We start from the raw sequence: 278,993 nt of genomic DNA on the forward strand, positions 1-278,993 counted from the left end.
GGTTGGTGAGCCAAAAAGAAGAAGAAGAAGAAGATTAAATAAAATACGGATTAGATATTGATTCTTAAATATTCAACAAAACAGTTCTTCTGTAAAGCCCCGGTATGAGATTGCTTTGAACATCTGTCCTACGCACTTTTTACAAGGTAATGTGTAACTTGTAGCTAAAAAATACAAGTGTTGGGTATTATGTTATTGGGCTTCAGAATTTGAACAATGGGATGATATGGTGTTAAGCATTTCACGACAATATCATGGATTTTAATGCTGTGAATGTATGATAACTTTCAAAATCACAAATATTAATCCTGTGAAACAAAAAGTAAACATTCTATAGTTATGATTTATGATGTAAGGACGCGATAAGAATATTTGTATATTGAAATAAATTCAAATTAAGACATGCATAATTGTATTTTTACATGACATAAAAGTAATAAAAAAATTGTTATACTTTTAAAACAAACACTTTTTGAAAAAAAAAAATACAGTAAAAATTAAATTACTTAAATTGAAAAGCTACAGATATATTGTGTGTATTATTTTATGAATTTAATTTTCTTAAAAGCAATTATACTGCAATGCACACTATCTGACGAAAACCATCTAGCTTGTTGCTCTACAAAACTGCGATTTTACACGTGCACTTCCGTTTGCAAACCCCAATTTTACAAACTACCTGGCGTCTCCATCTTGGGAATTGCAAATGAGATTGGAAAGGAAGGAACATTATTTGCAAACCAAACCTGCGAGATTTGTAATGCTGTTTTCCTTACTGTGATACGTGCCTGGAGCTACAAGGGTTGAATAAGCAGAAAAACAGAAAAAAAGCTCACATCCAGAAAGTGTAATATCGCGGAAATGTGCCAATTTAATGATGGCGGTTGGGTGATAGAAAAGGAAAAGAAGGAAAAAATAAGTCAACAAGTAAATGAAATGAATTTACATCACTATTCCTCACCACTCGCATCATTACGAGCGATGAAAGGATGAAACGTGCTGCGGTCGCACGATCGTGGTTTGAAAAATTGAAGGCAGCGAAGGGTTTCCAGTTTAGATAAAAGCAAATTATGCCACCGTATCATGGGCACCGGCCGGGACACTCCGCTACGATGCTAATGCGCCGATCCCAAGCGTGCAGCATTATGCGATTCACCAGAGGGTCGACAGTGGCAGCGTTAGTTAATGGGAGAGTAATTATCAGTCTCCTGTCTGTACGCCGTGAGGCTTCGCCGCTGCCACTCTTATAATCAAGAATCAGCGCAACCTCTCGGCGGATCACAGAAGCCACTCGCCGGCTGTCCTGCTGTGTTACTTTTGACCAAGGCAAGCATCACGTGCTTGGAGGCTTATTTGTTTAGCATCGTCGAATGAATCATACGAACCCCACGGTGGTGCGGAGGTCGTATTTGAACCGACAATGACTGACACCCCGGGACCGGTACGAGATGGTGGATCTTGTTTGGAAGACGGTAGGTAGACAGTAGTGTGTCTGGCAGTGCTCGTTTCTTAGCATTTGCGGGGTTTGTGGATTTACACCTCACCTCATTGGTTGGTGGAAATTATCTGAGAGTTTATCTTTCGGTTGTGAGACAAATGACTGTCGGAAGGTTCAATGCTGCGACTCGTTCAGAAAGGATTGTTTCGCTGTTGCCGTTATATCATCACAGTGGTATCGCCATAAGTGCTAAATAATGAGATGATATGTTTAATATGTTGACTTTTATAATTAAATTGAGCAATGTATTAATAGACAAGCTTTGCTTGGTCAATATGAGTGCACAATTTGTTGTTATTAATAGAAACAAATTGCTTAACGTGCATAATGTGCACATTAGTGCACGATTTATGGTTGTTGATTTGTTTTGTTAAATTTGATTACATACTATCAATAACCATTAATTCTTTTTTGAGTGTTGTCGATTTCAAAGTGTAAAGTTAAAAGGATTTTTTTTCAATCTAGATGTTTAAAAAAATCAAACACTCTTTATCTTTAATACTGATCCTACAAAATTCGAATTTATACCAAGCGTCTTCATTAGTTCATTTTGAATTCCAGTGAATGGGGAAAAACACGCATGCGTTTCATTGTAGGAGAAAAGTCATACATGAAGACTTCATGAATGAAATATATGCCTCCTGATGAATTAACACTCATTCAATGAGAACTCAAAATGAATGACCTTCATTATTCGTTCTTGTCGGAATAATCCTGGTGAAATTGTTCATTTACATTGAATGAAGCATGTGAGAAAACTTGATGAATCAGGCGTGAAGCAAAATCATCTCCTGTGAGTTTCACTCACCATTTCACGGGTATCATTCATTCGTTCATTGAGAAGTTTACCAGTTCACTGTTTTTGGTTCACGATTTTATTCACAATCACTCATTTGTCAACGGGGAAAATACTCATCAGTTTATTTTAGTGAGGTTGGTTCACTGGATGGTGGAAAGCTTTCATTTGCGAGATTTGTAACAAACTCACGCTTCCATGGAAGTGGCCAAATATTGCTTCTGGGCAACAATATTTCACTCATAATTCACTCTGAAAGAAAGCAATGTGAGGATTTTCGGAATGAATGGATACAATTGGTTCATTGATGGGGTTATGTTATGAGAAAACTATAAAACAAGTAGTCATGTTGGAGTCATGCATAACCAAAATTTCACCTTTTTAAAAGAAATAAGTCTTAAAAGAGATAAGTCTTAAAATACATCATCAAGATCATTTTTTTATAGAGATCATTATGTGTCTTTCATCATCATAATCATTATGTGTCTGTCAGGCCGCAAATGATCTTTTTGACATGTGTAATAATAATAATATTTTATCTTTAGACGCTACACTCATGAAAACCTTTACCTCGCATATGTCAACACAATATTTCATTTGCTCTGTTCTTATACTTGTAGTTAGCAGCATTTTTCAAAAAAGCTTCTGCTTTTTGCTACTATGCAAAATATGAATCCACATACACATCAGTAAACTGCAGCAATGGAATCTTGTTATGAACTCGACAACTCTTGGAACGTTTACAATAAAAGCGCCATTCCGGTGTGAAACATTCAACCTCAGCACGAACAGGAATGCGCGTTTTAAATTATGCGTTAAGGAAGGTACCTCTCCCCGGCCATGGGATATGCACACATTACACATCGCTTCTTTATTTGGTTTTGGCAATTCCTTTGTCCTCGGTACGATCATAATTTAAGTGAAGCAAAAAGCACCAGTGCACAATGTTTGCCATCTCAAATCATAATAACCCACCGCGCTTTACCTGTTGGCCTTTACATTATGCATACAATAGGGTACTGATGGGCATCGTCGTGAAAATGGGCGTTGAGTTGCACCGGGTTGCAGGGTTAGGAGACGTGCTGCTGCCATAAGAATTATTCGGCCAAAATGAAAGCCGCAGGTCCCCACAGACTTCCTATTTGATTTTGACATGCAGCGCTTTGCAACGCTTCCAGCTATGCCCGCGTGGAATGAAATCGTGCGATCGAGCATTATTCGTATAAATGGAATTTTACGATCGAATAAAACTACATAATGAGTACATGACGCAGCGATATAAAATCAATCAAGAGAGAGCTTTTTTTATTTTTACATTATCTTTTTACCCCACCGGAGCGAGCGCACTACATTTGGCGCGAAAGAAATTAAGCGCCGTGTACACAATAACGCCCCTCTTTTCACCACCGTCGCTGGGCGTGTGGTGTGGAAATCCGTAATACTGGTTTTTTGGGGGGCTGGTTCTTGTTGTTTGTTTAATTTCACCCCACACAGTTTCCCCTTGAGCAGTGGATAAATAATTAAACCGCAGGCGATAAATGTTATTAACAATTAATTGGTTAAAGCGTAGTGGTGGTTGTCGGTGCATACCACACAATTTTCGATTGAACGCAGGCAGACGAACCGAATGGTTGAAAAGCTCGGATGAAAACCAACATTGACAACTATAACAATGGCACCAATGGACGATATTATGTGGGCTACCAAAGATAAGAATTAATTCGGTAAATATTTATCTTTGCACCTTTTTGCTGCTATTGTGCTTTAAAGGATTGTATAAAACACTATCCTCTGGTGGATAGAATTAAAGTGCAATATATGATTTTGATTTTCAAACGCATACAAAGCTATGAACCACAGCACAAATGGCTTCTGACTGAATTTCCAAGCGAATCTTAGAGCAAAGGAAGCATAAGACAACCGTACATTCTTTCCCTCTTAAGTGCAGTGAAGCTTTAAGAACGAAAACAGTCCCATAAAACAATGGAATGGTGCCAAATAGGCGAGCACAACCAACGGCCAGCTGTTGGGCCACTCTGGTTAGTGTGCTGAAAGGAGTAACAAGAACGTACATACTGTAAGTGTATGCTTTCATCAACAATTCCTCTTTGTTTTTGTTTTCCTTTCTGCCCTTTCCCTTGTATGTACACTTATGTGTAGCTCGATGGTATTTCTTTCATACTGACCACTTGGCAGCCGACATTGCTGTACCGCGGTAGACCGGCAGACGAAGTGTGATAAAATGGCTTTACTGTCGTCGATGTTGATACACTTCCGCATCGAGGCTGGCTGAAAGCAGAATGTCAGAAAGTCAAGCTTTATGGGTTCAAGTGTACCCAATAAATGCGACAGTCCACTTTGCAGCCATTCCCACCGGTGTAGCAATGCGTCCCGGGAATGGTAAGCGGTATTTTCGTGTAAAACAGTCGTTCCGTCAGCACCAACCGACAATTCAGATGTTGTAAAGCGATGTGTTGTGGTAAATAGTGAGCAATTGCAGCTTAGCTGCAGGTGCTATAGATAGTATGAACTAGAGTGTAAAATATGTGCTGTAGTTTGTTTATCTCCAGGGAGTTTCAATGGATTTTATACATAATAACAAAAAAATAACGAGCACAAGGCGTTTATAACTGCACTAATCTTTTGCTGTTTTCCAAGAATAATTCGTAGGCTTAAGTGTTTGGGCTAAAACAGATAATCATGTTTACAAACAGCACACTGGATAGCACTCTATCCCTCTATAACACCTCAACAGCGGACCTACAGGTTCCTCCCATCAGCTGTCAAAATTCCGACCAAACTCAAATCGATCACATCACGCGCCTATGGATCCACAGACGACAATGTACCGCGCAACAAAATGAGCTTGTTTGCAGCTTTGCTGACCTGCTTCAACATTTCCAATCCCGCAGGATGCTACCGTGTCGAATGACCAACTTCAAACTGTGAAAATGAGCATTCTGTGTACCTCGCAGGGGGCACACTCCCCGATGACGCCGGGCGCTTCATTTCGAAACACAGTCACACAAGTTGATGTATTACCCTGGGTGGACAGTTCCCGGGAATGCTTGGGAAGCATTACAATGGTAGCCTACTGGCGTACGAGCTGAGCTCCTGATTCCCCAAAGGTACCACATAACACCTGGTTCGATTCCTAAAGACCGTTGGGAATTCACTGTACCGCCCCAAAAACATACTGTCCGGCCAAGCTTAATGAGTAGAGGGTTAGGAAACTTCGTATCGAGTGGTCGATCACAGCTCCATAAACTTTCGGTGCTGCAAATTTTTGCACTGAAGAGCGGAGGTCAATGACGAGAATACTGCGTCCATACCATGTACCAAGTCCATGTAATGAAAATCAACGATCATATTCACAGAGCGGATTATATGACCTGAGTCATAGCAGAATGCTGAGGCAGTGAACATTGTTGTGAAATAAAACGAATAATGAAACTAGAATCTTAAAAAAAACATTGCCATTTAAATAAAGCTGACGTTTAAACGAAACGAAACGAAGCTGAATCTTAAAAAAACATTGCCATTTAAATAAAGCTGACGTTTAAGGTGCCATTTAAACAAAGCTGACTAGGAACATAGTCTAAATTTGTCCCACCATCAACCGTCTTAGCAAAACCATCATCGTTAATAGTTGTAACGCTACTTCAGTAATTGTAGCGCCAGCTCTTTCCTGAAAACCAACAAAACTACCCAATGGGGTGATCCCCAATCAAACCAGCATCAAAGGGTACTTTAACGTCTGCGGATGGGTCTTTGAATGGGCATAAACATGTCTTAATCAACGCTTAAAGTTATGCTACATACAGAAACGCTTTATTTACTACAATCTTGTTTGTTAATTACTACAAATTAAATAATGTATTAAATTATTGACGGTCTAAATTTTCTTCTTAGACTTATTTATATCACGCAAACGGGAAGTAAGAAGGGGAAAGCGGGGTAAAATGTGAGGCAAAGCATTATTTGACTACAAAGATACTTTCCAATGCTCAAAATGTATTCATTAGAGTGTTCTATGAACACCATGTAAGTTTCATAACTCTAACATAACAAATAACCAAGAAAAATGCAAAATAAGGTTTAGTAGCATATTGTTGTAATTTTAGCCACTTTTAAAATAAGCTTAACCCAGTGTCACATGATGCGTTGAAGTTTTACATAATATATTTTTAAAGATATGATATTTCTATACAATTTGTTTGAATAAAGCAAGGCTATTGAATGCGTATTTTTAGTAATATAACAGAAAATACAAAAATGCTTCACGTGGGGCAAAATGGGCATTTACGCTTTGGGCTGCTGCTTAAACTACTTATAATGCCCATTTTGCCCCACTTTCCCCTACTTGCTAGGAAGAGTAACGTTCCAGATTGGGAATCAACTCATTCTTTCTTTCAGGAACAATCATGTGCATCCTCTAGGTTACTAAGGATACCGCAACTAAATTTAATGAACAACTATTATATAAACATCTCTTATAAAACACTTGAATGTTTCATTTTAATTCATTTGGTTGCCTGATAGTAAAACTATACTGTTTTCTTACAATCTGCAATTTCTGCAGCAGTGGTCAGCTTTAACCACTAAATGGGATTTACCATAGAAGGATAGTCAGTCCTACATAAGGAAACCTTAACGGGCTTGTTGTTAGATCGAACGACTTGACGCCTGTATCATGTGACAGGCCTAGACAGGTTAAATTACTACTGCAGTTTATCGAACGTGTTTCATTCACTTGCAACACAAAAAACAAAACCATTCCGTTTGTCTCAACCTACCCATCCGAAAACATCGCATTAACTATTTGCTTTCAAGGATTCACGCTCTGCTTGCTGTGTATGTGTTCGACACTAAAGGAATGTTATTAGAACGTTGCATTCCCATGCTGTCGGTGCTTTAATGTGGTTAACTAACTTCGCCTAACTAAGACACTTACTACCTACAAACTTGACACGCCCCGTTCTTCGTATTTGCGGCCGCTAGCTCGAACGAAATGCAGAGGGATTAATTTAATCCATTTTAGTATTTTCAGCGTTAGATCGCCACGACTATAGTTGGACCATTGCTTACTTTCGCACTGGTCCGAGAGACCGTGCAAAAGCACGCTGCACACGAGAAATGGCCCTCGCGTGCTCGCGTGAACGCATTTGATGCTGGGCCAAGTGTAACACGGTGATGCTGGCAATCAATAGATGGACGTTTACCTTACGGATTTGCTCTATTGTATTGCTCGCTTTCTATCGAGTGTGGTAGGTAATAAAGCTATAAAAGGAACAAAGATCGAGTTTTGCTCACAACAGGTTCGAGGTATATACGCCTCCATTAGTCGAACCATTCCTAACGTTACAACTTTTCAATGGTGAGGTAGAGCGTAGCGATCGGGCGATTTTTTTTTCAATTGTCGTACATACGAACTCATTTGTTCGCCTGGATCTCAATGTCCATGTGTGGATACATAAAAATTGAATTAGTTTACCCATGCATGTGTGTGCATGTGTGGTGCACTATAGCAGGATATTATACATTGTTTGATCGAGTTAGCTTACTTTTTGAATTTGCATCAACTTAACCCACGGCAAAAAGTGATATGTTGTGTAAAACTCATTGTAGTAGTAGTAGTAGTAGTAGAATTTTTATTTGAACATGAGTTTTACTTTTAACGCAGCACAAAGTGAGTATTTGTAATGGGTTCGATCTCGTCTTTGCTCATTATACTTAATATGTATGTAAGCTGGTCGATTTAAACGTTTTATTTACCTCAGTGGCATTTGGAAGAATTGAGTGGGAAAACTTGATTAAGCAAAAACCCATCTCAAAGCAAAAAATGCTATCTAGGACGTAAGATTTAATCTAACTTAGTATACTACGAATCCTATGCAGATTATCTTTTTTGTTTAACCTCATCGTGACTTTTCATTGATAATAAAAGTTCCAAATTTTAGACAGTAATAGGGAGTGGGTAGGTTGGATAGGGATTGTATGAGGAAGGTTAAAATGATAATTTATACCCTACCGCTGGCTTCCCAGGTTTTAATTTTTTATACACTTATTTTTATACAATATATTTATTTCTCGCTTATAGTTATACATACTCGACTTCTATCCGTTTATGTAGGACAGAAGTCGACCTCAATTTAGGGCTTTCGTCAACAGGGATGTTATTGTATTCATGTTCATAATAAAGGTTGATTGATAGAGGTAAAACTCATTGTATGAACCACTTATTGATGATATTTATTGTTTTATTATGGTTCGTTTATGAAGCTGTACAAAAAGTTTGTACATCGGTAGAAATTGAAACATTCAATGAAATAAAATAATGTCATACTTCATTACATTATACCAAAAAATAAATTAAACCTGTTTGAAAATATTATGGCAAAACTGTCTGTATTATTCTTCAAATGTGTGATCTTCCTTTAAAACATAACCATTTCATATGGCATGATTTAAAATTATTTCTGTGTGTTTTTGTTTTTTTTTTTAAATTAAATTAAAAAAAGGCAACTACAACCCACGATGATTTTCATTGCAAACACTAGGGAAACCCGAACAGAAATGCTAAAGCTTACAACTTTCAAAAGCTCACACTTCATCAACCATTGTGTGGGGTTGAACACCAGTAGCAGTACACCACAGCAACCATCACCTGGCCGGCATTAAATGAATACCAGCGCAGGTGATAGAGTGCAACCGGCAACAAAACCAGCAACGCCCATAAACTGCCCCAATAAATGCACCACTGTAGCCACACAGATTTCCACCCTTTTCGCTTATCCTTTTCAATGGACTACTGAAGGATTTTTTGTTGTTCTGTTTTGTTACTTTGCTTCTTCATCTCCACACACTGCGGGTGGGTGGTCCATTTCACCGTCCATTCAAGAGACACTTCCTCCCGATGCTTCTGTTGAGCTGGCAGAGTTCAGGTATTATGTATCCATTTTTCGCCCTGTCGTTACTTGCGCTTTTTGTTGCGATTTTTGTTACTTACCCGTTCATCGTATACCCCCCCCCCCCCCGCCCTTCTCGTGCCCCATGCGCAGTGAGTGCACTTTTGCACAGACTATTCATTGCCACCAGGCTACGGTTCGTAAGGAAGGGTAAGAGAAGGTGCAATTTATGCACACCATTTGCACAAAACCCAAATAGCACCGTTTTTCCCGAATCCATCTTCTGCCCCAGATCTTCAGCACTCCCTTTCATCCGAAACTTCTCTCTCTCTCTCTCTCTCTCCAAATGAAGGATATTGAATTCCGGTGCACTTTACTAAAAAGTGCATCCGATATGCTTCTTGGCACTACCAATCCAGGGCACGGTGATAGTGCATTGTAAGTGCAATGTGTTCGATGCTGAAGCACGCTGGGTTGGAGGTTGTCCGATCATCTAACTAACGTTTAATTGCTCTCGGTGGGGCCAACATATTGAAAACACATTTTCACAGTGAAACCCATTCTGCACTGCCTCGCTGCCTTTCCTTACCTACCATAGAACGGATATTATTATGTTCAATATTGAATATCCGATTCATCGCAATGCACGGCACGCTTGCCCCGCTGAAAACGACGCTCAATTTGTTGCTCCTTCCTTCCGTCGCATGCAGTTTTCCCACATTGGCTTTCCGCCCAAGCACACTCACACTAACCTTTAATTGTTTTTTATGTGCGTTGGTTTACATTTTGAAGTGTTTTCTTCCTGTGAGCGTTTTTTATGTTTTTTTGCCTTCTCAATTTTGAAGGCAAAGTACGTTGTTTTGGTGGCCAGCAATTTGATAAATGAGCGAGCGTTGTTGCAATGGGAAAAGTTCAAAAGTTGCCTCTTGGGTTGCGGTTCGGTGCTGTTCCGGGTGGTTTGTAATTTGCCAGCCAGCTCTCTGCTGCTGGAAGCGGGATGCTCCGACAGAATGGATGCACCGATGCCCATCGCCCGACCCGCTTTACAAGAACGACGGTTAGGTATACAGACCCGTGCCCGAGTGCTGAAGTAAATCGACGTAAGAAAGTGTAGCCCAAACTGATAAAACTATGCACTGCTTAAACAACGTTTTAAATTGGTGCCTTTTTCGTAAGGTCTTTTCGCAGAGTGTGCCGGGGCGCAGTGTGGGGGGGGGGGGGGGGCAAAATGAATGGATACCATATTTTATTGTTGCCTCGCGTTGGTTCCCTACTACCGTGCGCGTTGCGTTGAACAGCCACACGGCGAGCACCGCGCTGGATTAAATGTTTTTCCAGCAAAAGTTACACCTAACACACCGGAGGCTGCAGCGTGTTTCGGGACAGCAAAGAGTGAAAAATTTCAGCCGTCCACCCGTTGCAGATGGTCCATCTTAATCTCCATCACTCCATCATTGGCTCGATGGATGGGGCAACCGACTAGGACAGCCCAGCTAGAACTGCATACAAACTCCTGGATCCTGGACGAACTGCATTATTCACCTGTCGTCATGCGACGGCATGCATCGAGGAAGCAAAGTTTCACTCACGTTTGCACTCTTCCCGTTTAAACATTTTTGCTTTATGCACAATTTTTCTCCGACATAAATCATTCGACTGAAGCCGGCAGACGGGGAGCGGCGATGAAAGGGTTAAGAGTAAATGTGCATCTAGGTCCAGGGAAGGGGCTAGGCGAGTGCTATAGACGCTTCACATCCGGTGATCCGTGTGTGCATTCGTTGTCCTCGTTCGTTGCATACAATTTGCAAAAAAAAAGTCATCCTATCATCATCAACAAGCCCACCAACAAAGCGACCGAGCCACACATACGTATGGGGTCGTATTAGTGTGTATATGTCTCCTCCATATCCATTCCTTTCAAATCCTTTCCCATCCGTCATGCTTCTGTGCGCTTATATTTTCATCCGTGCAACGAGCGACTCGGATTTTCCCCCCCTCGCTCCTTTACGACCAAGAAAGCGGAAGTGAAAGTTCCTGTGAGCAAAGTCAGCCAAACACACACTGCTGCTGAGATTGTCTGGTGGCGAGATATTGGCGAGATTTGTGTGGTGCGTGATAGGAATATTTAATACGGGCTGCATCTGTTCGAACGTGGCAGTTCGCGTGTACATTTGTCGGCGGACCTGGTAAAGATATGCGCGAAACTATCGAAAAGTTTAAATTGCCACACTGCTAGCGTCTTCCCTTCCGCAAGCGAATGTGCAGGGACTTTAGAAAGTAGAAGAAGAAAAAAGGTAGAAACATATTTCTTATTTCAATCGCAAAAGGTACTCGCAAATAAGTTAATGGTTCAACGGAGCGTAAGTAGTTACCGTAATGCAAATGGCAAAGGGAAATGCTTTTACATACAAATATTGTATATATGATACGCATTACATTAAAAAATTAAAGTTGTTATTGTCTTGGCATTATGACCTAAATGGTCATTGACTTCTTGACATGCTGCAAGGACATGCATTGATTAGGTTTAACTCACAGGGAGAACAGTGGAACAGCATGTTACAAAAACTTGACATTTGTACTAAATAGGATTATAATTATGAATATGCAACAAAAGGTTTACAGAATGTTAACTAATTTATGGTTATTTACCGTAACTTTTAGAGTTTGTCTCACGAATTCCCATGCATCTTTAGATCGTTCCCACGATTTATTGGAATCTTTGCATTGAAAGTCAATACAAATGTTCCAAAAAACTCTGATAAACGCCAAATAAATCATGGGACAAATCCAAAATATGTCAAATGGATAAAAAAAAACTGGAATAAAAAAACAACAATGGGAAAGGCTGTTACTGTAAGCGGAGTGAGTGGTCTTTTCGTGGGAAAGCGGGCTCGGAGGATAACCATGTTTTAGGATTGGTGTACAGTCTGTTCCCGAGTTACGGGGTTCTCGACTTACGCGGATTCGGAGATACGCGGTTTTCTAAATTTGATAGATCAAATGTCCAATCAGTACAATTTGCAGTATGAATTGCTTTTTTGCTAATAAAATTAAACCAGAATATCAGAAAATATCAGAATGTTCTGCACGAATCGTATCAAATAGATGATAAAGTGTATAAAAGTGCTAAATTGAATAAAAAGAACCGAGTAACCAATTGTATTTTGGTCGAAAACCGAGAAATTAGACTTACGCGGATATTCGAGTTACGCGGATTTCTCGGGAACGCTCCAACCGCATAACTCGGGAACAGACTGTATTCAAATAGAAACAGACCCGTGGAGTCATGTTGTAGATTCAGGGGGCTAGAACTAGAGCCCCACTCGCTGTTCCTAATCAGTTTCTCACCAGCATTGGTACTTATTGCGGGCAGCCGAGCCGACTAGTGATGGGTAAAGTTGGCAAAAATCCGGAGTCGACTTCGATCCGACTCCGATTAATTCGGAATCGACTCCGGAAGGTAGTTCCACCCTGCATCGTCCGGAGTCGTTCAGAATCGTCCAGAATCGCCCGGAGTCGTTCCGAGCCGTGCGGAGTCGTTCGGAGTCGAAGTCGTCCGGAATCGTTCGTAGTCATCCGGAGTCGTTCGGAGTCGTTCGGAGTCGTTCGAAGTCATTTGAAGTCGTTGGGAGGCGTCCGTAGTCGTCTGGATTTATCCGGAATCGGCTACAGACACAGTCATCCGGAGGTGCCTGGTGTCGGCCGAGGTCGGCCTTCGAAACAAAGGCCTGTATAGGAAGTGCACGTGCAGAGTGAAAAAACACAACGAAAGGAAATGTCTGGTGACAAGCACAAAGGCTCCTGTTGATTCCGTCCCAGTCCGATTCGGGTCAACTACGAATGACTACGGAGCGACTCCGACTCCGGGCAGATCTAGTGGTTCCATTTTGCCGGAGTCGGAATCGGACTAACAATAGTTGATGTCGGATCGAAGTCGTGGGTGCGATCCAGAGAGCACATCACTAGTGCCGACCCCTCTGTGAGCTAGCAATGGGTGGGTGGACCCGAACCTACCGTATTGGAGCTTTCCAAACGCGACTCGGAGCGCCCTGTGCGGAGTGATTTTGGTACCAGTAGGTCCGGTAGGTCCAGACTCCGACCCGTGGGTGCAACGAGTTCGATAGGTTCGTACAAGTTTGGTAAGTTCATACGAATTCCGTAGGTACATAAGAGTTCGGTAAGTTCATACGAGTTCAATAGGTTCAGTAGGTTTGGTGGATGCATATGAGTTCAATACAGGGTTCCAAGTTAGTTTTGAATGTAATCATTGTTATTCACCGCGTGCAAAATGTTATTCCACATCGATTTGGCATTTCAGTTCAATCATAATAATGTTTAATTTCTTCAGTATGATTTTCAACACATCACAAAAAACTGTCAAACTCAATCCAGCCGGAGACGTGTGGAAAATCATGCTGAAGAAATTAAATAGTATGACAATGGAAACGACATATCAGTTTGATTTGGATTAACATCTTGCACGCTTTGGAAAATAACATTTAAATTCGAATGAGATTTGGTAAACCCTGTAAGTTCAGTAGGTTCAGTGGGTTCGTATGAGTTTAGTAGCCTTAATGGGTATGAACCTATTAAACTCGTTGTACCTACGGTTCGGAATTGCATATGCTTTGCTGAACCTACTGAGCATGCCGAACTAATTGCACCCACGGGTCGGAATCGACTACGGCCTAGTTGCACCCGACTTCGGGTCGATCCGTTAACAGAGTCGTATGACCCATCCCCAAATGCCACAACTCCAGTAAACGACCACTAAATCGGTTCTAAACGGCTCAAGCTCAACATCACTGTTGGCACTAGTGATGGGAAAAATGAAGTTTTTGGTAGGAATCAATTCCGGCTAGTTCCGCAGTTCTCTGGAATCGATTCCGGTCGTAGTTTTACTAAAAATATATTGTTAACAGAATAAATGTTTGGGTGGTAGTCACTGTACCTGTGTAGCTTTCGTAGGTTTTAATTTGAGAGCATTTCCATACGTGTAAATATAGCATTAGATTAAATTTCGATTCGCAAAAAAAAAAATTAGAAACAGAGTGACCAGAAATACCGATTTATCTGTATTCCTACCGATTTTTATATGCCTACCGATTCACAGATGACCGCCCTAAAACTACCGATTTTCCATTTATCCTACCGAAATTTTCGGATATTTGAATTTTCAGTCGTTTAAGCTTAATATGTGGCGCTTGGGATTCTGTTTCAAGGATCGCTATCCTCAATTTTTACTTATCACGCTGATGCACGTTTATTTGCCTGGCACTTGAAAAATCCCAAGCGCCACAGATTAAGTTTAAACGACTGGAAAATTGAATATCCAAAGAAAAAAATTAAAGCTCCACAGCTTCATTGGTTTGATCAATAGATGGCGTATTACAACTCATCATTATATTGCTATCCTTTTCTCGCAATGTGTTTCAACAAGTTTCATCTTATCATGACCTATATAGCCTTCTAACTTTCTGAGCAAAAATCTATATGAATGGTCGTGTGGTGAGATACACGGGTATCAACACCAATGACCATTACTCAAATCTCACTTGCTATTGCAGTGCTGGTGGTTTCCATTGGAGTTTAGTATGTAAACAATCGTATCGCCGTTCTAGTTCTAGCGATACATAACTTCAATGCGAAACCATACAACAGTACAGAGGAAATGAGAAAACTCTCCTCCAAGCGATGAAGCTCAACTGGTTGGGGTATCCCACCAGATAGCGCCACCACCTTTTTTGCTATTTTTAGAATGCATGAGTCATTTGCCGTCTGCTAAACTAAGTCTTTCTATATTCCGTTTAGGTAGAGAACTTGAGTCGTTTAGAAGCCGTTTAGTGGTCGTTTAGTGGATTTGTGGCAGTTGGGAATAACCAAGTTTTTATTAACTTCATGTTTTTCGAAAGAGAATTTTTAAAATTTCCCATGAATTATAGTGTTTTTTGTTATGACAATGTGCTCTTATTGTTGTGATCGTATTGTTGCTCACCCCTGGATCGCGACTGGAGACAGCCGCCGATACCAGTCAGGCGGCCGACGCAACGGCGAGGCGAAACTAGATAGGCAAGGCAAAATCTGGAGAGTTAGGAGAATTAGAATTAGGAGAATTAGAATTAAGGAATTGCTCTCTCTCTTCCGATCTGGCTTTGGTGGCGAACGGTTGTGTGTCAGCGCGGCACGGATGTTATCATTTTACTTATAATATAAGTTGTAAATTGTAGTTTGTGTTCGCGTCATTATTATCAGCGCTTCATCGGTCATCCGAACACAAAACTTATAACCGCTTTTTCAAATATCCTTCTCATAACCCAAGTGACATTTTCGAGCAGATTGTTAGCGTTTTTCGAGTTGCTGGAAGCTTAAAGAGCAGGCTTAAAATTGGCTTAAAGAGCAAGCGATATTGCAGAGTTTAAGCTTATTATAACAGTTGAAACGTCAGTGTGAAGCGTTTATTCTGGTGCCATTTTGAGAATTGTCATCACGTTGTGCACAAGCTACCGGCCCAAAACAAAACATGCGTACTTTTCAATCCATATTTGTAATCTTTCTTAATTTCGGAAGAATTAACTGAAGGCTGAAGAATTGCGTGTTTTCTGTTTTAGCGCTCAATCACGAATGACATCTCTATTTGACAGTATTGCCTGAGATACTTAAACCTAGGTGTGATCGCACAAACAAGATGTACATATAGAAAAGGTGTATGTGTAAGGATGTCAAGGTGTATGTGTGAGGTATATACAAATTCGAATTTCTAATTTCTACAGCTCGGCCATCCTGACGAGAAATTGACCTCAATTTTTCCTGCATATGTATAGCCCTACCCTTAATCTTAAGTGTAGCTTTATGAACATATTCCGATCAAGCTCCCCCCAGAGGCACTATCCATCTTCTCAACTTGTCCGACTCCAACACTCCATCATATGGTATTTGCGTCATTTGTATTCCATCGATATCACGTATAACATATCTGTCATTAGGTAAACGTTTGTGGATAACGTATGGACCTTTATATCTGGCAATGAGTTTTTTGTTTGAATTTGGTGTGTTATCTACATTTTTAATTACAACAAACTCTCCTTCATTGAATACGGGAGCAGGGCGATGGTGTTTAGCATGTTGTTTCTCATTATTTTGTTGTGATTTTAAAATATTGAATGATGCTTCTGCACGTATAGTTTCTAAATCTGAAAATGCTTTGTTTTTGTCTTCTAAATATTCGGTCAATATATCTACTGAAGGGCCTCGTTGGTTAACACCAAACAATAGCATAGAAGGGGAAAAACGAGTGGACGAATGAATGGTATTATTAAGAGCGTATTCTGTAGATAGCAAATGGGTCACCCAATCTACATGGTCGGTCTGATTTGATAATTTGCTCAATATGGGACGAATAATGCGATTGACCCTTTCCACTTGACCATTAGCTTGTGGTGATCCTGTGGCATTCAACACATGGCTAATTCCGCGAGAAGAAAGGAAATTGGAAAATGCGGCTGAAGTAAAGCATGTACCTCGATCGCTAATTATTCTTTTAGGTCGACTGTAGTAAGAGAAATATTGTTTTAGAGCATTGCACACCTCTTTTGTACTAGTGGAAGTTGTTGGATACAATTTAACGAATTTCGTAAATGCGTCTATTACTACCAATAAGTATTTTTTCTTTAAAGATGATGTAGGTAGCGGTCCAAAATGGTCAATGTGCAAGGTATCAAATGGGTAAGGTTCTTTTTGGATGCTATGAAGGTTCCGATTATTTACTCTAGATGGAGCAGAGTGAATAATGCACTTCAAGCAGTTATTTATAAAGTTTATTATCCGTGTTTTTCTGTTAGGAAACCAATAATTCTGATCTATTTGGTTGCAACATTTTTCGGCTCCCAAATGACCTATTTGTTCGTGTATTGATCGTATCAGATTATTAACCATTTCTGTTGGCACGTATAATTTTAGCCTATTAGAAGGTGATCGTTTGAATACAATACCGTCTTGTAATTGGTAACCTTCGACATCCGTCGTCTCTAACTCTTTTTTCAGAGTTTGGATAAGCGGATCCCTAGCCTGAGCTACACGTATTTGGAAGTCAATATCAACATCATCGAAGGCAGCCAAATGTTCCAGTCGGCTTAATGCGTCTACATGACTCATTGCTAATCCAGGGCGATGTTGAATAATGTAATTATAATTCTCCAGGAACAGTGACCAACGTGCTATCTTTGCGGACGAATTTCTATTTTTAAGCGTTTCTACCAGAGAATTACAATCAGTCACTATCTTTATTGGAATGCCGTGTACATAGGTATGGAAACGTTTGAGCGCATATATAACGGCCAATGTTTCAAGCTCGTAGCTGTGTAATTTAGCTTCATCAGCCGAAGTGGTTTTGGAAAAATACGAAATAGGGTGATATCTACCATCATCCTGTTTTTGCAAAAGCACAGAACCAAAAGCTATCGAACTTGCGTCACAGTGAAGTTCAGTTTCGCGTTTAGGGTCGTATATGGCAAGCACCGGAGCTACTATCAATTTATCTCGGAGTGTTTCAAATGCTTTTTTACACTCATCATCAAAAATAAATGGAACATTGTTTTTCAAAAGATTAGTAAGTGGTTTTGCAATACTAGAGAAATGTGGAACAAACCTCCGGAAAAACGAAAAAAGACCTAAACATTGTTGTACCTGTTTTGTGTTCTGAGGAACAGGATAGTTTTTGATAATTTTTACATGATTATCGCTAGGACATATACCTGAATGATTGGCCTTGTATCCTAAGTAATCCAATTCATCGTAAGCAAACTTACATTTATCAAGCCGTAGCTCCAACCCATTATTTCGTAGAGTATGCAAAACTTCACTAACTATTTCAAGATGTTCTTTAAAGTCTTGAGAAGCTATGAGAATGTCGTCAATGTATACAACCAGCTTTTCATTCTCGATGAATTTCCGCAAAATTGTATTAATGAAACGCTGAAATTCAGCTGGCGCGTTTTTTAATCCGAAGGGCATACGCGTGTACTCGTACTGGCCGTCTGGAGTAACAAACGCTGTGAATTTAATTGAATCCTCGTCCATTGCCACTTGATGAAAACCACTCTTTAGGTCTAGTAACGTAAAGAATTTTTTATTGCCCAAGTGTTCTAGGCACGTCTCTATGAGTGGAAGCGGGTAGTTGTCGCGGATTGTTACTTTATTAAGAGGTCGGTAGTCGACACACTTACGAATTTCGCCATTTTTCTTCCTAACGAGTACCAGTGCGGAAGCATAAGGAGAGTTACTGGGTCTTATTATATTTTTCTCTAATAAATCCTTCACAATGACTTTTACTTTATTCCTTTCATCGAAAGAAAGTCGTCTAGGCTTTGTGAAAATAGGAGTATCATGAGTTAAGCTAATTCGCATTTTATGAGCAGATGGTATTATATGTTTATCCGGAAAATTAATGTAATTATTGGACACTATTGATCTTAAAGCAATGCCTTGTTCTTTAGAAAGATGTTCTCCAACATTTATAGTGCTAGCCTCATCGCTAATATTTATAGAACACATTTCAGAAAAAGTTGTGTCATATTGTTGTTTATGTTCAGATTTGTCTGATATCGAAATGAATTTTGAAGAAATATTGGGATCGGACAATTTCGAATCTTTGCATACCTCTGGTAAGGGAGCCTGGATCGAACTACGTAAAAGACCCAACGTTTGGAGCTTATGGTAAAAACCCGGTTTTTTTAAGTTCAGAATTTTATCTTTATTTAAATTCATCAGCATAAGTTTGCTGTAATGTTTACGGAATTGAGCGAGTGTGATGTTAAATTCTGATAACAAATCTCTCCCTACTATCATGGATAGGGACATGTAGCTTTTTGGTAAAATATAGAAATTGTGAATGAATGTTTGATTACGAAAACTAAGTTTTAGCTGTACTGTTCCAAGAGTTTGTAAATTCACATTTCCTATTCCTCGAAATCCACTTGGTTGGGGAGCGCTTAGTTTTGTAACCGGAACAATGGCTTCATTTATGAAGCTTTTAGAGCTACCGGAATCAAAAAGAGATGTTATAATTAACCCTGGGCTCCAAACATTGTTTCTCTTAAAAGCTACACTTACCTCCTGATAGGCCTCAAGTTGAACGAAATTTCCATTTTCCCCAGAATCTAGATGCGCTGTTTCATTGTCGTTGCCCTGTACCGCAGCAACCGTTAGTTGACGTCTATCTGGGACAGGACAGTTGCGAATGACATGTGATGTGCTACCACATCGGAAACAGGAACCCGGAGCTCGGCGAGGTTGTGTGCATTGCGATGAATGATGTCCATGATTCGAGCAGTTATAACATCGAAGAGGTTCTGTCGTCGTTTGTCTTGGTGGAATCGGTCTCGGGGAAATGGTGTTGATGTGAGATGGGCTGCGGCGTTCTGGGTTTTTGCGCAACAGAAGATGGGATTCATATCGCTTAATGTTGTCAATCAGGTCGTAAATATCGCGGTAATCCTTGGTCACAAGGCTATCATAGAGAGGGTCACGAGAAAGTCCTCTGATGACATAAGTTATGATAGCCTCCTCACTCACGTGGCCTGACATTCCCAGCGCATTTACTCGGTATACATAGCTTGTGTACGACTCAGAAATTTTCTTGTAGACCGATGCTAATTGGCTATGAATAACGGCTTCGTTACAGCGATCAGGAAAAGCCTTTTTAATTGTGTCAGCGAATTCGTCGAATGTCTTCAAAGTGTTACGGAAGCCATTGTACCATTCGCTTGCTGCTCCAGTCAACCGACTGCCTGCATATAAAAGCATCGTGCGATCCTGCCATCCATATAATTCGCTATTGTAGCGAATCGTATTGATCCACTTATTGATACCGAGGCCGTCAGAAAATTCCGGTATCAAATGTTTCAACTCCTCGGGATGAACCAATCGACCATCCGTAAACGTTTGCCGCTGTTCCATTTCCATAATGTTTGCTCGTAGCGCCATTAATTCCAATTGATGAGAAGTTGCGTCGAATGAAGCACCTTGCGTCGAAGATGTCGGAGCAGCTTTGTCTTTCATCAAGATGGCGGCTGCTGCAACGTGGTTTCCATTGTTCGTCACTTCGTCTTCATCTGCACACACTCTTTGAGGAATGAAATTCTGGGTTGATTGTTCCTCCATTTTGTTTTTCGGTACACTTTGCTCGTACAACATGCGTAGTTGTGGTAAAGTTGCTTTCGGAGGCACTTCGATGTTAGCAACTTCCAAAGCACAAAGAAGTTCCTCTTTTGTAAGCATTTTTCGGCACAAACGGTTTATCCCACTTCTGAATTGTAATCTTTCTTAATTTCGGAAGAATTAACTGAAGGCTGAAGAATTGCGTGTTTTCTGTTTTAGCGCTCAATCACGAATGACATCTCTATTTGACAGTATTGCCTGAGATACTTAAACCTAGGTGTGATCGCACAAACAAGATGTACATATAGAAAAGGTGTATGTGTAAGGATGTCAAGGTGTATGTGTGAGGTATATACAAATTCGAATTTCTAATTTCTACAGCTCGGCCATCCTGACGAGAAATTGACCTCAATTTTTCCTGCATATGTATAGCCCTACCCTTAATCTTAAGTGTAGCTTTATGAACATATTCCGATCAAGCTCCCCCCAGAGGCACTATCCATCTTCTCAACTTGTCCGACTCCAACACTCCATCATATGGTATTTGCGTCATTTGTATTCCATCGATATCACGTATAACATATCTGTCATTAGGTAAACGTTTGTGGATAACGTATGGACCTTTATATCTGGCAATGAGTTTTTTGTTTGAATTTGGTGTGTTATCTACATTTTTAATTACAACAAACTCTCCTTCATTGAATACGGGAGCAGGGCGATGGTGTTTAGCATGTTGTTTCTCATTATTTTGTTGTGATTTTAAAATATTGAATGATGCTTCTGCACGTATAGTTTCTAAATCTGAAAATGCTTTGTTTTTGTCTTCTAAATATTCGGTCAATATATCTACTGAAGGGCCTCGTTGGTTAACACCAAACAATAGCATAGAAGGGGAAAAACGAGTGGACGAATGAATGGTATTATTAAGAGCGTATTCTGTAGATAGCAAATGGGTCACCCAATCTACATGGTCGGTCTGATTTGATAATTTGCTCAATATGGGACGAATAATGCGATTGACCCTTTCCACTTGACCATTAGCTTGTGGTGATCCTGTGGCATTCAACACATGGCTAATTCCGCGAGAAGAAAGGAAATTGGAAAATGCGGCTGAAGTAAAGCATGTACCTCGATCGCTAATTATTCTTTTAGGTCGACTGTAGTAAGAGAAATATTGTTTTAGAGCATTGCACACCTCTTTTGTACTAGTGGAAGTTGTTGGATACAATTTAACGAATTTCGTAAATGCGTCTATTACTACCAATAAGTATTTTTTCTTTAAAGATGATGTAGGTAGCGGTCCAAAATGGTCAATGTGCAAGGTATCAAATGGGTAAGGTTCTTTTTGGATGCTATGAAGGTTCCGATTATTTACTCTAGATGGAGCAGAGTGAATAATGCACTTCAAGCAGTTATTTATAAAGTTTATTATCCGTGTTTTTCTGTTAGGAAACCAATAATTCTGATCTATTTGGTTGCAACATTTTTCGGCTCCCAAATGACCTATTTGTTCGTGTATTGATCGTATCAGATTATTAACCATTTCTGTTGGCACGTATAATTTTAGCCTATTAGAAGGTGATCGTTTGAATACAATACCGTCTTGTAATTGGTAACCTTCGACATCCGTCGTCTCTAACTCTTTTTTCAGAGTTTGGATAAGCGGATCCCTAGCCTGAGCTACACGTATTTGGAAGTCAATATCAACATCATCGAAGGCAGCCAAATGTTCCAGTCGGCTTAATGCGTCTACATGACTCATTGCTAATCCAGGGCGATGTTGAATAATGTAATTATAATTCTCCAGGAACAGTGACCAACGTGCTATCTTTGCGGACGAATTTCTATTTTTAAGCGTTTCTACCAGAGAATTACAATCAGTCACTATCTTTATTGGAATGCCGTGTACATAGGTATGGAAACGTTTGAGCGCATATATAACGGAAAATGTTTCAAGCTCGTAGCTGTGTAATTTAGCTTCATCAGCCGAAGTGGTTTTGGAAAAATACGAAATAGGGTGATATCTACCATCATCCTGTTTTTGCAAAAGCACAGAACCAAAAGCTATCGAACTTGCGTCACAGTGAAGTTCAGTTTCGCGTTTAGGGTCGTATATGGCAAGCACCGGAGCTACTATCAATTTATCTCGGAGTGTTTCAAATGCTTTTTTACACTCATCATCAAAAATAAATGGAACATTGTTTTTCAAAAGATTAGTAAGTGGTTTTGCAATACTAGAGAAATGTGGAACAAACCTCCGGAAAAACGAAAAAAGACCTAAACATTGTTGTACCTGTTTTGTGTTCTGAGGAACAGGATAGTTTTTGATAATTTTTACATGATTATCGCTAGGACATATACCTGAATGATTGGCCTTGTATCCTAAGTAATCCAATTCATCGTAAGCAAACTTACATTTATCAAGCCGTAGCTCCAACCCATTATTTCGTAGAGTATGCAAAACTTCACTAACTATTTCAAGATGTTCTTTAAAGTCTTGAGAAGCTATGAGAATGTCGTCAATGTATACAACCAGCTTTTCATTCTCGATGAATTTCCGCAAAATTGTATTAATGAAACGCTGAAATTCAGCTGGCGCGTTTTTTAATCCGAAGGGCATACGCGTGTACTCGTACTGGCCGTCTGGAGTAACAAACGCTGTGAATTTAATTGAATCCTCGTCCATTGCCACTTGATGAAAACCACTCTTTAGGTCTAGTAACGTAAAGAATTTTTTATTGCCCAAGTGTTCTAGGCACGTCTCTATGAGTGGAAGCGGGTAGTTGTCGCGGATTGTTACTTTATTAAGAGGTCGGTAGTCGACACACTTACGAATTTCGCCATTTTTCTTCCTAACGAGTACCAGTGCGGAAGCATAAGGAGAGTTACTGGGTCTTATTATATTTTTCTCTAATAAATCCTTCACAATGACTTTTACTTTATTCCTTTCATCGAAAGAAAGTCGTCTAGGCTTTGTGAAAATAGGAGTATCATGAGTTAAGCTAATTCGCATTTTATGAGCAGATGGTATTATATGTTTATCCGGAAAATTAATGTAATTATTGGACACTATTGATCTTAAAGCAATGCCTTGTTCTTTAGAAAGATGTTCTCCAACATTTATAGTGCTAGCCTCATCGCTAATATTTATAGAACACATTTCAGAAAAAGTTGTGTCATATTGTTGTTTATGTTCAGATTTGTCTGATATCGAAATGAATTTTGAAGAAATATTGGGATCGGACAATTTCGAATCTTTGCATACCTCTGGTAAGGGAGCCTGGATCGAACTACGTAAAAGACCCAACGTTTGGAGCTTATGGTAAAAACCCGGTTTTTTTAAGTTCAGAATTTTATCTTTATTTAAATTCATCAGCATAAGTTTGCTGTAATGTTTACGGAATTGAGCGAGTGTGATGTTAAATTCTGATAACAAATCTCTCCCTACTATCATGGATAGGGACATGTAGCTTTTTGGTAAAATATAGAAATTGTGAATGAATGTTTGATTACGAAAACTAAGTTTTAGCTGTACTGTTCCAAGAGTTTGTAAATTCACATTTCCTATTCCTCGAAATCCACTTGGTTGGGGAGCGCTTAGTTTTGTAACCGGAACAATGGCTTCATTTATGAAGCTTTTAGAGCTACCGGAATCAAAAAGAGATGTTATAATTAACCCTGGGCTCCAAACATTGTTTCTCTTAAAAGCTACACTTACCTCCTGATAGGCCTCAAGTTGAACGAAATTTCCATTTTCCCCAGAATCTAGATGCGCTGTTTCATTGTCGTTGCCCTGTACCGCAGCAACCGTTAGTTGACGTCTATCTGGGACAGGACAGTTGCGAATGACATGTGATGTGCTACCACATCGGAAACAGGAACCCGGAGCTCGGCGAGGTTGTGTGCATTGCGATGAATGATGTCCATGATTCGAGCAGTTATAACATCGAAGAGGTTCTGTCGTCGTTTGTCTTGGTGGAATCGGTCTCGGGGAAATGGTGTTGATGTGAGATGGGCTGCGGCGTTCTGGGTTTTTGCGCAACAGAAGATGGGATTCATATCGCTTAATGTTGTCAATCAGGTCGTAAATATCGCGGTATCCTTGGTCACAAGGCTATCATAGAGAGGGTCACGAGAAAGTCCTCTGATGACATAAGTTATGATAGCCTCCTCACTCACGTGGCCTGACATTCCCAGCGCATTTACTCGGTATACATAGCTTGTGTACGACTCAGAAATTTTCTTGTAGACCGATGCTAATTGGCTATGAATAACGGCTTCGTTACAGCGATCAGGAAAAGCCTTTTTAATTGTGTCAGCGAATTCGTCGAATGTCTTCAAAGTGTTACGGAAGCCATTGTACCATTCGCTTGCTGCTCCAGTCAACCGACTGCCTGCATATAAAAGCATCGTGCGATCCTGCCATCCATATAATTCGCTATTGTAGCGAATCGTATTGATCCACTTATTGATACCGAGGCCGTCAGAAAATTCCGGTATCAAATGTTTCAACTCCTCGGGATGAACCAATCGACCATCCGTAAACGTCTGCCGCTGTTCCATTTCCATAATGTTTGCTCGTAGCGCCATTAATTCCAATTGATGAGAAGTTGCGTCGAATGAAGCACCTTGCGTCGAAGATGTCGGAGCAGCTTTGTCTTTCATCAAGATGGCGGCTGCTGCAACGTGGTTTCCATTGTTCGTCACTTCGTCTTCATCTGCACACACTCTTTGAGGAATGAAATTCTGGGTTGATTGTTCCTCCATTTTGTTTTTCGGTACACTTTGCTCGTACAACATGCGTAGTTGTGGTAAAGTTGCTTTCGGAGGCACTTCGATGTTAGCAACTTCCAAAGCACAAAGAAGTTCCTCTTTTGTAAGCATTTTTCGGCACAAACGGTTTATCCCACTTCTGAATTGTAATCTTTCTTAATTTCGGAAGAATTAACTGAAGGCTGAAGAATTGCGTGTTTTCTGTTTTAGCGCTCAATCACGAATGACATCTCTATTTGACAGTATTGCCTGAGATACTTAAACCTAGGTGTGATCGCACAAACAAGATGTACATATAGAAAAGGTGTATGTGTAAGGATGTCAAGGTGTATGTGTGAGGTATATACAAATTCGAATTTCTAATTTCTACATATTAAACAATAAGTTTATTATAAAACACTCTTTCACGTTGTTTTGTTATTTTCCCTGCGTTTCTCCGCTATTCTGATGCTCCTGGATAGATCGTTTATTTCTTTTTACTCAGTGTTTTGGCTGTTGAACACCGAGGACGAAACTGCAAGCTTCTTGTTTGTCCGGCTTCTACCGAAGTTCTGACATAAACTTCAACGCTTCAACACATCGTTGTTTACTCACACACCCATGTTTTCAAGCGTTCATATGAGGCAATGGGTTAAATCGAGCTGTTCACGAGGAGTTTAAGCTAAAAATGTAGAACAGTTGTCACCTGGGAACCCAATGTCACTTTTGTATTGAACTGTAATTTCTCAACAGCACGGATAAACGGAAAGCCGGATAAAAGGTACCCGGATAAACGGCGCTCCACTGTATATACCTAGGGTTTGAAGGAAAAAATCTGATTTTTTTTAATCATTGAACTATAAAACTCAGCCAAACAATCAAATCAGTCTAAATAATCCAGCGAAAATCAAATGACAGCACGTACGATAAAATCGTATCCAATGGAGAATTGCTGCGGCCCTAAGTGGTCGCGTGGAGTCCCGGGAAAAAGAACTTGCCATCATTGAGAAGAAAATGTGCATCTTTGTCCTTCTTTGGCTTAGAATTTCTAGTACAATTTTCAGATCGACACTTCAGAAAGACCTTCATTTCCCAAGCGCCACAGATTAAGTTTAAACGACTGGAAAATTGAATATCCATAGAAAAAAATGAAAGCTCCACAGCTTCATTGCTTTGATCAATAGATGGCGTATTACAACTCATCATTATATTGCTATCCTTTTCTTGCAATGTGTTTCGACAAATTTCATCTTATCATGACCTATATAGCCTTCTAACTTTCTGAGCAAAAATCTATATGAATGGTCGTGTGGCCAGATACGCGGGTATCAACACCATCGGCCATTACTCAAATCTCACTTGCTTCAGTGCTGGTGGTTTCCGTTGGAGTTTAGTATTTAAACAATCGTATCGCCGTTCTAGTTCTAGCGATGCATAACTTCAATGCGAAACCATACAACAGTACAGAGGAAATGAGAAAGCTCTCATGCAAGCGATGAAGCTCAACTGGTTGGGGTATCCCACCAACAGCGAGCGCCACCAGCTTTTTCGCTATTTTTAGAATGCATGAGTCGTTTGCCGTCTGCTAAACGAAGTCTTTCTATATTCCGTTTAGGTAGAGAACTTGAGTCGTTTAGAAGCCGTTTAGTGGTCGATTAGTGGATTTGTGGCACTTGGGTTGTGTATCCGCTGAACCAAATCTAATCCTTATCCTAGATAAACGATGCATATTCTCGTGAAATGGAACTTTCATTTTGCGCATTAGTACCCCCCCCCCCCTCCATCCCGCTTAAAACATCTTTCGCTTTCACTTCTTTTAACTCGAGTAAAATTTCGAGTTTTAACCTACCGCAAACTAACACTAAAATTTGGATGCGCCTACCGAAAACCGCCAAAATAATCTGGCCACACTGATTAGAAATGCAACATAAACAAATCGGTTGTGCACGTATCGTAAACAGAGCGCCAGGAAAATTAGAAAAATGGTTAGTTTTTGGTTATTTTGTTGAGAAAAAATGTTAATAACCTTCTTTTTCGATTTAATTCCCAGAGCGTAACACTCCACACAGACGTTGGAGACATCAAGATCGAGCTGTTTTGCGACGACTGCCCCAAAACTTGCGAAAACTTCCTAGCCTTGTGCGCTAGCGATTACTACAATGGCAATTTGTTTCACAGAAATATCAAAGGATTCATCGTTCAAACGGGTGACCCCACGGGGACAGGCAAGGGTGGCCAGTCAATTTGGAAACGAAAGTTCGAGGATGAGTTTAAAGAAAACCTGAAACATAACGAACGGGGGATGGTGTCGATGGCGAACAGTGGACCAAACACAAATGGAAGTCAATTCTTTTTTACCTATGCCGCACAGCCTGCCTTGGATCTCAAGTATACGTTGTTTGGTCAGTAAGTAATTCGTTGAGTGATCCGTTTAAAGGGCCTTTGATTAACGTAAAAATTAATACCATTGCAGAGTAATAGATGGATTCGAAGCTTTGGATGAGCTGGAGAAACTCACTGTGAATCCCAAAACCTACCGGCCTGTGGTGGAAAAGAAAATTAACAGTGTTACGATACATGCGAACCCACTGGCCGGATAGATTAAAAATGTATTAAATAAATTTGTAATGCTATTTAAATTGCCATGCTTTGTTCGTTAGCTAAATAGCTAGAATATGAATTGTTTTCATAAATTCGCACCTAAAAAAATGGTGATGTTTTAGATCACATTGAGCAAACCCCCATCTGTCAAACAAGCCAAACAAAACATTCTGCGCTTGTTTTGGGAACGGTTCGGCATCATCAGTCCGCAAAATTGCCAGTTTAATTAGTGTTAGCCATGGAGCACATTCCACCCATTCGACGACGGTCTTCATTATTTTCGACAAATCAAGGTACAGGCGTGTAAAAGGCTGTAAATTGGTATAACTTTCACTCATCTCTGCTTTTCTGTTGCAGTCAGTGATTCTGGTTCGGTCTCTAATGAAGCCATTAGGTAAGACTGTATTGTTGATCGGTATGAGATTATCCGATTATAATGATGCATCTCTTGTTTTAGATACGAGAAGCAGCTAAGACAGGAAATAAAAGAGTGGACCAATTTGATTCGGTTAAAGTATGTTAAGTTACAACAATTACGTACGGCGTCCTGCAAAGTTGATCAGTCCATCCTAACAGACGAACAGCGAAGATATCTAGCTGACGGTCCTACGGTGGAAAACTTTATTGCGGAAACTGAGACATTTGATAAAGCTATTACTGCTTACGTTACCCGCAAATCCTTCCTGATGGAGAGGAACGCATACATCGTCCAGGAAGCTAAAGCATTGGTTGAACTTGAGCTGAAAGACGCAATAGCTGACGAACTGGCCGACAGTATCATTGCATAAAACTGTATCAAAAAAGTATGATTAACGTAGAGCATCGAAACACAAAGAAAGCAACGCTGCTTGCCACATTTCAAATGAGGGGATCCGTTGTGTTTTGTTTTGCGTTTTGAACGCAGAAGGACGATGACACTTGCTTGACGCATTTAGATTATTAGATCAGTTTCGCTAGGGCTGTCGTTTTCGTGGCCCAGTTTTTGACAAGTCGATAATAGCCATAGCCAAGAAAAATAGAAGGCCGCCAAGGGAGGAAACATTAATTAACATACACTTACCAATAATCGCGGGCCGAGTTAACGTAATCAGACGCATCCAACGTAGATGCTTGAAAGTGAAAAATGTCGTTTAAGAAGGATCTAGTGCTGCTACTAAAACCCTATTACTGGGTTAACATTCTGATGAGCATTTCGTACATCGCCGCAAAACGAGCACCGTTCATTTGTAACTATTTATGGACTTATCTGTTTCAACAAGAGGACCAATGCGAACTCGATGGGCGCGAAACGGAGATCCTGTTCTTCCTACTGATCGTGGTCATGATCCGGACGAGAAAAACGGGCAGCGTGACGATGATTAACTATCTTACGTCCAGCTTCATGTACACCAAGATAGCGAACTTGGGCCTGTGGTTCTACAACGATATCCGGTTGGGCATGATCTACTTCGTGTTTTTCATTCTGGTTGCTCTTCTCCTGCCAGAGCCAACCTACACCGGGCCGGAGAATGTGTTGTACTTCCGCACCGAGAACGGATTGGAAGAGGAGCTGGAGAAAGACAAGCGCGTAACCTGGCTGGTAACGTTTTACACGGTATGGAATCCGGCGTGTGTGAATTTTGCTCCCATCTTTTCGGAACTGTCGAACGAGTACGCGCTTTCGAACCTGAAGTTTGGGAAGCTGGACATTGGACGATTCCCGAAGATCGGGGAAAAATACCACGTTTCGGACAGTTCCTTCAGCCGTCAGCTACCCACCGTGATCCTGTTTCGCCAGGGCAAGGAGGTGGCTCGCCGGCCCTATGCAGATAGTAAAGGCAAGCTGGTGAAGTTCTTCTTCTCTGCCGACAACGTTAAAGCTGCATTTGATTTAAACAATCTGTACAAGGAATGTAAAGATAATCCGATCAAGGCAATCAAATCGGTAGCAGAAAAGAAGAAGGACTAGTACGGGTCAAAGCAGAAGACAGTCACATTCATACCGCAAGATACATTTGGTGGCATTTTAGTAAAGAGTGTCGTGGTCTGATAGGGATTATCTTATCGGCATGGTCATCGTTTGAATGCAGACAGCTAATTAAACTCAAAGTGAACACAAGCACGTGTTGATCGCTACTGTAGGAATTATTTATCCGTCTATTAGGTTAAATTTGTGCAAAGGAACTTTGCTAAAAACAAGACATGGCAGGTGGAGAAGCTGTTTTCAATCTTTAATTTATACCAAGCGCACATCCACGAATACACGATTTTAATTTGTTTAAGTGTTGTAGTTTTCATAAGCATACTTGTTCCACGCGAATAGTCAAATAAAACCAAAAGTTGTAGTTACAATTACTGTGTCCAATTGTTTATTTGTATTATTTAATCATATTTTTATTTTGTTTCCATTTTGAAGGCAGAATTTCTTTACACTGATGACAAATCTCGTTTTCGGTCCGTTAATACGGTTTTCGCTGTTTTCTTTTTTGGTATCTAAATTAAGTTAGAAATATCATTTCTCAATGAGTTCAAGGCGGAAAGCAATAACAGCTCATGAATAACAATACAAAAAATTACGCGCATTATCTAAATCCAGCTCGATCAATATTTTAATGAACAATTTCATACGGTGTTTATTTAGAATAAAATACAGTCATTATCCGATATACGCTATCGTTCGGGACCGAGCGCAATAGCGTATCTCGAGTTTTCGCGTATAGCGGATTCCTATGGAAAAATAGTTTATACTACCGGTTCAAAGGTTGAAGTATATCGCCCCAGAGTTTTGCATTAGAGTTTTTTGTTATAAAACAGGTATCTTTTGCACAAATTTAATGCAAAATGCATTAAGAGTACTAAGGAAATTCAAACAGAGGATAAAATATTTCAAAGAATTAAAATATTTGCAAAAAACACATGGAGCTGTCAAATTTAGAGGAATCGCGTACTGCGAATTCGCGTATATCGAGTATCGCGTACTGCGGATAATTGCTGTATATTTTTGGAGCGTTTTAGTTCATATTAAAAAAATCCTCATCCATTTAATTCGATCTAAAAGCAATCAGACCATCTTCTAGAGATGGGCACATTCAGGATTCTTAGCATGCTCTAATGTTGATATTTAAAAAAACGATATTGTTTTTCTATGTAATGTTTCATTTCAAATAAAAATATCTTTTTATGATTTTTGCACTTCTTGGACAAAATTTAGATACCCTATCTAGCATTAAAAAAAAATACGTACCGAAAATGAAATTAGATGATTTTGCAATTCGGATTGGATTGCATCCGATCCCGGAGCATTTTCGATTTCCGTAAATATGACAGCCGCCAAACGTCAAATGGCTCTCGTTGACACGCTTCCTGTGTTCGTTCTCTCTTTTTCGCACCGTAAAGATGGCTGATCAGGTAGGTTTCTGTGCCAGCGAGCAACAAAATGTGAATTTTGTGAAGAACAAGACTTTGGAGCTTCGATTTTCTAATCGAATGTGTTACCGGAACTACTGTAGTGCCTGGGGTTTTAAAGGAAATCGAATAGAATAGCGTTTTGATGGTGTTTGAACCCAGTTTATTCATCCATGTGTTAGGAGTGTCTGATGGGCAAGCCGATGTGCTGTGTGCCGCAGCCATCGGATTGCGGTGAGTGCCTGTGAAACGAGCTTAAGATGTGATCAATTTGTATGCACTAATATGATGAAAAAATCATGACGGTCTGCTGACACAAACGTGAAGAATGTCAGATTGTAACCCAAAGTTAAAAATCATTGCTGATCGTGCATTGCAAAACGCAAATGATACAATACCCTATGCGGCAGCTCAACCTTGTTTACCTCCGGTGGCGACAGCATTCAAGTTAACCTAACTTATCGTTTTCCGTTTCTTGTCCACAGCAAAATATCCGCGCGTTCCAAAAGCAGTTGGGTATCAACCTAAACCGCAAGAATGTGTCCAGGAAGAAGGGGCTGCGTATGCACCATAGCATTGGTCTCGGATTCAAGACTCCGAAAGAGGTACGTATCGCATCTCGGGATGCCGAATTAGCGACTGCAGCAAATAACCCATGATGATACCCTTTCACGATGGTCTTCCGATACAAAAATGAGGAAGCCTTTTTTCTAAACCCTATAATTCTATCTGATTCAAAGTAGCGTGTATCGTTATTTGCGGATGTGGAGCACCGGTACGATGAAACTAATTGGTGGTTTTGTTCGTTTTAGGCCATCACCGGAACTTACATCGACAAGAAATGCCCATTCACGGGACACATTTCCATCCGTGGTCGTATCCTGACTGGTGTTGTGCGTAAAATGAAGATGCATCGTACTATTGTCATCCGTCGTGATTATCTGCACTTCATCCGTAAATACGACCGTTTCGAGAAGCGGCACAGAAACATGAGCGTGCATCTGTCGCCCTGCTTCCGGTAAGTTTCGTGTTCGATTGTTACCACCTAAGACTGGTATCGGTTTTCAATGTGTGCAGTATTAGGCAGGAAGCAAGTGCACTTAGCATCTTTCGTATCTTGTTAGAATAGATCGATGCCATTTATAGCTTGCAATAGTGAATATTATGTGATTTCATATTCCCGGTGCCATCATGTGATGGCACCGATGCAAATGGTCCCAACAGTACAACGTGCCCCGGAAATCAATGTGCAGTATTTGAAAGGAAGCAAGTAAACTTGGCATCTTTCGTAATTTTTTAGCATAGATTGATGCCATATACGACTTGCAACAGTGAATATTAGCGATTGCATGTACCCGATGCCATCATGTAATGGCACCGATGCATATGGTCGGTCGCAACAGTACACATTTCCGGTTGTCAGCGTACAGTATTTGATAGTAAGCAAGTGCACTTAGCAACTTTCGTATCTGGTTAGAATAGATTGATGCCATTTAAAGCTTGCAATAGTGAATGTTATGCGATTTCATATTCCCGATACCATCCAGTGATGGCACCGATGCAAATGGTCGCAACAATGCAATGTTTTGTTCAAGGCTTCCAGCAATCGGTTTGCATCTATTGAGCCCTTTGTAATTTTTGTTATTCATTGCCTAGATGAATTATAGTTTCTTTGCTTAATGAGCCATAGTTTGTTTAATGATAGCCTTTTTAACTGTCTCTTATTAATAGGTTGTATTTAGCCAATAAGGGTAATAGGAATTCAAAATTGTATGTTTTCGAAGTATCAATATGCTTGTTGGTACAGATTTGTATTATTTTCTCCATGCATTGTTTGATAGAATCCGCTTTGAGCGGGGTATGGCTGTACATTTATACGAAATGGTTGACAAGACGTGACCGTCTCAACAAGGCTATCTAAGCTAATATTTATTTCATATCTGCCTTGTTGATCATGATAATTTGATATTTTGGTGGAAAAGTTAGTAACTCCTTTTTGGGATGTTCGGATTAAGCTGATTTGAAATTACACACATCAAATACTTAACATAATCGCTTCGAGTTCGGCTATAATCGTCACAGTTAAATCGACTCATTCCGCTATTTTTCTCTTTTTTCATTCAAAACAATACAACGAATTAAGATGTATATCGAATTTCGGAAAATCTCGTCAAATTCTTGCTATTTTTTCATTTTTTCGGAGCTTTATGGTAAAATTTAGGTAGAAAAAAACATGATTTCATGGTATTAATTAAAAATTAATATTTAAACGTGTATACATACCAGTTACAACATTACATTGAACATTTATTTTACTTTAAAAATTATATGTACATTACTACTCTACTACTGCCTTGTATGAAAACCTTGTTTCCACCTAGTTTCTGTTGCGATATGTACTGATGCTCTATTATGTTTTTTTATTTCCTTCTCTACACCTACAGTGATGTCGAAGCTGGAGATATCGTGACCGTTGGCGAGTGTCGGCCGCTTTCCAAGACCGTGCGCTTCAACGTTCTGAAGGTCAGCAAAATGGCCGGATCGAAGAAGAAGTTCAGCAAGTTCTAAGCGCTGGTTTGCTTGGCGTGTGGTATTCGCCTATCAGCAAAGAAGGATGTATGAGTTGGACGGAAGGAATAAAGAATGATAACCAACTACAAACTGTTGTATGGCTTGTTATATTGCTTACTCCAAGTAGATTCTGGACATCTGAGAATGGATCAATGGATGTTTTCAATGTGCGTTCCTTCCTTATTTAGGTGTTCACTTTGTCTGCATCAAGCGATCGAATTCTAGACAAGTTAGCCTTGAGTGCAGAAATGAAAGCATTTTTAGCACTTTGTCGTAGTAAGGTCAATTTGAACTGCATCAAAACGACCAAATACGTCGCCATGAAGGATATGTTCTGTAAAGAGAGGGAACAAATGTATGTTAGTACTTCCACTTCAAAAGCTGTGCGTAAGGATCCGCGCCTTACCGATGTGATGAGTCCGCGATTGATGTTGGCGTATCCGTCAAGATTCATCGTAGGGGGATTTTTGTCGATGGCAACCAGAAACATTTCTACCTCCTTTTGTGTAGCCTTGTCCACCGCCGTTAAATTTACATTCAACAAACGTTCCTGAAAGTTCAATCCGACCTGCAATTGTGCCATTTCGAAATCCAAGGGTGGTGAAAAGATGGTAAAACTAAATTATGCCACAGTAATTACGACCGTTCTTTACAATCACTGTAACGGACAATTGTACCGTAGCACCGCAAATTAACCTTGTTCGCCTTGGGGGGGTGGGCACCTCACCGCGTGTTTTCTGTTCACAGGCCCAATTCGGTCGTGAATTCCGTAAGCGGGCAAAAAGCCCTTAAAAACACTCCGCATGCGTACGCATACCTACCCTTTTGGATGCGTGATGAGCTTCGTTGCAAATGATGAACAGCAAGCTCATACAATAGAAAACAATGACAAATAAACCCACTTCCTTATACGTGGCACCGTGCTCGATAATTTCGCTCAGCGAGCCGTAGGTGGCGATAATAGTGGTGAAGAATATCACCAAACAGTAGATGCCGTACATGTTGGAATATGCTTTACCTGGGGAAAGCAAGCGGGTGACGAAAGGAATCAACATGCATGGATCAGTGCAATGTAAAGGGGAAGTTGTACGCATCCACAACCGCCAATACGGACGTACCCAGTTGTTGCATCATATGGCTTAAATCCACCCACAGGTGACGATATTCGGTCAGCTTCGCGGCTGGCCGTTCGGTCGCCAGTACGTCTGTTAGTTCTTTGGCAAAGGCCTTACTAGCCGTCCCAAATGCGGTGCAGTTGACGAACCTGTTGGGAATCCGAATGAAGAATTCAGGTCGTGACACACGCTTTTGTATTGTGAACCTGGACAGAAATGGAATGGATTTTCATAGCAGAGCGATATGCTTACCAAAGGCTACAGAACCCGTTCAACATTGCAATGATGTGGTAGTAGGCAAAGGTGTGACAGAACTGAAAGTCTGGCTGCAGGTAATATTGCGACAGGATGATCACCAAACTCAACGACCACGATACGATGCACAAGGTCCACGTGATCGGATACAGCTTCGGAAAAACGATGGGCTTTCCGGTGACGATGAGATACTTGTACTGAAAATCCGTCCACATGTTTTTGAATTTTGCCACCTCCGAACCGTTACGCCAGCTTGCTACGGGAAGCAGAAAATGGGGCACCATTATCGACATAAAGATGATGTTGTAGATCACCTCATCGAACCGCTTGTCGCTGGTTGAGATGAATTTGTTAATGCGCTCCCGGGCCACCACCAGCACAATGACCGTTTCGCAGGCGTAGATAAAGTACGCCCAGAGAAACGCCTTGGAGCACCAGGTAAACGTGGTACGGGGCATGTCGACACCTTTCGGGCTGCGCATTATCGGCATCACGCCCATAATTTGGAACAGCACCAGCAGACTCTTGGTGGTGTGGTAGAACGAATCGTGCTGGTCGAGCAGGTTTACATCGCTAGCAATCTTCAGCTTGCGCCTGTACATGTGCGTCGGAGACTCGTTATCCTGTTCGAGCTGATGCAGTTGCTCCTTGATGCGGCGCCTGTCCTCCAGCTGCTGACGTTGATTCGGATTCAGCACCTGATGGCGAATCTCGTACTGAGCATCTTCCATCTGTGTGTGAATCATGGTGGAGAGCCGTCGTTCGTACAGCCACTTCTACCGAGAGATTATGAAATTTCCCCACCGGTTGTATGCTTAACGTGGCGTAGTTTTCACTTTTATCTCACAAATTTATCTCAAACTATGTGCGTTTAGCGAGTGTGTGTGTGTGTGTGTGTGTGTGTGTGTATTGACGCTTCTGTGGCCCTTTCGCGGACACTTGCTTGAACGAGCTTAGAATTTCCTCACTCCGGACGCAACAGTTTTAAGATAAGATTTTGAGGTCAATTTCTTGCCCGGTTTCGTTTGCTGTTCTTTAGCTTCACAGATTATTGTTTTCACTCTTGAGGGAGAGAAATGTACGCGCAGTGCTGCGGTGTTGACTGACCCGACGGAGCAGCGGGCTCCGGCAAGCAGAAGGTTTTCTAATGAACGGCCAGAAACAATAAACGACGACGGCGATGCGACATCGACGTTTTTATAGTAGTTGATGGTAGCGCCGGAACTGTAATTAAAATATTATTACGATCGATGTTTTTCTGTTTACTTTTGATACATAATGCATCATGGAAGGAGGCGACTCTTGGCTGGCTCGAGTTCGTCTTTGTTAAAGGCAATGCGCTATGTGGCGCTCTAAATGATGACCGCCTGTGGTACTTGATGTCAGTGCAATTTAGATTGTTGCCACTATGGAACGGGCATTATTAGCACTGCCTGAGGAAGTTTATTGTTCTTTCAGTTATTTAACAGTCCCTTTTACTTGCGGTTTCGCGTGATGTAACATTCGGAACATGGATCAGATTTTAGAAGAACCATACTATGAGCTACCAAACCTACGCACGTCAATTAGTATGACAATTCTGTTTTCGCAAGTAACCATGGTCACCAAGAAAAGGATATGACTGCGTTGCACAAGTTACGTGATATCCATCACGTTATCCTAGCATAGAACGATGATGGACCAACAGAAAACCGTAGACTTTGTTCTGGTGCAAACATGTTCGAAGGAAATACCAACCGCTATAGCCGGGTATCGGCATACATTTTTCCGCAAAACATTTCTATGGAACATCGGATTTCCCAGCGCGACGACTCTACTGGATTCGAAGTTTCGGACCAATTGGAAGGTAATATGAATATGGAATTATTGTACAACTACTTAAGGTTCTTTAATTCAACACAAACTTCTCACTCCCATGGCTGTGTTGCAGATGATGATCACGTACTAACAGCACGTATTGGCAGTCGAAAGAGCTTTGTCTATCGTTTGCGCCGCCTGTTCCTTATCGATAGACAACATCCAAGTTCCGCGCTGCACTTCCGATCGCACTGTCTGTACCGACGTGAGCTGGCGCGCCAAGTGCGCAGCGATTTTTGGTACATCATTCACCCATTCAGCCAGTTTCGGTTCTACTGGGATGTTTGGCTGATTTTCTACTTTTACGCAGTTTCCATGCTATGTCCATTCCTGTTTTCCTTCACAAATTTGGTCCGAGCCAGTGGTAGAGCTTACATAATATCCATGGTTCTTAATTTTATTGCTACTTTGGACTTTGTGATCCATGCGTGTACAGGCTATCTGGAAGATCAATTGAACAGAAATATCGTTTTGCACCACGGAAAGATTCTGCTGTGAGTAGAAGAGCTGCTTCATTCATTGCTGGATAGATGTTGTTCGATCGATTAATTGCAGAAAATATTTGAAGAGCGACATGATCGTCGACCTGCTGGTCATGGCACCTTTAACCCTATCTGTGGGAGTGTACTACGACAACGCTACGCACGCCATATCCCAAACAGTGGTAATGGATATAGTTCACGGTATGATGATGCTGAAGATCATTTCATTGAGGCACGTTTGGGGATATTTGGAAAATGTGTTTGAGGTAAATAGAGCACGGGCTTTGCATTGTAAACATTACACACCCCACAATGTTATTTCCAGCGTTACAAAATTGAGTCGCTCAAATACTACATTGTGCGGATCGTTATGACTTCCGTGCTGATCGTGCACTGGTGCATTTGCTTGTACAAAATTACCATATTCGAATGGGAAGCTGAGCGTACAGGAGTAGCCATATCGTACATGGAGGCCCTTTACCAGTATGGCGTGTGTCTTTATTCGGTGTCCTGGTTTATGTTTGCCTACAGCTTTATAGATCGGGAAATTCCCAGCGATCCTCGGGCGAAGGCATTTAGTACGGCGTGTATTGTGATTGGATATATGTTCAAGCTTTTCATATTTTGTAAGTACTCCTAGAGTGTTCTTCTGTATTAGTGTTGCTCAAATGTTAATTTTGAAACGCACAATGCAGTGCAAATTATTAATCTGGTTGAAATAATGAGCTCAATGGATCGCAAATATGCGGAAGTCACGAATCAGCTGCAAACGTACGTTCGTACGAAGCAACTTCACACGGCCGACATGAAGCAACGACTGCTGTATTACTACGCCAAACGGTACGAACACTGCTTTTTCCAGGAAGACATCATAATGGAAAGCCTATCCGGTAATTGCTCAGGCAAACTTTTTTTTTGTGGGTGGAATATATGCTATATACAATAATTTTAACCTCGCTTTAACAGAATCCCTTAAAAAACGAATCACAGATTACAGCGCGACAAACTTTTTGAAAACGGTAAAAATATTTGATGGCATTCCAAATGATCTGCTACTTCCGTTGGTGGAAAGGATGACCAAAGAAATCTACTTACAAGATGATCTCGTAAGTAATCTGACGCGTGTTTCTCTTTTACTTCGCTTTTTGTTTATATTTGTGCTTTGTTTTGCAGATCATTAAGGCAGGATCATTTGGAGACAAAATGTACTTCATCATTGTTGGCATGGTGGCAGTCTATACCCACAGTCGTAAGGAAATTTGTCACCTGTCGGATGGGGATAACTTTGGCGAAGTGTCGATGTTTACACGTAAAAAGGTACGTAAGTAAGGTACAATAAATAACGTAATTTTGGATGGTTTGTACCTTTGTGAATAACTGCCCCCGGAGGGGTTCACTCATTACTTTCTTCCTGAAGCGCCTTGTCAGTGTTGTGGCGGTAGAGTTCACACAAGTGTACGTTATCGACCGAATGGCGTTCAAGAATTTGTTTCCCGCCGATCATGTTGTATACCAACGCCTGCAGGAGATGGCCAATAAACGCATGCAGATAACGCTAGTGTTCGAAGAACAGCACAAAAACTATCTGCTAAAGATGGGAATGAGTCAAAATGAGATCAAGATTGGGATATGATTCCAGAACGAGCAGAGTGGTCAGGCTTGCTCCGGTATCGTTTGGAAGAAAGCTCCAGCTCGGTTGGTTGCCAATGCTCAGTGTATTTCCAGTGCTTAATTTTGCTTCGGGTGTAGCCACACTTGATGTGTAAAATCGATAATGTTTTTGACACCTTTTAGGCATGAGCATCGAAAGTGAACCAGTTTGTGTACACGACGCAAATGCAATCGTTGCAAAAGCATAATTGAGGATGTATGCGTTGTGGCAACTGGTTTTTGGACTGGAGGTGCAGTGCGAACCGGAAAATTAGTCAATTATAAGAACACCTGGCGGGTGTGAAATCATATCCTATGCCTCTTATTTGTTGTTTAAATGAGCATAATTATAAATTAATGCTATCATAATTTACATAAAACCATATTTCCTATTTGTTCCATACAATTTGATTTATTTTAAGAAGGGGTTATTTTTAGTTTTACATAATTTTTCACTAAGAGGGAGATCACTAGTTATATCAAAAATATTTTTTTTTTACTTTTTGTTGCGAAAATTGAGCTAAGCTCATGGTACAGTCTTGTGGTACAGTTGTAGAGCGTACCACTTCAATAATATACATACCCATGGATTCAAGTCCTGTATGGACCGATCTTTTCATATGCAGGACTGTCCATCCTAGAATGGGGACTGTACAACACAATCAGTCATAGATGAACAGGCCTCTAATACCGTCCATTGTTGTGCAAAATAAAAATAAATATAAGTAGAATATACTGCCTGCCAATCTATCTCAATCTATGGTGTCTATTCAATTCTACTCTCGTTATATCAGAGTAATTATTATTTTCTTTTTATCCAATTAGCCATACATTGTCATTAATTTGTAAGGCAGACAAAAATATAAAAAAGGATTAGAGAAATTACCTCATTTCCATATTAAATTTATTTCGTGGTATGGATGCACAAAATACAATAAAATATACAAAAATACTTTCATACAGAAACCGACCCTGTGGTCAATTTGATAGAACGCCGGTTTATACAAGGCCGGACGGGATCAATTCTCATTCGAGACAGTTTTCTCGTAGCAAGGACTTTTTATATACGGTAGGATATAGCACTAAATAAGCCTAGTAAAGTCAGCTAGCAAGCCAGTAATATATGTATTTGAATCAGCGCTTGAGAACCACGTTAGCTGTAATGCCAATGAAAGAATAAAAAGTAGAAAGTCCTATAAAATTCCAGAAATATTTAAAAACTATATTAAAACTCATGCAGTTCACAGTTTTTCAGAAAAGGTGTGGCAAGGAAATGTTTTATTTTTTAAACGAGAAATAAGTAGAAATTGAATCTTGTTAAATGCTTTAGACGGTGAACGTGTTAAACACGAATAAGAAAGCATAGTACAAAAATACCATTTTTCATGAACCAAAATTCGACGGCGTGAATTATGTTGATGTTTTGTTGCTTCGTCACTCGCGATAACCCGTGCGTTTACGCCACACTCCAGCGCCGACAACGAGACATCAGCTGGTTCCGGCCGGCTCTTCTGCCGCACAAAAATATGGTGCTCAGCATAAGTTCAAAGCGGGCGGGAAGATTTCCGCTCCCTAAGACCGTGGTGCGGCCGATGGCGTTTAGTTATGTTTGAAATCTCGCCGCGTGCAGTGTGTTTTTCGTCGTGCGATGGCAGCGTGGTAGTTGTTCGATCGATCGTCACTTTCTTCGCGGTTGTGTTCAAGTGAGTGTTGATCGTGGTGTGGTAGCGTATGATGTCATCTATTGACAGGCTTAGTTTGAATACATTGTACGGGAATTTTTCGGGACCTAGTGTGTCCTGGTTTTCGGACCCAATTCTACCGCACTCGTATCTCGTATGGAGCGTGCAAGCGTATAGCGTATCAAGTGCGACTGACTGAAGAGAACCAAGCGGAGCCAAGTGTCGATGGTGTATGGATGCTATATCATTAATTTACATGTGAAGCGTCGTAAAATGTTAGGGTTACAATAATAACCACGTAAAGATAAGCAATCTTACGGCTTGTCTATGTGCTGTGCATATTTTTCCGGTACATCTGTGCGGATGGGATTTTAGTGATTTCATTGAACGAATAGAATACTTCAAGCCGTCAACAAAAGAGTCGTTTTTTTTGTTTTGGTGGTTCGATAAGCGCGCGGGCAAAAGAATATGCCAATGTTGTGTATGCAAAGAAACGTGCGTGACTGAATGGCAAATTCGTTATTCTTCGTTATTTTCGGTGGAGCATGTGGTTTCGTGGTAGAGCGAGAGGGGGGTCTCAGCTGGCCGAAAGTTTGGACTGGCTGGCTGGTGTTCATTTCCCATAACTAAATAGCTCTCCGCGTGGCCACAATTAATCACAGTCAATTAATTCGGTGAATATATTGTAAACGGTGGGTTGCTGCTAGAGCGTGGTGCCCATCGTCGTTCGCCAACGCCCCCTTTGGATTGGATCGATTGTCAATCGTGTGCTACTGTTTGTTATTTTTTATGCTACTTACTTGCTGCTGTTGTGTGTAGCACACACTACACGCTGCGTCCGTATGCTGTCGATCGGCGGTCGGGGCCAAGGGATGGTGTTTTAATTTTTTGCAGCTCCTCCGATGGCGGCAGCATCGTAAACCATTGTTGTTCTGGTGGGTTGCACTGTGCAGACCCACCGGGTGGGGTGTTTAGTTAGGTTTATTGGTAACGCATCATTGAGCTTTACCAAAATAGAGCATATTATGCTAGTTAGAGCTATCATAATCACCCATGAATCTCGGCTAGACATGTCGATCGTACCCCGTTGGTACGACGGTTGGATATGCAGCAGTGTCGCCGCTGCATTATCCCGCCAGTCGCAGCATAGCCAGTCAGTCAGTCAGTAGCGACAGGTATGGGTGGTTTGTGTTAGTAGTAAAAATGGGTAGTGAGAAGAATCTAGGCCATCTGGGTAAGAATCGATAGTTAAACCAACCACGCATAAAAAAAGGTGTGCTCGGGTTTTAGACCTGGTTAGTTCCTGGTAGGAAGGAATGCAGCAGTCACATGCTTTCATGTTATACTTTGCAAATTTAATCACGTTAGCAAAATCATACGACGTAAAACTAGGATTATAAAACTGTAAAATCCTTCGATAAAGCGGTGGTGGTGGTGGTGGTGGTGGAATAAAATCTACATTTACCACTGAGCGAAAAAGCGTGAGAAACGAAATACCGCCTGTGACAAAAGCACTTTTTAGCGAGCGAAATGAAAAAAGTTTTTCCCAACCGAATTTAATTTCATTTCAATTTATTCGCGCAAGTATCGTGCATTCGACAAATAATCAACTTGCCGTTTTATTTACCGTCACAGAGCAAAGGAACCAAACAACAAGTGAAGTGATCGGGGAAATTTAATATATTCCGAAGTGTGGTGGTCCGTCCGATATGTGCCCAACGGCAAACGTCCCTCCATGGACGAAAGTGTAGTATATAGTATAAGTGCCAACAAAAAAGTGAATCGTGCCATTGTGGAAAACTTTTCAGCATTAAAACGTGCTCTTCCCCGCCCGCCCATCGCAGTGCCATCGCAGCACTTAGCCATTGCATTGCGCTTGATTGGGTGACAGCGTCGAAAATTAATTTGAAGCGAAAAGTGTTTTTATTTCGACCGGTACTAAAGCTGCTATCAAACGTGGTGGGTGCAATACGTTTGAATTGAAAATTATTACCCAAAAGTACGGTTCGATTCTACATAGCGAGGGACCTCTTGTTGGCGTAACAAAACAAAGGATGATACTCAGGTAAGCTTTAAATGCATTTTATTTGCTAAAATGTCTGCCCACTCAAAGGAATTATTGCAAGCTAAGCGCTCTTTAAGCCGTTAATGTTGCAATGAATGTATGGCGATGTAATTTTTTAACTTTAACAATTCATAAGAGCAAAACGAACATTAAACAAACCATCATCATTAGCATCATCACCATCATCATCATCTACCATTACTTGAATCGTTTCTACTGTTTGTTTTTGTGCACCGTGCAAGTGCTAAGAATTTTCCGTCCAGCTGTGATTCGATTTCAATTATTTGCGGTTGCTAATATGGGTGTGATATTTCATTTTCCCTCATTTCCCCCCGCCTGCATGGACCCGTGCGGATGGAGCGGTCATTTCGTAAATCGCTTACGGAATGAAATCTGCTTTCAATTAAATTATCGCTTCGTGGCCACCAGTTCGCACCCGCCACGCTAAAGCCTGTCCCATTCGAGCCTGGTAAAGCCGATTGAAGCCTTTCTGCCACAGCTCCTGGTCCTGCTGCTGCTGCTGCTGCCGTGGCTGCCTCTGCAATTGCTACCGATGCTGCCGGATTATAGGTCTTTGGTGTGCAGATTAAATAACGGACTGTACGGTGCGTCGCAGGGTGGGAGGCAGGGAGGATGCCGGTCGACCGACCCGGCTGATCTTGTGTTGCATGTTTAATTATGAAGAGCCACATTCTCGCTGGAACATGTTTAATCAGAACGCACACTGGGTGCAACGCTCTGCGGGTTGGGATGCCTTTTTTGTCGGACTTTTTTTTTTGTTTGCGTGCCAAATCCGTGCTTGAACAGATGCATTGAAGCTGCTGGTAATTGAAACATACGTTAGCTTTTCCTGATCGCAAATATCGTACCTGCGACATTATTGTTGCTGGTTGATGATGATGAGTGGAAATTAATATTGGTAATGAAATATATGTTTTCGTTTAATATAAAACATAGCTCAACAATATATTTTTTAATTCAAACAAATAGAACTTTTCTTGATTAATGCTAACAGTTCATGTCTTTCAAAAATTGATATTTTGTCTTTACCTACTTAACAGTTGATGTTTAAGAATAAAATTGTGCAACATAATTATCTATGATGCTCCATATTTTGTTCGTTTGAAGATCTTATCTTGTTAGCAAGATAGAACTAACAAAAATTTTATCTTTACGTCATGTAAAACGCTATCTTGTGGAGATCATTTTATAGCTAGCTTCAGCTTCTTGAACCGGAAATACGAAAAGTATACGACAAACCGATGCCTAACTCTTGATATTTTCTTATCATTGTGTGCGTGTGCGAGTGTTTTTTTATTTTTGCTGCATTGAATTGGTTTCAAATTAATCTACTCTCCACATGTTCATGTTCTCATCCAATTCTGTTTTATGTGTGTTTTTTTTTAATGTTTCGCTTCAAACCCTTCACCGAGCGAGTTAGGTTAGAACGGAAATGAAAAGGAAGAGACATATCCCAAGTGGGTCCTTTTGCAAGATTCATCAAAACTGTTGTTAAGTCTAAAAAAGAGCCTTCGTGTTGTCGACATACTAGCGGATAAGATCGAATAGAAAAAAAGGAAAAGGATTTTGTCGCCCGACTGGGTGAAAATGGGGCTCACTTTACACCCTTCCTTAGACACGCCGTTCACGTTGTAGGTTTAATGGGTGCGTACGGTCTGCAAGCCTTTTGATGCTATGCTTTAACTATCCTATTACTGGCAGGTTTGGTCAAGAAAAGGGAGAAGTGCTACCAAAAAGAAGGCTAGAGATGAACGTACTCGTGCAAAACCCAAACATACTATCCTATTAAATGTGATGAACTCTGGATGTCGTGATAAAATCAGGGCTCTTTATTGATTTGCTGCTTCTTCGCCTTCAATCATCCGCAAGGTCGATGGGTTGATGAAAACTCCCCAAAAGTCAGCTCCCCGTTCCCAAAGATCAACATCCGGCCAATATACTTGGCAGTGGAAAAGTGGTTTCTTGGCGTACCCTTTTGGTTCTTCGTTCTTTTACTCACGCAGAAAGGGTATTGTGGAACGTTACCGAATGTCTGCTGAACGAAACGAAGTGCCTTTTTGCTCCAGGAGTACAACTTCTTGGCAGGTGCAAGGTGAAAGAAAATAAATTATAAATGATTTTGGTGACAGCCATAAAAAAGATTCAAATCATCATGATCATCGCTATTGCGTTTGTGAGTTGCCCGAGAATAATAGCCGACAATACAATAGCGATCGATTGCTGGTGTTGGTGGTCGAAATTGATGTTTGCAGCTGCGGAATGGCACTGCGGAGAACCATTTCGTACACTTGGATCTCTGAAGCTTCTTCTAACGTGAAAATACTCCCACCGTTCATTGGATTGAGAAAAAAAAAAACCCGTTCGCTGACTTTTCGGGGTTCGAGAGGGTTCGAACCGAGGTGAGAAGTTTGCCGGCCGATCCTATGGGGTGAGGCACAAAATCAATTAAAAAGTAATAATAATCATAAACAATAAAACAGCGGCGCATAAATCACCGGCGGAAAGCAGCCCCTTCCCGGTATGCCCTTGATGCCCTGGAAGGCCTAAGCAACACAGGAAATGGAATCCGCTCGAAGCGACTTTCTTCGAGCGCTGGCCACCGATGTTTACGGGTGATGTCAGCGGCATCGAGTTCGAAGCGGCCCAGGAGTTGTTGATAATGTGTGCACTTAGACGGTAAATAAATGTTCATCTCGGAGGCTCGTCTAGCGCCGACACTGTAGGAGGGTGACAATGATGATGTGTGTGGAGGTCACAGTCGCGGGTGATAAGAAAGGGGTGATTTTAATTACCTTAATAACTGTCTTTACACTCACTTTTCTGCTCATGGATGTGTACTCCGCACGAGCGAGGATTGTTGGTTCTTTCTTCATTGTTGTACGCGTTGAAGTGGGCACCTAGTGTGTAGACTTTGGGGTAGGTACCGAAGTGGGGTGGTTTCTGTAGACTAGATTATTTTATGGCCTCGTTTCTGAACGGATAGCAATTGTGTATACTAGACTGCTCTTTCGCGTCCCATCATCATCATCATCCTCATCCATCGACGTCTAACTGCCGCCTTAGAGTACGTGTTTTCTTTACGTGATTTTAATGGCCCATTATTATTAAATACAATTTCTCAATGGTTTGGGCAAAGCAGGGGTGCGGGTGTGAAATGATTTCTTATTCCCTGTTCGTGTTATCCATTGTTGGAGTAATTTGAACAACATGGATAGAGCTTAATGGCATATAACCTAGTATGAGTTTTAATTTTGCTTTTTTGGAACCCTTTCGACGGTTGAAAAAAATATGTGCCGTGTTGCATAAACCGTTTATAATTAAAAAAGGATGCCCGTTCCAGAACCGCCTGAAAGCGGGTGTAGAACATGAACCAAATTTAATGTCCGTTCGCTGTTCGCCGTTTGCAGTAGAACTACAACGCAACTCGCGCAAATTTCACCCTTAAAGGCTGTTGTCAAGCAAGTTGGTGCAAGTTCCACCATTGATTTTCAACTTAAAGTTGGAACCAACGGGTACAATACCTGCCATAAATTTGTCCATTTTTCCACCCTTTAGCCATCCGTCGGTGTTGGTTCGTTTTGGTGGTTTTAAAATGTTTACGACCTGCCGGTTAACGGCCGGGAGTGTGCGTTTGATGTTTTACGCTTGGTTGAAGTAAAATTTAATAACCTCATCCAGGTCGAACTGCAAGCGCGCATCGGCGACGTGTACGCAACATCGAGTACTCTTTCTCTCTCTCTCTTCCACGCGGCGGCAAGGAAGTTTTTGACAAAGGCGCACTCTGAATCGCCCATGGGAGAATACGCAAAAACAGCCACGGCGCGGGTTGATTGGAATTGATAATAAACAGTAATTTGTAAACCCTCCCCGGGCAGTGTGAGATTAGCCGGGTCAGCAAGGCTCGGAATATTATTCAAGGAGCACGCTTCAAAACCGTCCATTTTTTGACGGGTTGGTGCACGCATTAGCGTACCATTGGCCGGGTGTGCTGGGGTGAACTTACGACGATCCACTGATACAACATTCACACGTTGGGTGCTAATGTTTGCAAATGAAATCAAATTTAGTAGCTTACAAAGGCGAGATTGGCTTTCCTCAGCAGTAATACACAGTGCGTTGTGGTAATTGTTTTTCAAGATAGTATAATCCACAGCCACAAGGCACAACGTTCGTCCTCAGAAGTCAGAATTGATATATGAGCTAGTAGTAGTGTGTCCGAAATTAATCTCCTAGATAGAATTATCACCATGGCCCATGGTACAATGTGTGCATTCATTTACATGCATAAAATTTATTATGCAACAGCTTTGTTGCAGCAAATCCTTAATTTCAAAGCCACAGCAACTGCAACATCTGGATATCTTCCTTTAACGGGACAGATCTGGGGGATAGAGTGTGCTGGCTAGCACGAGCAGTAGATCCTAGTCCAGTTGTGTAGCCCTGCCTGGAAGAAAATCTCGTTTGTCATGGTGTTGCCACAGCAGTCGTACCGGCTCGGCAGGGCGGGCGTACATGCATGCGAAACATTACACAAAACATCAAGTTGATTGCTAAAACGTGAGCCGAAATGAAATCCCATCGAATTGTTCGTTCGCCGGGTGGATGAACGTGCTGCCGTACCATCAACGGCCGGACGGACGCGGTAAGTCCGGAGCTGCCGAACAGGGTGGGGCAAAGCCTTCGGCAAGTCGAGCATCCATCTAAAATCCGACAGTTTGACGGATGTTTAATTGTTGTTCCGGCAGAACTTTCGGTTGCACTGTATAATCCTCGATCAGGGGGCAGCGGGTGACTGAGGGATGGCTTGGCTGGTCGAAAGATTCTCCAGGATGTGCTGCTAACGCTAGAAGCCGATTTGAGATGGTCTTGCTGTGTTTTGGATAGTTGAGAAGCGATTTGAGCACACGATAGACTTTGGTTTGGATTACACAGTCGGGAGGGAAATTCGTCGATCGTCGTCGTTACGTCGTGTCAGTAACGGATGAACATTGGTGTCAAAAGTTCGATGTAACACTTGAACTTTACATTTTACGGATACTTTACGTTGCTAACTGGTGGAATCTTATTACTGCTCTTAAACAAACAAACAAAAAAAATAAAACATTGATTGGGAAAGCACATCGTCAAAGGTTATATTTCACATAGACAAAATTCACCATCATTCGAAATTTTCTCACTTAAAAAAGGATTCAGTTGTTAGAAATGAATAAAGAATGCATGAGGGGGACGGGCAAGAAGGAGGGGGCTGGGATCCTCAATTGTCATTACTTGCAACGGCATTCGCCCCATCGTAAGAGCAATCGTGGAGTTGATCCCGGCGAAAAAATAACAAGCATAAAGCATCATCCCCCACCGGAAGCACGGAGCGGAAACGGGATGTCTGAGCAAAATATGTATCATTTCCTTCGTGGCATAGCGGCATAGATGATTTACGATCTGGGAGGTCACCTTGTGATGTGTGTGCGTTCGTGCGTGCGTGAATGTGTGCCGGGTATGATACCGGCAGGGCCTCCTATTGGTATGCTCGCTATTGTCGAATCGTGCCTTTAGGAATGCTTTTAAGCAAATCTGTTATTCGCGGAAGAAAGTTAACGCGAACGGCAGTTTTTGGAGGAGCTAGCAATTTATCACAAGCGGATGGAATGTTATTGATTTCTTTTGTGAATTTGTATAAAGATCAGGGAAGCGCTTTCGAAATGGATGGCATTTGTGGGAAGATACCATATGCCTGCGTCCGCCTTTTTTGTGTTGGCTTTGACGATCAGGTGTTATTATTTATGCTGCTAGAACTCGTACAATAATGGCTTAGGGTTGTGTTGATTTTGTGGCCAGCGATTGTGATCCTTATTTGAAGAATGGATGTTTTGAATGTAGAAGAAACTGATCCATTTCTTGGTATGTTCAAGTGCTTTTCATTTTATGTCAATACACTTTATCGTTTTAGGAGAACCTTTTATCGGTTTAAGTTCATTTCATGTTAAAAGTAGAAAGCCGTATCGCATAAGTATTTCATAAAATATAAAAAGCTTTCTTCTCCTTATTTTATATAGCAACAAGCTGTAAAACGTTTGGTTATGCAGGACTAAAAACATAAGACTAAGAATACGAGTAAGAACATCAGTCCTGAGTAAAATTGAACCCCTGACGGCTAAGTTGCTAATTCGCAAGACTTGAAAAATAATAAGTTATTATAATTTTGATTATTATTAAATTGTTGTTATTATTATAATTATTATAATGATTATAATTATTATTATTGTTATAAATATTCTAAGTATTATAATTATTCTAATTATTATTATTATAATAATAATAATAATAATAATAATAATAATTATTATTATTATTATTATTATTATTATTATTATTATTATTATTATTATTATTATTATTATTATTGTTATTATTGTTATCATTGTTATTATTATTATTATTATTGTTATTATTATTATTATTATTATTATAATTATAAGTATCATTATTAGTATTATTATTATTATTATTATTATTATTATTATTATTATTATTATTATTATTATTATTATTATTATTATTATTATTATTATTATTATTATTAGTATTATTATTATTATTATTATTATTATTATTATTATTATTATTATTATTATTATTATTATTATTATTATTATTATTATTATTATTATTATTATTGTTATTATTATTATTATTATTATTATTATTATTATTATTATTATTATTATTATTATTATTATTATTATTATTTTTATTATTATTATTATTATTATTATTATTATTATTTTATTATTATTATTATTATTATTATTGTTATTATTATTATTATTATTATTATTATTTTTTTTTGATTTATTTATAATTTATTTTATTTTATTATTATTTATTTTATTTAATAATAATTATTGTTATTATTTATTTATTTCAACGGGTGCAGTGGTCTAATTGAAGATTTAAAAAAACGTTTACAATATTCATTGTGTTTACAAGCTTTCTTCTTATTCTTCTTTGGCTCAACCAACCGTTGTCGGTCAAGGCCTGCGTGTACCACTTGTGGGCTTGGCTTTCAGTGACTAATTGAATTCCCCCCATAGCAGGATAGTCAGTCCTACGTATGGCGGCACGGTCCATTTGGGGATTGAGATTGAACCCATGACGGGCATGTTGTTAAGTCGTACGAGTTGACGACTGTACTACGAGATCGTGTTACAAGCTTTACAAATTTAATAATGACGTTCCACTACAACATCAATTATTACAAACGTGATAGTAATTGTAATGCGCTACATTACATAGGCCATGGCAGGAGTCGGAGTATATCTTTGAACTGCTCTCTTTGAAGATATCCCGAAATCAAATGCATCGGAGTTAGCATTGAACTCTGCATACGAATCATAGGGTCTGAACGACCAGCACTGGATTGAAGTTGAGGTATCTGCAGAATATTAGTCCTAAGCGGGCGAGATGGTGCAAACATGTTGATGCGGGACAACAGAGACGTTGAGTCGATGGCACCGTTGAGAAAACCATCAGTTATGATGGTATAATTAAATTGACTAGTATTGAATTTATACTGCACAAAAATATGGAAAATCTTATATTAAGACAATACCAATGCGATGTAGGAGATTGTAATTCAATTCGATTCAATACGATGCACAGATAAACTTTTATATGCTCATTCGTAAGCGTCGAATAGAAAGCTCCAATGGGAAAGTATACTTTCTCTACATCAGAACAATCGAACAAAATGCCGATCCGTGGTAGGCACGGCAACATATTTTTCAAGTGTGCTCCAGTCTTATAAAAATCCCCCTTGTCTTAGGAAGAGAATTAAGAAGACTCCAAGCCCTCCACAAAGCAATCTACAATGGGCAAAGCACAGTGAAGTGCCCTGCTAGACCTCCAGACTCGATCAAACTGTGTTGTTTTTGGTGGTCGTTAAGCGGTCGCTCTTTGTTGTTACGTCACTTTCGATGTGACATTTTACTCTCCAAACTCCTCACTGCACTTGGCTTGTGTGTGTGTGAGTGCATTCTAACAGTTTGCTGGATTCGGTTGACAGTCGACCGTTCTTTTGGACATCGGTCACCAAACAAAAAGGAGGAAAAAAGTGCTTGTTGCCTGGGGCTAGTCATTGGAGCAGTCGACCGGGGTGGTTTAGAACGGGCTTATGTTGCCTTCCGGCATCGCGCCATGCTTCATAATCGGTTCCTAAATCGCTTCTCGCACTAGCAAAGTGGTAGTCTGCACTTGTACCGATAAACAAACAAATAAATCATTTTTCTTTCGAAGCATTCTGGCTCGCCCGCTCAGTATGTTTCATTCTGGCAGCATTCGGCGTATGAGTTGTTTGGTTCTTCTTTTTTTTTGCACAACCTCTAAAGCAGGACATTTAACCTACTGAGCTAGGTGATGAAGAAGATGCAGAGTCGCTTAAGTTTGGCAGGGAATTGTTGGGATGGTTTGTCGTGATTTAAAGTACGCAACACAATTTTTTCGAATAATTTTGTTCTACTTTTGTGAGATTCACAAATTTTATCAGAGATTTAACTGTAATTTAATAATTATATGAGAGACAGACATTTCATACTTATCGTAAAGGATAAAATGATTTTATGTGCAACTTGTTCAATTAATCTAATGTGCAGGAATACGAATATAATGTTATTATTATTTTTTAATATATTTAAAGTATTTTTGTTTCTTCTGGATCAGCTGCGTTTGCATGCGGTAAATTTCAAGTGCAAAAAAAAAAATAAAATCGTGTTGCGCTCCACCGACCATGCTCTCAACAGACGTTTGTTTACCTTCCACATCCAAAGAAAATATCTTTGAGTGAGCCAAAATTTGCGGGTTCTGCTGGAATCAAAATCAAATCAAACAAACCGACCGATGGGCTGACACTAATGGCACATGGTCAGCAGTATTTTTGCTTCCCATTTTGACAGGCTTCCTTCCCCAAAAACATTTCCCACCGTTCACAAGGCGGGCGCTTCGATGCAGAACCGACCCATTTCTGCTTGCATACACCTTTCACTCGTCGTTAACGGTTGACAAGCTCTTGATAAACATGCTGATTTAAAATCATTAGGTATTTTTTTCTGTTGTCGTTAACACATGATCAAACTACTGTATCTTTTCTCCGTCAGCATGTGTGCCTGTGGGTCGGTGCTTCTATTTAATTATAATTCTCATCAGAAACAAAAAAAGGATGGTAAACATGGCAAAGCAATATGCTTTAAAGCTGTTGGATATTTGTTGTAGGTCCAGTTTCAAAACCGCAGCTAATTTTTGAACCAGTTTCGTTACGGTTAATTTCTAACAAGCTAGGAAGGGCTTCATCGCGACCCCAATTAAAAATTGACCATCATATTTGTAGAATTTCATCGATTCATGTCCAAATATTTATCACTTACTCATTCTAAAATTCTTAGATAGAAGATTACATGACAGAAAGATCATGTATTGCATCATTTTTTACCATGCTAAAGCGAAGTAAATCTAAACAATTGTATGGTACACCTATTGCAGTAAAATATTTTAAAGCATTTTCCAATCGGAAAAATAATAACAATAAATTGCATTGCTCACATGACATATATTCCCTTTATCCTTGCTTCCGATCAAGCTCATGCCGATTGTTTTCCCCGTGACGCGCCATTCCACGTGTACGATAACGATAGCTGTTATGCTGTTAAGTTGAGGATATATTTCCTGTTTGTTTGCGAAACAGCCGACAGGAAATTGGCGATTGCTTGGGCATTTGTGTTTGTGCTTTGCTTTGCTTTGCTCAGCTACCCGTCGTCCTCTTCTGTTGTGGTTATGATAGCGTAAAGTTAGCAGCATATATACGGTTGCACGAAAGCAAGCGGTCTCCTGCTCTTCGCACGGGAATGGCGAATGAAAGGGAATGAAATTGAACGGAATGAGACTTCCGCACCCACACTGCGATGCGGAGGAGAATAATGTAAGAAAGCCCAAGTGCCGAGTATCGAACAAACACCCGGAACGCATGGTGTCGCAAAGAAAAGCATCGTCAGCCACGTGCCAGCGGGATCCAGAATGAAAAGCCCAATTGATTGACTAACTATTTACTTGCCGGACGGATGCGCTCCGCGTACGCCCGCCGTGTGGTCCGTAGACTGGAGCCAAGTATCGACAAACCTCTCAAACGAACGGTGCCATTCTAAGATGTTTACCTTCTTATGTTCAGTTGCGCCGACTGCACCACGGTACTTTCTCTCTCCCTCTCTCTCTTTCCCTACTTAGTCCACAAACATGGAAAAGCGGAAAGGAACGCTCCAAAGAAAGTGGGTGAAGGAGTTAGCCAGAACACACCGCCTCGTCGGCGTTGCCGGAGCTCATGTTGTGACTCTGGCGAGCATTAACAATGGATGGCTGGATGAGGTACGATGACGACGGTGAATTTGATGATGATGATTACTGCTATTATTATTGCCGTGACAAGTGAATCGATCTAGAAAGGAGAGAGAAAGAGAGAGTGTGTGTGTGTGCGTGCCCGCCAGCACTGGCCGTGTTGCTAAACAACGCGGCATGTAGCTTATGCTCGGGTGGAACGTACGCGATACGTCCTGCATTGTTGCGGACTGATTTGATCCTGGCACGGGTACAAAGCGGTGCGGTTGGTGTCAGGATTCGCCTGGGTACGGACGGATATCTTCTCGACCGTCCCGAGAGCAACCTGCGTTATTTGTGTCCTTCGGGGCCGGTCCAGTCTACGCCCGGCGAAAGGGATTTATTATACGTACCGGAGCTCACAATTTTCCGATGCCACCGATGCCTAGAAAGCCTCGGAAACCCGGACACAGGTTTCCGCTGGGACATAATGGAGCCGGGATTGATGATGTGGCGCTCTTCGGGTGAGTGAACCTGAAAAGAAGGGTATGGCACGGTGAAGCGGCCGCCCGATATGGTTTCAAGGCTCGTTGTCTTTGTTCCGGATCCCACATATTCCAACGAGCGTCCGGTCGGTTGAGCGTAATTGCGGTTGCCTCTTGTGTGGATGAGATTACTTACGTCGATGTTCGGGTGTGCGATGGGCAGTGTAATTGGGTATGAACTGAATAATTACCACACATCCGCATCAATGGTCTATGATGCGAATCGTACACTTTTGGCACAATTCGCAAACCTGGCAGGATATTAACGTTTCGTTTTCTTTGCGCTGAGAGGAAAATAATGTATGGAAATATTACTACCTTATGGCATGATTGTTTCTCTCTGTGTCACGTTATTGTAATACATTTACATTTCAAAATCTGTTTGATTTGAGAAATGTGAATGATTAGGTAGATTGTTCAGCGAAATTAATATCGACCTACATGCTCATGAGAGATTATAAAGACATCCTATCTAATATTCTTATCATTATCTCACAACTGGACTGTCAATCTTGTAGAAGGAGATGGTCCCGCATGGGAATAGAATCCGTCCAGTACTTGTAGGTGTCCGGTGCTTCTTCTTTCTACTTGGTTAATACTTTTATACATGGACTTGAATATCTGTGATACGGTTGATTTACGCATAGGTTTGTTCTGCGTATGGGTGGCTTTATCTTTTCGAGATTTGAAACCATGACTCATAACGGCCATGATTTGGCAACGTACGATTTGACGACTGTATTCCGGAACCATCTCATGAGTGTAGTTCAGCAGTCTACACAATGTCACAACATTTTATCTACATACCACATAGCCATACATATCCTTAGGCTACTCCTGTTAAATAGAACCGTACACAAAGCATCGCTCAAACGAGCTAGTGTGTCGGCATTGATGCAAAATGTTTTGATACACTTTGTTGCAGTACGGTATATCAAACGAATGCAGAGCAACGGCATTCATCCACAGAAAGTGAATGCTAAAGTACGAACCCACACCTCCATCAGTGTAGTGCTAGCAGCGGCCACTTCATTCGCATCAAATCTCTGTTAAAGGGCTTTAGCCTACAGGCAAGGGGTCCTGTTTATGACCGTTTTGCATTGGGAAACCGGGTCGCTAGGTTCAGATGTTTATCTTTCCGGCTCGCATATTAATAACAAACCGTGTGGTCCGTCAGCCGACTGCTCACGCATATGGCACCGTAGTACGGTGCAGCCTCCGAAACAAGGCTTCCGAGTGCTGTGATAAACTTAACAGTGCAACATCTGATCGCGATGTCAGATACACCGTGATAAATATTTAAGTTTGTACTTAGTCGAACGAGCTACTAAACGTCGAATGATTAATGGCTCAATAAGTTTGTACCAAGCGTGTAATTGCACTTCAGCAACAACGGTTTAATGCTGCTACCTGTCAATAGTGTTGCTGCAATTTGTTGACCTTTTGAATGGCACGCGTCGCATACATTGCAAACGGATGGTTTTTAATTTGGGAGCACTTTAGACACCTAGAGTTTCATTTTACATTAAAAGCACATGGTTATGCTCGATACATTGCACCGTTTTGTTACATTGTATTCTTTGTGTATCGATCGTTACAGTTTGTGTGACACAGTAGTGTGGCCGGATGTTGAAGGAATACATCCAGCAAGATATTTCCCGATAATCTCGGCTTGGCGTAGTAAGCTTCGCATCGGAACCTTTGGCAGGCCGGTGCTAACGAGTTGACGCTTTCTGATCACGTACTTTCCGTTTCACCGGTGCGGTGAATCCTAGCTTTCGCTAGTTCAATGGGTTTTCCTATCGGTTGCCGCAACTTTGCTTTCTGCGCGTTTGCTTCCTGCGGTACTTGAGTAGAATGTATCATAGGGCATGCACTTATTTTACTGATTTGCACACCCGACGGCTTGTGAAGAAAGGTATAAGATAAGGCGGGCGGGATTGCTAAAGCGAAGGAAGCGAACATTTGCGCACTGCCCGTGTTTATGAATAAAACGCACGCCTCTGCTTCGCAAACGTGCTTTCCGCAGCTGTGGCTTGGGACACGGCAGCTGAAGTAACTGTAATGTTTAAGCTTAATAAATTAGACTACATTTTCATCCGTAACAGACGCCTGTAAAATGAAGGAACATTCATAATGAATAATGTTTGATGCCACTTTAAAAAAATGTTTTAAAATATACACACAAAACTATTGAAGGACGTTTTTCACTGCTCTAAAACACGAGCTCGGAAGAGCTGCTGTGGGGTGGCAGATGCATTGCAGTGATGCAATTAATTAACACCCTGCACGCATTGCAACACCTGCGCTCCCACAAGGAGCTTTCAATTGTGCTCAACCGGTGCAGCACTGAGAGGAACAAATTTGTAATTACCAGTTGCATGACTGGCTGATGATTTGTGTCAGCAGCATCGATAGAGCAACCACTTGAACCCGGGTTGATCGTTTAGCAATCAATAACCGAATCCATCAAAATCGAAGCGCACCAAACCCATCATCACATGATTTGCGGGTGCACTTTTGTACCCGACGTCGTAAAACGAGCCATACCTGGTTTTGGTGGCTGCACTGCGCTCTCTACTACACCCGACCCGGCCGCTAGTATCATCTTACCTTGCCGTATGGTTACCTGACAGAAGAGAGTGCGCGAGCTCAAGTGGGTCGCTACGTGAATAACGACGTCAACGAAGACTCCCATCGCCCATCTCCGAACCCGCACACTACGTATCGTGCAGTTTCCGCTTCGGCAGACAATCAAACATCAATCTGGAGTCCATTGTTTGCTGAAAAGTGCAATAATGCACCCGCGATAAGATCGCTCCACAACGCAGCGAACGCAGCGGTTGTGGTGGTGCATGTGGTGACGAAACGGTACCGGGACAGGGAAAGGGAGTTCAAGAAAAGTGACCTCTTAACATTTCGATCACGCATCCACTCTCGCTAGGCATTCGATGGTTCTTTCGCGCCAGAATGGAGCGGAAAGTGACGGTGGTTTCGAGTGGTTTTGCACTTTCCAAGTGGCTGCAGCGAGCAGCGTTAGAGAGATACTCTTGAAAATGAAGTAATTACGAGGGCGCGCACAATCGGTTTTGCCGAGCGGTTGGGTTGATTTGATGGGATTGATTTCCATGCCAGATAATTGTATATAATTAGCAACACGCGGCAGTCGCGGGAACGACGCAGTCCCGCAACGCACAACGCTGACAACAGGCACAACACGGTACGCGAAGGATGCGGAGACATTTCCGGACCATTTCCAGAATTAATTAGATGAAGCACACAGTCGACATCCGGTGTTTGGGAGCAAAGCTTTCGTACTTAGCACCACACACGCACACAACGATCAGGCATTCGGTTTAATCGATAAACAATCATGCTTTGCTGTAGAGTCGTTAGGTAATGGTGAATATTCTTCGATTTTATATCGGGGTTGTGTGTGTGTGTGTTTTTTTTTATTGAAAACACTCATGCTGTTCTTATTCTGTAAACATTGTGACATAAAACATTCATCACATGCGGCTTTCCAATACTGCAGGGCATTCAATTAGAGAGTCATATTTCGGAGCAGACTTCCTCATAACGTCTAAGCCATGCTTGGATTTCCCGGAATAATTCCTATACGGTACAAACTTACGCAATATTTGTTCTAATTTGTGAATTTGATATCTGTGGCTTTGCAAGCACACTGTGCTGAGAAAGGGATGTGTGTATAGTGTGGCCTAATTTATGTGCTTCACTCCAAAGCCACTAGCCAGTATCCGGCATCCGAAAGTATGGTGCAAATGCAATGGGCAATTCTTATGAGATTGCCTGGTATTGAGCATTGTGTAACCTACATCAATCGTATCCCATCGTTAAGGCTGGCCTGTTGGTTTTAAGGGTCACAGTTTGGGGGGAAACCATTCACCCGAATGGTGAAGCACTGGCACACCAATTGAATGGCGTGCACATCCAGCAGCAACTGCAGTCTTGCTCGATACCGATGTTTTCGTGCACTGGAACCAATTACAGATGCTGTTCCCCAAAAACCAACCTCACCATCCACCCATAGAGAGACGGAACTGTCGTTGGGGGTTTTTGGGGGAAATGCTCCTATGATTGTGGGATGGAAAAAGCGGACTGAGCTAGTAGTGACGGTCGAGTAGTAGAGGGAGTGTGTGCGTGGTTACGATGTTACGTTCGAGTGTCCGGAACGAACTCGGGCAAGTGAATTGTGGCTGTACACACATAAATTCATAAGCATATTTTATTGAATTCGTTGGGGTAATAAAGATAACCGAGCACACTGGGGCGAGCAAGAAGTGCAGAAATCGTCTTGCTCTAACATTTGCACTCCCGCTCCCGGCGCTCCCATTGCTCTGTAATGGTCTCGATAATCTTTCTTACCGAGTATCGTTCCACACTGCGCGGAGCATGGTACAGCAAGTGTGCTGATGTGGTTGCCTAATATGTACAGGCCATGTACAGGAAGCACACATCGAACGAACAATGTTCGGCATGAAGCAAGTAATACTGCACCATAGTGTTGGTGGACAGAGATCGGAACCAAAATATCGAAACGAAAAGATGAAACATGCATTAGATCATAAGGATGTGTGTTACTATTGTTTTTGCAGGTCTGCTTCATTTTACTATCAGATACTAGAAGTTACACTGCGCGTTATAATGCGATTTCGAGCATTTACCTAATCGATACGAAATACAAAATCCATCCAATCCAAACACATCTAGAATGATTTAACAAAAAACCGTTAATATATTGCTGAAATACTAGACTAGAAGTTAACAAGGCTAAGACCAACTCATAACCTTCGTTAAAAGCTTCGTGTCTCGTAATACGGCGCCTAAAGCTCATGCTCACACTCAGCATGAAGTGACAGCTTAAAAAAAACAACAATCGAGCACACTTAAGCGCACAGGCGTGTCGGGGTCGACTGACGTTTCATCTCGACCACGTCAATTCGACACGTGGTGCCAGCAGTGTGTGAAGCAGGGTCGCCTTGCCCGTCATCCAAAACAGGGACCGATATATGAAGCTGTAGGACATTCGGGGAACGTTCGAGGTGTACGAGGGAAAATAAATTAGACGCAACGGGCTGTTCGTCGCATGGTTTCATTTCAGAACCCCACACTGGGCAGAACCCGAGCGAACACTTATCCTCTGGCAAGGACGATCTTTGGGGCTTCGTGAGTTTGATGGAGTGAGAGTGTTGGACGTGCATCAGCAGCTGGTACGGTCCTTTTATTCCATGCTGGCTAACTGTTGTTGAAATGGGTCGCGCTCCGAAATCTGCAACGAACAGGCGAAAGTAATCTGCTGGTGGGTTAAAATATGTAATCGATTTTTTTTGTTCACTGTCCCCGGGTGGGGGTTTGCACATCTAGAAGGATTGTGTGCTAATGCATTGCATGTTTCATGCTTTTAAAAGCAAGCCAAAATCTTTTATTTAATTTACGTTTTTATGACACTTTTATGCTGTTAAAATCTGTACCTAATCGTTTCTGTTCTTTGTCCTGTCCATTTATGATACTTTCTAAATAATTGCAAGAGAGATGAACCACGCCATTTGGTTGTAGATTGTACGTTGCAATAAAAATGCGAAGCTAATTGTAAAAATTGCAAATAAAAAAAAGGAAAAGGTTTCAAGTATGAGCAGATGTTTTCCCATTCTATTCTACCGTTAGAAACCCTTAATGAACTGATCCCAAAGGTAAGGAATAATCGTTGCTATATTACGAGGTGGAAGCGTAAAAAATCCCAACAACAGCATTATGCCTTCCACATCTTATGCTTAAGCTGAGCGCTTTTTTTGAAAGTTTGTCCAATTCGATACATGCTTACAAATGCTTATTGAAAAGTAAATGTTTTCTCACTAGAGCTGTGACTAACAGACTAGATTATAGCTGTTGTGTGCTAAAACGAACAACACACGATGCCATTATTTACCAGCCTTTTAGGCGACACGTATTTCGATAGTTTCGAAAGCAAATTAAATACAACCATGGTACAGATTTCCAAACATGGTACACAAGCCCTTTGACAAAACAAAGACGCGCTGGGCAGCGCTGTGAGTTGTGGTGTGTCGTTACCGTTCCGGCTTGTGCTACGATCATTTTTTAATTAAGCGTTCAGTGATGTTCCGCAATATTAAATGGATTCATCAACGCATTAACAGATAGTCGTTGCTTTTTCAACTCGATATGAGAGCCAAGCTGCCAAGGAGCGTTTGTTGAGGTAGACCAATTTTCTAGTCTAACGTGATGAAGGCAGAAAAAATCCATCATCATTGTGTCGGCGTGTTGATGACAGCAAAGGCTTAAGCAGATAATTCTTGGGGCGCTAGATTGGATGATTTGAAAAAGTTGGTTGACGATTATAGCCAAAGCAAATCAGTCGTTGGCTCGTATGACGAAAATTGAAAAGCCATTAATTGCAGATGCGGCTAGTGCAAAGAAAATGTTGACGATAGATTGTGCCGAGCAGTTGTGCATCATCGGGTGTGCGTCCGATCAACGGGTGAACCCGGCAAAGCGTTTGTGACCTATGTAACAATGTCTGCAATGTGTCACGGACGTTACATTCCGGATGCATCATTGCGTGGGGTTTGATGCTTGTTGAAAAGTAGGTCATGCAGAACAAAGTTGTGTGATGACAGAAAGGTTCTTAAACACAAGATATGTGCGTGTCTGTCTGTGTGTGTAAGCTTGTTGTTTTTTGGTTATTTTTCCATGTGCTCTAAATAATATTGTTCCTTTTTTCGTGCTGTTGCTCCCATTACAGGCTGGTGTGTTGTATGACTATCGTCGCTATCATTTCAATCGATACGATCGCAGCCGACCTCTCTACAAGGGATCGCATACGGGTAAGTACGAAGGCAATCGCAGGGGAGAAAATGCAACCATACATGGGGCAGACATAAAAGCATAGCCCTTCGGAATTATGTTGCACTTTGTGTCGACCGGTACAGGTATCTCGGTGCACTACCACCGAGGATAAAAAGTGAACGAGGGTTGGAAACCCCTCCCGGAGCAAGTGTAGCGAGTGTGTAGCAAAGTGGTTGAGATAACAGGAAAAAACGACACCTTACCACTTGGACTAGTCAGCAGACCATGTGGCTAATTAGCAAAATGGAAAAGCATGTTCTCCTAATAGCATCTGTTTGGTGTCGTCCGGTGGTCCTACCGATCGTGGGTCAACGTCGTGCCGCTCTGCTGTACACTGGGAATATTTCGTATCATCATAATACCGCAGGGATTTTTTTTAAATTCTTAAGGTGTAAATTTAGTTTAAAAATTTACAATTCAAAATGTATCATTTGGAAAGCGTTGGAGGTAAAATATGTTTTAAACAGTATTTGATAAATATGTCATTATATTTGTTTGAAAAAGTGTGCATTACCTATACACTATGAAATTAATTCAACGATAATTACTTACTCCACATCAAATTCTTTGAACTTTTACAAACTTTGCATACTAATTTAATTGATTAATTATAATTTGACCACGCTGCATCACCGTGGAAAACTCCATCCATTCACATTTTTTCTCTTTGTGTATCCTCCACCACCTGTTACCGTTTCGGAACAGTTTCGTCTGTGTCGGAGGAACAAGAAGCAACACACAACAAGAACAACAAAAAGTAAAACACGACAGCAAAACAAGTACGAAACGGCAGCAGATTAAGTTATATCTTATCAACGTGAAACGGTGAAAAGCAAGGCATGGAAGTAAGAATGTAACATAAACAGCGATACCCTTCCCTTTTGTGTACGGTTCTCGTCATTGCCCAACCGCCGCAGCAGATCCCTTTGGTGGCATGATGCCGCGTTTGGTGTCGTTTTCACGGGTGGTTGTAAGACATATTAATGCTCGATGCGGCGGCTGTGGCGCTGGCACACTCCAGAGGGCTGGCCGGCTTCGACCTGACGCCTTCGACTCTGGCAGGCTCTGCCCAAAAGAGGTGCACTGCAATGTGTGTTTGAGTTGGTAGTTTGTTGTGTGTTTGTGGACGGATGGAACTTCTCTCGCGATTGTTTGCACACGCTTCGCGGTAAGTGCCGTGCTGTTGCTCGAGTGCACTGCGCTGGAAGGAAATGTGGCGGAGCATGGATGGGGACCATGGGTCGTCTGTACGCACGCACGGATCGGTTGCCTCAGCCTGTGTCCGGATGCGTAAGCGCAAACAATTGTTCCCAATTCACACTTAGGTAAATTGGGCTGCGAGCGCGCCTTGCCGTGGCTGTGATGCCCTGGTGTACCGGAAGTGTGTTAATGTACGATACGGGAGAGGGCTCATTACGTGTGGAGAGGGTTTGCGTAGCAAAGGGCATACCTGTACGGTAGGAAAAGGGTAACGATAGAATCCATGCTCAAACACCGACTTGCCCTGGATATAGGGATGAAAGGTGATGAAATGTTAGAATTTCTAAGTATTTTTTACTCCTTGCGATTGTTGATCTTTGTTGTAACTTACTCATCTATGGGAAGATTGTGATGTACTACATTTTTTACTCAGTAAACAAATGAAAAACATAAAAACATAAACAAGGAATATACAAGTTTGAACACATATAAGCGAAATTCCTATTTTAACTTTTTTTTATTTTATACTTTTCTTAATTTTTGAATGAAAATGTCAAATTAAACTATTAAAATATATACTTACTAAATGTTGTTTTGTTTAATTCGATGCTATGATTTTCTGTTCACTAAATCATTTTCTCATTATACTAAGCTATGTTTAATAGTACAACACTATAGGAACGTAGTTAGGTATAACCATTGGATGTGGCTTAGTCAGCATAGAACGACTTTTGGTAAAGTGTTTGAATTTGAAATTTGTGTGCAGTTTCTTAATATCGTCCGAGATTAATTTCCTCGATCAGAAACCTCTAAGTGGTTCTCGCAAAAAGTAGTTCTCGGCTGAAAGCAATCTCTTCAGCTCCGAGAAAGCGTTGAACAGCATTACTGTGTCGTACCCTAATTTTCACTTCCTTATCCGTGTGTTGCCATAAAATTTGCACGGCAAGGGCAACTTTATCGGACCGAAGGTAGAGCAAAACGCCAGCGCCCGAGCGTGCACAGGACCGTTTCTCGCATCCCGGACGATGACGACAGGCCCAGACAACCAATCCCCGGCAATATTGCGGATCAAGCGAAACCGTAAGTTAAATCAGGAAACCTAATCGCCTTGTTGTATGCGGTGTCCGGCAAAAGATCCGGTAGGTTTTCGATTATGTTCGAAATTTATTGCCCCACGCACAGAGACCCATACATGTACACATCCGAGCGCACAAACTGACCAAAGGAGTCTTGTGCCAGGCACAATGTTCCGTGCTAGCGTGCCAGGAAGCAAAGGCACGAAGAGTTTTCCACCTTTTGTCGTGTGGGTCGGGGAGGTCGAAATTGAGCCTAGGAAGTGCGGACAAAAGTGATGATGTTTCCAAGCTTGGTTTCGTGCGGTTTGACCTATAGCACAACCTTACGGCACAGAATTCGAATCATGTGGGGTTGGTGTTCGGTTAAAATTCAAATTTTTCACCTACTTTATCGTGGCACAGTGGAAGCATGCTCTCAAGCGAAACCCCACGATCCATCCATCCGCCAGCACTGCTGTTTCGATGGCGTTCTCTTAAGCGTGAGCGTTTCGTGTGCAGGCTGGGGGTGGTAAATGTTGCGCAGCATTGCTTTCAGATTTTCCGGTTCATTTACTGCAGACAATGGTTCTGCCCGGGCGAGCGATAGCACCATCGTCTCCCCGTTTGCTGGAACGGAAGCGGAGCTCGGATCCTCGTTGGTGTGACGATAGCAGTAGCGCTAGATCAGATTTGGGTCTGGCTTTTTCGACGAGTGCCGAATGGGAACATGTTTAAAAAAAGGGGTTAGCTTCCGCAAGCAGCAGCAGCAGCAGCAGCGAAGAGCATAACCGCATCTCGCCTGTTCTGCATGGCACAGGCTAGCATGTTGCACCAGAAGCAGCGGGCAAGGACGGTGAAGGCGAAAGGGTGCGAGGCAGTTTTTCCCAAAATTGGTCTGCCAGTGGCAGAGCTTATGATGATGCTTTTTTATGATGGTTGTTGTGCGATTGTGCTGATAGTTTTACAGCCGTTGAGTGTTGAATATTTTATGTCGCTTAGTGGTTCTAGCCTTTTGGATATAGTAACCGACTCTCTTCTAGTGCGCTTACTAAAAAAGTACCGTCAATCGTCAGCAGTTTTCAATTTTATGCAATGGATGTTGGGTTTTTGCACACGTACAGCTTGTGGTTTTTTGTTCAAAAAAAAAAACTTTAATTAAATTGCAATCTATTTGTTTATTACCTTCCGCCCCCGTAACAGGTAACTGCACAATGTCAAACAAACAACATCAACGTAGAGACTATTGGTACACTGCACCAGTAAACGGAAGAACACACGTTATGTAATTTCCTGTTTTGGAAAATATATCCGCACGAACGTTTAGTGTGCACTCCCAAACGCGCGCACAATCCAACGTTGGTAAACGTGGAGTAAAAATAAACAAACTCGTTTCAATCGTTTTTGAATATTTATCCATTTCCACTTGTCCTCCGCTCAGAGAATTCAATCACAGCTTCTCGGCTGGGCGATAAATCAAAGCAGAAAAAACTGCTCATTGGAGCAACCTCAGCCAGGTTGGAGGAGAAAAGGGGAAAAACAAATATGGGAGAGATTTTTGCGTGACCTTGCTGCAAGGGGCAACGATTTCCCACGTCTCAACGTACGCCCGTTGGACCCTTTACCGAGTCCGTGTTTTCGGTTTTGGAGTGGAGGGATCAATGCAAACAAAGGAAGGCAGCCAGTAAATTTGAACTCTCGCTGATGGTTGGTCAGTTTCTAGGTCAACGGTCAAACAGCACCGGAGACGAACACCATACTCATGGCTCTCCCCAGCCAAGGCAAACCAAAATCGGGGACCCTTACAATCAGCGGGGAAAAAAAGTATTTCACTGTGTGCCGCGCGGTTGAAGGCAAATATTTCTCCCTTTTCCCTACCGTTGGGGGGGGGGGGGAAGCATTTTGGGTCCAATGTTCTGTAAGCGATAGAAAGGAAGTGAGCGTCATACTGTGGCATGTGTGAAATATGATGAAATGCAACGAAAACCACTCATCATCGTGAATTATATCGGTTTCGGGTGGAATGAAATGTTGAAAAATGCCAACAATCCGAGGTGGGAATGCTTGGATGATGTAGCTGAGCATGGGTAATGATGTTAATATAACCCACTAGCCTTCGCCGTTCGTCTAACCGAGGCAGAGCGTGTGCGTTTCACTGAATCCTATTGACATGCTGTGTTGACTTCCGTGGTCGGTTTCGTTGCGCAATGTACGGTCACTGCTTCCATTTGGCTGACAACATTATGGTCAAATGCTTGGTAAGCATATTAACCTCCTCTCTATCTTCACTTGACCTGAGCCATTGCCACTATGGCAGAAAATTTCCGCCCAAAAAATAACATCGCAAAACACGCGATCATGTCTATAACGCCATTGATCGAGCGTGGAAGATGAGGGCGAAAAGATTCTAAATTCCAGACAAACGGTGCTCGGTAATTTTGAGCTCTCGTGCTCTCTCGTGTCCGGAATCTTCTTTCAACCCCGTCTCATGCAGCAACCGTTTGCTCGAAATATGATTTATTGGACGCGGCCAACTTACTGTGTATGTTCTTTGGTGTTCTTTTGAGGGAGGAAATAAGTATGTTTGTGTGCTAAGTTGAGAGAGTGGTTTGTGTGCGAACGGTATGCGAAACTAAAAATTTGTATAAACAAAACCGTTGGGCTGCGTTCATGATGGGGTTCAATAATCCTGCTGCTGCTGCTGCTCCAAATGCCTGCGCTTGTGTTGTTTTCTTTTTATGTTACGAACATGACCCTTTTGACGAGTAACTTCGCTGACGCACGGCTAGAGGCGACATGAAGGGCAATAGTTTACAGTCGTTTTGTAATTCGATATTGGCGCACACCATGTTGGCGCAGGATTAAAGATGCTAGTTTTGTATTACTAAAACAATATGATGAACCCTTCTCCCAAGGTCATTGGTTTGAAATTTTGGAAAAAATACTATTTTTATCTGTTATATGATTTAAACCAGATTAGAATATAAACCGCTTTATGATAATTGATATTTGTTTGCGGGAAGATGATCTTTCTCGTCTCGATTTGATGTTTCTCCAGCATCGTGTTGGGCAAATCATTGCCAAGTATTTAAAAAAAAACAATTTAATGTACTGTTTGCCTTCTACGAAATTTAGTGAAACGTTTTGGAAAAAAAAACAAAATTTAAAAAAATCTACAACACACACACATAGCGATTTGGTTGCGCATCACTGAATGTAATAAATGTATTTCTTTCCTCACCTATGAATGTACTTATCGCACCGACCACCGCAAGGACGCATACAAATCATCAACGAAGCCTTAAAAAAACATATTTTACAATACGATTCTTGGCAGATGAGAGCCATTACTCGACAAACATGACATTCGCGATTATGTGTGTCATTTAAGCGAAACACCCATTTCGTATGCGGAACAGTTCAACTTCTGTTTCGCTTTCAGTAGCTACAGAAGAAAGCGGGGAAGCGGGTACGACCTTGGTAGCATAAGAAACACGCCTCTTACTGTCTCGTGTACAAATAGCAGAGGCAAAAAAGAGAGCCGTGAAATTCTAGCGGTGTGCTGCAGTGTGGGGGAAACAACATTTATGTCGTATGTGTAGAGACGCTCGATATGATTGCGGACGTCCTACGCATTCCTTGGCACCGAACGACAAATGGTGACGTTGAATTACATTAACAAATTCAACAACGGCCAACCACCACCCATTGGTGTATCATGCGTACACACTCTCTACGCTGCGTTGATCATCATTCATTGTTTTGCTGCTACATTTTGCCACAGCCTATGTTACAAATTGTTTCCTTTCGTCCCTCCGTAACGGCGCCCTGTGACAGGCAGCATTTTTATTCCAATATATCCAAAAATTATTACCCCTCCCCACCCTTTCGCATGTCCCTGAGATTGGGGGAAAAGCGCTAAGGGCGCGGAATTTTACACCATCAAGGGCAGCACCAATTTTTATGGCTTGTTCGCCCATTATCGTTTTTGTTTCAGTTTCAGCCGCGCCAGACCGCACCATAAAATGACGCGGGCTTTGATTTACGAACATATGCTATCGATTATGGGCCCATTATGCCGGTGTGTGTGTGTGTAGTGGTGGAAGCAAACGGTAGTTCGTGGGTGATGTCATTTCGTGTGTAGAAATGCTTTCCATTTTCCCTTTGCTGGTGGGCACAGCTAGCTGATGCTTTGCATTTTTTAAGGAAGAGATTGACAGATAAGGGAGCTAAGTGAAGAAAATTGGTTAATGGTCAAAGATTCACGCTACCGATTAATGGTGTGGATGATTGAGAATTTGTGAAAATGTGGTTCCACTTCAGAACTATCATTAATAATAGCTCATTAGAAGAATTAGAAGGACGCAGGCAAGAAACATTTTAATTGAAATAATCAGGGGGTTACTTAATTAAACATTAAATTAAAATCAGTTTAATCAAAAACAAACACCTGCAAGCTACCCTCTTCATCTACAATGAATGTTTGCAATATGCTTAAATATAATGAAATCATTGCCTCCAAATATTTCACCCTATCATTTGATCATTTAGCCATCTTCTTATGGTCTTCGGTCGATGTATTTTGTTCTAGATTTTGCATATAATCTACTGGCACTGTTTCTTTGCTGCGATTTTTTGCTTTCCCAAAGTTATTCCGTTGCTCGCAATTTGATTGCCATTTTGAAGAAAAGTTGTTTGCCGCCACTCACCGAATCAACGAAATCTTCTCAGCTTCTCATCGGCAGTCAAGTTATTCTGCCGTCTGCTAGCCCAACCAGTATAGCGAAAGCCGGAACGAAAACCTACCGAAATTCTACCGAATACCAATTGTTGGCAGAAAACTTGTGTCCTGTGCTTTTTGGTTGGTTATTATCCGAGTAGAAAGGGAAAAAAATATATACATCCAACTTGCATCGAATTTGTGTTGAAGGTGAGGACCCTTTTTTGTGATGCATTTTCACTTCCATTTGTTCTGCCATGTTCCGTTTGGTGGTAGTTTTTCGGCCCTTGCTCAGGCACGGCTGTAGTTCTTTGTCCTACACACGAGCTGCATTTGACAGTACATGATGAAGCTCAGCCATATCAGTGCACTGTGTGTGTGTGTGTTTTTTTTTTGTCATAGAGTTGTTTCGTATTGCAACAGCTTTCCTGCGGAATAAAATACCAATTTTGAACCACTTGCCACCTCCGTGCCTGCCTTATCATCATGCCTTCGCACCTTTTAGCTTGATCAACACAACAGGAGCAGCAGCAGCAAACGGGCGGCAATTTTACGCTCATTGTTCCGACAGTGGACAACTTTCGGAAGTTCGGATTCGCCAGTACTAAATTTAACATAATCTGTATAGTAATTTGCTGCAAATAGCATTCAAATGCTGGATGGGCACAGTGCGAGTTCGTATCGAGCAGCGGAAAGAGTAGTAGAAGTGGATGGCAAAATTTCGGTTGCTTCGGCTGCTTTGGTTTGGGTTCTGTTTCCCTTTTTTTCTGTCCATGGCTAGCGGTCAGATCTGGTCGTTAGATCTGAATTGTTTTGGACGTGACACAGAGTGGGTGGCAGGATGGGGAGAAATCATAGACCTCGAAAAACGATTGTATTTTCCGTCTAGACTGGTTTTATGGTGTTGAGCCAAGCTTAATTGAAGTTTCATTCTTTACCAGAGGGCTAGAGGCAGCAGTGCAGACGTAATCGCAACTCTAGTTTTGCGGTTTTTGGTGACTAATTAGTGCCGTGGTGAAGCGGGAAATAATGTGAGTGCCGTTTGTTAGTGATGGTTGAGCTGGATTTTACACGAATATTTTAATTGGATGTGCAAGAAACTAAGGCACACGCGTTGGCATGGCGCAATCAATTTGAAAATGAGGTATTTCAAAGGATCATAAAACATGTTTCAGTTAGGTTGGTTTTAAAAATATTTCAAATTGACATTTTACGTTGGAATGTGCAGAAAAGGGTTATGATTATTGTATTACTTAACCCGTTTTGTAACCCATTGTTATTACTGTTTCGATTAGGAGTATTTAATAACAAAAACAATTACAAATATAACTAACAAAAACAAAACTTTGCACAATTTTTTTAAATACTTGTATTTAAACAATTTAAGTAATATACTTTGATTATGACGAAGTATGAGCTTGTCTCTTCAAAATTGTTAACAATTGGCATAGTTATTATATGGAACACTCACATGCACAAATAACCCATACATGCACATTACAGGTAAATACAATGCAGCGCGCAAAGCAAAGGATGTTGAATAAATGAGACGTTTCCTATAAGAATTTTCTAGGGACAGCGCTTGCTATGGGTAAAAATGCATGATCTTTGAGAGTACTGGAAGCGTTCGATCGATCACAGCTAGTTTGTCGAAATACGAAGAGAATCACCGTTTTGTCGTGCCTTATGGGTTTGATTTGATGCATAATAACATACCATGCCCGTTGCCTTTTTACATCCTTTTGAGTTCAATTCAAACCGATGAGGGGTCCGTAAATCAAATCATGTGCTCTTTAATGTGCCATTGTAATTCTACTCCTTTTGATTCTTCGGTATAATTCCACATTGTTATTTTGTGTTTTGATTCGGTGTTGACATTTTTAGTCACTGCATTGCTATAATTATTTTCTCCCTTAAATGTGTCTATAATTTTTGTGGTTTACTTCCTTTTTTGTAACCCCCGGGAGGATATTTGGTGGTATATAAAAACATGTATCCGTAATGCAGCATGTACGTCAACATCTGTTAATGCATACATCAATGAGAGCACAATGCATGCTTTCGTGCAAATCATTCATCCTGTCAACAAACCATCCTGTGGATCTTATTGCTTATGATTCATCCTCCAAGATGTGCACCTGGAAAGCATCTTTCTGGCCGCCCGTTCCTGTTGTGGCAACACACTAACCTTTTTCTGTTCGTTTTTTCATTATTATTTCTACTGCAGATACACCGAGAATGGCTCGAAAGAAGGGCCGCAAAGCGATCGAATGTCAGCGCACCGAATTCACCTCCCGACTCGTTGGTAGCAACGACTCAGCGGACAACCTACATGCGAAAGTTAATCAAATTCAAGAACGAAAACGAACCGCTGTCAGAGAATGACATTTCGTTCGTTCCCCATTTTGGTAACGGAGCGGAAGTTGACGGTGGCAGTAATGGGCACGAAGGTGTCAATAATGGTTCCGGCACCGATACCGCCCCGCCCACCAGCGGCAAGCAACAGGATCGGCTGCATCATCAACATCATCAGCATGACCAGCAGCGTTGGAATTTTCATCCTCACCGCGTGCACGCAGCGTCCCACAACGAAAAAGAAATTTTAACAGACGACGCCGAACACTACCGGTACGATGTCGTTTCTACGCAAGATGTCAACCGACAGGAAATCGAAGCCAGTGGAAGAATGGACAGTTTATCGGCGGCACAACTGCCTCACCCGGATGGACGCGATCCGAAACCTCTGGTGTACATTATGGCTCCATCCGTTAGCTCACCAGAGGAACCACAGGACGTTCGAGTGCCTGTTACTGGGCTGAGGGCTGGAGAGTTTCCTGCTACAACAGTCGCCAGCATAGTGGAGGAGCAAGCTCAGAAAATTAATGTCGCGGTTGGATCGAGCAACCGGACTCTGGCGCAGAGCCTGAGTGTGGGCGATGGCCACAATACTACCGCTGAAAATCCCCTAAATAATGATTTGTCGAGCGGTTCGGTTGTTGCAGCCACAAACGTGGCAACCACTGACCGTAAATCAGATCGAATTCCATTGACAAGGGACGCTGCTGAAGGAGCACTTTTGAGCGGAACTGCCGAACCAAACGGTGTGGTCCGTTCGAGTGAGGCATCTTCCGGTGGAGTGGAGAATGGCGTTATGATAACAACAACAACAACAGTAACGACAGAAGAAAATCCAACCGGAAATGCTGATCACGAGCAGAATCTCACGTTACAGCTCGAATCGGGACATCCCTCGGCAAATGTTAGTGTGCGAAATCTGTTCGGCCCATGGAGCAACTGGACGGCTTGTTCTAGATCCTGTGGAGGAGGCGTAAAGACTCAGTTTCGCAGCTGCTGGAAACGAGAGTAAGTACTTTTTTACTGTGATTTTTTCGATAGATTCCCTTTTCCGCTTTGCAAATAAGAAGGTGTTTTCTAATGCATGCAAATTTTTAATATAGTGTTCCCGTATTAAGTACTGATGAAACATGAATTTTAGTTTACGTGTACTGTCGTTTTGATAAATCGGTTCGACATCAAAACCCTAGCGGGAAACAGATCTAGAACGATATTTTGCAAAAATATAAGAAAAAAAATATAAGAAAAATGTTTCAGTTTTAAGCAATACGTTTTAAATTAATTAAACAAATAAAAACAACCGTCAAGACCAAGTTTAACTGACCAACATTTGAAAAAATATATAAATAAAAGATCGTTTACATTCTTCTACGATCTGCTAAAAATTATTTTTCTTCTTTGGCACAACAACCACTGTCGGCCTAAGGCCTGCCTATTCCACTAGTAAGTCTGGCTTGCAGCGACGTATTGATTACCCATAGCAGGATAGTAAGTCCTGCCTTTGGGGGCACGGTCCATTCAGGGCTTGAACCCATGACGGGTATTTTAAAATCGTCTTCGAAATTTGATCTGAAGCTTAGACGCCTGCTACGATTTAGACTGCTCGTGTCTAGACTTTAAACACAAAACACATCTTGCAAGGATTAATCGAGACAAATTTTTCGACTCAAATTTTCTTATCTCAGATATTTTTTTTGCATAATATTCTCTAGACAAAAATATGATAAATCATCTCTTTTCTTGCGAAAGAAATCAAACTTGTCTTATATATTTATCATCTCTCTCTATTTATATGCATATTTTTTCACATTCCTTTAATTAAAAGCTACGATAAACCCATCCGAACCAATTCTATATTGTTGCAGCTCAAATTGCCATGAGCCGCTAAACCGTCAGACCCACGGTAGTTTCTCAGTGGTATCGATTCGATATCGGAGTTTTAATTAAATTTAATACAACGGAAAGTTCGCTTGTGTTCTTTGCTGCATACTCTCGATTGAGACCATTGCTCGGCATGAATCCGAGTCCGTTCAGATGCGCATTATAAAACCACTTTAACTCGACCGCTAAACTGCGTGACTGCGGAATTCCCTCGCTTCGGAACTGCGCCGAAAATGAGCACTGAAACGATCCATCGTAATCATGGATTAGGTAATAAAAACGGAAAGTTTATCTCATTTATTGCTGCCAGTTTGAGAGACTGTGCAATGCGAATTTAATTAAAGTGCGAATGAGAAGTACTGGAACAAAGGCGAGATTATGGAACGCGAGTGGAACTGAGTGTGGCACAGCATCTGACAACATTTGGTGCAGATGATTTCATTCGATGGTAAATTGTTTCAAATTCTTTGAATAGTACGGCACTGTCTAGAAGCATAGAGCAGTACATTCGAGAAATGGTGTAAAAGGATTATTTCAAAAAAATATATCTCTACAAAACTTTTAAGTTTTAAGCAATCTGCCTCCTTTGCAGATGAATCTGTTGTTCGAGACTCGTTGCGCAGCTTATCAAAATAACTAACTCAAACGAAAGATTGCTCAACAATTGCCCATCCATTAAAGACAATAAAACTAAAGTATAACAATCCAAAGCGTAAAAGCAAACACAAGTGTGAAAACTTTCTGCATCAAATTCCCCGGATAGGCCTTTCCACTCCCACTTCGTACCCTAACTCAATACAATTTTCATCATAATCTTCATCATCATCCTCACCTACCGCAACGCACCCCTTGACCAGCGGTGGTGAATGTCCTAGCTCGCACAGTTGAACGTTGAGCGCAACAAGTTTTTGGCAACTGATTAAATTAAATCGCAAAATATAAATAATCCTTCGTCTGCGCGACGCCGCTACAAATAGGATATGAATGCCGCAAACTTGTGCCCGCTGCGGGAGAAGAACAATTCAGGGGAGTCGAGAAGAGAGCGTACGAAGAAAGCGCGAAGCATAGAGACGCGCAGGGAATTTTCATTCCCGTAGTGAAATCAACCCGCCAGGCACGTTACTGACTCATTGTTTTTCTTTCGCCGGCAGATAAACCACCCTAGGCAAGGGGCTTGTCAGCATAGTGCCATCGTCTGAATTTTACTAAAGAGGATTAGCTTTCATCTGGGGCTCTTCTACGTCTAGCGCAATTTATTATAAATATTGCCATGCATTGCTGGGTCAACCACCCGATCGTATCGTCGTGACCTCGATCATGAACATCTTTGCACCGTGAACTTCATTCAATTTTCTTTAGTGCAACAGTTTTGAATGTCAAGATGGGCCGAACCTAGAACCTAGAACACTTCGATTGAATAACAATGCAAATCGAGCCAAACATCGCCACCGGACAAGATGTTTGGTAAAGTGAAGAAAAAGGAAATGATTCGCAAGACATTCATCATTTCATGCGTTATGCCTTTTTTATATTAGCTTTTTTTGCCTATAATGTAGCAGCATTCATTGGAACATTTAAAGTTTAAACTTTTCAATGGTTTGATAAATCATTCTTTTCTATTGTTTTCCATCTCTCAAATCACTCTTTATCATTATAAGCGATCGTATCAATCATGCGCACAAAACTATGTTGTAATAGAGTGATATAAATACGCCAATCAAAATTGAAAATGGTTTCGGTTGAATTGATTGAATTGAATGAGTTGTTCAGGATACAACATAACTTCAGGTTTAGTTGCACGGGGTGATGTTCCATTCTCCTATCCACGTGCTAAGTGTATCTAGTTTGCAAAGAGCACTTCTGCTCCGTACAGGCATAAGTTTAGCGGAACACAATGTTAGCTGTGCACTTTCAACAAGGACTGCAATTTGTTGGAGCGCTTTTGCGCGTTGGAGACACCAACGATGTGGTGTCGTTGTGCCGTAGTGGTCGGTAAATTGGTTATTGTCGGTAATAGAATTCAAATCATACTCTGATTATGCACCAACTTTCCACTCCCACAAAAGGCAATGGTGTAGAGAGTCTTATGCTGCTCTATGTGCAAGTTTTGCTAATAGGAGACCCTTATTATTTCCCGCTCGGTTTAGTAGGTTGTAGAAAGGAGCACATATAGAGGACGAAAGGCACGAAAATATCCCCTCGTCTTTCCATTCGCAGTATTTGGTGTAGTGGGCATGTGAATTTGAGGAGATTATTCAATGAGTAGGAATGGAAGGCTAGATGAAGTGTTTATCTTTACACGAGAGAATGAAATTAGCTCGAAACATAGAGCTTCCTACACCTACTATGGACAATTTCCTATACCAATCTATTATTATTATTGTTATCATTGGTTTGCAATTAGAAAGCCCCTCGTAATATTAATAACGCTTCAACAAGCAGTTGGTGTTAATGAACTGCAGCTTATGATGATGATTAATGGGCTCATACAGGACATGGAAAGTGGAGTTATAATCACATGGTGATGGTAGCTTGTCTTAAACGAATGCAATACAGTCTTTCAAGTTATGCCTTTTTTTTATTTTGACAGCACTTTTTCTGTGGATTTGAAAATGACGACACATTAACATTTGTTTCTTTTACTTGTAAGGACTTACCGTATGGAATTCACTAAAAATCTGTAAACGAATGTTCTCCCGTGCGCATGAATCCCAAAAATAAGTTTGAATACCAAAATACTTCGTTTTCTTTGTACCTGTTAAAATATTACAAGTAAAGATTCGTGCATTCCAGTTCATGGCGGATGGCAAAAACTACAGAAAAAGAAACTAGGCCCAAAAAGAAGAAAAAGAAGGTCGCCGAACTCTGCTCGATTTTACGTTGGCATGGGAAATGGTGATTTTAACAGGGTTGGGCTTGAAATTGGGCTTGTTTTGTCGAAACGCGGCTATTCATTTCCATGTGTTCTACACGAAACTTAAAAATATGGTTTATGAACAGTTGACAACTCTAACAACAATAAATAATTTTATTCGATTTCATTAATTACATTCATTACTTGTATAAACATTTCATTTTCATATTCATTACTGTATAAACAAAACATTTATGCAAAATTGGCAATATCTAAGACAAAAAAGAAAATGTACACAACGAGAGTTTTTAATGTATCAACGAAGTAAAACATTCACAAATAAAAATCATCAGTACTACTTTTTCTCGTATGCGGTGCAAAACTCACGTAACTTGGCATGTATTTTCAGGTGTAAACAATGATTTTAGAATTTCTAAACTTTATTATTTTTTCTCAAAAAAACAAGTATACGGTTTTTGTAGTGTTTATGTGATTTAAAACTACAATTGTCAAAAATCTGCTCAAATATCTTGTAAAAGTATCACAATTCCTACAAGAGTCTAAAATGGATTACTTACAGACAAAAATAGGTTCGTTAGAGTAAAAAATAAACGCGCACTGTCAAAAATTGATGCCTTAGAGCCATAATTAGGTGGCAATGACTGTAATAAGCGTCTCCTTGAATATATAGTATGCGTTATATGCCTTGATAGCCATTCTAGGAGACGGCCATCACTACTTAACGGCATCCCCGTCATGGGTTCAAGCCACATCTGGACCGTCCCTTCGCAGTATGGACTGACTATCCGGCTGTCTCGAAAGCTTATATGAGCTGGTATGACTGCGTAGGTCATTACTAGAGGTGTGCTAAATCCAGAACCGTACGATTCATTTAGTTCACGTAAAATGAATGAACTGGTGTACAATAAAAGAACTATATGGTTCTTGCGATACACCAAAATGAAAAAGAAATCATAAAAATGAGTGCAAACATTCATGATTATTTTGAAATAATCAAACAGAAAACCCTTCCAACATTTACAAAATTTCGAAACAAATCAAGAAATAGCCGATGTTAAACTATTGTTGTGAATCGCTTTGCCGGGTGATAGATAGATTGATCTTCTTCTTCTTCTTTGGCACAACAAACGTTGTCGGTCAAGGCCTGCCTGTACCCACTAGTGAAAGTGAGCTTGGCTTTTCAGTGACTTATTGTTAACATAGCAGGATAGTCAAGTCCTACGAATGGGGGCACGGTCTATTCGGGGCTTGAACTTATGACGGGCATTTGTTGTTAAGTCGTACGAGTTGACGACTGTACCACCAGACCGGCTTAGATTGATTGATAGATAGATACAAATGATAGATTGTCAATATTGGCTTGCTTTTCATGCGATCAGACCAATGAATTAATCTGTAGTTCTATCTATAGTTTCTAATACTGTACCGATTCACAGACTTTACAGGTATTCCTATTTGCAAAAGAACGAAATAACCGAAATCACGTTCACGTTCATAGCAATGAACGACACGCTTCACTCACGTTTACTTAAAACAACCGAAATGCCCGTCTATAAACGTTACACAAATTAGAAGAAGAAATATATTGATAGAAATATAAGATATATAAAACTAGGTACAAACCCCAATTTAGTTGCATGTATTGCAGCTGCAATTTTCCAATTAACACATTGGAAATTGCTATTGGATTGGAAGCTTGTCAAAAAAGAGTGTCGTATTGTTCATTACGTGAAAGAGTCAAGAAAGTGCCCCAAAATTATGAGAACTCCTGAAACCCCCTGTATACATATACCTGCAACAGAGGCTGTTACAATGAAGAAACTAATAAGCCACCCCGTTCAAAAAGGATCGGCAAGCAATGATTCGGTAGAACCAAAAATGATAAAATGATTTCTGTTTGTTCACTATCTCGCTTCTATTACATCCCTCACAATTGTGTGTTCTATGAAATTAAAACTTTACCCTCACACTTAAGGTAGGAAGCTACCAGCAGGAATTGCTATTGTCCAACCAGTGTGCTTGCGGAATTCTTGTAATTAACCCCTAGCTCAGTTGCATGCTCTCTGGTTCTTTTTTGCTGGATAGGGGGTTTTATTTCTTTTTCATTGCATAAATTTGCCACAACTTTGTGTCACAACTTTTACATTTACGCCCATTTCAACGAGGCTGGGGTGACAGTGACGTAGTGTAGTGTGCCATTTAGCAAAGTTCTCGTGTCGCACATCCGAGAAGCGACAGTCCTTGTGCAACAGAAAACATTTAATTCTATCCGAGCGAATAAGTGCGGAACCCGTAAATGGATTCCGCTTCCGCACTGAATTCGTCAGGCTTCCGGTTCTGCTAACACAATGAGAAGCACCGGGGCAGAGTGTTGCGTCGAGAGGCCGCGGGAAAGGTACTCACTCCACAGGTACCGTCACCAGCATCCTGACACAAGCCGAGGCTGCTGGACCGGACCACATACCGTATTTAAGAAAGTTGTGTTATTTCCCACTTTTCAGAGCTTCGGAATTCACGCGCATAAAGACGTGCTATTCAAAGCGCGTAGAAGCATAATGCCGTCGCTCGTGTTTTCTTTATCACGCGTTCTTTATCTGTTCTTTGGGTTTTATGCTTACACTAACCACGCACTGTACAGGGACGAAAGCAGTTTCCCAGCATTTCGAACGGAAAAGTTATGAGTGAAATAAACCTAAGCCAACTTCTACGACTACTTCACGCACCCAAAAAGACATTACAAGAGTGTCTGTAGCTTGTTACAGCGCTCGTTTCTCTAGACTTCGGTCACCAGAACCGAAAATTTGTTCCGTTGACGGCGATCTTAAATAGACACTTTCCTTCGCCACCCTGCCTATTACAATAGCTCCCTTGAAGAGGTTCCATTCCCCATACCGGGAAGTATCAGTGCAGCGTGTTAGCTCAACGATGATGGTTACCGGCACCGATGGGGAGACGATGGAGTAGATAGAAGCTTTGATTCATCACCGTCACAAGTAGATAAAATACGTTTGTAATTCGCTTCGAAAAACAGGCACTTGATCTCCTTTCCGACTCGCGACCGGCGGCCGGGGTCTGGCTGGTTCGCGAGGTCTTTCATCCGCACGAAGCGACGATGGGCTGCACTTGTGCAACCCGTTCGCCCGTGCTTCGGGCAAGTGACGATGGAAATATAACGATGAGAAAACTATAATCCACTTTTATCTAATTATGCCACTCCGTTGCCTTTTCTCGCTTGCTACTGGAGCGCGCGCCGCTTGTATCTTTTTGTACGGTTTTATCGCTTCGGCAATATTTCGGTGCAGCAGCGCTAGTCGATGTTCTTTGCTGCAAGGAAGAACCCCCTACACGAACAAATCTGCTGGGGTCTTTTCTCGGTGGTTCCCTCTTTGCAATGTTTTGAAGGAAAATGGAATCTGCAAGAGTTGGAAGCTGTTTTTCTTTTCTACTACAGCTTCAACGGTCGACAATTTATTGGATTCATTAAAAATGTCGTCTCTCTGGTGCAGTCAACGATTGCACCAGAGCCGAAACGGAATCTTACTTGACAATTGCACCAAACTATCAAAGGCGATTGAGTTTTACCGTCCACTCCCGGCACTGGTTTGATGCTTGTTTTTATTTCGCCTGGTATTTCCATTTCGGTATTCATAGCTGGTTTCAAATGTTTGAACTGAGATGTCTTTTCAAGAACAAACACACACACACACACACACACACACACACACACACACACACACACACACACACACACACACACACACACACACACACATACACACACACACACACACACACACACACACACACACACACACACACACACACACACACACACACACACACACACACACACACACACACACACACACACACACACACACACACACACACACACACACACACACACACACACACACACACACACACACACACACACACACACACACACACACACACACACACACACACACACACACACACACACACACACACACACACACACACACACACACACACACACACACACACACACACACACACACACACACACACACACACACACACACACACACACACACACACATTTTGGATCCAAACATTTAACCTATAAAAAAACGAAAGCAAGCGAGAAAGAGAGATCAAGTAAAATTGGTTCAGTGTTTAATCGGATTATCAAAATCTCAGCACGAAAGCAGATCCTCTTCACTCGTACTCTTCTGGTAAGTATGGCGGAATGCAATCGGTTAGGATACGGTTCGGAGCGGGCAACAGATGAATGTATACGACCAGATTGCATTCGCTTTTTCTTCGAGCGAGTTTTCTTTCGGCACTTTCATCCTAAGCCGGAGCAGTTTACCGTAAAGGTGTATATCTTGTGATGATGAGCAGGGGAAGCACTCGTTCTAGCTGTGAAAGGTCAGCTTTAAGTGAAGTTACGCTGGAAGTAGCTTGTCTCCTGCGGTTCATTCGTCCAAAGAATGTGTATACCTGTACACTTTCCGTTCAATAATCTGATCCGATAAGCACTGGATGCAATCTCGTACAAGATTAACACGATCAAGCATAAAGTAGTCAACTGCCAAAGTTTTAATGCAAACTTCGTATTATGATGTGGTTTGATCGAAATGATCTGCTATCAGTTTTAAAACATAGATTTTTTACTGATTAAGCAATTAGCATTGTAGATCATGCTTTTAAGCAAGGAAGATGTACAGTATTTGAGAACTTATTCTGCATTTTCAGAAAATTAGTGATTTGTCTTAAATCTCTTGAAAATAATTTGCTTCTTTTAGATAATTTTTAGGTAATATACTCTTTGAAGTCGAGCCGGTCTCGTAGTAGAGTCGTCAATTCGTACGACTTAACAACATGCCCGTCATGGGTTCAATCCCCAAATAGACCGTGCCGCCATACGTAGGATTGACTATACTGCTATGGGGGGAAATCAATTAGTTACTGAAAGCCAAGCCCACAAGTGGTACAGGCATGCCTTGACCGACAACGGTCGTTGAGCCAAAAGAAAAAAAAATAATACTCTTTGAAGTATTTGAAGATATGAAATGAATTATTTATGATAGTAAGTAAAAACGGACTATTTTTTGGTATCTAAATTGAGCATTTTCTTGTTAATTTAAATAGATTATTCTGAGTGTCTCCATATTTTTCATAATATGTTTACAATAACCAAACTTTGTTAAACTAGCGCACCTCTGAGAACAGTTTCGCCAAAGTCTTTATCCATTCATGATAGAGTCTTCGGAATACCGCATAAAAATTCTCACCATATTCCCAGCACTGACTACCTTGACAGGCCGGTGCCAGGGGCAATCTTGTCAAGCACAATTGTAACTGACGCGCAGCAGTTGTCCGTCGTAACGTACCGACGTGTACCGACGGGCTGTAACGTGCCAGCATCAGCCCGGTTTGGTGTGTAATCGTGAGGCGTTGATTATGCAGTTCACTGGCATTACGGACAAAGGTGCGAAAATCCGTGCGATATGCCCAAAAAACGTACCTCCCACCGGCAGCATTCATAATGGGTCCTAAAACTCTACCTCAACCACCCATTGCCTTCTAAAAGATTGAATTGGAAGAAATGTGCTGGTACGTATCCCTCATTCATCGTTGATGCTGATTGCCCAGGAGAAGCGTATTGTGGCGTTGCTATCTTTGCATCAGTGAACTAAAGCCACTATGAGCGTTCGCGAGTTTTCGGACGGTTTCCCGGTATCGAGAAGAAGATACACCACATTTATCTCGTAACATTCAGCAATTCACGGTACAGGGTACCGGGGAAGTTTGGTCCTCAAATTTGGAACTGGAAGAAGATCCACCAGTGGGTACCAGTGGCTGATTAACATAACACAATCCACGGAGGTCATGCCTTCAGCTGTGTGAGCTATCCCTTTCCAGCTTCCTTCTGTGTCCGGACGGATTTGTTGGTGCTGTCAGTTTTCATTCGACTTCTTTCATCCTCACAGCGGCGTAGCGCGATGGAAGACGACATCTGAATTAACGAGCAACGGACTGTTACGGATAGGTCCGATCCATCGCAACGGTGCGAGATGGTGGCTGCATGTAAAAGATTAAATAATTCAATTTAGTCACATCGCTGCCACTGCCAGGCAAGCAAGTGTGAGGTGATTTTCCGCCTTTTGCTGCGCGTTTTGTGATAGGGTAGTGTTCATTTGGAGCGCACTTTTCCTCACCAATTTACAGCATCGCGAAGGCAAGCACGAACCAATCCGACAAGACATTGATTGATGCGCTGGCCAGCACAGCAGCAGCATTAGAATGTTACTGGTCATTTACATGGTTGATTCGTCCAATTCGTCCTGCCATTACACTCGCACACCATTCGGAGAACTTTGCTCTACTGCGGAACTGATGGGTTCAATTAAACTCCCAAATGTTGGATAATCATTGAGCATGTTTCGTGGAAAAGCAATCACCAGCCATCAATTGAAGGGTATCGTAGCAATATAAATGCATTGAATATATTACTCTCATGTTTGTTGACTGATCAACTGGTATTGGTGCATCGTGTATTGATTACGCGTTCGCGTTGAGTCACTAGGGGAAATAATCGACTACTAGGGAAAGCAGACGCGGAAAACAATTCCAACTAGTGAAACAAGATTACAAAACAAAGCCATTTACAATTATAATGCAACACCGGTACAATGCGATTACCATAACTCCATGACTGCATTTATCTGCAGCAGGAATGTACGTTTTGTGCTTGTATTTTCATTCTACCTGCTTCTCGAGTTGATCCTGAAACTGTTACATTAGTTTACATTGTTTTGATTACATTTTATGAAGTATTGATACTGAACATTTTAAGACACAATACCACTTAAAATATTGAATTACCTTACCTTACAATAATAGTGAATTATTTTTTTCTGTCATTTTTTCATTCCTTTTTCTTAGATACATAAATGGCAAAAAAAGCTCAATGCCAGCCGTTGAAAGCTTTGAGTGCATTGGGATAATTAAGAGGTATCATTTATGCAATGAACAGGTATGCTACTTGAAGCTTCGTACAAACATCGAACAAGACACATACATTAATCAATTATTCTAGGACTGCCCCACAACCGATGGAGATTTCCGTGAGCAACAGTGTGCGAGCTTCAACAGTCAAACGTTTCAGGACAAGCGTTATATTTGGGAAGCTTTCGTCAAAGGTATTTATAATCTGTCGCGCACGACAAATAGCGTTCGATGTTATTAACACAATATTTACTCTTTCCAGAGGATGCCGAGTGTGAGTTAAACTGCAAACCAATCGGCATGCGTTACTTTGCAACGCTCAATAAAACGGTCATCGATGGAACGCCTTGCTCGAAACCCACCGAGTACTTTCGCCGTAATAACAGTGGCCGTGGCATATGTGTCGAAGGGCTGTGCAAGGTATGTGTTGCACGTTTGATACTTTAATTTTTCGCTTTACATTGTATTTTATCATACAACCTGAAGACAAACCGTGAATGCAAAAATGTTTCAAAAGTGAATGCAAGTATGTGTGGTCTCCATACCATTGTGAGTCATTTTCGTTGGCGAATGGTTTGTCCTTATCAGATGTTTGGTTTTTTTTTTGCAAATTTGTGGTACGATGTAAAAAATCAGTTTTCCCACAACAAAGTGCCATTGCGCTGCACGCTTGAAATGACAAGGATCTGTTTACTTTGTTGTGGTGTACATTAAGAGGAGCTGTTATCGGATGGGAAAGGTCGTAAAACCCATTTAAGTTATGGTTCGCTCGCATTCTTCAAATTTACGAGCGTGACACCTTTTATGGTTGTGCAGTTCATTTGTAATCCGTTTGCCCTGTCTTAATCGACAATGCGACGCTTTGGGTTCGTATTCGTTGGATTAGAGCAGTGAAAAAAGAGAGTGTTAGAAACAAAAGCAATGATGATGGAGGTGGTGCAGTATTGTTGTGAAAAGGGCTTAGTTAAACATATAATTACATTCACATTCTGTTTAATGCTTTTCTGAAGCTAGTGTATAAATATCATGCCACAGTTGATATTCTTGGTGTTTGATTACTGAATTTACTCTATAAATTGATGTTATATAAACATACGCTTCACTTAGTTTCTTCCTCGTATGAGGGTTTACGAAATGTTTTAACGGGTGCGTATCTAAGGTTGATGGCATGTTTTCAATGATTCTGACTCTTAGTTTGCGGTGGTTTCTGCAAGGCTGGAAGTAGGAATAGCAACAGTCTCCATGTAGATACTACATACTATCTACGACACGTGATTAATCTAATTAATCTCTCCGAACAGCAGAACTTAGTTAACTTGGTTAACTTAGTTTTAATTCTTTTTTTATTGTTAACGCCTTACAATGTTTATCATTTTCATCACTATCACTGATCACTAGGAACCGCCAATCTTGGCATGATTGTTCTTGCAGTAAACAACCTGCTCAGTCGTGCCCTCCAGCCAATTTGTCAATAGTTGTCTCAATCAAAATAGAGCTTAGAATAATTTACATATTACTGGTCAAAATATTGAATCGAACACATTGGCGAGGACACGATTGCGCGAAGAAAAGCTGATTGCTTACCGACTTGCTATAGCGTTTTGCTCGGAAACTTGTGATATTTTATTTTACTAGAATAAATTAAATTTGGTTTCTGTAAGCATAATTCAGAACGTACCGCTTTGGGTGTGTTTAACAACCAAACGTATGAAGCGCTTTAACTTGCCCTAATTAATTTGAATAAACTGACTGTTTACTAACCGATGATGGAAAACGAAGCAATCTTTTTAGACTTTAGCCGGTATCGCGAAATAAATGGTTGAAAATTAACAGTCGTTAAAAATTGTTCGAATTTGGCATCGCGAACGCACTGAGTTCATTTGCTAATTTCAACGACTGGTCCTATGCCGTAGTTAAACAAACGATCGTAAAGAGCGTATGCGATACAAATGAACAGTCGTTTAATTACACTACTCGATTTTTTCCCTGTGATTGCCTATGTGCGATATCGAGCAGTGGTTAACTATTTTGACGATCGTTCATTTTAACAGGAATGGACAACAAATGAACTCGGTTAAACCATAATGAACTTTAAACGACTGTTAAAAAGAGTTCATTTATTCGCGATACCGGCTGGTGTTATAAAACAGCGGTCGGCAAAGTACAGTATGAGGCAAAATTCAATCTGGTTCGCGAAAAGATTTGCCCGATTTTGATAGAAAGAAAAAACCTATACGAATAGCGTAATAATACCTGAACAAAGATGTTTAGTACTTTTAGTATGACCATTCCATACAGTCGAACTCTTGCAAATTTAGTTATCGTAATATGGATTGACGAAATCATTGATATCGCGACCGGCCCCAACGAACATCGGTCATCTCCATTTAAAAGAGCTATCAAAAGAATCAGCTATCAATTTGTCTCACATGGCATTACTTGTTCGTAAATCATTAAGGCCGGGCTACATTGATCGTACTCTCAAGCGTAATTTTGATTTTCACTAGCGCATCTGGCGGCAGCTGACCGAAGCATTTTGCCAAACAACTTGAAGCCGCTTCAGAAAATATGTTATTTTTCCATGTTTTTTACTTAAAATGGTCTGAAAAAGCTATGCAATTGATAGATAAAGATGTTGTGCAAGTATTTCAGCCATTTTCGCATCAAAAAACGATGAAAAAACAACTTAAATTTGAGATCCGGCATGACCATTTCCCCGACGACCAAAAAATGCTTCGGTCAGCCGCCGCCAGATGCGCTAGTGAAAATCAAAATTACACTACGGAGTACGGTCAATGTAGCCCGGCCTTTATAATAGTTACTGAATGTACGTTAGCCTCGATTTATCAGCCGTAAAGGCTTTTTTTCTTTACGTCGAATGACGTTATTGTTTACTATTATTCCGTACACCGTAAACGGGTGAAGAAATCTCTTAAGTTAAAGTAAAAGTCTAGATACAAACACGTTTCACATTTACAAACGAGTAAAGTGATGCAGTATACGAGAGACATTTTAAAATGCGTTATTCGCAGAGATTTTTTGAACCTTTTTTGAACATAGTAAAGTCAAACTGATCGGAATTAGTATGACGGCTTTGCTCACCGTTCAGCTTATCAGCCTATCTGACGCTCAGTGATTCTCTTCAGATCGTATGAAACATGAAAGAGAGAACGAGAACGACATGTGCTACACCGCTCATCGCAATGAAACAAAAGAGTGACAACAATCGCACTTGCCGTTCGCTACGCGCTCACTCGAAAAACTGTGACGTCAGACCGGCGGTTATATCTACGAACACAGAGTGTTGATGTGAGCTTCTGGACAGTAAAACGTAGATCAGTGACTAAACACGGATTATCAATCATTCCTAACAATAATCCTGCTATGAAACAAAATTGAGTCCTATTGAACGATCATAGTCTAACATCAACACGGTTAGAAGAATTATATGAGCTAATATTCCTTTTGGAAGCTTTGGATATTGTAAAACAATAAACACGAAGTGTGAAATGATAACAATTATTTATAATTATCCTAAGTGTTTGATATTAAGTAAGCGAAATATGTTGCAGAAGTTTGCAGCGCACTGTAGCGCACACACAATGGGTACATGCAAGCATACATACGAGTTTATGGCCAAATTTTTGTCCCGTTTCTAGTAGAATGTTCTCGAAGTTATCAGTCCATTTAATTTGATTGCCACCAAACAGATAAAAAACAAACAAATATATCGAATTTCACCGAATTGTTGTTGCAGACATTATGTGAAAGAATAAATAATGTGGAATTTGGCCAGCAACAATGTTGCATAAACAGTCAACTCCATGCATCTTGCAGCCAATATATGCGACCAAAACAGCAACTACTCACACCAGTAATTCAATTCATAGAATAAAAAAGAGAAAATATTTATTGATTTATTTATCTATTTATTTATTTATTTATTTATTTATTTATTTATTTATTTATTTATTTATTTATTTATTTATTTATTTATTTATTTATTTATTTATTTATTTATTTATTTATTTATTTATTTATTTATTTATTTATTTATTTATTTATTTATTTATTTATTTATTTATTTATTTATTTATTTATTTATTTATTTATTTATTTAGTTATTTTTTTTATTTTATTTTTATTTTTTTTTTATTTAAATCACTGAAATTCAAAGTGTTACTTGAAACAAAAAGCACATAAATAGCAATGTCTTGTCCTTATACATTGACACATAAAAAAGTCAGATATTTAGATTTTTGTCAAGTAAAATTTTGTAAAAAAAAGTTTATAAAAACATTTGTAAAATAATTTCCTTATGCAACAACATTCCCTCCTTGATTAAATTTGTGACCATACATTTGTCAGGCACTGTGGCGTTGCCCTGAATTAGGTGTTCAGGTATAATCTGAACTCGGTTTTCAGTACCCAACTGTGCAAAACATCCCACAGAACCCGGCAACACGTTTTCAGTCTGTGCAGAGCTGTTTGCAGTGCAGTTCTTGTGTTTGTAGAATTGAATCGCATAATTGCATTGCAATGGAGAACAAACAGGATAAGACTACGATTTTTTTTATCTTTCGATTGAAGAAAAGGAAAAATTATTTGATTCATTCGACACTGTCCAGACGGACTGTGATGGTGAGTAATATGTGAAAGCATGTAATTTTGTGTTTGATATCAATTTTGTCATTGCAGGCGTAGTATGGACACTTCATGGAGGCATTATCGAAGTGCAGTTTGCCCTCCGTGCATTGAGAAATAGTGGCAAAAGGGTATCATATGTTTGAAACAACAGCGTCCGCACGATGAAAGACTATCGTGCCAAGCTGGAGGGATTAGCGGACCACGCGGTGACAGATGACGACATCACTTACCCGGCAAAAACTATCGTTTGGTACTTGCGCGAGATAAAGTTTGATGCGCTTTGCTACAATATTGGTAGCGCCAATTTCAAGGACTGTCTACGCCAAGCCGGCTTCCAAATACTGGATGGTGTAAGTCACGTAGCTTTCTTTCTGCAAACAGTGGGCATGCTATCCTTTTCGTTCGTTCGTTTGTTTTTTTTGCATGAATGACGCGTGTTTTTAATGTATCGCGGTGCTGGAGGTAGCCGAATGAACAGATAACCGAATCGGCAAAGGATGTCATTGCTGTTATTAACGATGGACAACCAGTTAAAGCGGTTATAATGGACTTCGATTACAATGTGAACAATATTAAGCTGCTGCGTGCGCAGATGTATTTGCAAAAGGTGTTCTGTTCATCGCTGGGGTTACGGATGAATTGTTATCAGTAGGATCTGAGATGCGTTATATTGGCCCAGGCTGTTATGTTGAGATACTTCAGCGTGTGACAGGCCGGAACCCTATTGTACTGGCCAAGCCAGGGCTTCCATTGAACGATGCACTCAAAAAGATGTTTTCAATTGAAAACCCGCGCCAGGTACTGTTTGTAGGAGACCGGCCCGAAATAGACATAAAGTTTGGACATATTTCAAACTATCAAACGCTTCTGGTTGGTACAGGGCGCTACAAAGAAGAAGATTTGAAGAGGCTTGCTGAGAAACCGGACGAGCTTCCCGATTACTACATCGATTCATTTGCCGATTTGGAGAAAATTGTAACGGAAGTCGTTGCGTACAAGGCAGCTAAGCAAGCAAACATTGAACCTTAGATTGATGATCAAGGAAACGATTAATTTTTTTATATTCACTTTTTCTTATTACATTTATCCTATTATTTTTCGTATATCATACACAACACCTCAAAATACTAGCCGTACTATACTATGATACGTTTTTGCACGATTAAGACTTTTGCAGGAATAAAGCAGTAAAAGCAAAACAATGAAGTTGCATCCCAGTTAATATTTATGACATTTTATTTGTTTACATAATATTTGGCTCAACAACCGTTCCCGCAGTGCAAGTGACAGCGATTTGCGAGGGCGCGCGAGGGCTCGCACGCCATACAAGTTCACTGCTCCAGAGCCCTCGCATTAAAGAGCTTGCGAGCCTTGGAAATGTCATATGAGCGAGACAGCTGTATGTCAAGTGTATGGCTATCTCTTTCTGGCAAGAAAAAAGCTCCGAAATGCAACGGTGTTGGTGGACAAAATTTAAATGGCCAAAAATTTTGACCACACACACTCTCTCTCCCGGTGCCTTCACAAAATTTAAATGGCCAAAAATTTTGACCACACACACTCTCTCTCCCGGTGCCTTCCCCTGTCCTCTCTTCCTTCAGGCCCCTTCCTCTTATTTGCGCGCGCCGCTCGCTTGTGTGCGGTAGCTCATCAGCTGGTACTGGTATATGGTAGGGTTGTAGTTGTATCTTGAATTGGCGATTGGTACATATATATGTAGTGTATTTGGTTTTACCTGTGACCTTGACGATGCGAGAGCCGATCAATTCTGGTGTTGAAGCAATATTTGTGCTATGCTGGTGGTTGCCGTTCCGTGCCGTTTCTGATGTGGCCATTTGATCGCCATGTCGATCAACGGTTATGAAGCCAATTTCAAACGAGCGAAAGTGAAGGAATAATTCCGTACCGGAAATTTGATTTTTTATCAAGTGTGATACTCCAATGTTGATCTCAACCCGATGTATGCTGGTTTTAACGGCCATATGAGATAATGTACTCATGTGTTAAAAAATGTCGCATTTTTTTCTTTCCTGATATTCCCGAAAATTGACCCATAATTCAAATACGATTTGACTATTTTCATTGATTCCTCATACAACGCATGGAAAGAGGTAAACTGGCATCGCCAATTCATTCATCTCCGCTCCCAACCATTCATCACCCGAACCACCCACAACCTCATCATTCCATCCACATGCAACGACATTTCCCTCTTTTTTAACAGCAAAGGTCTCAACCGAAGCTTCTACAGACTGCTGCTTTCCATTTTCCTGTTTCTTCTTCTTCTATTTGCCGTATCCATCTACCTGGTCATGCCAGCCAATGCAAGCTTTTGCATCTTTTTAGTACCACACATCCGGCTGGCCAGTCCTTACTACGAGGGGACCGTCTATATGAGGCTTGAACCTATGACGGGCATGATATTATCATCCTCATCCAGTGGCGGATCTAACGGTAGGCGGACTAGACGGTCGCCTGGGGCCCCGCCGATTAAGGGGCCCCGTAGATCGCCATTCTATAGTATGCCGTATGGACAGAGTACTAGCGACAAGGGCCCCCGGAAGGATGGACGTTTGGGCCCCGGGTCTGGCGAATCAATTTTAGAGCCTGTGACTGATGATCGTAGGGCCCCCCGACGGCGTTCAAACTCCCAACAGCCAGTTTAATGCCGCTAACACCCTCCCCCCTCCTCCCGGACCACCATTTACCATTTACAGGGGGCCTCAATTCGTCTTACCGGCTAGGGCCCCCGATACCCTTAATCCGCCACTGTATGTATCCTTTATTTACAACCCTTACATCTGAAATGCATTCAGTTCATTTTTCTTTCCGTGTCCCCATAAAAATAACACAAAATGTGCAACAAAACAACGCATAAACGTCGTTCAACAGCTCTTTGATTTATTTCTTTTAAAACATGATTATAAAGCCACCTACATCAAAAAGAAGAAGAAGAAAGCCACATACAAAAACACATGCGGTGGGGGGGGGGGGGGTTGGAGGGGGAGAATGGCCACTCTCGGTTCCGTGTCAAGATCCTCATTGAGGACATCACACGCTGACAGCGCCTTTTTCAACGGTGAGCCCTCAGGTTCGGGCCATGATCTGCGCACATCCATTTGAACGTGTCACCAACTGATAATAAAACTGATAATAATAAAACTGACCAACTGATAATAAATTAGAAATGGACTCTCTCACCCGCAGGTACCCTTATTCTACCATCTGTTACACATTTTTTGACACACCATGCACAGCTTCCTTTTGTCTGTCCTTGCGAACGACTATGGGCTGGATCGTTCAGTACCAGGGGTATGACATGGCCTAGCCATCGCGGACAGACGAGTATGGTGCGCTACAAGCTACCAGATCCACCAGGTTAAACCAATGTAATCGAAATGCAGTCCGCAAATATCCAGACAAAATCCTCTAGTGAAGGTGCATAGAAACCTTCTAACAAACTAACTATATGTCATCATGTTTATTCCCCCTTTAAAAATGCGTAGTGTTTTATGAGAATATAAACTAGATTTATTTATCTTAAATGTTGTATAAAACCCGCACATACGAGTGGAGGCAGTCTCATAAATGTAGGTTTACAAGCACAAATGTAAATTTTACTAGCGAGCGAGGGGTGGGTTCCATTTTTGGGGCCCCTCAAGACCACGGGGCCCTACGCGGCCGCTTTGTTTGCTTAGCGCTCATTTCGACCCTTCGCACACACGCGCATTTCAAAACACTTAACCTAAAATTAGGCATATCGATGTATGCCTTAAAGCGCACTTAAGATTAATCTTAACTCATTAACGTATTTTTTTTTACAATTTACACAATAACACTATTAACGCGATGTCGTGTAGATGGGCGGAAGTGGGTTCACGTTAAGAATTTGCCACTGTCGCCACTGTGATGAGTGTTTGTGGCCTTTCTGGGGTTATTCGGTGGCATGTTGGTGCTGCCAGCGAGCGGCCGTCGATGAAATCGATACACCTGAGGGAATATGAAACATTTGCTTTAGAGGGAAGATAAAACAACAGATCCAGATGTAGCGATAGTGCATCTAGAAGTAACTCACTTGTGGGGTTTTTTCTCCTGCCAGGAAATTTGACCGCAATCAGTAGTGCGGTCGGATCGGTCCTGTTGCTGCGGCAGCTATTGTGGGACAGCGGATAATGCAGATCCGAAGGGTTGAATTCCTGCCCCGAACGTTGTTAACGAGCGCGCTCGACACCGTCTCACGGCGCAATCGGGGCACCCGGTGCCGGCTGGGCCTCTAGCGTGTTGTGCTGGTAGAGCCCGACTCGTCGCCGTACAGCTTCCGGAGGATGTTCTTAAATGGTTCCTCGTAAGCCCACGTTCCAGGATAGAGGAAAATTGGCTGCAAAAAAGGAATAAACACCGTGATTAGCATCCTAATCCCTAGCTTCACCAAACAATCTTCTTCTTCTTTCGTGGCCCACTTACAACTTACCGTATCATACACAATCATACACAGCGCACAGTCGCAAACACCTGCCGCAGGCCCATATCGTTTCTGCATTATATCTGCAAGTTAAAAGTGGCCATATTCTATTAAAATAATGTTTCTTAATCATGATAATCGCTGGATAACACGTACCCGTTGCCTTGTGCTGTGTTGTTCACCACACCACTTTCCTACGCCGGTACATGCACGTACCGCTTCCGACGGAGCCAGCACGCATTGGGCAGGACTTCTACCACTTAATTTAGCTAAAATGGCACTTACTTACGTAAAATTAAGAACTTAATTATTAAAAAACTTACCAAAATTGATCAGCCAACAACACTGTTTACGTTTTTTTACACACACAACCTGACTTCTACAGTGACAGCAGCCGCATAGCACCAACACAACGAAAGGTGTCAGGCGAGACGTCAGACGATCTTTGGCGAGGGGTAGGAAGGAGATCGGTGGTGAGGGACGTGAAAGCTCAGCTCGACAGAATCGCTATAGGAGGAAGCGAGGCAACTAGACTAGACTAGAGAAATTAGAGCGAGAGGTACCTCACCAACCCTCGCATTGTTTGCCGGGTTGTCGGTCTGCCTGCCTGCCTATGCCTATGCCTGTACCTCGTGTGGGGTTGGCTTTCAGTGACTTTTTAGGATTATCCCCCACCCATAGCAGGATAATCAGTCCTACGTATCTATGGTCTATTTGGGGCTTAAACCCATGACGGGCATGTTGTTAAATCGTACGAGTTGACGACTGTACCATGAGCATCTAATCCAACACCAGCGACCTCTATATTACACTAGCTTAAGCTAAGCGTCAAGCTTTTTCATTGGTAGCGCACAATGTTGCGCAAAGGAACATGCGCAATCATTATCCAATTTAATGCGCGGAGTAGAGTTGACATAAACTATTTTTTTTCTTTGTGATGCAGATAAAGTGTGTTACATAACATTTTAGAGTGATTGTTTATTTAATTGTTTTTCAAGTAGTAGTAGTAGTATACAAGTTTTTATTGATTTGAAATTTGTGTACAGTGTACAATGGGTACTTTTGTAGATTTGTAATGGGTTCGAATTCGTTTTCTTTCCTCATTGTTTGAACAGTTTAGCTAGCCCTGCCAAGTTGAATTTTTAAACTTTTTTTGTGTTTAGGATTGTCGTTGTTGGAAAAATTAGAAGAAAAAAACCCCCCAGCAAAATTAATTGTTTTTCAAAATATTATTTATTATAGACCGATTTTATCGATTTTAAGTACAGCAATTTACAGAATGGCATATATAGCTTTGAAATATACAACAATTAAGTTCTCTCAGCAAACAATATGACGTTTATTAACGAACTAGATTAATAAAATAAAATGCATATAACTATGTTTACTCTGAACCAGTAGCGATTCTTTCGCACAAATTGGACAAGCTGAAAAATATCTAACGCACGATTTTCTATCGCCTTTCACAACGCTAGTTGAAGGTGTCTTGTTTGGGCATTTCACTAAAAGTATAAGTAATTTTAATGTTGTTGCTTGGTCAACAGCATTATTCTATTTATTTGCTACTCACGTCTTTTCCAACCCAGAGTACACGAGTTCACGCTCCTTATCCGATCTTATCGCGTGCCGTGATTGATGATGCTCATCATTATGAGTAATTTGTTGCAAATGAGAATCATCCTCGAGCCCATAGCGTGGCCCTTCTGCCATTATCAGTTGCGTGCGATCGACATCCGATGCCGGAAACGGTGTATGCGTGCGTATATGTTATGAGGAAAGGATTCACCCATCGAAAACCAGCTCAATTCGATGATCCATTTTACTCCCTCGCTCATAATATATCCCCGGGCATGAGTTTAAGTACTTCATGAGCATATGCTTCATAATATCCCACCGATAAGTTTACCGTGGAGAATCGGGCAATGTCTGTTGAACTGCAAAAATTGATACCATATTTGGTGCTGCTAATATGCGTGTAAGGTTTATGTAATTGAGATTGTTATGACGAAATCGAGCATTGGCTCGTATTTTTCTTGAAGAAAGCAATTCTTGCGGAAGAAATAACACTTTCGTTCGCTAGCTTCACGCTTCTATGTCTATTCTGTGAAACTGGAAACTGGTACCTAAGCACAATATGTCTATTCCAACAAAAAAAGGCGAATGCTAAGCCGTAAACTATGCGTAGGAGTATTCAATTTGCATAAATGCCGCTTAAGAGGTTTGCTTGATCCAAGCGACTCGGATTGCGAAATACGCTTCGAACGAACGAAAATTTCCTTCTTTGTGCTGTTTTACGAGATTTCGATCATAAAACTCATACTGATCGCTAAAACAAAAAACAACAACAGCAATAGGACAAAAATTCGCAACGGTATTTGATTGAAAACGATCGTATTTTTATGAATGGCGCCTCCAAACCTGTCCCATCAATTCTTCTGATCGTCCCCCGAACTACGAACCACGCCGTAAAGTCGAAGATTATTCGCGATCGATAATTTGCCTTCGTCCAGCCGACTAGCCCATGCGACACATGCTGAACCTGTGTCTGCTGTTGATAGCTTTATTTGCGCAGAAAACCCAGAATAGAAGAGCTGGCAAGCTAGGGGCTCCCAGCAGCGATCGGATTGGTTCGTTGACGATTGAATTATTTACTCGTCCGACCTCGGCACAATGTTGCCGATGAATCAATCTCGAGTCGGCGGTGGAGTGTGACTAATTTATCAATTCAAGGGGAAGGATACTGCTTGCGCGTGATTTACGCACCGCGCATGCTGGCGTTGGGGCTGTTATTGTCAGTTTGGCGTGAGGAAGGGAGCAATCGAAAGAATTTAGCGCTGAAACTAGCAGCGAATGTTTATGCTAACATCAATCGATGTATTTGCGCTGCGAATGATATTCTCACTCTGTCTGTAGCCTAATTATGGCCTAATCAATCTGTTGGTGTATATTTTTTCGTTTATAAAACCCATTTTAAATTATGTTGTACGTAGAAAGAAACGGCCAGGAGTTATTGCTTAGTTTTTCTAAAATATATTTAAAAAAATTGTCAAAACAAATCCATTACGGGTTGAAATTTATTAGAATTAAAAGTGTTGAATAACTTGCACAATTTTGACAAACTCAAGCCAAAAGTCCCAAAAACCCACGGTACTCAACGAAACAGGAGACTATTTTAAGAGAAGAATATTGTTATGCAAATCCCACTACTTCACACTTCACTGTGACATTGTTTATCGGACTGTATTAGGGTCTCATTTCAATATTTGATTTTGCACGGCTTAGCTATGAGTTATGCTGTTCATTCCATATTCATGACCGGTAATATCATTCACGTTTATCTTTCCTATTGACAATGCGTCGAGTTAAAATTCATAAATAGCAGCACGTTGAAACAGTCCAAAGTATGACGTTTAATTATTTAAATTAAATAAATTAATTGAGACTTAATTGGTAAAATTGATGTGTCTGATTTAAAAAACAAAAACAACCTCGATGATATGGTTTGCGATTCGCCATACTGTGTCAAGTGGAATAAGCATTACTGTAAAATAAATGCGTAAAATCTCTTGATCCGAGAAATAAATCTGATTGAAATAACAGCAGAAAAAAAGCACACAAACATTTATTGGTACGCACCCACACACACACACACACACGCGCGCGCACAACAGAACACGGAATTAATCGGCGCTTAGGCGTAGGAATTTCTAGCAAACCTATAAAAACGTCCAATCGCGGGCTTTAGCTTCACTCACGTCGCAGTCTATGCTGCCGTTGTATCAATTTTTCTATCCAAATTCGTGATGGAAGAACGGCCATCAACTAATGGGACGGTGGAAGGGGAGGGGGGGCGGCGGCAGATTGGGGGAGGGTTGAAATGATTAGCGAATGATTTAAAACAGAAAACACGTCTAAACGTCGGCAAGCAGCACCACGCATAACACGTTTCGTATCACGGGTGCTTGACTTTTACTTTAGTTTTTAGCACTCGGGCCCACTTTGCATGGGGAATTTTTCTTTCAATTTGCTTCCAACGCATGTGCCTGTGTGCAATCGTACCAGCCCCACATACCCCTACACAACCTACCAAAACGGACGGAGATGCTCGTCTAATACTGTATCACGGGAAAGATTTTTACCTTATTGACTAATGAATATGTTTCGTTGGATTTTTTTGGAACGTACCTGTTATTTAGAAGATAACTGAAAGAAGAGCTATTTTTTATTTGGAGATATTGATCAATGTGTAACATTTCACATAAATGTATTAAATAAGGTCGAAAAGGTGGTACTGTGCTCACGTATTTAGTAAATTCCTCTTTTTGCTTTTGATTTTGGCTACAATACTATTATTTTTAATACGTTTACTGCATAAGCTAAGGCATGTGTTATAATCTGCTAATATCCCAAACTCGTTCGAAGAGGTACGGTAGCTGCAGATGCCTAGAAACAACTAATTTATATCAAGAGGTTGCTGCTATATAATGCGTATAATTTATCAAAATGATCTAATTATATCTAAGGAAACCACTAATTTATGCTATTTTTTAACAACCGCTTCGATCGTGCTTGAGAAAGTGGCTGAATGTCAAAAAGAATCATATTGTAAACATGTCCTTTTCTTTGTTTATCGAACAATACTGTTGGTGTGCTTTTTGCAGGCGGTATTTACATATCCGTTGAAATTAAATTTAATGCCAATGCAGTTATTTCATCAAATCGCTCGATAATTCCGTAACCGTGGCAGACCATAATGAATAATAATGCTAAACAAACAGTGCTGGACGAAAACAAAAACAAAAAAACCACCAAAAAGGTTCACCAATCGCATCGGAGGCCTGACATGAGATCAAAGAGGAAAAACTCATCGTCATGGAGATTTGTAATTTAGCACATAAATAAATAATCCCTAACCCCCCCCCCCTCCCCCCTTCCCCTCAGGGACACATTGTGGTACGATTTGTGCCCGACCGACCGACCGACCGGTGACACTTCGGTTGCGTGGTGAAATGTTTAGAGAATTCGTGGTAGGATTTCGTTGGAAATTATCTCACGTTTACTCTCTTCCTGTGGCACGCTTCGTTTTACGCGTTCCTGTGTTGCCAACCTGATGATATGGTATTGCCTGTGACGTATGTATTGTTGATGCTATCGTTTGCCTCCTCCATCGCTTGCCACCGAGCAAAATGTGTGAATGTGTTTGTTCTTGAACCTACACCAAAGAGCAAACGGAACCCAAATGCACAACTCCAGGTTCCAGGTTCAATGGTTGGATGTTTGTGCAACAATTAGGCCGGCTGGTGGCCGGCAAAACTGTATCTTCGGGTTCTTCAATACCTAGACCAGATGGCCACGATTTAGGAATTATGATTATGAGCAGAGCATTTTATTTAGACTCCTCCACTCCTGAGCAGCTATTTTGTCTGGTTGTTGCGGAAGGTCAGATTGAAGCGGGCTAGTACGTACAAGCCATAAACAATCGCCGCGTAGAACGCGATGCGAACCCCAATGTTCCGGGAGATGCTCGACTCAATAGCACCCACCCGATAATGGCCTCGGGTTGGGCGGTTCGGATGCCCTTCACACATCTGATCACGCTTGAACTTCAGTGCGCCAGTGCGGGGTGGAGATATACGGTGAAAAATAGATCACCTTCACCGATGACGTTATAGTGCAAACGAAGGAAGAATAGTGCAGCATCTCCCTGCTGTATCGGCTCCATCGCTCCATCGAGAGCGGTGAAAAGGCAAAAGCAATCATAATTTGAATCCATCAGGCGCGAGATCATTGTCGCGCTGTACCGCTGGATACACGGATCGCGAGCATGTGGAACCGCGGAGCATGTGGCTTCAGTTTAATAAGCTATTTTGTGCGATATTGCTTCGATTGAATTGAATGCCGCCGGTGGAACGGCGGGAAATTAATCGCATTCCAACCCCCGACCGTCTCCGACTATATACGTCCCCAGCGTATACCAACGAATTTGCGTGCCCTTAAAGAAAGACGAAGCGTGAGCGCACTCACTCGATTATCCAGCTTTTCCCGGTTCTCGTCATCCTGCGCCACGAAAAGTGAAATGAAACGGAGACGCAGTTGAATGATCGATTATTGATTAAAAGCGAAAACGCAAGATGTAATACATTTAATGTGCACCGCTGAATGGCGTTTATATGAGAGCACAAAACGGTTATCAAGCGTACTGGGAATTGCCCTTTGACTCTTGTTTCTTGGAAGAATTCAATTTTCTTTCTTGGGCGCCATGAATCAATGCTTAAATTTGTTCCAGTACAATCATGAATAACGTATAAGCTTGATGAAATTAAAAACTAACCAACATCTATTGGCCAATTTTCATTCACACAGTGTTCTTTTTCTTGACAAAGGAGTTTTAAAATTTAAACTAGTTGCAGTTAACAAACTTGAGATATTTGGCCTTACAATATATAATATATCAATGGCCTTATAATATATAACTGCTACATCTGTTATGTTATTTGATTTATAATATCCAACCATTCTCAGTTGCATAGTAAAATGTAAATCAGAAGAAGAGTATACGATTCGCGATTACGATATTCATTCCTTTCATGTTATTGATATCGTCCTAATCCACGTGCTCTACGGTTCATCCTTTATATTTTGTAATTTCCGGTAAAGGTAAACGACGCTCAGTTAACATCCCGCATGATGAAAGAAAAGGAGGGATCAGAAGTATTTGCTATCATGGTTGATTAATTCATTTATTGGCCATACATAGATCAGTTTGTCGAATGCGATGTGCTATTTGAGCAAAAGGACTCATGCGTGTAGCAGGTTACAACTTTAACTCTCGTACGGAGGCAGCGTATTTGTTAGGTCAATTAAAAGGAAAGGAAAAGAGTGTAAATTCTTGTGTTCTATTCAAAATAATTTTGGTGCATTTTTACTACTTCTACTTCTGATCCAGTTTTATCAAAACACTATCCATGTCTGAAGTTGCTTAAAAACAGCCATATCGGCACTGAGCCTTCAGATTCTCAACTCCATGCGGCATCAGCTTCATTCACGCACAAATTCTTCACAAAAAAGAAAAGAACGGAGCGACAGTCGCGCTAAAATGAAAACACAAAAAATAAATAGTCCAGCTAAGTAAAACATTTCCCGCTCAATCATGTCGGAAAAGTTGTCTGGCCTCCATCACGTGCACGCACGGTTTGGTGGTGGTGATGATGGATGTGGCAAATATGGGCCATTTTTTAAGCGACAGATCTTCAAAAAATATTCATAACTTCTGCACTTTCTCAATCTTTTGTGGGTTATGTTTGCTGATGCTGTTAGGCGAGGTAAGGGTTTGCTTGCTTGCAGCAAAACAGTTGAAGCATATCAATCAGTTTTTGACGAAAAGCTGAAAAGAAAATTTCGTAAAAAGGGACTGTTTGTGTACTCTTTCGATCCGATGGATGTTTCCGCATTATTTGAAATTATTTAACAGCTTTGGAATTGTTTTTGGAGAGCAAATCTACATCGATATATAGGAACATGTGCTCACCTCTGGGCACAAAGGCAAATAGTTCGTATGTTCCATATCTCCCTTTTCTCAACCCCGCACTACGCGTGGGAACTACACAATACAGCCGTTAACGGAGAAAAGGATTGTAAATGGGCAAGTTCTTCACCTAATCACCATGCGCTTCCATCGCATTGAATGTTGTACGTTCGTCTGTACACGCAACGGCCATAAGAGCAAACGACGAACAGCATTTTCCAAGCTCGCAACTACAAAAAGCAGAAAGAAAGCAGTACCTTCTTTACAGGTATGTACTAGCAGCTGTCAGAAAGGATAACCGGAAAAAGTCTCCTTATCCTTGTTTTATTTTTCTTTCCTACTCCCATTTGGCCGGTTTTACTCGTGGCTGGAGTTCGTTTTCCCGAAACTGATGTGTGGCGCTCTCGCTACCACAGCGACGATCGTGTTTTACTCACACGTTATTCTCTCGAGTGCGTTCTCTCCAATTGAAGCATTGGAGCTCGGGTTCGGCCTGCCCCACCAGACGGGAATCCAGAGCGGACTACACGCCATAGTCTCCGCCAGGCATGCCAGTCAGTACGCTCAGCGACTTGTTCGGGGACGCACAGAGCCCGGTATACCGTAGTACCGTTCGCGCGCGCGTAGTGTTTTCAGCTTTTCCCAACACACGGCGGCTTACGTGTCGAGTGTTTTTGGTGCAGTTTTCTCGTTAGCTGTGTGTTTGTGTTCCAAAACAGACAGAGGCACAAGCGCGGGGAAACTATACGCAAGGTAGTGCAAATCCTTGGGTGGCTTTTGTGCAAGTGCGACCAGGCGAATGTTGGCGTAGTAGTTCCGTTGCAGCATGCCGACCGGATGGAATGAAAGCCCGGGAAAATGAATAACAGTGCATTCGCTCACCTGACACCGTGCGCTCCGTGGATGGTGCGGAACGCATTGAGCGCGTCGTGTGGAAAGTGCATGTGCGCTGCTAGCGCAAAAACCCCGAAAACAAAAGCTTTATGCAACACGTGAAGAGGCATTGTTGTGTGGTGGAGCAGATATTGTGATATTTTAGAGTTTTTCATACTCACACTCACCAGCGCGCACCGGAAGGAATAGCAAAACCAAAATCCTTATTTTAAGTTCAGTGAAAATTCCGAACCCATACATCTGCAGTTGCGTCAATTACCATTATCGTTTATCTAACTACTATTGTTATTATCATCGCCAGCATCGTACAAACGTTCAAGTAACTAACAACGTCTTGGATACCAACGACACAATTTTTATCTTAAAGGCCGCGCACATCACAGTGCGTAAATACGCATTCCCTCCCACCCGATAAGAGCAATCAACAGTCCGCGCTCCCCACATCGGTATAACCCTTCATCAAAACACGTTCCGGACGCGCGTATGTCGTTGGTCGTACCGTGTAGCCAGTAGACAGCTTTGGCCAGCACCGTGTCATAAAGGCACAGGACGGTTCCTAGCCGCTGGTTTCGTACGACAAGGAAAGCGTTGAAGTAACCCCCACCAACAAGGGGATATGCTTGCTCGCTGTTGCAAGAACTAAGTAAAAGCCTTTACGACATTCTCGTTGGCCGCGGAGTCGTGTTATCATGATTTAGCTGAGAAAAGAGACACTAAAAAACAAAACCCACACAACTGGAGAAAAGTTTATCTTTCTTCTACTTTTATTCTACCTCTTACCCAACGCCTGCTTGCCAAGATGGGCAGGCAGGTACGCGCTCCCATTGCGCGCTCCCCCGGTGTGATACGGGTGGGATGTTTTATTTGAATTCGTACGTTAAGGCAACAGATAAAACGGACTCTTAGCTGGCAATGCGGAAGCTGCTGGGTACGCCGTTACATCACACGCTTGATAAATGCAGCCATGTGCTTAAGAATCTGATTTTAATCCACTTTCCTATCATCCGCCACGCTTTTGGGACTCCGCCGTTCTGGGTGGGTTTTTTTATGGATTTTGTTTTCGCGACTGTCATTGTCAAAGTTTTTGCAACTGAACGCCCGCACCACGCACGCTGCGGGAATGGTTGGCGATGAAAAGAAACGTTCCAGACACGGGAAAAGTTTATTGGATAATTAATTTGAAGTACACATATTTTTCGAGGCGCATTAATGGACGAAAGGTAGCTTTTCTTGCCGGGCAAGCAACCAAACAAGCTCCAACCGAACTCCGAAAACAGCGCGAAAACACTCGACGAGCGGGATAAGTGGTGAATAATGTTATGATTCGTTAACGAACCGCAGAGACTGGCAAAGAAAATACGGCCAGTGTTAAAGCCCATCTAAGCTGCTAGGGGATGTATCAATTATGCTAAATATAATGCCATTTCCCGAGGCATTGTCCCAAGGTGCGTCACGTATCACGCGCTACTTCCAGGGTGCGATCCCACCTTTACCAGCTGTCGCACAGGTGAAGTCGTTAAGGAAGCCCAGTCTCTGGGGGGAGTGGCGGGGGGAGGGAGATGGATGGTGCTGCGAATATTAAATTAAATTTATAATTACACGCATACATTTGTAAATCTCCCAAATGTGCCCGGCGAAGCATAAAAACGAGATCCTTTCCTGCCCATTATTGCAGAGCCGAGTCTTTCCGCTGGCGCAGTTTCATGGCGTAGGTGCACCCTTTAAAACACGGGCCCGGCCATTGTGGGTGACATATTTTAATGGGAAAGGGGTTTTTTGTCTCTCTCTCTCTCTCTCACACTCTCTGTCTCGTCCTCGTCTATGTTGTCTTACCGATTACAATCATGATCACTTGTCACGCTAAGCTTTGGCTTCATGTTCGATGTCGCCGTTTTTGGTCACGCTTTCTAGCGCAAGCTACCTCGTTTAATCCCGGGGTGCGCTTGTTGACCGTACTCTGAAACGCTGGGTGCGCTGTCCTTTTTTCTATCTTCATTTGCACCGTTTGAATGGATCGATTTTTTGCCATTCGCTAGACATGGGGGGGGGGTTTATTCAGTGGATACAAGCTTTAATGTAGAATATAGCAACAAAACGCACACATAAAAAAACATCCCAAACCAAACATTGACAAACTCTGCCGAACCCTTTTTGCGTTGGTCGCGTGAGGTAAGTGACAGGGCAAACGGTGGACCGTAATGCATCCACCGGAAAGTCCGTGCAGAAGGAAATTCAAGTGAAAATTCCATTCCAGCTCAAATCAATTGCCAATAAACTTCAATCACGTCTACCGACATCCATCCATCCCGGTTTGCACGGATAGGGGGCGTGTGCCTGTGTTGGAGGGCTTGGTGTTGGCACACTGTTCTAGAGGTGACCGGAAGTCTGTTCGGGAGCAGCAAAACATGTACACCAGACCGGACGACATTCCAATCCCCCAGTGCTCGATGAGGGGCTTTGCGCCGGTCGCCATATCGTTCGATGACGCTTTTTTTTTTGCTGGTCGCTTTTATAGAAATTTATGTTGGTCCTTTTAGTGGGAGGTTATAAAAGCGGACCGAACTGGAGTTGGTTGGCATGAGGATGCAGCAGGAGAAAAAGGGAAAGTATCAGTTTTGCTCTGGGATGGAGACATTTTTTGCGAGATGGAATTTCAATAAATTCATCAACTTTGCCCCTACTTAGCGGGTGGATGGATTGCCCATTTCTATTCGGCTAGGATTCACATTCCCAGTGCCACAAACGAGAATTAAGGAATGTCGTCATAATGTGTACTGTACGATTAAGGTGAGCTTAGTTGGTTGGCCAGCTGTGATGACATTTATTTGTGCTCCTGGTTCGATCCTATTCATATGGTTCATTCGGGGAATCTATAGTTCATATATTTAGCCTGATTTGCTGATATTGCTTATCATACTCGCATAGAAATGGCTGTTCCTGACGGCGTTGTCCAAAATTTATAATTTAAAGGCAGCAAAAAATGAACAAACAAACCATCTCGTCAAAAATGCGTATGGAAAAATATGCCCATATCAATGATGGATGATGTATGTGACAGGACCGAATCTAGTTCAACTATAAGTCTCAGCTCAATCCTGTTCTTCTGCCCTGTTCTCTTACCTGCACCGCCTTTCCTTTCGTTTGTGTCTTCCCGTAGGGATTTTACACAACTCTCAATTGCGTACGTGCGCGAAAAGCGTATGCGAAAAACGTGCCATTCGCGTATTCATGAAACGCAACCGCTTCAACGGGATTGGGACAGTATGGGTGCCCTACTGTCCACGCCACTCGATACGTTGGAGACTCTTGGAGTGAATTGCTGCCGCGATTGTTAGATAGCACCCGGGCGGGACCTTGTACAACTCGTCCGAGATAGCACGATCATTCCCTGAATGCGAAGCGGTACGGCAGCCTCGCTCAATCCTCGCTCGCGCTCTGGGACGTGTCGATATGATGGTGGTGCTGGTCCGAATCGCTGTTCACCAGTCAAACATTGCCGCCTAATCCCGCTGCCCGAGATCTCCTCATGGGGAGGAAATTGCGATCCGGGGATTTGTACTTTGAGTGCTCGTTTGTCCTTTGCCGCTTGATGACTGCTTTCCATCCGGTTGGGCGGGCGAGATCTGTCCCCGTGACGCGTGACGCTGTCGGTTGCTTTTAAAATATGAACTCCGCAGGCTAGACCGACGAACGAACGATTTGAAGCCACTTCGAGAAGCCACTTTGTCGGTCGGTCTAAACGCTGTGCAACGCCACCTGTTTGACTTTGCGGCTAGATGCACGTAACGAACGAATCTCCCGGTGCGTTATCAGCGGGTTGACTTTCGCTGTGAGCGAACGCCGTCGTGGACAAGGCGCTTTTATGGCTTTCTTGTTTTCGCTCCTTTTGCGCACAGTTCTCGATAAACTAGCCACGACAAATACTAATTCATTAGCTTGAACAAGCGTATCATTTATGCTTATGTTTTTTCTTCTCTTTTGCCATGCCGCTGACCACATACGATGGTTAATTCTTTGCCGGTACAGGTGCCGGTAGGTGTGTTCAAGGTTAATCGATAGTTTCAATTCATTTTAACGGGCATAACATGTGTTTTCATTTTCCCATTTTTTACTGTTTATTTCAATAATTCCCATTTATGGAAACTCCCATTTATGATTTATTTCAATAATTTCTTTATAATTATTGCGTTACTCTGTTTAAAAACCAACTCCTATATTTCAACATCAGATTCTATTTACAAATCAAACTGTCAATGTTATTGTAACTGAATTAATAAAACACTCATTAAGAGCATTATACGCACGCTTACCATGTAGATCCGCAAGCCTCCCCCACACCGATTTCAATACTCATCTGAACCGTCTTCCCACAGTCAGTCTGCTCGTTTCAAACAGCTGAACAATTCTAGACCAACAACGATTCCTCAATAAAACATAACTAAAACTTAAGTCTTGAAGCATTACCAGCATTAATAAATATAATATAACACTAATGCACAAGCTTTCGCAATTGCAATGTTCCTGGTTGACACCTTTAAACATTATATTTCAAAACATTTTTATATAATTTATAACTAAAGTGGTACAGCTAACTATTTAGGTCGTTCTAATTAGGAATAATAAAAAAAAGTTACTTGCTATAAAATGCAACTAAAGTTTAAACACATTATAGAGCAAAAGAAGCGATAAAGTATGACGTTATAACTTTAAGCTACGAAACGCAAACCATCCATTTATGAGACATGTTCCCCTATCTGGTGGTGTGTCATGCCTAGCGTGATTGTATTAATTAAATTGCTAAGCCCAACACGTACGCTAGAGAGCGTTTAAAACTACACCTTAATGTATGGCACAACAGCACCAACTAGGTGTCCTCGGTGAGTAAATCTCTATCTCACCGAACCGTACCCCAAATAGGTCCCCAAATTTGAAACGCCCACGTAAAGGATGCTTCATTATACAAAAAAGCCTGCAAACGCCTGCAACATGGATATACATTAATCCTCGCCGAAACTACAGCTCATAAATTCTGAACTTTCACTTCAGTGCTTCGTTGGGGAGAAAAAAACATCCGCACATAGCAAGGCACATTCGAAGGGCAGGGCCGCATGGTACCGAACCGCAGAAACAACGCATTACAGACACACATATGCATAAAACAATCACCTACCCACTGGTACCGTGCCACCGACAACATCCCAAATCACCCCTCTTCCCTTCACCGCATGTGTGGTTGTGTGTGTGTTGAAGCACGGAAACGCAGCTTAACGTTTCATACTTTTATTTCCCACTCGTCCATTACCCTCGCACAACACTTGTAGAACGCCATGGTGAGCGATGCATCGGAAGCAACACGCGAACGATGAGCAATGCGCACACACACACACACACACACACACAGCTGCCACAGAAGCTCGGAAAACAATTCGCCCAGCAATTCGAGCGATAAGAAAAGTTTTAGTCTGCCCATAAAGCACAAAAAAACATCCCTTAGCATCCCCAGCAACAGCGCGCCTTCGTGGGAATGGTTCTTTTTTGCCCCCTATGCGCATTTCATGTCCCCGCGAAACACTACGCGAACTGTGCGCAAAGATCGCACGTGATCGTTGGAGATGGTCCAACTCTCAAATCGATATGCTCCCTTCCCAAGCCAATCCTTCTGTTATTGACATCCATTTGGTGTGTATGGGGATCGCTGCGGGAAAACCACTCTCCTCCGGACACCGGACATATGTCATATACAATATTGTATTGCGACAGACTTCGGTTCGGTTTGGTTTGGTGTTCTACGCGGTTTAATCGGTAGAATTTTCCACCATTATAATCGGCCGCTAGAGCGTGATAAATTGGAGTTGCGCAGAGTTTCGTGCATGATATGTTTGGATGGTAGTGAGGACGAGATTGGTCTGGGAAGTGCCGGCTGTACCATGCTCGCTGTAGTATGGAGCTTCACAGAACGTTGAACATGATGTACGATGGGAGGCGTTCGGTGCAATGTTTCCGATTTCTGTACATTCAGGATCCTACGTCGGTTGCGTGCATGCTCATATTCCGGTTCCGAAACACGCGCAAAATAACCACCAAATCGCTGACATCGTTTGAGTGAACTATTCCATGAGAAAAAGGGGGTGAGAGAGAAAGAGAGAAAGAGTAAGAGAAAGTAGGAGGGGAGAAGTTGTGATGGAAATTGTCAAAACAAATGACCGCTTGCTTCGATTGCCAACACAAAAAAAAAACATGGCTACGCGCACTGAACAGGTTGTTTATGGAGCTGCCCAATTCCCAATCAAAGCAAGTCACAACGCCGAGCCTTATTTTGCTTGCGGGCACGTTGGAAACGTTTTGATCTATCGATCTGTTGGATGGATAAAGCTTTTTGCTGGAAGTTGTTTAGTTAAGCGTAGGAAGATCAACAACATCTGACGGTGCAGGTGGATTTCGCTCCACATTTTTGAAAGCTACCGTGCAAAGATGCACTAGTCAGTGGAAACGTTGTGCCTGCAAAGGCCTAGTTTATTTCGAAGCCTTTAAATTTTTTATATAAAGTTTTCTTTACACAGCTTACCCAGCTATCTTTAAACAGAGCGGTTGTTAATTGTGAAAGCCTGTTGGAAGTGTGCAGTATTTGTGATCCTTTTGTTTTACCCTAGTTTTATTCCTCTCGCACATGATGGTAACACCACCGGTCCGTTTAGCATAAAGTTTGTTAATAAATGTTGCTTCTGATTGACAGCAAAAGGTAAAATTATTTCGAATCTGCAAATGCACACTTATTGCACGAAACAACTGTGTCTCAAGAAACGTACAAAAGTCACCGTTGTGACGGCTGTCAGCAGTTGACTCAATTTTCGCATTTCACAAAATAAAACCCTTCCCTCTGCCCCTCGACACTGCCGCAGCTTCCCAAACAACTGAAACGTCCTGATCCTTGACGATACGTTTTTCTGCTGCCAGCACGCATCCTCCCAGGAGAGGAGGAGGAGGAGGAAAAGTTTAAAGAAAAGTCAACTTTTCTCTAACAAACTTCGAGACCAAACGTGCAGGAAGGAATCAAATTATGAAATTCCGTTTTTTTTTCTCCATCCGTACTAGCATATGCTTGTTTTATGGGAGGAGGGGAGGGAGGGAGAATGGAGGGGGCAACTGAGTGGGAGTACCCATCCAAAGAAGCCAATGTACGAAGCCAACGTTCTGCCTGTGTAGAACGTGGCAGCCATTAAAAATGGCACAAATACTTCCACATTTTTAGACTCATTCGCCAGCAACAACACCAACAACAACAACAACAACAAAAGGCAGGACCATAAGAAAGAAACCAAAAATTGCCACTATGAAAAAGGCCATCTTTCCATCAAAACAGTTCCACCCACCCCACCCAGGGGCTGTCCCTATGTGCGCCCAGCATATGGAGTCGCCTGGCTGGTTGTTGTTACGATGAGCGTCACACGCCTTCCCCGAGGACAATAGAGAGGGAGCAGTGAAGCTGTAGTTGTGCATAGGGCGCATAAATTGCCCGACTCTCAGCGGAGATTTGAGCGATGACAAAGGCGCATAATAAACACTTGAGCGCACTTTTGCAGCATAATTCGTCGCCGCGTTCCCCTTTTTGTGTCCCTCTTGGTGCTTGATGCCGGGGGTCATATGCATGTGAGAGCGTGCTGTGGTGAACAATGTTAATACGAAGCAAACATAAAAACGATTACCAACGCGCTTCGCTAGCGCGTTTGCCTAGGTTTGCCCCACATCCAGTACGATAGCTCATTTTGTGCAGAAATTAGGAAATTACGCTACAATGCATAAGCCCTCCGATTAACTCCGAAAGGAAGACTGCATGCAGCCACGCTGGATGCTGAATGGTATGAGTGTGTGTGTGTGGGTGTGGTGCGAATCATGCAAAGTGGGGTGGAAATTTGTGAGTGTGCTGATATCGACTTTTGACTCAAGAACTTTTATTTCGACTGACGGCCGGATGGGGTCGCGAGGGTCACGAGGGCCAGACGGCGGGCGAGTGGGATCCCATCGGAGTACCTACTTGGGCTGAGAGCACCGAGAGCTTACTGTTGTATGCTGTGCCAAGCGAATGCATAAATGTTTGGAAATTTTGTGCTGTGTGTACACTTTTTTACGGCCCATGTTTTATGGCCGTCCGGGGAAGGAAAAATTCCATTAAAAGTGACTTTTTTCGTCTTATAAACTGACTCGCCCCGCGTGTGACAGCGTAGGCCTGGGCACCATTCACCGTGCACCATATGCCATTTCGATTCTATTGCTCAGTAAATCAAGCGGCAGCTCGATTTGACTTTGTGTCGGAATACTTAGCAGTTTTATGTACTTCTGCACATCGACACGTACAGACACACTACACATCAAGGTTTGGACAAGCTTGCGAAAGAACGAACAACACAAATGCATAAATGCTGTCGTTTAGAAAATGATAAATTGATTCGAAATTGTCTTTTGAAGGTGAAAGAAAGATGTGGTTTGTTTGCATATTTTGTTCGCTCTCTAAATGAGAACAATAAATGGGTTCTTGTTCGAAGCATATTTACCACGAAATTTGAGTGATATTCATTGTGGTACTGCAATACCAAACAATTCAATATCAGCTCGTTTGCCACATCAACAATGAACCGTTATGAACCAATCGAACAATGTTGTTCGTCGCACCGCAAAGCTGGAAAACATACAGAACATCACTATCATTTCCTGTACAGCGGAAATGCCGCGTTGCATTTCACAAACTCTCGTTGCTCCGTTTCACTCTCCAGTCACCTCCTTGCTCAGTGTGCAGCGGTGTAGCGTAACACCTTAATGCCTACAAAACACGGGTTCCTGCACAACGGAACAAACCCCCGGTCGTACCGCGGATATTCAAATTCAACGTAAAGATTATACACAGAGAGCGAGAGAGATAGAGAGAGAGAGGGAAAGAACACGCGAATGGATGCTTATTTTCTATGCAAACTGTCTGCCACTCAAACGAGGAGAGCTCCTGCACAGGCGAAGCAAACCGTCACGACAGGGAGCTTTCTTCGCCAAAACTGGATGCGGAACCGTACACCCTGGCGCCGTTGTTCGATTGCAAATGATGAGAACTGATACGCCACGCAACGTGATGTGTTCCGAATTGAATTTCCACACCGGGAATACCACACCGGGGCTAGAACGTAGGGGTTTGATGAAAATTGAATGGGTTTTATGCCGTGTACGCTTGCGAGCCAATCGCTCACAATAATCTCTATTTAGTTTCAACGGCATCATTCCCCCCAGCCCAGTGGGATTGGCCGGAAAGAACTCGCGCACGCTTTTGGGATTTCGGCTGTTCTGCCGTTGCTGAACGAGCGAGCACTGGTATGCTCAACGGTATACTGATATGCAAAAGCTATTATTTCTCAGCCTGCTTTTTTAATGTGTAACCAAAGGGACACGTTTTTTTTTCTTCTGTCATTAACCCACCCTCCGGCGTTAGTGTTGGTGTTTAGCTGGGTGCTACACGGTTCACTTCACTGACTGATTTATTTACCATCGGGAAGTTTTTCTTCAAACTCAATTCCAAAAAAGTTTTCCAAACTGGATATGCTTGTGCCCGTTATCGCCCGTACAGGCAGCTACATTGATTCAGCAAAGGCAGGCTCATAGGATGCCGCCCACCAGTAGCATAGCTGGCCTTTAGCATCCGTTCGAGTTGCAAAGGCTCGCCAAACTCATCTACGTTCTAGCACACACCCCATTTGTCCAACTGTTATTATCAATTTTATACAATTTTCCTACACGCTTTTCCAAACTTTCCAACGTTACCCTTTTCCGGAACAACAACGGCTCTGTGTTGGTGGATGGATGATTTGATAGAGAGCTGTATGCCCTGCGTAGATTTCGCTACATGCTTCTGAATGCTATTGATGAGAACTTTTGCGATGAATAAACAGAAAAAGCGTGCGCTTCGGTGAGCTGTTTACGGTTCACCTACAATTTGCCGCTCACCGGGGGTCAGTTGGTGCTGCAGCATCCAAAAGGGTAGCAAAAACAAGGCTAGCAAAAGCTCCGTGAGACAGTAGGGGGAGAAAAGCTTGGGTTGAGGTGGGAGGGCAAATACAAAAACGAATGAAAAAGTTATTTCCATTCCAGGAACAACGAAACAGAAAAAAAAGAAAGGTTACCCAACCCGTCACATCCTTTGCTAATGGAGGTTTTCTCGCATAGTGCTACATTTCCTCAAGTACACGATTCGTCAGTGAGGTTTCGAGCTCGCCCATAAGGTTGGCCAAGGGGACGGGGGAGGGATGGAGGTTCCCGTCCATTGCGATCCGGTAACACTCAAAGCGATTTCCACCTTTGTTACATCGTGATCCACACACATACATACATACACGGTTGGTCGGTCGGTCGGTTGGTCGGTTGGTCGTGTGTTTGCAGTTCACTATCGGAAGTGTAATGGTTGAGCGGTTAGTTAGTTGCCTGCCAACCGAGCACCGAGTTGCAATCGTTCGTTCTGCCCAGGCAAGGTCGCCCCAGCGCGGGCACAACTATACACCGGGGGCCAGCAAAAACGCGAACAAGGGGGTAAGAGGACATGGGAGCGAGGGGCGGAGAAACGACCGGAGCGACGAGTCATCATCCTTCAAGTACAACTGTTCACGCTTTCGCTCGACAGACTGCGATTTTGGAAGGTAAACAAGATAAAATACAAAGTAATTAAGGACGCGTTTACGTCCGGTGGCGACCGTCGTTGCCGCGCGCGCCCGGTCCCGCTTTTCGGTTGAACCATTCCGGTACTACTACTACAACTACACTAGCCGGGCCGAACGGGGGCCGTCAGTACGCCTTTTGGGGCACTTGTGCGTTGTGCGCTCGTGCTATTGAAATATTTAAAGTATAAGTATATTGTTGCATGTGGCTTAGTTGCGAGTCAGCAGTGTGTAATTTATGTTTCCAGCCTTTCCACTCGACTCGCCCATGTAACGGAGGAGATGTGGTTGAGAGTGTGTTGCGTAAGATTCGTACGGGAAGCTATTTCAGAGGAAATGTCTGCATTAGAGTGAACCGCGCTGGACATTGCCAGTTGACATTGCGCAAAGCAAATGTAAACTTTAGACGTATCCGTTGGTGCAGGCGAAGAAGGGGATGGTGGGGCAAATGGAGAGGGCACATAAAAAGTCGAAAAAGTTTAAAATAGTTCAGCTGCAGCTGCAAATAGCTGGACAGTCCTGCTCTTGCTGGATGTATGCATTAGTTGGTAGAGTTTTATAATTAGTTTGCACGTTCCTCTAGGAGCGAGAAACTTGTACAAATTTGCAGATAATTCACTTAGCCTTGGGAACGTGCAAAACTAACCCACTTCATTTGCTCAACTTCAAAGTGTGCTGTTATGCACGGGTTTAGAGCATTCACAAGAAATGTTGTAGCATTACAGAACTCAATAGATACAAATCCTCACAAAAAGTGTATCCTCTGGAATGCAAACTCGGCATGTTTGGTTGGTAAACACACAGTTATGAACTCCACGCTTCATCAATATTTTGCTCATTTTTTAACCGCACACATAAACGCCAAGTGATTCATTCGGGTAAAAATAACACACTACTCAAACAAACACGCACAAACACCAATCTATTAAACTGAGGCCCCCTCCGATGTACCTGTTCCATCTGTACATTGTGTTCCTGTGTTTGCTGACATTTCGAAGCTCCCAAAAGAAAAAAAAGCTCGCACACCACACTGTACACTACGATCGTGCGCCGCCTGGGTAGTAAAGGGTGTCAGCCCTCCACACCTGAAAGGGGCAGGTTTGTTTGCGTTGTGTTTGACATTTGTCAGCCGACCGGCATCACGATGACAGAGCATCGCACACATTTCGCCAGGTCATTCCGGTTCACCCTGACCAACGCGAGTGATAGCACGTTTTACATTACGTTTCATTGTGGTCGCCCCGCGTGTTCCCTTCCCTACTCCCCATCAAGCCACCCCAGCAAGCGATGTTTCAAGATGTGAAAATGACGTTATTATTTGGTTGTCGGCGCCATCAGGACAGGTGTGCAAATAGTTTGCCGGTTAATGAATTTACGAATGATTGCCACAAAACGCGCCGAAATAAACCAGCTCAAATGGCATCATTTGGCCCACGGAAGGTCGTCAATCAAGAATGGTTTAGACAACAACAAAAACAACAACAAAATAAATTATAAAAATTAGCGGCATGCCGTAAGACACACACACACACCGAACCAAGCAAATCGATGTCTAGACATTGAGGCGAATGCATCGAGCAGCTACCGCCATTCATGGAACGTCCCGTGAAACACAGGCACGCAGGCCAACCTAAAGACATTTGGCAAGAAGCATTGTGGGAATAAGCCTAATTTTGTTCACACTTCCTAAAACGATTCCACCATTGTATAAGCGAACAGCTCCATTTCGCCCCAAAACTGGCGCTGTGTTCGGTGCGCCATGGGCTATGCTCGCGGGATGTTGAATTTAGATGCAAATTCTAATTACACTACGCTTGATTGCGTTGCTCGGCGGTACGGTACGCACTCTGGTGGACCGTGCGCGGCATTAGAACGATGCCTAGTGGCATTATCTACCTGGGTGGGCGCTGTACCAAAATGTTAAATGTGTTTCGATTCGGTCAAGGAGAACGGCCCAAAAACGGTCCAAACGACTTCGGCTTATGACAAATTGCGGGCAATGTTCTTTCGCATCGTTTTTATATGCCATTTAGCTGGTGCGAGGCTTTCAGAAGGTGTCCTGCCAGTCTGATGCCTAAGTTGAATGCGTTAGCGCTATCGTTATAAACAGTATCATTTAACATCTATATTATCTATTTTCTTGAGGAGTTGTTCGGTTGCTCCACTGTCAATGGTTTTCGTTATCATTTTTCATAACGGACTTTTTTTCAAACGGACACTTGGGTTCGTGGATGTTGCCCTTTGTTTAAGCATACACGAACAGTGGAATCTTCCCAATTTAATAGTGGCTACCTAGAATAGACCGTTTGTGGTTCTATTTCAATTTAAGTCATTCTTCCTTACATGGACAAACTTATTCGACAGTTGATTGTAAAAAAACATCATAAAGAGACAGTCTATTGGGTTATGATATGGATCAATAATGTTTGTTGTGCCATTTGAGACTCGTAAATAATGATTGCATAGAAATTGCAGGATTATTCAGGGGTTATAGTAGTTGTGAGACACTTTCTTGACAATTTCTTGAACTTTAGGTGTTGGGAATTGAACTCGGCGGTCGGCAAACTTTTGAGGTGAAGGGTCAAATTTACTAAATGATCGAGAACCGCGGGCCAGAAGAAAGATTTTTCTTTGAGTTTAAATTATGACGTTATAAAATTGTAGAAACAAAATAATTCATTGATGCTATTGGACACTGTAATTGTTGATAGATTTATTTTTCATCGGCCTTGATATCGACCAAATAAACTTCGAAATCGGCAGTTCCTATTATTAAATTGTAATGCAAAGATTCATAAGTTAAGGATATGCTGAAAAATTATCGAGACAAAACTACATTTAGTAATTATCAAAATGCTTTTCGAACAAGCCATTTGCCATTTCAAACAAATTGAAAACTGATTCCTTAAAAATGCACTTTGTTAATCTTTGCCCTCGTTAAAAGCAACAGTGTTGAATCGCCGAACTCGTAAAAACAAGAGTGGCTTTTTAATGTTAGGTTTAGTTTTCAAATACGATCGAAAATAGTCTGGAAATAGATAAATATGAAACCAACATATTTGAGTGGAATTTAGAAGAACTAATGGAAGAAGAAATTATTATCACGAGAAAAATGCATGGATCTTTTTCACTATTTCTGAAACTTTGCCTTGCGTGTATTGCGTTGGCGAAAATCGAATATCTTTCGTCGTAAAGTCGCATGCAAAACATTAAATAAATTTACTGCTGCCAGACGTTAGTATATCTCCTCTATACAAAATCTCGTATGCCACTTCCATCATTCTTAAAGACTTATTGTCACGTTGGAGCAATGTTTTTATTACATATTGAACTCTAGTTCGACCATACTGATCCGTCATACACATTACGATAATTAAAGTTGAAAGATACAACGGTATAACATTTCATTCTAAAAGATCTGCAGTAATTTGTATACGAATAGTTTCTTCCAATCTTTTGAAATCGGTCAAATACTTTCGCGGGTCGGATTGAATGTTGCGGCGGGCTAGGCTTTGCCGACCGCTGCTCTATAGCAACCTTTTTGGATAAATACAATAGCAATTTTGAATGTGATTGTCTAAAAAAATGTGCTATAGATTCCAATTTCCAACACAAGTTTATTTCCGAACGATAAAAAGTCAAGAAAGTGTCCCAAAACTATGAGAACCTATGAAAATCCCTAAATTTCCATCATGTAGTTTAAACAGTTTTCAACAACCAGCATCATTGAATCGAACAATAATTCATAAACAAATTGTTGCAAATTAAAGGTGTCTAACCATCGATCAAAGAATGCATCATAATAGCTTTATCTCAGATATCGATGTTTATTTCAGACAAATCGTCCATTATATGCCTGGTGGCAAATTTTCCAGACTAGATTAAACAAATGTTTGCTGTACATGTTTTGATTTCGATTGCTTAAAAATGCTTGTTTTTGTTTACATTTTTTTGAGGAATATGATTATTTTTATAAAACAAACACAGTACACCGGATAAGACCGGCCCATGACCCATAAATTAATTGTTTCGTCACCAGCTGTGCGCTCCACACGTGTCCGCCACTGTACACAAGTACGCTGATAACGATGGCCGTATGGCAAAGCTGGAGATGATTACTTTTGTAAACACCATCCCTTTGCTTTTAGCTGATCCCGAGGGTAATTTCCGGCTAATGCACGCTTTCGCAAAAGCTCCATTACGTTTTTGTGTTGCTCTAATCTACACCAAGCCTAGCAGCAAATCTTTCGCAAGGTGACTCTATAGCTTGAAATAGCATTTCCAAACAGGCTTCGTAGAAGTGCGGACCTTTCCGGTAAGCATCCGGTCCGCCGTGAGTGCCATCCTCAACCTTTACCTTCGCGCATTTTAATAAACTCCATCGTCACGCAGTACATATGCTGAAGCTTGGACTCACATGCAAAGCTAAAAAACACAACCACTCACACACAAAGAGACTGCTTTCAAAGAAGGTATTCCATGTCAGTTAAATGACATTGAGCGAGTGTGAGGGCTAACGCGTTGCCCTTTGCTACCCCCTCTGCCAAAGCTCTGGTGGTGAATTTTCCCGATCCTCTCCAGGGCTGAGCGATACGAACAGTCCTCAACGTCGACATGCATACTATGGTTCTGGGATTTTTAATTACTTTGCATAGTTGCAACGGGCAGAATGCGATTCGCGCTTTACCGTTACCGGCAGCCAGTATGGTGAAGCATCTACAGCGTCACTACGCAAAAGCTAGCAAAGGATGGCATCTTTTAGCTTCCGCGTTGAGGCCCGAGAAATCGGGCGGGTCCTGTCGGTTGATGCTGGCGTGAAAAATTGCCTACTCACTATAACGCTTTTTGGCTGACGAGGCGAACGAGTGTTTCGCCTGTTGATGCACGAGCTGAGAGACTGACTGAAGCACTGAAACTGTCAAGTGTTAAGCCTTTGTGCACTTCGGGCATTATGTAAGACAGCAACATTAAACAGGACAGGAGTAACATTTGCGCTGACTGAATGAAATCTGACTGGTCTCATTTGTTTGGGAGCAAAGCGAAAGCATGCAATTCACATTTGAAAGGGATGTATGTATTAGGCTGTAAGTGAATCCCTTTCAATGATGCATAACACTGGTTTGATTATGCGTTGTTTGATGTCAAATAAGCTGAACTGATATTCGCATGTAATCAACACAAATGTTCAACATACAGGGGTTCTCTCATCTATTCAATATCGTACAAAGAGAAGCTTAAACCCATAAAGTGTATTGAACCATTTGCTCGAGTTCAACATGCAATTGACATAGGATGTACAGTAACCTAACAGAAAACATTACATTCAATTCTAATAAATTCTATTGCAAACTCATTATAATGAAATCACTTTTATCTTAGTTTTTCTGCATTAAATACAACAATTAACTTGAAAACTTCTACAATAAATTCTTCTAAGTCCGTCAAAGTAAACTACCGGAATCTGTGATGAGGAAAGATATTTCCTTGTCGACTCGATACAATGGTAGGATTGTACATTTTCTTCCTTCTCTCCTCCACTATACCTATACCTGCTCAAGCAAAACGTATTCCCACCAGCACCAGAGATACGCAAGCTGACATTTTCCAGCTTTTAAACACAACAATAACCTACCGGCAGCACCGACAGTGCTTCTTCACATGACAAACGACAGGCAGCACAGTATGCACACGAGTGCATAGTGCGTGTAACCTCATCCCTATGCATGGAATTCTTTTGATGCACTTTTACTGCTCAGCGTTCCTTTTACTCAACAGAACAGGCGAGGCAACAGACAGGGTACAGACGGTGTGCTGGAGAAGATGCTGCTTCTCTTTGGTGAGATCGTTTTGCGTGGTGGTTGCTTCCGTTTCCGTGAAACATAGTGTACGATGAAAGTACTTTTTGATAGAAGAAGGTTTAATGTCGTACTGCGTGACATTCGAACAACGAACATTATAGGTTCTTCTGTACTGTTGTGTGTATTTTTTTTTTGTTGAGCCTAAAAAATCACACCACTTTTGGGAAAACATTAATGCAGCAATCATGCACTGCACAAGTCTTTTGGGGAGATCTGGTATTGTGCATTTGTTTATTTTCTCTGAACACTATTCTGCAAAAGTGGTGTAATTTTATTTAAATTTTCTTCATTTGTTTTGCAATTCATTGCGAAATTCATTTCGATATGGATTATCGATCCCCTTCTAGACTATGCTCCTTATGTTTGCGCAATATATCAAGCATAATAAGGATTTTCCATCAGAAAACTTCATTGGAAGAAGGCTTTCGTAACACTTTTTCAATAAGTCGACCTCGATTATCCTAGACTGTAATGTGTGGTATACTTGTAATGTAGTGAATATAAGAAATTATTATAGTTGTTTTCTACTATGACGCTAGTAAATCAAATTCATCAAATCATTAGATACCTAAGATACGCGTTCGTGAAATGTATGTATTTTATGCTATGTACGATCTAAACCAGCTTTGCCAATTTTGCCACATAGAACCGCTGTTTTGGCCTATCCACAACATTTCCAATCAGCTTACCATTTCCATTTAGTTGTAATGAGGATTGGCTCACTGAACCTATTCTCGTTTCGTTCCACGGGGACTTAGCACTTGAACCATATGGAAATGCAAAGCCCACGGTCTGCACCAAATTGTTCAAAAGCTCCCCCACTATCCTGCAATTGCATCCAATGCAACCAATCCCACTAGCTGTGTGTGTTTCCACCTCCATGCGCACACACATGGACATGTGCTTGTGATAATGGTACTCGGATGATTTACAAAGCGATAGATAAACGAATGCGCATCATCGAGCCCGGATAATCGATTTTGCTGCGAATTGAAACGTTCGGCTGGAATTGAAACATCGAACGTCGGTTGCAACTCTTAATTATCGCAAAAGGGGTAATATGCCTCGGCCGGTAACAGCACTTCGAAGGTGTGGTGCATTCATTTGCAGCCCATAATCGGTACCGGTACCGCAATGGGATTAACCTCACGCTTGCCGAACGCATTTAGCCGGAAGGCCGGCCCGGTGTGGTGTGGACTATTAATTACTTGTGCCGAAATCAAACATTTATCAACAACAACCGGACGGGACGCTCGTTGGGACCCGTTGGAATTTAAAGCATAACTCCCAACGACGCACAGGTGTTTGTTTGTTGGCTGTGCACAGAAAAATGGCTGCAATTGTGATAGGATAAATTAAAAAATTAATTATCTCATTGTGGTCACCGCACGGCTCAAGCCGTTGGCAAATAAACTTCCATCGATAAATTGCACCTACACACACACACATCCGGGTCTGTTTGGATCACTTTTTGATTAATCATATTGTTTGTAATCTGTCACATCAATGATTTACTGGTGGATATCTCGGATCGGATACAGTTGATGGTCGGATTGGTTATGAACTGTCAACAATGCAGATGGCTCTATTGATTACACGCCGTTGCTGGTCCATTGATTGTCTACTGGGCGGAAGGGTCGAACAATCATGTGTACATTATTCTGTTTTGATCTTTATCCTGTTTTATTGAGTGTGGGAATGACTGATTGAAGTGCTATTTAGTGCAGACATTTTGTTTTAGTTCAGAATTGATTTTTGAACAATTATTTACTATCGCTGATATGTTATCTAAACGATGGGCACTCATGTCGTGAACGGATATTAGAGGTTGTTAAAGAAGAAATCGTGGGAAAAATTCGAAACATTCACACTCACCTCGACCAGCTCGATCATTAAATGGTAGAAGTGCCGGTTTCATATCACTGACTATGACTTTAATAGTGAACGTATAACAAATTTCCCTCTTAATGAGATTAAATGCAATAAAATAACAGAAATGGGACCAAAAAGTGGTTTAAGACTCAACATAAGATATCTGAAAAACGTAATTAAACGAATGAAAATAGCTTAGCTTAGTATTTTTCAGATCGCGGTTTCTAGAGCGCGAGCACCCATGACTAACGCTGTCACCGCGCGGCTACATGAGGTGAAATATACAGCGAAATGAACTATTTGACAGGTGAAATATTTGACAGGTACAGCTAAAGGGTTGGGGGAGACACAACATCCGTTTTCGAAATTCGATTTTGGATCTAATTACGATTTTGTGCACGTTATTTGTTTACATTGCACATCAGCTGGTTGCTGAGATGCTTTATCCGTCAGATATTTCGCCTGTCAAATAGTTCATTTCGCTGTATATTTCACCTCATGTAGCCGCGCGGTCATATGTCGTTCAAAAGAGTAGCTTTGACAGCATTTCCCTCAGCGCTATGGAAAAATATTAGTTAAAAGCTGCTGCCAAATTCTTGAAATTGTTCCGAGTCTATTTATAAATTAATCTGCTTTTTCCTGGTACATGCAATGAGCATTAATTATTAGGTAGCATGGTATTAAAAATAGAATATATTCATTGCAGAACCGTTGTTTCCTAATCGAAAAAAATTAGTACTCATATAACCATACTTGTAAAGCGTCCGTTTGTACTGAAAATTCATTTGTTTAATGTTCCTAACCACTTCAAAAAATATGTTTTCTAGACATCTGATCACAAACTGAGCAATTTATTCATATGAAAGTTCGCCATATTACAGTGCAAGATAAAAAAGCTTTGATTGGAAGTAGACAATAAAATGCAGTATTATTCTTTTAATTTAGGCCACTATTTGCCTTGAGTGTTGCTATCTTTTCCGAGTGCTGGCATGATTTTACTCTGCGATTCTATCTTCTATACTTCCTGGCTACTTCTAAATAAAAAAAAATGGCCACGATGCACTAAAAGTATTATTTTTTTGTTCCGTTTCTTGCCGATGCACACCTTAGAATACAGCATATTGCTTTCCCTGTGCATCTGTACATTCTTTGATCAAGCTTCTTTTTAAATTTTACACCCGGAGGCATTTCATGGCTTAAACGTTTTTGCCTCAAATGAGCATAAGCGAAACCATTTTTCATGTTTTATTGGTTCCCGTATTCGCTTTGAAAAGTGCATTCTTCCAAAGGGAATACAACAATCTAATTTACCACTTAAGAAGCAATCTTATGGCCGAATTAGTTTATCCAATAAATTGTAAGCTAAACTACCGCTTGTGAAGCAAGTTTATGGAGGAATCAGTTTATCAAATAAATTGTGCAGTGTGCAGTGTTTTTTTTTTTCTTCTTTAGAATCAGTCTATTTCCTTTTCGATAACAGTCCGTTTTAAATGAAATTTGAATAACCTTACCTGCTTCAGGATAGTGATGGGACCGTGATAAGCATCATATTCTGTCACTGTTGTCAAACGCTCGCGTAACTTACCCACGTGCACACACTGCACACACCCATGCACATTGCCCGCTGTGTGAATTTACTTCCAGTAACAGCAAGAAGAAAGCTCAGCATAGTAACTACACGAAAGAGTGGTTGCATATGATGTATGGTCGGAGCTACTTTATATCCCGGCCTGTTAGCATAAAGGTTGATTGGGTTTTGAATTTGTGACCGTCGAGAGAGTATCGAGAGGTTCACCTTGCTTGAGATGCACACTTGAATTGATTTTTTTTGTATACCTCAACTCTGTGACGGTCCCCTTTTACGATACGGAAAACTCCCTGATTCAATCTGGATGGACGAGTACAGTGTGGAATAAAAAAAAGGCATACTTTCTCCAATAGAAGTACTTTCGAAGGTAGAACTTGCAAAGAAAGTCGGTGCTCTTCAACCAACCGACGAAGAGGTGAAGCAGGGTGAAGTATGATGGTGGCAAGTGGCAGCAGGCCTATAGTAATAGTGCAAAGGTGCAAGGTATTTGCTTGAGTACATTCAACCGTGTCGTGCTGCTACGGAATGCTTAAAAGGGGAGTGAAAGGCTATGGCAGTTGGATTAGCACTTTAGGAAAGAACCAAAAAAGGTGTTTCATTTTTATGTTAACGATTTGCGATAACAGAGGACAGTGGTACAAAGAAGCTTCTAGCATAATCGCGAATGTATTTTTATTATACAGTTTGTGAACGAAAGTTTATAAAATAATATAAAGGAAATAACGGTCTTGTCCGAAACGAATAATTTATCTGTAATTTACTGTAACATTGCAAGTAGGGATAATTTTAATATTAGATAATTAAAATCATTCCCTTTAACACTACTGCATGTTTTGTAAAGCCCTTTAAATACCGGTATTGAATAGGAATGCACTCATTCCTTTAACACATCTAAATAACAGAATTTCATCTCATTAAGCAAACGGCACATGATGTATGTTGCAGCGATGGCTCATTTATCTAACGAAGAGCTGCTGTCCAATGTTAGACTGCATAACCTGTATGAATGAAATCCAGTCAAATTATTTCACGGCCTGCTCAACAAGCTATCGTTCAGCAATATAGAACCAAACTAACCGAAGAGAGCTAGTTTGGTTCTGTTCGGAAAGCATTCGCTTGAGACGCTTGAGCACTACAAACCATAGAAAACAAAATGCGCCAGAAAAATGCAGCCACCGTAAAACCACCAACACCACTGTTAAGACCGGTTTGCAAAGGGTTTCAGTTGAAATGTAGGCTTACATCTTATTTAACTTTTCCTATCTTTGAGCCTTATTTCAACTTGCTCGTTGCCCGTTGCGGTCACGCCGGTAACAAGCCGCAGCAGTTCAACAAGAATCTGCCCAGAAAAACCAATTCCAACCGGTGCATTCATCGAGTGGGCCAGAGGCACCCCGGGACCCCCGGAGGCATGCTAGCCCTGCACGCTACGTCGCTTTTGATATTCTAATAAACTTTCCGCTCCGAGATCAGAGTTCAACTTTGTGTCTGAACTTGCGCGTTTGCTGGATGCCGGGTTGATGCTGCTGCTGCGAAAGAGTAAAACTGCCCGGATTGGTCATTCTTGTCATACTAAGCAGAAGCAGCTACGTTTATTGCCTTCCACAGGATTCCTTTGGCACGAAGCAAAGACCCAGACGAACGGACGTCCGTTGGAGTATGACCAAACTCATTCAATGTTCAGCTTAAGTTTCGCCTCGCTAGCGTACCCGATGATAATGATGGCGATGACGAAGATGGTCACACGCTTGCGAAAAGAGCATCGGCCCTGGTTTGGGGCAAAGTTTTGGGGCAAAACGTCAGCAATCATCATCAACCCGACCCGCGCTGGCTCGGTTCGCTTCTTCGGTGCGGGTGATGAAGTGGAAAGCATCGTTTCTGAGATTCCCCCACCTCCCCTGTCCGATGAACGCAAGCTTTCTGCTGCTACCACCCATCCATCAGTTGGGGCAACGTTTAGCGGGCCACTCTGCGGGAGGCGCGCGGGATATCCGCGAGTTAAACGACCTGTGAGATGTTGGGCTGATGGAATTGAATTATAACACTTTATGTATTATGAAAGCGTAATGAAGATCGACACGGGACGCAAGCCCATACCGTACCTTTGAATCGGCACGACCGACGACGTCGCCAATCCCACGAAGCTTATGGGTTTGACGGTTCGTTTCGGATAACAGCAGTTTCTGCCAGCCACGAACTAACTTGACTCACACACCCGCTTAGTGTGCCCTTTTAGCAGCTGCCTTAAAGTTTCGGGTTCAGGGTGCCAAGAAAGAATCATTTCGCTAATGAAATCCTTTCATATCCCCTGACAGTACACGGCGGCGTACGGTCGCCCGTATGGAATCGGATTATTTTCGGGATTAATAGAAGCTCCGCAGGTCGAGGTCTTGAAATGGTCAGGCCGATATACTGCCTTCCATTAAGTGAATCGAAATTTAAGCTCTTCAGCCATTCTTTATAGATTAGAGCTGGATTGATTAGAGATGGAAAGTCCACGTTTTTTGTGTATGAATGGTAAATAATTGTATGAATGGCGAACTGAAAATTTCTGAATGCTTTAATTACTAGTTTCTTAAAATCGAAGCGAGATCTTCTAAATAAAATATGACGTAAAATCCACAAGATTTCGCAAAGGGAATGGTCCCTCAAGTGTGGTGGTTCTTGGATTTTAATTTAACATTTGGTCTTGGAAGGCCCTCCCATCGACTAAAAAACGTATAACAGTGATGACAACAGTAGCTTGTCCATGGTGAGGATTGTGAAGCAGCACAGCTTCCAAACTATGATGATGAAATTCAACAACACTATTTGTAAAAACCCAGCTGCTCCACCCCGCAAGTGCTTTCGCAAGTGTCCAAGAGCCGTTTTATAAAGCTAACCTGCACCGAGCTCCCACCGTGATTAATTAACCTTTCCTTAGCCTTAAAACAATCGTCGCACCGTGTGCTTAGTGAACTCATTCCAACCGGTCGCTGCACAGCGGAACTACTCGTGTACCTACCTCGCCGCTACCATCGGGGTTTGACGTCCAAAGAAAGTGGTAGCCCCGGCGTACAGGCGGTGGAAGAAAAGTTTCGTGAATACTTTATTAACCTTCTCCACACAATCCATTTCCGTGTTGGCGTGACTCTTCCTCGCCGACTCTGGGAATATCCTGGGGCTTTGCACGCAAAATCCCTCAACAAATCCTCGCATCTTTCTGCAGACGCGCTCCATCCACCACAACGAACGAACGAACGAACGGCACAGCGGCAAATTTCTTTCAGCGTTCAGTGAAAAACGAGTGGAACTGTTTTAAATGTTTTTTAAAAATTCATTACTTCGGATCGTTGCCGTTGCACTACTGGTGGTAAGTACTGCTGACCGGTGCCACCGGGCTGGGCCACGGGGTTGGGTGTTGGGGGAATGGGTTTTCGAGAAGATTTCTGGTTTCAGATTCGGACAACAACAAAGCCTTGGTAGGATTCCTTGGCAGGCGGCTCGGGCGACTTGTGGATGGCCAGGCGGATATCAACTTGCCCGAGCTTGCTGCCACGCTGGTTGATATATCAGGCTCGGGAGTATTATTTCTCTTTATTCAGTTCACTCAACCAACGGTGAAAAATATCCTCGGCAGCAACAGGGACCAAATGCTTACGAGTAGGGCCGCCACGAATGGAAGGGTAGGACGCTACCGGGGGTGAGAATGATGATACTAGGGAACGCGCCAAACTTTAAGCTGCGGTAAACCAAACCATTGCCTGGCCCTCTCCCTCTCTCTCTCTCTGGTCTGCTTTTGCACCACAGGAAGAGCACACAGGCAATCAGGTTGTTCTTTGTTGTCCGACCATAGAATTTGGCCGGTGGTGCTACTGTGTGTATTTCATCATAAGGCATTTCATTCGTAATTATTCCGCTTAGATTACCGCACACCATGGTGTGAAAACGGAATAATTAAGTGATTTTCTTGCCTGGTTTTCCGTGTGACAGTCATAATTTCGAAAGAGGCCAAGGGAGACAAGAGGGCAAACCTCTTCCAATTGCCAATCCCTTTGTGAAATGTTTTCTGGAGCGTAATTAAATATCGTAGAGTGTGCAAATATTTGTTGTAGCTTTTCTGTTTAGTGTTTTTGTTTTTGGTTTAAGCTAAGTTGCTGTTGAAGATAATCGTATTTTTGACCTTAACTTCCACTGGGGTGCAACTAAATTTGCATAACAAGTAGAGGCTCCTTCAAAGAATCGTTTCATAATTGTATTTTTGATTTTCTTAAACCAACTTGAACTATCTTTAGAAAACAATTGAGAATCCTCGCTTGCTGTTGGTTATGTTAAAGATACTATGCTATTACTTTCTAACAGCTCTTTGTAGTGAATTTATTTAGCCATACTAGGTTAAAATCCAGTGCAACACATAATACCCTTGTACAAACATTTAAATAGTTTTGAAATTAGAATGAATTCTGTTAAAATATCCATCAAATCAAAAATACATAAACTGTAAAATTTTATATGGAACACGTATTGATCACTATCTTCAATACCAATCGGTAACTGGTAAATATTCAATTTGTGCAAGAAAATTAATCGAATGTAAAGCAAATGCTTTCAGGCTTTTCGTTCTTCAGGGCACCCCGGCAGGCTCTGGCCCTTATTGTAGACCTTAATGAATCCGGTAGGTCATCCCGGGCAATGGAACTATCACTGACTGACACCTACGAGTTGGGAAAACGCCCGCATCCCTGCTTGAATTATCTCGACTGCCGGGTGGAAAACGGGTCCGGCAGAAGGCACGAGTCGCGGCGCTTCGGTGATAGGATCGTTGGAGAAAATTAAAAGCAAACAAACGTTTCTTAAGGCTCTGTAAGGATGAAAGAAAGTGTTTCTAACCCTCCGCGTTTTCCCACGTGCCTTTTCCTCGTACCATGGTCGCATTTCAGGTGTATCAGGTGTCGGTTATTTGTAGTGTAGGTTTGTGGGTCGACGAAAGACAGAAAAACTGAAGGCAAACCCATATACTTTGTCGTGAACTCTCCAGCGCTCAATCATAGGTGTCTCAGGGTGCTTGAAGCAATGAACATCTTAACTATGCTTCAGTTTCTTAACAAAAAGTGAAGCTGAACAGCCTCTTAAGAAAGCCACATCCTTTCATAAAATGTTGCTTTTTTTACCTGACTCCACCTGAGCTGATAACCTGAACCTGATACAAAAGGTCTGCCACATCGGTATGTCGCTCATTCACACTAGCTAAAATGAAGCTGCGCTTTCGTATGCTCTCCACCTAGAAAAATGGTTCATTTAAGGATGTCGTGTTTTACACAACCAAAATCCGATCCAGCCTTCACCACAAATTCTAAAGAAAAAACATGTTTTACACCTATCCGAAAGCTATACCCGAAGCAGACAAAGCGGACATGCAAGCTTGAACTGGCTTTTTAAAACACGATTTTCAATTTGCCACCTGCTGACTATAGGTGTCGCATACTGTACTGTGTGTGCGCACCTTCCGCCCGCTAGCTAGCCGCGGCACTGTTCAATTTAGCAAAATCTCAACCGGAATTGGGAAATTTCACAACCTTCCACTACTATTTTCACTGCAAATGACATGTGTTTGATTTATTTCTTCCGCAGGCCGTTCACAACAGTGGCGTTATTTCGGGCACGTTCATGAACAATGGCGCCGTCCGGTGCGGAACGACCGTTTGCCGTCCCATTTCCGGTATCTACACGAAGACCAACCCGAACAATGGGTACGTTCACGTGGCCACCATTCCGGCCGGTGCATCCAATATCACGATAACGGAGCTACAGAACAGCCAAAACTATCTCGGTAAGTGAACTGAACCCCGTCGTGTTCCCCTTATCTGCCCACCATCATGGTTGGTGTTGGTGCACCATCATTAGTACACCATCATTCGAAGTGTAAAAATGCTCACACACATACACACACTCACATTAATGCCAGCATTTGTAGAGCGATGCTAATGCGGAAAGCGCTGCGGTCACAGGTTGGAAGAACACATTCTACTAATGAAGAAATAAAGGCAAAAAACCGAAGCACTAGCTATGCTAATGCACTTTAATCGGCCTTGAAATGGCCTACCCGTCGTGTTCCTTTCACACCATCGTTTTTCCGGGTGACCCCAAGGAAAATTCCCTTCTACTTAGGGCCCCCGTTATTCATCTACACTGCTCTGCTCTGTCTGGCTTACTTAAGAGGGTATTAAATATGTGTTTATTTTTAGTTTATCACATTCCTTGGTCAGCCAATACGAATACCGGCCGAGTGCGGGTTGTGAGGAGTTTCCTAAACAAACAAACGAAAAAAACCGATGAAAGCATCCGACTTCCACTTAATGGACACCGTTCGCGCCACTTGCGTTGCAGCATTTCCTAATGGCCACAAGAACGTAAAAGTGACACGTTTGCCTCGAGCTGCGTGCGTGTGTGGCAGATTGTTTTTGTTAACTGTTTTCTTTCTTCTCATTCGATTTTCATTCCCACTTCGGAGGAAAATGAATAGAACTTTCTCACTAACCTCACTATTGCTACCACGTCTAAGTACATCCCGTTGCGAGGTTGCTTGGTAGTCAGCCGAAATGACCCTTCATGAGGTAGATTTATGAGCCGTTAGGCACTATGCTGACACTATGAACACACGCACACACCCACCTCTCACAAGCCCTCCTTTCTTGTGCTGCAAGCTGTCTGATTTCAACCATTAAACAGCGTGAAAAGCAGCGAAGAGGACCCATGTGTGGGGGCAAACGGGGCACATCATAACACGCTCCTGACCGGGTGTCGGAGCCATTTGCAGGTGTGCCGATTTGCTGCCATTTCCATATGTGCACTGAAGCTAACCGGGGCTACCGTTCACACCCGTTCGAGCTGTCATCGTTTGTAACTAATGCGACACTTTTTTCACCACTCACAGTACCATTCTCTGCAACATTATGCGGTGCTTTCACTCCATGCATGTCCATTTCCCGTTCCCTGGCCAAGCCTTCGAGGGGAAGGTCACTTAAATGTTGAAGTTCGGTTCATACAGGTTTTCAAACAGCGCTTTTCATTTGCTGTGTCTGGAATGTATTTTAACAACGTTCGATGCATCTGTGCTTGCCCGGTCACCGGTGTGTCGGTGTCTTTCGGTGGGCGGAAGCTTGTGAATAAATAAAACCAGCTCTGAAGAATCTTGTTTTTACCTGGGTAATGTCCACACTCCCACACCGCTCCCATACAAGCATTCCCTCATTCTTCTTCGGTGTTACTTATGACGGATGAATGCATTCCATGAATGGTAACCGCATACCGTGCTGAAGGACGATCCGGCTCGATGGTGTCATTCTGTGCACGTTTGCACGCAATAGATAAGGTTAGGTAAATTAGTTTTACTGTAAGTAAATTCAACACACATTCAGCATGTTGTACGCTATGCATTCGGAATTAAACTGTCCCAAGGTGAACGAAATATCACAGCATTAGCTCGCCACAGCTTATGAATTCCCTAATAAAAATTACAAGAATTTAAGTGAATACATATCAGATTTCTGTTATCTAGCTTTGCTGAAAATGCAATGGATAACGAATAAGACCATTTTGTTTAAAGAATGCAATCCCAATCCCACGTACTATGAGCCTTTCCGGCGAGACACCATAACTTGTTACGCTGGGCTGGCGATAAAATTAATTGGAGGAATCCTGAAGTCATAACATACATGGTTCCTTGCTAGTCGATGTTATCCACATCCCATTATGGTGTCTAAAAGGGACGTGGCGATGTATTTTTTTTAACAAAACGATATGGTGCTCAGACACAATCGATTTTAATAGACCCATTTAGAAAACTATTTCACCTACCTCATGTAGCCTTTTAACTCCTGCCCCTTCAGGACCTTCGACTGGTCAACAAAGAGAGATGACCAAATTAAGATCAACATTTGTTGCTCTGGCTTTACTATAGTTGTTGAAGGATGTAAAAAAAATCATATTGACTTTGCCCACAAACAGGAGTGTCAAAGTTATAGCAACAGGAAGTATGATTTTTGCATGAAATGTCAATAAAATTCGTCCGCAAAACATGCACCATGTGAATGGATAATTCCATCTAGAAATCATAAAATTGAGAATGCCATTAAATGAAAAGCTTAGTTTACCTCCTATCATTTCGGTCCCTACTCCATACTCAAGTGCTATGTTGAAACATTATGAGAACTTCCCAGCACCAAACAATGGACTACCCCAATAATCCATAAACTGTTGTCCTTCAATCGGTTCGCTGACCGACTATAGACTACACCCGAGCAAAAATTAACATAAATCGCATATTAATCCAATAATAATCGACCGGCTATAATAATAATAATAATAATAATGGATCGGTGCAACACTTTGTTCGCTGCGCGCCGTATGCAGAAAATAGCAATTGAGATAAACGGAGATTGATGATGGCCGTCGAGACACGGGGATGCATTCATCCCATGCTAAAAGCATGAACGGAACCACTTCTTTCTCTTCGTTCGTAAAAACGTTCCACGCGTGTATATTCAAATACTCTACAGCTGGGAATGATTTTAATACTTGGTTTGAAACCGAAATGGATCACTAGTGCACAAAATGACACCGCACCCAAGAAGTATGCAGTGGTGGCCGCATTGCACCAAACCTCACTGTTCGACGGTAATAGAACATTGCTCGCACTGCCTGTCACTCCCATACGGCGGCTTATGGCACAAAAAATGTCTGCACCATAACCAAATTGAGATGGAAATCTGTCCGTACTGCACACCTTAATTTACCTTCCATTTTCATCTCAAAAGTCGCACTGAACCATTATCCATTAATTCGTGCGATGCGCTGTGTGATTTCCCTTCACACCAACCGACCTGAAATGGGGTGGCGTTTATCTAGCGCGTATGTTTCGGGGCTACAGTTGTTTATGCAGCCTCGGGAATGGATTTAAAACATTGAATGTCCTCAGCTACCCTTAAAAATTGGTATAAAGTGTATCAACAAACTATTGAAAATTCATAATCAACCACTCTAGAGCTTCACTCTGGCATATTCATCATTCGTATTTGGTATAATTATAACGATTGCAGTGTTTTTATTACAAATTATAAAAGCAGTCAAGTCTTCAAAATTGATATCAATATTATATAAAAATCACATTTTTTTTTTGTTAAATTTTCTAATACCCTTAAGACTCGATACTTCACATGGTAACATTTACAGGGTTTTCGAAGTAACTTTCGAATGTAAGCATTGTTATTCACCGCATACAAAGTGTTATTCTACATCGATCTGACATTTCATTTCCATCACAATAATTGTTAATTTCTTCAGCATGATTTTCAACACGACTAAAGCTGGATTGAGTTTGACAGTTCTTTGTTATGTGTAGAAAATCATGTGTTAAAATTGAAATTTCATTTTGAAACAAATAAACCATTTGACAGCTGTTGAAAAACATCTTGAATGCGATCAATAACAATGCTTACATTCGAAACTGACTTGGAAAACCCTGTATAAGACATACAACTTAACAGCATGCTCGTTTAAGCATCATTAACTATTTATGCTACATTATTTTAATTTAAGAGAATTCGCACAATAAATTGAAAAACTACTCAGTTTTACAGGGTTTTCCAAGTCAATTTTAAATGTAAACATTGTTCTTCACCGCATCTAAGATGTTTTTCACCAGCTATCAAATGGTTTATTTGTTTCAACATAAAATTTCAGTTTCAACATATGATTTTTAACACATAACAAAGAACTGTCAAACTTGAGACATGTTGAAAATCTTGCTGTAGTAAATAAAAATTATTGTGATGGAAATGAAATGTCAGATCGATGTGGAACAACATTTTGCATGCGATAAATAACAATGTTTACATTTGAAACTGACTTGGAAAACCCTGTATGTTTGAACAATTTTTTCGAAATTCAAAGGATCAACACTCGTTCACTAGTGCTATATCAAAAATTAAAGTATTTTTTTATTTTTCCATACAACACTTTTCTAACTTATTCTATCAAAGTATAACATTAAATAGATAAATAGATAAAAACTGTTCCTAATAATTATTAAACTCCATCATCGAGTTCACTCCATCAGCCATTCATCCCAACAACGGAGGCGCCTAGTACTTATTGTAGTGTTAACGTGTACCCTATAAGTACTAAGCCTAGTACCAAACAAATGTTAACGTGTACACAAGTAACGTTTCCTCATTTATTAGCAGCTACCTATACATATAATACTTTATTGTTAAAAGTATGTGTAGGTGTATTTAACACCGCACACAGTTTATTAAAAGGAATTGTATGAATTCTGTTCCATCTCGCAGGAGCTAGATAACTTCTAATTTACCAAAGAAGGAAAGATAGGTTGTGATAGTTGGTGTGTATGTCTTTTTTAGACTCTAGTTTGTGTCAAATAAATAGTAAAATCGGTACTCAAATACCTTACTCAACTGATATAATTTTCTCGGTCCAAAAGCGTTGTTGAACAACTAAATTTGGTAATAACTCATCGTGACTTTAAGTGCTTGTTCCCTATTTTCGGCAACCAATGCACGACTTATTTTCATTGAAAATAAAAGCAGCAAGATATCCTTACCCGAAATTGATGTTTTTTGAACATGTTCACCAGCTTTAGAAAAAATACATTTTCCAACTTTTGTTCCGTTTTCGTTTCTCCGAACTCACCGCTCCGACAGCGCTGAAAACGGCCGATCAACGGTTTTTCATCAATGGTGACTACACGATCTCGCTCAGTGGACATTACATCGCCGCCGGGACCGTGTTCGATTATCGTCGAGTCGATGGGCTGAACAACGGGTCAAACAGCAGCTTCCGGCACGTGGAAGGTATTACCGAATGGGTGACTGCACTTGGACCAACGAACGAACCGGTGCAGGTGTTTCTGCTTTCACAGTCACCAAACCCGGGCATCAAGTACGAGTATCTCCTCCCCGTCAGCGTTAGCCCTACGGAGCCTTCATCGCTCGAAGAAGTTCCCAGCGCCGAAGGTACGTTAAACTTCAATAACAGCATACATTCACAGAAAAGGGAGGAGAAAAACTCCAAAATCCTGTCATCTGTAACACCCCAAGGCAATGCAAGTTTTCAACGAACAGTGTCTCCTTTTTATCATTTTTTTTTCGTTTTGCTTTGTTTGCAGCGGGAAATGAAATCTCGGAAAAATCCAATCTGCGAGTGCCAAAGCAGCGAGTGATGAGCTCTTCCAACAACAACAATACCGGTACCATCCCTGGTACGGGGCGTGTTGGTCAGCGTAAGCGCAAGTATCTCTGGAAGGTAATCGGGTTTAGCGCGTGCAGCAAGTCCTGTGGCGGAGGTATCCAGCAGCCTATCATAAAGTGTGTCCGAGAGTCTCCTACGCGCATTTTTTCGGCCAAACGCTGTGCCCATCTGCAGCAACCAGTGTTGAATGAGAATTTGCTACGATGTAACACTCAGCCCTGTCCCGCGTACTGGAAGCTCGGCGACTGGGATCAGTGCAACTGCGAGGAAAAGTACGACGAGGAAGTGTTCCGCACACGCGAAGTCAAGTGCGTCCAGGAGCTGTTGTCCGGTATAGTCATACAGGTTAACAACGGTGCGTGCATGGATGAGTTGCCCCCGAGTACCGAACGCTGCGAGTGTTCCCGCGTGGTGAAACCCACACCGCCGAGAACGGAGAAGCCACGGTACAGACCAACCGAAAGTCAACATCAGCACGAGCATCGCGGTCATCGAGGACATCAGCATCAACAGCATCACGATCACCACAATGCGCAGTCGGGTCACAGCCACACACAGAACGATGCAGAAAATGGCCCATTAGCGAACGGTGGAGGCTTCGCTGTACCGCACAGCCGTCAGCGAACCGATATTAATCACATCAACTATCGAGCAGAGGCCAAGAAAACTGGCGTTTGGCTTACGGCGAACTGGAGCACTCGCTGCTCGACAACCTGCGGCATTGGGATGCAGACACGGTCGATCTTCTGCGATCGTAGTTCGTCGATCAACTCGGAGCGTTGCGATCTGCGCATGATGCCGGAAACTTCGCGCGAATGTACCAGCAATCGGGCATGCGAGTTTGGCGAATGGTTTGCGGGTCCATGGACACTGGTAAATGCATCCCTGCTTCTAGATAGTTTGTTGCCGATCGCAAGCACTGACGCATGCTAATTTCCTTCTGCTTTACAGTGCTCCGGAGATTGTTTCAACCTGACGCGCTCCCGAACAGTTCTTTGCATTCGCAATGATCATTTTGCGCCAGAAAGTGAATGCGATGCTGACCTGCGACCGTCATCGATCGAACCATGCGACACTGAATCATTTGAAGAATGTAAACCGAGGTGGCACTTTTCCGAATGGTCCGAGGTATGTCGATGAAAATGATTGTTGTTTTCTGCCAGTTTTCATTGTTATAGTAACTGGTAATAATAATAAGTTACAGTGTGGAAATCCCACGAACTAGTTACAACGAATTCTGGTTAATGTTGTCAGTAACAGTTATCATTATTTTTCATGTTAAAATGCATTTCGAAAATATTTCGTTATTGCTAGTAACTCATAACCCATTGCTAGTTACTGGTTATTTGTTATTAGTGCTAGTTACTGTTAACTCTATTCCATTTTTCCAACCAGATGCTTGCTACTGATTACAGGAAACTATTTATTTCAACCAGATTCTCTTAACCATTAATTTCATTTCACTGCATCAAGCAGTTACTTGTAACTAATTATTGTTTACAATGTAAAAAGTAAAGTTTCGTCCCTTTTTCACTCCAAATTCAAATTTGCAGTTGATTGGACGCATCAAAGAAACTATCGGATATCGCGTATCTGTGCAGTTTTAGAAATATTTGGTTAAGAATATGTTTATCATGAGAGATTGTATGACAAGTTTTGATAACATTTTGACATATTTTGATCATTTGAATGTGACAAGATGAAGAATTGGACTATTATTGACTTTTTTTTTGGGATGAAATCATCCATAACTCACAAGATACATGTTGCTTGCAGTTAAGTCAGATTATTATTATTTTTTCAATCTCAACATTCTTATCTTTATATTAAATATTTAGTTACTTTACATCGCTTTATAATATCTAATTTTGAAGAATTTGTTTCTATTGTAATGTAAAATTCATTTCCAACTGCTTGCTTTATCAACAGTGCACTAAACCATGCGGCGGAGGCAATCAACGGCGCGTGGTTAAGTGTTTGGAGTTCAACCTGCGCGACAAGTTACTGCAGGAATCTGGTGGTTGTCGCTACGCCGATCGACCCACATCCTACCGGGTGTGCAACGAAGAGTCCTGCCCCGTATCGACTGCACCTCCTGCCACCTCAACCACAACCAGATCGACAACGTCCTATACGACCACCCTGCCCACCTCCTCCTCATCGGTCGATCCGTACTACGAGGCACGATCCGACATGATGTCAAACGATGAAAACTGTCGCGACGACTTCCCCAACTGTACGATAGTGGTAAAAGCGAAGCTATGTAACTACGCATACTACAGCCAGGCGTGTTGTCAGATGTGCAGAACGCGACAGAACGAACTGTATTGAGAGGCAGAGTTGAGGCCGGTTGAGTACTTTTCTAGCACTATTATTAACAACACAACACACAACACAAACACGAGGCTGCGCAGACTCTGGGGGCGTTGCACGCACACTCATACTGCGTTCATTACTAATTAAAAGTTGTACCACGGGAAATGCAGAGTTATCATTCGTTTTCGTTTAGTTGGTGCTACATGTCTGAGGGTAATTCAGTAGGTATTTCCTAGATTTCCATCAATTCCATCAATTGTTAGCTCCAAACGAAACAACACCGTTGGACAGTATTTTTCATTTCAACAGTCTTACAAGAACAACCCCAAACGTTATTGGTGCAGGATCGATAGTACTCAGAATCGAACAGTAAAGTCATTGTTAGTATTAACTCAAAATCAAAAGATTAGTTGCATACAGTGATGAACACATACCTAACGACACACATCATTATTTGTGTTATCATAAAACAGACAACTGACCGGCGGCATGTACCAGCTTTGGTACACAAACCAAATCTTGAACGTGTTCATTTTTCTTCCGTTATGAACCAATTAAAACAGTTATCCAGGAATCAATTTTTAAAAATCATGTCTAGATTTTAAACATAAGCAAAATGGAAGAAGGAAGGAAACATGTTGAGGCTGTTTGATTTCGCTCATGGCAAAAGCATGATGCGGTAGCAGTTAGATATTTATCAAAGAGAAATAACTACAGCTTCACATCGTTACACATCAAAGAGAACATCATTATTGTTAGTAAGTATTTGCGACTAATCAAACAACAGGGGAAAATGACAACTACACACACACACACATACACAGTACAGCCGCAACACCAGATCGACAGAAAGAAGCGACGGATGGGCAAAACTTTTCACTCACTGTAACTATAACATAGATCTCCCTTCTTTCCAATAAAGGTTTGATAACATTGGAGTTTGTTATCTGTCTTCAATGAAACGAAAGAAAGTACTACAAACCTTCTTCTTTTTTTATAGTAACAACGACCTATGCAATCATGCAGTCCGCGTATACAGGCTTTTGGGACTTACAAGACTAAGTACCACGACAAGGCTTGAACCCACGACGGACACGTTGTTAAGTTGTGCGACTTGTAGGTTGCACCACGAAATTATCACGAGCCATTTTACTTTATTTTATAGCGACTATCTTCTTTTTAGATGATACTTTTTAAAGATTTGTTTAGTAGCATTGCAGGGTTTCTCACTTCATCTGAAGACCGTTGCCCCCATTCTCGAATCGTTCATATAAGAACAAAAAGGCTAACGTTTCGGTAACTGGTTCGGCTGTCTTGAGATAAAGTGTGAACCTCTGTATGACGGCATTATATCGTTATCATATCATCACGTAATCGATTATTTTTTAAAGTGAAATAAAGCTAAACAACAAATTATTTTATCAAATAGAACATTAGCAATTTCACTACTTGCTACAAAAACAAATGTGCAGTCTACCGAATTGATAGTTAGATTGCGTTAATTAATTACACATTTTTATTTTGGCTCTTTCAATTGTCTCCGCTTTCCCAAACTACTTGTTTTTACTATGGTAAATATTATTTTAATCTCCTTGCTCCTGTTAAATATTTTAACAATCATGATCGATTTATTTAAACTTATAAATGCTTCGCCTTCAATTTTAATACTCAACAATTTTTTAAGTAAATCGAAGAAATGTTTAAAAGCTAGCAAAGTATTATTTCATGGTGTTATGTAGTGAGGTAATATTGAATATATCGGCTTATAACAGTGACTGCGATGGTCAGGTAACCGGTGCGAATGGTAACCATCAAATTACAAAATGTAGGTTTTATCACAACTCTTTACTTAAGTTTTCTTCTTCTTCTTCTTCTTTGGCTCAGGCCTGCCTCAACCAACTTTTGAGGTTGGCTTTCAGTGACTTAAGGAATACCCCCCCCCCCCCCCACCCCCCCTAGCAGGATAGTCAGTCCTGGGTATGGCGTCATGGTCTATTTGGGGCTTGAACCCATGGCGGGCATGTTGTTAAGTCGTACGAGTTGACGACCGTACCACGAGACCGGCTTAAATTTTATTAATTATTAATTTTCACTCTATTTACTGTGTTACTCTAATACTGTGTTTTTAATATTTTATTTTAATTATTATTTGTTTTTGTATTGCTGTGACCAAATGAATCAATTTTTCTTTTTTTCTGTTACATAAACTATGTGAGACTTTAGATAATGAATACCCTCTTTCGGTAGATGGGCTTGGAGAACCTGACGTTTTGGATGATGTCTAAATACTTGTTGATTAAAAAGTATAATTTATAGTAATTTCATTTTTTTACATTTTAATCATGTAATATATTTTTAATGCATCTATTCTATATTGCCTGACATACTATACATCTGAATAAAATAATTTCGCGATAGTAAATTCTAAAACACTATTGCATAGTTATCCCACCATACCAACCAAACCTTAAGGACAGCTTATTTTGCGAGTGTTTTCACTTGATTGTAGACCGTTTTCACCACCCCCACCATACTGAGGACTGTAACCGCTATCGTGAACACGGTCATCATCGTTATGCCCTCGGAGATGGTGTTCTGACGGTAGATTTTTTTCTCATACGCCAGCACGATCGCCACCATGCCCAGCACGTAGCACACCGTGCCGGTTAGATAGTGGCCCAGCTTGGAGTAGATCGGTCGAATGCGTCGTCGAAGCTCGGGCGCAAACAATGCCATCAGCCCATTTACCAGCGTAAGGGCGAGGAATGCGAGCGATACAAGCCCCACGATACTGTGCGTCGACGAAAAGTGTCGCCGGTTGGTGGACTCGCGGAAGTAAATCTCGAGCGCAATGCCTACCACACAGCAACTGCAACCTACCACCTCGATCAGCCAGTGGACGGTGCGCTTGTGTGAGTGGGTGAGCTTCTGCGTCCAACCGTTGCCACTGTACAGCAACACAATCCCTTCGGCCATTAGTAGATGGTACTGTTTGTTTGAGAGGGGGATGACACACACACATACAACATTGCACATTAGTGAACTTTATGCACCTTTCAAACTCATCCCCGCGATCAACGTCCTACCCCGATTAGCGTGAGAAACACGTGCCAGGTGTACAGCTTCTCGAATCCATTTATCCAACACAACCAGCTGGTATAGATGCAGACTACCCCGATCATGGTGTGGTTGAGCGTGTTGAAAATGCCTTCCATCATGCAGATCCACTCATTTTCTGCAGGTTTCTTCTTGTCCGCTACAAGTTCTTTATCGCTTGCGGTAAACATGTTTAGCACTTGTTTGCCTATTTTGTCATTAAACAACCTACACCACTTCCGACACACGATCGATGAGCCCAATCAATCGAATTTGCACAACCTAAGCACAAGTATCACATAGTTTCTATTTCGCGCACCACTTTTCAAATGAATCCGGTACGATCATCGGGCAGTGCTTTTGTACCACAGACAATAGATCGATGATAACAAGGGCACAGGCAAGTGTCCGATTGTTTTGCCTCTGTTCCATCAACACCGACACACGCTAAACTCATTTATAACACTGTGTTGGTCGAGTGGTGTTACGGACGATTATTATCAGTAGAACGTGTGCTAGATGCTACGTGAGCGACTAAAGCCTCCGGTTTCCGAACCGATACGCCCTCGCGTCATTCTGTCTGCAGCCGACGAGTTACGACGGGTTTGTGTTTGTGTGTATCTATAGGGCGAAATTGGAACCAATAGGAATTTGGCCATATCATAAAACCAACTCTTTATCGCAGCATTCGTGCCGAAGCTCGATAGAGATTATTTTGACGAAAAGTGAATACATTTTAGAGCCTACATTAGTGTAGGGCAGAGATCGGCAAAGTCTGGATCTGACTGTGTTCTTCCGGGCCGGGAGAACATTTTTGCATGTAATCTTAGATTGGTGCAATTTCTAAGATTCAAGAGTCTAAACATCTAAACAAGATATTAGGTACTAAACAGCTCTTCTTCTTCTTCTTCTTCTTCTTCTTCTTTGGCACAAAAACCGTTGTCGGTCAAGGCCTGCGCCTGTACCCCCACTGCTGAAGTGGGCTTGGCTTTCTTTGACTTATTGTTACCATAGCAGGATAGTCAGTCCTACGTATGGTCTATTTGGGGCTTGAACCCATGACGGGCATGTTGTTAAAGTCGTACTAGTTGACGACTGTACCACCAGACCGGCCCTTAAACAGCTCTACAAATATTTTTTGAGACGAAAATATGGAAGTTTTGTGAGAAAATATAAGCTAATACTGACAATTATCGCTCGCTGCATGATCGGGATTAAATGTTAATAGATGGGTTAATGGGTAGATGTTTCTAATGTATAACGCTCTCCTGATGTGGTTCTTAATCTAATTGTAACACTTCATCTAACACAACACAACATCTAACACTTCATTTTGTGAACTTTTTATATGTTTTATTTTTTTCGCTTGAAATACGTTTGATTTTATCATATCTTTCTTAATGGAAGCTTAAATGCCCCATGTTTTTGTAAGATTCTGAACCGTGTATTAGTTATATGTTCGGCCCACATTGTGATATTCTCGTTCGTTTTTAAGCACTATAATTAGGGCCAATTCCTAATAAAGCTTCTTGTTCATTTTATATTTTATCACAGTACGATATTTTGTCCTTTCTTTGGAAAACTCGGACTGGTTGGAAATCGATCTCTATTCCTTGGTATTCCTTGGCTATGAACTCACTCATAACATAGACGCTAAAGTAGGGACAAACTCAAATTATATGAAATGTTGATTTTAATAATATGTATATTACAAATGACTCTCATACATATTAAAAAAATAAAAATTTTCATTGAACATCAAAATTTTAATTGACAAACTTATTTGAAAAAAAAAACAAATGCATCTAGGGTAAATGTACAAAAAGTGGTGGAATTTGTAGGGGCACAGATGTGCTTTAATAGATTTAATAGATGCCACGAAGGTAAATTTAAGAAAATTTTAACACATAGCAATTGAAATATGTTTTATATTTGCAATCACAACCATTTTTACAATAAAACACAACACAACAATAAAAAGATACCTAAAAAACTGTTTATAAATGGAACTTAGTTGTTAAGCTGTTTTCATATGAAAAGCTAGAATAACTGCCATAATATTGATTTCTTATATAATTTTATCCCAAAAAATTAATCAATTTGAGTGATGAAAATTATAACTAATTGATTCAAAGTTGATTTTTCGCTCAGCTAGAAATGCGAATGCTGGTCTTTTTTGACAAATTACTTACAGGAAACTAATTTCTGTTGCTTATTTTTGTGAAAACTATACAAGATGTTAAAATACCCATAAATCCCGAAATCTAAAATGTCATGTTTTTACTGTTTTTTATCTATAACCACTTTAGGAACATGCCTGTTTTGTGTACCTATAATAAAACACACTCAAATGCGCAAAAATATGGTCCAAAGTCAATGCATTTGAGTAAATCAATAACATTTCATCAAATTTATGTTTAAAAAATAAAAATTGCATTGTTTTGTGGACATCTACAGCGTTAACAAACATATGAGTTTCGTTATGAAATCCTTAGGATTTTGGAGAAATGGTGACACATTTAACAAAATAATATATTTTTTCTGTCACTGTGTAACGGAATATTCCCATTTATCTTAAAAAATCTTTGTAAATACAGTGAACCCTCTCTTATTTGAGAGGCGATGGGACTGTCGAATAAGAGGGGTAAATTACAGAGGTGGAAAGTGAATGAAAGGTCCATCCAAACAAGAAAGAGACAGAACATTTAGTATGCAGCCTTAACTGTTGCTATAGGAAACTGCGAACAGGATTGCCAATTTGAGCATACATCATTCAATAACCATGGCAACACCATACACAAATAAAAGGGACACAGATTTCAGAGGTTTTCCAAATTAGAGGTACAAAAATGTACTGGAAATCAAGGAACTGTGCAAAATGTTCAAATAAGAGAGGTTTTTCAAATTGGAGAGGTGTCAAATAAGAGAGGGTTCACTGTAATCAGAAAGCATTTCACAATAACATAAATAACTGAATTACTCTGAAATTATCGTATGGTGCACATTTAATGCAATACCGCCACTATTCGTACTATCTCTACAATAGGTACATTTACCCTATACATGTTTTTGTGATATACGACGAACATTTTATTTATTTTTGTTTTTTTCCATGCTTAGTGATTATCAAACCCATTGAAGATTGATTTAATACGAAAGGATAAAATCTTGCAAATGCACAACACCGATTTATCGAGCTAGTACTTAGATTTGATGGTTTCTGAACGCTGAGATCACATAACATTTACATTCCATTACAGCCTACAATATGCCCTAAAATAAGTCACTTCTATCCTTTAGAAAACATACCCCTATGAGCTCAATATACTCCGAATAAATGGAACATCAGTTATGTTTCAAAAATGACTGTGCATTTTTTTGCTCATCTTTATTACACATCATTATAAACACCGTCGCTTTGTACCGCATTGGACCAAGCACTTGCTATTTTTTTAAACAGTCCTAACAAACTTACCAGCACCGTTACACCTAACGCTATCGTAAGTGCAAATCGCGTTTCTGGGAAAAAGTGCTCCCTAAAAATACGCTTCTCATATGCAAGCGCAAGAGCGACCATACCCGTCGAAAATCCAGCCGCTCCAACCGCACGATGGATGCGGTACAGCCACGCGGGTCTAACAAATTGGCGCAGCTTTGGCCATCCCAACAAAGCGACCACGCCGCTTACCAGACTGACGACGACTAACACTACCGATAACAGTCCCACGATTGAATGCACTGTGGCGAAATGGTTGTGTTTGTGTTTCATTTCTCGATTGATGTACTGTAGCACCACACCTGTCACGGCAAATGCACTTGCAACAGACTGCAGCAGCCAGTGAATGGTTTTACGGGTGCAAGAAGCAAACGGCAGCAACGGTTGTAGTACCCGCAGCGATGAGATTCCTGTGGGCATGATTAGATGAAACTGATATCGATAATTATTAATCACAGCTTCACACAGGGCATGGTCGCCTTGAACTTACGCCTATTCCCGTTAGAAAAAGATGCCAGGTAAGCAAACTGCCCGATCCATTGCTCCAGCAGATCATAGCAATTGAAGCAGTAGGGACAATAATGCAAATTGGATAAATAACATTCAATACAACTTTTAAAACGAGCTTCTTCAAATATGACCATGGCTTCAACTGGTTTGAGCTATCCTCTTCGATAAGTAAACGATTCATGTTGTTTCCACCAACAGCTGAGCGAGCACTGCATGCCGTTGGTAGAAAGACGTTTAAGCTTTTGCAAAGCAAACCATGGAATGCGTACAATAACCGGGGGGCGTATCGCAACGCCGAGGCTCAACATTATCGTACCAAAAGTTAACCCATCAGGAGTCAGCACTTTTTAACGTATTCATCATAAATTAACAATTATCCAAGATAATGTAAATACTAGCAATAGATAACTTCTTGAAATAGTTCCAAATTTAGCGCTGATTAGCCATAGTCAGCAGTGGAATGTACAAGCATGCTCGATGCAACGGTTATTTCAAGCTTATACCAGTTCTGGCTGAAAGTGCCACAAAACTGACAGCATTCAGCAGCTGTCAGTGAAAGCCAAACATAAACAAAACGTCGTTGACGTTGTCACAACACTTTTTTTTCTCTTTTCCAATGTACAAAAATATTACGGAAGTGTAGGTTCGCCAGCTGCCGTTCTTTAGCACGCCCCACAGATGCTGCTATTATCATGAACTACAAATTCGATACCAGTGATTTGACGCGGCGTCTAAAGCGAACGTTCGATGGGAATCTTTCCTACCGTAAATTGTTTTTGCTTCTCTTCGTGTTCGCCGTTATTCTGCTGTACATAGGGCCATCGTTTCTGCGATGGTTGTTTGGCAGTACGGAACCAACGCGAGGTACCCGCTATAGGAAAACGATCCAAAATGTTTGCTAAACAATAATGTATTACCGTCCTCCGGCTTTTTCAGATCAATCGATGCGTTGCATGGACGATCGGTTGACTCCGTTCTATCTGCAGAACCTCGAGTACAATGTAAACATTCGCCATCAGCCGGCTTATCCGCACGAGCATGATGCAATTCCGTACGTGGGCAATGGATGGTTTGGGCTGGAAGTGCAAACCGATGCACATTTAAACATCTTTCTCGGCCGTGCTCTGTTGCAGCCCGTTAATTTCCATCCCATTGTTAGTGTAGCAAGCGCCGGTCAGCAGGAAAGGGAAGCGACCGTCGTCGAATATCTGACCGGCATTGTGCACCGATTTCAGTGCTTTCCCGACGGTTATCATGTATCTTATCAATACTACGCGCATCGTACTATGCCATCCGTGTTGGTGCAGGAAATTCAGCTAACAAACACCAAGAACCAACTGATGGACATCGAGCTGATCGTGCCGCGAATATCGGACTGGCCCTCGGCAATTGTGAAGAATGTTAAGCTGCAGCATGGCTCCGCTATACTGGAATATCAGGTTATTACGGGAATGGTAGATATGCTACCGATTGCGGGAAACACGGACGACAAAAAGGTGCGTGTCGTGTCCATCGTGGCACGCAAGCTGCCCCGTGTAATTACGCTCAAGAAACGGGGCACCACAAAGCTGGAGCTACTGCTTACGGTCAACTACTCGGAGCCGATACCACGTGACAAATACACGGCACAGAAGGAGACGATCGAAAAGCACGCTATCGAAGCGATGAATCGAGCACTGCTGGCAGCGGAGCACGGTGAGCACAATGCGTACCACAACTTCAAGCGTGATCACATTCGCGTTTGGAGCAATCTGTGGGAAACGGGATTTCACATCAGCACCTCCAAGGCGGAGAACACGCTGAACGGTAACAACATCAATGCGACGATGTATGCCGTCATCTCGCAGGCCAGAGCGTACGAATTTGAACAGTCAGTAACCAATGGCAGAAAGGAGGAGATAGCTCGCTCACTTACCTACGCGGAAGGGTGCTACGACAGCTACCATACACTGCAGGCGGAAAATCTATGGCGGCCGATGACTTCGTTCGAGCAGCTAAATACAGTGGTCGGCTCGTGGATGTTAACGCTGGAAAAGCAAGGATGCCACAATCTCATCAAGGCGGGTGCAAGCGGCCTCGTGCAGGCGATGGTGCTCAGCTTCGGCGGATTCCGCTTCAGCAACCAGCACCTGGAGTTGAACATTCATCCGAAGTATCTGCACCGTGATTACGATTTCCGGCGCTTGAATTACGGCAACATGACGCATCTAAACATTTCGATTGCCGTTAGGGATGATAACAAGGCCGTTCTGTACGTAGCGCTAGATCGATCGGATCGAAACTACTACGCCTGTGATGCCGGTTGCTTGGATGATCCGGTGCAGTTGCGCCAGTCGAGAAGCACTTTCCCCGTGAAGCTTACCGAGCCGGTTACCTCCATACTGTACATAACGTCGGACAAGAAGCACATGGAAGATTTGCGGCACGCGATCCACGTGAAGGAGGTGGTGGAAGCGCCAGCCCACGAGCATCACGTGATTGCGCTGCATCGACATGGCCACCATCTGGGTGGATTACCGACTCTGTTTTGGGTTTCGATTTGCGTTATCATTATCGTGTTTCACGTATTTCTTTGCAAGCTCATCGTGAAGGAGTACTGTGAACCGCCAGACAAGATGAAATACCGCTACAGCAAACCTTAAGAGGTTCATTTTTTTTTTTGTAAATATTTAGTTTTTCTCGCGAAAAGATTCCCAGTTAAAATTGTCTTCAAAATTAAAAGTATTCACGTAGCGCTGTGTGTTAGCGTTATGCGCGGCACAGAGCTGCACACTGATTTAGCATATAAAATCAAACGATTTGCAATATTATGCGCAATAATACAGAACAAAAAAAAAGTGAGCTGTTGTAAAGGCTTTGTAATGCACCAGGATGAATTAGTTCTGCTACCAAATAAAAAAAAAACCAGGCGAATATAGCCCAACATTATTGTGCTTTTCAAATCGGGCCCAAAATCATAACAAATGGCAACCCTCTGCCAACCTCGTCAAACGTCAAACTTTTGGCAACAATGCTTTGCCAGTGCTGCCAGCATCAAGATAAAAATAGAACTTTTGACATTTATAAACATAAATGGGTGCTAGGACATATTATGCCAATTCAGTTAGAATATCACACGGAAAGAAAGATTGCACCTGGACTTTATCGCATCATTGCTAGCGAGCAAGCCAGGAAACAGTTGTAGCATTTGTTTATAACGCACACACCATCTAGCCTGTTCCGCTGGATACAAGCATGGATTTGATCCGAGGCAGCAAGTGTATTGGTTTTAAGGAGCGGAAGTGAAGTGTTTTGATTTTGGGTTATACGCGGTCCAAGCCAAAACGTTCCGCTTTGGCAGTGCTTCGGTGTGCGAAGGTGAAAGAAAAGACGCTCGCGGCGCTCAATGTGAACAAAGATGTGGCCACTAAAGTTAGATATGACCCGGGAAGAGTGTCGCGGTGTTCTCCGGCGGCTAGGTAAGCATGTGGGCGCCAAAATTGTTGCGGGCAAAGCATGGTTCCATGGCGTTCGTTTCTTCCTCCTCCCCCCAGAGCTTGAATCGTACGGCACAGTGATCAGCACATTTCGGGCGCAAGGATGCTTGAGCAAGGAGAAGATACGGATATTGGAGGACTTAAGGCGAATGTTCCACATTACCACCGATCGGCACAGAGCGGAAGCAAGACGCGTTGCAAACGACGAGCGCCTCGCAACGGTGGCGGAGATGTAAGCAAAAGCAAAATGCACACACACACACATACAGATGAAGCGGTAGGTCCATCTAACACTTCGGTTTCGTTTTCTTGTTTGCTTTCCTTCGCATTCTTCCACTGTGACCAGCATTTCGGGACCCAATAGCGGTCAAGACTGGCGCCGTGAAGGACACCGTACCTTTCCAGTGCTGCCCCGAACGGTACCCCACACGGCACTGACGTACATAGCAAACACCGTGTACGAGCAGCTCACACGGGCCAACACCAAGCTACCCCATCCCGCTGACACTTCCTGCGATCGGCTAAAGAAAGCGGAAGAAATGCTCAAATTTGAGCTGGTTAAAAAATCGTTGTCACTGTACGAAAACGGCTTTGTGCGAGATGCCGCCGTAGTTACTTCGGATCCGGTAAATCGATAAAATGCTGCCCTAGCATTTGACTCACTTCCACTAACATTATTTCTTTGTTTGTTCACTCATGGTGCAGCTGCAAGATATTATGTCGAAGAGTTATATTAACCGTGAAGAAAACCGCCCAGCCGCACCTAAACCTGTCGAAAATGCACCAGTGGAAGCTGAACCTGACGTTGCAGTGATACCGAATGGTGGTGGTGAGGTACCATCAGCACCCGCTGAGCCTGATCCCGAGCAGTCATCTTTGTGCGAAATACTGTTGAACCTGAGCAATCATCGGCCTGAAAACAGTGAAACTAAACCACTGGACAAATGCAACAAATCCGCTGACCGTTCGCCCCGAAAGAAGCCGCAAGCCAAGAAGCGTGCTTGGAAAGCGAAAATCGCCTACCCTCCTGCCAAACTGTCCAAGCAAGCGCTGCCTAAGAACGTAAAACAATCCACCAGAGTCAATAACATGCACAGTCCACACCTGATCCATTCGTACGCTGTACCTTTCGACGCTCACCAGGGCAACGCGACGAACGGTAACGCTGCTAGTGAACCGCCGCAGCTGCAACAGCACCTCACGTCCAACAATGTGCCACAGTCCGGTCAGCAAAATAATCACGGTACCACGATGGGACCGCCGGTAAAATCAAAGCAATTTGCCACACCGGCTCCCGGTGGCACCGCGCAATCAACGACGTACAGCCATCAGCAAGGAGTTTTGCCATCATCTAAAAAGGACATACAGTACAATCTGTCCAAGTTAAACCCAACCAGCAACCTACCGGCTAAAGGGAACGTAAACATTCCCTTAAAAGGAGCCGGGTTCTACGCGCACGGTAAATCACTGCCCCATCCTCTGCTGAACTATCAGAAGAAATCGCCGAGCAAAAACATTCTTATACCGACATCCACCGCCGCTGCCACATTGGCCAGTTTGGGCTTTCCTTCTCCGTTCCATCCACCGCTGATGGATCATTCAAGCAATTGGTTGGGTGTGAAAAATCGCGACAAAACGGTGAAGAATGTGAAAACCAATCCAACCACCAGTATGACGGCAACTGCTACAGCTGAAACGGCAACGGAACGATCGAATGCCACCGGTATCAAGCACGGGGGTAAACGGATGGAAGTTTCCACAGAACGTATTGAGCATAGTGCAGAGCAAAGCTCTCATGCAAAAACGGTCACATTTACAAGCCCCGCCGTGGTAGAATCGCCCATCACGAAAACCTTACCGACGACGCAAGAGAATGTTGCCGGATCCGCTGCACCGAAAAGTGGTAGCAAGGTGCTAGTACAGCCAATGCCACTGATACCAGCCAGTGGTGCTGCTCAAAGTACTACACTGACCTCAACCGTACAGAAAAACAATGTTTTCATCCTACCGAAATCAGCTGGCGTAACGGGGGTGCTCAATCTGGGGCAAAAGATCGCTATACCCAAAAGCATGGTAGATGCATCTTCGGCCGCATCAACTGTAGCAAGTCCTCCGAAAGTAATTGTACAAACCATGCCCGGCCCGTACAGCAGCACAACCTCGGCAATAGCGCCAATGCTAGAGACGGACGCTGAACGTAAGAATGTATCGCAATCTTCACGGGTGATGATGGGTGTAGATGAAAAAACAAACAACACCATCTCCAATGCCACCACCATGCGGACCGGTGAATCAACCGTCGATGTCCGGAATGAGGGGAAACTTCAGGCAGTGACGCAGGATTGTACAAATGCGCCACTAAAGCAACAATCACAAACACCTTCCTTTACTATTCCTTTCGATGGTGTATCTGGTCGAAAGATAAAAATTTCTACCAGCCAGCTAGTTCCATTCACAGGAACGTTGCATGCTTCCTCTATGGCAAAAGGTACAGGGTGCATAACGATTGGAGCGAAGAAAATTAAAATCGGTACAGACGATGAGCTTGCTTCGGAGTTAAATCGTTCAACTATTACAGAGAATCCTGGCATCCCGAAGGCAAATGATGCAATAGGTTCAAGCAATTCAAACGAACCGAAAACTACTAAACCACCGACGGATCGCATCGAAACGGAAACGGTAGCAACGGTACAGCATTTTGAGGAAGCAAAGGTCGAGGTACCCACGAAGGAAGATAATCAACGCACCAGCTCCAACAGGCAGGGCAGTACAAGCAGTGCTGACAACACACTGGCAGCAAGGTTTAGCGACACAAGCGCTTTATCACCAACACAAGATGCCATGGATACGTCGCAGGGTGAATATGAAATCGTTGCTACGGAACAGGATGATGACTCCTCCGCGACGGATTCGGCCGATGCAGAGGACGATCTGGATGATGAACCGAGTCAAATAGAGGAAACGGAAAGCATCGAGGAGGATAACTTCGAAGAGGACCACAACGTGGAGGTGGAAATGGGCACGGATGCTTACATCATCGAAGAAGAGCAAGTGAATTACGATTATCTGATAGAGGAAGTGCCCGAGGATGAACAATTCGTAGAGGAGGTGGAAGATGATGGACCAGTGGAATTTATCAGCGTTGGATATGGTGAGTATACAGGGTCAGGTGTCCCGGAATTTTCAGGCAACGGATTCAGTTCAATTGATCCTTTTTCTCTGCACATAGGCACAACGGGCGAGTTAGTGGCCGAACTAGAAAGCGGTACTTCTTCGCAGCAAATCATCGAGAAGCAGCACCGTTCTGCTAATGGTGTAGTGCGGGAAGAGATACCGCCCGAGATTGATTATGATCAACACACGGGTGGATTTGGTCCGGTCGGGAATGGCGATATGCAAGCGTTTGCCGTGGAGAATGACATTGTGTGTGATCTGCTTGTGATGGGCCCGGACGGTAAATATCATGCACGACCATACTCTTACAAACAGGTACTGGCCGAACGGATGGATTCTGCCTCGAAAGCAGCTAAACAAACACATCCAATAGTAAGATTAAGCTAGATGATAAGCTCGCAAGCATTGGCGGCAGCAATAGCACACACACACACACACAATACGTACACAGATAACAACCGATCTGGGACATGCAAGTACAAGTAGTAGTTTTTTGGGATTACTAATCTACATTACAGGCTCAAGATGTAGTGGAAACGAAGTTCGAAGCAAAGCTGCAATTGACTAACACACATGTGGTCTGATTAGGTTGTTACGCTATTTATTTTGGAGTGATCTATTTTTCTATACCCTTTTTCTTTTGGTTCTGTTTGTGCCGCACCCACACCCGGCACTGGAAACAATGAAATTGTTTCATTTTTATGTATCATATACGCAGCAGTACACGCAGTTCTTTGCAGGCGGGAAAATTGGATATTGATATAGCTATAAATTGCAACTAGAGCGCCAATATACTGTTAATTCGCCAGGACATTCTTTAAATTTAGCAAAACTTTCATTATCATTAGTACCACACTGTTAATACCTCAAACATTTTTCATTTATTTCAATCGTTTTATATTTTCTCGAAATCATCGCCGCACATCGTTTTGTGCACGTTGTGCGCAACCAACTTCAATTCAATCGGTTGACTGTACAACGATTGTATATAAACATATGGTCATCAACGATTGAAACTGTATAATGTCACATGATGCAAGGACGCTAGTTAATTGAATTTAAATGGTTAGCATGTGGTGCATTCAATTTTAAACCTTCGCGTAAGATATTACTGCCCTTGTAGGCAACTCCACAATATACCTGTATGTGTATGATGCACCCATCCATACACAATGTATACATTTTTCTGACGACGAGGTAAACACAATGGAAGTCGTATCAGAAGATGTTCAACAACTTACTACACTTAGGATAGCTATAAGCGATTGTATGATTAAGGATTTTAAAGTTAATTTTATATGCAAGCATACTCCCCCCCCCCCCCAGGCCCCTTCTCCCTAACCCGTTAACAATGTTGAACGAATGGTTCAACAATTGCACAGAAAACAGTCGGCTTCTTTTGGAGTTTAGTTAAGCAAGCAAACAGCAAACAATTTATTAGCGTAGTGTAATAGCGGATGGGTGACGCATTCGATCTGTTCAGGTTTAAACGTTATATCTTTATTTTTTAAGACATCAAACTTATAGCTGTTACAGTGAAAACATTTTTAATACATTTTGCTTTAATGAAACCCCCGCCCCTCCTCGTTTCTGCGACTGTACATTTACTATTGTGGCCCAATATGTTGTAAAAGTAAGGGAAACCGCAGAGGGCAACAGAGTGTAATCCTAATGTAACAGGTGGATATTAAGGTCGATTAGAGTTGACTTCTATAAAATGAAAATAAATTAAAAAAAAGTAATACGGTCTTTAATGAAATTGATTGTTCCTGATTGTTTCGAACGAAATGCTTCAAAAATTGTTATAGGGTAACTGTACCAGTATTCGGCAGTGTACCTGTTTTCGGCAGGGTAACTAAAAACGTGGGTAACTAAAAACTTACTTATTTTACTTAAAACGCAATACTTATTTTTTAAGTAGAGATATGCTCATTTGTTATTCATGTACGAAGTTTCACATCATTTCCTTGCATATTTTCAAAAATATCAAACAAAATGAGCCGTGTTCAACATTTTTCGGCAGATTTGCTGTCAGCCAATAGTTCGGCAGGTTTCATTATTAAGAGAACCAGAGCACTTAAACAATGAATGTGTGGTTTTTATGAAAGATTCTATGGTTGCAGATTTTATACTAGCTCGATTAGAATTTTAAAATCACTAAAAACAAGTAATTATTCACTTTAAATGCTGCCGAAACATTGGTACACGGTAAATGTTGATTTTTGAAAGATCAATGCTGTTGGCTCCTGCCGAAACTTGAAACAATAACACACTTTTGATTTTGCTGAATATTCATTTATAACTTGATCAGAACACTACAATGCGTATGTCGATACATAAAACGACATTTCTTGTATCAAATATCACTAATTTAACTATAAATAATCAAATAATTTGAGAGAAAAATAATATTTTGTGAGCCGGTCGGAGCCGTACTCTATAGCCATCAGCCAGTCTCATTCCTCCAATGCCTACTTTGATTGTAACTCACATCAAAGTGACTGTAAAAATTGCGAGCAAAATGCCCAAAATGCGCAACTTTAAATTAACAATTTAAGTACTTTTAAACACTAATTTTAGGAAAGTGAGAGTGTAAAATTGTTTTAAACATTTTTGTCTATCTATTTGCATTAATTAAAACATTTTCCGACCTGTATTCGCGTTGCCGAAAATAGGAGCACAGCCTGCCGAAAATAGGAACAAAACAGTGTTTGCATTTTCATGAATATCGCTAGAAAATGCATTTGAAACGGAAAATAAAAAATAGCACAACATAATGCGATAGTTTATCGTCCATAATAATGTCACATTCAAGAAAAATAATAAACATTGTAAGTGTACGAGCTGTTTTAGTGAAACTGCTGCACTAACCTGCCCAATACTAGTACATTTACCCTATTTATAATAACTGCATATTGTAAATTTTTAACGGCGCTCGATCATTACAAACGCATTTTGACCAATATTTCTATGTCCTTCCACCATAGTGCAGTTACGTGTGCTGAAAGCAGAGTGACCAGAAATACCGATTTATCTGTATTCCTACCAATTTTTGATATGCCTACCGATTCACAGGTGACCACCCTAAAACTACCGATTTTTCTTTTATAAATGATTTCAAACATACCGAAAACTACCGATACAAATTAAAATTCCTACCGAAAACTACCGATAAAATTTTGACGCTCCTACCGAAAACCGCCAAAAAAATCTGGCCACACTGGTTGAAAGTGAAACATCATCGATTTTTTACGTTTACAGCGTGTAGATTGAGGAGTCATAACGTGAATAAGCTATGTCTGTTTGCAGCACACTTCAAAGCGAGTTATGCAGCCTTTGAATAAGATTTGCTGTGAATGGTACACCGTCCGCTTGCCGTAAAATCTTCCTGATTAGAGCAATTGGGACACAGAAATCCGGAATCGATTAGGCAGTCATTAAATTATAGAAACAAGACTGAAAAGTAAGTAAAGAGCGTAGCTGCTACGGTTTAAATGCATTATTAAGCGATCATCAATACTTCACTCGCAGGTCTATCGCTTTTCTACGACTTGGTGGTAAGTATTCCGGCTTTTTTTATCATCCTACTCGCTGTCGAGTGGAGGGAAGCTGATTTATTTTGGGATACATATTTTTGGACCACTTCTGTTGCATCCCAGGACCATCTCGCGCCACCATGCGTCTGCTGCTTCCACTGGCGGTGTTGGCAATGCTCTGCCTAATGCCCCAGCACCTAACCGCACAAGGCATGGACAATCTGGAGGATAATGATTTTGCCGAATTCGAAGACTTTGACGATGATGAATTTGTAATGGGAGAAACAAACCAGGCTGGTCAGCAGTCTGCCGGGTCGGCTCCGGGAGCCGCTGACAGTCGTCAAGGAAGCGAACCGCCAGCCAAGGGCCAATCCAAGAGTGCGGCACAAGACAGTGAAGACTTCATGGAGATTGATGACGATCAGGTAGACGATGACGGTATCGTGGAAGATGAGGACAGCGAGTTTGAGCATTTCCAGGACGAGGAAGAGTTCGAGGGTTTCGCCAATACGATCGGTGACCAAGACGAGGTGCGACAGGGCGAACCGGTCGGCAAGCATGCGGAGCCGAAGCTGACCATTCCGAAGGTGCCGATACATTTCCGCACGCACTGGGACTCGTACTGGATGGAGATGCTGATGCTGGCCGGACTGATGGCTTACTTTGCTAACTATTTGGTCGGCAACAAGAAAAACTCGGCCATCGCCAACCAGTGGCTGTCGCTACACCGCAGCCTGCTGGAAGACAACTTTGCGCTGGTCGGTGACGATGGGAAGAAGGAAACGGAAGGGTCGACCTTTAGCTTTAACAAGGAAAGCGAAAGTGTCTACACGCTGTGGTGCAGTGGCCGCACCTGCTGCGAAGGTATGCTGGTCGAGCTGAAGATGATCAAGCGCCAGGATCTGGTGTCGCTGATCGCTGGCATCATGAAGCCGGTACAGGATCAACTGCATATCAAGGTCGAACTGTCGCCCGACTCGATGGACAACTTTGTGTTATGTGTGGCCAGCCGGAAGCAAGCCACCAAAATGTTCAAAGAGCTCAACGATTTGGTAAGTAGGCTCCATAGAATCCCGCTTGAGAGAGTACGCGCTCATTCGATAGTTGTAACACTTTCTTTTTTTCCCCGCAGAACAAATTCTGTTGTCTAGTCAGCAAGGCCGATGAGAAGTACAGTATTCCCGGGTTTGCTTTGTTATCGGAGATTGCCGAGGTGTCGGCCAGTATATTAGATGGTAGGGTAGTAGCAGCTTTAAATAAGTACTCGCACCTGATTGACTACATTCACCTGTCGGACCAGTACAGTGGTCCGATACAGCAAGAAGATCCGAACCAGTTGAAGCGTCCGGAGGTGAAGCGCATTTTGCACTGCGGGTTCAATGTTCCCGTGAAGGGAGATTTGGAAGAGATGAAGCCATTGCTAATACTCGTGTTTTACTTGATGGATCGTGTGCGCCGCTACAAGCTGTCCAAGGAGGTAAGTAAACGATCGAGACCGCACGCCGTCTTGATAGTGTGATAACCCATTTTTCGCACATTGCATTCCAATAGGCAAAGGCCAAGTCTGATAAGAACCGTGCTGCGGTGGAGGAAGAGTTTATGAAGAGCACCCATCAGGCTCGGGCCGAGGCGGCAGCACTGCGCCGCGAAGAGAAGCGTAAGGCCGAGAAGGAGAAAATCCTTGCCGAAGAGGACCCGGAAAAGCAGCGACGCTGGGAGAAAAAGGAGCAGAAACGTCAGCTCAAAAAGCAAGCCCCCAAGATGAAGCAGCTTTCGATTAAGGCACTTTAAATGTAAAGCCCTTCTTTCTCCAGTGAGATGCTGAAGTAGTGCCGTTTGGGGGTGGATGTTTTAAGCTTCATTTTTTTTTGTTGGTTTGTTACTCTTTGCTAGAGTCGGTAGAACAAATGCAGTTGGTAAATCAAATTCCATAAACTGTATAGACGAAAGACAGTTGACATCAACAGCGTCTTCAGAAATCAGGCCAAAAGTAGAGACTTGTGGTGGTAGAGCACGTAGAAATAAATAAACGAAAACACATGAAAAACTGTCAACACTGGGTATCGATTGGCATGTGAGTTAAGAGAAAACACACTGCTAAATACACCAAATTCCGGTTGTTCCAGCAAAATGTATATTTTCAATCTTTCTTTAAACTTCACTCACAACTATTCCGGGTACATCAGTTTTCAACGGTCACAAATAGTTTGAACATCACAATTATTACACGTGTACACGTTGCATTGTATTAAATATCGTTACCTTACTTGTAATATTGTGTGTATGTGTTTGTTACCTGTATTGTGCTCCCATAGACGCGGAAAACCCCAAAACCATCTCCTTCCTATTTTGTATCAGCAATCTCTACTACCTTCGTTCGAACTGAGTTTGAGCTTGATTCTTTAAAGTTAACCGTTAACAAACTGTGCAAGATACTGTATCGTATAATATATATATGTAGGTGGGCCAATATTATCATGCTATTTGTGCATCCTCACTCCCTTTTTTCACAGTCTCAAACCGTGCCGTTTGAGCCAAAGATGCATTCTATAGCAGGTTTTTTCTTTTGCTTTTTGTTCAGTCATATGTCGTATCTTGAATTCTAACTTGTTTGCTGCTGCTGCTGCTGCTGCTGCTATAGCTGCTATGCTCTATGAAACGGTGCAAGATTGTTCATTGAGTTTAAGTTTAACTTCTATCAAAAAACGATCAGTCATAAAACTAGCTACACAATGTACACACAGTACAACAATTTTGTGAATACTTTATACTACGACAGAGCCCGGGCCAAACAGTTGGCGACAATGGTCTGTTTTTTGTTGTTGTGCTTTTCTACCCTGATATGTCTAATCTTTGTCCCCAAGAGACCAAAAAAGGTCGCGCTACAGTAAAGAGTTGGACGGGAAGCAGTGAATGGTTCAAGAAGTCGAATTGTTACAATTTGTTTGTTAAATTTTAAGATTCTACTGCAGCCGGCTACTACTGCTAATCACTGTTGAAGTTATAGAAGAGTTCAGAGAAGCATGAAGAAAATAGAGCTTAATAGTTCTTAATGTTCTCCCCAGTTGTTTGTTTGTTTTGTAGATTTGATTGTTTCCTTTGCTGTGTACGCGCTCGTACCTTTATATCTGTGTGTATAGGCCATTCTGAATTATTTTAATTTTGTTATTTTACTTTGTTTAATCCACACGAGGACATGCTCTCCATCCTGAGTGTGATTGCGGCAATCAATATTGCGTTCGCTTCCCCCTTTTATGGTTAAAAACCATTTACTAGAACCGCTTCAACATCCAAACCACCACACCCCGGTTTAGGCTATATAACTTTTGCATAACGACGACCTACTATACGCACTGCGGTATCTGCTGTGCAGGAGATTATTTACTGCTTTTATCTCACATCCACATTTAAACAACTGCTTACTTACACATCCTTCACGATAAATTACATTCACATGCACATCTGTACGGAGGTATGCGGAATCAGAACTTTGAAACCATTCCGTTTTTCCGGTTCTAGTTTGTTTTGTTTGTCTGTTTGGCTTACTGCTGCTGTAACTTGTTGCTTCGCTAGTGAAGGTCAAACATGAACGGAAGTAACAACATGTAAGTATAATAATATGGCTGTATGATTACATTAGATCTCTTGCATTGGGGGTTGTCCCTCTTAACTGGTTCTCACTGTACGCTTTCATCTGTGTTTTCTTTTCCTTTTATTTGAATAAAGTGGCTATAGCCAACATATTTCTTCACACTTATCGATACCATCTATTTGTACATAAATATTGGCGGAACGCGTAGATAAGGTTCTGCGATAAGAGAGAAACAGTTTGTTTTGCTGTGTAAGAAAAGGTGGTTTCATTGATGAACCGATGTGATTATCGCTATCGTATTGTATCATTTGCCGACGATTGTCACTTTGCCACTGAGATTGTGCCGTTTCATGTTGCTGCATTTGGCCGTTATTTTAAGAGAATTGTTTACACACGACTTATGAGAAATGTAATGATTTTGGTCAGAATATGTTTTCACTTATGAACATAAAATGTGCGTACCCTAAAGAACGCAGTGGTTCTTTTTCGCAAACATCAGCAGTCCAGCTTACTGATAAATTACGACGGAGAGGTCAGAATTGCATAAAATCTAAACTACGTGTCGATCAAACCTTCACCTTTAGTCATGTTTCCCTTGTTTTAGAAAAAAAGAATAATTTTTCAGCACCAAACAAATTGAAATCTAATAAACGATAGTATCACAGTAATAAAACTTTAGCTTTGTAAATAGATTAAGAATAAAGTTCACTTGCCTTTTTGCCCGGAGAGAATGTTTAAACCATAAAACGTAACTTTCGACACGAAAACACAGCTTTAGCTGAGCTGGACTAGGTTCACTGAGAATCGTTAAAATCCACACAAATCCAATCCATTTTAAAACTCCAGCTCCATTTACGTACTTTTCTTCGACGGGGAACTGTGTGTACTGGTGTTTTCCTGTTCCAGCAGCTTTTTGTTCAATCCCACCACCACCTTACAGAACTGATTGTCTGCAATGTCGACGAAATCGGCCAAAAACACGTTCGTGCGAGGCTTCTCCTCGCCGGCGAAGGTGCCCGGTATCTGGCCCTTGATCCACTCCATCAACTGTCGGTCCACCGCTTTGGCGCAGGTGGTACGCAACGAGGACATGAAACGAGGCACTATGTAGCGCACCGTAGGCGTCAGGACACACTGCGACACGTATCCCGTATCGGGGCGACGCTGGGCGAGCGATTCGTCCAGATACTGCTGCAGCTTCTTCACGTTGATCTCATTCGGCCAGGGCGTCGGCCAGTCCTGGCTCAGCCAAAATCGCTCATTTACGCACGCATCGCTGCGGTACACAATCAGCACCTGCTTCCCATTCCCGGTGGCCGACTCCAGGGTGCAATCCTTCAGCTCGTTAACGTTGCGGGAAAATATCTTCCTGTCAAAGATGCGGTTCAGCTCTGCCGACAGCACGCAGTGGTCGGTCGGATTGAACGAATAGAAATGCTGACAATCCAGCACAACGAACTCTTTTGGGTGCGTGCGAAGAAACTCTTTCAGCTGGTCGAGCGGTTCCGTAATCTCTTCGCAGAACAGTCCGTGCACAAAGTAAAACTTGTTCTCCGGTCGCTTCATGCAAATGCGCAAATCAAAGTACCTGCATAAATAGAGCCACAAATGGTGAGGAGGTGGTGTGTGCTTATGGGGCAGCGTGTCCCCATCGGGGTGTCGCCATGACCTACCTTACTCCACACTTTAGCTGCTCCAGGATGGTGTAACGTTGCGTTACGGCCCACCGCCGTACGACGCAGGGGATGAATTTGTTGAGCGTCCCTACGATTGGATCAGCATCCGGTGCGACCGGTGCCTTGTTTTTAATACCGTACGACATCGTGTCATGCGATCCGGGTATGGCCAAGTGTATTAAAGGCAGAGCCTTTAATTCGGCCGGTAGTCTGCCCATCCAGTTTTCCAAATCATCCGTAAAATCGATCATTGCTTCGAAGTGTTGTCAGGAGCGATCAAGCTTACAGAAAAAATATTCCACAAGCACGATGTGTGTAAGTCCTGTAATAGAAAAAATGCAAAATAAAATTAATCAATAAATAAAATACAATATTGGAAAAGAGCGATTTTTATTTATAAATTAAATGTACACACAGTTCCTATTCAAATCAGTCTCAACTTGAATTACCGCAAGGGTATCGTATGCGCGTATCTTATCAAAACCAAGTTATTATGGTGTAATGCATCACGCTCTAATGTGCGCCGAATTGGCCATAACAAGCTGAGATTTGTTACCTCACTGACAACATGCTCACGGATTCACTCATTAAAAATGGATTAGTGTCTTCTTTTGCAGGGAGCAATCCTGTTCAACGGAGTAATGGAAGATGATGGTCGGGTTACTTAATTTATTGTCTTACCATTCTTGTTAACTGTACTCCCCGAGCCCATTTCCATGACCTTTAGCGGAGTAACAGCACAAAACCAAATATTACCTAATTGAATTCGTTTGTACATTATCTAAAGTTTTTACATTAGCATAATAATGTGTTTTTTGTCTTGGTCAGAATTGGTATTATTATAAAAGAGTTTGACAGAATAGTGAAACATTTTACATGCACTAGAAACCAAGAATGTGCAAACAAATCTTGCCACATTAACACGCAATTCCCATCATATATCTGCTGCGGCACCAGGATATATTTTTTCTCGTTATTCTCTATGAACAAAAAAATCCACATCATGTCCCCGGTATTATCAACATTATCAACAGAAAAAGCATATAGGAGAGAGCATGGGAGATTGTTCTACCATGTACGAATTCCCGAACATGTGCAGCAATGGTTGCAAATCAGCAGTACCTTCAGTTTTTTAGTTCAAATCGAAAGCCGGCACCAACACACCCGGGAAGGCAAGCAAGCAATCCGTGCATTTTGTTCAGCAAAACTTATAATTAGGCTGGCGCGCATGTTTTCACAACGGCCCAACAAGTACACCGACCAACGCTGCAGCACGGTGTCCCGCCATCCTTTTCCCTACCATCATCGGCACGACTGCGGTACTAAAAATACGCGAATTCGCTGGAAAAAAGCATTCAAAAACAATGCCCCTTTCGATGTTCGACGGGAACGCCTTCGAAGGTCGGATGGATTGTGCGGATACGGACGACGCGAATGCGACGGATACGGAGCGATTAAGAAGCTAAATTGGATCCGTTACGCTCTTCATTTCCTGCCGGCACTTTAAAATGGCACAGATGGGATATTCTAATTAACTTGTGCCAGTCAGCCAGCCAGCAAAGGGACGTAAGCAAAACAAAACCACTGCGCGCGCGCGCCACCTCCTTCGCTCCTTCGCGGTTAGAGGACTCCAGGACTAGGACCAGTCTTGTAGAGCACGTTTGTGGCGTTACAACGTGGCAACGGGATAAGTACAATTCGACTGAAAGAAATAATAGCATTAGAAGGGATGGAAATGTTGCCATCGCCATACCTTTTATGACACTAAAGTCATTGAAGAAAGTTCTAAAAATGGAGTTTCTAAACATTACCATGATCTTAGATTTCGATAAAAATAAAAATTGGATGCTTAGAGGTAGAAAGCAAAACGGTCACGGCGGATCCAAAAAGATCTCGTTTCATGGTTTTTTGAATGTTTAAGAAGGCTTAATCGCCATACACACACAATCAGGGTATAAGCATAATATTTTGATTCGATTGAACGGCATCGATGAATAGTTAAAGATGTAATCGTAATTGAATAGGGGTACCTTCCGCTGAATTGTTTACCCGGTATGATTGATTTCAATCAGGTTTGCAAAATGATCGATAAAATCACCCCAGAGTTGAGCAGAAACAAGGATTCTTTGGTGCTTGTTGTTTGCTGCTGTTTTATTTGTGTTTCGCACGGCGCATGTAACTTTCCATCTCGTATTTATAATAACGGTGTATACATGCAAACGAATAAACATATCGGTGGCAGACATTTTGTTCGAATAATATTTTTCCAATAAACAATTTGTAAGGAAGGTGAAAACAATTCAAAATATAAAGTTGTGATGTATGTTAAAAGAAACTAAAACAATCTGTACGATGGTAAGAATGCGAGATGGGTTTCAACCCATTAGAAGGATTTTTCACAAATAACATTAACGGATACATTTCTCAATAACATTAAATAATAATAATCACAAAAAAATATTTTAAAACAAAATTATTTGGTAGAAACGAGTTTATCATATTACTCTAAAGCAGCGATGTCCAACTCATTAGACCACGCGGGCCAAAGTGTTGCATAAAATGATAAAGTGAGCCACAAACGAGCATCTATAGGGTTTACAAAAAATAGTTCCTTCGCAGTTCGTATCATTTCAATCTAGGATAATAGTTTCATTACTACAGTAAAAATAATTTATGAGTAGTAATTTACTGTACAGATAGAACGACATCTCCGCGTAGGACGAGGTAGGAGAAGAAGTGAGTTTTTTTAACTGAATTTTTTCGATAATGACGAGTTGGGAATTACAAACACATGATTACAGGGTTTCCCACGATTTATTGGTCAGTTCCCATGATTTTTTGGTGAATTCCCACGAATTTTTGGTCGTATCCCATGGATTTTTAGTTCGTTCCCATAATTTATTGGTATTTTCCGAATGGATATCAATACAATTGGACCAAAAAAATCTGGGAAACGGCCAAAAAATCGTGGGAACGCACTAAAAAAATATGGGAACCAACCAATAAATCGTGGGAAACCCTGTAAATATAAGAAATGTATAAGAAACAAGTTTGTTTCTGATATCAATTAAAGCATACATTTTTATGAAACGGCATTTTCCATGATTCTTTGTCTTACATGAACTTGATTTAAATCACAAAATGGAAAAAAAATCACACGCACCACTGATATTTTCATTTTTGAAATCATAGCTTTAGAGCGCAGTTCATGTAATGCACGCAATTTTCGTATACTTAATCATATGATTATTGATAGCTTCACAGAGGTTTTCAGGGCTTCTCATAGTTTTAGGACACTACCTTGATACTTTTTTACAGGAAATGATCTTTCTGTGATGGGAAGTGGACAGTACGATGCCGTTTTTTTCTAGTAGGAATCGTATTAGATTACATTTCCAAAGTGCATCTCAAAAAAGGTTTCCGTAGAGCTCATTTTCCGTCACATCCTCAATCGTTACAGTACGAAAGAGTCATGAAAATGTTCCAAAATTATGTAAATCTCCTAAAAATCCTGTACTAATCAAAGCACATAGAAATAGAAATGCTAAATATATTTTGGGTCAAGAGATCGTGGCCCGCAAGTTTGACATCTCTGCTCAGAAGTTTAAATTCTAGTTGGAAAACTTGTCACTATACTACAATTCGTCCTATTATGTATTATTACAGGTGTAGTTAACAAAGAACAGTATAATGTTAAATACTACTCTGTTAATTGTACGACCGTACATTTAAATAATTTAGAGAAAGATAGGAATAATTAGAAATTAGAAAATCGACAATGGGATTTTTTGAAAATTCTGGTCACCACTCAATGCATGTTGACCTCTTGCTTCTTGAGGATATAATTAACTTCCTACTAATTTGTACTACGGACATCTTTACACACAGCAGAAGGGAGGCGCTTCGCCCCAGCAAGTTTTATGCTTATCAAAGAAACACCACTGAAAAAAGGAATCGATTTACTGAAACATGGAAGACACAGCATGGGACTTCGCCATTAAACGCACAGTTTCCTGATCCACAACGGTGAGCTAATCAAATGAAACCGGCAGCTTGAAGTGATATAAATTACGCGTGTTAAATGTATGAAAAACTAAAAGCAACAATCCTATCAATGCTATCTAAAATGACACCAGTTACAACGAAGAATATAGAAAAATCTACTAGAAAAGTATTCTCCATTATCACATACTTTTTAGCACACACTTCTCTCACAGTAAATGTAGAGAATCAAAATCAATTAAAACCACGAAACAAGATGCGGCGAGAAATGATTAAAAACTCAAGTCAATAAACGAAAAACAAATTAGTAAAGAAAGGACGATGACTACAATTCCACCCACCCCTGGCCCTGCACACACGACCGGCACCCACCTCAGTTCTCTGTCTGCCCTGCGACGGATTCACGGTGGATGATAATTGAATTTCCTGCCAACGACAATTAACGACCGACGCACGGATGCGTACACTCCGCACTCCGATGTTATCGACTGGTGAAATGTGGTTAACGTTGTCGGCGGCACACGAAACGCATCTGCCACAAATGCGTGTTCCCGCGCCCAACTAGCAAACGCACCCACACCCCCCGTGTGCTTTACCGTGCAAAACAACAAAAAACGTAAAAGAAAATAAACTCGATATCTAAAACCGTCACACTGCGCGCGGTACACGGTGGCTAAATTGAGGAGCTATTGCGGGAATGGGGTGCGCTATTGCAGCTTTATATCATTACGAAAGCTTTACGAAGCTGGCGGCGTGTGTTTCGGTTTTTGCAAACATTTCTTTGTTCCTTTTGCTGCTGCATTACTCTGCTCTGCCCCAGGGCAACCCCTCTGGTCACCACAACTGTGTGCGGTTGTGCGGGGTCGTGTCTGCGGACGAATTCGGTTGTACAATCAATATACGCACCAATCAATGGCAAATACGCGTGCTGCTGCATGTGCTCTTTTCGACCCATGATGTGTTGCGTACTCATCAGTTATACTTGCGCTGCTGAATGATAACCTTGTTTTGGCACATTGATTGTTGTTTCCAATTTCATGCGGACCCCGAATGTAGCGCAAGGATGTAACACGGTTATTTCAAGCGTCTTGGTAAATCCGGCCGCATCCTTGAACAAATTCCTCGTAACACCGCGTGTAGCGAAATGCATTATACACAGCATTATAACACGATGAAACTGAACAATACACAAAGAATAACAGCTTACAAATAACAGAATACGAAGGCAAGAACAACCTTCTCTCGCCTCAACAATCCTAAAGCCTTGCTGCGAGATAAAACACGTCACTTGGATGGTAGACGAATTGTGCAAAATGTGCGTGTGTCCTTCCTTTCCGCTTCGCACATGCTTTCACCCAAGTCACGCGCTTTGCCCGCATGCTTTGATCTTTCGCCAGGCTAAGCACACTCACAGCACAGGATGTTTTTCCAACATGTATGTCCTCGGGGGGAGGCTGTGGAGATTAAAGCCGGAATCAACTTTTCAAAGGCAGTCCCTGAACTGAAGTTGACCAATTTGCTAATTCACATACACAGAAGATTGGTAATATATGTTTTTTTCCTTCTCGCGTAAAGTATTGCCTCCCGATACGAGGGATGGAGAATTGCAAACATCCGTTCGTAAACAAAGCTTTTGCAAGCTGAAAGCAACTTACCTTTTTGTTCCGTTTGCACGCGACGCCGTACTACGCTGGTTTTCCTTGTCTCTCGGAAAGGATATGTCGTCGGCAGGAGTGGTAGGCGATTTCACCGGAGATGGAAGATAATGGATGTAGTCAAGGTGATGATTTGCAATCCCTGTTCACGTTTCTTTTCGCAACTGTACATCACGTATCCTGCACAATGGATACGTTTGCTTGATTCACACTACTGGCACCGTGCAACACATCTTCTGGTAGCCTTTTTTTGTTTCTTTTTGCACAAAGATAACAGGTTCTACGGTTGATTTGCACGTCAATTTGCTTTATTTGCACGATGAAACACAATGAACAATTAAGCCACTTTTGTTAAATCACTTGCTTTTTTTGTGCACAAGAGTACGCAATCATTTCAGCTTGGGTGAAGGAAACACAAACCCGATATTTTTTGCCAGATTTTTACCCGTTCCTCCAATCAGCACGTCCAGTTTGAGAAGACTCGGTTGCAAGACTCGAGCTTTGCTAGGATTGACGAGGATTTCGCGAAATGCTATTTTTCAAAAGCTTGTTTATTGTGACACATGACAGATTGTCGGAAGGTCGGAACATGTGACCACACGCAGCAAAAAAGTGTGTGACGGTGCGTATCTTCAAAGGATGGATATGTTATTTTTCCAGTCAATGAATGTTTATCATTAAAAATTAATAATTGAACCCAATCAACAGAGATTAAGGTTATACGATTGGAAAATTAAATATCCATAAAAAAATCTATGTAGGTTCAGACAGCGTCAGATTAAGCCTAAGGGCCGTGGCAACGCTTTTTCGCATGCGAATCTCGTACGATAAAATCGCATCCGATCAAGCCCGTGGCTGTGCCAAGGTGTTATAAATGACAAGGTGAAGTTGTTCAGAGCAAAATGACATTTCTCGACTTGACATTTCTCTTCCGGGGGCTCCGGTATAAAAATCGGGGAGGGCTGGTGCGGGGTAATGAAATTTGTATGCAGAGAGTGACAGATGTCCCCCACAATGTCGCCCAGCAAAAGCGATAAAAATCAACCTTCTAAATACATTATCCTTGGGCTGTGCGCCATCGGATGCGATTTTATCGGAAGGTCTGTCAAAATTTTATATGGAATTTGACAGATAACGTCGGACGTGCGATTTCGTCGGACGCCGCATTCGATGTTATCTGTCAAACTAATTGTGTGGTGTTTTGAAGGAACAACCTCAAACTATTTTTTCAAATTATTTTGTTAAACTATCAAAATCATCAAATAATCGCAATATGAATCGAAAAAGCGTTTGACAGCACGTGCGATAATATCGCTTGCGACGAAGCACAGACAGGGCCGTTAAGGGCGGTTTCGGATGCGATTTTATCGGATGAGATTTATATGGAATTTGACAGATAACGTCTTCTTCTTCTTCTTCTTCATCTATGAGCGAGGTTGTATACTCCTATGCCTTCAGTCTCTCTTTCGGGAGGTTGGGACATAATCAGAGTCATACCCACTCTGGCTAAAAACTAGCCTTAAGCTGTGCTTAGAGATCTGAAGTACAGTATCCCACACTTCCTATGATCTCCAACCGCAGCTTAACTTTTAACCTGACAGACTCTGTCATATGGTTTGTATTTTCAGGTTTGTTCATGTCTCATCTTCAAATTCTGTCGTCATCCCCCAGGAGCGTCTCCCACGCCACAATACTGCCGCCAACCCCCCCGACCCACCACACGACTCCCGGGCCGAGCACAGGCAGCCTCGTAGGAGGACGCACCCCCCGAGCACCACCCCGCAAAAGAACCGTATCCTGCATGACCGACGGGGCGCGCCCGACCATACGCTGGTAGTCCCAGAACCCTCCACCCCCGCCGCACGGTAGCACCACGCACCCAGCGCCAATCAGTCTGAACCTCTACAAGAGCCCACGCGCAACGGCACCGCACCCACCGTGGCAGCGACACCAGCCCCGCAGGGCCCCGGTATCCCCGCCCACCGGGCACCGTTACCATCGCACGCGCCGCAACGACCCTGCGTTGGTTCCGACAACAAGACGCCGAGCGCCCGATCCCCCCCGCGACCGGACCAAAGAGCCCCGGCCCCAAACGCACCGCCGCACGCAATCCCATCCGCCAAAATCAAGACACAGGCCCCCGCGGGGCCCACCCAGGAACGTGCCTGTCCCCCCAGAAACCGCCCATGCACCCCCGAGAAAACACGCCGGCAGGCGGCATCGCAGCGACAGCACCGCCGCCCGAGAAAACCGCTTCCCGTGGGGAGCTATGTTGTAATCGTCCTTGTAGTTTGACATATTTATACCAACTGTTTTGATTTCCTTTTTTTAGATTTCTATTTCATTATCTTTCATGAATTTCAATATTTTTTTTACTTCCGTACCTGCTTTGTCTTTCCATTTTTCTTTTAATTTTTCGAAGGAGATCTCTTTTCTATTATTTTCATATTTTTTGCATTTGAATATTATGTGTCGTCCTGTATCTGGTTCTTGGCATATTTGACAGTCTCCTATTTCTTTTATTCTCATTTTGTTGAGCCAAAATGGTGAAAGATCGTGACCTGTCAGAATTCTGTTTGTCACTCTGACCTCTTTTGGTGACAGTTCTGTGTCTCTCTCCCATGCCGTTAATGGGAATTCCGGTTCGAATTCCAGGAATTTTTTTCCCTTATGGTTGCTCTCCTTTTCGTACCAGTGTTGTGTTTCTTTAAACATCTGCTCTTTTAGTTTAATGAAACCATCTGTGTATCTTATTTTATTGTTAACAACTAGATCACTTATTGTGCCTTCCTTTGCTAGTTTGTCGGCCCATTCATTTCCGCTTATTCCGACATGTGCGGGTATCCACCATATTTCCGCCCCTATTTTTTTTCCTTTTTTGTGGATGTTGTATATAATCTTTTCTATTTCCTCTTCGTTTTTTGCTTTCTTCAAGATTTCACAGCCTGCTAAGCTATCCGTAAATATTATTGGATTTTTCATTCCTATCATTTCTGCTTGTTCTATTGCTTTTTCTATCGCTAGTAGCTCTATTGTTGTGATTGCCGCTATATTTTTTATTTTGTAACTGTGATACCATCTGTTTTTTTTGTCTTGTAATAGGATTCCTATTCCTGTTTTCCCTTCTATGGCACTTCCATCCGTGTATATAGTTGGTCTATCCTTCGTAATTTGTTCTATTTTTCTGAGTGTAATTTGTTTTGTCATTATTTTGTTTGTATCTTTCTTTTTCTCTATTTCTTGTTTTAAGCTTGTATTTATTTTTATGTATCCCGATATGTCATTTTCTTTGGTAGTTGATATTGTTTTTAACAGCTCTATATGTTCCCCGTATAATTTTTCTTGGCTAGTTATTTTTTTCCTCGTTTGTTTCATTTCTCCTAATTTTTTCATTTGTTTTCTAGCTATAGGGCAAAACGTGAAAGCACTTATAATCTCTTTGCTGGCTACATATTTCCTTCTAATTTCTAGAGGCACTTCTGCGTTAATGGCGTGTAGGGAATTTGTTGGGGTTGTTTTAGTACATCCTGATATCCTTCTCAGTGCTATGTGTGTTGCGGAGTTTAGCTTGTTACTGTTTATTTTATTATTGTTGCTGGTATATGAGGATCCCCTTTCCAAGATGCTTCTTATTGTTGCTCTATAGACGGTTCTTGCTTTATGTGGGGCTATGCTATTTCTATTGGCGCAGATGATTTTGAAAATATTCAGTCTTTCGGTTGCTTTATTTTTTAGGTACTCTAGGTGTTTATTGAAGTTTAGGTTCTTGTCTAGTATAGTTCCCAGGTATTTGTATGTGTTCACTTGTTCTATTGGAGTATTGTTTATACTTATGTCTATATTATTGTTGTTTTTCCCCATCACCATTATTTTTGTCTTTGAGAGGTTTATTTTTAAGCTTAGTTGTTCTATTCCTATCATAAATTGTCGCATGCTTTGTTCTAAGTTACTTTTTAATGTTGCGTCATTGCATCCAGCTGCCAGTATTATGAAATCGTCAGCGTATTGTATTAGTTTGGTGTTTTTTTTGTTATTTACTCTTTGGTGTAGCTCTCTTGTATATATGTTAAATAGTGTAGGAGACATCACGTCTCCTTGTGGGAGACCATCCGTCACTAATTTAACGATTTTTTTTCCGTTGCTTGTTATTTCGATAGTCCTATTTCTTAAGAAATCTCCTATCCAGTGTATGATTTGACTAGGCATATTCGCGTCTATTAAGTTTTTTATTAATACACTGCTTTTCACCGTGTTATATGCATTTGCTAGATCAACAAATATTATGCCTGTCCTTAAATTATTTTTTTTGTTCATTGTGATTTGATTACAGACATAGTTGGTACACATTTGTATCGACCTTTTTTTTCTAAATCCAAAAGAGGTGTCAGGTAGTATCTTGTTTGTTGTGAGGTGCCTGTTTATTTTTTTTAATACTGCTGTGTTGCTTACTTTTATTATTGTTTGTAGAAGAGAGATGATTCTGTAGTTTTCTATTTGTTGTATATCTTTTCCTGGTTTTGGGATTGCTATTGCCTTTATTTTCTTGTATTGTTTTTTTATTTTGCCCCTTTGCCACATTTCATTTATTTCCCGTATGAAGTTATTTTTTTCTTTTGTGTTTAGATGTTTTAGCATTTCATATGTGATTTTGTCATCCCCTGGTGCTGATTTCTTTTTTTTGCTGATTATATTGTCCCAATCTTCTACCTCTATCACAGTTTCCTCGTTTATAAATTCTGGTATACTGAATGCTTCCAGTTTTAGTCCTTTGTTCTTTTCGAAATTTATGTCCAGTAGCTTTTTTGCGTTTTCCTCATTACTATGAATAATGTTTTCTTCATTTGAATTTTCCTCTTTGTAGTTAATTTTTTTAACAATTTCCCACAGTTCTTTATTAGATGTATCTTCGTTTATTGTTTTTATTGTATTTTCTATGTATTTTCTTTTACTTTTACAAATCTCTAGCTTCAATTTTGCTGATGTTTTCTTTAGTTCGATTAAGGATTCAATGGTTCTATAATTGTTGAAGGATTTTCTTGCGTTCGTTTTCTGTTTCCATGCATTTTTTATTTCTTTATTCCACCATGATTTTGGTTTGTGTTTCACCCTGTGTCGATTTTTTTTAATAATGGTTTGGATTTGTTTTGTTAGTTGTTTTATTGTTTGTGGTGTTTTGCTGTTTATTCGACTAATTTGCTCTAGAATTTTTGCTTTGTTGTATATTATTGTTTTTCCATCTGTTGTGCTTTTGTTGAGGCTTATTTCTATTATTCGGTGCTGGCTATTTCCTATGTGTTGGTCTAAAATTTTTTTGTGTGTGTCGACATATATATCTTGTGTTACTATTGTTAAGTCTATTGCTGTTCTTCGTTTAGTTGTGTCGCTAGGTATATTTGTGTATGTTTCGTTTTTTAGTACTATTAAACTTGAGGCTTCGATTCCTTCCAATAAGGTGTTTCCCCAGTTGTCTATTTTTTCATCACCCCAATATGAATGGTGGCTGTTAAAGTCTCCTGCAATTATCGTCTTTTCACCGAAATTCGTTATTTGGTTTATCATTTCTTCAAATTCATATATCGTTGCTTTCGTTGAGGCATAAATGGAAATTATATTAATGTTCAGCTCGGTTAGTTTTATTCCTACTAACTGTATAAATTTGGAGCTATGTAATTCTTGTATTCTTCTAAATTTTATTTTATTTTTAATAATAATGCATGATCCGCCATATCCATCCTCTCTATCTTGTCTTACTATATTGAATCCATTTATTTTTCCTTTTTCGTTATTTTTCAGCCATGTCTCTTGGAGACATGCTATTAAATAATTTCCTTTTATTAGGAATTCTCTCAGTTCATCCTTGGAATTTCGTAAACTTTGTACATTATTTTGGAAAATTTTTATATTTTCCATTTTTTTTTTAATGAATGTTATTTATTTATTTTTTCATGTTTATTTGTCTGTTTGTTGGATATGATGCTTTGTTTCTGATTTATTTTTATTTGTCGATCTGGGATGAGGACTGATTTCGTCGCTCATAAAACCTGCCATTTCCTCCTCGCTAGTATCGATTATTTCTATTTCAGTAATTTTGTTCTGATTATTAATATTTTCTGTGTCTTTTGTTTCGTTTTCTGATTCGTTTTTTTCTAAATTATTCTGTTCTGTGTCGTTTTGGTTATTTTGCTTGTCTGTGAATGTGGGAGTTATTTTCTGCATATTGATATTGTGTTCGTTTTCCATAGTTTTTGGTGCGGGTATATCTTTTTTGTTTGGTCGGTTATTGATTATTTGGGCGAACGTTTTATTTATATAGTTTCTGGGTACCGCTGGTACTTGCGCTCTTCTCATTTCTCTCGCTTCCCTCATTGTTATTCTATTTTTTGTTTGTATTTTTTTAATTTCGACCTCGTCTAAATATACTGGGCAATTTTTGTCCAACGTGCTATGATTTTCTCCACATTCCATGCACCGTTCGACTCCATTGCAGTTTTCGTGATATTCCTCGGCGCATTTTGCGCATTTCTTTGTTCCCCGGCAGTTCTCTTTTTTGTGTCCTAACCGGAGGCATGTCATACACCTCATCGGTTTCGGGTAGTATTGTTCTACCAACACATCGTAGTAATATCCAACGTTCACACGTCTCGGTATTACTGTTGTGTTGAACGTTAGTATCGCTGTTCTTGTGTTCACGTATTTGCCGTCCTTGTCTTTTCGCTTGACGATGTATGCCTCCTTTACTCTGTCTTCTTTTAGTCCCTCTACTATCTGCTGTTCTGTTGTCGCCATTACTGCATCACACCTTATTACACCTTTCGATGTATTGAGGGTTTCATGCTCGTAAACCTTTGTGTTGCCTAGGTTTAGATTGTATTTCGCTAGTTTACTAGCCTGGCGTTTGCTTTTTACTAACACTAATAGACGACCGTCCCTTAGTGCCGTGACTTTTTTTGGTCGATCTCCTAATGCGGCTTCCAAACACTTCTGCACTAAGAATGGGCATTTGTCTTTTACTAGGTTTTCCTTTGTACCTTCGATGACCATGAAAACTTCCTCCTCTGTTATTATGTCACACAAGTCTACTTTTTCTCCTCTAAACTTTCTTTTCTTTTGGTTTTTTTTTGGTGATATTACTGAGCCTAGTGGCTCGTAATATGAACCAAACGTCTCCCCCCCTCCGGGGGATCGGTCCCCCATCTTTTGTTCCTACACTCCTAGTTTCCTTTTTTATACCTTACCTGCTAATTTATTTTTATTTTTTATTTATTTAATTAACTTTATACTTAGCCTTTATGTATGAAATTTGTGTCCGTTTTTGTTCTCTTGTCCGCTTGTACAACCGTTCACTTTGAACTCACACTTTCGACTGGACAGATAACGTCGGACGTGCGATTTCGTCGTCCGACGTTATCTGTCAAATCCCATACAAAAATTTGACAGGCCGTCCGATAAAATCGCATGCGAAAAAGCGTTGCCACCGTCCTAAGCAGTCATTCACCGACTGCTAAACGGAGTCATATAGGATTCCGTTTAGAGTATTGAATAATTTAACGTTTAGGTCATGTCATGTTAGACATTTTTAGTTCATGGCATAAGTTTGCAAGTTTTGGAGTATATTTGCTGTTTATGATCCGAGGAATGTGGTCCGAGCAATATTAACGAGGAAATTGTTCTAGACACCACATTAATGAAACATTTTGTTGCTTGTGGTTACCTGCCAATGCTGCTCATTGGCAGTTTGACAGTAGCCGACAGTCAATCAAAACAAGCTTTTCAACAAAAGGTGTCTTGTTTACAAATGCTAGTGTTTGCAACAATCAAACAGACTGAATTTTTCAATTAATTCCTTATTTTTATTAAATTTACATTATTTGACAAGCGGCTCAACCCATCCACGAAAGTAGCAGTTAGTGTATCTATATAAATTCGGCGTGAAACAACCATGCGTGTGCGACCCAGAGCAGGACAGAGTTATGTATAGCAATGAGATACGTACAGCTTGATATTTTTGTAAAATATTCGTAAAAATCAAGCCCCTGTGTCCAAAAACCAACACGATACTGATCAGGTAGTCAGCGAGCTAGTTGGCTGGATCAAGTGAAGCACCTTCCGCAATAACCCACATTGTGACGAAAGATATGGATGGAATAATCCGTAGGACTACTGGCTGGGGCCTGGCTAGGCGAGTACAGCGTGCACAAACATGAGCTGTTGCTAGAACAAAATGAATTTCTGCACAGAGAACGCCAGTATTCATCATAATTGAAGCCTTATACAATCGTTTCTTGTTCCTGTTGGCAATGCGGACTGCAGGATCTCGTATGGCGCTGCGATTTATGGATTAATTAAACTTCCGAGCACGCGAAAATGTCGTGGCAATTAAAACTAAAGTCAAAACATAAATTGTTGCAGTGACAGGAAAAATAAAACAAATAGGAAATCCTTTCAAAACGGCGGAAAAAGCGAACGATAGTTATTTAAGGCCATTATTAACAAATTACATAGTTGGAGGTATGTACGAACATAAGCATTGAACAATTATTATTTACTGATATTGAACCATAACTTAAACCATTTACAATTGTGTACATATCGTTACAGATTACACTCTTCTCTGCATGTGTCCAATTATTTTCCAACCCACTACAAACATCTGCACAAAATGGACCATTTGGAACATCTGGGGGGATCGATCGATGGGCATCAGGACATGTCGAAAGCAGTCCTTCGCACCACCCTGCAGTCTACCGACAGTGGTTCATTACACTTCATCACCAGCACGGGAATATCCCATGCTGGAAGGGAGCAGGAGTACATCGAATCGACCTTATTGGGCACGGACCTGTTATCGAGTCAGCTACCGACCAATTTGCTAAATGATTACATCAATTCGGTTTCGTCCAGCACGACCAGCTCGATTGGAATGCAATCCGCCCTCATGGAGCATCACTATCGGCCCTTTGGCACCTCCACCGAAGAGTTGCATTCGCTTCCCAGTGAAACGAGCAAGGAAGCTGCTGATACCAAGGTAATTGCCAAAAATTGATGGAAGATTGCAAAGCCGGTTAGATTGTAGCGTTTCCATTTTTTCATTTTAGGATATTCCCGGATTCAGTACGCTATCGTCGTACGATAAAATGATGCACATTGGTCAATCCTCTTCGCCCATTAGCAATGGATTAGGTCAGATCGGGGGCACGATTGATAGTTACGTACACTTCCCTCTGCATGCCACCAGCTCAGGGGGCGATGGATTTGATGTAATGGCAAACGCTCTTGCGACTGTGACCACACACCAGCAACAGCAGGGAGAGCAACAGCAGCATCATCATCATCATCACCATTATAGTCTTCCTCATGCAACTAGTTCGCACCTTCACCTGCAACACCAAGCACAGGGACATTTGCTCCATCATCAGAGTATTGTGGAGCTCTCGAATGGCCAACAAATATCGTCACTTGGACATTCGGACGTACCTGTATCCAGCAGCATGGGTACGTTGCTACCGTCCGTTGATGTGACGCTGAAAGCATACAGTCACAATAGTTCTTTGCTTCCCATCGTCTCCTCGGCTCCACTGTCATCCGATGTACACAGCGTAAGCATTTAATCCACCAATAATATTGTAGAACTAGAATGACGCATTTTTGTTCGCTCTTTTTGTTTTTAGAGCTCAACAATGGCCATCAACACGATGAGTTTAAACGAATCTTCGAAACGGTTTCTTTCCTGCGCAACTCTTCCCTCGCTCCTACCGCATAATCAGCGTACGATATTTACCGTTGCTGCTGATAGCTTAGCGGCATCGAAAAGTGTTGCCGCTAGCATTATGGAGTGTGAATCGCGCACACACGACGACGATATGGCGGAGTGTGTGGCATCGATCGAGAGTGTATCTTGCGCACAGTTGGGTAACATCAATCTTCCCCACAAGAAGCGTTTGGCAAAGAAGATGACCGATACAAAGGACGCGTTTTGTGGCGACGTTTCCGAAATGGAGCAATCGTTAATGCTGGCAAACATTCAGCTGTCGCACCGTGACGCAACGGTACCTGGGGTTGGTTCATTCGAGCCAACGAGCAATCCAAATTACGGTCCTTCATCTTCGCTACATCCGGGAAATAATGGCAAAGGCAACACGCCCAAAGCACAGCAATCGCCATCGGCCTCGCAGCATCCGGGGAATTCTTTTTCCTGTCAACTTTGTGGCAAAGTAGTTCAAGATCAGCGGATGTTTTTTAACCACCTGAAGGAACATTACGAGCCCTCCTTGACACCTGTAAATGGGAATAATACAGCTGATGCAAACAGAACGGCAACTGCAATGAAAGTTATTGCATTATCAACGCAGGTAGCGCTAGATGGTAAAAAAGCGAAGCCCAAGCTACCTCGTGTGAAGCACACGAAAAAGCTAAAGAACGATCGTACCATGAAACAGGGCCAGGCGGCTGAAGAACAAAACCCGGCACAGAACAGTGACGCAAAAGCGTTACTGTCCACATCGACCAGCTCCAGTGCGAGCTGTGCAAAAACGGTGGACAGTTTGCTGCAACATCAGGCACTAAACGATGCCATGATAGTGCTGGAATGTTCAGAGAATGGTGGAGAATTTAGCGAGACTGAAGACATGCTGGAAGGCATCCGGAATGTGGTACAAAAGGTGCAGGAAACGGTCGATACGGATACGCCCGAGGAGCTGTGCATAGCGAACAGTGCAGACTGGTTTCCGAATCATGCTGATGATGCTAATAATGGCAGCGCTGTTGCCGCCGGTTCTACCACAACCACTGCCATGCAGCAACCTGAAAAGAGTGGCCAGCATATGGCACTGTCCCGAGAATCGCTCGACTCACACGAAATTCATATTCCAAGCGGAGGCGACAACTTTTTGCTGCTTCTTAGTAAAGCTCAATTTAACGATGCAGGTATGATATCGCGTTAAAGTGCGTTAAAGAAAATGCAGTTGCACCGCCTTTTTATTTTCCTTTTTTAGAGCTTTTACAAACGGAATCCGCAGATTCGACATTGCTGAAGCCACTGGATGCTGCCACCTGTGAGCAGCTTACAACCTCGAGTTCACTGAATGGGTCTTCCAGGAATGAAACATACGTGCCGGGCCTACCGTCGGCTGAAGCGCAAAATTTGCAACAACTGCAACCGTTACATTCGACACCATTTCCGTTGCTTTCTACCGTTGATGCACTCGCCGAGTCCCGTGCCGTTTCGTTCCAATCCACCGATAGCCTGAACCCCCTTACCTCCATTCTTCTCTCTTCCAATACGATCAGCAAACTGTCGGTGGCTTCATTTGCACCATCCCACTGTGGCCAAATATCGGATCTAAGAGAGACGAGACTGTTGAAACGAGAACAAAAATCCGACGAAGATGACGATTACGAACCGGAGCCGGAGGAGGAGGAGGAGGAGGAGAATGGTGAGGAAACGCCCCAATACAATGAAATGCAAATCATAGACCTTGGCGCATCGGGCGTTGAACCGCTCAACGATGAATCGACGGGCGCACGAAATGAACCACCAATCGACGACGATTATCAGTGTAGCGATGATGAGGGAGTCGCATCCCAGGTGCAGGGCAACGAAGACGAAGAAGTAGAAGAGGAAGAAGAAGAAATGTGTTCAAATGATAAGGAACGGCGGACGGCGGCGGATGCTGGGAGTAATGCAAAAGTGTACAAATACCTGTGCCCGATCGAGGAGTGTGGACGGTGGTTTAAATCCAAGACTGCATTTTCCTACCACCATCTGCAGCACACGGGCGAACGGCCGTACCAATGCCAGACGTGCCAGAAGTGCTTTTTCACCTGCAGCGCACTGAAGGTGCACGAGCGGCTCCATTCGGGCGAAAAGCCGTACAAATGTGAGGAGTGTGGGCACCACTTCCGGCAGTGGGGCGACCTAAAGTATCACAAAATCTCCAAACACTCCAACGAGAAGAGCCACAAGTGTGAGTTCTGCGGCAAAGAGTTTGCCCGCCGCTACTCGCTCGTGCTGCACCGGCGCATTCACACGAACGAGAAAAACTTTGTCTGCGAGTACTGCAACAAAGCGTTCCGGGCGAGTACGTACCTGCAGGCGCACCGGATGATACACACGGGCGAGAAACCGCACCAGTGCAGCTTATGTGATAAAAAGTTCCGCTGCCACGGCGATTTGAACAGGCATCAGAAAACACACTCCCGGCCGGGAAAAGGGGGAGGCACCGCGTCCAAGCAGGTCGATGAAGATGAGGAGGGCAGTTCGACAGTGGAGCTGGCGGGCGGCGGTGCGGGTAAACTTCCCTCGACCCCTGTCGATGCTAAGACTAGGTCTCTCAAACGAAAGACGATCGCACAGAAAAATAATAACAGTATAGTAATTGTGTAGCAATAGTTTATTGTAAGCTGCCTTACTCAATCCGTATGTATAGGACAACACTATCAACAGCTGGTCATGTTGAGATGCAGAACCCATTTTAAGAATCCTCTGTTTTAAGAAGGGCTTATCGTGATGCTAAAGTTCTATATTCGTTGTACCGTAAATGTATGATAATAGACGACCAAGTTGGTCACTTATTTCCGTAATGTTTCTTTCCTATTTTGCTAATTATTGTCGAGAAGCGATTAACATTCATTTCGTCTGTCTCTTCATCGTCGAATTGAATTGTTTATTAGCTCAGTCACTATTGCTTGATACAACTTAGTGGGATTTTTTTCTTAACTTTTGAGCAACGTTCCACAGGAAAGGTTGCGTGTGAGGAGGTTTAGTTTATATGTTCATTATCTATGTTTTAAATCAAACCGCTAACTCTACCGATGCATGTTTACATCTTCTTCGGGTTGAGAAAGATTCTGACTTTTTTTATTTATTTTTGCTTGAACTAAACATTGAAATATGGAATTTTTACGTTTTTTACGTTCCCTCGATTGCACAACTAGCGATCCAATACATGTGATTCACGCGTTCACACCTGGTGCGTTAATTTTAGACTGACGCTCCTTTATACTTAAACTATTTTTTTTACTTAAATAGGAAGCTGAAATAGTTAAATAGTAATTTTAGATTGGAGTTATCTGTTACAATACTTCAGCGGCACTGCTAGAAATAGCGGCTTACCTGTAAGGGTATCCCTGCGCTTTGGATCGGAATATTGAAAGAATCAGCGAGAAGAACACAACCACCAAAAATAGGCCCACAATTGCTGTGACCTTACTCTTACGATGATCATTCTGCCAGCCAGCCTCCGTTAACAATACCATTCCCAGCACAATCATGGCATCTGTAAAAAGACGAATCATGCGATTGTTGGTCTCCACGTCAACTGTCGGTGGGTTACTCAATACTTACTCAAAAACATGACAATGTACGTTTCAATCACCAGCTGCCCCTGGGAGGATCCGTGTATGTACGCAATGCCACCATTCTGGCTCTTGTGCACGAACGGCGGGCTGCGGATGTGGTTCCACATTTGTCCCGAAACCATCGCGAAGCAGAACACCACCGCAATCAGCGCCCACATCTGCTTGTTGTACAGAAAGTCGAGATTGTTTCGGCGCAGGTACAGGAAACCGCCGACAAACAGCGACAGCATCAGAATCGCAACGGTAGCGGAATAGTTGGGTGGGCGGAAAATTCGGATCTGAATGTCGGTACGCTCCTGAATCCACTTGCCGATCACTTCCGCCGACACTCCCACCCGCTGGATGTCCATCGTGTCGGCCGGTTTCGGTTTTCCCTTCGGGGGGAAGTGGATGAACACGGGTGCCGTATTTAGTCGCAGCATCTGGAACACGTCCGAACCTTCGTCAAAGTCGACCATGGCGAAGAACAGCTTGTTGGAGTAGGTCTGCGAGTAGCGGTACGAGTTGGCCACGATCGTGTACTCGTCGTGAGCATGTCGGCAAATCACGCACTGCCGCGCGGGTGCCATGGCCGTAAACATCACTATGATCGAGTAGTTCCGTGGGGCTGACTTGACAAAGTCCCGGAATTTGTTGCCATTGAAACGCAGCACCGGACGCTTCGTGTTCATGTCCAGCAGTTGCTGCACCTTTTCGGACAGAGACTGTTGTCCCTGCTGCAAGGGAACGGAACGGGAACCGATTAGATAGGAAGAACATGTAAACATCAACGTCAGCACACATAGCACAGCACTTCGTTGCATCCGAAGCCGGTCTAGGCGGTAGTGTACTTACGCCTCGCGCATTTTTGGAAGATTGGCTGTTGGCTAGCTGGAACAGACACAGCGATATTGCCGTAAGTACAGCAATTTTTAGTAGTAGCTTCATCCTGACTAGCCTGGCCAACCGGAACCGAACCGGAGAAGAGCTGCAATCGACTTGAATTGATCTTTCTTGTGATGTTGCTTTTCGGCACCAATTGACACTTGTGACGTGTACCAAACAAATTGCATTCTGTCAAGTTTCGCCTGCCATCGTGATGCGGTAAAGCCGCGTTTACATTACGCGAGAGTGTGGCCATTCCCATTTCTCGGATGGTTTAGCTTCACAGCTGAATTCACAGTTTTAAATCGAGGAGAAAAAATTGTAAAATTTTAAAATACAGTGTAGTGCCGTTTATCCTGGTTCCTTTTATTCGGCTGTCCGTTTATCCGTGTTGTTGAGAAATGACAGTTCAATACAAAGGTGACATTGCGTTCTGAGGAGGATATTTGATAAAAAAAACGGAGATTGGCATAACAAAATTACTAAAATTCATGGCAAATTTCAAATATTCTCATTGGAAAAACATGGAGTTAATAAAAAATGCCTAATTTGTGTCGTGTCTCGATGAGCCTGAATAAACGGCGCTCCACTGTATATCAGTTTTTTAATCTATTTATCACCTCATTTAACGTAAGGACATAAGGACGTGTTCCTTACAAATGTGGATTGGGCATAATCACATCACTGAATAGGGAATCCTCAATACAAAAAGTCCGAACCGGATAATTATTGATCCTCGCAGGAACCGGTGCACTTGTACGATAGCCCAGCGGTCGTCAAACTTTGCGACGGAAAGAGCCAAATGCTACAAAAATGTTCGCAGAGTTCCATGGAAAAGCCAAATAGATAAGTCAAGAGTTTAAAAAAATGTGAAATTTCTATAACATTTTGCGTTTAAATGTACAATCAGTGCATGTTTACATTATGTTTCAGGTGTTGAGTGTTTCGATTAACCAATAAGAGTTTCACAAATCGGAGAGATAAACAATTGTACCATTTCAATACGAGAAGAAATCTGAAATTAAAATCTGACGAAACTACATCCACTTCAGTTATTAGACACATGTTTATTACAAACTACAAGAGCAGTTGAAGGATATAAACGATGTAAAAAAAACTTTTTATTTATTCAAACTTAAACTATTCCTTTCATTTTTAACCTTTATAATATGCATTTGAAACGGTTTGATAAGATATGATGTTTAAATCCAATGTCCAAATGAGAATTCGATATGAGAGAAAAAGGGCGCAACGTAAATTATGCTTAGCTTCAGTTAAAATATTCTTGCACATTACATTCCTGAATGCTATTTTGTTCTTTTTTCCATCAACAATGTCGTTGAGCTTATCTTTAGCTTTTAAATGAGAAACAAATTATATTACGCGGCGGTGCTGCTTATTTTGATGGGGAAAGAAATGAAGAAAAAGAAACACGCATACACACACTTAGACACAAATGATACGAATGGAACGTGCTTTTGTGGCAGACCAGAAGGAGAACTAAAAATTGCACTACCCTGGACGTGAGGCAAATAAGAAGTACACTCACTCACACACACACGCAAGACGATGAGCACGTTCGCATCCGACGCTGAGCGCGTTAGAAGTCATATTAGAATAATATGGAGAAGCTCACTCAAATATCAGTGAACCGGAGGCATAGCTCACGCTGGAGTCTTTCTTATCACAGCACTGATTGCTTTGGTCGTACTTGAGGAATTTGAAGCTCATCCGATGACCACGGCGTTTCAGTTCTTCGACGGCTTGCATCAGTACGCCGATCGGATGACGCCCGCAAATGGTGTTGTTGTACTTTCGTAGGTACTCACTGAAGCTGTCCGCTTTCAGTGTTTCTATCAAATCCATGCCCATCTTATCCAGCGTTTCGATCCATTTGTAGATCGGACCGGACCCTTCCTCGTAGTATGTGTAGCGAAACCGTTGGCCCCAGTGGCAAAAATCGGACGAAATTACGAACAAATTCTGTGGGTCGGCAAGGTACGGTGCGAAGATTTTCCCATAGTTCTCTTCCCATTCATTGGTAATGGAGCCAACCATCACCGGTACGATGGTAAACTGATCTTTATAGCTAAAATGCGGGACAAAAAGCGGGGCTATAGGTCATCCAAAGCGAATAGGCGTTTCAGGTGCATATGAACTTACTCTTCCATCACCTTAGCCACGTAGGGAAGATGCATTTCGATGCTATGCTCGTCTTCGTCCGTCTTTTGGTCCATCCACTTGAAATGGCCGGTACTTTCCAGCTGTTGGTTGATTTGCTGATCCACTTTCAGGTTATACAAGGGCGTATTGCAGTACTGAACAGCCGATAGGGCGCAACGGGACAGACGCACGTGATGCGAAGGGCCCAAAATGAACACACGTTTTCTGTCGAAAGAAGAAAAAAGATACATCAGCCATTATTTCCACTTCAATGAGAATGATGCAAACGGTGCCAACTTACACCACGGCGGGACTAATTTGCCGATAAGCCCAAGCACCGCAGGCACCGCAATAGCGATATCCGGCGTGCGGAGCGATAATGGCACGAGCGGGACCAAAGGTGAGATCTGCATCGTTCAACCAGCCATTCAGCTGACGGTTCAACTCAGCTCCTGCCGAATAGAAATGGCGTTGATGTAGACGGAACAAAATCAATACTTTTGCGCTGCGAATCAAGCGAAATGTAGAAAGGTTAAGAATAACCCACCTGAATCCGTGTACCAGCTACCAGCATGCGTGGCCAAACGATTCGAATTTGGCATTTTGAAGGAGGGTTTTTTAAAGAAGCTGCTGCTTTTCGTTGTGTCACACCCCGTACAAACGTTCCGGAGCACACTTTCTCGGTCAAACAAAGTGAAAGTGACTTTTCAAATGGCACACACGCACACTGGCTTTGGTTGGCTGTGGATTACGATTGTCTTCCAACACTGTACAAAATGAATGTTAGAGAAAAACAAAAACTTATAATTATAGTCTTAGAAACAAATTTTTGGCAATGCATTAAAAATTAACCTATTTTGACACTGCCATGGGAGGAGTTCTACATTACTTCCCTAATAGGCGAATGTTTGGTTTTACCTGAGTTAAGCACGTTGGAACTACCTAATTTATCACCGAATGCAGCAATCTGAGGTTGATATTTTAAGCTTTCCACGCTTTTTCACACGAATACTCGGGCGCTTGGAGTATTTTTTCCGCAAAACTTTTGACGATTTGTCGATGATCTTTCACCCTGCTTTGTCGAACAAAGCAAGACTCAAGGGATAGAGGACGGAAGGGCTGCGGCAGGGAAGGAGCAGTCAAAATTCAGTGTGAGCTGGTACCGTTTTCGAATCAGCACTGTGCGCGCAGGTGTTGCTAGCTGCTAGCAGTAGATTTTTCTATACATTCCGAAATATTTGTAAAAACTTGGATTATTGCAAACAGAAACAGCAGCAATAAGCATAAAACTGTGATTATTTTACGCAGAAATTGTTTGTTTTTGGTCTACGCGCTGTCAAAGGTTTGTGGCAGTGTGCGTGAAACAGGTGACCCGTAAAGGAAAGCGGGGCAAAATGGGCATGTTAAACAGTTTACTAAATTTTCCTTTGAATATTGCACTAAACACAATTATAATTACATCGTTGCATGCCTCCACCATTTATCTATGGATTAAAATTGCCATATAGAATGAAAATAACTTAAAGTCATGAAAACAGTGTAAAATAAAAGTTGATGTTTTACGAGAAGCTATTTTGACACGCGGGACAAAATGAGCAAAGACCTGGGGCAAAATGGGCATATGTAAACAAAACGTGAAACGTCAAAATTTTGCGACAATATGGGCCACAACAACTGCACTTAGGTAATGGTTTATGCTTTTGCGCACGTTTCGTGAAAAGTATTCTCGTCCTTTTATTTGTTCTTTTGTTTTTCTGTTCTGGAAAGTCCTTAAAATTCTTCCTAAAATATGTTATCATAATTAAAACAGTTTTTACACGTTTTGATCTACAAAATCAAATCTTTTAAAGCTGTGCTTATTATCATTATTGAGGCGACAAATTTAACACCATAGCCTCACCAAGCGCCATATGTCAAAAGCATCTGCCCATTTTGCCCCAAGTGTAGCTCCCCGTCACATCAACATACTACTAAATCTTATTTTGCATTTTCTTGGTTATTTATAATGTAAGGGTAATGAAGCTTACACGGTGTGCAAAGAACACTCTAATGAATTCATTTTGAGCATTGTAAAGTATTTTTATAGTGAAATAATGCTTAAATAGAAGGTACCCATTTTGCCCCACATGCCCATTTTGCCCTGCTTTCCTATATTCTTTCTGTCTGAAAGCTGCACACTGTGTGATATGTTCGACGAGCAGTTTGTTATGTTCGATTACATGGTTTTCTAAAAGATAATCAAACAAGATGGGCCAATTCCAGGTTTTTGGTGGATGTTACTATTTTGCACAATAAATTACAAATTTTCTATATTTTTAGGCGATGATATTAGGACTAAACGCATCAACGTTTGTTTACCATTGTTGATGTTTGGTTTGCTGAACGGTCCATACTGAAGCCATTTAATAGAATAAATTTTGAAAAATAGTTTTATGGATTGTCAATTAATTTGTATCGACACAATATTAATATATCGACGCAATGGTAATGAGACGCAAAAGCTGTGTGAAGCTATAACTGTTTGTTGTTGGTGTTTAGCCATACAGAGAGCACCGCCTGCGCTGTGTCAAATGCCCTGCCCGGAAGCGTTTACATTCGGTGATCGAGTCGCATTTGCGCTGCTCGCAAGTGTACGCCCACGGTGTCTGTATATCTTTTCTGCTGCATGTATACGTTCCTCATTTTCTCATCTCGCGTCGAAGCGACCGAGCTCGTGTTGTCGGTCGCAGGTTTGTGCAACTACACCATCCATTCTTGCTAAGCATGGCCACAAAGAACAAGTGCAATTAATCGATGACAATCGGCATCGACAGTGGGAAAAGTTGGTTCACCGCCGGCAGCAAAAATACGCATGAGCGCTTCCCAACTTCTTAGCTTCTTCCAACGGCAACTTCGCTGCGCGTATACGCTACCGTTCTACCCGTATTCTTTTTTGTGATCGTTTTTCCGGAGTGCGTGAAAAGGCCCAGAAAATTTGATTCTGGTTGGGTGGGTTTAGAGCAGTGTGCGTCCGCGCAGGCATGTGTGTGTGAGTGTGTGTTTGTGTAGGGAAAAAGGACTGTGGAGAGCGTGTCGGGTTTGGCTGACGAGTTTTCCTAGATGCTGGTGCCGAAAGGTGTCGAAATGTCGGTGTCTGCGTTGCCGTAGTAACGGCGAATTGATCGGTTCACGGTTCTCGCTTTTCTCATTTTCATCGTAGCGCGGCAGTGTACCAGGTGCACGGCAAAACGGTTGGTTGTGTAGACGCATCGTGAAGAAGAAGAAGGTGAAAAATACGCAGGGGAAGATTTCTCAATGGTTGTCGTTTGCTGTCAGCAAGATGATTTGGTATGCACAGAGGGTGCAAAGTGTATAAAAGTGTTATTTCCGTGAGCACCTAGTTGGCGTATCCGGACGGCACACGGGCGGGGAGGACGAGGCGTTCGGTTTCTGCGACGCGATTCCGGTGAGAGAGAGGAAACGTCAATCGCTGATGGACACAGACGCATCTTGAGTGTTTCCTGTTGTTAACCGGAGTGCCACAAAAATATGGCCGTTGCCGCCTGCCTGAAAGCAACCCAGTCAACCGTCGTCTATTCTGGTCAGCACCAACCATTGCATCTGGTAGGAATGAACGGCGTCGGCAACGTCGGCATCGCCGGTGGTCACTTGCAAAGTCAGCTGACGCGCTCGCTGGAGCGCATCCTGGAGGATGCGCATCTCAGCGGGGAGCTGAAGCTGAGCGGACGCAAGCTGAAGGACTTTCCGAAGGCAGCGGGGAAGTACAACCTCAGCGACACGGTTATTGCAGGTAAGCACATACACTTTGCAAGAAATAGCATTTTTAAGGGCAATTTATTGGCCAACACTATATAGTTCGTAGCACCACAAGCTAAGTGAAATGAAATATCCGAACCATTGGCAGATATGCTTTGGTTGTATACATTGGCCAATAATCTAGGAATAAAACGAGCGAAAACATTCGATAGACCGGGAGCAAAACAAACAGCAGTATATTTGCAATTAGAAGCGACGACAAAATCGTTAAAAATAAATTATTCCCGCAAACCGGCCAACCGCAATGCACAACTGGCGTCGCCGACCTGGCGGACGAGAGATCTTGAACCGCATAAGAAGTCGGACGGAGTAGACAGACGGATAGAAAAAGATAGCCTGCGGGATACGATCAAAATGCTTAGTACTTGTTCCACTCTATTTATACAGCATCTTTAATCGAATAATGCTGCGCACTTGAAAAGCGTAACCATCGGCGAACGGGTCTGTTTGAAGAGGCGTGTGAATCGAGTTTGAGTCGTTTACATGCTTACATGCTGTTCGATTTATTTCAACAGATCTTCGTAAACAATTTGTAAAGTAAAGCTATGGAGTATTTTTCCTATAATTGTCTCGAAAAAAACGTAACCCTAAGCATGCAAAACCCAAGCAATAAATGCGTTCGTTTTTTCGGTAAAATCACGACGGGAAAAACCTACATACCCCCATCAAACCCAAAAGGAACGGAGTTCGAAAGAGGTAAAATCAATACGTGAAAAATTGACTTTTCCTCGGCTTCCTTCGATGGACACATCGTAGCAGGTTTTTCGCAAAAAATGAGGACATACGAAATGAGGTAGTCTAGGCTTACGTAAACAGCTCGCAGGCCAAGACCAAGGAGCTCGCAGAGTGGTTCCCCTTCTGCTCAATGGTACGCTTGTCTGTTTCTTCTCGTCTGCACTGGGGTGGGGGCATGAGATTGGGTGGATGAAACAAGAAAAAGAAAAAAAATATGGATTTGCTTTTTGTTTTGCCCATGTCGCTTGCACTGAAACCTTGCGGTGAGTGCCACCGGCAAAAATTGCTCGAGGATAATAATTTTGCCGCTCGCACATCGGCCGCTCGAAAATTATGCTACACATCTCGCGGAGTGGCAAAGGGTCGCCACCATCTGGCCCATGTGGGGCTGCTAACGGGTGGGGGGGTTTGGGTGGTGATTTTTTCGGACACTGAACGAGCTGACCTAGAAGCTCAATCTACCAGCCGAATAATGTGCCTTGAACCGTGGGCATAGGTGTGGGGACAGTGCTGGTGGCCCCAAAGTAATGTAGTGTAGGCTTTTGTAGAGAGGCTCATTAAAAAATGAAACCGTACACAAATTATTGAACATCCATGAATGTAGTCCATGCCATTCCGCCAGATGTAAATGCTTTCGAACATGATTCCTATGGCAATGAAGACCTGCCACAAATAACTGTAACGAGAAAAATAAAACACAAACAGCTGAATAGTGGCTATTTGATTTTGAAATTACTCTAATGCAATGGATCGAGCTACAATTCTAAATTGAACGCATTTTGCACAACGGCTTCAATAAGGTCACTCGTACGACCCTTTCAACTTTCATGCCACACATACATTTGCCACACAGTACCAGCACTTTGGCCATATGTAAATTCTTACCACTATCAGTGTTCGTGCTTATCGCACAACGGGTGCTAGTTGCAATGTACCATTTCTTTTTATAATAGAATTAAACAAGTCGCTCAGAAGGAAACAACTTTATAAGGGTTACTTTTTTGCAACACCAAAAAAAAAAAAAAGTGTTATTACATAAAATAATCGGTTTTTATAGCAACATTTAGATAAAGCGTTAGTAAAAACTGTTTCATTCCGATTGCTGGTTATGAGTTCGGTACGATGCTGGTTCAGTTCCAGATGTCGAAACCGTCAGATGGACATAGTACAGACATCTGTAGCGGCACTATCTATACAGAAGAGAGGTTTAAGAAAGCGAGGCATAACTGTTTCCTTTTAACCTCAATGCTGTTTGATGGTTGGCACACAGAAGTACTGTTAAATTTACAAATGACATCATTCCGATGGAGGAAGGCTCTCGGGTAAGGCGAGAAGCATGTTGCGCTTGATAATAGTGCCACTCATTAAAAGTTCACTAGCTAATGATTAATCGCAAAGAAGCATCAGTGATCCTTGGCTGATCTGAATAATATTAGGATTATGCCTACTGAATTGTATTTTTGGTTTATTTTACGACAACGTTTAACAACACAGTGCTGCAAAAAGTATGTTGTTCAATGATTGAATGTAATATGATTTTTATTTTGCATTTATTAAATCATTAAACTGTACAGTGTACGTACACTTCAGCAATTAGAATGGCAAGCAGTAAAAATAAAACTCTGTTAAAGTAGTTTCAGTTATGTTGTCTCCAGAACATATCAAAGAAAACCCCCTAAAAAAGTAATAGAAAGTGGAAGAAAACAGACAAACGAGCAAATCGGATTGGTGAAACTCCGTAACCGTTCAAAGAAAGCTGGTAAATGATCAATCTACCTGAGACAGATTTCCATTTTAGTGCAAAGAAAGCATATAGGGTAGTAAAACTCTGACACACTGGTGCCGTGTTACTCGTGGAGCTTTATAACCACCTCTCTCTCGGCGTTACATTGAGCAAATCAACATTTCTGTTCTGATAAGCCGCCAGCCACACGCACACTCACTTCATGTGTACACTCGTGTTGTGCTGCAACAGCCAAATGCGTGCATGTGTCGACGCGTTACAGTTTGTAAATAAAATGTTTGCTGGCGATAATTCTATGAAATGAGCATTGCTGTTGCTACTTTAACTGCGTGTGTTGAGTGTAAGCCATGATCTTGAAAGGCGTTTGAAGGGTTTTTTTGTGGTGTTGTAATATTCACTTCCTCTTTGCCAAAACTGATCACTTGAAACTGATTAATAGAAAAGATGTTCGCTTTCCGGGTGCGTCTGGTTTGAAATATATTGCAAAAAAGAGATGAAGATTGGTGTACGTTTCCCTGCCTACGATGGGAAGGGAAAACGGCAATATGATATGGAAAGATAGGAAGGAAGCTAAAAATTGCTCAATTAAGTTGTGGCGCTTCGCCAAGGTTGAATATCTTGAGATTGTGGCAATTCAATCGGGTCAATTATGAAAAGTATTATAACCCGCTAATATCCCATAATGGCAGATTAATACAGGGTTTCACACTTTATCTCAAGACCGCGGGACCCCTTCCCGAATCTGTCTTAGCCAAAGCCAAGATTGCGGTATGATGCTTGAAATCGTAGATGATACCTGAAAACGTTGATGATACCTGAATTCATCGGATGCAATGCTGAATCTGCGGCACATTTCTCGAAACACACTGGTCCGCGCCGAGGACATGCGGTCGAATATTTTTTTACACGGATAACCTTTGTGTACATCAGTCTATTAGAAACACTCAATTATCCTTTTCGTTTTTTTACCAAAAAAGACAATTTAATAAAATGAGTGAATGCATATTTGTTTAATTAAAATATTTACAAGTGTTAAGAAAGTAGTTTAAACTGTTTAAATCATCTTTTCTGGTAAAAACACGAAAAAATAATTCACTGTTTTCAGTACACTGATGTCACTTATCCGGCACTACAACCGCTTTGCGGTCTTGGCCTGCCTCAGGAGTGTCCGAAACCGCTCACGGTCTCGCGCCTTCGTCTGCCAGTCCGTTATCCCGGCCTTAATGGCGGACGCCTCCACGCCATCTTGCCACCTCAATTTGGGCCTACCACGCCTCCTCTGTCCTTGTGGACGGCCTAAAAAGACTTTACGGGCTGGGACACTGATGTACACAAAGGTTATCCGTGTAAAAAAATATTTGACCGCATGTCCTCGACGCGGACCAGTGTGTTTCGAGAAATGTGCCGCAGATTCAGCATTGCATCCGATGAATTCAGGTATCATCAACGTTTTCAAGCATCATACCGCAGTCTTGGCTTTGACTAAGACAGATTCGGGAAGGGGTCCCGCGGTCTTGAGATAAAGTGTGAAACCCTGTAAGCTCTCAGCGTTTCCAGGCGTAATTCGGGCGTGCAAACGAACTCACGCAAGTGGCGCGTACTTATGTTTTATATCTCGGAAATGTATATCGGCAATGATTCACGAAACACTTGTCTATATACGAGCACGCAGCAGACGTCGTTCAATCGTTCCATGTCCGTTGTGTAACATTGATTGCAAAGGCAAGCCGAATTCTGTTGAAATGTTTAACATTACAAACGATCTCCGATCGTGCGTTTTTGCAGCACATACTTTCCAAAAAAAAAAAAAGACGACCTTACCCAAACGTTTGTCAGGCCTCGTATCCTCCGACTAAACGTCCGGCTTAACGGTATCGAACATTTTCACTCTCTTTCGCTAACCACAAAATTTGTTACGATTAATTGAGCAATAAAAACCTATTCAGTTGCATCGAACCGTGCCCCCGGTAGTACGATGAGCCAGTAGTGTGTAACCCGTAGTGAGTAGTTTGTAGCGGCTAAAATCAGAAATAGATCTCCTCTTTCCCGTTGGAAAAAGGGGTTGCGTGTGGGGTAAGCTACAGTTCAGTTGATCGTACTGCGCGGCCCTAGTTAAAAGTGGTTGGAGAAGGCAAAGGCCTTTGGGTTGATGGTTGTTATGCGCATGATTGCGCATGCTGGCGAGCTGGTGGACTGTAGTTATATTTTTTTCTTTCTCTAGTTTACTTTCAGTTTTGTTCAATTGATGAAGAAATCCATAGTAAGGGGGGAAAACTATCATTGAACCGTTTTTATGCTCTTTCATGAGAGGCAACGCGAATGATTATAAAGCGTAAACACTGAACGCTCGAACAAGTTTTCTGAAAATATGCTGGAACCATGCTCTTCGATACTCAATAACCATGCGACAGGCAATTTTCCTTGGCTGCAGACTTATTGACTCGAGTGTTGCCTATGTGGAAGTGATTAGCAAGATCAATATTTATATTTCTATCTAAACTAAATCATGCGCTGAGGCAATAATGCCACTGTGTGCGAAGCACTGCCGTTTGCCACATATGTTTCGTCTTCCAGCCGTGTGTTCATCGGACGATGACTCATCGTTTCGTATCGGCCGTGTTTACTGATCGCTTGCATGGTTTTTTTTTCATGGCCACAAATCACGCGTTTGCCGTTGGCAGCATTTCGCATATGCTTTATTTACAGACGACGACAAGCGTGTTTCTGTCCATTTGGATGTGTTAGAAAAGCCTCAAAGTGTCGTATTGTGAATGCCCCTCTTACCGCCACCACCATCAGTCTGTTGTGTGTGGCGGGTTTAGCACGAGGGATGAATGTTGTTTGAGTTTCGTGTTCCATTCACAAACGGTCGAATGATCGTAAGGGCTGCGAAGTAGGTGGTGGGGCTGGTAAGTGTATGCTTACGCTTGTACTGAGTAACGAGAAACCGATCGAACTGCTGTTCTGCGGGGTGGTAAAAAGAAAGGAAAACAGGCGCCAGTCGTTGTTCAAATATTTACATCGTGCGAGTTTTCGTAAAAGCGATCATTTAAGAACATGTTACCTATTTTTATACTGTTTTTATTGAACATATTTTTCAACAAAATATATTTTTACCCAAAATAGTTTACATGTTAAATATTTTCATATTCTACCGCAGACTCTTAACAGTATTTACGAAACATAAAATTGAAATATTTTCCAATGCTATACTAATCCTATCCATAATTGTTTCATCATTAGTCAACGTTGTTGTGAGCATTTAATTTTCGCTACGGCGCTGGAACACGGTCGTACTAATAACTGCCGTTTTCTCACCAACAAACACTCTCGTACTTGACATTGATTGTGATCGTGCAACGAATAAATGGAGAGTGAAGCAGGGACCCTTTACTGTCGTCATCATACTGAAGGGAGCGGTTCCACCGCATGACAGACAGACTTGGAATGGCATCGTATGCGAGGAAGGTTACAATTGATCCGAGCAAATCGAGGAAGTTACAATGATCTCATCGTATGTCTAAATATGGTTAGTAGCGCACGCGAAAGGGATCGTGGCAATAGTAGCCGGTTTTGGTTAAAGGAAATTTGTGTATAGCTTGGATTGCTTCTTTCCTTTTTCACGAAAACAAGAACCTACAATCCTGAAATATTGTTTATACTTTTCTTCTTTTTATTAAATGTGTGATTGATTTTGCCAACGGGCGGACGATCAACACGTGTGGTGCGATAAATAATATTCGATATATACGATACATACTTTTTTCTATTACGCTTCTGGTTGGGAAAACTGGCAGTTTACCATCTTATCGATCGTTCTTATCGTTATTTTTCACATTGAATACCGTTATCTAACATGATAACAAAAACTAGATGGAAATAGGGCATTTTTGTAAAACCATGCACAGAAGTTTCTAGTTTGGAATTTTGGAATCTAGTTTGAATATATGTGTTGCATTGATTCATTCATACCCATCGTTGACTAATATTTCTTTTGCGTAAATTTGCTAATGCTCAGAGTAAAAGCTTAACATACTATCTTTTTGTTGCATTACGTTAAAAAAGTATACCATTAGGTAAAAAATTATACCTTCTATTTCTGTTTTGTATACAGCGTTGCGATATAAATATTCAAGTAAAAAATAAATCGGCAAAGGTTAAAGCGATATTTCTGCAAACTCAGCGTGTAGATGAAATCTCGCATACTGCTGTGGAATGCACAATAAACCTTTATTCCGTTGGAATGGCACGTTTCAAAACATTGGAATACAAAATATTTGTCTGCTCCTCGTCTTTTCACACACGCTGCTACACTATTGTCCGTATAATATTTCGTTTCCTGACTTCAGAATGGGCGCGTAGAGGACATCCATTAGCTTTTGCTGTATGTTGAAGTGTGCTTCCGTTTCGTACAAAAAGAAACAGTGGCGAATGAGTGTTTGCATACGGGTTTCGCCGAACGAGCATTAGAACTAACAACAACAAAAAGTGTACAATATTCGTCACGTACTGCAGTATAGCGAAAAAATGTAGAATGGCAATTCAGGTTTAAAATGAAATGCTTTTAATAATCCATCTAAAAGTGTGAATTAATGAATCTGTAACATTTCCGTAGAATTTTTTTGTCCTGTTTTGTAGCTGAAAACAGCAATTCCTTTTAACCACGGTGAACATTTTCTATAGCATTGTTACCTATCGTGTTAATGCTTTTTTTTTTAATTTCTATGGTAAGAAAATCGATAACGGAAATTAGTCTTGATTGGGTTTGGTTGAATTAATCGATATTTGGCTGGCATGGAGGGGAAAAAGTATGCTGCCTATGCCTAGTCGGAAGTAAACGGGATTACCCACCGAAAGCGTGCCGAAAGTAGATGAACGGAACGGAACAACGCGTAAGACTAAAGGAGAAAAGTACGTATGGAGATAACAATATGCAAAGATAACGCACACCGTCGTGCCTATGTCGGATGATGGGGTAATTACTTTCTATTGTACGGCTTAATAGCATAGCAGGCGAATCAGACGAAAACAATATGGTTTGCTGAACTGGATTAGACATAGCAAAGGAAAAGGAAAATAATTAAAAGTCAATAATCCACAGAGCGTGCACGAATGGGTTTGGGCTTACTATTTCCTGTGTAGAGTTTAATCGCCTTTCGTTTGATGTGCATTGGTTGGGAGGTATATGGAATGCTCACAGACATTGATAAAGTTTTGCTCAGATAGATCAGAGCAAAACATGTTTTTTACGGTGCATGATATCAATTTGCAGCATGCATAAAATAGTAAAATGATTTGATGCATGGAGCATTTGTTGTTGGTTACAGAAACATAAATAACAAGTAAAAAATAAAGATAGATAAAGGCTCCATCGAGAGAGGATCTCTGTTCTGCCTTCCTTGCGGTGTGCTATTGTCACAACCGTATAACAAAATACAAAAAAAGTACGTAAAAGGATGTAACGTTATGCTGCAGGCTTGGGTGGAAATGGAGAAGTGTAGGTTGGCGTGTAAAGCAGTCTCGCCAACAACTAGAACGTAGGTGCCATTGGCATTCGGTTCATTGGCATGGCGAGAACCGGCAGCAGGGATGATATGAATATTTCCGGTAAAATCTTTAACACTAGGTACTGCAGTCAAAAAAGGGTGCGGCTCCACGTGGAGCTGCACCGGCGCGACATCGTCTGGCTATGGCTGTCAATGCACTGCAGCAGCAGCAGCAGCAGCACTGTGAAACCGTCTCCGTACAGCTCTATTGTGTGACGTCTCGCATTCCCTTATTGTGCCGGCAAAGTAAGGGCGCCGGTAAACGGTAATGTTGGTGGAATTGCATGTAATGAATCATATTCCGTTTTATTCACGAGTTTCATTATGATAAAACAACTCAATAACAGGATAAACTGTAAACCGCCAGCAATTAATTGTTCGTAGAGGAGAATCGGTACAATTGTATAGTTGTATTAGATGCGTCCTTGTCAGGCTCTATCGCGTGTTTTATGTATAGTAAGACAATTAAATAGGGAGTTGGTGTAAAAAATAGAAAATTGCCTCCAAAAAACCGTAATATATGATTTCTACGAACCATTTTGATGTTGCGCATGCACCAAATTAGTTCCATTCGTCGTACAAAGTAACTGAACATACAAAACGTGGTGGGATATATGCAAACGAAAGCACGTGTGTTAGATTGTCCATAAAGACATGCAATCGCTGTTGAGGTATAACGTGAATCGATTATAAAAATGTTCCTTCCTGTTTTTATGTTTCATTTCCATAGACGACGGACACATCCACAGTGGAGTTTGTAAAAATTAGCTTAAGACATATTGCTGTAACAAACTTAGTATAGTTGTTTGTTTGTTGTTTTAATATTTAAAGAGGTTTTCGACCTCTTGGGTCTCTTTCGTATCTGTTAAGTTGTTTAGGGTTGTCTAAACCTTTCTACCACAGGTGCGTCAGACTATACTGGTTAGTCAAATCTGCCTGTGGTGAGTTGTGCGGTAACTCGGCCTTTTTTATCATGTTGTGTCTGACTATTATAAAATAGTCCAATCTACAACATGATTATCTTATACTTTAGTTTCTTATAATTGTTAAATAAGGTTGTATAAATGGGATTTTTCTAAAATTAGTTTTTTTTGAAATTCTTTGTGGTTCTCGGATTTCATCAATATTAATGTTCAGATTACAGCATTCCCTTAACTTTTTGTATCCGTTGCACTCTGTTAGTTAAATGTCGGACTGAGATGTGCAGTATTTGCAGAGTGCAGGGGATTATTTTGTAATTATGTGACTGTGAGTTAGTTTAGTATGACCAATTCGCAGTCTTGATATTACTTGTTGATATTTATTGTTATGAAGATCTGGCCATGGCTTGATGGTTAATTTGATAAAACGTAATTTGTTAGATAATTCTTTTTTGCCATGTTTTTTTGTGCCAAGAGTGTTCAATATCGTTTTTGCACTTTTTATTGTATCTTGTCTGGATATTATGTGTGCATTTTTTATCATTAGAGGTTCTATCATCTTGCAAAATGAGGTTTGCAAGTTTATCATCTCGTTCGTTTCCTGAATTTCCTATATGGCTTGGAATCCTATGAGCTTGGAATATATGATCTATTGCAATAATGTGTGGGTCTTTTGTTTGTCCATGTTCCAACGCTGCCAGAACGCTTGCACTATCAGTAAAGATGTTTGATTTATATTCAATACAACTTAGTATAGTTAGATATTTCTGTATTACTAAAAACCCTTCCAAAAACGCATAAATAGAATCTCTTTTTTGTGAATTATATATGCCTTTGTTGCTTTTTTTTGTGAAACCTAACCCAGTAAAGAAAAATGTATTTGAGGACAGAAAAAAAAACAGAAATACACGCTTCATAGGTGTGTAATGCAATAGCTGCATTGACCTTCAGCTGCCAGCGAATGATTGGTTTGAACGCTGAAAAGCCTCCATTTCTACTGAAGGAATGAGGGAGAGAATTTGACAATGTGACACTGGTGAAATAAATCGGATTGCTAGAGCCAATCCTTGACACTTGTCTCGGCTGGGGCAGGTTGTCCCGAAACTGTTCCGCGGCGCTCCGGATGATGGTCGCGGTTTCACTGTACGCGCTATGCATCGGCACATGGTCGCGTTCACTCGAAAGTGGCGTAGTGAAGTGAGGAAAAAAGGTTTATTTATAGCATTGTATCGCTTGGTAAAGCTCTTGTTTCGTTTCGTGCAGGAAAATGCTTTCCGGCCCCATATATCGGTTAGCATCATTGCGTTGCACTCAGCGTTAGTTTCTTACCACATTGGGTGAATGCATCTTTGTGTAGCCGTAGTCTCTCAGTATCTTGGCGAGTGTTGTTTTGGGCAGCAGCATGGCCGAACGCATGTTTTAATGCGCAGCTGTAGGCGTAAGTGCATTGGCCTGGAACTGCCAAGTCAAATACCGTACGAATGGTCTGACACACACAAACACACACGTTCCAGTTTTTCGTTTGCTGGGTGTGGGGGAACCTGGTCGGTCGAACGGTGTAGTAGGGCTGTTGTCGTAATCAAAACACAATTTGTAGCCTTACCCAGTGTGTAGCGTCTGGAGCATGCTTTCTAGGCGTTGGCTAGTCGCGTTGGCGGAAGATTAGATTGTATTTACTTTCGTATCGCGCCCGAGGTGCAAAAGGAAATAGCGATGAAAGCATTAGTTTCGAGGGAATAGTTTTCAGGTGTGGTACCGAAATTGGCTACAAGCGCTTTGTAGGTGTTGCTTCACATCGTAAAAAAGGTTCTTGACATTGATGTAGTCATTCCTTAAGGAAGATAGTTGGTAACTGATTGTTCATAATATGCTGTTCGCGTGGCCGAATATTCGATAAAATAGAAACAATAATAAGTCGATTGTTTTACAGAACAATCTTACGCATGTTTCTGAATATCACACATGTGCTTGAATAAACACAACTAAATAATAAAACAAACTTGATTGTTCAGTCAAATATTGAGCGGTTGGTCATATCTACTACAACTTGAAGTGATGGCGTAAACAAACAATCAACATATACTATAAATACTAGCACCCCACACTGCAAAACGTTCAAAATCTCAATATTTCATGATCATCACATTTGGATTGATGCTGGAATTACTTGCGCGGTAAGAAGAGCAATGTGGTGCGTTCTTTTCCCACGATGAAATGCTAACTAAGCATGAGCTGCGAAGAGACCGTAAACAATCGTGCTTAATTGGATTGCGAGATGTACTAGTTTTGAGATTTTATACAGATGCTTCATGCATGCATGGAAAAGGGACAATCGATTCATACACTACAACTACAAATGGCTAGCAACATTGCGTTTAATTCATTATCACGTTAGTATAAACTGTGTATAAATCGTAGCATTGAAATATTGATCAACGTAATGCTTTAATATGACTAAAATCAATTAACGCGGAAGAATGTTTTGTTACTGTCGTTACCGCTCAATGTGGCGCATAAGGCATCATTTTTATGACAGACATTAATTGAAGAATTTTAGGATACACATACGTTTAGAAATTAAGTGACCAACAAAGCGATTGACATACAGTCTGACCCGTGGCAACTGTTAAATGTAGTATGGCTTAACTACGCGCCCTCTATAGTTTCAATTTAAATTTTAACGTTCCTACATACGCAAAAGTGACTGTACTGCAATGAATAAATCTATAATTGCTGTTTGGCAAAACATAAATGTTTTGAATTAAAATTGAAACGAACACAACATGTTATAGCATTATTTCAGCACTTCACTACAATATCGATGTAAGTAAATCGCCTTGTAGTTGTATTATGTATGTATGTTGTATTGCCAAATTGAGATGTTGATCAAATTGAAAACCCAACTCATTGAAAAATTTGAATGTTGTGAGCACATTTTATTATTTATTATTATTTATTATTTATTATTATTTATTTTCTGGGCTTCTTAACAAGTGGTGCCACAATGTGTCATAACAACAACGAGGCATGATGATATCACTTTCTGTGATCACTTCATACAGCTTTTGGAAATTCTCAGTAATCTGGAAGACGTCAGGAATTCTCAATTTTTGACTGTAGATTATATTGAACCCTTGTTGTCCATTTCTAGAAGTTTAAACTTGTCGTATGTGTATTTTGTTTTTAATCGTTTCATTGACACTTTTTAAAATCATCTAATAGATCTTTGTAATCATCATAAGCTCTTGATTGGCCAACTATTAACTATAAAAAGTGATGGATGGTTCATATGCTGTGCAGGGCATATAAGAGGGCAGGCAGTTTGCTGCAAATAAACAAGAAAATAATAAGAAAACTACTCCAAATGTGTCAGATACGTGCAGGAATCTGGCTGGGTTCTATTATAGAAACACTGCAAAATGAACTCGCTTGATATAGAAAAAGGTATACTAGAAAGCAGATGGAAAGGCATGAACTTCAGACCTTTGTGATAGTACTGTGGCAATTATGAAATAATTAAATAATGAAGTAAAAATAAGAAATGAAATAAATGCAATATAGTTAAAAGCATAAAACGAAGAATTGGAAATTCAGAGTTTTACAGTATTTTGACATAAGTGTCTTGAAAGTACAAAACATAAATATTAAAAGGAATGCGTGTGAAAGACGTCCTCTTCGTTGTTGCATATCATATCATCGTCACCTATCATACCTTGTGATATGGGATGATAGCAGAGCTTCAGTAATGCAATCAAGTATAATTAACAATTCAAAAGGCTAATTTGTAAATTTGATGAGGAGTGTGGGAGGTAATAACCAGATTTCATAATGATGCAAGATGGCTTCGAACATGAAGCGTACGGTGCATGCGCTTTATTTATAGTAAAACAATAGTTGGTCAAGAATAATGTTAACGTAATGACTTATACTAATATCAATGCTGCAGATGTGAAAATATTTTATCGAAGAGATGAAATACTAAATCAATTTTTATAATATAAATTAAGCTTTGAGTAATTATTGAATGGGAATAAGTAAAGAAGTAACTATACTTAAGTGTAGTAATATATGTTCTAATTCTTGTTGGCGTAACAATCTATCTATCAATGGTCATGTGGACTTTATACAGACACTCAGAGTTAATTGTACTACGAATCCGATTTGTTAGCTATTTCTGGACGGTGATCTGGATAAGAATTGAACTATATCTGCCAACAGGAACCGAAGCGTTTACCTTTAGACCACCCGTTCGCCTCTGAATTATTCTGTTATTTAATATAACGTTTTATATTACCATTTCTAGCTATTTGACTCGTTTCTGCGATTTTGCTTCTAAAAAAAATACATTTTGCTATAAATTCACTTACAAATGCACTGTCAGTTGCAGACAATTTTATTTGGCCTTTTCGAGCATACAACCGTCACCACATTGCACTTGATTATTTCAGAATGAATAACGGTAGCGATATACAGTATTCCCCCTAACGCCATTAACAGCAGTGGTGCTATACGTGGTACGCTGTTGTCCAAATGATCGTTTGCGACCGTCGAATTATGCTAGGGTGAGATGAAGCGAACAGAAACACCATCGTTGCTAAACTAAATATCGTGTGTATTTTGCCATGTGGCCCATTACGCTGCGAACCTGTGCTACTACTCTGTTCCTTTAGATTTGGATGGGAATCGCACAAATTGTCCTCGTGCCTTTTGAGCGAAGGGTTCGTTCTTCCGTCTGACTTGATGGTGGGGGCACTCGCTTCAAAAAGCAAACACGACGAGGGAAAGGATATTCCGTTCACGTTCTGCCATCGCTATAGAAATTATTTTCTTGAACTTGACCCACCGCACGGCAGTACAGTCTCGTATTTATTGTACAATAATCCCCGTGCCCGAGGGATAAGCGCGAAAGAAAATTATGTAGCTGAACAGGGAGAAATGATTGGTGCTTGTTAGTGTGGTTGTGATGGCGATGAATAGAAATACTCTGCTTTGTTATCTGTGGTGGTGTTAGATCGAGAATGAAATCATAATTATAATATACCAAGGAACAAAATCATCGTACTTTTTTGTTCTGCCCAGCAAACCATCAGAGCTGATAAAGCAAGATAATTTCCTGGGATAAATTAAAATATGAAAAAAATTGTACTAAAATGTTGTGTTATTTGGGCTTTAATGAGTGATTTCATCTCCAAATGGAATCTTCTTAAAAAAAACATATACATATGCATATGGTGTAATTGACTTCACAGTTTAAAAAATGGGTTTTGCAGTGGTTTAAATAAAGGTATTATTCTCTAGATTTATGGTACACAACAATTAGGTTTAAAAGGATCACAGAATAAAAAAAGAAAAAAGAAAGTTAGCTTATTATCATAACATCGGTTGATATGATTCAGTAATTTCGGATCGTTACAGTTTTTTTATCGTTTGGCGTGTTGGTGTATAACACTCTCTTTCTGCAGTCAGTGATGAATTGCTCCCCATTGTTGTACAATTTCATGTGGGACAGAGTTTGCATATCACATCTCTTGTGACCTATTCAATTTACATTCAATGACAAACGATGTGGGTTTTGCCAACTTCCTGTGTCTACGCATTCTCCAGGCCTGTCTCTCAGCTATGGCAATCATTGCGAGGGGAAAGAAATGGTGTCAGAAATGAAGTAATCAGCTGGGATGAACAAACCTAAAGTATGGAAGATGTTTTAACAAATAATGAAAATCTTCTAATTAATATGAAGTACAATGTTAATTGGTGCCACTAACACGCATGAAAATGTAGACACTTTGATATTCTTAAATTGTATTCGATATTTTCTTTCTTTCACAAGTATGCCCCTTTTAAAAAGAAACAAATTCTAGTTTGTTTAAACATTTATTGCATATTCTTATTACAATGTTGTCACATTCAATACTTGTCTATCTATTCGGCTAATATTTTCAATGTACTACTTTACCGTCACGCAAGCTGCTATCACTTTAGTAGTAAAAGGTGTATGTTTCGATATCGTTATAGCTAAGTAGATAAATGCATCACTAATCTGTCAATAAGAGGAATAAAAATTCTAGAGACGTATAAATCAGTCACTCAAAAGAATTGCTTTTGAAGTTTGGAAATATTTGTTTGGGAAGTTGTAAGAAATGTTCCGTTTTTTAATACACTCGTATGTTGTTTCATGCCCTAATTGATAAGAAGTGGCAGTTAGAAGAAGTATACAAAGATTTTCCCATTCGATCAAATGTAGCTATCCCGTCTTTGCGTTGTGTGATGGTCTAAACATAAGAGTATACTGCGTTTTCTTTAATTTAGCTTCCGCAATAACAGTTGTTGTGTGCGGGAATGATGGCGATCGTGTTGGATGAAGCATTAGATGTTGCTAATGCCCGTGTCGTTGCTCCGGGTAGAGGTAGTTGATTTGGAGCAGCAGTGATCGAGCTTTTCAAACTCGGTCGATCGTGTCGACGGTGTGGCGGTGGTGGCCGACGACATGTTCATCATCATGTTGTAGTTGCGCTCCTTCTTGCAGAAGAATGGGTAGCAGATAAAGCCCCAGTACGCACCGGCTCCGATCAGAATGACAAACGTAACGATCGTAATGATTCCCCAGGCCGATAGACGATGGTTGCTAGATTTAGCTGAAATGGGACTCTTCGTAGCAGACGTTCCGCCCTGGCCAGGATGAAGATATCGCGGCGTCTCGTGTGGGTTTCCAAGGCCAGCCGGGCCGTACACGCCGGCTCCTCGACGCATCCCGAGACCGCTGACGCTACCCGTTCCTCCCATACCGCCGTAGGTGCCATAGTTGTACATACCCGATCCTCGAGCCCCACCACTTCCACCACTGCCGCCTCCGACACCGCCTCCTCCAACAAGCCCTCCACTGGCGGCGCTAATACCACCAAGCGTGCAGAGAAGCAGGGTCACTGAAGACAACAGAAAAAACAGGTTTTGTTGTGTTAAAGCTACAGAAAAAAGGTTGTATGCTCCAGCGCGCTCTGGTAACCTTCTCGCGTTCTTCTCCGAATATATTTTTCCCTAAACAAAGGATCATAATCGTCAGTTTCTCTCCTACAGAGGTGGTTGAGAAGGTGTGCTGTAACGTACAGTGTATTTATGATCGCTATCCAGAAGACTATCACCAATACATGTGCACTGCGTTTGAGGATCCTAACACAAGGGTGAGACTGTATTCTTTGCCTGAGGTGGACAAACAATCCCTTATGGGCAGGTAGCATGGCAGGAAAGAGAACAATCTAACAAACGCCGATAAACGCCGTACCATGCTTGATGTTCATGCGCACCACAATCGTTATGAAATAGGCATACTTACTTGCACAGAGTAGAACAGTGGATTGCTGAGCTTGGTGCAGATTCATTTTTATCGATTCTGGTTGTTTTATATTCGTTAGTTGTAGTACTTCCTTAAAACACTTTCAATCGATTAGTTAGTCTTAGACTTGAAGAAAAAAATGTTTCTATCAGTATGATGGATTAACACATTTCTCCTTGAGAGTGCCTCACTGATCAAAATGTACGTTGATCTTTCAGGCTTTTGAGCAAGCCCAACACACAAATGTACACACGTCCCGGGTAGGTTTGCTAAGTAAGGAAACGAAGGACCAGTTTGTAGCACTATAATGCGAACCTTATTAGGACGAACGTTGACGAACAGAGTGTATTGTACGGGAAGCAGCCCCTTCACAGTTTATCTAGCTTGCGTTTTTATCGGAAGCATTTGCATGCAAAGAACGTTCGTAAATAAAATAATTGATGTACACACACTCGAGAATGATCACCACATCGACGCAGCTTAGTTCGCAACGACGTTCGCAAGCAATATCAACACGCTTGATGAGTTTGGCTCGTGGTCGTATGTCTCGCAAAGGCAACCTCTAGCAGCAGCAACAGCAGCAGGGTCACCTCCTGGTGTTCACTTGGATCCGGCGTTTCGTTGACGCTCAAATATAAATGTGCTTCACTACACAAATTTGATGCTGGCTAATGTTCACTCGTAGCAAATATTGTTTCTCACAGTATTCACATTCTTTAGCACACGATGCAATGCGTTGAATAGTTGTTTTTGGGATAGAATTGAAGACAAAACTCGGCACACGATGGAAAAACACGCATGCTAGCCGCTCGAGATGGATGATGATGTCGCGAACGCACTCATACCATGCTCCGGTTGGCTTGCGGGTCGGCACGCACAAGGCACACATTCATTGCTCACACACACTACCACGAGATGCTATAAAGTGCTATAAATGTGGCAGAAGAGAAGAACTTATGCTCGGTGTGGTGTGCTGCAGCAGCAGCATAAGGGTGCACCGAATGCGAGAGTGAGAGGCAGCAAGTTCTGAAATTGAAGGGAATGCATTTCTTGAGAGAAAGAAGAAAATGGAGCTAGATTGCAGGTGTGTGAGTATCAATGTTTGGTCTTGTTGTCTTTATCTTCTGAAAAGGTGAATGATTTCAGACATACAGACTCGTGTGAAAGAGAAGAAAAAGGCTCGTGTCTTCTCTTTCTAACAATCAGCAGCATGATCGTTTGATCTGTTTCAGTGACGTGATGTCAGATGAAAGTGATAATGAAAAAATATGAAAACCACTCCGATTCAATAGATTTGGGGAATGTAATGTACAACATGTCCAATTCTTGCTGAATCTATGATGTCATATCAATATTCTTATGCTGTGATTTGGTGTTTGTCCTTGTAGCTTTATGAAGCTTGTAATTGGTCAATGTATTAGTAGTATTGAAGATTGTATCTTTATGAAATTTGATTGGCATGAATTCGGTTAAATGAAGATTTCTTTGTTAACCGATTTCTATTGATTCGTTCCAGAAGTTTATAATATGGTTAAGTGACCAATGGCAGTTAAGGCAATTGAAGCTGCTATTGTACAATCTTGCTAAACGTATTTGGCATAATTGTAGAAAAGGAAGTAATATTTGTTGAAGTAAAATAGTAAAGTATGAAAAATATTGAATGTTATAAATCAAATGATTTTATTGAAATTATATGTAAATTAATGTTAGTCAGATGAAGGCAATTTTAAATTATTGTTCTTATATCTTTTAAAATTCTTGCATTTCAACGTTTCATTTTATTCAATTTTTTCAGATCTGTCGAGAAATCGATTCTGTGAACTACCAGAAGACATCACATGTCTCGCGTTTTTAGAGCGCCTGTTGGTCTACCACAACACGATCCGGTCTGTGCCGGAAACGATACGTGGACTGCATTCTCTAACTTATTTAGATTTAAGGTAAGAAACAGATCATCCGTAGTATGGGAATGAAAAGATCGATTGCGTTTCTCAGCGACTGATTGATCGTGAGAAACATTGCATCGATGCACATAATCAACTGATTTGTTGCCGTGAGCAACATTAAACGAAACAACATGTTTGACACGGTTTTTGTTCTTCTATGCTTTCAGAAACAATCAACTATCGGTTTTGCCGCGCGAAATCTGTGCTCTACCTCTTCAGGTTTTACTCGTCTCGAACAATCGCCTTGCTACATTGCCCGACGAGCTCGGTCGAATGGAGAAGCTGACGGAGCTCGATGCGGCTTGCAATCAGATAACACATCTTCCAGCGCGAATGGGTGATCTTCGCAACATGCGTTCGCTAAATTTGCGCAGCAATCAGTTAGTTTACCTGCCTCGTGATCTCACCTGCCTGGAGTTGGCATTTTTGGATATCAGCAGCAACAAGATCGCTACCTTGCCGGTAGAACTCCGTCACATGACCTCGCTTGTGGATTTGGAACTTTCGAACAATCCACTCACCTCTCCACCTGCTAGCGTGAGTAGTCGATGGCTTGTTTTCTACGTAGATGACAACATTGCCTAATGCTAATGTAAAACCAATAAGCTAATGTTTTTTTGCTTTTGTTTCAATACGTTCACTCAAACAGCTATGTGTACGCGGATTGGTGCATGTCTTCAAGTATTTGGAAACGGTAGCGTCGCGGGAGGAAAAATCTAAAACGGGTATCGATGGCCATGCAACATTACGACGTACGGCTCTTTCGGCAAAGAATTCCAGCAGTTGTTTGCTGGACAGCCAACAGCGGAATCGGAGAGCAAACGTCGACTCTGGATACTGTACTAGTGATGGTGGGTTCGATGGTAAGCGTTGGAAGTATGAGGAAGATGCACACAATTTCACCATTTCATCGTCAAAATGGTCCCCCACTCCACTGCACCCGGGTTGCACGGTCATGCCAGCCAATGGTAGTAACCATAAGATTGCTTCTAATCCTTCCTCAGGTGGACAACATGTCGCTCTGGCAACTCATCCGAACCACGGTGGTCCACATGAATCTACAGTAGATACTGCCGTTGCTGGAACAACGGGGGGTAGCAATGATGTGTGTTGGGAAGAAGAATTTCGGAAGAATGCGACGTTTCAGGAACATCATCCGGATCGCAAGCAGTTATCGAACAACAATAGGTAAATTTTTGGTGCAGTTAATATACGAGGCTCAGTTGAATTATTTAATAATGTAAATCCGTATTCCTTTAGCAATGATATATCGCCTGAAGGAGACATAACACCCGATGGCACAAAGACGGATGACAAAGGCCGTACACTATCCAATTATCAGACGTATCGCGAGTACAAGGAAGCATTGCGTCAGCAGCGTAATCTTGACTCAGTCTACCGATCCAAAGATCATCCGCTGACACCAGATAGTGCTGGATCGGCGACGGACTCACCGGTTAGCAATGTTTCGCCGTACACAAAATCTATCTCGTCATCCTCGGTTTATAGCAGCAGCAGCCAAAGCTCTCCAGTATCGCCACATCATACAATAGGCGTGCAAAAAATGAACCAAATTAATGCAAACCCGAATAGCAGCTACCACATGTCTGGGGCATCTGGCACCCATTCAAGTCCTCTGCTTTCGCCAAATCGAAACGGTAGTCAAGGCACAACAGTTGATGATAGTACTGGAGGTACTCCTAATAAGCGACCGGTGCAGAAAGTCATACCATCTCGCAACATTGGCTCATTACATCATAATCAATCACCTACGCATTTAAATGGCAATCATCATGCGTCAGGAGCAGCTTCCACTAGTGTTTCTAATGGATCCCATGGTAAAAATGCTCTTTCAAACGGTGCTGGAAAAGGATCATTGTCTTCAGCAAATGGAAGTGTCAACAACGAATACGCTTATGTGAAACCAAATAGCCCATGCAAGTCGACAAGTGGGGTATTGGCGCACAATAATATTCCTCCTTCGTCGATACCAAAGCCAACGGCTCCAAATAGTGGAGGACTAGGCTCACCGGGAGCTACTCAAAAACCGTTAACAGCGACAGTAGGTTACGTAAATAATGCTAAACCGGGACAGAAAGCAAATAAGTAAGTATATGAATGTGAAAAATGTTATTTTTAAACGTGGTTAATATGAAAGAGTGACCTATCTTCAGCCACTCATAATTATCTTCTGCCACAAATAATTGTAAAAATAATTCTTGTTTGCAGGACTGTCTCGTGGAATCGTGACGTGCCTACCGAAAAGTTGAGCTTTACCATGCGTCGGGAGTTCGATAAGCAGAAGGAGGAAACTGAACTCATTGAGCAACTGCGGCAAATTATTGAAACCCGCTTGAAAATGTCGCTTCCGCAAGACATTGCACCTGCGTTAATGGATGGTGTCGTGCTATGCCATCTTGCGAATCTTGTTCGACCAAGATCTGTTGGCAGCATTCACGTCCCTTCTTCAGCTGTGGTAAGCAATTGTAGCGAGACAATTGTTTGAAATTTATGCTAAAGTTAGAATAAAAATAACTTGTATCATTGTCATTTTTAGCCAAAATTAACCATGGCTCGATGTCGAAGAAACGTGGATTATTTTCTGGATGCTTGTCGAAAAATTGGCGTAGATGAGGTGAGTTTTGAGATTCTTTAAATGTTTCTTTAATTTTTGGTGAAATCTTTTGCTTAGCGAAAGTAGTGGGTCTTTGTCTTTTGGTGGTTTTTATCTATGGGAATGGTTTTCAAGCTCTTATTTCTCCTTCTCTTCTTCCAAAAGACTATTTATATGTGTGTTCAGATTTGTTTCTTCTACTCTTGCTTTGTTTGCCACCTTTATGTTGCATTTATTATTTAAAACAAAATAGACGTCTACTTTGCACAAATTCACATCGACATAGTCCGAATCGCTTTAGTAGAAAAATACTAAGGTTTAGTTGATAACTATACTTGCGTTTCGAAATACGAATAAAATAAGAGATAGATGAACAGTAAACTGAATTGTGCAGCCAGTCGAATTGAGTTATGAAGTATATTAGACACTTGTGTTGTTTGTGTTTAAGCTACCTTTCGATAGTTGTCGGATAGTTGTCGGATGCCCATTGATATCATTAACTAATGCTAAGAAAAGTACATTAGTTCCTTTCAAAAACCTTTCAAATCTTTGTACTAAGTTATTTGGTTACAGATCACAACAATGACAATTTCATTTGAAAGTATTCACTGTAGTTATGAATTGAAAAAGAAAAAGTTTAAAAATAAAAGCAGTGTAGTAAATTTTATTAAAAATTTGAATTGATCTTAGGTTTTGTATTGCACAAGTAGTAACATTAGAGCGCCTAAGTAAAATTCAGTTGCGCCAGCAAAGCAAGCGAAAACAAAATCTGAGTCCCTAATCTATTTATATTTCCAACAAGTGCTAATTGTATGAGTTACATTTGTAAATATGTTGTGTGTACATAGCGGTAACAAATGAAGAAAATGAATGACTGAAAAGGTGCTAAAGGACAAGAAGATGAACGTAATAGAAACGCTGCTTATGGCACATGGCACAATTAGCCTATGAACAAAACATTTAGTGTTAGATTTTTGTTCTATTCGCTAAAATGCGGAACAGGCGTCAACGCGCACTAACTTTCTTCTCTCTCTATCCTGTTGCTATTGGTGTTGGTTGCAGGAGTTGATTTGCTCCTGCCAGGACATCGTTCCACCAACCGTGGCCGAATCCTCGTCAACACCGTTGGAGGATAATGATCGGAAGGCGGGATATGATGATGGACATGGATCACAGGAAACAAGTCCTACGCCAAGACCTCCTAATCCGTTAGCGATGTATCGTACGATCGCAGCATTGCTGAGTTTGCCGGTGGCTCAGAGCGTATCACCACCTTCACCATCACCACTTGGGTTTCTTCGTCGTCCTCGATCACCACCACCACCGCCACCGCCAACAACGCAATCCGTATCAGCCATAACAGCTGCTGCAACCAACACCAACAGCTCAACAGAGCCAGAGACAAATTTAAATTGTGAAATAATGGAATCGTATGGTTTTTCGACTGTAGGCATATTAGATCAGCAGGGTTCGCAAATAGTCGGTGACCTAGCAACCACCGGTGAGAAGATGTTCGAGTATTCGGACCAACCTACTCAAAGGTCGTACCGTGGCAGTGAGGATCATCGGAATGTTCCAGTGACATTGGATCTTCCCAAGAGTAGTGTTAAACCTGCTAGAAAACGAAAGTTTCCTTCTACGCGAACCAACCGTCGAAATCATGGTTCAACCGACATACAATCAAATTTGAATGAAATAATCGAAGAATGTGAATACGACAGTGATATTGGAAAGTTTCGTTGTCGCACCGACGATGCTGATGAAATGGGTTACGGTCTTCGCGATTACGAAGATTCGGAAACGAGCGTTACTTCTTGCGACGACGATCTGAATGACGTTGATGTAGGATGTGATGATGATGTGGGTGGTGAAGCTTTCACTCCGACTAATGCTCAACCCACCATGGCCGATTCAATTGTTCGTCGGAATATACCGTCAAACGATCTGGACACCCCAATATTGAGTTCTAAGACCGAAACCAGTGGAACCGAAAATTTTAACATCGTTCAATATGACGTCGACTCGATAAAAACTGATGAGCATAAAGTGGTTACGAAGAGAATCGAATTTTTTGAAAATGCTGCAAATAGCAGTATGAAGATACTGAACTGCGAAACGTCTGCCATCTTAAATACTGCGGTAATCAAAAATGAGGGGGAAATTGTCGAAACCCCGCAAATGTCCAAAGCAAACGAGCCCTACAGTGCTAAAAACGATTCTCATCGACGTGAATCCGATCACCCAGTGATTTCAACCATTCTATGTTTAGGAACTTTTTTGTTTACGGTCATTTATTTATACTTGTATCCTTTGTCGTAGTTTGTTAATTTTTAATATTATGTTTTTTTTTGTGTTTTCAAAATGGAATGGGCAAAGTGTTCTTATAACAAAACAATATCTCTTTTGGTTATTTTTTTCTGAAGCCGTCTTTGTTTTTATCGAAAATTAGTATGAAATGAATTATCTATATTTACAAAGATATTATCTTTGGTCATTAAGATCTGGATGGAAAAAAATCCTAAAATATCTTCAATAACAATTCTTTATATTTACATATATTGCAAGATAGCTTCTTTGTCCACCAATAACAAATAGTTTGTTGGGAGCTAATGTTTAGTATTATTCAAGGGGGTAAGTGCTTAAATAAGTGATATCGCGAAGTACATCATTTGACCAGTTACGAAATTCCATTGAAAATATTTACTTTTTTTTTTGCTTAAAACATTATGTTTAGTGTCATGATAAAACAATGCTTCGAAATCATCACTTCATTTTCTTTGAGGTAACAAAACATCACTTCAAGAATCATTCAAAGTGGCTAGTGACACAATTCATTTTGCTTTGAATTAATTTAAAAGAGGCTTATTTATTTATTTTCTGTATTTTTCTATATTTATTTTGAATAACTTTTATAGTTTTGTATTTGAAATGCTTTTGAAATCCAAGTGGAGGCATAGTACTTATTCAAGTATTTACCAATTTTAGTTCCAAAATCAGTTCCATGAACGTATAACTTCTATATCTATTAGATTAGATAATTTTCTCCTAGTTGGCTAATTTGATCTTAGCTTTTTAGTGCCAGGAAGATACAATCAATAATCAAAAGTTGGAGAGTTACTATTACTTAAGCAAATGTGTGGCTACAACGCATGTTTAACGTGCATGGTAGAGACGAGACATAGAACAGGAAATAAGAAACAATTTGAGCAGGAAATTATACACATAAAAAAGAGGAGTAATGAAATCATGAGAGATGCCTTATAACAAATAAAATGTTAAGCACGCTAACCTTTAGCTAAGAGTGTATCATTGTCACAGTGAAAGGCAAATATTATTTTCCAATGAAGCCAACCAATCTTATAAACATTAAAACAACATTGAATTAGGTTTATTTCGTTAAATCATGCAATGTAAGTACATGTATTTGGTTAATACATGTAAACATTATTACGGTACCGGTAACCTGCATGAAAGTTAATGGCTACTAGCGTTATTCGAAAATAATGCAAAATAGAACTCGTACTTTATTTAACTAAGTTTAATAACGAAGTATTAAATTCCAGTAAAAGTTGCACTCATTCCATGTAATGTAATGTTTTATATTACCAAGATTTCCAAACGCAAAAATCTCTTTACCAAATATTAAAGTTCAAACAAAAGTAATATTTTTTTAGATTATTTTGAATGCTATTTAGTTTAAAATCGTTTTGATGTTCTCGTATCCGTGCGATTTTTTTTGGAATATTTTTTATCTTTTAAGGCAGAACATCTCACGACTGTATCTTCTTAAGTTAAGTTTAAGTGCATTAGTTTAAAATTATGTCTGGACTGAGGCAACATCTACTTATTTACAAACAGCAAACCAAAGGGTTTCCGAATTACGATGAAAGGGTTCAAACTTCAATCCTGACCGAGTAACATAATTTATGATAGTGACAATATCCAAACATTAACAGAGCAGAATTTTATTGGTTACTTATAACAAAAAACAATAGCAGATAAATGTTCTCTTCACAGTTGTTGAATGACAACCGATGTAGATGAAGCATTGAAACCCCTAGTGAAGTAATATTTCACCCTAGTTTTGATATAACATAAAACCTATTGCTATACAACATTGCAAAAGTAGTGCTCAGGTGATTATAGAACACAAAGATTCAGGAATAGAGTTTATAGAAGTGTATAACATTCTGCATTGCAAAAAATACCTTTATTTTTGTAATAGTTATATCAATTGCATCATTCCAAGGAATTTGAACAATTTCCTGAAATATCTGTCTCGTTTAATTCACCGTATACGCTGTTTAGATTCAAAATAAGAAAATAATATTATTCGGCAAAATGTTGCATCCATAAACAACACAAGATCCAAAATAGTAAATGACTTAACAAGGGTCTTTATTAATTTGCATTACACAGGAACGATCTGCATTAAAATTAAAAACACAGATACAATAGCTTTCTTGGTCGGACACTTTTCCTTATGCTATAAACACACGCCGTTTAAGACTGCTAGGAAAGATTAATTTTATTGAAGAAATGTTGTAGCTTTCCCTAATACCATGTCCCGCTCATGCTAATAGCATGACTATTAATTTATCAACAAAAGAAAAGCATTATCACGCTTATACATGCATTGCTGTTTCCATAAAACGACATTCTTTTGACTGTCGTTTGTGCTTGAGTTTATACAAAATCAATAAAAATACATCTTACGTGTATGCGTTTCTCGACAACGATTTTTTGATTTTCGTTTGTTGTTTTGTTCATCATGAAAAAATAATATAAAAAACAATGTGATTAAAAGAGGGAAAGAGATGTATTATTCCTTTTCGTATTATTATCATTGTAGAATCTTCTGTGCTGCGCAGCCGATGTCCTTGAAGGTCGAGGCATTGTACAGGTTGCAATAACAGTGGTGGAGCTGCTGAAGTTTCATAACCCGGCATCAAACGTTCGTTCACCAACTCGCAGTATGTATGCTTTAGCGAATAATCTCAACAGCAGTGGCAACAGCGGCAGTAGCGGCAGTAGCAGTAGCAGTAGTTCCAGCGTACAGAAGTCAAGCCCTTCTACATCGTCCCTGTCGTCACCAGTAGGTGGAAATGGTATATGAGATTCGGACAATAATAATCCACCATCACCCGTCGATTCACCTTCTAGGCGAAATCCTTTGATGTCCATCGCAAGTGGAAGGTTATCTACGGTTGATGATGAGATTTGGAGAATCTAGACTGCACGAGTGCATAGAGAGAAGATACGGCAATAGGGAAGTCTTTTTTTATCTGCTGCAACACATTGTGCACAATATTGGAGTTTGTTCAGTTTAGCAAAGAAAAACACGAAATATAGGTTGTACTATGTTGGTAATTTGCATTGTATATAGGTTTTGACATTTTAAACGGGTTCTCTATTTCATGGATCCGTAATTCGATTTCCGTTGAATAGTGTTGAATTGAGTTAAATGACAATATTTATCAAAACTAAACTAATTTATTCATTCGATCCTTGAAAAGGGGTTTAAAGAGCTGGATACAATATCATCTTAGATTATCTGAAACCTCATTATCCAAACATTGCAACAGATGAATTAGTAGCAGGTTGGGAAGGATAAGCAAATCTGCAAAATGTGTGTGTGTGTTTACCTTAATGCACAACTTTATCTCACATTTGCTGAAGTTAGTGATTTGATAATGAAAGAAGCCATGATAGTAAGTAACGAAAGTAAACATAAGTTGCACTCTTGCAACCAAGAAACACACGTAATTAAGGTAAAGGTCTCAGATTTGTAACGGATTTGATCAGGAATACGGGAATACAACTATTCTGTGAATGGTTAATGTAGTATCATCTCTTTTTTTTATCGTTGATTGTGGTTGTAGCGCATAATTGCAGCGTTGCAAGGTCTGAATTGGAATATGACGGATTTGTATTTCGGAGTGTCAGGTTTCCTAAGCAGTATATCAATAATCGTAGTTTTTTTTCTAAATAGAAAGAATGGATAGACATTTTTGTGCATGGAAGGAATCGCGTCTTCGAAAAGGTGGTGATGAAACTGAACCGTCTGCAGGGTTAACTGATATGCGAGATTTGAGTGTGTATTTTATAGAAGGCATTCGTAGTATTAACAATTTTATCTCGTCAAATTTTGAACGCAATACACTCAAATAATTGTAATCTTCACGGAATCAAGCAATAATGCAATAAAATTCATACTATGAATCGAACTAATGAACATTCGTTTTAAAATCACAGCATAAGAATGATGAAATTGAATGCGATGGTGATGATGACAATCGGAACATTTGTGCGTATTTTTGTGTAAAAGTAGTTAATTTACCCCGGTTAAAAGAACTATGCAACGAGATTTCAAAGATCCCCTTTAATCCGAAGTGTACACTAAAATTAACCCATACTCATCCTGGCACAGATTACTTAACTCAAACCCGTTCTGGAACTGATCATTAATTCACACCATTCCATGAGCTGATCATGAACCAATAACGATTCAGGAACTGATATTGCACCCATACCGGTCCTGTAACTGTTCTCGATTTTGTTTTCTCCTGCAAAAACTGATACCGATTAATATTAGATTTGACTCCTCAATTCCGGACTCGAATTTCTTCCGGAATTTCGAACAAGTCCGAACGAGTCTGGCGAGTCCTAACGTGTCCGAATGAGTCTGATCGAGTCTGATCGAGTCTGAACCTGGATCCAACATCTGGATCGAGTCTGGATCTGGTTCGAGGCAACCCCCCCCCCCCCCCCATCACCGCTAAATTTATTTCTTTTTTAACAATACTAGCTTGACCGGACTTGTCCAAACTCACTGGACTCGTCCGGATTCGACGAGCCCGGAAGAGTCCAAGCGATTCCGACCGAGTCCGGATCAGTTTTTCTCCATGATAATCTCCACATCTCCGCCACCGCTTGCAAAAGCCGGAACTCTGATTCCGAGCCAGTTCGGAATCAGATCGATCCGATTCCGGAATTAAAGAAAATTACCCATCATTGGTACACAGGATTTAGGATATTCTAGAAACATAGAGTGCACACTATAATGGCAAGATCATTTTAAATCAAACAGAAATTTTTAATGCTTCTGCTGATATGTTTAATAATCAATTTTCCGCTGAACATCCTGATAAACGACAAGTATCTGCTGCGCTTCAAACGGTACCTAGAGATGCTTCCACCATTTGTGTCTCTAACGTGGATATATCACTTGTGAAGATATCAACGACTCTAAAAAAACTAAAACCAGCAATCAACCCTGGACCTGACGATATTCCATCTAATGTTTTGAAGAGATGTAGTAACATACTCGTGAATCCATTACAGAACCTTTACTATGTTTCGTTACATTCTGGAAAACTCTCTGTTCAGTGGAAATTGTATTGGATGAACCGAGTGCATAAAAAAGCGACAAATCTTCTACAAACAACTATCGTAGCATCACTTCACTGTGTACTACTGCCAAGGTTTTAGAGATGTTAGTTTATGATACATTAATGGTTTACTGCCGTCTTATCATCTCTCCTCGACGGCACGGCTTCGTCTCTAAACGATCTGTTAACAGAAATCTACTGGAATTCTGCACTATGTGTCACGAGGCTTTTGCAATTATTATTGGCTTGGTTGAATTCTTATTTCAAAACCGTAAATACCCTGTTCGGATCAATGATGTCACCTCAAAACCATTCAGTAGCTCTTCAGGAGTTCCACAGAGGAGCAATTTAGGACTGTTGCTATTTATAATCTATAGTAATGATGTTACGTCCATACTGCCTAGTCATAATTGTTTAATGTATGCAGACGATATAAGGATTTTTCATTTAATTCGTATGCCATCTGACTGCATTTGGCTCCAGAAGCTAATATATAGGTTTTGTGAATGGTTTGAAAACAATAGTCTGTCTATCATTAATCATCCGTGATCTAGGAGGTATGCTTGCAACTAAATTTGATTTCCACATCCATTACCAGACTATTATTAAAGCGCACAAAATGTTCGGCTTTGTTAATCGCCATTCTAAAATTATAAAGAATATTCATTGCCTTTTAAACTGTGACTGTCACTGTACTTGCCATTTGTCCGGTCAGTACTGGAGTATTCTGTGTTATAGTGTCTACCCTACTCGTCGATCTGGATTAAGAAACTAAAATCCGTAAAAAAACTCGTCGAATCTTTGAGTTAACACATCATGGCACGATGCTCCTTACAGCATGCTCCTTACGGTGCTTGATATTAGGTATTCAATCTCTCAAACATCGCCGTATGGTTGCTCAGAGTGTATGTGTTGCAAAAATGCTAACACACAACATCGACGCTCCAGATTTGTTGGTACGATTAAGTATAAATACTCCAGCTAGGATTCTTAGACACTATGAACACTTAAGTATTGACCGTAAGAGGCGACTTTGCAGGGTTTTCCAGGGGTTCTCATTGTTGTGGGACACTTCCTTGACTCTTTCGTATTGGAAGTGAACTTCATAAGCTGGAAATTGGACACTATGGCACCCTTTTTGGATAGGCTTCTTGAAAATTCCTATTGGATTTGGGGTGCTATAGAGTCCAGTTCCCATTACATTAAGTTCATCTCACGTATGAAAGAGTCAATGAAGAGTCCAACAGCTATGAGTACTCCTGGAAAACCCTGTATAGCTATAACGAGCCTTTGTTGTATATTTCATGCAGTTTTAACTCGTCCTATTCATACTTTGACTATAATATTTGGATCGATACGGTTAATTAAAGTCAGATAGTTAAGTAGCACATAGTGTTAAGATAGTTGGTTTAAGTTGCTTAGACCACTGCGATGGCCAATCGTGGTCAGTGAATAATATAGCGTTTCCCACAATTTAATGGTTGGTTCCCGTAATTTGTTGGGTTCGTCTCACGATTTATTAATTATTGCAAATGAGTACAAATGAGCTAAAAATTATGGGAAAACGCCCAATAAGTCGTGTGAACAATGGAAACCTCTGTAAGCTTTGAGGTGACATTTGAGATTTGGACCTAACAACATTTTTCCTATTTCCTATCCAAGGCAAAACCTGTAATTACTAAAGAACACAAACCAGAACACTATTTTTGATTATTTCCTGTACGAATTCAACTATATGTTACTAAACAGCAACTAACGTTGGTTAAAAAGGCTTGCAAAACTTTTCAAAAGGCAGTATGATGTTGCTTCGCTTTGAGTATGGATAAGCGTTCAATTAAACTTTTGCATTTCCGGTTGTAGCTTCCCTGAGGCTATCTGTACGCTTCTTATCATTTGCACTAAAAGATGAAGACTTACGAAAAACAAATGCACCAACGAATGACACCCACACACACACACATAAAAAATGAAGCCTTTTGTTCGTAACAAACTCTGCACTTATGGTTGGCGGAGATGCAATAAAAAGCAACGTGGCAACGAATGGAATAATTTGCAGAAACTATGCTGGCCGCATACGAAACAGAAAGGCGAAACATTCTTTTGTTTTCTTGCTACTATTTCGCACTGCGAATGGTTGTGGTAGGAGCAAACAAAAAAAAGAAACGTAGACCAACTTTGGCGAATGGATTGGGATTAGTAGCGAAACAAGATTACGGTAGAATTGCACGCCGAATAGTCTTTCTTTCCCGGCTATCTCGGCATTTCAAAGCAAACAACACAGATGAGGCTTGTGCGTTTTTATTTGTACAGCACTGGTTGAACTGGTTCAAACTTTTCAGAAAATGCAAAATTGCACAACCGAAGAAGCACATGCTGCTGGGGTAAACACATTTAGAAAGGCTAACAAAGTTTAGTTTTTTGTGCTGTACGTTGGCATTCCATGTTGGTCAGGAAATCTGTGTTTTGCATTTTATGTGAGTGCAGTGTTCAAAGTAATAAGCTGTAAGTCTTTTAATGTTTCTGCTTACGAACATTCTTTTGGCTTTTTCATGACTTAATCAGTTTACGCATGGCAATTTAAACTTCTTCAAATTCATTAAGAACGGTCTTCAGCAGTTTAGCTGATTAGGCTTAACGTCTCTTGTAACTCTATTTAGTCATTGATTTTGTTGGGAACTGCGTTAAGGTTTTGACAAATCAATCGCTTCTACACTGATACATTAATATTGCAGCACATAGATATTGCAGGCTGCGAATTTGAAAATCGGACCTTGCTGTCCTTGCTATCCGCTTACTTGGTAACTGAAAAGTGTTACAATTTTGTTGTTACAATTTTTACAAATGGGCATTCTTTCTCACTCTGTAACATAACTGATCCTAATTGACGGCAGACATCAAAGATGATATCTTGATGATTTACTCATCGTAGAGCCTGATCACATGACCCGATCCCGGCCAGTGCATAATTATACAGGATGATCGGTCCCTGGCTGCAAGCTCCAATCCATATAGATTGTACAGGCCCAGGACCAGCCAATGAGTTCATCGTATAGCTCAGCAAGTTCGTGGTTCTTTTCCTTCTCCTCCACACTCCATGCTCCAATCACACCGCCAATGATGGTCAGGAGGATGCGTCGTCGCTCAAATGCGCCTAAAGCGTTTGCATCCTCCGCTCGAATTGTGCAATATGCAGGACTACCGGGTAAATCAATTTGCGATTTCGAACATTTCTGGTTCTCAGCAGTTGGGTAAGACCATAATTGTCACGATCACCTCTGTACAATGCCTCTTTATTTCGCTGCTGATTCAAATTCATCGTAAATAAGGTAAGTCTTATTTATAATTATTTATTTTCTTTTCTTTGTTTATTCTTTTTCGAGTAAGCGAGAGCCATTCTCTTTGTCTTTTTAGGTTTATGTTAGTGTTAACTTTACAAAGTTGTGAGAAACTTCACCTCAAAGAACCTGTCGCGACGGACAAAGCTGGGACAAAGCTATATCACACTTATATAGTTCTGGTACTCACATACGCCTCTGAGACATGGACACTGTCCAAATCTGACGAAACCCTCTTAGCTGCGTTCGAGAGGAAGATGCTCAGAAGAATACTTGGCCCCGTATGTGTGGCAGGACAATGGAGGAGCCGCTGTAAATACGACCTATACGAGATGTACGGCGTATCAAGCTTGCCAGGCTCCAGTGGGCTGGTCATTTAGTACGCATAGAAACGAACGACCTAGTCCATAAGGTATTTTTAGGCCCCCCACAAGGACAGAGGATGCGTGGTAGGTCCAAATTGAGGTCTCAAGATGGCTTAAAGGCGTCCGCCATTAAGGCCGGGATAACGGATTGATAGACGAAGGCGCGAGACCGTGTGCTATTTCGGACACTCCCGAGACAGTCCAAGTCCGCAAATCGGTTGTTGTTCTGGATAAGTAAGTAAGTAAGTAAGTAAGTAATTAAATATTGTTAACTTTATTAAATCTTAAGCTTTGTTACTCAAACACTTGTGAAAAACAATTTTGCCATTCTTTATACAAAAATACAAAAAACTCCTCTCAGACTCTTAACAAAAAACTAAATCCATTTTTGGAAAAACCTATGACGCTTTGAAGCTACTTCCTCCATACAGTGAGAAGCGTTATTTAAACTAAAGTTTACCAAAGCACTGATCGGGCTCAAATTGAAAAATCTACCCATTATTTGACACAATATGAAAGTTCAATGCCGCGTTTAAACATACTTCATAGCACCAACAATGTTCACTACTGTGCTGCTGCTATTCCGTTGTAAAAAAAACCATTTGCATTCAAAGGAATCAACTTCAGGAACCTCTTCACAGCAAACGGTGTTCTGGGTAACGCTGCCCAAGTATACAATGTAAAAGCATGTTACGGTTTTTTTTAATCAAAGATCGATGTGAAACCTTGTCCTTAATGTAAATTGAACTACAAATGAGGATGAAATATATTATGACTATTTATATGACTTTTTCAACTTTTTAAAACTTTTTACCATAACTGAGCGTATACAGGCTCAGTACTAATGTGTTACTTATATGTTGTATTCTATTGTCTGTTGGTTTTTATTGCTTGATGATTTTGATTTTGTTCACTGCTCAAAGATTATTTAATTAATCATGATTAATTTAAACATGAAGACGTATGATAGTTGGATGACGGAACTTATAAACATGTGTTTAAAGATTTATAACCTTTTAAAGCGCTATTTAAATTCAACTATAGAGACGAATACAGTCTGAATGATTGAAAATCTCTAAAATTCGCTAAATGATTGTTTACATTTTAATTCAAAACTGTATACGTTTGCAAACTGTTTATCTTAAAACTACTGTACATAATACTGATTCATATGATTTTAGAACATAGCTTCTTTCAAGCCTGATCGATTGATTGATTCTTGAAATTTCATAATCCAAAATAAATTTATTATGTTCCCCAGAGCATTGAAACGGTTCAGTGCTTGAAATCGATTTTGTCAAAGGTGTTTTAGTTGGCAGGTTCCAAGTTCACTCGGTCAACGTAATCCTACCCTATCGCACATGGCTTCCTTATGATAATACAGGGAAAGCTCTCCATCCATATCGTTATTTTGCACTTTCTTGCTGACCGCACAAACGAACGAAGCTGATCGTACGAAACAAATTGGCTAGGTTAGAATGGGTGAGCGAGGTTTTATGCATGCATGTCTCAAAGTATGGAACTAGTATTCCCTTCCCAATTCTGTCAGTGATTCAATTGAGTTTATGAGCCTGTTGGACGGCGGTTTGAAGTTCGTCGCTCTATCACACTGCAGCCCGTTCATTCAGTGTTAAACGAATGGAACCGGAAAATGGATTCCCACTTTCTTATCCCCATTCGCTAGGTAAGGAACGTTCCGTCCCGATATTCGAACTGAGCAAAAGATACCGAGAAAATGAGACAAATTTTCCAAACAGCTTCGTTCCGTTCACGATAATGTTTGCTTTCGTTAGTGCATAAATGCGATGAAATACTTTGTTGTGGGAATACTAGAGCCGTTTGCAGTGCTTTAGAGCTCTTGAGGGTCGACTGATGTAAACAGGTAATGGATAACATTAATTTATTTGCACTTTGCTTCACCATTTGAAAACAAGACCCAGACATCTAAAGCGTGTCCGTTTCATCAACATGTTACCAATAAGTAACAGTGCCGTTGGGAAAGCTGCCGGTCAGAATACAAATTAATGTACTTTATCTCTTAATGAATTTGTTATTTATAGCCCCGTTCTCTGTGAGTTTGTCGTTCTTTCTGATCCATCCTTCGAAACTCAATACAGCGCATCGATTGCGCACCGCTGTTTGCCGCCGTGCGTTGGACGGTGCGTCGCAGCCAAAAGCAGCAGCAGCAGGACTCGGCATGTACCGTAGCAAACATATACGAAAGGCTTTCCCTATTTCCGTGCTGCTGAAAATGGATAGCGCGAGAAACAGGATTTGACATTTTTGGGTGCCACGCTTCTCGAAATAATGGCACATGGCTATTGCATGAGTGCCAGTGTCGCTGGTCCACTGTCCACTAGCTAGTAGCGTGGTGGTATGGTGGAGACCTTCAGCATGCTGGCATCAATGGCTTACGGGAGGCTTACTATGTACACGGTGATATTTGGTTGCAGCACAATGCCGTTGGTACTGTGCACAAGTAGCAGCCATACGTAAACACAGAACAAACAATATCCCACAATCAATCAATGCTCTTTTGAAAAGCGCGAAAGAAAACAAAGACTGATGCGTTTGATCGTGTGGTTTTGTCAGTGGAACTGTTTACCCCTTTTGAAGATGTGCTCACCGGTGACCGTTGGTGAAGAAGCGCTATTGTAAAGTTACGCTTGCGGGATTAATAAAGCGAACCTATGTGGGAAAATGTCGATGAATAGTATCATAAGATATTAATTTCGAAATATGTTTTTATGAGGCTTCATATTCGTTTTAAACCTGGGTATACAAAGCAGTTCTCATCTCTTGATGTAGCATTTGCGATGGAAAATATTGCAGAACATTTTTGAATAATTTTATGTAAGCCTGTTTCATGTTGCAATGTTTGCCCGTATTGTTATTGTGCTTTTTGCGTATGATAGATATGGCAGGCAAAGGGTTTAAGGTGCAATTACAGACTCATAAATTGTAGATTGCACCATTTAGCTTGAATGTAATTTATTAAATATTTACCTTACATATTTACTATTCCTAGGGGGGAAATTGGATTGCATTATATATTTTGTTTTATATATATTGGATTATATATGAACAAGTTTAAAAAGGGTACCGTAGAACCCACTTCCCTTCAATTAAAGTTCACTTCCAGGAAGAAAGAGTCAATAAAGTGTCTTACAACTATGCGAACTCCTAAAAAACCCTATAAAGTCTTTGGGCTACGACTCTAGTTTTTAGTATATAGAGTTTTAAACCGAGTTCTAACTGCATTTAGTGTTCATCGATGAACATCTTTGATTTATTTCGCTATGAAATCACAATTGGATTTATAAAGCATAAAAACCACAAAATTATGTGTAATCTCTCCATGGAAAGAGCTTATGATGAGATTTTAAACGTAGTTGACAAAACCAAAATACAGTGTAAAAAATAGAGACTACTAAAGCAATTCCAATGACATTCACTTTGAATTATTATTTAACTTAGTATTATATTTTATTTAAATTTTTAATTGAGAGTTTTGTTACACTTTAACATCCGTTACATCTTCTTCAGAAAATGTAAACGTTACTGATGTATATTTTCTAAATAATGATAAAAGTCGTGTAATTCAGATAAGTGTGTATTATGAGAAAAATGTGCAATATTACCATCACTACAAAGTCAGCGAAATGCATATAATAACTCAACTTTCATCTCTATTCTGCCGAGGAGCAACCTTTATTTTATGCAAATGGCTAGCATTCGCGTGGCAGAATGAAAACGTGACTTGCTATCTTTGTCGTGACAGGTTGGCGCCGTCAGGTCCTGCATCTGATTTCCTCCCCATAATATCGGTTTGCTTGATGGTAGCGTAAAGTAGCTCTGGCGAAAGATTGGGTGGCGTAACTGCTTCTAAACTAGTTTTGAAACTCACTTTATTTGACAAAATGCAAATCTTCCTTAATACCCTTTTAGCACTCATTGACGGTGATGCTTCTTCGGTTCGTTCGAGTAATTTCCAAAGCGCTTCATGGTGCAGTAAAAACCTTCACTAGTTGATGCCAGGAATGGGGAGGTAAAGCAACCTTATTAGCACAAGCGAAAGTGCAGGCCAGGAAGTAAGTATTCATTTGTCTGTTAAGAAAGGTAAAATGTGTTCATTGAAATTCTTGAGATAGCTGTTTCTTCTGCGTGCAGTGCAATGAAGGCTCGTCGAGTGCAGTAATAGAAACCCACTGAAACTAGCACTAGGAAATTCACTTGCCAGTCGATTGATTTGATACGGTTCATCTCACCAAATTTGGCTTAGTTTTGTTTAAATTGGCAGCACAAAGCTAATGCGTTTAATTTGTCATTTATTGCAAAGAACTTTTATTATTTGAACTGTTATGAAGTTTATATAAATTAAAGTATCACTTTTTTGATGTGTAAAAACAAACCTTTACTAAAACTGTATCAAATGAAGCTAAGTTGATGCTTGATGATGAAGAAGCTAAATTTGCGCTTGATCCGTTGTGCTCCCATGAGCTGTGAGAAAGCGGTAAACAGAAAAGAAAACGAATGTAAGTCCTCTGCTCTGCAGTACCAATCCTCGATGCGTTGCTTGGTCATCAGGCCCAATTGTGCGTTGCGAATTGAGTTTAAGATGCTTTATCTCCTTGGGGTATTGTACAGCAACAGACTGACTAACGGTGACTGGCAGTATGTGCTGAAAAGTAAGTGCAAAATCAATTCAAAGAAGGGAACTCAATTTTGAAAGACAATATCAAGAGACCCGATGACTCGAAGGGCTTTCGTTTGAATCGATGCTGCCGTTGGGATCTATACGATGGGGATTAATACGATCAATTGTGTTTCTGGTTAAAACCTATCAATAAGTATAACAAGTGTTTATAAGAAAATCATAAGGAACATTCAACATTATTTACAATTTATAACAAACATCATTGTTATGTTTAACAGAACCTTTAACTCTCAGGTAATTTCAGGTATGTACCTAATTAACCTTCAGCTAATTTATAATACTTTTCAAATAAGATATACCTTACCAGGCAGCAGCTAATAAACGATTATCGTTACCAAAAGCTCCAAGTACCATCACATACCAGAAAAAGAGTAAAAACATAATATTTTACAAAAAATATACATTCAGTGCAACACAAAACGACCTCGGTGGACTGGCAAACCCATGTGCGATAACGCAGCAATACATCCACCCTTGTCAAGTGCAGAAATTGAAACGCACATTTGAACCATAACACATTTCTGTTTCGACCTATCGTACGTGTGAGCGTAAAACGGAAAACCTAGAGAATCGTGAAATTACAAGGCCACCGAATCGCGGTAAAAACAAATAGCTCACCTAGAACAGGTGAATTTCTGCTTTGAATGAGTTTGATGGTAGCGGCACACCATATCATCAATCGCGACAAACGTCAAATACAGTTGAATGGGGAAGGTGTGGTAAGCTTTATGAAATAGCATGGTACGAACATATTTATTTTTTTAGTTGATCCAATACTTTACCTTACTTTGGTTGGATGAAAGGAAAAGTGTTTGTCAGGGTTTACTAAGCTCGTTGTGTTAAACGTTTGATTAACAGAATCACTAATAGTTTTCGCAGTCATTTTAATTATCAAAAATATTCAAAATAAATATTTGTTTAAATTTCATTTCAATTCAATTATTTAAATTTAATTATTAAACTACATTCATTTTTCAAGATCCTTTCATCTTTTTTGAACATTTTTTCCCAACTTGCAAAGAACATTTTTGGGATAAATCCGTTCTATAGCCTTTTTACGTTACCATCCGCTTTCATTAGCAGCCAAACTGATATGCAGTGTTCGTCATTTTGCTCTAAATTGGTTTTGTATTTACTTTTTCAGTTTGAACAAGTAAAAATGCACTTTGAATGATTTTTTATGGCTGTGTTCATTCATAAAAACAAGAAGTAATCGATATGGAATGCTCGTCATGAAATATTTGTTTAAAATAATATTCAATAACTCTTTGTAGGCTATATGACGACTACAAAATTGTGATTCATGAATTGAATGACATAAACGGCAGATATTCGCTTTTATCTTTGCTTAAACTTAATTTCATTGAGCTGGAATTTCACTGACAATGCGATTCTCAATTCGCTGACAATGAAGCTCAAACCTACTGAAAATATAATAATTAATTCCTAACATAGGTATAGCTCACTTTTGGAAAATGAAACTAAGGTGGAATAATTTCTTGCCGAAACGATATATTTAAGTTTGCCAAAAAATGTGTTTCGATTCCGCTACTGGATTGAAAAAAGGGAGCAAATCTTATCCTGCTCTCTTTTGTATATTTTTTCCAATCGTCACTTTGGGCCCTGATCGGTTTACGTTTCGTGTACCTTAAGCATTCTAGTTTAGTATTGTTCGTTCAATATCTCGTTGCGCTATGTGACAACACTCACAGAGATGGTCGTTATCTCACACGGATGGAATCTAATTCCCATACATGTTTTTTCCGGAGTTCTCATAATTTTGGGACCCTCACAGCCAATCAGCTTCCTCCTGGGTCTACCTATATCGGACATACAGGAAATACCTATTGGATTAGCCCAAAAAGTGAAGGGTGTCAAGAAAGAGATACTTTCAAGAAATTTATGAGAACCCCTGAGAAACTCTGTGTGGATTTAAACACAAGGTATGCCCATTTTAAGTAAGAGATATCTAAACTTAAAGCAACGAAAAAAAGAATAATAAAATAAAGCAACAAATTATACACCAGCTTTAATTCCCATTGCATTCCACTGCGCTAATAAAACAAGGAAATAAAATAATACTTTCCAGTACCTTTGCTCGCTTATTCAGACATTCAGAGACTCAGAGTTGTAAGACATATGTGATATTAAATAGCATACTTAAATGTTGTTTTTCATCATCATGCCACGCCAGAATTGTTCCATTCCATCCACATGAGAGGGAGATGCTACTTTTGAGCAAAGTAATTAAGCATTAAATGCTCATAATTATTATTTTATGTAGTGAGGGTAGTTTGGTGTCTATGGACTTGTTGCACCAATGGGATGGCTTCGCATACGCTTCACCATTTTCACCACAATCGATATTGTTAGTTATGTCCTCATCAATATGGATTACTAACAACAAGAATAATGGAAGAGAAGCTTATTCAAAACATTATGGGCATCTTTATTATATCTTTATTGTGCCTTTGAGCACTTTAGCCTCTTTCACCTCTCTGGTACGGTATTGTTTAAAAAGAATCTAGTAGTATCTTGGTTAGGAGAACGAATAAAAATCGAATTATAAGCTGCAACTGCATGTTCTCCAGCGTGTGCTCTTACAACGGTCGTTTGATTTTGACAAGTTTTTAAGGTGATTCAAAACAGCTCTAGCTGGTTGATCTATTCTAATTGCGTATTTTTATTACTTGATTTATAAGCTATGTGCCACTTTGCGGGTGTCTATTTCAATTTAAATAATTCCGTTACACATAATCTTACACACCATAATCATTGCATCACACAAATTGTGCACATAATTTCGCAACACTCTTTGCGGTTTCCCGGTGATCGTCGACACTTTAATTCATTTTGTACCAATTAATGCAAACGCCTCTGGGCAACCATTTTACCATTAGTCCACACAATCCACAAAATGTTGTTCACGTGTTCATATGCGGTACAGATGAGCGGTCGCTTCAAGGTGGAAAGAATTGGCACCACCTCGATGCTGTATCCTTTTTGCTTACTTCATTGTGCCGAACGTGGGTGGACGGGCGACTTTCAGGGGAAGTGCCTGTAAGCACGATGGCGAGCCGATGTTTCTCGAAGTCAAAAGCTCCGATGTATTGAGTGGGGAAAAACTCGAAGCGGTACGGACCGAAATAGTTCAATGTTCACTGGTTACGTATCTATCTCCTGCAGCTTGTGTAGTAAAATCAGTCCGTTGTAGTTCCGCAAAGAGATCACATTGGTACAATGGATTTGCCGCCTTCAATGTTCGATGTTCGGTGTAGTGGGAGATATGCAAAAGGATTAACCGCAGCCGCATAGGTTTTGAGATGCGTTCGGAAGTTGAGATGGAGATTCAGGAAAACGATACGGTTTAATCTCTCGCCCGTCAAGCAGGCGAACAGTTGCACAATAAGGGTGTGAGCATGGGATGATATATGATGGCAGTGTTGTAGTCGGCATGTGCTTTTCCTAGCCGGATGTGTTATCTATCACGATATCCGATAGTCACGGATTCCAAAATTGTAAAAATGAATTATCCTCTTATGGCCAGTTCTAAAGCTACGGAGAAGATGATACAAGCTTCACCAACAAGATTATACTGAGGTCAGGTTTCTTGATCTTGATACATTAATACTAGTGTTGGGAATTTCGTTAAAAAAAAGGAACGGAACGGAACTAGTTCATTTTTCAAAAAGAACGGAACGTGAACCTGGGGTGCAAAAGAACCGACCAGAGCTTAGGAAGCCAAACTGTCTTCCGGGGGGGGGGGGGGGGGGGGGGGGGGGGGGTCATAAAAAATCGTGGCATAAAAAATAAATACATTTTATTTTTCGTTGTTCATACCCGCATATTATAATACATCTTTTCCAACCCGTTCTGCCATATGAGCACAAATTTAAATTTTATAATAGTTATTTGTCTAGTTAAGACAAGCTAAATTATAACAAAAAGTAGAATAGATGTTACAAATTGTACCATAATGCCAAATGCAACACCATTTTTGGTTTCGCTTATCACGATTTTTATAAACGATACGCACGAAGCGATTAATATTCCTGTGAGCATGGGAGAGTGCACAGGCAACACATACTGTGTGCGAGAAAGAGTGAACAGTTATCTTGCATGCAGCAAGCAACAACCGGACAAAGCCGGTTTTTTCAAAGAACGGAACGCACGAACGATAGCACCTTGCTAACAATATTGAAGCGGCAAAGACCGGAACGGAACGGAGTGAACGGAAAGAACGAATTGAACGAAACGGAATGAACGGAAAGAACGGAATGAACGGAAAGAACGAAATGAACGGAACGGAACGGAATGAACGGAATGAACGGAACGGAACGGAATGAACGGAAAGAACGGAATGAACGGAACGGAACGGAACGAACGGAAAGAACGGAAAGAACGGAATGAACGGAACGGAACGATTTTGTATAAAGGATCGGAACGAAACGGCCTACATAAAGAACGGAACTTTTTTACTAGGTTCGGACCGGAACGGCTAACACTAATTAATACGATTAGTTTCTTTCAAAACTATTTTTAATTAATTTTCTCTATTTTTAATATAAAGAACACTCTTCCGCAATTACTTTATTCCTAACAAAACAACATGCATACTGTAAAAACACTTTAAGCATGCATCAAATGTGTTGAACTGTCTTATTTACGACTTTTTTAGCACACTTTCCATTCGACCCAGAAATGTTGACTGTTCCTCGCCTGTTTACTGTTCCATTTTCCTATCATTTGCACATGCCTTGTACGAAGTTTGGGTCGGTTTTCCACTCGCTATTCGGACTGAAGAGCCATTTTCCAACAATCGTACCGGTGGGTTGACATGAAATAGTGCAGCAAAGATTATTACTAACGGAAAGTGTATTTCATTTTCGTTTATTTGTTTGTTTGTTTGTTTTGTAGCCACGTTGGATGACCGGAAAAACCTACCGTTTCACCATATGGTGCATCTGTGGCGTTGGTGGAAAATGTGTGAAAAAGTTAGCCGCTCACGCTGTCACACGAGGACGTTTTGTTGTTCATAGAGAGTTTCTCATAAAACAGTATCTCACCGTGGCTGTTGCTTGGTTGCAAGTTGTCACGGTTTGATGGAGGCCGGACGAAGGAGTTGTTTTGTGTGCTATTTTAAATAAATGGAGAGAAATATGAAATGGGATTAATATCATTAAAAATGCTCAAGTAGTATATCTCGTATAGCTCATCGTTACAATACAGGCTCTTCCATATGTCCTTCAACACGTACGGGGCCAGAACTCCTTCTGAACATCTTTTCCTGGAACGCTCACAGAGGCGTATGTGAGTACCGGTACGCGTACCGGTAATCGCGACAGCTTCTTGGAGGTGAACTCTTAGGTTATAGAATGATCGGTCGGCAAGCAGAATCCTTGCACGCAACTCAGCTACCATGCTATTGTCATTGCGGAGCTTTGACCCAAGATAGGTTAGTACTGGGACGACTTCAAAAGTGTGTTCACCTGTTGTTGGTTGTTGTTTGGTAAGGCCTCTGATGTTGCCACCATCAGGTTTCGTCTTTGCCTCGTTTATCTGCAATCTGAGGTTCTCCGCTGCCTGTTCTATTCTTTGGCAGGCTTCTGATACATAGGAGAGCCGCAGACCAATGATGTCTATATCATCAGCTATTATTATTATACCAACGTCTGGGTTGACTCATAGAAGATGGTTCCCGAAATCTCCACTCTCGATTCACGGATGGCCCTGTCTAGCGCCAAGTTGAATAGAAGACAGGCAATCCCGTCCCCCTGGCCCAGATCTTTGGTGGTAGCAAAAGGCCCCCGAGAGTTTTCCATCCACCTTCACCTGGCAAGTGACGTTGTTGCTTAAATTAGTTTTGTTAATTGTACATGTATCACTGATTATTGAATATATTGTCAAGATTGTATAATACACGGAAGTTATCAAAACTAGCTGAATACTGACGAAGAGGGGAGAGGGATAAGGTGCTCAGGGTTCGTCGATCTCGGAGCCCCAACGTCCATCGTCAACGGGTGCTAATACAGGGCCGTACTCTACTAACTGATATACATGTTCGACTAAAGATCAACGGAACTCCCAAATCGACGGGGATCCAGGTAACAGCTTAATGCGCCCACCGCTAGATCCACCACTGCCATTACCTCAGGACCGCAGCATGTTGTTTTTATCAGATTTGGAAACTTACCGCGGATGATATTATTCAAACAAAACATTTTCGTAACATCTCACTCGTTCAAGCCACCAAATGGCCTGATATAGTGAATTGCAACATGACCCACCTGTTTTCCTTAACTCATTGACCATTGCTAAATGCACTGGTTCTTGAATTATATTTGGTTTTTTTCCACAACAACAAACTCCTTCTGTTAGTTTAAAAGCCAAGGAGTTAGTCAGCCAGCTTTGCTTAGCAGACAGTTTGCCACAAAATTGGTTAAAAGTTAAAAAAGCAAAACCCTGATCAAACGAATGATTAGAGTCTTCCACGTGTCTTAAAACCTTAAAAAAAAATTGTTGGAATAGGTAATGTAAATGATTAGGACACGATTTTCGTTATCATTCTCCGTTCCTTTTACTCCCCGTCTGATCGCACAAAGTGCTATAAAAAACAAAAAAAAAAACAGTAATTTTATATCGCGTTACTAGCAGATTGATAATATTACATTTAATTCATATCTACGGTCACATGTCTATTCATCTGTAACGGGTAGCGTAGATATGTAGGTCAAAAGCTAGGTAGACTAATACGTTTTAAGCGGCTGTCAAATGATTGTTTTAATTGCTTACATATATACAATATAAATAGCTGATTTTCTTTTGTGTAATTTTATCAGAACCATAAAAATAAACGGGAACTTAAAAAAGGTGTTCATAACTGTATTCAAACTGTACTTGATAGTTTTAAATCTTTCCCCGCAGCATGAAATTCGAATTAAAATTCTTCCCTCTACTGATAGGCAAAGTAAACACATTCCAACCAACCAACCAACTCAATACCATGGCAACGAATCGTTCTTTGCACAAACCAGAAAGCATCGTTGTTGGCTCGAAAGTTAATTTAATATTCATAATCGGTAGCTGCCATTTGTAATGTGGAAAACGGCAGGGAGGTGCTGAAAGTGAAAATTATCCACACATTGGCATTGGCAAAACTATCTGAATAATTCAGTCCCCGGAACGATTTCAATAATGGAGGCAGTGTACGAAAAACGCAATAGAGTTTCGGAAGGTAATGCATAAATTAACATTCTACAAATGCAGCATTGCACATGCACGATTGTAAGTAGCGATTATCGCTGTATTTTTAAATAATTATAATAACAATATGTGTACCCTTGTCGGTTTCACTTTCGATAAGTCTAGTTTAGTAGGTGCAATGAATCTAGTAACGAAGTGGTCTAAGGGAAGTTGCTTTGATCCTTATCCTACATGACAGGATCGGTGTATCGTTTGTAAAATCTGGGGTGAGGGGGGAAGGGTGAATCAAAATTTCATACATTGCAATGGTCTAAATAAAATTATTCGTATCTTAAAAAGTAAGAATAAGAAAACATAGATAGTAACACAACGTTTAAAGCAAATACCGTACTGCTTCGAATTACAGACACTTATGGCAATTTTGGCATGTAATAATTTCTCACTAATTCATATTTAATTCATCATACCCCAGCATAACTCATTTTACTAAAGCAAACCTTCTATAATTAGGGAAAAATTAAGATTTCCAATAGTTTTACTCAAAACACTGCAAAAACTCATGAAACTGCAACGATATTTCGATTCATATTACGGACAGTTTCGAGCTCATGTTTAAGGGTCATTGTCCTCCCTGGTCGACAGGGCGACGGTCTTACTGGCAATGGGGTTTGCATGCGGTTTTCCTGTTGCATTGAACCGAAGTAGTGCTGCGCGATTTGAAAATCTTTCTTGTACTGCCTTTAAGGCATTGGGCACATCTATCTTCAAATGTCGTTGTTTTATTATTATCTCTGAATCTTTGTTCTTGTTGATTGTTAATCATTGTTAATACTGTCAAAAAACGTATTTTTATGCAGTTGATCACAATTTAATTCGGCTGTCAAGATAAATCAAGATAAATAATGTTGCTTCGAATTCCGAACAGTATTAAATGCGTATTTTAAAGAAATCCAGAGACAACTACTTCCACAATGGATTCCGATATATTTCAATGCACGTAGACGCGATTAATAGGAATTATCGAAGAAATAACACTGGCGTGGGTTTGAAGCAAAACTGCTAAGAAATCTCTCGTAGTGAACTGACCGACAGAAAATATTTATTTACTGTTGCATCAGGGCCTACTAGGGGTCAGACACATTTTTAATTGAATATAGCACATTATGGCCATTACATAAAATTAAATTGCGGCATGGTCAGGGACTAGACATGAATCAATTCAATAAAAACACGCCAAATATCCGGAATTTTAAGCTGTCCGTAATTTGAAGCATAACGGCATGCGTAAAGTTGTGGGTTCTGATCAGTGGTTCGTTGTATAAAGTTGCGAAAAGGGGTTTGCCTACTTAAGGCACCTCTTAAGATCAACTTAAAAGCAGCATCAGTGAGGTTGGCCTGAACGCGATGGAACACACGACAGTTCGACTCTACACTCTTCGAGTCAGCACTGCAGTTAACCCAGTTTGAGGACCGGGCTACCAATGCGGAGAGTCTGATTGAGTCACTGACAAGAACCTGCTACGAGACGATCTCGCGCGTGTTCCCATCACAAGACCATACCGGTCGGCCAGCGTATTGGTGGACACCGGCCATTGAAGCATTGGTGAACGAGTGCCGTATCGCGGAACAGCGGCCATTAGCTTCACCCGCTGATCTGGATATTTCAGCATCTGATCGACAGGCCCGTACTGCGCTGCAGAATGCGATTAAGACGAATAAGAAACAGTTCCCTGACCGAATGCTGCAAGCGATGCATGATGATGAGACAGGACAGTCCATCCGTAAGGTCTTGTATCGTCTACAGCCCTCTCGGACAGCGCAGGAACTTGTCGGAGTGGTATTGGAGAGCGTTGTATCGACATTGTTTCTGGATCATCCTCCAGCACAGTGGTCAACTGAGGACGAATATGAAGTTGGCAACAGGGCGCCGCTTCGAGAGATGACAAATTTGGAGCTGCAGGTTATCCTGGACCTGGAGGATTCAGATAATCCATAACTATCTGAGAACCAATACGGATTTCGGCGCGGGATATTGCTGGCAATTCGACAGGTGGTAAATGCAGGCAAACGAACCATGTCATTTGGGTGCACAAACAACCGGGTTCAGAGCTGCCTCATGGTTGTAGCGCTCGACGTGCGCAATGCGTTTAACACCGTCAGCTGGCAATTCATCGCTGAGGCCCTGAGGGAGAAAGGAGCGCTCCTGCAACTGCGTAGCATACTGCAGGATTATTTCACTAACAGGGAGTTGGCATACGATACTGCAGATGGTCCCGTTGCACGTCGAGTCTCGGCCGGTTGTCTACAGGGATCCATTTTGGGTCATACGCTATGGAACGTCGGATACGACGGCATGTTACTGTTGGAGCTTCCTGAAGGTGCACAAGCCGTTGGGTTTGCTGATAACTTGGCAATTCTGGCGGCAGGAACAACGACAGAACACGCGGCAGCAATTGCAGAGGAGGCAGTAGAAAGAGTGCACGCCTGGATGCGACAACATCACCTGCAATTGGCACCAGAAAAGACGGAATGCGTCATGATCTCCACCGCCTTCTGATAAAGGAAGACGCGCGATGCCATCAACGATACTTCGCCGACACGGAGGTAAGTAGGGCCGTCATCCGTCGTGAGAAACGAGCCGTGACGCTGGAGGCGTGGCAACGGTAGTGGGACGCAAACGCTACAAATCCAGGAGCCAACCGTCACGCAAGTTGAGCACATCGCTTGATTCCCGAGGTGCATTCTTGGATGGTACAGAAGCGGGGTGAGGTGGATTTCCATCTTGTCCAGATACTCTCGGGACATGGATTTTTCCGGGAGTTTCTGCACGTCTGCGGCATCGCTCCATCCCCGGAATGCACAGGCTCGGTCGAGTGGCATTCCACTCACGTGCTGTTCCACTGTCCGAGGTTTACAGAGGTCTCTTGGACCCGCATTCAGGAAGCAGCACGTCACATCGCCACGGTTCTGCAACTGCGCTAGAGAGAAAATGAGGCGACGCTTAAAGCGCTTGCTAATTCCACATCCGCAGAGGCGGCAGTCAACGCCGAACTGACGCAGGACGACCCGGTTGCAGTTCGACGAGCGGCCTATAACCGTCAAGCAAGGGCCCGGAGAGCGCAGCAACGCGCGGAGCAGCTTGGCGACGTGGAGCTAGCGTCGGCGTTCAGGCATTTGTAGGTCCAGATCCATGTGACATCATCGATACCGGCAACAGCGCCATTGCTATTTGAGGCAACCGCTACAGTTGAAGCCTACACCAGCAGCAGCAGCACCACTAGTAGCAGCTGAGGTTGCACCCTCTCCAGCAACAACCAGAATGGCGCCGTCGTCATCACCGATTCCCTTTCCCAGACGTCGGAGGCAAGCGCAGCGGCGGGCCAGAGCGCATATGCCTCCCGGCGGACAACAGAATGGTAGCGCAGCACCTTCTGCAGAGGAACCGGAGCGTCGTCGACGGCGACAACGAGAATTGGATAGAACCCGACAAAAGCGGCATCGGGAGGCGAGGGCCAGTCTGGCTGTGACGATTCCTTTTTCGTCATTACCATCGGACGAAATGCAAGAAAGGAGAGCTATACTAATGGCGGAAGAGAAGGCTGCCATCAGCATGCAGGCAACGTCAGGGCGTTAAGCAACCTGAAGCATGTAAGGCGGCTTAGAAAAGCTACGGAAGGACTACAGTAAGGTCACACGGACAAAAATCAAAGGAATATGGCACAGTACCGTTTATAATTTGCGATTAATTTAATAAAGAAAAGGAAGGTCCATAGGGACGGTTCAACCTGGTGGGTAAATCCCTAACGGGTAATTCCTACTAGGAGGCGCATGTAGTTGGAACAAATGTATCATATCAAATGAACCAAAAGACTGCTTGCTTAAAAAAAATGATCAACTTAAAACAATAGATGAGGCATTAAAAAAATTGGTGCTAGTTGTAAGACCAATGTTTGTACCCGCGTAAAGGCGGGGTAGAGAATTAGAAGGGTCAAATATTAAGAGCCATGATAAGACAGGGCTGCAAACAAACAGGGCTGCGTGTAAAAAAACATTGTGTAAAAACACATTGGTCCTTAATGTTTAGCAACAGGATAAACACAAAGCTCAGACACTGCTACTATACTGGACTTACACTGTACGTTATTCACGAAATTGTGTAGAAAAAAAAAGAAACGTTATCCATTTAGTGTAAAACTGCATAGAATGAAGATAAATAAAAATTTGTATCTATTCTGGTTCTTTGAGTTCTGCTTTATACACGAATTGCTGTATCGATTTAATGATATAAATTTTTATTTCGATTAAACTTCAATTAACTTAAGCAAAAACATTGCACATTAGATTTTTAATGTTTTTTTTTCTAAATTAACTAAATTATTTATCATTTTTTAGATCTGATGAGAAAAGTAGTATAAGTATTTTTATGATGGCCCAATAGTTTCGTGTATTGTGAAGCCCATTTAACGGCTGGAAAAATATCGTTCCTTAACGTAAAACTGAAATTTAAACATGAAATGTTCTAAATTTTCATATGGGTTATTTAACTTTATAGCACAGCAAAGACATAAACCGAAAATGCAGAGCCTTAAAAATGTTGGTTACAAATTTCCACTTCACATTGGCGCTTTAGTCGAAAAGTAGAAAATAGGTTTATAGCATGCTAAACGCAAAACCCTACAAATGTCGACGTTTTCGCAATTTTATATACATTTAGCGCTAGCGTCGGATAAAAGAAAAATGCAGTTTATAGAACAAGCCATAATCTCAGTTTGGTATCTAAATTCTCAACAGATGTCACTTTTTGTAATTTAAATTTTAGAACTAAGGGTAATTTTTATACGGTTGGAAAGATCAACTGCAAATTTCCATACAATGTTGGTGCAACTGCATTATATTTTATGAGCCGAGGATAAATCTTTATGAAGTAGATGATTCATAATTCGATTAATTAGAGTTCCATGGAATTATTATTCTTCTTTCCGTAACGTCTTGCGTGTTCATGTCGCTCATATAACGATTAACTAATGTTCCGATGAAGTTGGCATAGTCTTTGAAATATCAATGTGATATAATGTGATACATTCATGCCTTACTTTTGATATAATAGATTATAACGTCACGCCCCAAGGAGTTGTTGAAAAGTGTGCTAAATTTATTTCGTCCGAAAGATGGATTCGTCGAAAGCCACTAAAACACCATCTATAAGGGGTGGGTTTGAGGCCTGCGGACCGACGGAGCCACCATACACAGGACTAACTATTCTGCTATTGGTGTAGACAATAAGACATTGATCATCAACAGCAAATGGAACAGGTTGGCCTAGAGACCGACAACGGTAGTTGCGTCAAAGAACATGCTTATGTAAACTCATTTGTCCTCGGTATGGGGAGTGAAACAAAGGTGATAAGAATTGGTTCCATTCCAGCCATTGCCGGATAGTTTATGAATAGTTTACTAGGCTGACTTAACATTTACACTCATCAACCATCAAACATTAAACATTGTATGCACTTCTTCTTCTTCTTCTTTTGGCTCAACAACCGTTGTTGGTCAAGGCCTGCCTGTACCACTTGTCAGCTTGGCTTTCAGTGACTTAAGGATTTTACCCTCCCCCCCCCATAGCAGGATAGTCAGTCCTACGTATCGCGGCACGGTCCATTTGGGGTTTGAACCCATGACGGGCATGTTGTTAGGTCCTACGAATTGACGACTGTACTACGAGACCGGCTAAAATGCACTCAGTTTCGGGAATTGTTATTACGCCTAATGTCTTTTTTGTTTTCTCAATATCATAACCTGCCTCGTGGAAAGCAAGGAGATACATACTGTATACCGATTTCAAAGCGGCATATAACAGTATACCTCTATCTCTACTTGTTGCTAAGCTTCGGAAAACTAGGTTTCTTTGGCTCAATATTGTCGTGGTTCAATTCTTATCCTGAGAATGGTTCCTATGTAGTCTATGGCTCTTTCTCTGAATGTTTTCTCAGTTCGTCAAGGTGACCCACAAGGCAGTGTCCTTTGTCGCTTACTGTTAATTCTTTTCCTCAATGACAATGTACTTCCATCCTTCCTGTTAACGGCTTCTTGCTATACGCGGATGACGTTAAAGTTTTTCTTCCTGTATCTTCTACAGCTGATTGTCTAGTCCTTCAATCCTGGCTCTGTAAATTCTCTACATGGTGTGCTTCTAGCGGTTTAGTCCTACGTTCTTAAAAATGTTCTATCTAATCTTTTATCCGATCCTCTACATGTATAACTCACCCTTATAGTCTCTGTGATGCCCCTATTCCCCGTGTGGCCTTGTCTAAGGATCTTGACGTCTTATTTGATCCGAGTCTCTCTTTCAAAGATCATACGGATTATATCATCAATAAGGCCAACAAATGTCTTGGTTATATTTGTCGTATTTGTCCACTGAAATTTGCGATCCTTTCTCTATAGGATTGAGAGGATCCAGAGACGATTTACGAGGATTGTATTTTGTAGATCGCTAGGTCATCAGATGCGAAGGAAAGATGCGCTCTATTAGGCTTAGCTAAGTTGGAGAACCGCCTATCGGTCGCTCAGGCTTCTTTCGTTGGTGGACTGTCGCTTAATACGTCTTGATACTCCTTCCCTTCTGTCCCATGTACATTTTTATGCTCTTTGTCGCACCTTATGTTATCGTTTTCGTCTCCAGATACCTATATGTCGTACATGTTTTGCTCGCAATGAGCGTAAGAGCTATTTCGTCTTTTAATAATGCCTTAGATCTTTTCGATTTCAACCTATCCTTTCCTATATACCGATCCCGTCTTCGCTCCTTTTTCACATCATAATCTCCTTCCTCCTCTCTTGCGTCCCTTTTTTCTTCTTCTTTTTCTTCTTTGACACAACAACCGTGGCCGCTATGAACAACTATGGCCGCGCACTAGTCAAGTGGGCTTGGCTTTCAGTGACTTATTAAACCGTAGTAGGATAGTCAGTCCTACGTATGGGGGCACGGTCTATTCGGGACTTGAACCCATGACGGGCATGTTGTTAAGTCACTTGAGTTGTGGACAGCCCTTTTCTTACTCCCGAATGTAATCCAACGTGGCCGAGCAATTGATATAAATACAAAATAAATAAATAAATAAATGCGGAGGTGCACGACTAGAAAACGAGATTCATCAAATTGTTACTGATGTGTGGGATAGTGAATCGATGCCTTGTGATTGGGAACACGGCATTCAGCTATCCCTATATGCAAGAAGGAAGACAGGCAGGACTGTAACAACTACAGGGGTATTACGGTTGAAAAGGTTAGAACTATCTATAAAGAAAATACCAAACTCAACAAACATTATGATCCCCAAAACCACTCAACTTTCATTTAATTTTCTACACTTCTTCTCTAACCAAGCACCGGCACCAGAATCCCCTTCATCTTTTTGCCGCCATCGCCCCGAGCTAACCTTCAATCATCGATCACCTTGTCCTCTCTCCATTCTCACGATCATCTTTCTCTCACCTTCTCTCATACTGCACGGTTCAGGTTCTTTAGCCGCCTGTACGGATACGGCCGCCTTTATCAGCTGCCATCGACGGCCTCTATCGTAGCGGCCAAGGTCGCTACACGGTGTTGAAAGCCGCCTGTAAAATATTCTCCCTGATCCTTCAGGATCGTCTTGTCCCGCACGCCGAAGAGATAATCAGAAACTATCAAAAAGGATTCCGAAACGGAAAGTCAACCTGTAAGACCTTCACCATGTGGCAAATCTTAGAAAAGATGGCAGAATACAGACATAACATACAGTTCTATCTCAGCAGTTTTCAATCAGATGAGAATTTAGCTTTGCTGGATGGGAGAAGGGGGGGGGGGGGGAGGGTGGGATTTGATTTTCGATAAAATGCAATGGACTAAAATTATGTGTACTTTAAAACGTAAGAATAAACAACAAATAATCATCACATAACTGGCTGTAGCTGAGTATTGTAGAAGTTTTGTCATTATTCAGGAGCAAAAACTGTTGGATTTTTTTCGAAATTAAAACTTTTCTGTGCAAAAACAGCCCACTGAACGTGGGTAATATGCTTATGAAACTGCAATTCAATGAATATGTTTATGTCGCATCCAAAATAACATGGTGTGTTCGTGAGAAAAACCAAAATACTCCTGTTAACTAATGTCCAAATTTTTGGAGGAAAACTGTAGACCTCGTTCCATTCAGATGAGTTTTGTGAGGTCCTCCCTATACAGAGGTTAGACCGCATAAAATTAAATTAGTAGGAAAATATGAAATGCCAAAAATGCCTTAAGTATCCGTAATTCGAAGCAATACGGTACATCATAAGCATTGTATTTAAATTATTCGCTACCAAAGATGAGGCACGATTGTATGAGTTTTTCATTCTTCTTCGTCTTCTTCGTCTTCTTCTTCTTCTTCTTCTTCTTTCGACAGGGTTTCGAGATTTATTAGTGTTACGCAGCTGGATAGTCAATCCATACTACGTAGGCTGACCAGACCAAACGGGACACAAAAAGTATAAAAGTACAAAAAATCATCATCATTTCATCATAGCTACCAAAAACACAGCAAAGAACCCACCACGTAACGTGTTCTAGACTATTTTCGAAAAAAGCGTTACTTCAAAAATTATTCATGACCGCACTTTCAACCTGACGCCTCCCATCCGGTTAAGCACAGACTTGTCTCCAACGACTTTCGAAACTTTTGGTGCATAGTTCCAGGGTTTGAACCACTTTGTGGCGCATCTTTGAAACTGGCGTCCTTCCGAAACTCTGGGATGGTAGTCGGTAAGGTTCCGATACTAACACCTTCCAATTTCGCTAATTGGCTAAGTAAAATAATAAGAGACGAGCACTATTTTTACAAACCCCTTTTGTGCTTTTCGACGGAAATGTCTTGCAATTTAACAAAAAATAGTATGATCCATTAAATATGTCCATACATTTAATGGCATTTAATCTACAATACTTGCAAACTACATCTGTAGTCAAAATAAACACCTCTAAGTGACATAAATTGGCAGGAGAAGCTTTCGCCTTCGTGAACAAGTATATCCAGAATAAAGTGCAAAAAAAAACTCGTAAATATATCACACACTTTGACTCGTATCTTCCTGGCAATATGATTATTATTATTATTTTATGTAAATGATGCTTAGTATTGGAACTTAGTTTTGCCTTAGCAAAAATCATATTTGAAGAAATGCTTAATGCAAACCGATTGTGATCTTAATTTCACATCGGCACCTAAACACGTACCAAGAACACACATGATATTGCTCGTTATGCTACATTTTATTCGTTGAAGGTCCTATCACATTGGGAAATTTAGCAAAGAATAGTTTTTACCACGCCAGGAAAAATGAATTAATCCAGACCAATGTAGATTCTGTTAGTATGTTATTTCATTTTCATATTTAAATGCCATTATTATGAACAAAAGTTTGAAGTCTTACGCGATAAAGGGTACGAAACTATTTGTAGATCCCACAGTCAAGGTGTAAAACAGTGTTTTTTTTAGAAAGAAACACATAAAGCAGTTCCAAAATTCCGAGCGAGTTATTACATTTGCAAAGCGGTTTTTACTGTCAAATGTGGCTAGCGAAAGATGAAGTCCGGAATTATTTTTATAAAGCAATAGGGCCTTAAGCGGGGTATTTGTTAAGCATTTAGATTTGCACGTTATGCAAAAGACTCTTTACAAGGGGTATTCATTATGAAGGGCACCACTGTATATGAAATCACGGCACTCTAGTGAATGGGAATTAATATCCTTAAAAACGTGCAACCGACGCTCTACAATTGAACCCAATCTAAATCTTAATACCTTTAACAATAATTTCTTTTATCAACGTTCATTGATCAAACAACAAATTTTCCTTAAACTTAACATTTGTAGGGAGCTTATAGGGTTTTACAGTCCAATATACAATTGTACACATGCTTAATACAATGCCCAATAAGTAAAACATACGTTTTTGACTCCAATCGTTTGACGTTTGGTTCGATCGAAGCCAACCATTTTTAAATCATGTGCACAGTGTACAAAAAATGGGATAACGCATGAACAAATGGTAGACAATTGTGTTCTCTAAAATGTGCATTGTTTAAAGCATGTGGACAGTTGTAGGAACTTTTGTAAGAATAGGAATTTTTATTCAAACTAGTCCGGAGTATAAACAAACGGGACAAATCGGTATTTTTTACGAATACGACGGGACAAATTTCTGGTTAAAAACGGGACTGTCCCGTTAAATACGGTACGTATGGCTAGCCTAATACTACGAAGCTTATGTTTGTGGCCTAACCAAATTGTAGAATTTTGCGACCTAATTCTGAAGCTTTCTTTAACTACACTCTATTTTACAGATAAAAAACTCGCGTTAATTTCGCTGCTTGCCTTAATCCGGCAAAAGTATTTATTTCAGATCTAGCGCACACGCGCGCTAAAAAAATCCCGTCAACTTTCTCCGGTTTATGTTGATCGCTACTGCTCTCTGAGCACCGCTAAGCATTCGTAGCGGCCTATTTCGGCTGTCACAGCTGCTTTGGCAATACAAATATTAGCCAATAATCAAACATATTTGGACAATTGTTAAAAAAATACAGCTAACCTCTTCAATTGCCAGCTTGCAGCTGTTTCGTTTAAAAAAAGAGTTCGGATGAGAATGGTAGTGTAAACCAGAACGCAATTAACGATGCAATAATACTTCCAGAAGCCAGTTTTTATTCATTTTCATCTGATATTATTCTCTGTGAGCAAGTGTTTTATTTGTTGTTATTGTTTAAGATTTCTGTTCAACAATCTCACACGTCCACACTCGAGTTACTGTACATACGCACCTCACCATAAACGTTTACCTCCCGCACTGATAATGATGATCATGATGATATGTTCAGCAGCAGCTGCTTAACGGTAGATTAGAGAAGGGGTTAACGATACATTTACATTCCATGCATGCAAAAATGGTTGGAGAAGGACATTCGCTGAGATCTTGAATAACTATCTTTCTGGGGCCACGATCCTTGTCAGTAATGATCCTGTATTGAATGGGGTTAAAACGGGAAAAACATTAGCTATGGGAGCGTTGTGATGCGTGAACAGTATTGGTACATTACTTATTTCCCACGCAGTCCCATGAACCCATTGGGGACCCGTTTTGGAGGTGCCGCATTCAGATGCATCGAGGGTCCCAGGGCAGGATCCAACACGAGAAAGTTTGGAAACTCTTTTGCCATACTGCCGGTGTTCTGAAAAAGAAAGCGAAGCAAAACTGGACAGCTGGAGAAGATTCGATTGATTGATCGGAGTGTGCAGCCTTTACCAAGTCGTCCAAACTCCATCGTTCGTCCAGCGATGTGTCAAAGCTCTTCTTGCCACGCATTCCTACCGAAAGAAAGAAGAGTGTTAAATAATTACCTAAAACTCCCAACGCTCTGCCCAACGGAAGGAACTCCAAAAAACAAACCCATAAATCCTGAAGGCGCCCGTTTACCGTCCCGGTAAGAGTTGGAACCGCCCCGTGATGCCTGATTGTTCCAGTTGAATAGTGAGAGTGACTTCTTGCCCCGCATTCCTGTGGACGAATGGTTCAAGGGGAACGTTAATTGCATTACTCTCGCAAACGATTGTCTCCCAGTATTGCGTACCATTGAACCCTGAAGGGACACGACGTCCTCGCATGCCCGTAAATCCGGTCGGCACACGCTTGGGAAGATAACGCCCCCCATCAATCCCGTACTGTCCGTTCGAATCCTCCTCACCGGTCAGGTCCGTCCGGCCGAGCTCGATCTGAAATGGCAAATAATTTGTTTATAAGCCAAATGCCGCCGAATGGATCAAAGCAATTCCCGTACCTGCTCATTGTGCGGCATAAACAGGTCGTTTTCCACCTCGAGCGCCGCCCTGTGTGTGCCAGTGTCGATTATCCGGTTTGCCGGATCCGGGACGCAGATGCAAAAATTGATTCATTTATCAATCAGCCGCTGCATAATCAATGACGACAACAATTCACTCTTACCTCAAACCATCGAGCAGCTCCGGACTGAGCCGCCATCGAGGCATAGCTCCACTCCAGCCGTACAGACCACGTGCTAATCCATCCCCAGCACCGTGACCCGTGGCACCGTCCCCCATCAGCCGGGACGCGTCACTGGGCGAGGGAGTGGGCGATGGTGAAAGGTCGTTATCGTTGAATGCGTTTTCGTTGAATGCCATGTAATTGGGCCTATCATCATCGTCGGTGCTCGGTCGGGGCATACCATCGCCGGGAACCTCCTGGAACGAGTGGGAATGGAGATGGGATGTGGGAAAATGCAATTAATGCAATTAACGTGCAACGATTAATCTACTTATCGGCACTTGTGTCAGGCGCGTCGCAAATGACCACTTACCGAAACGCACACATTGGTTAGGCACGCGAGGACCAGCAGTACAAAGGGTCGGCTCATTGCTAGTGCTGCAAGCAAAACGAAAAGGCAGGGAAAGAGTTAATTATGAACATCTTCCTACGCGGTGGCAAGATACAACAGAACCGCACACTTCTCCGCCTGTGTCTGACGTCACCGATTGATTGACACAAAAGGGAGTTTTTGTACCTTTCAATTCACAATTTCCTTCTTTTTGTTGGTTTGCAATGCAACAATCCGTCCTTGATTGAAATATTCGAAGCTAAGAGGAATTTTACTCGTTTTGTTTCCAATGGGAGCCGAGGCGCGATTGAAATGTTTATAGTTGTCAAATTGATTTCGTGCCGATCGTTGTGATTACACGTTTTCGATGATATTCCTTGCCTGGACGTGCATCATGTTTTGCACCAACCGTGCATGCGAATTCGTTTACGAAGTTCTTTTTTTGTGCGTGTGGAGAGTTTTATCCGAATTCAATGTAATGGCAAAGCAAGTACAAATAGCAATATAGTGAATTAAAATGAATTTTCATAGTTGTACTGCATTGCAAATTGTGTTCCCGTTTCGATATGCTTTTTCATTAATTGATTTGCTTGTTATTGGGATCAATCTGTGGGATTGATGAAGATAGATATGCACAGGTTTTGTTTAACATTTTCTAAGTATTTTGATTGTTTCTCAAATAGTTTTTACTTGGACATGAAAATAATAGATTATTAACTTAAACATAGAATAAAACATGGGAAGAATTCAAACACAAGTGATGGGCTTCTCACAAAACATGGGAAGAAAAAATATGGAACACCCTAAAGGCGTGGGTTATTCCAGGAGCGAATGGGTGGCTACTTGCGATAGATGCACCCGTCCCTACAAGGACTGCACTGCTCGCTTATGGCGCACATCCCTTGACAAGACCTGAATAATCAGTTACGTGGTTCTTCTTCATTGGCACAACAACCGTTGTCGGTCAAGGCCTGCCTTGTACCCACTCCAGTGAAGTGAGCTTTGGTTTTCAGTGACTTTTTGTTACCATAAGGAGGCGCTCTGGGACCAATCGAACGAGACAAACAAACACGACTCTGTTCGATAGATGCTCTGTCAGCTGTTCGATGTCTTACAGACCTGTCATGATGCACTGCAATACGTCTATCTTTTCATCTCATCTGCAAAGGGCAAGAAGAAATTGAGTTTCGGCCTACATTCGGCAACTCCTTCCTCTGCTACACGTCTGACGACGGTCTGCTGAGCGGAGGACACTGCCGTTGAAACTAGAGAAGAATGTATATTTTGTCTTCATCTTCCACAAGTGTTCTTTCAATGTGCGTAGGTTTATGGACGTAATTTGTTTGTGAATGTTTGTGACGAAGAGCTAATTCTTAGTAAACATTTTAATGGCATTTAAAATTAGCCATTTAAAATAAGCGGTTTAAAATTTTGAAATTTGGTTTCAAGATACATAATCACATTTGAAACTTTGGGTTTCGATAGCAAAGATCTGATGCAATTGTGTGTTTTTGGACTCGTGTCTTGGAACGAAGTTGCTCATGAGCTTGTAAAATTGATGACAAAGTATTTTTTGTTACGATTTAGCCGCATTCTCAATACATCGTGTAGAAACGGATTTCTGTTCTGAGGGCATTTCTTTCCCGTGTAAAATCTCAGGCGCACGCCGTTAATGTTAAGCCAATGGACAGAGGGGAGATTGTTTAATTGTTTAATTGTTTATTGTATTAAAGTTATTAGCCAAACAAGCGGCCTTATCACTGAATTAAAACTAGAACTTAAATAAGTATCGCAAAGAGTAGGTTAAACGCAGTGTACAATGTCAAGGCGTATCAACAGAATCTTGTAGGTTGGTGCCAGTCAAATAAAGTGTAACGCTGATTAAATTTACGGGACATCGCATTCATAGGGTCGTTCGCGCTCTATGCAGGTCTTGTAAGGTCAGTTTTTATTAGTGTGTAGTTACGGAACACTCTAGGAGGGACATTTATATTGACTCTAGCCAATAATTCTGGCGAATCTATCTCATCGACAATAAGTTTGAACATAAACGTACATTGGGCATTATCACGACTCCTAGCAAGTGTGTTCAGACAGAACAACAAACAACGAGTATGATACGATGGACGAGGGGTTACATTACGCCACGGAGTGAAGTGTAAGACAATACGTGTACCTTTCTTTTGGACAGCTTCAATCCTGTTGGACCATTGTCTGTTGGAGAGAGCAGGACAGAGCCTTCAGGCGGATTGGGTCATAGAAGTCGCAAGCAATTATCTTTATGAAACCCAATGTTTTCCGCGCTTTATTGATAACTGAGTGAATGTGGTGGCTGAAGATGCGAGCTTTGACAAACACAATGCAAAGAATTTAGAACGTACAAGTGAACGATTGGACACTGCGAACGACAAAAAGAAATGACGTCACACTTATCCGTGCATAAAGTGAAGGAATTACGAACACACCAAGAGGAAAAAACGGTCAAGAATGATTTGTAGGGAAGCACAATCACTAGGCAAGGATACAGGGAGAAAGATTTTGAGGTCGTCTGCGTAACAGTGTTCCGTCATTGGGAAAATGTCCAAACACAAAGCCCAAGCACCTAGCACTGTGCTACTGGAGCGTTCGTTGCAAGCCCGATTCTACCGCGTTTACACATAAAGCTCTCCTTTCAGGCACCAAACTCATCCAAATCGATAGTCGCCCTGTCACTCCACAAATTGATTGGACAAAGAAAAATTATCTTCTGTCTGGTTGCAATAGTCTCATAGCTCATTACAATCATTATGACTATGCTTGTTTATATTCATATTCATATTCATATTCATATTTATTTGTCTACCTTTTGGTTACACAAATGCTTAAATAATACTTATTACCTATGTTCCTAACCTAACAAAAATTAACACGAATTATCAAAAATTTGAGAAAAAAAAATTTTTTTTAGAAAATTATAATCTAAAATTTAAAAATTAAAAATTAAAAATTAAAAATTAAGGCAGCACGGGATTATGGAGGGTTCTGATGCGGGATCGGAAAGAGGATAAGGGAAGGTTGAAATCAAACATAGAATATACACAGTTAAATCGACGAATTGCACGAAGAAGGGGGTCATTACGGCCCACTGCAGTTCGGCGGGAAGGGATCACTAGGGGAGGGCGGTTTCGAAGAACACGGTTAGGGGCGTAGAAAGGGATAGAAGAAAGAAGGGAAGGAGAATCAATATTACCAAGGAGTAATGCGGCAATAAAGGAGGATTGGGCATGGGAACGGCGGTTTTCCAATAGTTCCAGGCCAAGCTGCCGACACCTGTCCTCGTAAGTTTGTTTAACAAATATATTACAACTACCATCTGAGTTTCACAGACTGATCAGTAAATAACGGTTCCACTTGCTGGGGAATCTACTCCTACATCGATAATAGTACCATGAAGCTGCCAGACCAGACCACAATCCTCAAAACAGAAACAAAAGCCTTGATAATTGCATCCAACGAAGGTCTGCATAGGGATAAACTCAACGTGATCTTCAATGACAGCACAAGTGTCCTTCAAACACTTTAATCTGGATCCATCGGTGACACAGCACAAACACAGACGCAAGCCACCAGGATAACGATATACTGGACTCACCAAAATACTCCCTCTGATGTATTCCGGATTACACAGGCAATGGCGGCAATGAAATAGCAAATGATGAACTAGCCAACGCAGGACGTAATAATTCAGCTTGTTACGACAACCCCTTTCCATGCCGTGACTTCAGCAAAACCATCATCGCCAATAGTTCGAACGCTTCTTGGATTAGTAGTGGTAGTTTATTCCTGGAAAGCAGTATGACTTCGAACATCACCATCGATCATCCATCACACTCGTTGCTATGAAACTATTGGAATGTTTAATTTAGAACAAAATATGTGAATTGATCTCCTGGTACAGTCTTCAACTTGGGCGACTTATTAACATGCCCGTCGAGAGCTCAAACTTCATTTAAACCGTCCTCCCCCCCCCCCACCCACATAGCAAGAGTCAGTTCTTCGTAACAATCCGGCTGCGTGGCAGTCAATAAGTCTCAAAAGCCATGATATGACCGTGTAGATCGTTACGCCAATAGAAATATGTGAATTGATTAACCTTCTTCAAATGGATTAAAGCGTATTACAATTATGGTTGAAACAGTGTTAGTTTATTTCCGATAAATATCAATATTTATTAGACTCCAGTTTCGTTACGAATAAAGCTGCGAATGCTAGGCGCCATAATCTTAGTAAATCCTACTGGCCTACCACTAGTACAGCCAAAATCGGTGAACGCAGCCAATCCGGTAAGTTTTCCATCGCAAACGAGCGGACCACCCAGATCCCCATAGCAGATATCCACTCCGAAACAGTATTTAGCGCAGATCATGCTTATGGGAGAGAGAGAGTAGCGTTTTCATAATAAACACGAACAAACCAACCAACGACGTTTTGATACTCTTATCTGTTGACATACTTACTTGGAAGTAATTAAATCCTCATGGTAAAAGGCCCATGAACGAGAGCAAGCACTCTGTGACACAATATTCATGGTACCGTAATGCAATGCGCTTAACATGTTTTGAGCACCAATGTTCGTTTCTCCCCATCCAATGATATAGCATCGAGATCCGGGTAATACTTCTGATGTTTGAAGCGGAATTGGAGCCATATTAGTTTTACCTTGGAATGAATTTACTGGCACAGATATAACAACCAAATTGAAATCGAGTGTACCAAAATTATATACTATTTTAGGATGGATTGTTATTTTAGTCACTGGTATTGCAATTCCTCCAGATAACGGAGTTGTGCCACCTCCGTAGATAGAAAACTGAAATACGAAAATTGTAAAGCAATATTCTCATAGAAAATAGCATGAACATACTCACTGTTGAAGGAACTTTTTCCAAGTAAAAAAAAAAAGCACCCAATGAAAGTACGTGCGAAGGAGTTATGATATTACCACTGATATAGAACTGACCATTATAGTAAATGTTAACAATGAATGGATATCTCTCAGGGTTCACTTTGATACCATTGACAATGCGTCCACTTTGCACTACTCCTTTATCTCCAATCTTGACATTACCATGGCTCTGCGCTCCACATTGAGCTCCTGCTTTTGCTGCAATCTCATTACAGCACATCAGTCCCAAAAGCACTAGACTAATCACTTGCATCATAACTTGTTTTGTACGACTATGGAAATGCTGTAGACGTTCCTCATTATTTATAGCTAAAATTTCCAACACTCCGATGTTAGCAACTACTACCACACACACGAGGCATCGTGTGTTTATAGCAGACACAGTAGGTTTATCACTTCAGTTGTCTGCGAACAGAAAAAGCTGTTCAAATAAGAAATCTTTAATACGAATGATAGCAGATATCTGTGTACAAATGCAAATGTACAAAATCGGGTATTTTGATTTTTGGGGAAAAAATACGTTGCTAGAAATGGTGATTACATCCTTATCCTCTACTACTGGTGGTGGAAGATGTACAATCGTAGTTGAATGGACACAACCGTAATGAATGCTATTTTATTTATGTATCTTTTCCAGATGGGCAGCAGTTACGCAGTTTTACGGGACAAGCCGGTATTATACCATCATACAAACTGTAACTGCAATATTCATACCGTCTAACAAACGCAGTAATCATTCTCATGTTCTTACCACACTATATTGAAGATTTCAAAAACAATTTTGAATATTTTGCTGCAGTGGCTACGAAGTGCTGCAGTACGCATAACTTTAGTGTTATGACCGAGATCTTAGGTTCGTAATTACTTAAAAGTTTTACACGATACGTAGTAATAAATAGAATACTAATCAACATGCAATACTATAAACACTGTATATAGCGGACGTATAGCGGAATTTGGGGCAAGTGTGCCACTCTAAGAATTTCATGTTATAACTCACTAAAACGTGTTTATCTAAAGCCGATTTAAATCTCATAACCATTTTACATCTATTTCCTCACTCATAATTGAATTTCGCTTTAAAAACGAGCAAACAAAATTGTTTTTGAAGCGTTTTAAAAAGGGTCGAAAAGGACGTTGTTTTTTGGGCTATGGGGCAAAAGTGCCACCCATTTGGGGCAAGACGTCCACCTGGTTAAAATAAACGTATTTCTTAGATAATTGGAAATGTTACGTTTTTGTCACTAGTGCATGTATTTCTAGTTTGTAGCACACTTGCCCCAAATAGAAGTGGCTCTCTTGCCCCAAAAGTTGTAACTTTTTTGAAATTGGATTTTTCACACACACCTGCCCTTCCGGGAGCTCTTTCTCGATCGGTCACTGTGCACACCGTGTTACGCGTACAACACACAATTGTACGCTTAATGTGCGTGCACTAGTGTGCGCATCATTCTCCTGGAAATCGACCGATAACAGCCCAAATGGCACGATGAGTCCTGGAATAATCACGGCTACCCATAACCGTTACAAGTATGGACCAACTCACTTTTAAGATAGAAGGTCGAGTATTGTAGAGCGCTTTCACATTCAAAAAGAGATAGAAGAAAGAGGTCGTTTGACATCCAAAGGAAGCGAGTGACGACTATCGAAGCGACTCCAAAAAAGCATACGTACCATTCAAATTACAATGAGTTCGTTGTGATCACAACATTTGATGGATTCAACATCTTGAGAAGCGGATAACTAAGACAAGGTTAGAGGTGGGTCAATTGAATGACAACAGGATGGTCGAATCGATCTGAAAACTGTGGAACTTCATAACTAAACAGAAGCGAACAAAGTTGAAATTCACGATGATCAGCGAGTGAGAGCTGTGAATGAATTTTAACAAAGGGCTGAAGATTGATGAAGCCACAATACTACGGGCCATCCTTTGCCAAAATCATGTCTAATAAAGACATGGCTGCAATAATGATAAACGCTCAAGATATGCATGAAAGTCTTGGCACACGCCTTGTCGTAAAAACACGATATTAAAACAGATGGCAATCCTTCAATTGTTTGATCAGTTGCCACTCCTATACCTGTAATATCAGGTATAGCTGTTGGCATAGGGTGCTACTTGAATGTGATTTTCACTTCATTTGCCACATGCGACACAACGTATTGAAGAATTTTCCAAAGTTGTTCAAACTGCAAAACAAGCGCCGTCGATACTGATTGTGCGTCATAAAAACTGACAACAAGAAAGTAGGACGCATTGTACCTTTGCACAATTTTTTTTTGACACATTAGCCTCGTTGATGCTGAAATATGAAAATTTTAAATATTAATGAAATGGATTTTTAACAAATTACAGCAGAACGTCGATTACCCGCAGTGCTTGGGACTGAACTGTTGCTGGTTTTTCGAATGTCACGGATAATAGTTCTGTTTTGTGGGTTTACAGGGGTTACAAGTACTTTTATTATCACCACTTAAGATAACAGGATGGTGTGTGTGTCGAACCGATCGTTTCGGTGTCGATCAAAAGAGAGAGCTTCGTTACTACATTGCCACTACTTATAAAGCCTAACTGAGTGTCTCTCGCGGGCACTCCTTAGCTTCGGGTTTGCTATAAACTAAATCATGCGTTACACTACGCTAACCTTAACATGCACATCCCATAACAGTTCGAAACATGTATAATTCTTATATATTTTATAAACTCACTGGTTATATTAACAATTTACTAAATACCAATCGATTTATCACTGCAATTATAATTTTTAATAATCGATAAAACATTTGTTATCACTATAAAAAATATGCTGACATTTTTATGCTGTATCCTACGCTATTTTCAACGCTCCTACTCTACTTCCTACGCTATGTGTAAGCTGCATATGTATTGCCGTCGGTGGAGGTCCCGTGGTACAGTCGTCAACTCGAACAACTCAATAACATGCCCGTCATGGGCTCAAGCCTAGAATGGACCGTCTCCCCTAGCAAGGATTGATTATCCGATTGCGTGGTAATGAATTAAGTCTCGAAAGCATGTACAGGCGTACCCCGAGTTACGACCCCCTCGAGTTAAGACGATTCGCAGATACGACGATTTTGATTTTGACAGCTAAAAGTTGTCATTGACTAGAAATTGATGTATTTTTTTGAATTTCTGGGTTGATAACCGTTATACACACATTTCCAAAGATTCCAAAACTACCCGATCTTGAATATCTATGTTGTGTACGGCTTTTGGAATATAATTATTACATTATCGAACATTATTTTAAATCAAATGCACAATATCATAGATTACAACTCTTCAACTTTGGTTATAAACTTTATATTCATAGATATTCGACATACGACTTTTTCGACTTACGCCTTGCTTTGGGACATTTTTTCGGTACCAAATACAGTTGCATCTCGGGGAACACCTGTATAGGCCGGTAAGTCCGCGTATGACGTTATGCCAAATAGAAGAAGAAGATGTACTGTCGGGTGTAGTTTAATGACCAACAGGACCGGCCTGAGATCTGGTTCTTCCATTTTCTAGACCGGTAAAGGTATGGTTTGGTTTTAGGTCTCCAAAGGAGTTGGCATCAGCTACTGATTTTAATTGCGTTTTGAGGCCAATAATTTCGTCGCTCACTTCTGAGCACCCGTGAAAGTTGCGTAGCCCTATAACCTGGCCAAATTAACTAATTCTTCAACAAAAATTAAATTCGAAAATATTACATCTTCTTATTCTTCTTCTTTGGCACAAAAACCGTTATCAATCAAGGCCTGCTTGTATCACTAATGGGCATGGCTTTTAGTGACTTTTGACAGTCTGAACTCACTGGTTGAACTTCGATTCCCTGCCAACTATCGAATATGTGCTTTTTAGTTGGCACGTTTTTCCATACAAAAAATTTATGATTTTTTTCACGGAAAGCCATGAGATTTTTGTGAAATTTTCAAAAAGCCGCTTTCCCATACAAACACATGCTTTTTAATTGAACTATCGGCCAACTATCGAGCGTTCAACTAAAAAGCGGTTAACTATTGAATTCTGATTCCGATTTAATTACCATAGTAGGATAGTCAGTCCTACGTATGGAGATCGGTGCATTCGCGGCTTGAATCCATGCCGTTAAGTCGTACGAGTTGACGACTTTACCAAGACACCGGAAAAAATACTAGACACTAGATGTTTGTACGAGTAATTTAACGATCGCTGCAAATGTTTGCTACTATTGATATATGAAGGTGTTAAATTCATGCGCATGGTAAAGCCACCCGTTGGTTAATATCTTCCTGATAATCGATGTTCTGCTGTATGTTTAAATTCGCTACAGTTACATTACTTAACTCCTTGAGTTTCTTTTCCAAAATCACTGCATAATTTCATATTCTTCCCTACTTTGTTTCTTGTTTTCCTAATTTTATTTTGCTTTCTTTGCTATGGACAGGTGATGCAGAGTTCGGTGCTTAAGCACGCATCTTGCTGCGCAAAGAGTAACTGTGGGGCGCACTGTTGGCTCGATCCTATTCCTATTTCTCACTAAACCATGGGGTGGTGCTATGTTTCGAATTATATGTTCGAATAATCGAATCCAAATGAATCAAATGATCTTTAGAACTTACTTTTTTATTCAATTGTATTGGGTGTACAACTTAAAAACCGGATTTTTTTTTTAATTTTATTTATGCGAAATTTTATGCTTTATCGTGAAAAAATCTTACATAATAATTTGTTCAAAGTATTGCCCTTCAGAAGCTATAACATTTTCCCATCTTTCAGGCAATTTATGAACTCCATCCCAAAAAACTTGCGCCGGCTTGCCGGCCAAAACCGAATTTATCAAATTTCGGATGCCTTGCTCTGAAGTGAAGCGTATTCCGGTGTGGGCGTTTTGCATCGAGCGAAATAAATGAAAGTCAGACGGAGCAAGGTCCGGACTATAAGGCGGGTGTGTCAAAACTTCCCATCCACTATTTTCCAAATAGTTTTTCACGGGTCTTGCAACATGCGGCCGAGCGTTGTCGCGATGAAAAATTATAGCCTCGTGTCTGGTCGCATATTCCGGGCGTTTTTCGATGATGGCACGTATTAATTGTGTTCGGTACAGGTCACCTGTGATCGTCTGTCCCGATTTGAACAACTCATAATGTAACACCCCCTTCTGATCCCACCAAATACATAGCATAACCTTGGCGCCATGGATATTTGGCCGTTGATTTAGCTGGTTGGCCGGGCTTCACGTATGACTTTTTGCGCTTGAGATTGTCATAATGGATCCTTTATTCATCCCCAGTCACGATCCGATGCAAAAATGATTTCTTCTTATGGCGCTCAAGCAGCATTTCAGACATACAGAAGCGCCGTTCAACGTCTCTCGGCTTTAACTCATGGGGACCCAATTACCTTGCTTCTGAATGTATCCGGCAGCTTTCAAACGTTGCGAAATGGCTTGCTGAGTCACTCCCAACAATTTACCAAGTTCGTCTTGTGTTTGACACGAATCCTCATCGAGAAGCGTCTCTAATTCTTCGTCTTCAAACTTTTTTGGTTGTCCTGGGCATTATTTGTCTTTGATGTCAAAATCGCCACTTTTGAAGCGTTGAAACCATCCAAAACGCTGTGTTTTCGCTAAAGCATCGTCGCCATAAACTTCTACCAGCAAACGATAACTTTCCGTAGCAGTTTTCTTTGCAAAAAAATGACCCAACAGAACCTCCCGCAAATGCTGTCTTTTTCTCAAATTTTCGAAGTTATTCATCGTGAAAAATAATAATGATGCACACAAGATAAAATTGTTTTGTTGACTGATTTTGATAGCTGTCAAATGTACCTTCAAAATGACATATATATAAAGTATAAAGAGCTTTCACCATATTTGTTACTACGGACATCTAGCGTCAAATTGGGTTATTAAGTTGTACACCCAATAACTTATAACAGTTACTGCATCATGGGAAGAATTCAAAGACACGTGGGCTTCTCACAAAAATGGGAAGAAAAAATATGGAACACCCTACATGCGTGGGTTATTCCGGGAGCGAATGGGTGGTTACTTGCAATAGATGCGCACCCGTCTCTACAAGGACTGCACTGCTCGCTTCCGGCGCACATCCCTTGACAAGGCCTGAATAATCATTTGCGTGGTTGTTCTTCTTTGACACAACAACCGTTATCGGTTAAGGCCTGCTTGTACCACTAATGGGCATGGCTTTCAGTGACTTATTAATTACCATAGTAGGATAGTCAGTCCTACGTATGGGGGCACGGTCTATTCGGGGTTCGAACCCATGACGGGCATGTTGTTAACTCATCGAGTTGACGACTGTTTCACCAGACCGGCAGACGGGCACCAGTAGCGTGGTTACAATAAGTTTAAGAAGCATGTGAAAGGCAGGCATGACTGCGGTTAACTGTTATGGCAAAGAACAAGAAGAAATTTAGTTTCGGCCTACATTTGGCAACTCCTTTCTCTGCTACACGTCTGACGACGGTCTACTGATCGGAGGACATTGCCGTTGAAACTAGAGAAAAATGTATATTTTGCCTTCATCTATCACAAGTGTTCTTTCAATGTGCGTAGGTTTATGGACGCAAATCTGTACGAAATGAACGTTTATGACGAAGAGTAAATTAATTGTGTACAACTTACACATTTGAATTGCATTTAAAATTTGCCATAATTTATGATATGCGGTTTAATATTTTTGAATTTTTGGTTTCAAGATACATAATCACATTTGAAACTTTGGGTTTCGATAGCAAAGATCTGATGCAATTTTGTGTTTTTGGACTCGTGTCTTGGAACGAAGTTGCTCATGAGTTTGTGAAAATTGACGACAAAGTATTTTTTTGTTACGATTTAGCCGCATTCTCAATACATCGTGTAGGATGGGATTTCTGTTCTGAGGGCATTTCTTTCCCGTGTAAAATCTCAGACGCACGCCGTTAATGTTAAGCCAATGGACAGAGGGGAGATTGTTTAATTGTTTAATTGTTTATTGTATTAAAGTTATTAGCCAAACAAGCGGCCTTATCACTGAATTAAAACTAGAACTTAAATAAGTATCGCAAAGAGTAGGTTAAACGCAGTGTACAATGTCAAGGCGTATCAACAGAATCTTGTAGGTTGGTGCCAGTCAAATAAAGTGTAACGCTGATTAAATTTACGGGACATCGCATTCATAGGGTCGTTCGCGCTCTATGCAGGTCTTGTAAGGTCAGTTTTTATTAGTGTGTAGTTACGGAACACTCTAGGAGGGACATTTATATTGACTCTAGCCAATAATTCTGGCGAATCTATCTCATCGACAATAAGTTTGAACATAAACGTACATTGGGCATTATCACGACTCCTAGCAAGTGTGTTCAGACAGAACAACAAACAACGAGTATGATACGATGGACGAGGGGTTACATTACGCCACGGAGTGAAGTGTAAGACAATACGTGTAACTCTCTTTTGGACAGCTTCAATCCTTTTGGACCATACACTAGAGAACGGACACCAAACTGTAGAACTAAATTCGAGGGTGGAACGAACATAGGACTTAACTTAACATAGGACGGAGTTAACAAGCGATGCGATAAAAATAGTTGTCGCAATAATCGTAGTTTAAAAACACTAAGAATAATTAACAGAAACTCATGATATGTTTTTTTATCGTGTTTCCAAGGTACATTGATATGGTCTGTGAAAATTGTAATATTAAATAAAACAGATATTCATATTTATTTGTCTACCTTCTGGTTACACAAATACTTCAATAATACTTATTACCTATCTTCCTAACCTACCAAAAATTATCAAAAAAGTCAAGCATCACGGGATTATGAAGGGTTCTGAGACGAGATCGGAAAAAGGATAAGGCAAGGTTGAAATAAACATCTAGTATATACAGTTGAACTGACAAATTGCACGAAGGAGGTGGGAATTACGGACCACCCTAGTTCGCCGAGACGAGATCAGTAGCGGAGGACGGTTACGATTAACACGGTTAGGGGCGTAGAAAAGGGTAGAAGAAATAAGGAATGGAGAACCAATATCACCAAGGAATAATGCGGCAATACGGATGATGGGGGATGGGAATAGCGGTTTTACAGTAGCTCCAGCCCAAGAAACTGACTCCTGTTCTCGTAAGGAGGTAGAGGGGAAGACATTCTACCCAGGATTTTGTATATAGCAAACCTGGTGAACGATCGTTGCACCAGTTCGATATGCTCAACGTAGATCCGATCTGTAGGGGACCAGATTACTGAGCAGTACACCAAAATTGACCAGAGAGCAGAACAGAGCCTTCAGGCGGATTGGGTCATAGAAGTCGCAAGCAATTATCTTTATGAAACCCAATGTTTTCCGCGCTTTATTGATAACTGAGTGAATGTGGTGGCTGAAGATGCGAGCTTTGACAAACACAATGCAAAGAATTTAGAACGTACAAGTAAACGATTGGACACTGCGAACGACAAAAAGAAATGACGTCACACTTATCCGTGCATTCCAAGCATAAACCCCAAGCACCTGGCACCATCCACTGTGCTACTTAAAAGTTCGTTACAAGCCCGATTCTATCGCGTTTACACATCAAACTCTCCTTTGAGTCACCAAACTCATAAAAATATATAGTCGCCCTGTCACTCCACAAATCGATTGGACAAAGGAAAATCACCTTCTGTCTGGTTGCAATAGTCTCATAACTCATTACATCATTATGACTAAACTTGTTTAGCAAATATATTACAACTACTATCTGAACTACACAGACTGATCAGTAAATAACGGTTCCATTTGCTGTGGAATCTACTCCAACATCGATAATAGTACCATAAAGCTGCCAGACCAGACCACACTCCTCAAAGCAAAAACAAAAGCCTTGATTATTGCATCCAACGAAGGTCTGCATAGGGATATGGAAATGAAATAGCAAATGATGAACTAGCCAACGCAGGATGTAATAATTCAGCTTGCTACCACAACCCCTTTCCATGCCGTGACTTTCCATTTCAGCAAAACCATCATCGCCAATAGTTGGAACGCTTCTTGGGTTAGTAGTGGCAGTTTATTCCTGGAAAGCAGTATGACTTCGAACATCACCATCGATCATCCATCACACTCGCTGCTATGAAAATATTGGAATGTTTAATTTAGAACAAAATATGTGAATTGATCTCCTGGTACAGTCTTCAACTTGAGCGACTTATTAACAACCCGTGGTGAGCTCAAACTTCATTTAAACCGTCCCCTCCCCATAGCAAGAGTCAGTTCTTCGTAACAATCAGGCTGCGTGGTAGTCAAAAAGCCGTGACATGATCGTGCAGATCGTTACGCCAATAGAAATATGTGAATTGATTAACCTTCTTCAAAGGGATTAAAGCGTATTACAATTATGTTTGAAACAGTGTTAGTTTATTTCCGATAAATATCAATATTTATTAGATTCCAGTTTCGTTACGAATAAAGCTGCGAATGCTAGGCGCCATAATCCTAGTAAATATTACTGGCCTACCATCATAACACCCGGTTTGTGTCATCGCAGTCAATCCGGTAAGTTTTCCATCGCAAAAGAGCGGACCACCCCAATCGCCAGCGCAGATATCCACTCCGAAACAGTATTTAGCGCAGATCATGCTTATGGGAGAGAGAGAGTAGCGTTTTCATAATAAACACGAACGAACCAACCAACGGAGTTTTGATACTCCTATCTGTTGACATACTTACTTGGAAGTAACATTCTCATTTACGGAGGCCCATGAACGAGAGCAGGCACTCTGTGACACAATGTTCATGGTTCCGTAATGCAATCCGTTTAAATCAATTGGACCAAAAATCTTCGATACACCCCATCCAATGACATAGCATCGAGATCCGGGTAATACTTCTGATGTTTGAAGTGCAATCGAAGCCATATTAGCCATGCCTTGGAATGTATTTATTGGAACAGATATAACAGCCACATCAAAATCGCTTCTACCATAACGATATTCAAAGTTAGGATGGATTGTTATTTTATTCACGGGTATGGAAATTCCTCCAGATAACGGAGATGTGCCACCTCCGTAGATAGACATCTGAAATACGAAAATTTCAAAGCAATATTCTCATAGAAAATAGCATGAAAATACTCACTCTTGAAAGAAATGTTGCAGAGTAAAAAAAAAAAAAAAACCCAATGAAAGTACGTGCGAAGGAGTTATGATATTACCACTGCACAAGAACTGATCCTCAAAGTAAATGTTAACAATGAATGGATATCTCTCAGGGTTCACTTTGAGGCCATTCAAAATGCGTCCACTTTGCACTACTTCTTTAGCTCCAGTCTTGACATTAATATGGCTCTGCGCTCCACATTGACCTCCTGCTTTTGCTGCAATCTCATTAGTGCAGAGCAGTCCCAAAAGCACTAGACTAATCACTTGCATCATAACTTATTTTGCACGACTATGGAAAAGCTGTAAACGTTCCTCAGTATTTATAGCTAAAATTTCCAACACTCCGATGTTAGAAACTACTACCACACACACACGAGGCATCGTGTGTGTATAGCAGCAGACACAGTAGGTTTATCACTTCAGTTGTCTGCGAACAGATAAAGCTGTTCAAATAAGAAATCTTTAATACGAATGATAGCAGATATCTGTGTACAAATGCAAAAGTACAAAATCGGGTATTTTGATTTTTGGGGGAAAAATACGTTGCTAGTGTAAAACCTCGAATTTTACCAATTTGAATTAAACGTTCAAGTTATAACAAAGGCACAAAATCGCAAAGTAGAAGAATAAACAGAAGGCTGAAGGTGTTGTCAGTACAACGATCCGTAAACGAATGATCTTTACTTTGACATTCAGATTATCGCACAGTTGTCACGGTGATGGTCGTATTCTGATCCGGCATATTGGGCACTATGGTCTTATCAGGGGTCAAATCTCCAGGATATTACACTAGAAATGGTGATTACATCTTTATCCTCCACTACTGGTGGTGGAAGATGTACAATCGTAGATGAATGGACACAACCGTAATGAACGCTATTTTATTTATGTATCCTTTCCAGATAGGCAGCAGCTACGCAATTTTACGGGACAAACCCTTTGCTCCGGTATCATACAAACTGTAACTGCAATATTCATATCGTCTAACAAACGCAGAAATCATTCTCAAGTTCTTATCACACTATTTTGAAGATATCAAAAACAGTTGCAATTTTGCATATTTTGCTGTAGTGGCTTCGAAGTGTTGCAGTACGCATAACTTTAGTGTTATGGCCGAGATCTTTGGTTCTTTATTACTTAAAAGTTTTACACAATAAGTAATAATAAATGGAATACTAATCAACATGCAATACTATAAACACTGTACAACGTATAGCGGAAGTTGGGGTAAGTGTACCACTCTTAGCAATAAAACGTGTTTATCTAAAGCCGATTTAAATCTCATAATCATTTTACATCTATTTCCTTACTCATAATTGAATTTCGCTTTAAAAACGAGCAAACAAAATTCTTTTTGAAGCGTTGAAAAAAGGTCGAAAAGGACGTTGTTTTTTTGGGCTATGGGGCAAGAGTGCCACCCGTATGGGGCAAGACGGCCACCTGGTTAAAATAAACGTATTTTTTAGATAATTGGAATTTTTTACGTTTGTGGCACTAGTGTATGTATTTCTAAATGTCTTGAATCACCAATGCACCCTTTTTGACCACCAACTGTACCACAATATGGTTTGTTACTGGTCTGTTTTTTCCAGGGTGGAAACCGCTCATAATAGCGCACCATACTGCTGCACGCTACAACAATGTTTATATTGTTGACAGCTCGCGCCTATGACATATGGTGGTGGCTCACCTCCCAAATAGAGGTGGCTCTTTTGCCCCAAAAGTTGTACCTTTTTTTTAAATAGGATCTTTCAGAGACAAAAAGAAAGTTTTTTTCAACTAACCACATACAATTTTCACGTTTTTTTTAACTTAACTTAACTTTTTAACTACTACGGTGGTATGAATATTTTCTCGGTTAATTGTTCCCATGATTTTTTACAGCTTATTTGGTTTGATTAAAACACACTAATTTTCTGCTCAATTTTGGAACTCAACATAAAACAGTTCAAAACAATGGAAAAAATCAATTGATCTATATGAAATTCGGCACAGTATAGCTAATCACTAAAACGCAACCATCTGCATACACAATTGATGATTAAACTAATGTTTTTATGGAAAAATGCTTGGTGGCACTCTTGCCCCTATGGCACACTTGCCCCAAATTCCGCTACTATACGGGCCGCGCACCTGCCCTGCCGAGAGTTCTTTTCGATCGGTCAATGTGCCGTGTTACGCGCACAACACACAATTGTACGCTTAATGTGCGTGTGCTAGTGTGCGCATCATTTTCCTGGAAGTCGACCGGTGACAGCCCAAATGACACGATGAGTCCTGGAATAGGCACCGCTGCCCATAACAGTTACAAGTACGGACCAACTCACTTTTAAGATAGAAGGTCAAGTAATCTAGAGCGTATTCACATTAAAAAAGAGATAGAAGAAAGGGGTCGTTTGACATCCAAAGGAAGCGTGTGACGGCTTGCGAAGTGACCCCTAAAAAGCATACGTACCATTCAAATTATAATGAGTTCGTTGTGATCACAACATTTGATGGATTCAACATCTTGAGAAGCGGATAACTAAGACAAGGTTAGATGTGGGTCAATTGAATGACAACAGGAGGGTCGAATCGATCTGAAAACTGTGGAACTTCATAACTAAACAGAAGCGAACAAAGTTGAAATTCGCGATGATCAGCGAATGAGAGCTGTGAATGAATTTTAACAAAGGGCTGAAGATTGATGAAGCCACAATGCTACGGGCCATCCTTTGCGAAAATCATGTCTAATAAGGCGACGAAGTAAAGTGAATAGCAGATGTGGAACGATTAAGCAATGACATTGAAGACATGGCTGCAATAATGATAAACGCTCAAGATATGCATGAACGTCTTGGCACACGCCTTGTCGTAAAAACACGATATTAAAACAGATGGCAATCCTTCGATTGTTTGATCAGTTGCCACTCCTATACCTGTAATATCAGGTATAGCTGTTGGCATAGGGTGCTACTTGAATGTGCTTTTCACTTCATTTGCCACATGCGACACAACGTATTGAAGAATTTGCCAAAGTTGTTCAAACTGCAAAACAAGCGCCGTCGATACTGATTGTACGTCATAAAAACTGACAACAAGAAAGTAGGACGCATTGTAGCGGAACTTGGGGCAAGTGTGCCACCTTAAGCATTTCAAGTTATAACTCACTAAAACGTGTTTTTCAAAAGCCGATTTAAATCTCATAACCATTTTACATCTATTTCCTCACTTATAAATGAGTTTCGCTTGAAAAAAGTGCAAACAAAACAGTTTTTGAAGCGTTTTAAAAGGGTCCAAAAAGACGTTGTTTTTTGGGCTATGGGGCAAGAGTGCCACTCGTATGGGGCAAGACGGCCACCTGGTTAAAATAACCGTATTTCTTAGATAATTGGAAATTATTACGTTTGTACCACTAGTGTATGTATTCCTACATGTATTTAGTCACAAATGAACCAACGTTTGATACCACAATATGGTTTGTTACCTTTCTGTTTTTCTGGCGTGGAATCAAGGATAATGTATTTAGAAGGTTGATTTTTATCGCCTTTGCTGGGCGACATTGTGGGGGACATCTGTCACTCTCTGCATACAAATTTCATTACCCCGCACCAGCCCTCCACGATCTTTATACCGGAGCCCACGGAAGAGAAATGTCAAGTCGAGAAATGTCATTTTGCTCTGAACAACTTCACCTTGTCATTTATAACACCTTGCGTGGAATCCGCTCACAATAGCGCACCATTCCGCAGCACGCTACAACAATGTTTACATTGTTGACAGCTCGCGCCTATGAAAGATGGTGGCACATTTGCCCCAAACAGAGATGGCACACTTGCCCCAAAAGTTGTAACTTTTTTTAAATTGAATTTTTCAGTGACAAAAAGACAGTTTTTTTCAACTAACCCCACAAAAAATTTCACGTTTTCTCAGCTATATGGTGGTGTAAATATTTTCTCGGTTGATTGTTCGCATGATTTTTGAGAGCTTATTTGGTTGGATTAAAAAATTATAATATTCTGCTCAATTTTGAAACTCAATATAAATCAGTTCAAAACAATGGGAAATATCGGTTGATCTATATGAAATTAGGCTCAGAATACCTAGTCATTAGAAAGCAACCAACTGTATACACAATTGATCATTAAACTAAAGTTTTTAAGGAAAAATGCTTGGTGGCACTCTTGCCCCGTATGGCACACTTGCCCCAAATTCCGCTACCTTTGCACAATTTTTTTTTGACACATTTTCTTCGTTGATGCTGAAGTATGAAAATTTTAAATATATTAATAGCGTGGATTTAAAAAAATAATATAGTAGAACGGATCGAAAATGTATGATTCTTATAAATTTCACTGGTTATATTAACAATTTACTAAATACCAATCGATTTATCACTGCAATTATATGTTTTTCAATAATCGATAAAACATTTGTTAAATCTATATAAAAAATGCTGAAAGTTTTACGCTATTTCCTACGCTGTTTCCAACACTCGTACTCTATTTGCTACGCTATTTCTACGCTGCATATGTACTGCCAGGTGTAGTTTGGTGACCAACAGGACCGGCCTGAGGTTTGGCTCCTTCGGCCTGATCGGCTCCTGAACCTGAAGAACTAATGGTAAACCGGTTTCTAGACCGCTAAAGGTATGGTTTGGTTTTAGGTCTCCAAAGGAGTTGTCATCAGCTACTTATTTTAATTGCGTTTTGAGACCAATAATTTCGTCGCTCACTTCTGAGCACTCCTGAAATTTAGTGGCGCAGCCCTATAACCTGACCAAATTAACTAATTTGTTAACAAAAATTAAGTTCAAAAATGTTCTTCTTTGCCACAAAAAAAAACTGTTATCGTTCAAGGCCCTTGGGCCACTAATGGGCATGGCTTTCAGTGACTTATTAACTACCATAGTAGCATAGTCAGTCTACGTACGGGAGCAAAGTCCATTCGGGGTTTGAATCCATGCCGTTAAGTCGTACGAGTTGACGACTCTACCAAGAGACCGGAAAATATACTAGACACTAGATGTTTTTTACGAGTAATTTAACGATCGCTGCAAATGTTTGCTATGATTGATATATGAAGCTGTTAAATTCATGCGCATGGTTAAGCCACCCGTCGGTTAATTTTCTCCGGATTATCGATGTTCTGCTGTATATTTAAATTAGCTACAGTTACATTACTTAACTCCTTGAGTTTCCTTTCCAAAATCACTTACATATTTCATATTCTTCCCTACTTTGTTTCTTGTTTTCCTAATTTTATTTTGCTTTCTTTGTTATGGACAGGTGATACAGAGTTCGGTGCTTATGCACGCATCCTGTTGCGAAAAGAGTAACACAAAATGAGCACACTGTTGGCTCGATCATACGCCTATTGTCCTAGATTTCGAAGTATAGGTTTATTTCTATAGACAGAATTGTTGTGACCCGACCTGCCGAACTTGCGATCGCCGTTATTGCAGTCACTCACCGCTGACAGTCCTGCCAGCGTGTTGATGTGTTTGTGAGAGCGGTTCGGCAGGATAGGGCAATGATCGCTCGCCAGGGTAATGAACGGGAGCGATGGTGCCGTACACGTTGGTTGTAACGCGGACTTACAAGAACGTCCTCGGTGTAAGCAGTCGAGTCTTAATTCAAGCTGTTAATAATACATTTGTACTAATTGATAAAGTTTAGATACGTGTGCAGTTAATGTAGCTAGTAACACCAACATTTAATATCACAAAACCCACGTTACAACACAAAAAGAATATATGATTTTGGAATACGCTCCGTTTCCTGAAAAGGGTGCTTCGGTGATTTGAGACAAATCCTTAACCGAATCCATTGTCAGATGACCTTTAGAAATTACTTTTATATTCAATTGTACTGTAACTAAATTAACTTATTCTTTTTAATCATCTAGAATAAAACGCAACATATCATACCATACGTTGTTTTGCAGAAACCACCACTCGAATAAAATCATAATAAAACGATATGTGCGGTCCCGTGGTACAGCCGTCAACTCGAACGACTCAATAACATGTCCGTCATGGGTTCAAGCCTAGAATGGACTGTCCCCCCGTTTGACTATCCGGCTGCGTGGTAATGAATTCAGTCTCAAAAGCCTGTATAGGCCGGCATGTCCGCGTAGGACGTTACGCCAAATAGAAGAAGAAGAATAATAAAACGATACAAGTGTTAGACACCATCTCATCACTTTTGATGCATAATTGTTTTGCAGAAATATACTATTTTTATGTTTTGTGAAACATAAATTAGCATTCCTATTATGGACATCTACAACCATTATGAAGATATTTTATTTAATCTATTGAATCCTTTCGTAGCAGAGTAGTTTGTGATTATTTTTTTCGGCAGTGAAAAAGATAAACGTAGAAAGAAGATAAAAACATATGAGCTATAATTAACACATTATTTTAACATCATACTCCGTTTTGTTTCCAAGTACTTTCAGATAAAATGGTCTTGCAGGCCGTTGCTAAAACTTTGATCACTAAAACGGGTGAGAGTTTTCGCAGGACATAACAAACAAATCCCTATTTTCCATTTTGTCCGAAACTCATTCATCAAACGTGCACCAAATTCAATAACTTTGACATGGATCGCATTAGTTTTTGGGAGCATTGTTTTAGTGTTTGTGCCGGGGCACATGAAAGCGGGCATGTTTAAAATCGATAATAAACTTTGATAGATTCCAATTAGAACCGACCTTCACGGCCACTCGATTCGAGTACCCTTGCCTGTACCACAGTACTAATGAAGAATAATAGCTCCTCTAAATCGCCAGATGCTTCTCGGAGTTGCTAGCCGCTTAACTGGTTAATGAAATACATCGCCCAAGGTGTTCACACCATGGTGACGTAGATTGCCTTCAACACGTCCTACCCAGAACACTTACGCACATGCCAAGATGGGTTTGGTTGGAAAGCGGTAGTTTTAAAATATGGAGTTTATGTTGGTTTCGTTCACTGTTTGAACGCTTTTACCCGGTGAGATTGTACTGGATGGAATATGCAAGAACAAGGATAATGAAATTACGATACGAGATGTTGGGAAAATAAAGCGTTCAACGCTCCCTAGTAACAATATGTAACTATCGGTGGATCTTGTTCACTGCAGCATTCTCATTTGAGTTTAAATAACTTTAATGTATAATGTACAATTGTTCTCCGTCCGACGTGTAAACTAGAAGATGATACATTTTTTCAAGATGATTAAACTCACAAACTTCTTGCACCTTGATGCACCAGCTGGTTCGCTGCACATTTTATAAACAACTTTGCCCATCTTCATCATCAAGCACACTAAATCATCAAGCTCGCGATGCTACAATAACACCACACAACGGGTCTACACAGGGAAGGGCGTAGATGGATAATATGATTTCCGGAGCTTGACGCCTTTCGCCGTTCGCTTTGGGGCTGACCAGGCTAGGCTGTGGCGTGTAAGGGAGATTTGCAGAACAACTGAGGGCGAAATCGGGCGTACGCTAAAGCTGAGTGAAAGAAGCTGCCAGCTGCCAGATAGTTGTTTCCGATTTATTTAATACAAACGGCAGGCATCCAAAGCGGCGATGCGACTAAATAGAGTACCGTTGCTAGTCGTTGGTCTGTTGCACGATTCTCGGGGAATTTGTGGTAAATTTAATTCCAGTGTGCCTGGTTTCCCTTTTCTCCCACCGTTTCGGAAAGATGATGTGGTCGATGTCGCGCGGGATGCGCCTTCGAGAAGGCAGAAGCATCCTGCAGCAAGGCATCTCTGAAGGGTGGCTCAGAAGCGAAAACAACGAATGCGGTTTTAAAAAAAATTCAAGGACGCGTCCATAGAACAGTTACATTGATAGTGATATATTAATACACAAGCCGTTGTTCTGGGTGCGAAAGTATCACGTATTGTGCATGAATATTCATACCCAGCGATGGTCAACGAAATAGAAACAGTGGAGAGCAAATGCAAATAATGCGCTAGCAACGTGGCATAAAGATTATGCTCACGTACCGACCGGTTCGCGGTCAGGTATACTTTCATTCCACCTTTCATGCTGTATGTTGTGTGGTTTTATTTGCAATGAACCGGGGAAAAAAAGTAAATTATCTTTGAATGCTAGCCCTGCTCTATTCCGGTGCCTTTCCAAGATCACACAGCCGGACACATACGGACATCTAAGAGCGGATTAAAGGAAACATTTTCAGTAACGGACATTTGAAGGGCCGATTAGCCTTGGAATGGGTACTCAGACTGCTAAATATATTATTTGACAACTATGAAGGAGAGAAGTTGCTTAGCCGGTATAATATGTCCCGTAAGCTATAAGTCGCTCTCAAATTCGTGATGTATCAGTGTCTTATTTTAAACTTGTTGTTAAAAGGAAGAGGAATTGTGAAAACTTTGCTGATAATTTTAGTGACCTTAGGAATAATGCGAAGAAGATCACTTGCAATTTGAAGAATATTATATGTTTAAAAGGGCATATAATAACTCCAGCTATCATTACATCAGTATCAATATCTTGTAGGGGGAGGTATGTAAAGACTGATTAGTTAAACTTCAAACTAAACAACATTGTTTAAAATCCAGTGATGCATAAAACAAAACAACATCCAGTGATATATAAAACAAACAAAAAAAACTAGTTATACGGCCTTTTTGGACTGTTTCTCATGAATAAAAAAACCAACCAAAAAAAAAAAAAAAATGCAGGCCTATTTTTATACCGTTATTTTCATTCAGAAAATGTGATGAATCCTTTGAGTTTCGATCTTATATTACTGTCATCAATTTAAAAATATATTATATATTATGAAGTTTTGTTATGTTTTGTCAAGACGGACACTATGTGGTGAGATGAACACTTTTAGAAAACGCTTGAAGAATAAGAGGATTCTTAATATTAATTACTGTTTTCTGTGTCAAAGCCGAAAATACTCAATTGCCTATTAATCTGGAACCACCGTTTCGCTCAGGTGTAAATCTTAGAGACCATACACTAAGGCCTTTTTTGACTCCTCTAGCATAGTGGTCTCTAACCTTTTTAGGATCGCGTACCACTTGGCTGTGAAAAAACTTTTCCCGCGGCCCACATCTATTGAAGGCATGCATTTTGTAGATTTAGTTAAAAGTTTTTGATCAAAAAATTTTTTAAATCTTATTCTAGACAAGCATTGTTAATAGTTATTAACGGTCGATTCGCTGGCCCAGTGTTGTTTCTTGTGATTCCCGAAAGAGGGTGACACAGAAAATGCTTAGTGTAGTCAGCGTCTACCATTTATTGGGATGAGCTGTCCCAAAGGATCCCGATCTAGACTGAGCAACAGATGCAAGGTCACTCTTTCATCAAAACCCACAACACGTGACGGATTTTTTAGCGTCTTTGAATAAAAAATAAAGCATTGGACAGCTTAAAACAATGTTTGTTTTCACTAAATTAATAATTTACTGAGGGCGAAAGAAACAGTCATGTTGCAGTGTCCAACAAGCCTATTGAAAATGTATTTTTGATTCTGGGAAAAATTGGTTAATGTATTGAAATAAACCTTTCTTTTCAAAAATATCAATTCTTTCGCGGACAACTTTTGTTAACGCAACGAAACACAAGTAAATCCGCGGACTACAGGTTGGAGACCACTACTCCAGCATAATCAGCTGCGGTTGCTTCGAATTGAAGGAAGAACAATGTAATTTTATTTTTCAAAATTATTTAAGTACGCAACCTTAACAAATTTGGTGAATTTATTCTTCAGTCATTATAGGCCATTTTTTCACCAAGGCAAAATGCAATATTCACACGTAGCTCTTTGAAAAGCTGTAGAATCTTTTATCTATTAACTAGTTAAGGCCCGGTAAAATCTACCGGATGTTCTCAAATTTCGAATTATTTTCAAACTCTACACGTTCAGTGGCAACAACCATAACTCAAACACCTATTTGTTCTTATGCGTTACACCACAAATGTGTTAACCTTGGAACTTCCTGTACAGTTCTTACTGTACTTTGCAGAACCGTTAAATATCGATGAGGATACTTTTGAGCCAAGTCACGCAATTTTGTAATTTTCAAACTGATACGTTCCATGCCTCTGTTGTTACAAATGTATAATTTTTTGATTACTATTTTTTAGTTATCGGCGTGATTTTTTGGAAAGCATAGTTAAGTAGTAACCTCAACAACGTGTTCATTGAATAACGTATTGATGTGCAGTGGATTAAAAAATTAGAGTGCGGCTAATACATATGCAACATTTTTAGATTCAATCCCAATTGCGTACTTAAAAACATACAATTTTCGAAATGTTCACTTTTGCTTCAATCCATTTTTTGTTTTTTGTACCCATAAATGTAAGATTGAACTACAAAAATATGATATCACATATGGTTCGAATTCCATTTCTACTCTTTTTCGACTTATGCTTCATACGTTAGATAATAAGTAATAGATGCATAGAACATTTTAATGTAAATTTTCCCGGTCTTAAATTTCAAAAAGGTCATTTCCAAAAACGCCGTCAAAATTTTATTTTATTATCTTGAAACTGGTTTTGAAGTATTGAATGGAATTGGTATTTGAGTATGAGACAAATGTCATTGTTGCGCCAAATATCAAATTTCAACAGTGAACATATCCCCTCATATAACCATTCCAAAGGTGTAGTTCTAATATTCCGATCTATACTGTTATAGAAAAGAATGGTTCAACACTGTTATGCCCTTTCCAGATCAATCAACTAAATTCGCGTTTACTTGCAAACTACTTTATTTACTCTTGCCGCCCCACATTTTTCAGATTTTGCTTCAAATTTCACGTTTCCTTAATTATAACGTGGTTGTTCTTAATCAACACCTTAGTACGGTGATAGCATCACATGGTAGATATCACTCTTGATAGAAACAGTCAGAATATTTTCAGCCTTCTTGGGCACGTTACAGTAAGCATAGTTTCATTGTGAATCGTTCTGCAGTTGACGCTGATCCGGCTGAATGCAGTGCGCACGGTTGTATCACCTAACGCGCAGTATGTTGCAGTCATGTTGCGCAATGAACCATCTCTCCCTTTAGTGTTTTTTTCGGAAGGACATCCTGAAATAAGTAGTTCTTCCTGCTCGCGAGCAAATCGTTACAAATTCAATTTTAACTTTCAAGCCATCAACATCCGCCGCTTTATGGCTCGGAATTTCAGCAAGGCTTTTCAGCATATGGCCACTTAGGGTCTCTCGGCTACAACCGCCTTTTATTGTCATGCGTTTACCTGGTCCCGACTCAACCAATATTGCGGAGTAGTAGATTTGAGGGAGTAGTAGATTTGGGGCGATCCCGTGGTACGTGGACGTCAACTCGAACGACTCAATAACATGCCCGTCATGGGTTCAAGCCCTCGCACCGGCCCCCCGTAGCAAGGATTGACTATCCGGCTACGTGGTAATGAATTAAGTCTCAAAAGCCTATACAGGCCAGCATGTCCGCATAGGACGTTACGCCAAATAGAAGAAGATTTGAGGGAGTGTACATGTTCGACGTCCTGGCAACCCGTTTTACAGGATATTCTGTACCACACTTATCTGCCGATGACGACGGTGTATGTAGTATTCAAGGTGCTTAAGCACCAATAATGAGTATGGTTGGCTTTATCAATGATGGAATGAATTGGAATATCAATTATTTCACAATTAAGCTATTTTGCATAGTTTTCAAACATGTTTTTTTTTAATATTGCCTTGAATATCTTGATTCATAATGGGAAGGGGTATGAGATAGGACACGTTATCATCAGGTGGCTAATTTGCAACTTTAATTATAAAAAAAAATCATTACATCCAATACCATGTGTTTTCAAATCGGTTTGTGTAAACAAAAAATCTAAGTAACCATTGCTCTCATTACCCGAGGGGTGGCAGAGTGGCATGGAGCAAGTCCTTTCGCAGCAACGCGCGTTGCTAAGAGAGCTCTGCTCTCACGGCTATCTCTCTCTCTCTAGCTAAATGTTTACTCTCACGTCATTGTGGCGATTTTCGATTTTATATATAGTGAGATGAATGATGTCATATCAGTTTCACTTCTTAAATTTGATTGTACACAGAAAATGACTTAAGCTATGGTGAGATATTGAGTTTTATGAGGTTTTATCAGCATCGTGCAAGTAATAATATGATGTATGGCTGCTCTTTTCACCTCTGTTTCATTCTTTGCAGATTTCAATCCTTGCTTCAGTGATAAGTTGGTCCATAACTTCCAGTGAACACCAAAGGATAGTATATTCAATGCACCAACTATTATGACTGTAAAACATATTGAAATATTGAATGTAATCCAGGCTTTACTCAATGATGAACTGTCCTTCTCACTTTGGTGTCATGATGCTTATACCACCAGAAATTAAGATTTTTTATTGACATTCCAAAACAGATTTTCATATATATCGTTACACTTTGAAATTGAATGCAACATAGTGGAATTGATGAATTATTATTTTAGCCAGTGTTTATAAAGTGCCCATCTTTCCTGCAATGTCCGTCTTTAACTACCTCTCCCTACCAAAATTCAGCTTTATTCTTGCCTTGTAAGTATATGTATAATAATATGTAATATGGAAAAAAGAATAGAGCTTCCAGTAAGATTCAGATGATTATCCATCGATTTTGTTCGAGGTTTTCACAAATAAAGGAGTTCCCAGAAATACACTATTAATAGGGACCAAAAACGCTATTGGACGCTATTAATAGGGACGCGAGCTCTATGTCTGCGTAAGTCGAATGTCATAGTTTCTAGCCAAAAAATTACTAATTTTCGTGTAGTTTTGCTTGACGTGAGATAAGTTTTAGATATTAAATCAATTATTTGTTCTAATATTGACTGCATATTACAATTTTAAACCATTTTGAAAGAATTATAAAATTCGATAAAAAAGAGAATTTATTTTGCATTTGTCAATTGATCTATCAAATCAGTAAAATTTGCTCAAAAAACTGTTAAATTTAGTAAAACGAGTATCTCCGAATAGCACAAAAGACGAACTGTGTAGATAACTATGTTCCGGGAACTACCCATACACTACTGAACTTGTTTGAACGAATGAACACTAATCCGTTTGCTTGCTTAAGTTTTAAATATAGAATTTTTTTAAATATATTTTTTCAACCAATGATATACAGTGTGTCTTCCCAATTACGTTCTCTTCTCAATCTATTTTTATGGAAAAACTATTTTTTTCTTATGAAAGTGAATGTTATCCAACTCATACAAATTATTAATATAAGAGTAAAATATAAACTTTTACAGTTGCATAATGAACATTTAGGAAAGCACTGAAAATAAAAAGCTCGTATGTTGTATTTGTATGTCAAAAGGACTTCTATACGGACTAAGTTGTGCCCAACACCACCAACCACCATCATCATGTATTATAATTGGGCATTGAAAAAAAACTGAAAGTAGATCTCAAGCGATTAGCTTCGTTCAGAGTACTTAATTCAGATTAAACCCATACATTTTAGATGAAGGCCCATCCGTAGCTTTAATCTCGCTTGTAATGCATTTAAAAATTTACGATTTAATTGATCACAACGTTCAAAGCGGAAGCTCGGGTTAAATGAAGGGCTAAACGAAAAGAGCAAAATTCAATTATTGATGGCTTTATGTTACATCAATAAACAATCCATTTGGAATTTCTTTGGTCAGCACTGGTACTTCCGGGCTTAGCTCATTGTGCCTCACAGGTGGTGCCGAGTAAAAAACAAAAAACTAGTAAGAAAAAAACCTTTCCCAAACTTCTCTTGTTGTAAAAGGAATAAGCTTGCTTGTGCTCATACCGTTTTTTATGATTGATAAGTGCCAGGGATAAAGTACACACAAATGAGCGCTCGTAGTAAATTATCGCAAAGTGCAAAGATCACCAACCAGTCATATCGTATTACACACCATCCGTTCGAGAGAGAGAAAAGCCCATCTCGTGTCACTTGCTTTTAGGAAGCTTAAGCACCTTAAGCATCATTGCTCGTACGTTAACTCTTCCAATTATATCACATATTAGTAAGCAGAAAGGGGATGATGAATAATATCATCATTTCGTTTCACACACATGCACACTACTCACAAAACACACACACACACTGCACATTTCCCGTTACGAAACACTTTTGCTCGCAAACATAATTAAATATTCAACTGCTTTTGGTGGCCTTGCCATCAGAATAATATCTCGCCTGGCATATTAACACCTACTCTGGACCGTTTCTGCCAAAGTCAGAGCCGAGGTGTTGCTTCCGGTGTGGGGTTGGTTTTTTTTATTTCTATATTTTTTTGTTAACAAGCTCGCTATCGGATACAGCAGTTCATAAGCATACAGTAATTGCTTACCTGTTGGTTGGTTGGGGTTCCTGTGATGGTAGAATAAAGAGAGAACGCCTGGTGCCTGGTGAAAGCTCGATCAGGTCCGGTCGAAAAGGAACGATACAGTACCCGAAAAGGCGGAAAAATACAACTCAAATCCTACCCCGACGTACTAAATATTAACATAGGACGCTGGTCTGGTGCACGGCACGGGTAAGGTGCAATGCATGCAGCACTTTTAACGGTTTTTCCTTCTATTCGCTTCCTTTTTCCGGTGATGGGTGAAATTCAAACACAACTCAGCACACCCACCCAGCACAAAACACGTGCTTATGAACGCGCTGTGGCACTGTCTCTTTCTCCGCTAACGACACCAACCGTTTGAATGATTCAGAACCATCACACTTGCCACCTTTTATATAGCGTCGGGAAAGTCATCGCCGGACAACACCGGGTGGAGCGGAAAATGGGTCCGCACACGCTGCCATTCGACGCTATGGGGCATGCGTTGAGCATTCGCGGGCATTTGAATTCGCGGACGGACTGAGCCGAAGGGAAGACACGATCGTCCCGGTTTGCGTTTCGGTGTGGAAAGCGTGGAGCGTTTGTGTGTTGTTGGAAAAATCAACCCAACGTCAGTAGCTGGCGCGATGACTGAATGCTACACCTAATTCGAATAGGATTTTTAAGGGATTTATGGATTTGCCGAGAACAACGGAGCAAGTGTTGCCGAGCTTCGGTGAGGATAATTAGTGAGGAAATTAGTAAAATTTGTGCAAGTTACTAGCTTGTTTGTTGTGCACAGTTATACAAGGTTAGGAACATTCGACGCCGGAGATAGAATAGTGTGTATTAGAAAACTTGTTTTTTTTTTATTTCTCTATAAATTACAATTACTCAAAAGAATGCCACTTGAAGAACAATACATCTGAATTTATAAGCCGCACTGCTAATACTTAAATTTGACGAACACAGGTTCAAATCTTGACATTATTAACATGCTTAATTGAATAAAAACGAGGTTATTCTGTTTGAATTGTTTGTTGTTGATCTTATATAAAACCATAAAAATAAAAAAAATATTATTTATTAAGCAATCAAAAAATAACTATCCACGAACTGTTCAGCTAATTTAGTTCCAAATAAAACACTTTTCGTACATTTGATAGTTGAAAAATCAGCCAAACATACATCTAGCTTAAATGTTAAAACTTTATGCTTATATTTTTAATAATGTATCACTTTTTTAATCTTCATAGTTGTGCAGGCGATTAAGATTTCTGTTTGGAAAACTTAAAATTGATGTTATGCTAACAATATTTCACATTATTGAAATCCATTTTCATTTAAAAATGAATGCATGAGGACGAAAATAAAAAATAATGTCCACATGTTGAAAATAAAATACTTTGAGTTACAAAATAATTGAACAATTTTCCATTAGTAATACTAGTATGTATGGATATGTTTCATTATTAATCATCTATCAATGATTCATCCGATTGTTTTAAATAATCGTGTTCCTATTTTGAAGATTTGTTGATAAAAATTGTAATAATTGCACATATAATAATTGGTACAATAACATTGGGTAGAGCACATTATGCTCTCCTCAATAATCGAGCATGTTGTTGTAGCATAGTTTGGTTGAATTACGTTGTTTGCTGATAATGAATGTATGCAAATGGGAAAGTGTGTGAAAAGACCTCATGTAATTTATGTTGATGTAGTTCGTTACACAATTTCACATAAATGTGTTACAAAACATACAAAAGCATTCATCGTACTCATTTGATGGCGGCCAACATCCAATATCATTATATGGCCTTATATTGTCTCTCGCGATAAGCTTAGAAATCGCATTGCATTGCAAATAATTCAATCATTGTTGAATTGATTGTCCTACGCGCGTTTCATGTATTTCGAAATGAGTGTATCATGTAGTTCGCCCAACATTTACAATCCCGATGGTTAGGCAAATTGAACGCGTTGTTGCAAAACGAAGCAAATGGTTTCCCGAAATCAATAATCATACTCATACGTTTCTGCATACCGGCACCGGATGGCAGCAAATGTGCTGGCAGCGATCGGATGACATCGACCAGGATTACTTTTTATTTGCGTATAGTTAGCGACGTTGTTACGCGAGGGGCGGGAGGGCAATGCATGGCGTCACCTACCCGCTGGCGGCATATGGCCAAAAACAAACGGCCGTGGCTATCGCAATGGGCCAAGATTCTGGCTATCACCAAGTTATCAACTTCGTTATCTAGCTCGCTATTAGCTCAGGTTAGCGGGGGCTTATCATGAAGTTCACGATCGGCGCTACACGCCATGTCCATTAATTAAACTAACTTTTATCGACAAGATGCGAAGGGCTCGAGCCGATTTTATCGATGAAAGGTTAGGTGCGACAAGAGTCCCGATCCGAATTGCTCTTCAAATGGTATGCAAATAATAGTAGGTCACATGCCTTCTTTCAGTGGAATCCATCTTTTGGAGGGCATCCTTGATACTTTTGTTGTTAAAAACGACAAAACTCTCTGCGCTCTGTGCTGTGTGGTTAATGAATGAAAATTCTCTTCACACCCACACGCCAGCCGACGATGGTGACGATGGCAGAGGCAATGATGTATATCCTCAAATCTCGGCCACCTCAGCCACGGATCATCTCCGTTCGTCATTTACCGGAAGGCATATTGTTCCGGACACTTTTCTATGGTCTGATCCTCTGGGCTCATACTCGCTCGTACTCGTCTGTAGGACGTGCAGTAGGGCAGTTAGGACGAGCTCGTTATCGTTTTGTTTTCAGTAGACTCGAAAATATAGTACCTAGGAAACAAAAGATAGGCACCTTATTTATTATTGAAACCATCTCGGAGATGCAAGAGCAGCAGCAGCAGTGGCAGCAGCACCTGAAGCTACAGGAAAAGTCTCCCGGACATTCGTTCGTTTTTGATAAGAAGCATAGATTTATCTCTTTTTGTGTGTGTCACATTACTCTTTGTCGAACTGTTTCTTTCGGATGCTAACAGCACAACAAGGTACGTATGGAGGTGTCCTGAAGATTCCAGTTTTCACGGTCATTCTTACTTTAAATTATTCGACAGGTTCATGTTTTTTATGGTTGATCATCCACTCTCTATTTTTTGGTCTATTCATCATTCGCTGAATCACTTGTTGCTTACTTTCAAAGCAACCTAATAAATTTCACATAATGAGTGGTGAGTGATAGATGTAGTTATTAATGATTGTATATAATACATGACAATAGTCGTTCTGTGCTAAAATAAATCAATCCATTAATAACATAAACGGATCTGGATGGAAAATGTATGAAATGAATGTATTTATTAGATTTTTTATAAGAATGAATGGTTTTCTTTGAAAAATGTACACGTTTATCAACACGATGATACTTCGTATAGTTTATATTAATTAATAGTTTTTATTGCATATCGATTTTTTAGAGCTTCATTTGATTATTACTGGCGAAAGAAATACATTAAAAACTTTGCATGATTATGATACAACTATATAAATTTTCCATTCAACTTTTTGTTTTACGTATTGCGTGAGCCTTGGTGGATCAACCCCTGTGAGAAGGCCAGAGCCATCTTTCACGGTATCATATGATTTTTTTGTCATGAGCGATGTCGCGAGTGTAGTACGAGTATGTACGTACGCGTACATTTACAAGACTTTACGACTTACGACGAGCTGGGGTCGGTTGGTAAGCGCAATCGCCCGAAGAAGAGGGGTGGTTGACGATGGGGCTGAATGTTGACCGGTTATACCGCGTAATTGAAGCTTGTTCCTGCTACCCTGTTACATCGCTGTACACTGTATTGCTGTGCTAATGACGATGATGGTGGGTGCACTTAAGGTAATACAGAATATTAAAACCTAAATGTTTTGCAAATAAGTGAAAAATAACATATTCGTAAAAAATTGCTTCATTCAGCAAAGTAATTTGCACAGTTTATTAAAATAAAAACATGCACTTCGTACTAATTTTACCCCAACCAGCTGAGCATTGCACCTCTATCTCAAATATCATACAAAAAATACAGGCAAAAGCAATATAAACAATGTAGGCTCACACTGTCGCAAAAGAAGTAGAGATAGACGCGTGGTTTTACTAGTAAGAATTTAACCTTAAATGAATGTATCAACAGTACTATTAGGATACATGCAATTTCTTAAACATAAACAGGCAAACAGATGTAACATCCTAAAAGCAAACTGTTAAGCAACGATTAGGTTTAATTTTTTTTTCGTTATTTTTATACAGGCATCTTAAACAAATTTGTGTTTATGTACTTACAAATGTTCAAATTTATGTATTTTTTTGTATTTGTAATTATTTATGTTTAACAATATCAAACTAAACTAAATCAAACAAATCAAGCAATTTTGTTCGGGTAGGTGCACTAATTATGGAAAGAAGAATTGTGACGAAACTACTGAAATAAAATTGATAAACAAATACGAAGTACATATACGGATGTCTTAGCTACATTATTGCTTTTAAATTTGCAAATTCAACCGTTTTAATAAAAGTTATAGCCGTTTTCCAAAACCTCTTCCATGTATCAATTGTTGTGCTAGTTCAGTGCTAGTTTTTACACTAAGTTGAATATTTTTAAACAATTTACAATTACAAAATTTGATAACTAGATGTTTAAAATGATTAAAATTTAAAATTTCAATTTATTAAAAAGGTTCAGAATGACAAAAGCGTTTTTCGAATATTAGCGTATGTCAAATTTCAAGGCTTTAAGGCAAATTATAGCTAATTTACGAATAATTTAGTTTGAAGTGGTTGATTTTAGCCACCAAATTAGTTATTTGCTCTATTTGTAGCTAAAGATTACAATTTTGTACCTTTTTTTTGATGTTTTGATATTCTATACTATAATAGGCTATTCGAAATATTCGACCAAAAGAGAATATACTTTGCATTTGACATATTATGTGTCAAATTAGTACAATTTACTCAAAGAACTGTCAAATATCAAAAATCGCGCACAGCGAAACCGCGTGTATCGAGTATTGCGTATATCGGGGAATTCCTGTAAATTGAAATTAAATTATAGGTGGTTTTTTTTCGCTCATCGATAAGGAGTGATTGATTTTTGACAGTGATAATAAAAATTGTGATTATTTGATTTATTGACTTCTGAAAAATTGTGAAACTTGTAAGAGAATAAGGAAACACGATAAATTATACGAATACAGTCCGAATTCATTGGCTGTACTTCGATTCCCTGCCAACTATTGAAAATGTGATTTTTAGTTGACACGTTTTTTCATACAAAAAAAAATTCGGCAATTTTCTCGGCAAACCATTAGAGATTTGTAAATTTTTCAAAAACCGAGTTTTCCATACAAACGCTTGCATTTTAATTGAACTGTCAGCCAGTCAATGTTCAACTAAAAAGCGTTCAATTATTGAATTCTGACTTAACATAGATATGAAACCGTCAATAGTCAGATTATTTTCCTTATTTTGTTTTTTTTTTATCGATAGCACAACAATTGTTACACTTACCTTATCAAGTACCTTCATCATACATAGCAAAGAACTAAAAATCTTAAATCTATGCAATGCACTGTAACAATGGGTGCCGTACTGGTCGACAAATGGTGCGATGTTTTTTACACAGTGGTCGACGCTATAGGACATATTTGCACAAATAACGACGAATGTTTGAAATTCAAATGAGAAGTTATTCTAAATGTGTATCATCCTTACTGTCCAATATTGTTCAAAGAGTTCAATATGGAAAAAAGGATAAATAATTATTGGCAGCAAATTAAATTCATTCTATTGAAATACTTATGTCATAGTTAGTTGTGTACCATAGCTATAAGAAATTTATTACAGAACTTAAATACTGAAAATTCAGATGTGGTAAAGAGAAAAAATAATAAGTTGTATTAAATTACATTAATTTCACTGTATTATAATTTTTAACTATCATTATCATATAGTGATTGGTATTATTGCAAAATCATTTTACACCCAATATTTGTAGCTTGTAAGCCTATTGCATTAGCTGAAATGTATTCGGGCGCCTTTACAACGGTCGAACAAACAAAATCTAAAGTTTGAAAATAAACTTGATGCAGTTTTCCCATTCAATACCCAGCATTAAAAGTTATAACCACATTTAACAATCTTAAAAATAATGAATGATTTGAAACAAATGTCATACTAATCATATTATACGACATCATCGAATTCTGAATATTAAACATAAATTTATCGTCGCTTGCACACACACATGTCGTTGTTATCTATTTTCCATCCTAAACCAATACAATTGGAGAAGAAAAAAGGACAAACGATCAAAAATAAACTCATTTCATCTGCAGATGTGAAACATTCCTTGTAGTCTCTAAAAACAAAACAAAAATCCCATCTCCTCAAATAAAATAAATAAAAAATGGGTTCAAACTATGCTGCTGCTCGTCTGTATGCAGACAGGACATCAGGAAGAGCATCGAAATCGGTTAGCTAATGATTGAGTTAGCCCAACGATAAACATCAAACGAACAACAACACGTTGCACAAAAAAGGCTCCAACAAAGCCAAGCAAGCTATCGCGGTTGTCGCCGGTGGTCGACGCCGTAAATTAAAGGATCGCGCTGGATAAAACCGGGAGGCACCAACGGCAGCTCATCTGCCCATCGGAGCCATTTCAACGGCAGCCACCACACGTCTAGCCGAAAGTGGCAGAGCGTCACGATGGAAGGATGCTGGTGAGGAAGCGGAGCGTCCTCGGAGCGTGTGTGGAAAGAGGATCATTCCATTGCTTGCTTCAGCCAGGATCTGTCTAGTGTGTTGTGTTGCAGCACTATTCCCTGGTGCTGCTGGCCGGAAAGAAAATAAGCACAAAAGGATGAAACACGGTGGAAAATGGAGAGAAAAACTTGCAGCTGTCGCGTGCCGATTTTTATACCGACATGGGTCTTTTGAATGCGGCACACGCTTGTGCGTTCCGTGTGTAAGAGATCTTTAGCGATGATTTGGTGCATTCCCTTTTCCGCTGCCACTTCGCCAGCTCCTTAGTGTGGCCTAAATCTTTTGGAGGATTTTTTCGTGGATGTTTCCTGCGCCTGTGCGTTAATCTCGTACCATAAACATAACACTGTAAGATAAATGTTTGTAGCTGTTGATTGTTTTTTTAGAATGTAGCGTACGATATTATTGTTCTCAATTTATTAATAAATTCATCAAGATAAGTTAGTGCAATAGGATAGTGGTAGTTCAATAAAATGTAAACTTTTACTTTTTAATTGCATTGTTTTTTTTTGCTTCATTAAAAACAAAAAAAAGGACGATTCAAAAGCACAAAACATAAAAGCTAATGTAATACAAATTTGCGCATGTAAATCCGGGTGCACCGAAAACGACAAGCCTCATGGGTTAAACTCTGAATACCTGGTACAGTTGGCATAGCCGTTTCCGACCTTGCCGACCAAGTGCGGCAGATGTTTCGTTTCAAAGGATGTATGCTTACAGCCGACCAGAGCGCGTCAGCAGGATAAGTTTCACCACAGCCCCTGTGTGGTGCCTGCGTTTTGAGGCTGGGTGTATATGTGTTTTGTTTTCAAGATTGTTCGTACTGAAGTCGCATGCTGCTTTCCAGCCGTTCGACACCGTTTGTTGCTGGCAGACACGCTTCGGCCGATTTATCTTCGGTACGGCGCGAGTGGGTGCGACGAGCACAACCTCCGAACCGGAATGTCGTACTGGTGGTGTACACATGCGAGAAAACCTTCAAAGAAATCGATTCGACCGAAAGCACCTGGCGCCGATCGGGCAGCCGGCCTGCGTGTTTAATGAAGGATGCTGAAAGGTGCACACAGTTTGTCGGTTGAATTTGGTCGGTAGATTCGACCGGGACGGACGCTGAACAACACTTGGAAGATGAAAGCATACGGGTGCTAGGACAGAGGGCTCAGCGATGGGTGTAGTTTAACGTGCTAATTTAGACCCACGCGTGACAGGCAATTTGAAGAAATGATTGGTCATGCACTATGCCGATGGTGGAAGAGAGTGCAAGAATCGGTATGAAATCCTACGCTTATCATCTGTTGATGATTGTTTTATCAAGTCTGGCGTGTGGCTGTTGGGAGGATGTGTGAAAATGGTTTCAAATATAATTGACATATTTTTTTTAAATAAGAAAGGGTACTAAAAATAAAGGCTGATAAGACTTAATAAGCTTACTATTACTTGATAACCGTGTCTGTCCAATTAGCGAAATAATTATTTCCATTGTTAAAGATGACATGTAATCGTATAATGCATAATAGATTTACTTTACACACTTTAATGAAATGAAATCAAAACAAATTGTGAAAATGATTATAATAATCAATAAGCAAGGATAAACTATATTTGAACTATTCCACTTGTTTCCTTCTATTTTTTCCTCATTGCTTGACTTCTAATGTTAATATGCTTTAACATTCCTAGCAATGTATCATCATTAAAAAAAACTATTACACCATAATCTAAAACATTGCTACGAAATTATCCAACAAATTACTTTCATTTCAAGATAGCTTCAAACAGTGACATTTGCAATGATGATGACTACTGAATCACACATACCTCAGATCTCAGATGCTAGCGCTTGAACACAAATTGAGGTGAGATTGTACAAGATAGAAATAGTAAACAAAGCAGTAGGAAAGTAAGAAACCAACCACCAACTTCCGAGGTACTACCGTTGTTTAGCGCAGAGGCAGCTGAAGTCGCATATTAAGGTGCAAGAAATGGGTGGAAAGGAGAAAAGTTAGACATTCCAACCGTTGACCGACTGGTAAAGTTGACGATGAGAACAGAAAAGTTAAACAGTAACAGAAAGCAAAGGGTAGGAAACAAACACCGTAGCCCGAGATGGGGAGCCAAAACAACGCCAACGCCACTTCCATTTGATCTACTTACTGCAATTGGTGAAGGTTGTCTGCCTCTGATGGCGGTGGAACGGTGAAAAGCAGGTCTTCGGAAAAATTTCAAGAATTTCTATTATATTGTAATTTGTTCAGTTTTTCGCACACTCGTGGATATCCAGAGCCGTACAATTTGTCTTTGTGGTCGCGTTTATACTTTGTTTTCCATCTGGAGATGCGCTGGCATTTTGGCTTTCCTCCGCCTGGGGCCCGTTCACCGTGTTGCACGATGTTCCGGAGCAAGAGTGCGTGCCATTCGTTGTGTCTATCGTTCCCGGAGGTAAAATGTAAAATATCCAAATTACCGGTATCGGACTGCGCAGATTGACCTGATACCCATTTTCAGTAAGCGTTTTATCCATCCGCAGCAGTCCGGTCTCGGATCCCTAAGCAAAGACATGTAAAACGATTCGTGAGATATCCTACATCGGCTGCATTGGATACTGGGGACGGCGGGGCACACGTACCATGGAGAGATCTTTGCGCCATTCGTAGCGGCAGGCGTTGTCGTTGTAGCGCAAGTACTTTTCCCGCACGTCGCCGATCGTATCTTCGTAACAAACGATCATTTCCGTCTCGTGGAATGTCAATGTGTTGATAATTTTCACCGGGCATGGGTGGAATGTTATGCGTCCAATGACCAGAGCCGGATCACGGTACCAGTAGAGCTGGGTGGCAGGATTACGCTCCAAACAGGGCACGAAGATTGGAACCCGTTCTCCGTTGCGGTTGGTACGCTCGATGGGAGTAAGCTCGTTGTTATGGAAGAACGAGCTTAAATCTTGCCCCGCAAGCGCCAACAGCCATTGTAGTGTCTAAGGGAGGGCGAAAAAATAATACAATTTGTAAATACATATAAGTTAGACACTTCTGAACACCTCTGAAACCTAAATCATCATCAAACAAAGAACCTTCTTCTGTAGCGACGTTTTTCGTTCGGCTGCTGCAAACAGTGACGTTATATCGATAACCGTTCCGTGGACGATAACCCACGCGCTGGTCTCTTCATTATGGATGACGACTTCATCGCGAAGAAAGTATTTGAGGGGTGGTTGTAATTTCGATTCCATTTTCTTCATATAACTTTTCAGTAAAATTAGCAAAATACATCTCCAACCCGTCACCGTCCGGCATTGGTTGCTTCGATCGATATCTATCCATGAAGATTATGAAAACATCTGCCTAGAAGCGCTTTGTTTGCGCACCACACGATGACACACGCGTAGAGATCAATCATGTGGCTACAGTCTATTTTGTACGCCTCGATCATAGTGCACGGGGTCCGAAAGGAAAGATGGAGTTCGGAGTGAACTGGAAGAGAGTGTCAAAATTAACACTAGACCTCCGGGTCGCTCTGCAATGGTCCCCCATTGGAACGCGGGGGCAACGCGGGCCAAAAATGGAATGCGTGTATCTACACGCACAGCCATTGGACCAGAAATATCCGGTGACCAGCGAAGTAATCAATCAGCTCAAAAATAAAATTTAATACCATCTTCGCCCTTTCTCTCTCTATCCCACTTTTCTATCACACTTCCTCCAGCACGTCTTCCTCCCCCCCAATCTAACTCGACCAGTAAGTAGTCTGTTTGCATATGGTTCCGATGGGGAACATAATTTACACGTGCCATGCACGTTGGTGGGCCAAGCAAGTAAGTTGAAGCTAAAGTTATGCGGGTAGTCACCACACGGAACGGAAGAGAGCAGAACACAAGCGCAAAGAACAACACGGCCCGAAAGGAAGTAAGGGTTAAAGTTTCATCAGTATGCCACCATCATCGTAAGAAGGGCGCACCTCATGCTTCCGTACGAGCGTATGCCAAGCGGGGTGCAGAGCATTTTGTTCCACATTCTACGCCATGATTCGGACAGATGAAAAGCTACAAATGATGCTTGTGATATGTAAATTGGATTGAAAATATATTCTAGCACGATCAAACCCGTCACGATTGCGTTGATTGATAGTGCGATTGTTTTATTGATGACATACTAAATGATTAATTGAAATGGTGGTGTTGTGTGTTAATTTGTTAAACAATGATAGCAAGCACGGATAGTTTCAAATTTTAAATCCTATATTAAAACTAATATTTATGGATCACTGTTCGAGAACATTCGTAGAGACTATCTCTTGATCTGTTTTTCCAACTTATTTTTTATTGTTTGAACTCATCAACACAATGGAAAAATGTGCAGGCTTCCGTTCTTACCGTTATTTGATTCGTTGTATCTAACAACCATTAACATACATTGGAATCATGCGCAGGTAACAATTGCACGCGCCCAAGATGGAAGATAATTCTACTTACATCCATATCAATTTCGAAAGCAACTCCGACTCTATGAATGAAACGATACTTGCATAGTAAAACAAGAATTTCTGCTAGGTTCCAGCAACACATGTATGCACATTTCCTTTTCCGCTCGGTTCATTAGCATGTCGTTTTGGCTAATCTACAGCCGGCAACCGTTCCCGACCAATGGTGTACAGGTTATCCCGGACAGCCTAGCAAGCATTCCATCTGTACGATCGTGTAACATTTAACTCATGCACTACAGTAAACTTATTTACCAAATTGAAACTGTTTACTTCCTTTTTCTGCTACACCCGAACCAACACAAGCTTAAAGTAAAACAAAACTTATTTTTTGGAAAATAATTAAACGGCCTGTAAATTCCGTGGGAAACGAACAGAAGCGGATGCGCCGCTTGATTTTGTGGGCAAAGGGTATTTCCGTACAGAGCCGTTTGGGATTTCATATCACGTGCCAACGTCCATATAGGAAGTTCGTTGTTTATTTTTAATGCTTTTCGCACGAAATCTATTGTTTCGTTGGATTTGGTGCGGTGGGATGGGTTCGCTGTTTGCTTACGGCTGTGCTTTGCGCAGAGAATTAGCGTCTTAACCCGAATTGAACTAACCCGAAAGATCCCCTTCCTCTCCTCTCCCTCCCGGTACAAAAAGTGGCCAACACAGTGGGACAGTGAGAACGTATCATTTAATAAAAAAAGGGGTTGCATGTAATACGCTGAACGGTTATAAGGCGCCCTAGCGAGGAGAGGGATTGGCCGTAGATCAAACGATTGATCAAATAGAGTGGATATTGTGGGCTAAAGTGTGTCGCACTGTTTATAAACCACCAATGCAGGAGATTTTTTTATGGAAGCTTTGAGCTGTACATTGGCAGAGCAACTGGTTTTAATGTAACGCAGTTGAC

General features: G+C 40.9%; 20 protein-coding genes, 1 long non-coding RNA gene and 1 pseudogene across 27 annotated transcripts; 13 read left to right on the top strand and 9 right to left on the bottom strand.

Moving 5' to 3' along the window:
• Positions 1 to 27,007: 27,007 nt before the first annotated feature.
• LOC120958090 (peptidyl-prolyl cis-trans isomerase-like 3) lies at positions 27,008 to 27,754 on the top strand. The gene is made up of 3 exons (XM_040380658.2): positions 27,008 to 27,096; positions 27,162 to 27,517; positions 27,585 to 27,754. The coding sequence occupies exons 1-3, from the start codon at positions 27,094 to 27,096 to the stop codon at positions 27,709 to 27,711; spliced, it is 486 nt and encodes a 161-aa protein (XP_040236592.1). The 5' UTR covers positions 27,008 to 27,093; the 3' UTR covers positions 27,712 to 27,754.
• A 73-nt stretch (positions 27,755 to 27,827) lies between these two features.
• LOC120958092 (uncharacterized) lies at positions 27,828 to 28,583 on the top strand. The gene is made up of 3 exons (XM_040380659.2): positions 27,828 to 28,005; positions 28,070 to 28,106; positions 28,170 to 28,583. Exons 1-3 carry the CDS (start codon positions 27,951 to 27,953, stop codon positions 28,498 to 28,500), a joined length of 423 nt encoding a protein of 140 aa, XP_040236593.2. The 5' UTR covers positions 27,828 to 27,950; the 3' UTR covers positions 28,501 to 28,583.
• Positions 28,584 to 28,677: 94 nt separating this feature from the next.
• Positions 28,678 to 30,043, top strand: LOC120958089 (thioredoxin-related transmembrane protein 2 homolog). Its single transcript, XM_040380657.2, has one exon. The coding sequence runs from the start codon at positions 28,836 to 28,838 to the stop codon at positions 29,658 to 29,660; it is 825 nt and encodes a 274-aa protein (XP_040236591.2). The 5' UTR covers positions 28,678 to 28,835; the 3' UTR covers positions 29,661 to 30,043.
• A 975-nt stretch (positions 30,044 to 31,018) lies between these two features.
• LOC120954929 (40S ribosomal protein S11) lies at positions 31,019 to 33,757 on the top strand. The gene is made up of 4 exons (XM_040375277.2): positions 31,019 to 31,099; positions 31,582 to 31,701; positions 31,909 to 32,114; positions 33,541 to 33,757. Exons 1-4 carry the CDS (start codon positions 31,088 to 31,090, stop codon positions 33,662 to 33,664), a joined length of 462 nt encoding a protein of 153 aa, XP_040231211.1. The 5' UTR covers positions 31,019 to 31,087; the 3' UTR covers positions 33,665 to 33,757.
• Positions 33,566 to 36,210, bottom strand: LOC120954927 (gustatory and odorant receptor 22). Its single transcript, XM_040375275.2, has 5 exons — positions 35,035 to 36,210; positions 34,786 to 34,931; positions 34,489 to 34,685; positions 34,074 to 34,235; positions 33,566 to 34,001 (listed from the first exon to the last, which is right to left on the bottom strand). The coding sequence occupies exons 1-5, from the start codon at positions 35,781 to 35,783 to the stop codon at positions 33,852 to 33,854; spliced, it is 1,404 nt and encodes a 467-aa protein (XP_040231209.1). The 5' UTR covers positions 35,784 to 36,210; the 3' UTR covers positions 33,566 to 33,851.
• Positions 36,211 to 36,311: 101 nt separating this feature from the next.
• On the top strand, positions 36,312 to 39,745 carry LOC125907289 (potassium/sodium hyperpolarization-activated cyclic nucleotide-gated channel 2-like). The gene is made up of 8 exons (XM_049608755.1): positions 36,312 to 36,883; positions 36,968 to 37,388; positions 37,450 to 37,642; positions 37,702 to 38,002; positions 38,072 to 38,266; positions 38,343 to 38,482; positions 38,550 to 38,693; positions 38,794 to 39,745. The coding sequence occupies exons 1-8, from the start codon at positions 36,754 to 36,756 to the stop codon at positions 39,007 to 39,009; spliced, it is 1,740 nt and encodes a 579-aa protein (XP_049464712.1). The 5' UTR covers positions 36,312 to 36,753; the 3' UTR covers positions 39,010 to 39,745.
• Positions 39,746 to 40,624: 879 nt separating this feature from the next.
• Positions 40,625 to 133,691, top strand: LOC120954926 (thrombospondin type-1 domain-containing protein 4). Its single transcript, XM_040375273.2, has 12 exons — positions 40,625 to 40,729; positions 42,344 to 42,773; positions 60,474 to 60,555; positions 69,777 to 70,912; positions 81,597 to 81,687; positions 81,751 to 81,853; positions 81,922 to 82,079; positions 124,801 to 124,999; positions 129,891 to 130,202; positions 130,355 to 131,310; positions 131,389 to 131,565; positions 132,367 to 133,691. The coding sequence occupies exons 2-12, from the start codon at positions 42,763 to 42,765 to the stop codon at positions 132,766 to 132,768; spliced, it is 3,627 nt and encodes a 1,208-aa protein (XP_040231207.2). The 5' UTR covers positions 40,625 to 40,729; positions 42,344 to 42,762; the 3' UTR covers positions 132,769 to 133,691.
• On the top strand, positions 86,099 to 86,958 carry LOC120954928 (uncharacterized). Its single transcript, XM_040375276.2, has 3 exons — positions 86,099 to 86,300; positions 86,358 to 86,656; positions 86,773 to 86,958. Exons 2-3 carry the CDS (start codon positions 86,468 to 86,470, stop codon positions 86,956 to 86,958), a joined length of 375 nt encoding a protein of 124 aa, XP_040231210.2. The 5' UTR covers positions 86,099 to 86,300; positions 86,358 to 86,467.
• On the bottom strand, positions 89,813 to 91,361 carry LOC125907214 (uncharacterized). The gene is made up of 4 exons (XR_007452514.1): positions 90,925 to 91,361; positions 90,778 to 90,851; positions 90,382 to 90,684; positions 89,813 to 90,296 (listed from the first exon to the last, which is right to left on the bottom strand). It is a non-coding gene; the product is annotated as an uncharacterized LOC125907214 (long non-coding RNA).
• A 1,294-nt stretch (positions 133,692 to 134,985) lies between the features above and the next one.
• LOC120959447 (transmembrane reductase CYB561D2-like) lies at positions 134,986 to 136,289 on the bottom strand. Its single transcript, XM_040382834.2, has 2 exons — positions 135,840 to 136,289; positions 134,986 to 135,741 (listed from the first exon to the last, which is right to left on the bottom strand). Exons 1-2 carry the CDS (start codon positions 136,038 to 136,040, stop codon positions 135,232 to 135,234), a joined length of 711 nt encoding a protein of 236 aa, XP_040238768.2. The 5' UTR covers positions 136,041 to 136,289; the 3' UTR covers positions 134,986 to 135,231.
• Positions 136,290 to 140,460: 4,171 nt separating this feature from the next.
• Positions 140,461 to 142,778, top strand: LOC120956440 (uncharacterized protein KIAA2013 homolog). Its single transcript, XM_040377908.2, has 2 exons — positions 140,461 to 140,719; positions 140,792 to 142,778. The coding sequence occupies exons 1-2, from the start codon at positions 140,548 to 140,550 to the stop codon at positions 142,495 to 142,497; spliced, it is 1,878 nt and encodes a 625-aa protein (XP_040233842.1). The 5' UTR covers positions 140,461 to 140,547; the 3' UTR covers positions 142,498 to 142,778.
• Positions 142,779 to 142,888: 110 nt separating this feature from the next.
• Positions 142,889 to 148,264, top strand: LOC120956439 (BRCA2-interacting transcriptional repressor EMSY). The gene is made up of 5 exons (XM_040377907.2): positions 142,889 to 143,313; positions 143,389 to 143,563; positions 143,678 to 143,957; positions 144,037 to 146,482; positions 146,561 to 148,264. The coding sequence occupies exons 1-5, from the start codon at positions 143,253 to 143,255 to the stop codon at positions 146,890 to 146,892; spliced, it is 3,294 nt and encodes a 1,097-aa protein (XP_040233841.2). The 5' UTR covers positions 142,889 to 143,252; the 3' UTR covers positions 146,893 to 148,264.
• Positions 148,265 to 149,819: 1,555 nt separating this feature from the next.
• On the top strand, positions 149,820 to 152,095 carry LOC120956441 (PAT complex subunit CCDC47). 2 transcript variants are annotated; one of them, XM_040377909.2, is made up of 5 exons: positions 149,820 to 149,968; positions 150,037 to 150,062; positions 150,165 to 151,093; positions 151,174 to 151,518; positions 151,593 to 152,095. In XM_040377909.2, the coding sequence occupies exons 3-5, from the start codon at positions 150,182 to 150,184 to the stop codon at positions 151,830 to 151,832; spliced, it is 1,497 nt and encodes a 498-aa protein (XP_040233843.2). In that variant the 5' UTR covers positions 149,820 to 149,968; positions 150,037 to 150,062; positions 150,165 to 150,181; the 3' UTR covers positions 151,833 to 152,095. The 2 variants fall into 2 exon arrangements, with proteins under 2 accessions (XP_040233843.2, XP_049464363.1); XM_049608406.1 differs by having other exon boundaries at positions 149,955 to 150,062.
• A 57-nt stretch (positions 152,096 to 152,152) lies between these two features.
• On the bottom strand, positions 152,153 to 161,480 carry LOC120956442 (PI-PLC X domain-containing protein 3). 2 transcript variants are annotated; one of them, XM_040377910.2, is made up of 3 exons: positions 160,967 to 161,480; positions 155,307 to 155,631; positions 152,153 to 155,221 (listed from the first exon to the last, which is right to left on the bottom strand). In XM_040377910.2, the coding sequence occupies exons 2-3, from the start codon at positions 155,558 to 155,560 to the stop codon at positions 154,486 to 154,488; spliced, it is 990 nt and encodes a 329-aa protein (XP_040233844.1). In that variant the 5' UTR covers positions 155,561 to 155,631; positions 160,967 to 161,480; the 3' UTR covers positions 152,153 to 154,485. The 2 variants fall into 2 exon arrangements, with proteins under 2 accessions (XP_040233844.1, XP_040233845.1); XM_040377911.2 differs by lacking the exon at positions 160,967 to 161,480 and adding an exon at positions 159,684 to 159,845.
• Positions 161,481 to 168,717: 7,237 nt separating this feature from the next.
• Positions 168,718 to 173,545, top strand: LOC120957035 (uncharacterized). Its single transcript, XM_040378957.2, has 5 exons — positions 168,718 to 169,474; positions 169,565 to 169,991; positions 170,062 to 170,562; positions 170,635 to 171,889; positions 171,958 to 173,545. The coding sequence occupies exons 2-5, from the start codon at positions 169,626 to 169,628 to the stop codon at positions 173,346 to 173,348; spliced, it is 3,513 nt and encodes a 1,170-aa protein (XP_040234891.2). The 5' UTR covers positions 168,718 to 169,474; positions 169,565 to 169,625; the 3' UTR covers positions 173,349 to 173,545.
• Positions 173,546 to 173,590: 45 nt separating this feature from the next.
• LOC120957036 (tumor suppressor candidate 3) lies at positions 173,591 to 175,351 on the bottom strand. The gene is made up of 4 exons (XM_040378958.2): positions 175,157 to 175,351; positions 174,309 to 175,038; positions 174,078 to 174,240; positions 173,591 to 173,997 (listed from the first exon to the last, which is right to left on the bottom strand). The coding sequence occupies exons 1-4, from the start codon at positions 175,247 to 175,249 to the stop codon at positions 173,982 to 173,984; spliced, it is 1,002 nt and encodes a 333-aa protein (XP_040234892.1). The 5' UTR covers positions 175,250 to 175,351; the 3' UTR covers positions 173,591 to 173,981.
• A 924-nt stretch (positions 175,352 to 176,275) lies between these two features.
• On the bottom strand, positions 176,276 to 178,703 carry LOC120958316 (protein MEMO1). Its single transcript, XM_040381031.2, has 5 exons — positions 178,268 to 178,703; positions 177,897 to 178,116; positions 177,651 to 177,801; positions 177,350 to 177,574; positions 176,276 to 177,275 (listed from the first exon to the last, which is right to left on the bottom strand). Exons 2-5 carry the CDS (start codon positions 177,949 to 177,951, stop codon positions 176,819 to 176,821), a joined length of 888 nt encoding a protein of 295 aa, XP_040236965.2. The 5' UTR covers positions 177,952 to 178,116; positions 178,268 to 178,703; the 3' UTR covers positions 176,276 to 176,818.
• Positions 178,704 to 179,938: 1,235 nt separating this feature from the next.
• Positions 179,939 to 208,235, top strand: LOC120955672 (leucine-rich repeat and calponin homology domain-containing protein). 4 transcript variants are annotated; one of them, XR_007452515.1, is made up of 9 exons: positions 179,939 to 181,139; positions 199,236 to 199,380; positions 199,554 to 199,923; positions 200,036 to 200,574; positions 200,647 to 201,492; positions 201,616 to 201,862; positions 201,944 to 202,021; positions 203,063 to 204,631; positions 206,853 to 206,942. XR_007452515.1 is itself a non-coding variant. In XM_040376749.2 (9 exons), the coding sequence occupies exons 2-9, from the start codon at positions 180,878 to 180,880 to the stop codon at positions 204,317 to 204,319; spliced, it is 3,744 nt and encodes a 1,247-aa protein (XP_040232683.2). In that variant the 5' UTR covers positions 179,939 to 180,078; positions 180,549 to 180,877; the 3' UTR covers positions 204,320 to 206,739. The 4 variants fall into 4 exon arrangements, 3 of the variants coding, with proteins under 3 accessions (XP_040232683.2, XP_040232684.2, XP_040232685.2); XM_040376749.2 differs by lacking the exon at positions 206,853 to 206,942 and having other exon boundaries at positions 179,939 to 180,078; positions 180,549 to 181,139; positions 203,063 to 206,739; XM_040376750.2 differs by lacking the exon at positions 206,853 to 206,942 and having other exon boundaries at positions 179,941 to 181,139; positions 200,036 to 200,249; positions 200,391 to 200,574; positions 203,063 to 206,739.
• Positions 195,972 to 198,348, bottom strand: LOC120955673 (WAG22 antigen-like). The gene is made up of 2 exons (XM_040376753.2): positions 197,441 to 198,348; positions 195,972 to 197,033 (listed from the first exon to the last, which is right to left on the bottom strand). Exons 1-2 carry the CDS (start codon positions 197,484 to 197,486, stop codon positions 196,477 to 196,479), a joined length of 603 nt encoding a protein of 200 aa, XP_040232687.1. The 5' UTR covers positions 197,487 to 198,348; the 3' UTR covers positions 195,972 to 196,476.
• A 17,985-nt stretch (positions 208,236 to 226,220) lies between the features above and the next one.
• Positions 226,221 to 228,076, top strand: LOC125907304 (uncharacterized; annotated as a pseudogene).
• Positions 228,077 to 235,697: 7,621 nt separating this feature from the next.
• On the bottom strand, positions 235,698 to 267,200 carry LOC120958588 (tachykinins-like). Of its 2 annotated transcripts, none has more exons than XM_040381493.2 (9): positions 266,833 to 267,200; positions 237,400 to 237,464; positions 237,027 to 237,283; positions 236,863 to 236,911; positions 236,656 to 236,797; positions 236,475 to 236,582; positions 236,331 to 236,392; positions 236,125 to 236,256; positions 235,698 to 236,046 (listed from the first exon to the last, which is right to left on the bottom strand). In XM_040381493.2, the coding sequence occupies exons 2-8, from the start codon at positions 237,454 to 237,456 to the stop codon at positions 236,125 to 236,127; spliced, it is 807 nt and encodes a 268-aa protein (XP_040237427.2). In that variant the 5' UTR covers positions 237,457 to 237,464; positions 266,833 to 267,200; the 3' UTR covers positions 235,698 to 236,046. The 2 variants fall into 2 exon arrangements, with proteins under 2 accessions (XP_040237427.2, XP_049464859.1); XM_049608902.1 differs by having other exon boundaries at positions 236,120 to 236,256.
• An 8,626-nt stretch (positions 267,201 to 275,826) lies between these two features.
• LOC120959848 (cytochrome b5 domain-containing protein 1) lies at positions 275,827 to 277,665 on the bottom strand. Its single transcript, XM_040383537.2, has 3 exons — positions 276,687 to 277,665; positions 276,243 to 276,590; positions 275,827 to 276,161 (listed from the first exon to the last, which is right to left on the bottom strand). Exons 1-3 carry the CDS (start codon positions 276,852 to 276,854, stop codon positions 275,868 to 275,870), a joined length of 810 nt encoding a protein of 269 aa, XP_040239471.2. The 5' UTR covers positions 276,855 to 277,665; the 3' UTR covers positions 275,827 to 275,867.
• Positions 277,666 to 278,993: the final 1,328 nt, after the last annotated feature.

Source organism: Anopheles coluzzii, chromosome 3 (genome assembly GCF_943734685.1).
Source record: "Anopheles coluzzii chromosome 3, AcolN3, whole genome shotgun sequence".
Classification (NCBI taxonomy): Eukaryota; Metazoa; Arthropoda; class Insecta; order Diptera; family Culicidae; genus Anopheles; species Anopheles coluzzii.

Excerpts from the sequence above, each read along its gene's own strand:
- LOC125907289 (XM_049608755.1), top strand. The coding sequence starts at position 36,754 with ATGTTCGAAGGAAATACCAACCGCTATAGCCGGGTATCGGCATACATT. Across the intron at positions 37,389-37,449 it reads CACCACGGAAAGATTCTGCT|AAAATATTTGAAGAGCGACA; the intron begins GTGAGTAGAAGA and ends GATTAATTGCAG. Across the intron at positions 37,643-37,701 it reads ATTTGGAAAATGTGTTTGAG|CGTTACAAAATTGAGTCGCT; the intron begins GTAAATAGAGCA and ends TGTTATTTCCAG.
- LOC120957035 (XM_040378957.2), top strand. The coding sequence starts at position 169,626 with ATGGACCATTTGGAACATCTGGGGGGATCGATCGATGGGCATCAGGAC. Across the intron at positions 170,563-170,634 it reads TGTCATCCGATGTACACAGC|AGCTCAACAATGGCCATCAA; the intron begins GTAAGCATTTAA and ends TTTTGTTTTTAG. Across the intron at positions 171,890-171,957 it reads AGCTCAATTTAACGATGCAG|AGCTTTTACAAACGGAATCC; the intron begins GTATGATATCGC and ends TTCCTTTTTTAG.
- LOC120954927 (XM_040375275.2), bottom strand. The coding sequence starts at position 35,783 with ATGATTCACACACAGATGGAAGATGCTCAGTACGAGATTCGCCATCAG. Across the intron at positions 34,236-34,488 it reads CTCATCACGCATCCAAAAGG|GTCGGATTGAACTTTCAGGA; the intron begins GTAGGTATGCGT and ends GCACAATTGCAG. Across the intron at positions 34,002-34,073 it reads ATCGCGGACTCATCACATCG|AACATATCCTTCATGGCGAC; the intron begins GTAAGGCGCGGA and ends CTCTCTTTACAG.
- LOC120956440 (XM_040377908.2), top strand. The coding sequence starts at position 140,548 with ATGAACTACAAATTCGATACCAGTGATTTGACGCGGCGTCTAAAGCGA. Across the intron at positions 140,720-140,791 it reads CAGTACGGAACCAACGCGAG|ATCAATCGATGCGTTGCATG; the intron begins GTACCCGCTATA and ends CGGCTTTTTCAG.
- LOC120957036 (XM_040378958.2), bottom strand. The coding sequence starts at position 175,249 with ATGAAGCTACTACTAAAAATTGCTGTACTTACGGCAATATCGCTGTGT. Across the intron at positions 175,039-175,156 it reads CTTCCAAAAATGCGCGAGGC|CAGGGACAACAGTCTCTGTC; the intron begins GTAAGTACACTA and ends GTTCCCTTGCAG. Across the intron at positions 174,241-174,308 it reads GTACATTGTCATGTTTTTGA|ATGCCATGATTGTGCTGGGA; the intron begins GTAAGTATTGAG and ends GTCTTTTTACAG.
- LOC120956439 (XM_040377907.2), top strand. The coding sequence starts at position 143,253 with ATGTGGCCACTAAAGTTAGATATGACCCGGGAAGAGTGTCGCGGTGTT. Across the intron at positions 143,314-143,388 it reads CGGTGTTCTCCGGCGGCTAG|AGCTTGAATCGTACGGCACA; the intron begins GTAAGCATGTGG and ends TCCTCCCCCCAG. Across the intron at positions 143,564-143,677 it reads CTCGCAACGGTGGCGGAGAT|CATTTCGGGACCCAATAGCG; the intron begins GTAAGCAAAAGC and ends CACTGTGACCAG.
- LOC120958090 (XM_040380658.2), top strand. Across the intron at positions 27,518-27,584 it reads AAGTATACGTTGTTTGGTCA|AGTAATAGATGGATTCGAAG; the intron begins GTAAGTAATTCG and ends ATACCATTGCAG.
- LOC120956442 (XM_040377910.2), bottom strand. The coding sequence starts at position 155,560 with ATGATCGATTTTACGGATGATTTGGAAAACTGGATGGGCAGACTACCG. Across the intron at positions 155,222-155,306 it reads CAGCTAAAGTGTGGAGTAAG|GTACTTTGATTTGCGCATTT; the intron begins GTAGGTCATGGC and ends CTATTTATGCAG.
- LOC120958316 (XM_040381031.2), bottom strand. The coding sequence starts at position 177,951 with ATGCCAAATTCGAATCGTTTGGCCACGCATGCTGGTAGCTGGTACACG. Across the intron at positions 177,575-177,650 it reads CAAATTAGTCCCGCCGTGGT|AAAACGTGTGTTCATTTTGG; the intron begins GTAAGTTGGCAC and ends TTCTTTCGACAG. Across the intron at positions 177,276-177,349 it reads GTGGCTAAGGTGATGGAAGA|CTATAAAGATCAGTTTACCA; the intron begins GTAAGTTCATAT and ends CCCGCATTTTAG.
- LOC120955673 (XM_040376753.2), bottom strand. The coding sequence starts at position 197,486 with ATGAATCTGCACCAAGCTCAGCAATCCACTGTTCTACTCTGTGCAA. Across the intron at positions 197,034-197,440 it reads CACTGTTCTACTCTGTGCAA|TGACCCTGCTTCTCTGCACG; the intron begins GTAAGTATGCCT and ends TGTTGTCTTCAG.
- LOC120956441 (XM_040377909.2), top strand. The coding sequence starts at position 150,182 with ATGCGTCTGCTGCTTCCACTGGCGGTGTTGGCAATGCTCTGCCTAATG. Across the intron at positions 151,094-151,173 it reads TCAAAGAGCTCAACGATTTG|AACAAATTCTGTTGTCTAGT; the intron begins GTAAGTAGGCTC and ends TTTTCCCCGCAG. Across the intron at positions 151,519-151,592 it reads GCTACAAGCTGTCCAAGGAG|GCAAAGGCCAAGTCTGATAA; the intron begins GTAAGTAAACGA and ends GCATTCCAATAG.
- LOC120958092 (XM_040380659.2), top strand. The coding sequence starts at position 27,951 with ATGGAGCACATTCCACCCATTCGACGACGGTCTTCATTATTTTCGACA. Across the intron at positions 28,006-28,069 it reads ATTATTTTCGACAAATCAAG|TCAGTGATTCTGGTTCGGTC; the intron begins GTACAGGCGTGT and ends TTTCTGTTGCAG. Across the intron at positions 28,107-28,169 it reads GTCTCTAATGAAGCCATTAG|ATACGAGAAGCAGCTAAGAC; the intron begins GTAAGACTGTAT and ends CTCTTGTTTTAG.
- LOC120958089 (XM_040380657.2), top strand. The coding sequence starts at position 28,836 with ATGTCGTTTAAGAAGGATCTAGTGCTGCTACTAAAACCCTATTACTGG.
- LOC120958588 (XM_040381493.2), bottom strand. The coding sequence starts at position 237,456 with ATGAGCCGACCCTTTGTACTGCTGGTCCTCGCGTGCCTAACCAATGTG. Across the intron at positions 236,912-237,026 it reads GAGCTGCTCGATGGTTTGAG|GGCGGCGCTCGAGGTGGAAA; the intron begins GTAAGAGTGAAT and ends TGGCACACACAG. Across the intron at positions 236,393-236,474 it reads GGCGCCTTCAGGATTTATGG|GAATGCGTGGCAAGAAGAGC; the intron begins GTTTGTTTTTTG and ends TTCTTTCGGTAG.
- LOC120954929 (XM_040375277.2), top strand. Across the intron at positions 31,702-31,908 it reads GATTCAAGACTCCGAAAGAG|GCCATCACCGGAACTTACAT; the intron begins GTACGTATCGCA and ends TGTTCGTTTTAG. Across the intron at positions 32,115-33,540 it reads CATCTGTCGCCCTGCTTCCG|TGATGTCGAAGCTGGAGATA; the intron begins GTAAGTTTCGTG and ends CTACACCTACAG.
- LOC120959447 (XM_040382834.2), bottom strand. The coding sequence starts at position 136,040 with ATGTTTACCGCAAGCGATAAAGAACTTGTAGCGGACAAGAAGAAACCT. Across the intron at positions 135,742-135,839 it reads TGTTTCTCACGCTAATCGGG|TACCATCTACTAATGGCCGA; the intron begins GTAGGACGTTGA and ends TCAAACAAACAG.
- LOC120955672 (XM_040376749.2), top strand. The coding sequence starts at position 180,878 with ATGGCCGTTGCCGCCTGCCTGAAAGCAACCCAGTCAACCGTCGTCTAT. Across the intron at positions 199,381-199,553 it reads CTAACTTATTTAGATTTAAG|AAACAATCAACTATCGGTTT; the intron begins GTAAGAAACAGA and ends CTATGCTTTCAG. Across the intron at positions 199,924-200,035 it reads TCACCTCTCCACCTGCTAGC|CTATGTGTACGCGGATTGGT; the intron begins GTGAGTAGTCGA and ends TCACTCAAACAG.
- LOC120954926 (XM_040375273.2), top strand. Across the intron at positions 81,688-81,750 it reads ATCATTTATGCAATGAACAG|GACTGCCCCACAACCGATGG; the intron begins GTATGCTACTTG and ends CAATTATTCTAG. Across the intron at positions 81,854-81,921 it reads TTGGGAAGCTTTCGTCAAAG|AGGATGCCGAGTGTGAGTTA; the intron begins GTATTTATAATC and ends TACTCTTTCCAG.
- LOC120954928 (XM_040375276.2), top strand. The coding sequence starts at position 86,468 with ATGAAAGACTATCGTGCCAAGCTGGAGGGATTAGCGGACCACGCGGTG. Across the intron at positions 86,657-86,772 it reads GCTTCCAAATACTGGATGGT|CCGAATGAACAGATAACCGA; the intron begins GTAAGTCACGTA and ends TGCTGGAGGTAG.
- LOC120959848 (XM_040383537.2), bottom strand. The coding sequence starts at position 276,854 with ATGAAGAAAATGGAATCGAAATTACAACCACCCCTCAAATACTTTCTT. Across the intron at positions 276,591-276,686 it reads AAACGTCGCTACAGAAGAAG|ACACTACAATGGCTGTTGGC; the intron begins GTTCTTTGTTTG and ends GCCCTCCCTTAG. Across the intron at positions 276,162-276,242 it reads GGCGCAAAGATCTCTCCATG|GGATCCGAGACCGGACTGCT; the intron begins GTACGTGTGCCC and ends GTCTTTGCTTAG.